Here is a 232,097-nt window from a genome sequence, read left to right as displayed (position 1 = left end):
TGAAAGTAACCAGTATAAATGTTTAACTTGCTGAGGCTACTGTGTCAGGTTTCCTTATTTCTCTGATCATTATCATCTTTTCGGGTTTTATTCACTGTTGGTGAGGCTTTTTAAAAAAAAAAAAAAAATAGATCAATAATAGATCAACCATTTACTAAAACAAACATATTTTGACGGCTAATCTGACAAATTTGTAAATGTCATGTATTTGTTTCACAAGATAACTGTTTTGAAGAAAAACTGACTTTGATGGAAAAAATGGCCAAATTTCCTAGTGTTACTTTAAAAACCAAATGTAGCTTCACAATAAGCGAGATCCAAGTTGGTCAAACCACAATCTGACACAGGATCCATGAATAATTTCTACAAAGGCACATTACAATGAATACAACCAGTGCAGGGATTTGAAATCTGGATATTCTTTGCTTGTCTGACCTTTGGCAAACATTTTCTCATGTCAGGAAGAAGCTTAAGACTTAGATAGAAGACTTGCCGATGATTAACGAGTACAATCTAACTTTTATCTCGGAATTTGTTTTATGTTTTCTTGCTGAATCACAGAGCTGAGATAGAAATTAGTTTAAGTTTGTGGCTACTTACATGCCTGTAAAGCGTCTAGCTGAGCTTTAAGCTGACTGGTTCCTTGGTTTAATTGTTCAATAACTACTTTAACTCACATTTCAGCTCTCAGCAGGTAAAGTTATTAAAGGCTAAAGAAATAAAGAAACTATAAGCAGTGTTGATATTTCTTCAGGACTGATCCTACACATGTTTCAAAACCACAAAAATATACACTTAAAAAGCCAAACACACAACAATAACAACAAAAGACACATTTCTACTGCATTAAGAATCTCAAAAATCTAGTTTTAGCTTTAACAAATTAAGATTAAAATTAAGATCAAGATTAGCTGGTTTTTATTCCTTCATGTCATATATTACATTATGTAAAATAACATCTTAATGTGGAAGAAGAACTGATCAAGGTTTGATATGTGAAAGTAATCTTTTGCTGTTATTCTGAAGTCAGTCATTACATTTCCTGTAGGACTACAGCTGTTTATGGCTGTTTGACTAGTTTTCAAAACATTCTTGGCAAGTATCAAGACACAATGCAGCCAAAAATAATATCTTAACTCAGTTTTAGAATATCAAATAAGCTCATATTACACCTGAGAGCCAGTGAAGGACTGCTGTTTGTTTCATTGCGTTTAGTTTGGAGAAAAGCAACAACAGTATACAGTAAAGGTCAAGAGTCCAAATCAGTTCAGTAAAGTTCTGTTTTTAATTATGTGGTTCAATACAAACACATTTCCACTGTACAGGTACAATAAGTTACCCATAAGGCGTGTCAACAGTTACATTTTCAGAGCAGAGGCGATGAAATGATGCTGCTCCACACATTTCTACAGTTCATAGAGTACATAATATTGAACAAAATGTACACACTGGTCTCAGCTCTTTGAGGTTATGTGGGCAGTTTGAAGAATGGACAGGCATGAGGAGAGCTTCTTTTATTGCTGGGGGGCAGTTTAGACACACACCAACGACACGCTACACTGCTGCTTTCTGACTGCGCTCTATGGCCATCCGCTCCAGGCGCTCGGTGTAGAACCCGTTGAAGTCCAACCTGTGAAATCATTTACACAGATAATGAGGCTGTTCAGGCCTTCAGCGAACATGAGTGGACCACAGGTGTGTACACACAGAGGAAGGCCTGAGGATCGGATCGCTCAAAGATTCTTTTCCTCACCTCTTATCCTTGACCTCTGTGGATAATCTCACTGGGTTAAGGAAAGGTGGCTGGAGGAATCTAAGGACTTAGTCTGGACCACACTGACACTCAGCTGTGATGTGGGTCTGCAGCACTGAAACTGCAGATGTTCAGCAAATACTTTTTTATCACACTGTTACGCTAAGGAGTTTTTCCCAAATACATGCATGCAGGCAAACACTGATTAAGGTCAAATTCTTGTCCAGTTCTTACAAAACTGATCCTATTCAATGGATCATTGTCATGCAGGAGATGGAATTATTGTCAGACTACTTTTTTGCTTCCTAATTTGTTTCCTGAGGTCAGAACAGGCGTGTTTAGGAAGTTTTCGTCATGCAGTGGCAAACACGAAAATAGCATCTCAGATTCTTTATAATGACCAATAATGGAGCTCCACTGCTTCTTTATCATCTCTTTCAACAGGGAACACTGGATCATCTTTTATAATAAAGAAAGAAGCAGATCATTCTGTCCCATAACTCCTTGTGGGCGTAACATTCAAAGTGATGCTTAAGTGCTTCATACTGGGATTAAAGTAAAAGAACATGAGGGCAGCAACAACAATATACGTCACTTCTGTGGCGTCTTTACCGTTTTAAATGAGCAACCTCTGTAAAGCAGAAACACTTTCACCTGGTTGTTCAGTAGGAATGCACAAGACAAGGCACGAAACGAGCAGCTGAAGTTAACTGTGTTGAAGGTAAGGATTGCAGTCCTGTGTCTGGTGCACCGTTTGTGTTTCCAATGCTCGATATCAGTGTCTTTGTATAGTGGCTGGCTCCAGGTTGTGCTGTAAATACTGTACATGTACCTGTTTATCCAATGAAAAAACACCGTGGTCCTTCTTTCTTGATGCCATCCTTAAGTGAGGAACTTTCTACCGTCCAAACATTACAGCCACTAAATTCTTAAATCAGTGCATCCTTGAATCAAAGTGGGCATTTGTGCCAGATCTAATTAAATTTACCCAAATGCATTCCCGACATATCTCATTCAACTCGTGTTTTTTCAACTACAAAAAAACCAGCTGCAGCCAGAGTAAGAAAGCAAAGTGGAATAGTAATGTATGCAGCCTTGAGAGATTGTTTGTGTTTCTGGGAATGTCACAAAAATGGAAACTTCCACCTAAAGTCATGTGATGCTTCGTCTTTGGCTGTTTCTGCTCATGTTTAAATTATAAACCATCATCCAAAGTGTGCAATAATCTGCCTTCATGTTTGTCATGTCAATGTTTTCTTTTTTTTAAAATAAGTCAATCATCACTTGCTAAGAAGGTGCTGACTTCCCAAATGCTCTCTCTGTTATATTATCACGTCATGAATCTAAACTAGTCATCCTGTGTGTCGTTTATATGAAAATGAATGGTGGGAAGTTGGCGTGTGTACCTGTAGATGATGCTGATCATGCTGTGTTCACAGTCGTTGGTGCTGTAGATGCTCAGCTTGTCCAGCAGGTCCAGCAGCAGCATGCTGAAGTTGCTGTCGAACTTGCTGATGGTGGCTTCAAAGCTCGCGTCGGACTGGAGGACGTCCACGTGTTCGGCTAAAAACTGGAGCAGCGTGGAGGGAGGGAGGTGGAACGCAGACATGTTGTTTCATCAATAAAACTGCTCACGGTGCTGCATTCAAGGACACCAAACATTTCTGGAAGCTTTTGCACATGACAGTCAGCTTAAATAACTTTTCCAACGACGTCGATCTGTTTGATAGCAACCAGATCTGCACCAAACAAACCGATGTTTGGATTTAAAAAAGATAAATTAGTAAATAAAACCCAAATGCACTCGAAATGAGGTAAACGTAAATCCCACCACCGTATGCAGCCTACCTGCTCAGATATGAGCGTCTCAGACGTCATAAGTACCTTTGAGGTCAGCCTCTTCTTCTCTGCCTCGTCAGCCTGTTCGCTCTGAGTGGGAGGCCTGTCCATCGTTCCCTGCTCCAGAGAGAGGCGCTCCAACCTCATGCTCTGCGTGAACCGCTACAACCATCAAGAAAAAGAAACTGTCATCAAAATGTACACGATATTTCAATCATCAAGCTGTGCTGGTCTGATTTTGGATGTCTAAAGCACACATCGGTAGAAAGTGACCTGCGAGGGACTCGTGAAGAATCATGTCTGGAGATATTTAGTGTTTGGGGTCAGATGATCAGTCACTGACAACCAGAATGACCGATTTAAACAGCAGTTGACCTTGAAATACATTCATTGGATTTATTCTGATATTATTTGGTCTATCAAGGACCATTTTAGCCATGGGTCATCTAGCTTGTGGGTTAAATGTAACCGAGAGAATCCGGTCATTTTTCAAAATAAAAGATTGTTCAGACTCAGATAATAAATACAAAGAAAGTAATTCATTATTTCTTGGGCGGCCCGGTACCGGTCCGTGGCTCGGGGACGAATCAGCAGCCTCACAGTCCTTAAGCATCTGAACACAGCTGTTTAGTGTGTGTAACTGTTTAGTTAAATCAATCATAAATCATAAAGCAATCATAGAACCAGATGTGGGTAAAACAATCTCTTATCAACCTTTATCTCTCTAGATTGTTAATAAATAACTAAAAACTCATCTGTGTTTCTGATAAGTGACAAACTCTTAAGTTTTTCCCAAACAAAAATCTTTTATGTGCCTTAGTACAGTACGACTTAGCATTTTCTGCTTCATCAGTGTCACAATTATCAAAATAAATCAATAATCAGCGTTTCACGTCTTCCTTCGAAGCATGAATTAGGTTATCTGGATGAATTGTAAACAGGATAAGAGACTTAAGAGGGTTTGGGTTTGATAAAACACTGTAAAACCCAACATTTAAACATCTTTATCCTCCTCAGCTCGTCCACAAACCTGCATGCAGTTTGTAAACATGACGCAGACGGACATGAGTTTGGAGAAGATCTTGAGCAGCTCTGGGTTGGTCAGCATGCAGTCCTTCAGGCAGTTGTCCAGGAAGCTGGTGTGGTGGCAGAGCACGTCGTCGATGTTTGAAGCCTGGAGAAGAGAAGCAGACACATTCAGCACGAAAAACCCAAAACCCGAGCGCCTCCCCTTCCCTGCTGTGCAGGTGCATTCGCTCACTGTTTTCAGGTTGTTCTCCATGACGTGCCAGGTCGGTTCCATCACCTCAAACATCATGTAGTACTGGATGTTCTGCACGAAGTTGAGCATGCGCTGGCGCAGGGCGAACGCCGCTGAAAACCTGCGCACAGGTCATTCGAGCAGAGCGTCAGGACATTTTCTACCTGAGACTTAACAAAATCCACTTCAAATGGCAGCTCACCATTTGGCAGAGTGTAAGGAGTAGCGCCTGAAGTCTTTGTTGCTGATCCACACGTTGCAAAGCAGCCGCTCGACGTGTTTGCAGTAAAACATGTGCCTGAATAACATCTGGTACCTCGTCAGCGCTTTCCTGGATAACAAACACATTATTCTTGTCATCAAACCCTATGACTCCACACTGGTTCCTTCATTACCAACAACACGCTGTTTACTCCGACTCTGTCCCACATTCTCACTCAAGTTGCATAAACACTCGCTCAATGATAAAAAGTGTATTAATCTGCAACTTAAATTAGTCGCTTACACAAACTTTCAGGTTTTTTTGTCAGGTTTTCTGTTAATTTATCTTTAATAAAAAGAAATATAGCCATTTGTGAAAAAAAAATAGACGGTTAAATTAGTTTTAAATGAAATTTAGATTGAGTTTGATGGTCAGTTGACCAGTTTATCCCCAGACCTTTACTTACTTTCCTTATTTATTCTAAAACTCTTTGTCACGGATTCATTCTGATAATATAAACTGATGAGATACTTTCTGAAATTTAGTTAGTGGCTTTCATTTGACTTTTTCCTAATTTTCTATTATCTTGAGGACCACATATGTTTAAACTAAAGGGCTCATTTTACCCCACCCTCCCCTACTTATTTATAGTAGTTTAGACAAACCAGGGGAGCCAGAGAGACAGTCTGCTGCAGAGTGAGCAGCCTACACCCTCAGCACAAACCATCGTACTGAGCAGTCAATCGCTATGTGTTGTGGAAAATGTTGGATTTCACTGCCTGTTGGAAAACATTGATCTAAAATCCAGGAAATACAGACGTTAAACATTAAAAAATGTTAAAAGATGGTTCAAAAGATGTCATATTGATTATCCTTTTGTAGGTTTTTGGTACCTTTGACTGGAAGGCTAAATACTGGATGACTTTATCTTAACATTAAATCTCAAGTAAAGGAAATGTAGGTACATTAGATACTTATGTAGATGAGATTAATTGGATCAAAAATTGGATCGTGTTTCTCTACATTTAGGCTGCAAACTGCACATATTAGTTTGCTCAAAACCACTCCAGTACCTCTATAATAAAACTGTCAATATAGGCACACTTAAATGTAAGTTTGACCACAGAGATGTGAACATCGGCTGCCTTTTCAGGCCCATCCGGCGGGATTTCAGCCTCGGTGGGATAGCGGTTAGCAGCAGACGCAGCGGTTCCAGTTTGTTGCCGATATATGTAGCTGCCTCCTTATGTCCCATCACAAGCCGACCAGTTAGCTGTGATGTGATGTCTTATTTTAGGTCAAATCAGCAGCTGCCTTTGACAGGAACTGTCAGCATCTCTGTAATCTTCATTTGGCCTCCTTTCCCTTTTCCATGGTGGAACATGTGATTAGCAGTTCATGAGATATGCTTCATTCATTTTATTATTGTTTGGAATAAAATATATTCAGCATTATCAATTTATTTGGATCTATTACTGTTTGGAAGATGCATTGCCTGCAGCTAACAGAGGCTGAGACATGTATCTTCAAGAGGCTGTACAGCAACAATTAAAATACATATTATTCTATTATGCGATTGCTTCATTAACTTGTTTTATTTCTTGCTAAACAGCTCTGAAGTGAGACTTCAGACTGTTCTTATAAGTGTTCTAACGCATGCCTTGTTTTTTAACTTTTTCTGGGTTACAATCTGGGATTATTAAATCCAGTTAACCAACCATTAATCTCAGTTCTTAGATTCTGAATCAACAAGAAGATGCAGATTGTTCTGTTTGTTGTTGTTGAAATAAAACCCAAACAGTCGGGTACGAACTGCCGAACCTGTTGATGATGAGCGAGAGCGGCCACTTGACGATGTAGTCGAAGGAGAAGGCCTCCAGCCCGCTGAGGGCGATGTCCGTTGGGTCGGCGTTGATGATGGCCTTCTCTTGTTTGGTCTCGATGGCCAGCACTCGCAGCAGCTGGGTGATGACATCATGAGGCATCAAGTCGATCTGTGCGGAGAGGAGAGGAGGATGAGCCGTTAAACAGTGTAAAGGTGCAGTGGATGCATGTTGGAGCTGCTGAAGAGTTCAAGATTTTTTCTGAAGTGACAGGACTGATGAAGACGGAGCTTCTTCTTGTTTCTCCGTTCATTTGGTTTATAAAGTTCGAGTTTCTGTTGATGAGTTTATTTTTCTGTTTCAACAAGTTAAACTTAAACTGCACTCCTGCTCTTAATGATTATAAAGGGATTTTAAATAATGCTGTTGGTCTATAAGGCTTCAGACGACCCTCTTGGGCAGCTTAGATCCTCAGATAGAGCTTTTCTCTCTTCCCCAGAGTTAGGAAAGCTGCTTCCACATTTTATGTGGAATCAATCAACTTCCAGAGATTTAAACTCTTGCATCTTTTACATCTTCAAACTGATCTTTTCCACATTGCATTTGGCTCATCTCTCACTGTACTGTGCTTGTTTTATCTTCTTTTTACACATGGAATGACTCTCGTTTGAAAAGAGCATTAAATGCTTGTTTTTTTTGTGCGACCATCAAACATTTTCATAAATTGCTTGAATGTTACAGTGAGAAAAATGCATAATCTTGACTGTATGTTTGCGCATTTGTTTTGCTTTTTGGGAGAAGTACGACTGAAATGTGAGTCCAGAAATGAGCTACACATATTGTAAACTATCAGTTCAGTGTGTTTTGTGTCATGTAGCACTACAGCTGTGGAAGGGACAGATTTTACAGACACGCTTTCATTAGCTCAACATTATTGTTTGCATCTATTGGGCTGAACACCAAAAGATGACTCCTCTTCACTGCAGACATACAGTCCCAATACAAACCAGAGGCCTTTACAGTTACCTGATTCCGTTCATCGGGCACAGTGGACAGGGAATAACCTAAATCAGAAACCTTTATATTTATTTAATATGCAGAAGAAGACGTGATGCTCTTTTTGAAAGATCGCTGCTTTATGCGACGTTCATTTAATCTCATGTAATGGTTTGGATGCCATTTTATTCTTTTAATCTGAACTGGGTTTTCCAGGATAAAAAGGTGTCCTGGACAGAGACGTACACTCTTACTTCCCCCCACCTTTAGATCATCTTTGAAGGGGTCCGTGTTGGCTGTGCTCATCCTCAGAGCCAACTCCAGGAGAGCTTCAAGTCTCGGAGGAACAATGTCGTCCACCGGCTTCTTCAGCTCCTCCTCCGTCAGGTCCATGAAGTGCACAAAGAAATCTCCTTTGTCCATCAAAAAGTAGTGCTTGATTGATCTATTGCAAAACAAAACAAAACACACTCAGACACACTTTTCTAGTAGCTGGATGTCAAGATTAAGCCTACTTTTACTTTAGATTCTATACTCTATATGATGAGTATAACATACTCTTGAGTCGCTCCCTTTTTGGTTTTATATTGTCAAAAAAAAAGAAAAGAAAGCAGCTATGTGAAAATCTAATAGAGTTTGTACAATTCTAACAAGCTTTAAAGTTGCACCATTACTCTGAACCAATGAATCTAAAGAAACTGAACCAAATGATGTGTCTTTGTGACAGGCAGGTAACAAAGTGTCTAAAGAGACAATTTAAAATTGGTTCTTTGCTAAGTTGTCTGTTATGTGTTTCCTATTCTTAAATGATTTATAGGTCAGAGTTATGTGGCTTAATAAACAAAAACACACTCTTCTGAAAATAATCAGGTACAGACTGGACAGAAAATGAGTGAAAAAGCAGAAAATGTCCTAAGAAAAACTTTGAAAAACCTTCAGAAAGCCAGGATATCCCTGCAGGTATCTTTCCAGGTACTTATCATAAAAAACAACCATTCACCTCAGCCGTGAAACCAGCTCCTTCTCCTCCATGAGGAAGTCCAGCAGCACCTTGCTGGCGTAGTTGTAGGCCTTCTCTATCTGCTCCACGTAGTCTCTCTCCTTCAGGGTGTACAGCACCTCCTTTGCATCAGGACACGTCACATCTCGCCCGCACTCTCGCACCACATTGAGGTATTTCCCTGTGAAAAAAAACATCTCTAAACACACCGTCTAAAAATTCTTTCAAGTGCTTTTGTTCCGTTTTTACCTGTGCTTAATATCTTGTCTGCCATTTTCTGTAGAAACGAGGGAATCCGATGCTGTACGATGGTGTATCTCTGGTCCCAGTACTTGTCGTTGTAGTCCTCCTGAATCTTCTCCTTCTGCAGCTCGTGCTCCTCCACCATGAACTCACTGTGCAGACAAAATATCCACAAGAGTGAGCTTCATGACAATTATTCAAACCATTTATCATTATCAGACCCCGGCTGAACCTGTATGGATCCCTGATGATTCCTCTGTAGATCCACTTCTCCAGTATCTCAAAGTACGGGACGCTGGCTGCTTTAGTGAGGTAGAGACACAGCTCCTGAGCCTGGCTGTCCCCCGTGTAGTTGAAGGTTCGATCATGAAGAAGACTCAGCGTTGATCCACCCATACACTCGCCTTTGTCCACTGAGGATGCTGCAAAAAAAAAACCAATTTATTATTTGAGTGAATGAAAGCATCAGCCGCCTGTTTTTTTAATGTAGTGACGACTCGATCTGCGTTTCTGTGAGAAGTTCTGTTAATGTTCAGTTTCTCTCAGGCCAAGTTCCCTGAACTATTTTCAGGGAAATAAATCATCTGAGCCCAGATTGCTGATGCTGTAATACAGAAAGGAACCTCATTTTCTTATAACATGTCGTGATCTTGACAAAACAAAAGGCCAATTTCTTGCAAAAACAACATAAATCAACTTGTTCTTACAAGAAAGAACGCTTTGTTATCTTGATTTAAGAAACAAATCAACTCGTGATCCCGAGATTACTTTCTTTCCGTCTCAGGTACATAGTATATGAGGCAAATTGAGGGTTCTCTGAAGTTTAAAAGCTTAAAAGCCACTGTGGCTATTTGTTGGCAATGTCTCTAGCCATGTGTGGAGTTAATTAGCCACACGATGATCGTAGCCTCAGTTTAGGAAAATAAACTCATGTTTCAATTCAAACAGAACTCAGACAGTGAACTTGTAGAACAGCATTATAATTACCTGTATGCTACATAAAACCTCACCAATGATCTCTGTAACCTTTGATAATCAGAGACACTAAAACGAGATTAAAAGGCCAGAAACTAAAACATAATTTGTCATACCGTTAGATGTAATTTGCTTCATGGTCCAGCAGAGGGTGCTATATGCAGCCTGGGTAACCTCTTAGCAAAAAAGGCAACCACCTCAAAGAACTCAGCCACACTGAAGAACTGAGAGATTTATGAAGCACTTAAGAGAAAGCCAAACATTTCCAGTCAGTGGGAGTGTTAACAGGCACGATGGAGAACTGACGTGGAAGTGAAAGGCTTGTTTCATGCATGAAACAGCTCTAAGAGGCTCTATCTGTATATCAAGTACAGCTGTCCTGTCATCAGAGCAAACAAATAAGCAGATATTTTGACTTTGAAGGTAAATTTGAGGCTCAGTTCCACAACAGGGATAGTTCTGTCAGATATTAGGCAAATTATGCGCTACACCTGGTTAGAAATGCCACAGTTGTCATGGTCGGCCTCCTACCGATAGATGCCAGTATCTCCATGGTTCTCATGGTGGGCTGGATGTAGAACCAGAGCTTCTGCAGGGTCAGCAGGCCCTGCCGCTGGAGGTGCTCCAGCTGCGTGACCAGGATCAGGTACTCCTTCATCAGGGTCCTCATCGCCGCCGTCAGGGCGTGGTTCACCTGGCCGTACTCAAAGGACGACTTCTCCTCAATGAACCTGGATGTTAAACATGTCATCTAATTATTATTCCTGCAGGGTTCACGTTTTCAGACCAAACTGTAAACAAGTCCTGTTTAAAAATCTTTAACAGTTGAGCGACTGACATTTCTGACGCTTTTTCTCGCTCTATATCACAATAATTCTCAATAAGATGATTAATTAATCTTTAAAAATGACTTTTAACTGGATAAGAAGCAGCAAATGTGTGAAGAAATGGATAACTAGTAACTGAGATTTGACAGTTTTGTGAACAATCACATACATAAACAGTTTGGAAATGACATTCTTGCCAACAGAGAGCTATAATACACTTTTAGGAGTAATAAAGTTTAACCCCCTCAGGAGCCTGGAGGTACCCTGACATCAGTCCTCACCGTGTTATAGTGGAGTAATATGATGCTACTGGCAATATTCTGTTCACAAGCTCTTTGACAGACATGTCCAAAGTGGCATCAACTATGAAAGAGCGGTTCTGCCTCCCCAGCACAGGCTGGGCGGTGATGTCACGACCATCAACCCCAACCAGGACGAACAGCAGGTCCTCCACCAGAGCTTGTTCCTGAGTCGCCAGGGGCAGCGTGCCTGAGCACAGACAACATCAGGAATGAGTAAACTGAGGCCACACGCAGCAGAGGCAGGTGTGGAAATGTATTTGCTGTGTACCGATGGCCACGGCTGGATCTGCTGCCGGCGTGGGGCTGGTGATGAAGTCTCCGAGGAGAGCCGGGCGGTCGTACACCCAGTTAGGAAACACCGGGTTGGGCTGCGTGGGGTTCTTCTTGTTGTGTTTGTCCCTCAGCATCTTCCGTGTGACCTCAGCAGGCTGCAGACACATTTCCAAAGAATTATGGTCAGATTAAACAGATATAACGTGGGTCAACCTTATATTGTGTTGATTTAGACTCATCTGTGCTATCTGAGTGAGAAAATATTGAATAATTCTGGAGTTATTTTGTATTGTTGTGATTATTCTTTCATCTCAGCGAAGGTTGGACCGGAGTCTGGAGCTTTGTTCACTGTTTAAACAGCTTTGCACAAAACCACAGACTGCTGAAAACAGTAGGAAAAGAGGGCTGTTGGACATCTACATGTTTTACAAGACTCACCCAATAGGTGAATGAGTTTCCTGTTTGAGCTGTACAAGATCTCAAATAAACTAATAAAGTAAAGCATGCTTCAATGTTTCAACAGCAACGTTAACCTTAAACCTTAAAAGTCAGTTATCATCAGAGCTTGAATAAGGGCAACTGGGTTTCTATTTCTGAAGCTTCTTCAGTTTTAAACTAGCTGGTGGGAGTCTGAAGAAGACTTTTGGATGATAAATGAAACGTCTTCAAGAACCAAGAAGAAGAAGCCCAGTTGCCCTCACTGTGACCTGGATGACTGAGAACCAACACCAACAGGAGTCAGAAATGTTCACCAGAGGAGCGTTGGAGCTGGCCGTCACGTTGCCGAGCTTCTTCCGCAGCTCATCCAGCTCCTGCATGGACATCTTGGTGCTGGTTTGAGGCAGCGTGTAACTGGTAGTTGTTGTGGAGTTCGTGTTCACAGACGACTCTGACCTCTCTTTGGCATTCTGCTGCAGAGACTGGAGCGTCTAGTCAAACATCAAACATGTTACCTTTAGATCAAATCATTCATTCAAACATGGAAAATAATCAAATCTTTGCATTGTTTTTAAATAATGCATTTCATACATTTCTTTAAAATCAGTGACATCAGCCGTTTGTGTTCGTTTGTCATTTAAAAGTTGTATTTTATCTCTTCAAAACTGTAAAGCGAATCATACTTTCAATATTGAAGCAACCTGGAAAATAGTGGGTAATTTCACTATGAAACACGAGAAAAGAAGACAGGAGCTGTGCAACATTTAGCAGAATAATGTGGCTCCACATTATTCAGGAGCTCTGTTACAAGTCAAATCACTCACACAATAGCTGAAAATCATTCAGCATGGCTTGATTTTATGGCTTAAGATTAAAAGCTTTACTGTGCCAAATTTTACAAATACCTCCCCCACGTGCAACCTGAATTATTGGGCGAGTAAGAATGAAATCACTTCAAAATAGTATCAGATGCTTTTGTTTTTAAGACCGTTTAAAGGTCTCAATTCATCACCTTTAATTGTTAAGGCAATATTTCACAAATAATCAATAATCAGAAAATTTACTGACCAGATGGGACAAAAATAGAGCCGCAAATATCCCTTTTTGCTGTTGGTGGTTAAGGGTCATCTGCTTAATTTTTACCGAACTGAAAACTCTTTTGCAACATCATCTAAAGTGAGAATAACTGAAATCTTGTAAACGTTTGCTGCACACCTGTCACTTCTAAATCTGTGATTTTTACAAAGAAATAAGTATTTTTAACATGAAGTTAAACATGTTTAAATTGAAGACTTCCACAAGAAAAAACTGCAAAAAGCTGACTGGTCTGACTGGTCAAAAACAAAGCTTTCAGCATCCTACAACATTAATGGGTGCGTTTGTGTTGTGCATTACCTCTTTATCCTCACAGAGTTTGGACAGCAGATACAACAGAGGGTCCAGGTTGCGAACATTTTTAGACTTTAGCTCCTCATACTTCCTCAAGAAGTCTTCCGGAGTTTTAGAGAATTCTGCCAATTTCACCTGAAAGTCATACAACAGCAGCTATGACAACAACATACACAGTCAGGAACACATTTGTTTTCCATAAAATCATCTCAATATGTCCACAACTGCTCTGCTCCCTGTGATATTCTGTCTGTTGGTTGATTTATATTCACATGACAACTCGACTGTTCTGGCGAAGGGAACTGGATAGTGTAGTGGTATGATTTCCACCTTTCATGTGGGAGACCAGGCTTCAAATCCCCTGCATGAAAGGTACTACCTCCAGTAGGGGACTGGTATACTGAGGAACTTTAACTTGTTCCAGAGACATGGTTTAAGTCAAGAAGTGACAGAGCGTTTTCAGTCAAAGCCCCAAAACTCAAGTAATCTGAAGAAATTAATGTTTTTTCATTTCATCATTAATGAACTGCAGTAGTAACATGGACAACGTGGGCATAAATAATCTAAAATCCCTGCAATGGCAGCATCTCTTGGCTTGACAAAGCAAATCAAGAGAAGTTTGTGAAACTTAAAACTATGCACCTCTGACTTAATTTGAGGGACACTAACTTTTGTCTGTGGGCTTTTACTCTGTGTCTTTGTGGACTCTTCAACATGACCACAAATGCACGTGGATTGCTGTACATTTTCAGGATTCACACAGAGTTTTGTTTTTTTATGGAAGTGGTTTTACATCCCACACCTGGAAAAAAACGCATTCATGGGCGTGTGTGGAACCCACCTTGGCACTATGAGCAGAAACAGTGGTGGTCACATAAGGAGTCCTGTGTTTCTGCAGTAGGTCTATGTATCCCTCCGCTCCATCACCTCCTCGCACGTGCAGCAGGCTGAGCAGCTCGTTCACGTCGTGGTGGATCCTGAACTCACTCATGGCTCAGGCAGCTGGGATGATGACAAGACGTTTTATTCCAAAGGACAGAGGAGGAGAGTCGCTAAGCCTCACTGCAGCGGGCATCAACATCTGAGCAGCTGGTTCACACTGACAGACATCACCAACAGCTTGACTGGAGATATGTACTAATTATAAACTAGTTATAAAGTATTATATAGAATTATAATACTAATTATAAGCTGTTTACGCTGGAACTGTTTATATTCTTTATTGCTAACAAGCTAACTAGCCTGCAAGATGTGGACGCTAAATGGTTGCTAGCTCACCTAAACATAAACTTAATCACATAAATGAACAAGTAACAACGTCACATAATTATCCTAAACCTTTATGCAGGTGTAATAAAAATCGCAGGGCTGCACTATACCTGCTGGTCGTGCTAAGTACAATTCAACAGCGTTCACCAGAACAGGTACCAAACGCGCCCACCACTACTCAAATTCTTCTTCTTCTCATACTGCCATCTGTACGGAAAATGGCGCCATACTGCCCCCCACAGGTTACAAACCAACACTGCACGTTTGATATTTTTCTTTTGTTAGATTCGTATACAAAAACTGAGAAAGATACAATTTCGTAGAGAGAAGAAGATAAATAAAGCAAAATACGGACATAAAAGAATAAAGAACATCTATTTTTTTAAAAAAGGTTGCAGGTGTCTATAAGGCATTGTATTTTTGAATTTAAACTATTTTCTTTAGACTATTAATAAGGTATTAGAACATATTCAAGAAAGCAGTCAGCATAAAGTTAAACATATACAAGTAAAAAAAAAACACAATAAAAGAGACGCTTAACAAAGGCATTTAAACATAACAATATCAAATCCCATCAGAAAAAGAAACCTGATTTGATGCTATCTGATAAATAGACAAAGAAGATAGAAAATATACATAATTTAAAAACACCTTCATGATAAACAATATGTCCATTTGTCATTTTAGACCATTTCAGGAAATCTTCTGAAAGTCAGTAATGTGGTACATAATGAAATACAACACAAAAATTCAACAGGAAGTTTACCAAGTAAATCATTCTTTTTCCATTTTTTCCTCCTGTGAATGATAGTTTGGGAGGGGAAAAGGTTCCATGACCTCTTTTGTCCATAGTTTCACCCTTTATTCCACCAAAGTAAGCACACAGATATTAAAACTTGTGCTGTCAGAACACTTGTGCTGTACTTAAATGAATACATGTCTGCATATAAACACACTATTTATTAGTAAGAGGATGCTGGATTCAAAGATTTCTCGAAGTGGGTGTATACTGTATATGAAAGATCTGAAAAGTAATAATGATGATAAAACAATAGTGATTTATTAAATGTAATATAATCATGAACTAGATGTAGCCTAAAGTGCTACGCTATGAAAATAATTACCTGCATGGAGTCCATCATATTAATGTAACAATAACGAATTAGGCCAATTATTTAAAACGTCATCATTTAAAGGTAAAATGTAACTTTTAGTAACACTAAATCTTTTTGTTCAACATTTTATAAAATCAAGATATAATAAATGGTGTATAAAATCCAAGTAAAAGGCAACATTTAAAGTCCATCTCCACTGAAAATCAAGATTTAAACTCTATTAGTGTGTCCAAAAGATGTTTTTTCCCCTAATGTGTGCAAAATTAGCCATCAAAGCAAGGGTTGAAGATTTTGTATGTGGAAAAAGGACAAATGGTTTTAACTAGACTCAGAGTATAAGATGTATTTATTAGGAAAATAATATTTGAGTGGTGTGTATGTGTGCTGGGATATTGAGACTTGTACTGAGGGCAGTTGTGTTACTTAAAACATGCATTTACAATGCTTTATCATGTCAAATTAAAGACTAACAATATTATTTTTATAAAATGTATTAATGATCCTATATTTTCACAATGATAGATAAATAAATGTAACAATTCTGACCCATAAATCTAATAGCACAGGATCTCATTTAATTCTCGACATCAACTACGGTTGTGTTACATTAGAGGTTGTAATCTTTTAACAGGTTTGTAATTACAAACAAGAGGACCCCAAATCCAGTCTTGATGAGCTCATTCATATCCGTCCGGTTTCTGGGTCTGCTTTTATTTTGAAAGCCAATGACATACAGGAAGTAAACAGTAATCACGTTACAACCCGGAAGTGTTGCCTTTCTCTAACTAACGTTTGAATAGACGAGAATGACCAATTTATCGTCTGGAGAAACAATTAAACGCGATGCTACCAACATCGTCCACCCGCTAATAGTCAAATTTGTGTCCTAATTGTTTGTACTGGAGGTGGAGTCGGTCGAGTGTGAGTAGCAACGCCCTGATGCCAGCCACCCCGTTGGAGAAAAATACCCCCGCTCTGTTTACAAGTCGGCTGAGAGAAATCGCTTGCCTGCCGTGTCGTTAAATAGCTGCGCCGCCGTTTCTGTTGTTTAGAGGGAAAAAATACATACAAATATGGCTGAATTACATGTTGTGGAACCGAGCGGAACTAGCACAGTGGAACAGCCCGAGCACCGTGATGTCCGGGGCTCGATACGCCTGGCGTCGCCCACTCTCATGGTTCCGCCTCGGGGCAGCCAGCTAAGCCCCAGCGGGGTGTCGAGCGGCAGTGGCAGCAGCGGCAGGTCTGTGTTCGGTTTCCCGATGAAGAGCAATCCAAGTTCCCCATCGGAACTGACGGAAAAGTCGGGCTCACGCTGGGTCCGGCTCAACGTCGGTGGGACCTACTTTATCACGACCAAACAGACGTTATGTAGGGACCCCAAATCTTTCCTGTTCCGACTGTGTCAGGAAGACCCGGACCTGGACTCTGACAAGGTGAGGAGGAAAATAACCTTACAAAAACATAGTAGTTTAACTCTTGACAGATAAAAACACACAGCAGCTATGTATTGTAAGAGTTGTTTTAATCTAACGCAAGAACACGTTTCTTTTTGTTTGTGAAATTAGGTTTTTTCTCATTTTTGGTAAACAAAATACAACATAGACTCATGCAAAACAAGATAATAGCCACACACTGCCATGAGAGTTTCTGGTTGCTGCCTTATGTCAGTATAACCTGTGATATGTGGATAATATTAAGTCAATCAGTCCACATGATAACATGTTTCAGGCTCTGCTTTATTTAAAATCTGGTGATGTAGAGCTGAAATCATGTGGTTTATGTATTTACTGCTGACTTAGCACAATTCCATTGAAAATAAATGTGACTGTTGTTTTCCTATTGATTTATCTGCCATTTACAAGCTTAAATGTTTGGCTGAATAGTTTATATTGGATTAAGCAGGTACAGAACATGGATGTCTGGATGAATACTTTAAAACTATAAAACAAATGCATGCACCTTAACCATTTGTAGGTAAGAGTGGGCAACATGGTTTTAATCAGTATCATGATATGTGATCACTATATTAATATTTAGGATATTTATTGAAGAATAGTTGAGTCTTGGTCAGTCTGCTTATGCAGTAGATGTATGAAACATTTATACTATTAAGAAATAGAGAAAATATCTGAAAAAAGGGATTATGATGCATAAAATAAAAGTATACTGCATGTATATGTGTGTTTGGATCTTAGATCTTGTATATTATTTATGCCTTTAGCTCACTTTCACACCTAGTTTCTTCAAGTTTGTCCTGATGAACCGTCAGCTCGTACTATGACACGGGATGCATCATGAATTGTTTCTGCGCTGATATGTTGGTGAGCACCTGTACAGTAACATTTACTAAAAACATGCCAAGTTCTAACGTTTTTTTGCACCTTCATACAAAAGCACGACTTATCGACAACATACATCTGTGTGAAACGCGATGGCTGGCTCAGATTTAAGGGTTGTTAGATACGCTGACTTTATGTTCAGATCGTATTCATGTCAGCTGAGTTTCTTTGGTTAAACAGAGGCTCGAGATTAGATGAGCGAAGAACTTGGGTGAACGAGAACACCGTCAGCCGTGTGGAAATATTGTGGCTATGGAAGGGATGATGGTGAATTTTAATGGAAGCAAGTGGCACAGAACTAGTTCAGATCATTGGATCATTTAAATCTGCGATGCAAAGCTCTGTGTTATGAGAGCAAAAAATCTGCATATCATCCAAAATAAAACGCAATTATAGATCATTGACAAGTATTTTATAAACCCTCTAATGAAATGTTGTGACGGTACTCTCCAGCTTCGGTTTGTCTTATCCAAACCAGTTCATGCAGGATGCTCTGCAGTGAAAACAAAGGTCATCCATTTAAATAATATGTGTTTGTAGCTTTAAAGCGGATACTTTCTGTGCAGCTGTTCTCCCCTACAAAACCACTCAGAACCTCACAGACAGAACTGTGAAAACTCTTCCTGTATTTTCCTGGAAAGTGTTGCATTTTATCACATCTCTAACACCCGTAGCACACCTAACCTGGACTCTTCTGTACCTGTTCCTGTAGTGCTCTGTTATTTTAATCCATTTAAATGGATTTAGCACTTAATGTATAAAAGCCAGACTTCCATTACCGTTCTGAAGCTTGAATGTTGTTTCCTCACTTCGATCAGGTCGATATGGATTAAAGCATCTCCTAAATGACTAAATGTAAACGTCTCAAAGTGCATCAGATGCCACATTTTTTGTTAACTTTGCCAGATAACATCCTAAAACCTAGAAAACTAGTAATTTACTCTTGTATGAGACATTTGCGTCAGGTCTTTGGCTGATTTTAAGTTGTAAACTTTGTTCTCTATAGTTTCTGTAAGCAAAGACAAACTAAACATCATGATGTTCTAACCAAAACTGGAGCTTTTTAGGCCTAAACAATACAACGACCACCTGGTGGGATGTTTCACAGTCGCTGATTTGTGAGATCTCTTCACCAAATTTAACCCAAGCATTACTCTACATTTCTTATTTTCTATGTGAGTAAATGTGTGGATGAATATCAGCATATCTGTGAGCAGTTAAATGATACTTTTGTGTTTTTGATGACAGAAGAGATGAAGGCAGGCGTTCACACTTCAATAATGTAGAGAGGTACAAAGAGGTTAAGGGTCAGTTTAACGAGCCGTACAATGATTTGGGGGGGGGGTAAGATCCTCTGACACTAACACGAAGTATTAGTTTTATTGCTTGAGATGTGTGTCACTCTTGTTTAGACTTTCAGGTAAAGGACATTGCAAACCCAAAAGGCGCATTTCGACAGAGATGTTTGAAGAACGCAGTTCTAAGAACTGTCCATCTCGAATTTAGTTCTAAGAACTGCCCTTCCCCAGGGGAACCGTTTCATTTTGCATTCGCACATAAGTCAGGGACCTTGACAGGGACTGATGTGACGCAGCCGTCTGCGACAGACGTGTTACTTTAGCGCCACTCGACAACAAAACCCGTGAAAAGTAAGGAGAGAAGAAAACAACACCACCAAGAAGCTAACATGGAGAGCGAGGAGGCCACCGTGTTCATGGTCTGCATGACAGTGATATCAATCATGGACGATCACATCAGGCGTCTAAGATGGAGGCTGGAAGAGCTCACAGCGAGAGTCAGGAGACGAAGAATCCAGCAGCGGGCGATACTTCTTCGTTTCATGGAGGAGAGCAGAGCGCCGCAGACAAAGGAGACGACGTCTAAGTTTAACTTATTAAACAGGCGCCGGTTGTGTCTGTGTCGAATGAGTAAACATTTCAGACAAGGGGCGGAGCTACAGCCACCAAATACCTACGTCATGTTCCTGTGGAACCCAGAAAAGACCTCGGAGAAGGAGCTAAAATGGTTCCAGGAACCATGGTCGTAGTCCCTAGTTCCTGTATGTCTGAATGCGTGAAAAAACGGCCCGATTCCTGAAAAGATTATAGGAACTGCAAAAGGTTCCTACAGTGGGAATGCGCCTCTAGTCTCAAAAATTAAATGGATACCCCCCCACACCCCCAGAGGGTTTCACTATAACCAGAAAATATGCACATGATCCTCCAAAACTGACCCGCACGTTGTTGCTTTGTTACAGGATGAGACGGGGGCCTACCTTATCGATAGAGACCCCACGTACTTCGGCCCCATCCTGAATTACCTTCGGCACGGCAAACTGATCATGGATAAGAACCTGGCAGAGGAAGGTAAAAGCCGCAAACGTGATGCAGACGCCTGTCAGTGAACAGCTGCCAAAGCCCTCTAACAGAGGACTGGTTTGTGTTTCAGGTGTCCTCGAGGAAGCCGAGTTTTACAACATCGCCTCTCTGGTTAGGCTGGTTAAAGAGAGGATACGGGACAACGAGAACCGGACGTCTCAGGTACGTAAAAGGGACACAAAAAGCAACAGGATGCATCGACTGACCAGACTGTTCTCAGAATCTGTCCGAGTGCAAATACAAGTGAAATAGCTTTTCGTTTGTTCAAAGAAAATGTGTGTTTGCGTGCAGATAACCAATGCTGTTGTGTGTCTTTGCCCCGTCCCTCAGGGCCCTGTGAAGCATGTGTATCGAGTACTACAGTGCCAAGAGGAGGAACTCACACAGATGGTCTCAACCATGTCTGACGGTTGGAAGTTTGAGCAGGTGCAGATAAGGCAGTGGTCATGTTGTGGCTCATTCCTTGTTTCAAAGCTGCTGTTTTTGGCTCCAGCCAAAATGAATGTGTGCCAACAGATTTTAAAAAGGTGTCCAGTTTAGACTTAAACTGTTAACTGTTTGATGCACCGTACCAGATTACAGCTACAAGTTAATTCACGTCTTTAGTCCCTTGGCAAGTCAAGGAACTCGCTGCTAACAGACAAACAAAACACATGCTTATGACCAAATTAGAAACATTTCAAGCACTTTCATCACGTTTAGGGTTGGATATTCACCTTCACTATCGAACCTAAATGATATAAGTCTAGTTTTAAATTCTCAAAGATAAATACATGGCAGATATTTCTAAGTCAAAGCTTGCTAATCTAAATTTTGCCAAAGGCTAAAGTTTCGTCCTGTTGTCCTTAATCAGACCGTCAAAAAGAAAATATAGGTCAAGTAATTTATACACAGGAATTGTGAGGTCAGTGGCTCAAACTGTACTGTACTGTTGTTCCATTTTTTTTTAGTTTTGCCAGCTGTAGAAAGCTGTAATGGGTGCTGCGATATATTTATTAATTAATTTTCTATAAACTTGTGCAAATTATAAATGTAAACACCATAAATAAGACAAAAACAGAGTTTGTAGAATTCTAACAAGCTTTAAAGTGAATATCTGGTCTGAGCTCCTTTATTCTCCAACACAGCCTGAACCCTCTGAGACGAGCTTTCTGTCATTTCTTTAAGGAGTCTTCAGGAATAGTTCTCCAGGCTTCTTGAAGGACATCCCAAAGCTCTTCTTTGGATGTCGGCTGCCTTTTGTTCCGTTCTCTGTCAGATGATCCCACACTGCTTCAATAATGTTGAGGTCCGGGCTCTGGGGAGGATTCATCCCTCCATAAGACCTGTTGCCACTGATTTTCAGTCCACTTCTTGTGTCATTTGGCATAGCTCAGCCTTTTCTCCCTGTTTCCCTTCCTTAAGAATGGCTTCTTGACAGCCACCCTTCCATGGAGACCATTTCTGATGAGGCTTGGGCCAACAGTAGATGGATCAGCTGAAGGTCCAGATGCATCTCTCAGGTCCTGTCAGGTCTTTGCTGGATTTTTTCCTCTTTCTTAAGGACATCACTTTCAGATCCTGTTCATCTGCTGTAGATAGTTTTTTAGGCCTGACACTTCTTCTTTTGTCCTCCACTTGTCCAGTTTCCTCAAATGTTTTAAGGACACACTGCACACCATGCTGAGATATGCCAAGTTTTCAGCTAAAAGCTCTTTGGGAATCACCTTGTTGCTGCAGAAATCCTATTTTCTGTCTGTCAAACTGTGTTATCTTTGCTGTTTTTCATAGATGAAACTAAAGAAATGGGAACAATTGATGTGTCTTTGTGACTGGCTGCTTGTAACAAAGTGTCTAAAGATACAATTTAAAATGGCTTCTTTGCTAAGTTGTTTGTTGTATTTAGACAAAACACTGGTTCATCCCTTGAGTTAGGTGTCTTTATTCTTCAATGATTCAGAGGTCAGAGTTAAATGGCTAAACAAACAAATTGGTCACGTACAAGGACTGGACTGAAAAGTAATTCCTTAGATGGAAATTTCTCTTCCTGCTATGTTGACAACATCTGTGTGTGATGACCTGCTTGCAACAGTAAACGTGTACAAACAGAACCAGCACGGCCAAAGTCAGAGCTCACGTGTTGGAGGAGGGAAAAAAGTGAGCATCCACAGTTCCTCAGGAAAGGTTCCACTAATATGTATCAGATGTGAACTGAGGCATCTGGGTGAGGGGGGGGTGGCTGCCTACCAGCTGCAGACTGAGCAGCCGACTTGGTGACAGCAGTCATATATGGGGACATATTTTTTGTGGTTTTGCATATGGAAACTTGCTCTTTCCTGTCGTTTCCTGGGTTATATCAGTCACCGCAGCAACACCTTGTTTTGTGTTTGGGAGCTGAGGAGTAGTTTTAAAGATAAAAAGTGTTTTCATTCTTTCTTGATTTAGGATTTCAGTTGTGGGCCTGCTTTGTCCTGTTGTGCCTCGCTCTTTTTCAGCAGTGTTTCTGACTCCGTGCAGCGAGTTCCTTCACACCATCATGTCTTTTTAACGCAGTTCGGGACCGGTTTACAGTGTTCACGCTGTCTTTTAGTTATCATATTTTCCATAGATAACTACAATCCAAATTTCTGTTTAGAAACTAACCCAAAATTGTTGAACTTTGATGATGAACCCCTCTCATCTGTACTTTGGAAATATTCAACCCATCTGGGATGCTTTATTTATACCAAGTCCTGTCACTAACCTGTTCCAGGTGTTTTTGAGCATTTCGCAACTTTTCTAGTCCTCTGTTGCCCCTGTTTCAAAAGCAGTAACATTTCTCACTTTCAACATTTGATATGTTGAATTTGTACTGTGCTTACAAACTGTTTTTAACAGCATTTCATCCAGTTTACAGTCAACAAGCCTGTATCTTCATAATGTAGGTGGCTTTCTTCAAAGATCTGTCCTGCAGGGCACCATTAAGCTGTTCCAACAAGCTGCAGCTTTCTCTAAAATACATCTCAGAGCTTTATAATCCATCCAACTACAGATCTGCTGCAACATGGGTTAACACTCAAGAGAGGAAATTAGCTCTGCTGTTCTGGATCACATCTTTGCATAGCTTGCACTTTACCGGCATCTGTCTGCTCCTCCGGTTGGTTTTGTTGCACTTTATGATCAATATATGGCGGAGTGGTTCTAAAGATTGCACTACCTTTCTCTCTTTGTCAACAAGGATGTCGTCTTTGAATAACTTTACTGTAACTTTCGATGCTCAAAAGCCATTCCGGGTTTTATAAGATTGTCCACCTTGTTTAGCGTGAGTTTATCAGGTTAAACAGTCTATAATGCTGCACATTTTTGGCCATTCAAGAAACGTGGTAACATCTCCCAGTGTTGTTGTATTAGATCTCACCAGGAGTCATGTTCACCATCCACAGACGGCATCAAAACCAGTGAGAGAATCTAATTCTTACTGCTCAAAAGCTCACATGTACAAACCAGCCCATTTAAATACATACAGTGCCCTCCAGAGGTAGGAATACACCCAAAAATGTTTAGATTTTGAAGTGCAGCTTTGACTTAATCATTATATTTATTTAAATAGAATAATCGTGTGCTCGCCCTCGTTTACAACAGTGTTCAGAGATAAATATAAACTACATGGTTAATACATGTAAAAAGTCTCAAAGATATGCAAAATAAAACAGTCAACTCATTCAAAAAGATGCAAGTCATTAAAGGAGAGCCAGAAATGCAAAATATCTTCATAAAAAAGTTCCAAACTGTTACAAAATGATTTACCAACATTAGTTTAAAATGACCAAGAGTTATCAAGGAATTTATTTTCAGTGTAGTTGGTAAGAAGTTCTGTAAGATCGGAGCATAAAAGCTTAAAGCACATTTTTCAAGCTCAGCAGAGATCTGAGACCATAACCAACTGGAGCAAGTTATCTGGATGGCTATGATCCACATCACTAAATATGATGCTAGCTATCCAATAAAGACTTTTTGGATGGCTTTATCACATCTTAAATTCAGAGAAATCTATCCCACTTTTTCATACAGGATGCAGGAAACAGAAGCATGCCCATAGATGGCATCACCTCAGTGTAGATGTGGCAGCTTTGAATATTATTTTATGACATAACATGGGGAAATTACTCCTATTTCTGCTTTAAAATCTTTTATATTTATGTCCCACAGCTCTCCTTGGGTTACTGTGCATTCAGTATAAATCTAAGACTAATAATCTCAGTTTGGAGAATGTTAAATTATTTTTTTAGGTTGCCTACAAGTAGATGTAACGGTCGTTAGATGGCGGTACAATGTAGGACTGCATGATTATGACCAAAGTAATAATCACGATACTTTTGATCAATTTTGAGATCACAATTATTCGCTGATTTTAATGAAGAAAGGTTTTCATGTCCGGTTAAATGTAGGAAGTCAAAATCAAGATCGAGATTAAGATTCGATTCACTGTGCAGTTCATTGTGAAGAGAACCGGTACTTAAACCAAACCTTGTGGAACACCTTTTCTTATTGATTTAAAAACTCCACTGAGTAAAACCCACAATGGCTGCTTCTGTTCTCTGATAATTCTGAAGCCGAGCACGAGCCCCACGGCTGAAACCAGCAGTTTGTGAAGTATGCAAAAGGGAGCCGGGGTCAAGCGTTTGCAGCACCAAATGGCGGCACAATCTTAAGCCGTGACGGTGTCGTTCATAACCAAAGTGGCAGCAGATATGAGGGCTGTGCACAAGTCTGATTCCTGACTGAACTGCACTCAAATTCTGTTGACATTCAACACTGTCAGGACAGCCAAAGGTCCAAATTCTTTGATAAACTGTGTGAGTCAGAGTCCCTTCTCTTGACACCTCAGAACATCCAGTTTTAATCACCACGATGTGAACGCTCTGCCACAGAGTTGTTTAATTCTGTATTTAAGGAACATCTTTATAAACCAGAACAATGGAGATGAAAGAAAATGCTTTGGTAGCAGAGCTTAAAACTTCTGCTTTTGCACATTTTTATCTGTTTACATCGCAGCGTAAATTCATTCGTTCCCCCGTCTGACGGCATCGAACTGAGAGCCGACACAGATGGAGACAAAGGTTTTTGTCAGGCTGATCTCCCACGGTGTGACTTACAATAATGTGGCCTTCATCGCCCCTGAGGGCACCACGAGAGCAGTCAAAACAACGCAGAGCTGCTTATGCCAGCAACTGCACACAAAATCCAGCAGAGAAAAAAAATCTACTGCAAGGTTATATAATGATGACAATGTGAAAGATGTTCCTGATAAATAAATGAAGTACAAACACGGAGACGAGCAGCCGAGGGCTGGTGCGGGAGTGCCTGCTGAAAAGCTCCCAGGTCTGTGTGATGAGTAAGAAAAGCAGCAAAATTTAATGAATGCGTGAAGGTGGAGAAGATGCAGTTTTTATTCTGGAGGGCCTTTGAGGTTTGACACATTCAGCCTTGTTGTTAAAATTGATTTTGCTCTAAGTTCTTCTGCTCCTCAAAGTGAGGTATCAACATTTTTTGGCATTTTGGACAATCTTGAAAGCGCCAACCATTGTAATTCCTGTCTTTTCCCCACTCCTGTTTCCACCTCAGCTCATAAGCATCGGCTCCTCTTATAACTACGGCAACGAGGACCAGGCGGAGTTTCTATGCGTCGTCTCCCGGGAACTCAACAACTCCACCAACGGCATCGTCATCGAGCCCACCGAGAAGGCCAAGGTGAGTGATTAACTATTAAATCTGCTTCATTCAGACCTCTCTGAAGGTGGAGAGCTGCGCTCAACCTCGGAGGACATGTGATGTTTCCCTCTGTGATTATATGTTTAAAAGGCATTCAACTGGATGATGTTTGAGTGCCACCTCAGGTTGGCTGCAGCTTATGATTTAAACAAATCTGGAAACATTTAGTTGTTGATGCACTCGATTTGTCAGTTATTTTTTAGTTTGTTAACTGGAGAATGTAGCTTAATTTGACAATAACATTCAGCTAACTAAAACTACAACTAATACAGCAGATGATTGTAATGAGAAAAGCAGAATGAACAGCAGGATTCCACAAGTTTTCTGCATATCGCCATATTCATCAAATTGATTATAATGAACTAAATCTGCCCCACGGCTGCAGCTTGATCAGTGGAGTAAAGATATTTTTACCACCTGCCTTTACAGATCCTTCAAGAACGAGGCTCGCGGATGTGAGGAGACGCTGATCTAAACAACGCCATCGCCAACAACATGAGCACATTCTCCACTTTTCTTCGACCACCTTCCACAACCATCATCATCAGTCGGATCCCCTCTCCTCTGGTGTGCCTTTCCACAGTGGGGGCTCCCTGACGCCTCCTCTTCTTCTGCGCTGCAACACGACCCTTACTTGTCTTCACTCTTCTTCTTCTCCACTTTAAAGAGATGACAAGTGAGTGTTTTTTTCCTCATTGCAGCTTTTTGATGGTTGGTGTCACAGCAGTACGGGCTGTGATGCCACTGGATGGACGCCCAGCACAGAGCTACTGTAAATCCTCATCTCCATTTTGGTACTTCATCGCCGTTATCAGACGTGATGCTTGTTCTCTCTTATTCATTTGGCTCTGTCAGTTAGCAGAACCCTCCTCAGGACTATCAAAGGACATAAAGAAAGCGACTCCAGTGACTGAGCCTGCCTCTACCTGAATCTGATGTCAGAGGTCCCCTCAGCAGACTGTGGACGAGACGGAGCACCTGCAGGCGGCGTAATTCAGAGTCCGACGACACTGTTTAAGCCAGCCAGGTGCAGCATTTCCTCCGCTCTCCTGAGTCTTTAAAAACCACTTAACTGTGTGGTGACGAACCACAACATCCCACTCTTCCGGTTTCCTGTTTTCTGACTTAATTTAATCCGTGAAAATTTGGAATATTTCCACACGTAAGAAAATAGATGACTCAAACCAGACTGTAACTCCACAAGTGTACAATTTGTCAAGGCATGTGAGGAATCTATATAAAACTATATAGGCTACATGATGTATTATATAAAAACTGAATGCAAATGGTGTAATTATTGATTTCTGTATCATAGTTGTCATATATTTACATATTCTTGTGGGTGAGTCTATTTAAACAAAGAAAAAATATATCACTTTTAATAACCAGTTTGAGCAGCCATTAACATGGGTGCCACTTTGTGTATGCAGTGCCTCTCTGCTTTCTGTCCACGACTCAGTTATCACGATTTTCAGCTGCATGTTTCCTGTAGTGTTCCTCATAAGGAAAAAAAAAAGGTTTTAGAGTTTAAGTATCCTTCTTTGATCTAGTGCATATCTTAAAATTGTAATTAGGGATAAAGAAAACTACGGTCATCGTCATTTGCGCAGACGAGCGCGGCGTGGCGGGGTTTGAACCGTGGCCAGTCTGTATGCTGCCTCAAAGCCCCGATGCACCCTTCTGTCCCCGTGTTCGCTCATGTTACGGCTGCCTCCTGTTGCCACTCCTCAGCTCAACACCCAGATGTTGTCTTACCTTCTGCAGCACGTGTAGCAACCGTGATGCAAGCTAACCTGAACTGCTCACGCTTAAAGCCCTGAGATACCTGAGCCTGAAAACGGGAATTTACAAAGCTGTCAGATGAGGAAGTCTTTATTTCTGGTGTCGTTTGACATTTTACTTCTTCGCCAGCAGGTGGGTTCTAACTTGGCTTAAACATGAAATATACTACACTTTAAGTTGCTGTGTGATAGTGCTGTTATTTACACTTTTAACAACACTATAACATGAATGTTAATCCAGTTCCTGATAACGGTATTGCTGCTCGTATCTTTGATACCATAAGTGGAAAATGTCACAAGTGTATGTATGCTTAGTCTGTCCTGTACTGACAGGACTGCTACAAGTGACAGTATATATAAATTAGGCTGAATGAACCTGGGAAACTTTTTTTTTTTCAAGCAGAAATCACTGGCGTTTTTCTTCATTTTCAGCTTTTAGTGTATTATGTTGTTTTAAACTTGATTTATTTTTGTCTAATCAGACACAAAAAATATATTTCCAGTTTACAAAGTGCCAAAAGGACTCATAATTCATAAGTTTTTCATCTTTACATTTGAACCTCATTGATTAGACATTTGGACTCTGAACTTTAGTTGAAGCTAAAGTTGATGCTCATTATTGTTTTGATTAATAAAATCACTGCTTAGTTTAGAAAATACGTGGTAACAGCTTTAAAATCCAAAGATTGACTAATTTCTTCAGTATTTCTGCTTGATAAATTACCATTACTTGATTTAATTACCAGTAGAAATCCACTTCTGACTGTAGTGTTGTAACTGGTGTAAATGCAGCTTTTTCATAGAGCAACTTATTTCAAAGTTTGAGCCATATTTAACACATATCAGATGAAAAATTGAAGCTCTTGTTCATTTTAATCACTGCTTGTGAAAGCTAAGGAACGCCCATTTTTTACATATCCAGAGACCTGTCGCTGGCATTGATCACTTTGATATCTCATCCTTTGTATAAACAAAATATTTGATGCAGTTAAACCAAGCATGAACAAAAAGAATGCGTTTTAATGAGGAAAAAAGAAGTACCTTTGTAGTTGTCGTGCTCTCTGACTGTTCAGCCAGACTCGGAGCTCAATCTTGGATGTGAGTTATTCTTTGTTGTGTTTTTCAGCCGTTTTGAGTGTGTGTGTGTGTGTTGTGCCGTTATATTCCTTCAATCGGAGTCATGAGCAGACTGTGCTGCTAACAATGCCCAAACATTTCACTGAGGAGCATTTTATCCTCCCTTGTTGTTCTCCGGGCCCTTGCCAAGCACCTTTGTTGTTGTTTTCCTTCATTTGTGTCGAGTGTTGTGCCTTTGACCTGTGTTGTGCACAGCTGTACTCCCTTCTTATCAGAAGGTGTCTCTCTTACCTTAAAAAAGCCAGGAGGCTCCTACCTGAGATGTAATAAATACTGCAGTCTTTAGCCTTATCTGTATTTTTAGTGATTCAGTAAGAGGCCAAACAAAGCCAACCTCCCCTCCACTGTTTTACGTTTTCATCTTTTTACCTGCAAACTGAAAATAATGACGAAGAACTGTTTTCTTCGTGCCATGGCTAATGAGCTACACCTACAATCCCTTACACTCCTGGAGATGAGGAATTGCGTCCATATCTGGTGTAAACACTTCACTTACAGAACTGCCAAATGTGTTCAAGATCAGAAAAAACACAGAAAGCAAGTTCCCTTCTTCAGTTTCTATCTTAGTAAAACCCAGGGGTGTACTTGTTGCAGGACCTAATTTGTCTATGAGCTCACAAACATTTCACAGCTTCTTGTTTTTCTTGAGTTGCATGCTGAAGCCACATATAATGATTACATTTTTTGATGTTTATAAGCACTTAATGGACCTTTCGTGATCTCAGTTTGACCTTACATGGGTGGCATAGTCCAGTGGTTCCCAACTTAAGCGTGCATCAAAAGGAAAAAAGATCCAAAAAAAGGGAAAGTCGCTGTTTTTTAATCCTTCCTTAAATTATATTAGCTATGATAATAGAATTGTTTTATGGGTCATAGTGTAGGAATGAAATATTTTCACCATGACAGTAGACAAACTGACAAAAAAAAACAAATGTTGACATGTTAACACACTAAATTAAAGTTATGACCATGGTAAATATTGCAGTTGCAGAACGTCAGTATATTACCTTTTTTCTATGGTACAGTGTTAGCATTTTTATGTTAGCATTTAGCTGAAAGCACCAGTGTGCTGAAGTTCAATTAGCTCACAGTATTGATGTTCTTGAATAAAGTCTCACTGATATGGCCGTTTTTACCAATCCTGTTAGCAGTGGGTGTTTTAATGACAAATTACATTAACATTACAGTTGGCTGTCTTTTGTACTTTGGTCAAATAAGTAAATGTTAGTGTGCTAACATGCCAACGCTAGAAATTTAAATGATGCCATTAATCTTATGCGGGCTAGCCATATGTCATCATTTAGCCCAAACTCCTGTTCTTATTAACCATATCAGCAGTGTTTTAAGGACTAGTTAGTGATTTGTGGTGATAGATAAATGTTAACAATGCTAACCTAGAAAACAAATATGGTTAACAAGATTAAAAAAAAAAAAAGATATCTTCTGAATTTAAGCATGTGTTAGCTGATATTAGTATGTAGCTTAATGCTATGCTAACGCTAAAGACTTCTTTTTGAGGCATCAAATTAATTATTCAAAGGCAAAGAGGGAAATATTTCCTTGAATTCATTAATACCTGTACACAAAATGTGACGGTGGCAGCGGTTACTTTATTTTAAAGTAATACTTTTTATCTTGTTTTGCTCATTTGCTCCACCTTCAGTTGGGGGACGTAACACCGCTGTCAAAAACAAATCTGTGTGTGAACCCCGCATATGTACAGACATACATGTGTATTTGTTATCATGTTGAAAAGGCCACAAAAATGTCAGGCAACCGTAAAATAAAACGATGTGGAGCAGGGCTGGAAACCAAAATCATGAACTGTGTTGGCACTCCAGGGCAGTTTCAGGATTGTACATAACAAAAGTCAGTGTACTTTAAAATAAGTCGTAACCACATAGTTTTTAGGTTCACAAACGTCTCTCGTGTAGCTTTAAGGGAGTCACAAGCTTAAACGAATTGGGAACCACTGATCTAGCTTAACTTTGCAGTTTGATTATCTTACAATTTAAATCAAAAACCAAGTTTTTTTTTCTTTTAAACAAAAATAACTTAATGACTTTTTACCTTCATCTGAACTATTTAGTCTTCAGATAATGTGCAATATAAACAAATCTGCAAAAAAAAAAATATATATAACAGATGTTCAGGCACGTGAAAACATGAGAGCATGCATTGTTGTAGAGATTATGATGTCATGTACTGGATTTTGTCTGACCTCTGTGTTAGTGCAAAGCTTATGTGATGCATGGTGGGGGAGCAGAGTTGAGGCCATGGCTCTGTGGTTTATAGGTGTAGATTTCCCGTGTGGAACCGTTGGTCTACAGTTAGACACATTCTCTTCTCATGTGTTTCTGTTGTTTTTGTATCTTTCTCTCATCCGTTTAACATTAGATGAATGACTATATAAATAGCTTTGAACACAAATTAACCCGTCAGTCAGACTGCAGACCCTCCCACATCCAACCTCGGTTTATATAGCATTTATCCGACCTGCAAGTCGACAAGCAAATAAAAAGAAAATAAAAAAAAGTGGAAATAATTCATGGATCATCTCGGCAGTTAACCTGTAAACACCTGCATGCGTTTGTGGACATGCACACCTGTATACTCATTTAGATGTATTGGAAAAAGTCACCTAATAACTTACTTTGTGTTTCATTTATCAACAGTATTGATGTCAAATGTGAATATTGTCAATGGAGATTGTGGAGAAATGTTTGGAAACTGACAAAACATTTTGATTGTTTTTCGCTTTTATTTATTTTATATTTTTCAGAATTTTGTCTACCAATGTTGTTTCTTTACATGTAACAATTTTAACAAAACCCAGTCTGGTTTTTAAATCATAAAATGTGTCTGTGTTTTAAAATGAGGCTCATCGATGTTTTTGTTGGTTCTGCTGGATTTTTATTGAAGAAACATGCTTGAATGAATGAAATTGCACAAATTTTAATGTCTTCAAATAGCATTGGAACAAAAGGCTCTAACTTATACAAATCTACGCAGAACATACATGTGATTCGAGTTTGATCATGTTGTGAAAGGACTTCACAACAAAAGAAACCACATTATTATTATTCTTATCTTATTTCTGGGTAAACCACGAATGCTAATGTCAGTTACTTGGTATTTACTGAGATGAGTTATTCATACTGTTGTGCCTGTGATTGTGATAGCTAATGTGTGAATGTGACATGTGGGTAGAGCATATTAAGTGGTCAACAAGACTAGAAAATAGCTAAATGAACTGTGCCTGAGAGATTTAGCTTCATGTTAACTGTTCAAGATGTGATTTTCACCTGTAAAATGTATGACAGGCTTATTAGATGTTAAACGTTAAGTGGTAGATTAGAATTACATATAGAGATGGTAAAAGAAAGAGTTTTAAATAGAAAAATAAGTGCTTTTTACTGTTTTTTCTGTGAAAATGTGCAGTTTGCCGCTTTTTCCCAGAGCTTTTGTGTTGTCACTGAGCTTTAGGGTTATTTTCTAAATTCTTAAAAGTCATATTTGATTTAAAGCAGGCATGTAAAATTGCATCATCTATGTTGTGAGTTGTTAAGCAACAAAAACTTAAGTGCAGTGTCACAGTAGATATCATAACAGGAAGATTTAGAGTACTTCCATCAAGAGATGCATTTTTAGTCATATTTTTCTGTCTCTGAAACATTTTCTGACCCCACAGTACCGCCAAGGTGTTTGAAAAACTAAACTATCTGCATATCTGTGTAGAGGTAAGTAACACCTGGGATTTTGGGACAATTAGATCTCACAAAAATATCCCTTTAGTTTCTCTGAACACCCTGAAAATCTGATTGTTGTTGATTAATACTGAAACAATTTATTCTAAAAGTAACTAATAACTTTTTTATGTAATAGATGGAAAGAACTGTTTTTAAAGCAGGATTCAAATGAAAATACTTTTTAATCTACCTCTACTAGAGTGCAGCTTGTTGTTGCTGACATTCTCAAGGAAGGGAAACAGGGAGAAAAGGCTGAGCTATGCCAAATGACACAAGAAGTGGACTGAAAATCAGTGGCAACAGGTCTTATGGAGGGATGAATCCTCCCCAGAGCCCGGACCTCAACATTATTGAAGCAGTGTGGGATCATCTGACAGAGAACGGAACAAAAGGCAGCCGACATCCAAAGAAGAGCTTTGGGATGTCCTTCAAGAAGCCTGGAGAACTATTCCTGAAGACTCCTTAAAGAAATGACAGAAAGCTTGTCTGAGAGGGTTCAGGCTGTGTTGGAGAATAAAGGAGCTCAGAGCAGATATTCACTTTAAAGCTCAGAACTGTACCAACTCTGTTTTTGTCTTATTTACTGTGTTTACATTCATGTTTAATTAATGAATAAATCGCAGCACCCATTTACAGCTTTCCTGGCAAAACTTTAAAAAATAAAATGGGGGGAGGATCAAGACTTTAAAACAGTCTACTGAAGTGAAGTACTTCCAATTTCCAGTGAGGTGCAGTATGAGTTTAAAGCAGCTACTGTGGACATATAGAACTGCTGTTATATGATCAGCTCTCTTTTTGAGAACTGTACATAGTGTCCAAAATTTCAGCTCATTATGTAGAACCGCCTAAGGCGTGGCTGGGCTCTTTGCCTGCGTACCAGCATCTCCCCCTCCTGTCTCCGCCCACGGTGGAAGCTGATGGTCCATGACGAGCAAACCGACGGACGGCCGCTGTTGGTCTGGCAGTCATCGAGGAGCGACCGCGCCTGTGAGGAGCAGTCAACACGGGACCGGACCTCCACTCTGTGCGCAGAACAGGCGAGTGTGAACAGCTTGGGTGTTTAAAAACGGTGACAAATTCATGGAAGAGACTGCTGGTATGGTTGCTTCCTATCTGCTGTGGAAGTGCTCAGCCAGTGATGTTTAGCGTTGATCTGTCAGCATGGGGATTTAACTGATGCCAGCAGCGGAAATTAAAGGAAACGTGGCGCGTTTGGAAAAATGATAAAATGAGCGAATTACACTCAGTCCAGTCTGACCTTTCCGGGCTGTGGTGAGGTTTGGGCTGTAAGTCCGGGGTTTTATGCGAGTTGCCACGTTTTGTGTGAGTGGAAAGTCACCTGTGCTTTAATGCAAATTAAATGTGGACATAGTAAATATTTAAGGCTCATAATGCGCAGTGTGCGCAGCTTGGTCCAGAGTAGTTAACGCTCCCATCCTGCCATGGGCTGTCCCACATGAAAGATCAGCTGCTTAGCTTCACCTTTATACACATAAATGCAGTGTATTGTCCTGACAACCCCGCGGACACCTCCAGGAGGAAAATAGACGGAGCCTTGCAGCATGTGCAGAGTGCACGAAGAAAGCAGGATGTCTTAAGCTGCTTTGTGGCTCATTTTGCTCAGATCAGTGAGGTCCTAGTTTCCCCACAGCGATCCAGTTCATTCTCAATATGTAGAGGGGGAAATGAACGGAGAAAAATATAGGCTTGATGGCCAAAAGCATGTAAACTACACTGAATATATGCATACAATGTTGTGTGCTGATGTTTTAGAGCTGTTCATGCACGGACCAATGCCATACATGTCTTTGCTCTTTTTGTAAAATAAACAAGCAAAATCCTAATATTTTGTTTTTATGGAAACAAAAGTCTGTATATTCCAATTCAGTTGATAAAAGGTAGCATTTTGGTTCCCCTAAACCATAAATAATCATAAATTTCAAAGCCGTTAATCATTTTTAAGATAAATAAATTGTCAAATGTTTTCAAATTGCTTTATTGACACTTTCTGAACAGAAATAGAGACAGACTGCACATCTTTAACGTGCTACATTAAATTAAAAATAGTACAAAGACAACCTATGAAAATTCAAGTGAGACATGGGAGACATTAAGCGTCTTTGTCCACCCTACCCCTCTGCTTGAAAATAAATACTTACCCAAATGCTCAACTTTAAATTAAAACATGTTGAGTAAAAGAGGTTAATATTTTGGAAGAACATACACTGACTTGCCACAATAGGTGAAGCAACTGATTATTATGTTAAAGTAGCACCTGTTAGTGAGTGGAAATACAGTCAGCTCACATGTCCAAGGGGTAAAAGATCAGATTTACTTTAATAAGAACAACATTGTTGTGAAACATACTGACTCATATCCATCTCTGAGGAGCACATAGATACCAGAATGAATCATGTGGCACAGAGAGAAGGTGGTCTGGTGTGGTTAGTCTGTTCGTGTTTTACATAATGTGGACATAAGGTGTGTCCTGGCGTTCAGAAATTTGACACAAACTGTACCATTTACCTAGCCTCACTCAGGAAATTACACAAGCATCTTATTTAACATCCAATCTAAGCAATAATTTCCTGATTTCCTCTTACATCAGAAGGTTGTCAAAAGAAGATATACTGCAGTTTTTAGGCCAATTTAAAAAATTGTAATATTGATATGCCGGTCAATATTATTTTTATGCATAGAAACTATTATTAAAAAAGGAATATTATGAGGTCAGTGTTTAATAGCTCTGAAAAAAAGGCATTTCACAAACAAGAAGACACACAAACTGTGCTTGGTCTTTGCTGCATGACCTGTACGGTGCTAAGATTATTGTAGAGCCTGAGAAACGCTGCTGGAGAGTTTACTTTCTCTGCTTTAGGCTCTGGAAAAACTGCTTTTCATATCAACAAACGTGGGCAACAACATATCTGGGATAGTTTATTATAGATTATTATATCAGTTTGGCTTTTTTTCTGTTAAATTCTGTTTAGTATATATGTGTGATGACATCACATGACCACAAGCAATGTTTTCTGGATCATATAAGCATTGTTTTCATAATAATGCATATTTGTCAATGCAAATACAGATATAACTCTTAAAAGCAAACCACTATATCAGCCAGAATCTGATCAAATGTGCTCTTAAAAAGAGAAAAAAATCTATGTTTTACAGGTGAAATATTGTTTGTCCAAGGCAGCAACGCATGAGTTTTGAATTTATGGAAACAAAAGAATGCTTTAATATCTTATACCTAATCAAATTCAGCATGTTTTATGTTGTGAACTAATTATGATGATTGGATTATTACATTTGTGGGCAACAAAAAGCACTATTAGTACACTGATCCCAAACAAGAAAATAAAAACCCTTGAATGAAGCTACAGTTGTACAGTAAAACTCTTTTAATAGTGCAACAGGATACACTTTAATACAGTGTTATGACAACCAGAAGAAAAGTCTTTATTTGAACTCTCTTTAAAGGATTTGTGCTTATTGTTTTGAGCACTGGAATTTGTACTCTGAGCAGTGAGCATATCGTTTAGTTTTGAACTTTGTATTTTGATTTATAGATTAATTTAAAATCCTGAAAATGATGTTAAAACTCAGTCAAAGCTGTTAAACTTTATTTGAACAGCTATGTTATATGCAGGTGTCCACATGTCGTATCTTTGGCCACAGAGGACACAGGACTTGTATTCTTGGTAAAATAATCCTAGAAGATGCTTCTCTGCTCAGTCGTTGGTATTTGTGGAAATAGAGTGTCTTTTGGGTTTTGTTTTACAGGAACATCAGCACAGAGGGCCATTCATTCATTGGTTTTCACATGCTCATGTTGGTCTTGTGCTACCAGATTCTCTTTGTGTTCCCACTGGCATGTTTGACCTAAGATTCGTCAGACCTCCTTTTTAATGCTGAATTGCAGGAATAAAGTCATGTATGTTCAGTCACTCTCTGGTTTTTAAATGCTGATATGTGATGGCCTTACACAGGAAATGTGCTTGACATGCTGTAGTCCCTGGGGGTTTACATACTGTAAAGAAGATTTGCAAAGAAAATAAAGGCTTTACTTGTGATTCGGAAGTTCTTCACTTAATTTGATACTGTAACTAAGTTTTTCTATGGTTTCCTGCACCAACTGCCGTTAATCCACCTGTTTGCTAAGTGATTTGGACAAATACAGCAAGAACCAACAGCTCAAAACAATATGCATCTAATTTTCTAATGAGGATGAATTTACTAGCAAAGAACTGTCAGAGCAGAGGGTGAACCTCCTTTGATTAGTTCTCCTTGTCCCCGGCTAAAAGCTGCTCTCAGCAGCATAGCAGAATAGCTCTTAAAGGGAAACTTGTTGTCCCATTTCAGAGGCTCCGAGAGCTGAGATTACATCCAGTGGAACATTATCAGGCATCCAAATCTCCAGAATAGACTTCCGCTAGAAAAGGGATGAAAAAGCTCTGCATCATATGTAAAACTAAAGTAAAGTATTTCTATATTCGTTATCTGTATTCAACATATCTTTTTGATAATAACTGGCCAATCAGCTTGTCTGACGTGCTGGTTTAGGGCTTCTGAACCATTGAAGTTTAACATTTAACATATTACATTTAATCCTTTGTGGGGCACAAATGCTTGATTACATATCAGTCCATCCAATAGCTGAGACATTTCAACATGACGTGGGAGTTTAGTGGTTTAGACGTCTCAGTCTGGGCTGAAGTCTAGCCCCTACAGCCTGACTTTACATCTCATAAAAACCACCTCTTCTTCTGCTCCAAACAACCTGATAAATGTTTGTTTTTTTTATGGTTACAGGTCTCCTTAAAGGACGCAGCAAGTTGCAGTGACATGGGCAGCAAAAGTGATTACATACCCAGTAGAGCTAACACAGCAGCCTTGCCTGTGCTGCCAGTCAGAAAATGACTCAGAGAAATGGAATCGGGGGCTCGAGTGATGAGCGTCTCCACTCGGAGGCCTGCAAGGCTTTCGAGCTGGCCAACGGTACTGAGCACGAGGAAGTGCAGGAGCCCAGTGAATGTGAGTCCGAGGAGAGGGGGCAGGGGAGTGAAAGCAGAGACTCTGGGGCTGCAACTGGAGCAGTCACGGCTCCAGATGGCGGTTGGGGCTGGGCGGTGCTGGTTGCCACCATCATGGTCCTGGCTTTGACCTTGGGGTTCCCCTCCTGTGTGGGAATCTTCTACACTGACCTGCAGAATGAATTCCAAGCCTCCAACAGCGAAACCTCCTGGGTGCCCTCCATCATGACGTCAATGCTTCACGCAGGAGGTAAAGCAGAGAGACCGGGACAGTTGTCTTTCAGTTAAATTTCAACTTTATTATGTGTACTCATTACATATTACTTGGCCTTTTTAAGCCTGCTTTGCTAATTTAAATGTAACTAACCTTTAGGGCTTTAGATATATTTAGTGGAACTAATTACAAAATATTACTTGGATGTTTTTTTTATAACATATAACTTGTGTTTTCCTTTTATTCCCCTAGCGGGATACATTCAATTTGTACCTGCTGTTATCCTGGGAAGGCGTAAAAGCAGAGAATGAGGATTTGAGGGTGTTTTATCTGTCTTGCTGTGTTTATGTTAGTTTAGACAAGATTATTTCTTGAGAAACTGCACCTCATTTAGTTCCCACAACCCACAGTTCATGTTTACAGAGATGTGCGAACCTTAAAGTGACAAACAAACCCTCTTTCAGCACACGTTACACCAGGCTTAAGAGCGTAATTTAATACAGGTAAACCTTAAAGGGACACCGTGTGGCTTAGAAAAGATGAGATCGCACCTTCATTCCTTACAAAATGAAAAGTTGAACTCAGAAAAATAAAGTTCACCCTTCATGAATCCATAAACTCGGGTTTTATTGCTACAACTGACCCAGTCAATGAGCTAATGATGCTAATAACTGATCTTAGTAAGTTAGTTTCCCAACCTCTGCACAACTTTGTGCTATCGTTACACCAGTGTCTGAATACTTTTAATTTAGAACTAATATTACATTAGTTTTTTTTTAGAAAAATGTTGAATTAAACAGTTTGATTCAGACTCTTAAGCCATAAAATATAACTTCTCATAGGAATCAAACCTCTGGGGCTTTTCCGTAACACCGCTGTAACAGACTAATGAAGCATTTAATATTCCTTTTCTCATGTCAGAAAAGGGCTCTATACTGTAGCTTTTGCCGTTAATTCTGTTTTCATCAGTTATGGCCACGGTTGTTTATTCAGTGAAAGATATCATATCACACCTAATAGTTGTTAATAAGGAGTGCTTTGTGAAATGCTGAAGCTATGAGTGTCGCATTTAGCCTTTTGCAATCATTGTTTAGAACCAGAAATGACCATATTTGAACATTCAGAGCCACCTATTGGCAGAGGTGGAGTCTATTTTTATAAATAAAATAATTATTGTGTTGTCATTATCCTTAGAATCAAGCTGTTTGTATCCAGAGATGCTGCTCGTTGTTTGCCATTTTGCACTGCTATAAAATACAGGAGCTCAGAAGGTACAAAACAAACACTGGCTCTAAGGCTGACCTTTTATTGTGTTTTTGAAACCAGTTTTTCAGAGTTTTGGTGTGGATTTGGGGGTGTTCAGTTGTCTGCAATCCACAGTTTGTGCCTCTGGATGTGACTAAAGTCAACACACGGCACCTCTAAATGTCTCCGGTGATAACAGCGACTTCTTAAAACTTGCAGTCGTAACAGAAACCCAGACTTTATTTTTCCAGTTAAATGTTAGTCAGTAGCAGTGAAACCTATGGGGTCGTTAGTATGAACAACACAGCACTGACACATTTGCAGGGGAGTAAATAGGTCAATGATATGTCAAATTCCTTTGTGTGTGGCCAGGAAATTACGTAGGAGCATGAAAGAATTTTGCTGATTTCATGAAAATTTTGTAGTTTTCCTTTCTCTGTCCAGGATATTATTCACAAAAAGTCTATCAGTCTGGTTAGTGATGTCTGCATCCTTTTTCCTATAATGGTTAAATACAATCTTTATGGGTGGGAAAGGTCCTTTAAAGTCAGTAAAGAGAAAGAAGATAAATGTTCGTCATTGTGGTAAGTTTGTGTAGCAGAATGTAGATTTATGACCAGAAGTTTTATGTGCTGCTACATTTTGCTGAGTGTGATCAGTGCAGCCAATTTCTTTGTAAGTTTCCCGATAGAAGCATAAAAAAATTCAGAAGAACCCCTGACTGCAATGTTTTTTTAGTCTCAGTCCTCATCTCAGTCCTGGGGTCTGGTCAAATCGTCTGTTTTGCCCAGGAGCCGTCCTAATGGAGTGAAACGACCCGGAAGTATCGAAGCAGCTGTTCGAATTCCCCGTGTGCTAAGGAAAGGAGCTCAGATGTTTCCTTAATTATCTCCGTTAGCATACGATACACTGGACCATCCTTGATGAGAGAAATTAGATTATTTGTCCCATAATTCCTTGCTGTGACAACTTCATCCAGTCATTTTAACTGTTATTCATGTGGATAAATATGAAGACATGATGGCGTGTTTGAGCAGCCTTTGCCAACAATATGTTTTCCTTCCTTCTTTAGTGATGAACCTTAATTATAAGATATATAATATAACTTCCATGTAACAATGTGATGGGGTTGCATTTTAGGAAGTATCTAAAGCACTTTTTGTTGAATATTTATTGAGCCTCTGTAGCTTCAGTGCTGCAGACCCACGTCGCAGCTTAGTGTTAAGCCTGGTTCTTCAGTCCTTCAGAACCAGCTTTCCTCATGACATTTACCAACAAGGTATCAGGACATTCTTTAATTATTCTACCAGACCCCAGGAGATTGTGGTCATTACATGGATTAGCAACATTTTCTGAAAGGATTTCTTGGTGACAGGTGTAGTGGGAGGAAAAGTGAACCCTTCAATTCTGAGATTTTCTGTCAGGACATGAATAAATTGTATCTGGTCCTCATCAGGTCTTAAAGCTCTTAAGTTGTCACTATCACCTCCTCTTTTATAGAGATGCTCAAACTCACTGCAGCACCCGGTTGCTATTTATTCTCTTTATTAAATTATATGGAAGAAGCAAGGGTGGACTCTAATAATAAATGAATAAATAATGACACAGTGTAATAAATCCTGTGTTCTTATCATCTGAGGTTGTATTTATGTCATGTTAAGACGTGGTCAGGACCAGATTATTTTTATTAGGTGATATGTAAAACCTTAGACCTGAAAGAGGATGTCTTTTCTTTTTTAAATGACAATAAATGATATGATTTCATCTATAAGATGAAAAGAGATGATGAACATACCTCCTGTGTTTTATCTCAGCATCATCAGAATGACTTTGTAACGTTCCTGATTCACTTTCTACCACTTTTTTACTCCCAACAGCAGCCACAAAAACTGACATGCGTTGTAATATCTATTTAAAAGTTTTTAAATTTTTGATTAAAGGAAGTTTTCCATTCACATTTAATCTGTGGGTGGTGCTCAGTAATCACTCTTTCTATCGGAGGAATCTCGTGGTCACACCAAAACAATTTGTACCGGTCTGTGCCGTCACAACGCCATTAAACCTAAATTGCTCTCCTTCTGCGTTACTTCCTGCATTTCCTGATGGGTTTTGTCTTTATTAAGATGCACAAAGCTACCACCTCCCTGCCAGGTTTGAGTTGAAGAATCTTTTCAGAGAACAGCAAGTGAGCATCAGGCGACCTGAAAGTAAAGCATAAACATGGAACTTTTGGCTTTTGCATGTGGATCTCTGTTGCTTTCCACGTACTCTTCAAATCTCTTTAAATCTCTTTAAAAAAGTTCAATGTTCAAAAATTGCTTTTTTTTCTCTGTTGTTTTTACTTAACGATTGTGCAGATGTGCAACATGTTGTGCTTTTCTGCTTCTTCTCTCTTGGGGTTCTGGTTGCAAGTGATGTGGGATATTCTCCCTGTTCCTGAAAATAAATACACTCAACGATAAGAGGCAACATGATAGTGCAACACCTGGGTTTCAGCTGCAGTGCAAGACAGTGTTTTCCCTTTATTCTGACTTGGTGGTTTCTATAACAAAAGCTCTGCCAAAGAAAAAGTCCCTGAGGCCTCTGAAATGAATCCTGTTTGTGTTTCAAAGCATTTAAAAGCAAAACCAGAGCATTACAATGACATTAAAAGCCCATTTTAGGCCGTATGGGCCTGAATTATTATAGAAAGGGTAATGAAATCAGAAAACACTTGAAAGAATAATTCCAAACTAATCCTTTAATTCTGTTTCTGTCTGACAAAACTAGAAGTACACAGAGTACCAGGACAGGAGTATTTGCAGATCTCATGGCTTTTGGGGACAAGAATGCTTTGATCTTTTAGATTATTCAGGGCAGAAAGAAATGTGGCAAGAACTTCAGGTTTATCTTCATTAATCTGCACAAAGCAGTCACCTCCTTTCCAGTTTTATCAGCTGAACAATCGACTTATTGCGATTAAAACTGTAATATTTCATGACCTAAAACTGAAGCGTCGACATGACCTTAAACAATTAAAGATCTGTATTAACTGCAACGTTTTCAAGCACCCTGACGCTCTTGTGTTTGACTCAGTTAAGGTCTAATTATTAACCACATTGATATCTTCCTTCCCTGTTGCCCCACAACAAAGTCAGACTGAGTTAAATTTAACCCCCCCCACCCTCTCCGTGACATTCACAGAGACTTCCTCCTCACCCACAGGTTATTTATGAGAACCAGTTGACCAATATGAAACGCTATAAATGTTAAGTTTGCTCAGGCCAGTAAATCGGCGTGGTTACGTAACAAAATCCTGTTAAACTGCGAGTTGTACACACCAAAAGCAGCTGAATGAAAGGTGTACTGTGTGCATACATGGGTGTGAAACCACAAATCACAGAGCAAACATGCTTTAAATCTGCTGTCTTTTTGAAAGGTGGTTCAGCCGTTACAGATTACAGCTGAACAAGTTATGTGAAATGGGCCACAGCACTAAGAAAACAGCCTCTCTTCTGCCTCGTAAGCCTCGACTCACTTCTGCTCTGGTATGCATCAAACTAAGAGCATTAAATTTGTTCCACAGGTCCCTTTTGTAGCGTGCTGGTGGAGAAGTTTGGCTGCCGAGCGACGGTCATGTTTGGCGGAGTCCTGAGCGGGGTTGGAATGACTGCCAGCTCGTTCACCCGCTCCATCACCGAGCTTTACATCACGGCTGGGGTCGTTACAGGTCGGCAAACACACGGTGGATTTATCATCACAGCTGACACCTGATGGCCATGGCAACACACAGATGTCCATTACTAGCAGATGCAGTCAGAAACCAGCTTTCAGATAACTGTAAATTCAAAGTTGCTTTTCATTGCATTCCCCTGAAGCTCCCCAAAAAAATCACTTAATGCAGCTTTAAACATGAAAGTCCCCATGAAATCACACTCAAAGTTTAAGTCCTGTGATGCATACCATGTCTCCTATTCACCAACAAAGTAATTTTTAGATATATTTAGAAGTATTTTAGGGTTTTTGTAGATCTTGAAAAGCAATGAAAAATCCTCACGACTCATCCTGCACTAAGCGGCGTTTATCAGGTTTACTTGAGGTTTGCGTCCAATGAAACGCTTTCTTGAATTTCAAATATCAGTAGAGCTGATATGGATTGGTGTGCAGGGTCTGAGCTGACCAATGAGAGCAAACTAGGCCTCTCAGGAGGTGGTGTCCTTACGAGCTTGTGATTTTATATGATAACAGCACTCCGTTAGCCATCTCATAGGATCTGTAACTACAAAGAAATTCAACTTTAAGGTCCAAGAGCGCCTATTTTCACATTTTCTATCTGTTGAAATGAAACCCTCTCCAAAGTGTTTCCTTGGACATATAATTGATGTATAACCCTGAATAAAAGATAATTTATCAACAGTTTTTTTTTTCTCTAGTTAATGACTGGCTTGAAAACATTTGATTTAATGTGATTCTATGGAGACTTTAAAGAATGATTCCAGTTTATAACAGCTTGGCTGTGATTTTCATAGTAATGGATATTCATTGTACTTGCTTTGGGAGTGAATCAGGAAAATGTGATAAATCTAAATACTTTAGTTCACAGAGTGATGTTTGCAGACTTTTTTGATATTATTCAAATCTTTTTCCATAGATTCCGTTCCCATATTAGTTTATCTGCCTTGGAGGTTTGTTAAAATCTAAATGTGATGGACTGAGTTTTTCTTTATTGCTTTGGTTCCAGTAAACTGATTTTAGACCAAGATTTGAAAGATGGTGTTTTTTCAAAGCTTTTTCCTCTTTATAAAGACACTTTTCAGTCATTTTGAGCCTTTAAAGGATAGTAACAGGTGGGGGTAGAGAGCAACAGCAAAAAGGTCTGAGTTGAAGGTGAAACGTAAGCAGTAAGCAGAAAGCCTTTGGTGCATATTTCTTTAATCTTTGTAGACAATCTCTGCTTTCTCTGAAGGTAAACGTGATTGTGTTCTTGCATTGTTACAGGACTTGGTTTCTGCTTCAGCTTCCAACCAGCTGTGACCATTATGGGACACTACTTTGTGCGCCGTCGTGCGTTTGCCAACGCCATGTCCTCCACGGGTACAGCGTTGGGACTGTGCACTCTGCCTTTCCTGGGAAACTACCTCCACACAGAGCTCGGCTGGAGGGGAAGCTTTCTTGTTCTGGGGGCCGTGCTGCTGAACTGCTGCGTGTGTGGAGCTGTGATGAGGCCTCTTCAGCCCAACAAGCATCGCGGCCAGCCACTGATGAACCACGGACCCCCTCCTCCAGACCAGCAAAGTGAGAAGAAGAAAAAAGGGATGGTGAGGACTATATGGAATTGCCTGTTGGCCTCGTTGAGAAAACACATGGCGTTCGATCAGTTCTGCAACAACCCGCGTTACTGTGTGTTTGCCATTGGCATCACCTGGATGATGCTCGGGTTTGTGGTGCCCTTGGTGTATCTGGTTCCTTACGCCACAGCATACAACATGGATCAGAGCCGGGCTGCGCTGCTGCTCTCCATCCTGGGGATCGTCAACATTTTGGTGCGGCCACCGTTTGGCATCATCTTCAACATGCCCTGGTTTAAAGGGCGACATATTTATGTATTTGCCTCAGCTTTGCTGGTCAATGGGCTCAGTAATGGAATCTGCTGCATCGGGCCCGGCTTCAATGTACTGCTGTCTTATGTAATCATGTACGGGCTTTCAATGAGCGTGGTGGGGTCCCTGATGTTCACCGTCCTCATGGATATAGTAGAGATGAGACTCTTTCCCTCTGCTCTGGGTCTGCTCGCTGTGATGGAGAGCATCACCCTGCTGATTGGACCTCCACTGGCAGGTAATGTGAACAAAGGGAGATTCAGAGCACAGATAAGAATATGTAGATGGAGTTTCTTTCAGCAAACAGTTTTGCAGATTTACAGATAATGTTTTATGTAGAAAGTTCATAGGACCAGATAAGCATAAATAAGTATAACCAAATGTTCAGAAACTCACTGAAGGTTCATTGTGTACCAGAAGATCTGAGATTTAAAGATTTATAAAAACCAACAGCAATTTAAAATCAAGTCTTTGATGGACAGGAAGCTGGTGTAGAGACCTCAGATGGAGTGACGTGATTCACTTTTCTGGTCTTAGTGAGCAGCAGCGTTCTGATCCATCTTTTAACTTTATAATTCCTGATGAAGTTCAGGTCTGAGTCCATAATGACACACAGATTTCCTCTGTTTTGACTTTGTTTAACTAAAAAAAATCTGTGTCACCAGTACTTGGATAGATAAGCTCGCATTTTTTAAGATGAACTTTGGAACAGGTTTTGTTTCTTTTTATCATTTCATCTGCTTTTATCTCAGCCTAAAGAATTTCCTCCTTGAAACACTTTAACTCTCAGGAGTCTGTGCAGGCATCACGAATCACGCACAGAAGTATATTTTTCATCACTTCACATAGTATACGTTTGTGATGTATATGGTGGGTTTTGAGATTTACCGAGCTTATGATCGGTCCACAAAGGCAGCACGCACCACCTTCTCTGACGTTTGTTACAGACTCCGAAGGGTTAAGTGCAGAATATGAAATCCACAGCCTTCTTTTTCTGTAACAATACAGCTCAAACTCTCAGACTGATGCTAAAACGAGACTTCAGAGCTGTATAGAAGCCAGATTAAGTGGGTATTTTTAGAACCAGCATCCCTCTTTGTGTTGCTAAACTTCTGCTGCAGATTCATTTGGACAGACACAAAAGACACAAAACATGAGAATTTGACACTAAAAGCTCCATAATTGCAGATGAAACATATACAGCTTATTATCCTCAGGACTGATATTCCTTTTAAGTTTTTCAGCCTGAGGAAATTGACCACCTTTTAAAGAAAAGCATGCAGTGAGTCTGTGATCCATCATAGAGCTTTACAGATCTATCAGCTAATTTACCTGAATGATGTAAATATTTCAGGACAAACTAACTGAAAACTTACATATTAGCTCAGATTCTGTTACTTCTAATGGATAGTTGACTTCAGTAACTTATATTTCACCATAAACACAACAAACTGGAGCCCTCTGTGCAGCTCCTGTGCACTTTGTTTCTTGCATACTCATCACATCTGTGAAGATGCTTTCCCATTTTGTAGTGTTTTATAAAGTTCCTCTGAGCTTCGATCAGCAGCGTTTCTAGAGTTTTTCTGCCCTGAGCCAGTGGCAAAAACACACTGAACCACTAAACAGCACAGTTCATCTATGATTGCATGTTCTCCTGTGCATGTCTCCACTTGTGGGTTATGTGATTGGCAACATGCTGCAAAGGCAGCTGTTTCTGCAAATGTCAGCATGTTTTCCGTAAACATGGATGGTTACATGGTGGACAAAGGAAATGAGTGTGTGGAGCAGTGACTAGCAGCAGAGTGGTGAAAGGGCAGAGGCTCTGCCTCTGGGCTCAGATGACAGTTATGCTCTGCATGTTTATCTGGCAGCTTCTTAAGGCGAGCAGTGATAAAACCACAGTGACGGGGCACAACAGGATCAGTTCACACATGCAGGACATCTGACCTGCCTCGCGTCTGGTCGTCATCAATAATATGAAAATGATTAGCTCAGTTTATGGTGTCTTTTTGGAAATAAACATCCTATTTTTCTGGGAAGCTGTCATAGAAAAGAGGGACGTTTTTAAAAGATGTAACTTTTTGTTTTGCTGCTAAGAACTACTGTATATATTTGGTACTATTACACGGGAAATAGAGGAGGACACTTTCCACTACACCTTTGTGCATTTAAGACGATCAATAACTGTCCCCAGACACTTTGACTGATGGTCCCCTAAAACAAAGACATATTGCATGGTTATTATCATCTCCTTTAGGTGTGAAAAGTTCCCGAGGTTATGATTTATACAAGGAACCAAATAATCACAGCTGCGGTTACAGCTTTACTTGGCAAGTTAATTGGACTACCCTCCTTTGCCCCAGTATATTTACAGTTGGGAGGGGAATCAATTTGTTGACCAAAGCATATCTGACACAGAAACACTCTGGACTGTGTAGGTCAACATGTAAGTACAGGTGAATTCACTGCACAGACGTTGTCTTTAAGTTACAAGAATGGTGATTTTGTCAGATGAGGCTGCGGTTATAAAATCAGGATTTTATTACAGCAGAGCGACAGTCTGGAAATGCTTTAAGCAACCAGGTCTTAAAGGTCTGATTTTCAGTCACTAACAGATCATTGGTTAAAGAATGCTACTTCACTGCTTGTTTTTTTAATAATAATTTTTATTTGTCCTGCGTTCTAGTTTATTTTTCGTCTCTTGTTTTTCGTCTGATGTTAGCCTTGTTTTTTGGAATTCCTGGATTTCTTTTTTGTTGCATAATCTGCTCCTTAGTTAGCTTAGTTGTTTCCTTTTTAGTTAATTACCATTAGCTTTACTTCCTACTGCCTTGTTTCAAACACTGAATAATTCACAACTATGGGAATATGTGCCATGTGAAACCGGCTCAGTGCAGTTATAGTTAAACTCATTGCAGGCTGTGTGTCATGTTACCATGGGAACTGTACAGTCAGTTGATGAGTCGGTGTGGGTTGTAGGTGTTTAATATTATTCATTAGTCTTAGTCTGAGTAAGTCTATGTAAGATATTCAATTAAATTTGATTTGAGCTTGAGGAGGCTTTATTTCAGAGGAAAACCCACTTCTTCAGGTTAAATCATACTGCCTGTCTTTGCTGATGCATGTTTTAGGTTTTGTTGAGTCGAGCAACACAAAGAAAGTCAGGCTGCCTGGTAAACTCTTTGTTTATTGTCTTCACCTGTTGTTATTTAGTCTTTTCCTTACCTCGGTTTACTTTGTTCTCTGCAAGATCCTCGTTTTTTTCACTCATTCTGTCCTTTTTAGATGTTCTTGTCTTTGTTTCAAGCTCTTATCCTGTTCTATTTCCCATTTAGTTTGAATGTTTGCTGGATTTTCTGCTATAGGACTCCCTGTCTGTGCCGTGGCACCTTGAAACTCCCAGTTACTTCAGAGATTAACTTACATGCAGTTAAATGAGCAGGATTATCTGAAGGAGGATCTGCATGCAGACATGCAGGAGACAGATGCTTATCAAAGAGTTGGAAGAGTGGGGAATTAACGATTCATAAGATGACAAATAACGCATAAAACAGACCAATATGTACATGTATACACAGGTTGATGACGCATGAAAACAGGTGAGGAGCAATCAACATAAACAGGACACTCATATGCCAGCTCATATGTGCACATAAAAAAGATTATTCATGACACATCCACACAGAATCCATCATGTCTAAAACAAAATTGAAAGGAAGTAGTTCTTGTACTTGTATATTAATTAAAACTCAGAACGCATTGAAGAAAACTCATAAATAACCAAAATAATGTTGTATTCGATAAAAGAAGTCAACATCAACAGTGTTGCACAAGACAAATGGAACTGCAGCACGATGCAAACCTGCTTTGTCATGTTGATTATATTGTTTTTTGTTATTTCAGACCAGAGTTTAATTTGATGATTGTAACAGCTTTTTAATCATGTAGTGGAAGCTTTGATGGACCTATAATGTTTGCCTGGTGGCACCGATGAGCAGGCTGGACGAGTGTAGTTTCTGCTGTCAGCAGGATGTTCATGTCTTCAAGAGCTGGTGCATCCATGCCTGTCGCCATCTTTGCTTGTGAAGCAACCGACTAAAAGGGGAACAAGATTTTTTAGAATTAAACCGGAAGGAAGCTAAGCTGCATGAGATGAAAGATCCCAAACCAAAAGACAAAAAACAAAACCACAGACCATGAGCGGAAGTTACGTAAAAGTTTAGAACCAGTTGGTTTTCTCAAACTTGATGTGCATAAGAAACTATTTCCTCAGAAATCCAGCTAACTTTATTACATATCAGTTCATCAGTCATTGAGAATATAACTTTGAATCAATATTTTTCAGCTGGTGATCAGTTTATTTTGAACCGATCACATAAAGTCAAAACTGCTTGATAATCGGATCATGAGCTGGCTTTGATTTATGCTTCCAGTGTTGTGTCATTAATCAATAATCTTCATTCATACAGCTCTTTTCTTAACATTTATCACAAAGTAGCACAAGCAGGAGATGAAAATATTCACATAAAAACAAAAACAACTCAACTCTGCAATGGCACATATAAAATATAGCGGGGCAGTATTCCAATCAGCCAATAAGCGTCTAACTCAAAGAGTCCAGGTGAATCAGGTAAAAATATGTTTTAGGAAGAAGTGTAAAAGAGGTCGCTGACTGCTGACCCAGCTTCTATGCACCTTGTTGCATAGTTTGAATGCTCCATAACCAGCTGAAACTCTACCTGAAGATCTCTATCTACACACAGCCTCGTATGAAGGTGAGAAGCCACAAGTGGCTTTAAGATATTTACAGCTGTTACAGCTGGAAGTCAAAGCAAGCAGGTTTAAACAGGCCTGCTCGCTCCTGCTAAATCTGCTGAGTTCTTTAGAATCTGGAGCTGATTTTTGGTTTTGCAACAGTCGATGAGAGAAAGCATGTAATTTGGTTTGTTTGTCAGTAAATGGTGGGGGGTGTTTTTCGAAAGATTTCCTTGCTGATAAAAACATGACTGCACATGTTTTGAGATGTGCTGCTCCAGATTGGGACTTATGTCAAATCAAACACTGAGGTTCCTTGCTGGCAACAAATTAGAATTATCTAAGGTTTAGTTTTGGAACATTTCTGCACAACAAGTGTTTAACATCTTGAAGGCAGTCATAGAGTGAACTCGCACTGGGATGTGAGGCCCTAATTGATGAATATAGCTGAATGTTATCAGCATAACAGTAATAAGAAACTGACCCCTGAGGGCCACCATATTTTACAGAAGAGAAGCTAGACCAGTGGTTATTGACCAAACTCAACATTTTTTTATTAGATAAGGTGGATGAATGCTGTACCAGACACACCTCCCTGTGCATCGGTCTCTGTAAGAGGATGTTGTGAGAAAAGAAAAAAAGAAAAACAACAACACAGAAATAAGCATTTTACACATCTGTAAAAAAAAAAAAAAAAAAGAAGAAGAAAACAAATGAGGGAATATCCATAGAAATATCTAGATAAATGTGAAGACAAATACCTTAAAGAATAAAGATTCAGAATAACAAAAGATTATATAAATGTGAAAATATAAAGACAAATTACAAGAGGAATTGATAAGTGTATAAAAGAATATCTAAATGTTGACAAGAAAGACAAATAAAAGAATAGATAAGTATAGAAACACTTGTGGAAATATGAAATTAAATAGATAAAACAATGAATAAATGTGGAAATGTAAATATAAATAGCTAAAAGAATAATGAATGTGGAAATTTATAGATAAGTACCTAAAAGAATGAATAAATGTGAAAAATGAAGACAAAACAGCTTTTAAACAGTTAAAAGCTCTTTGTTAATGTAATATAAATAGAGATTTGGCAAATACAGTGTATATTTCTTACTTAAGATATGTTCAGAAAGAGTTGGATGTATAGTTAAGATGAGATGAAGTGCTGTAGATTTCGCAAATTCTTTTCATAAAAAAATCTTACTCACGCTCAGGCCAAAGCTAGAAGGAGCTAGAAAGAAAATAAAAAGTGATGAGCAGTTTAAAAAATTAAACTGAGGATAGAAAAATTGGATACATATGAATGAATTAGATTCTTCTTTTTTTAAAATCATGAAAATGAAATGTAAAGAAAGATTTATAGCAATTTACATGCATGTAACAGAAGATATTTGAAAATAAAAATATAATAGATATAAACCTAGATAAAGGTTAAGATAGACTAAAATGCTTTTATTTGTAATTTCATATTTTCTTTTCATGTCTTCAAATGCATCTCTTAATTTTCATTTATATGTCTTCGTATTTTCTCATTTATTTTCTTATTATTTTACAAGATTTACTCTTTTTTGTGGTATATTCCTGTCATGGCACACAAAGGAACCAGGCCTGAGCATCAGAAATTAAGCACACTTAAAATAAATGGGTCATTTTCATACATATAAAGTTAGACCATCTAACTAAATGTCACAGATTTATTTTTGATCAATTAAAAGGAATCAAGGTACTGAAACTGTGCCAGTTAAAGCCATTAGTACTGTCATCCCGTCCAGTAGTACTAAAATACTTTTAACTGCTCAAAGAAAGTTAAAAACGCTCATTTTTGTTTCTTCTGACAGGAATCCTGGTGGACAGGACAGGGCAGTATTTCTTCGTCTTTGTTGCCTGCAGCGCTGTTGTTGCCTCTTCCGCCGTGTTCCTCATAGTGTCATTCTACTGGCTGGATAAAAAGGAGAAGAAGGCGTCACAGCAGGGTCAGCACGAGCCGGTAAGGCCCGACCCGGTGAGGCCCGTGGTGGACGTCTCTCCCGGCTGCCAGTACAGCAGCGTGCCCACAGAGGGCGACAAAGACAAGGCCTCGCCCAACGGGGCAGAGTACATCACCAGCGTCTGAACCTGCTAAACGCCGTGGGTCATCGTTGACAAACGGTCGGAAAGTTTTCAGAAATGATTCATAATATTTGGGGCAGCTTGCTTGGCAAATAGTTTGCACTGTTTGTTTAAAGTTACATACCAAAATTAACAGATGTGCTCTTACAAAAAACAATGTGATTGTACTGTTTATTACGAAATGCTGCTGATCTTATTTACATGATCACACAATCTGTCGCATATGAGCTTCAGTGTCTCATTTAATCAAGCCAAGATGTTTGTGAAAGAATTTAACTGAAAAAGATTTCTAGATGTTTGCTGGAACGGCGTTTCATTGGTGTGTTTGGTTATGAAGAGTAGGTGCAGTGACCTCGCTCATCAAAAAGTTAAACTATAAAGCTTTATTTTATATTTATCTAACAAACATCTGAAAACCAAAATGAACAGAATGTCGATATAAACCTATCACAGGAACCATGAGCTGTGGACTCCACTGTTAAAGTAAGTACATCCTGTGGAACATTTTGGCTTTTCCCTTAAAACAGTGCCTGTAGATAGAATTGGTATACATAAATTACAAGGAAAAGTAAGAATGTAAGTACACAGGATTGTCCCCTTTGCCAATCAGTCTCACTGAAATCTTCTAACACTCTTCCATGTTAAATTCCCTCAAGGTTTCCTTGCATGTAATGCTGGTTTGAAATCCCCATATAGCATTTTTGTGAGATTCAGTCGTCCCACAAACATCTATTTCTTCTCTGATGATCCAGTTTTCTGTGGATTTGTTGCTCCGCTTTGGGTCGTTATCAGTTCAAACTTCGAGTTCAACTCCAACTTTCGCAGAAGAAGCCACTTGTTATCCTGAAGCACTTTGACATTCATGCTGGGTGACTGACAGCTGCCCTAAGGCAGCGAATCAATACCAAACCATAACACTTCCACCACCGTGCTTCACAGCTGGTGTGCAGGTATTCTCCACAATGTGGCCAGACAATCCTTACTTTAATTTGTCTTTCCAGAACAGGTTATTCAAAAAGACCTGGTCTTGTTTCCTTATTGTTTCACTGGAACATTTCCTTGTCCTGTTCAGCAGTGTACATTGTAAACATTGGGCTGCACATGGCACCTTGATTGTTTTCATCCGGTCTGTTCTTAGACTCACGTGTTTTATCTCATTCATCAGGCTGACGTTTTGATTATGCAGCGGCTCTACATCCTATCAACATGTGGAAGCTCTAACAAAGACTGAAGAAACACGATCAATGAATCAATCAAACCTTCTTTGACAATCAGAATGTGTCAGAAAGGACTGACACATGGGAAGGACAGTCAAAACCTTAAATCAATCCCAGAGCTTACAAAAGTAAGGTTGTTGTTTTATTAAATAAAAAAGATTATGTTACTCTCTGGGAAATATATGAATGTAAAGAAGATTAAGTTAAGGCTAACAATGACAATGAAAAGAAGAATAAACACTATAAAACCTAATTAAGAATAATTATTTTAATTATACTGCAATTCAATATAAATATATTGTTAAAGAGCATATATGTATTTTAAATATACAGTAAAATATATAATTTAAGAGTTGTTATTTATGGAAATTGACTTCCAGGTGTCTGTATCGTGGACCATCAAAAGTGGGAAGTTTGTTATGTTTCCTTTAAGGTGTATTTAGGCTCATCAAAACAGTTTAAAGGAAACCCTGGAAAGACCTAAAAAATGACAGAACATACAATCAAATAAAGAGATTTTTTTAGCAGAACTTCTTGTCATCTGCAGTTCAATCTGGATTTAAACCAGGAGCGTATATACAGTCAGCTCATGTCCTTTAATCAACCCTTAATAATTGTATAAGAGCAGTGAGCTGTAATGTGCATTTTGCCTTTTATTTTGCCAATTTTGTCAAAGCGTCAGATGAAATCTGCAGCCTACATGTATCTGACTGATGTACAATTTTCAACACTGAATTGTGACTCTGCTGTATTTGGACTTGGACTTTGGCTGTTGCACTTTTCTGATGAATCTGGGCTCCGTCAACAGCCCTGTGGTTCTCCTAACAGGAGAATTTCTTTTTATTTCAACGGGATACATTTTGGAAGTGGGGTGGTGTGAAGTACTCGTAGAAGACAACGATCAGAGCGCTCTCACTTTGGAGAATGAAGCTAAGCTAAAAGCTGCTCAGAACAGAACCAACAAAAGAGCGACTTTTTCATCAAGTGAAGCCTAAAAAATTTTATCAGACAGTTGTTTACTTGGTCAGCACATTTTCTCAACAGCAGAACATCTGTGTAGCACCACAGCCTGGGTTGCAACATGTGGCAGCCTGGGCCGAGTTACGCAGAGCCAGTTCACGTGAATGTCTGATGCAAAAATTACATAATATATAGCGTTTGATTGAGAAACTATGAGCGTTTTGAGTTTTAGATGGCGAAACATTTCCTCTTATCATGACTTTCTTCTGTGTAGTTTTAAGCTTTATCAGTAATCGTGGTTCTCCAAACTGAGAGCGCTCTGACTGTTGTCTACTGCAGGTAAGATATGGAGGGTTTCTCAAAGTTAAGGATGCTTTGCCAGTAGGACGGGTCCTTCTATGTTAAGACAAGAAAAGAGTCCTTCCTTGCATTTGAAAAACATATAAGGTAACAGTCCTAATGAGTGAGCAAACATCCCGTCACTTACACACACCCCACAGTTGAAAAATGGCTTTTAATCAGCTCGTGTCTGTCGACTGGCTGCCTACAAGCTGTTTATATTGTCAAATTTATACTTAACTGTCTTTTAATGGGACACCTTGCAATGCTAGAAACTACATACGGACAACAAATATGTGAAATCAAACAGATCTCTCTAATGTCTGCAGCGTCTCGGACATTTTGGATTGTTGGTGTCTTGAGAAAATTGAGCATAGACAGAAGCATCCTTGAAATTTCACAGAATGAAGGGACTAGAGCAGTCCTTCTGCTATATTTGATGATGTCGCATCCTAGAAACGGCAGCCACTGAGGACCCTTCAATGACTCTGAATAATCATAAATACTTCATAAAACAAAAATAAACTCAAATATCCCTGTAAGAATAGTAAATTGAGAAACCATACTGATGTCGTCTTGGAAATCAAAGTTCCTGTTCTTTATTTCTCCAGGTTGGAGATCAGAAAATTCAAGTTGTTGTATTTATCAGCCTGCCAATAAAACTCTAATTAGTTGATAATTTGTTACTTGGAGCGTAAAGTCCCAGACATAAAACAGCGCAGCTGTGTTGGATTACAGCAATGCTCCAGTGACTTAAATGAAAACCCGTCAGAACTGTTCCTTCACACACTGATCAGGACTAAATCGTTATCACCCTCAGGTTTTATGTAAATGTTGGGTGCGCTCCTCAGCACAGCGGCACTAAAGCACAGGCTGTTTATCCTCTGTGTACCTTCGACTTATAATGCATGACATCCCAGCGTTAAAATTCAGCTGCTGTGATCGAGTTTGACTTATTTAAAAGCAAAGTACCATCAACCATCGGACCTTCCTGCCCTTTGGTTCAAACTAGAGATGTAGAGCTTCAAACATGCCTCACAATTACAAAGTTCATCAACAACATAAGGCTCAGTTATTGCCTAAAACCTCTGGCCATTTTTATTGAGTGTTACTTTAATAAGAGAGAATAGTTAATCTGTTCGGGACTATTTTCAGCTGCAGATGAATACGTTTGAATAGCAGCGCGTCATTCGGTGAACTTTGAAGACAAAACACTCAATTAGGTGAATTTATTGTTGGTTTTGGTTTTGGTCTTTTTGTGAGATGTGTTCACTGTAAGAACAATATACCAAATTAGCAGCCTTATCATTGAGTTTATTAACAGCTTAAAAGTAGTTTTACTCGGTTTCTGATGAGTCTGACCGCAGTGTGAAAAAGGACAGGCTGTTGTTGATCTCTGATTTCAGTATTAGTTGCTTTGCATCACTAAAGGTGTAAATGAAAAAGATTGAATCTTGTGTCATTCAGCGTTATATATAGAAAATGAAAATGTATAATAACAGCAAAATCATCGTGTTTTTTCTTCCTTCTCATTAGTCATTGCTTTTTAAAAGTGCCTTCACATAGCTGGTGTATTTCGCAAAGATGAATCACAGCCACGGTGTAGTTTCACGCTCTTTCAGGATCACAGATGATTTGTGTGTCGTTTCAACAGAGGTCTGAATCACTGACTGTTATGACTGAGGACTCAGCAGCTCATATGATCAAAGTTCTGACCTTGAAACTGAAATCTTCTTCATCTCCAATCACTTCTTATAAAGAATTAACACTGAGACGATCACATCTCTTGTGCAAGTTTGAGCAATGCCGTTAAACTAGCTGCAAGTGACTGAAAATTAAAACACACTTTTCTATTATCGAGTGTCAAAGAAAAGTTTAGAAATGGAGATTTATTTGTACTTTTTAGAGGCTTGTCTTGCTGTTGGCCAAATAATATCTTTATTATAAATTCTGTATTTATACTTTGATTGGGGGGGAATAAATGTTTGAATTTCAAAATAGCCTTTTGTGAACTTTTTGAGTGTGTCTGTGTTAACTCAAAGCATTAAACATCACTAACAGTGACACTGACTCTCTTATACTGATAACAAATACTGTCTGTTTAAATCTTCAATAGAACATTCATTTGAGTTTTATATAGATATATATAAATGTGCAGCACTTGTTTCAACATGTTTTCATTACGTTTGGTACCAGGACCTGCAGTCCGCCCAAAAGCTCTAACAAATTCCTGATTAGTTGGTGTAAAAAGCCCACATCCAACTTTTTACAAAGTAAAAGTGATAAAAAAAAAAAAAAACAACTCCTGGAATCATGGGACAATAAAGATGTGTAGGCACCGGGAGATATCATGACTAATAACTGCATGGGTCTGAGGTTGTTTGACTTTTCTAACAGAAAACTGTACGACACAGAATGTGATACAAACAAGGGAAAACTAAGCTATCACCACAATAAAGATGGAAAATTACAAGAATAAAATGTAAATTATGGTTTTATTTTTAGACAATACAAAAGGACAAAAGTCATGAAATCCATTTGCCATTTTTCAATTTAGAATTTCTAAACATCAGAGGGACTGTGGATTAAGTCAAATCAGTCATAACGTTACCCTTGATTTAAGGATTTTTTGGGGGGAAAACACTGAAGTATAAATAACTGAATCCGTGTTCAGTTTAAGGTATCATGCTTTTCTGTTTGGGATAACGCAATGCAAAATTCTGGGCAACAGAGGAGCATCTATTCAGGAAATAAGTTAAAAAGTTGAAACTAAAGTCAGAAAATACCTTTTTGACTGGAAAGAAAAGATTGCTAAGGTCCGGAAGAGAAAACAGACCATGAAAGGCAAACTTTCAATTAAAAGAAGAAGAAGTGTTGAGCAGTGTTGCTGTTATATGTTTTGATTTAGGGAAACTAGTGTAGGAAAACACTATAATTATGGGCCTTTAGATTTAGCCAATTTTGTTGCCCATAATCATGACTTATTTTAAAAAGGAAAGCTCACAGGCTTTAGAAAATTTGGTGCCATCATTTTTGAACAAATCCACATCACCAATCGGGCAAAGACGGCAGATTCTCAGGGTCCAAAACTTTTGTAGGCTGACCTACAAATAAATAATGGAGGCTTATTGTAAACTGGTCAATGAAATATGAAGTGTAATATCAACTCTGGCTGATAAAGAAACTATATGTTAAAATTACTATCAAGACCTACAACTTTGCATTTATCTTGAGATCGAATTTCTTAATTTTTAGAATACAAACTAAAGAAAATTTGACTGTTATATTATAGAATCACAACTAATGACTGCCATTATCAACAGATCTGTCAATTATCATATTGTATGATATAGATAATTTGATTGCATAAAATGTCAGAACGCCTAGAAGAGACTTAGACTAGAAGCACAAGAGAGTATGTCAAAAACAAACAAACGTTTTTGTAATTTTGGCTTAGAAAATGACTTAAATGGTTAGCAGACTATAACTGGTTGGTTTTTCTGCTTTAGTTTACTGTTTGGGTGCAAAGGGTCCAGGAAAGGATGATTGAACATGACTCAGCAGGGAATTTAGAAAGAATTTGTGGCACCGAAATGGATCTTTGCATTGTTAGGCATACTTAAAATATACGTAAATGCAGCATATTAAAAAAAGACTGTTAAAATGGTGAGAATAATTCTAATTTATTATTGTCCCCAATTTTTATGCCATAATTCAAAAGAATTGCCGGAAAAGAAAATCTATCATCGTTCAAATTGATGTAGACTGCCGCCATCTTGTGACCTGTGTGTGAAACGACAGGCAGCCGGTACTTTATCCTTCGCTGAGTCTCAAAAACTAACTCATAAACGTTGAATTGTGCTGTGGAAAAATTAAATAAATAAAAATCAAATGAAATGAGGAGAAAGTTTAATAAGCTGTCTGTTGTTTTTCTTTCACCGACAAACATCGACCAATGGTAAAAAAAAGATGCAGAAAATAAAAGTGAAACTGAAAGTGAAATACCTACACGTAGCTGTCAGTTAGCTAGCAGTAGGGAACAACAAGGTAAGTCATCCAAACTGGGTTTTAGAACATCTGGGTTCATAAGTCGTTCACTGTGTCATAGGTTTTAACAGCTAAATATTCAACAGCATTCACGATGGCGGTGACTAAGTTGTTGTATCTACGTAACGTTCAAGTCATTAACCTGCTAAAACTAGCCTGCTAAAGTGCTGCTAAACAACTACATGCTCTTTAATGTAACGTTGTTTAGACACGAGGGTAGCTAAAAACGACCAGTGCCAGTGTTACAGATGTTTGTGACGTTATGATTCCATGCAAACAGTTTGTGAAGCAAACGTAACTTTATTAAAACTGCAAAGGTTGCCTCTTTACCTTTTAACTGCAAGCTCAGGAACATTTAACTTTTAAACATTTAACTTCACAGATATGAGGATGTGAAGCCATTCAAACATTCTAGATGAGTAACTAATGTAAAGATTTGAAGAATTTTTGGAATAGCAAATTGATTTTTAATATAAATACTTGTTGGTTCTTCTATGAATGAATCGTGAGATTTCCCTAAGGGCGACCTATGTGTGACTTTACTGGAAACACTGGAATAAGGCAGCAGTTTGGTTGAGAAGTTGTTCCACAGAGCAGGAGGAGTGGATGGGGGTCTTACAGTTGTTATTCTAACACAGCTGTAATGTTTGTGGTTCCAGGATCAGATCCAACCTCTTACAGTCTGATCGTCCACCGAAGGAAGATGATACTTTGTGGATTAATCATCATTCTTCTCGATGTGGCTCTTTGTTTGGCCTTGTGGACTGGGCTGCTGCTGCTGCAGTGCTCCACCTGTGGTGGGCTGGCAGGACTGTGGGCCTTTGGGGCTGTAAAGTGGGTCTTCCTCCATTTTTTCACACATGTACTGACTGCTGGAAAGCCACAAGCTGTGCTTCATAGGTTCGTGGCACTCCTCTGCCTTCTTCATCCAGTGTTTGAAACCGGACTTACCCTTACGGCTCCTCCCACAGAGCCGTACACAGGGCCATCTCCCGACCTCAGCATGCTGATTTTGGGTGTCGTGTCCTCATCACTTGCTTGTGTAGTTTGGGAAAAGGTCCTCTGTGGGGATGGACGGATGACAGAGAGCAGCAGCAAACAGAATACTAAGCAGCTGCTCATGAGGATGCTGACATACTTCAAACCAGACTCACTCTACCTGTTTGCAGCTTTCAGTTTCCTCATCCTTGGAGTCGTCTGTGGGTTTGACATGCAAACATTTCACATTGCTTCTCCTGTAAGCATACAAAAATCCAGTAAAGTTCTACCTTAATATGTCATTTATTTCCCCTACAGGTGATACTTACATCCCCTTGTATCAGGGGAAAGTTATCGATATACTCAGCGGTCAATCACTTCAAACCAGCCTCGGTTCTGCACTTGGGTGGCTGGTTCTTTGTTCCCTTGGAAGGTAATCAAACAAAACAGCTGTACTTATGTTATATGTTTGGTCTGATTGTGTTAAAGTGTTCAGTCTCTTTTTTAAACGAATAAGTAAACTGTAATGGTTCTTCTGAACAGTGCTGTGTTTTCTGGCATGAGAGGAGGCGTGTTCATGTGCACCTTGGCCAGACTGAACAAGAGACTGAAGCATCTGCTGTTTCACAGCCTCCTGCAGCAGGAGGTGCACTTCTTTGAGGAGAACAAACCAGGTGAGTCAGTTGAAATGTTTAACAAGTGCTGTACTTCACAAGATCAGGAAATTCATTTTTTGTCACCCTTATCTGTACAGGATACTCGTTTTTTTGCATAATTGTTAAACACTAGGACTATGTATGAAGTATGAAGATGAACCAAAACAAACCGTCCCCTGTTTTAACACCATGGATGTTATTGGATTAGCACGCAGACTCCTGCATTGAGTATAAAGTGTAATCTACCTGTGGAAGGCCCATTTCTACTAAATGAAATCCTGTTTTGCTGCAGATCCTATATAGAATCAGTGTAAGACTTCTGTGTTGATGTCAGAGAGAAAACCTCAGAGGGGGTCAACACCAGTGCTATGTTGGTGGCGTGTTTAGTTGATAGAGTCTAAACTCTTGTTCGATGGTCTGGAAATCATTTGGATTTTACAAGTAGAAAGGGACATTTAACATCTGTAGAGCATCGATTAAATACGACAGATCTGAACACTCCTGGTGAGACTTCATGGATGTTGATCAAGCTTGTTTGCCCGGGGAGATCAAACGTCAATGCAGTAATTATTGCCTGATTTCTTACTCAAGATTTACAAATTTAAAAAGTGGTTGACAATGCTGGAGAACCAAAAATACATCGATTCATTGCTTTGATAGAAGCTAACCAATGCCACAGTTTTGAAAAATAGTAGTAGTAGGAAGTACACTGACCCTTGTTATTCATGTTCCTGGGCTGGAACTGATCTGGAGCACCTGGGGGCGGAGATGCCGCAGTTCTCAAGTTGGGTTTTCAGCCCGGTTCCACATCGTTTTGCTTCACGGTGCCCAAAAACATTTTGCCATTACAAATGTGTCGCAGACAGATGTAGAAGTAATAAGTGTCAGTCAGTAAAGACTGATGTTAATCACCCTACACTGTTGCTTCATATTTTTGGTGGCTTCTGGAAGTGTCTTTGTCAGCCTGTTCGAGGTGTCAGTAGTTTAATATGCGCGGGGGCACATTTGCCTTGTTTTTTCGCAGAAGGATTACATCCCACAACTGTAAGGGGGGCCCCAAAAGCCAAAAAATGCCAGATTCTCTAGTGTTATTGTAAAGAATATTAAGAAATGTACCAGGCTGCACTGAATTAAACTGAATCATTCTGTAAAATTTGTATCATCCCTATATCCTACCCGCCTGCAGTGATGTTTCTCTCATTAAGCCACCAGCGCATGAACAAAGTCCAGCGCTGATTAGCTGTTTCAGACAGTGTTGCACAGGCTTCCTTAAAGTTTTGTTGTCAACACATTGTTCTTATTAAAAGTTATTGATCCAAAGTGTTGTTTTTTTCACTGAAATACTCCATAAGTAGCCGTTCATCATAAGTATTCCTTAAAAGTCTGCAACAAATATTAAGACTCTGCAGAGATTTAACCTCTGATTACTCTTGGTGCTTTTTCTTAGGGCGACTTTCCTCCCGCCTGCACAGTGACGTCGACAGGATGGGACGCACCGTAGCGCTGAACGCTAACGCAGCGGTTCGCAGCACGGTCAAAACCGTCCTCATGCTCAGAGTGATGTTAGGGCTGTCCTGGGAGCTCACTCTGCTCACCTGCTTAGAGATGCCAGTCCTGGCCATCATACAAAACAAGTACATCTCGTTGTCCAAGGTAGGTGTGATGAGAAGGATCCTGCACTGGGTTATGTTGTGCTGCCGAGAGAAGAATCTCCTCAGACCACTGCTGAATGAATCATACTTTAAGTATAAGGATGGATCCACTTTTGTAAGTAGGAAGCTTCAGTAGAAGTTCAGTGTTTCCTTATTTGGTTTAAACCCTTTATAACCTACAAGTCACCCAGAGCACATTTTTACATGCTGTAGTTTGGAGCGTTTTACTTTGCTATACATCAGTACAACCCTTATATCCCAAATTTGAATAATTTGCATGTAACAAGTCCATACAAACTAAATGGATTGTTTGATAATTGATTGATTGACGCTCGTGTCGGTTTATAGAGGTTAATATAAGCAGACAGTGGTTCTGCTCTCTGTAGAACACTGTGTGAGAAACCCTTAAACTCTGAAAATCATCTATTGTCTATTGTGAAAAAAAAGGATGGTAGATCCAACAATTGTTCCAATTTTCTACTGCTTGTTATTCAGCTTCACTGGGTGAAGGATAAGAGTAAGAAAACATATATGCATCTCTATTTAAGAAGCTTAAACCTTCGTGCAATGAGTGCAGAATGAGTGTGCTGATGGTCTGAATCTTATTCTTTGTCAAACAGGAGCTGAAGGATCAGACTCAGGAATGCCACGCTCAGAACAAAGACCTGGCCTCCCAGACGATCGGCGGGATTCAAACAGTGCGCAGCTTCAAGGCAGAGAAAGATGAACTGAGGAGGTATCACGTGGCTCTGGATCAGCTGTGTGCCATCAATAGACGTTCGAGAATCTACAGCTCTGTCTTTTGCTTAATACGGAGGGTAAGGAAGCGAGCTGACTTATCTGTGCAGGGTTACGAGTCATCGAACGCAGCGCTTTCAGCTTCGTGTGACGTTGCGTGCATGGAGGCCAAATCGTTCACTTGGAAGTTAAGATTTGTGAAAATTTAGAAAAAGCATCTTTTTTAAGTAAAAATGATGAAGTATTCACTCAAAATGTTTCCATCAATTGGAATGATTACAGAAAAGATCTGAATTTCTATCCTAAACATATTCATAAAGATTTCTTTTAAACGTCTGTTTTTTAAAAGATTAAGTACGTAAATAAAGCTAATTCCTTTTCTTCTTTGTCCGGCTTGCAGCTGCCATTTTATCAGATGGTGAAAGTGAAAATGAGTCAGTATCGTAGGCCGGGTAGTAAAATGATAGACTTGGTGAAAACAACTTTGAATTAGTAGCTTAAAAAGTAAAGGTTGTTATGTTTAATTTGATATCTAGCTTTTTTTTTTGTCTCTAATGTTTTATTATTTTTAAAGGGCCTGTCTACTTTCTGTTGCTGTTTGCAGCTGCTGTTGGCTTGATTGCTTTCTTTACACCCGTTTCATGTAGGTGGTGACTTTGGGTATAAAGATAATCATGCTGATTAAGGCCCGCGGTCTCATCTCCTCCAGTCAGCTCAGCGTCGGTAGTCTGGTGTCGTTTCTCTTGTACCAGAAGCCCATGTCAAACAATCTGAAGGTGAGCTGAGTCATCGCTATTCTACGTGTTCTGAACATTGCACGATCCCTGTTGCTGATGAAGAGTGTTTTATTTATCACAGGAGATTTTGTATTGCTATGGAGAGACGATGTCCACAGTTGGAGTCATTTCCAAAGTGTTGGGCTATCTCGACAGAACACCAAAGTGTCAGAAGGAGGGAGACTTAGCTCCTGAGGGTCTGAAGGGAAGAATCGTCTTCCAAAATGTCACCTTTAGCTATCCCTCTGCTCCAGATAAACCAGCTCTGAAGGTAATGGTTTCCCAAATTAACAGTATCAGTGTGTTTAGAATGATGTAAACCTTTAATCCAGAGATGGAAAAGCCACAAATGGATCATTGCTGCTCTGATACGTCCTCTCCAGTCTGTCTCAGTGGAACTGAAGCCAGGGAAGATCACAGCCCTGGTGGGTCTCTCCGGCAGTGGAAAGACTACATGCATCAGCCTCCTAAAGAGGCTGTATGAGCCTCAAGAGGGTCAGATTCTGCTGGATGGAGAGCCGCTGCATCACTACAAACAGAAATACCTCCAACAGAAGGTACGCTCGGCTCAGACTTAATCAGATGATGCAGGGAAACTGAAGTTTTTTTAAACTTTACGTTTATTGGTACAACACTTCTCTGTATCAGACATTACAAAGTGCTTTACAGCACGACAAGACATACAGACTCAGTCAGAGTAATAAAGTGACAGAACACAGAAATGCCTGAGGTTGCCGCAATATTCACATTATATTGGACAAATTTTAATTAGAATCGGCAAAGTGAGAAAAGCTGTTCCCGTCAGAGTCAGAATCATCTGGAGCTTCTGTTCCAGCTGCTTACTGTAGCTAACATGTAGCATTCGGTCAGATGAAGAAGGGTGTAGCCTTTCTTAAGGCTGTAATTTGACGAGTGGAATCATAGCATGAAGCAAAAGCTCACGATGACATCACTAACATGCAGAAGTTTAACAGGAACTGCGCTGCTTCACTGATCTGCAAACACACAGTTTAAAACAAGCAGGCATGTTGATAATGAGGAGGCTGATTTTTTCTCCATGAGAGTCAGCCTTCAGAGTCAGGCTGCACACGTAGCTGAAGAAGATGCATGACAGTTAACACGCAGCCAGGTAACAATAATAAACCGTCTGAACATGCTGCTGCGGCCTGTTAGCTGTTTACACAGAAAAAGGAACTTCTATTGATGTATTCGTATAAACCTGCCTGTGCATCACTGTGTCCTGGCCATTTCGTCACGTCCCAGCTGCAGATGTTATGCTGTGTTGATTAAAACAAAACGAACAGAAATTAAATTATTTAAAGAACAAAACACGAAGAGCTGCTAAAAGTTTTGGTGGTGTGGGTATTACATGAGTCAGAGATGCCACGCTGCCTTATATTTGCTCCAGTCTCGCAGGAATAATGAGGCTCAGCAGTCATTCTGATACCTAAATATGTTAATTAAACTGTACATGAATGGAGAGTCGTGTACTTCACACGCCACATCGTGCTTTTTTTTTTCAGATGTAAAAAACGACGCATTCTGCAGTGAATTGTGACTTAAAATGCTCCTTATTACATATGCACCAGGCCCAAAGATCAGTGTGTCCACGGCTTTTAGGTGCAACATTCCTCGTGTGCTTGGTTTTTAAATATCGGCAGTGATTATTTTTTATAGCCGGGCACAAAGCCACAGTCAATCTGCCCCATGATGTTCATCCAGTTAACTATTCCTGATTTGTGTTTTTCAAGAATGAAGGTCTTTTTTTAGTCACTTGCACAGAAATACAGGGTTAAACATGCGGTGAGGAGAGGGGTGGGTTGGGGGGTTTGTTCATAATAAAGAGACAGAAATTAAGAAACAGTCACAGCAATAACAAGAAGGAGGAATGGAACAATTGGCATTTAAAGCATTATAGAAATAGATTAAAAGAGATAGAGGGTAGAGAGAGGGGCGCCCCTGCCTAGTATTTGGTGGCTCATTCCAGCGTAATGTGAACCACCTGGACTCAGAAACAGTTCTGGACGAGGAGGGCAGAGAAAAAAACAACGTTCCAGAGAGGAACGCTGTGCTCAACGAGCTGCAGAGAAATACAGAACAGTCATTCAACAGTTCCAGTCCTGACAGTGAGCACTGTGGTGATAGCGATGTGTGATTTCATTTGATTTGTTCATATAGATAGCCCTGGTTTCCCAGAATCCCACGCTGTTTTCTGGTTCTCTGAGGTACAACATCCAATATGGTCTTAAGGACTGCTCTGTGGAGAAAATGAAGGAAGTTGCAAAGAAGGTCAACGCGCACGACTTCATCTCTGAAATGGAGAACGGATATGACACAGGTGCAGCAGTTTGTAATACAAAAAGCTCGTCACAGATGGTCATTAGTTGCACTGAACTGAAGATCTTTCACCCCAAGAATCGTTGAAATTAGCTTTGAATGACACAAATGCAGTTACTTTTATCATTTAAGGAAGACATGGCAGAGATAAGTGTGTAATTAATGTTTTTGCTGTAGCTGTTTTACTGCTTTGCCTTGCTTTTAACTACAGCTAATAAAGCTGTAACATTGTGTGCTTTACTTTCAAACACCTTGGCAGACAGGTGGACTCTGCAGTGCACAAATTCAACTAAAACTTTAAAGCAGCAGACATAAGACTGGAAAAGTTAAGTATTAACTTCTCATGGCAGACGTGACCAGAGTAGAATCTTGTTTATAACTGCAGGTGTCTGGCAGCTGATCAAAGGTCATCATGTGTTGCAGCGATGATGCATGTGCTTTCCATGTAACTCCGTTGTTGGTCCTCACAGATATAGGAGAATGTGGAGGCAATCTTTCAGCGGGACAGAAGCAAAGCATCGCTATCATCAGAGCTCTGGTTCGAGATCCACAGGTCATCATACTGGATGAGGCTACCAGCAGCCTGGATGTTAACACACAGCATGCTGTAAGTAAAGAAGTCCGAGCCTGTTTCTGACCACACTCTGAGAAAAAATATGTAATAAGAGGCTGAAATGGGCTGATTTTCTGATCCCTATAGAAAGGAACGTATAAAACTCACATCTTCACATGTTTTAAAATGAACCAAGAATTTCTCATTTACCAGTTTTGGCCCCTCTGTTCTCACTTCTCTTCCTCTACCATGGAAGCAATACAAGTGAAGCAAACAAGGAGACAAGGTGGAGTGATGAGAAGAACCTCAGAAGAAACGCAGACTCTCTCATGTTTATTATTGTTAGATCAGGAAGTGCAGGGTGTAATGTTACGATACGATGTTAAAAGACCCAAAAGCAGACTGTAAGCTGAGGAATAATTCAGGATGTGACAGACTGATGAGCTCCTCCAAGTGGCAAACAGGTAGGTACATCCAGACAGAGACCAGAGAACGAGGAATCCAGGTAGCTGGTGGTCAGATAGGCTTCACCAGCACAGGCAAGACGTGGGTGTGATGGATGAGTAAACAGGATTCACTTCAACTTTCCTGAATGGCTCTGAGAGCAAAGCAGAGAAAGCATTTACAACAAGAAACAAGCAAGATCAAACAATCCATTATTGTCAGAATCGGCTCAACGTTACCACGTGTTCAACGATCAGGCGGTGAGTGGAGATCAGCGCGGAGAAGATGAATTGTTGGACTGAAGAGACGACGGACCGCAGAGACAGTCATGCCCACACACAGGCTGGCAGGAGGATGGAGCTCCACACTGTCAGTCACCTGTGAGGCTGAGCGGCTCGTGACATGCAAGCTCTCAATGTGGTTCTTTAATGCCTGTAACAACAGATTAATTATCAACATAGTGACACAGGATTAAATATGGCAAAGTTAAACATTTGTGTCATTGTAACTCAAGGAATTCGTTTTCCAGTAAAATTACTCCGATAGTGGCTGATATCGGTTTCCCAAGAATGTGAAATCCTGTTTATTCCTTCTCATGTTATTATAACGGTAAGAAAAGAAGATTAAACGGTAATAGAAGAAACACAGCAGACTAATCAGTCTCCAAAGAGGACAGCAGATCAACACCTATGCGGCCTATGTTTGGTGAGATGTAACCTGGTCCTTCTTTTCTTAGGTGCTGCAGGAGGTTCTGGCTCGCGGCCGGACGGTCCTGCTCGTGACTCATCAACTGAGGACTGCAGAGAGTGCAGACCACATCGTCTTCATGGAGCAGGGATCAGTCGTGGAGGAGGGAACACACCAAGAACTCATAGCCAGGAAGGAGCATTACTATCGTCTGAATAGGGAGTGAATCACTGAGGAAAGCCTGTTTTATTTCCTCACTTTTATTTGAGGGGTGCAGGTGTGTAAATATACTTTTAGTCTAGACTACCTGGTGCAAAAAGTGATGATCTGTTTATTTCATATACCGAAAACAGAGCAGTGCTGTCCCTTTACTGACGTTTTTGCAGTTAGTTAATGAATTATCTCTATTCTTTTTTACATAGTGTTGTTCTTTGGTGTATTTAAAACCTCACTTTTTAGCATTGTTTGTTTCTGACTGAAAAAGTTCTGATGTTTGGGGTTTCTTCCACTCTTTGGCATCGTGAGTCTCTCACAAAAGAGGGCTGATGTCAAAATTAAAGGCTAAGCCTGCAGATTTCCGTGTCTGTTCTAAAGCAATAGATGGCCATTTGTACACTGAAACAGTTTTCGCTTGCTGTCATCATAAAGATCGTCATGATTTAGGTAGAACATGATTGATTTCAGTGATTTTATGCAGCTTTGACTAACTGATCAAGGCAACCTTCGTAATACATCTTTACACAGATCAATGACGGTGAACTTTGACCCTTTTCAGTTCCTTATCTCTTTGATTCGTTTTAAATATGAGAAAGGAATCTGTTTGTGGCAAGGGATAAGTGTGATTGGTTATATTATATATGGGATTAAGCATGGTTATGTTCAGGTATAAAGAGTTTGAAAATGAGAAGAAGAACACAACTCTTGAGCTTGACCACACACACACTCTCAATACTGCTGGTAAAGCATGGCGCAGTACCATGAAGAAAGAGATGAACATACCAGCAGTGAACTGCAAATATCCAAGGGAGCGCATACACTGGAACAGCTTCAATGAGCAGTTGTGTGTCAGGCTACAGGAGGGGAGTGTATTAAAGGTGACCAGTTAACTGCACTAAAGCAAGGCAGGGATCAAACATTTCTCCCGCTACATATGGATGGATAACTGATCATACCGGCCACGCAAATGGGGTTCACCTGCAAAATGTCACCAACAAAAAGAAAACAACTACAAAAACACACATACAAGAGAATAAATGACAACGACAAGACGCTACTCTTTTGGGAGAACTAATTCAAAATGAGACACAAAATTATTAAAAATTACTAGATTGTGTGAATTTAGAATAGCCTATTTGAGATTTTTGTGTGACTTAATGCCCTCTGCTCCACTTTATCCAAAGATAAGCACGGGATATTTTACGAAATTACATTTATTCAGTGTCGTTAAACTTCAAGATTTTAGTGAAAAAGTTACAAATATGATCAGTATTTTTCAATCAAACTAACCAAAAAGAGCTCAGTATTAATCAGCTACACTTCACTTGCACTCAAATCCACTAATTTGTCAAGCACTTTTCTGAACCATTGAAGGGATTTGCGTATTTTAGATATGTTTAATGCGCTGTGAGCGCTTAAGCAGCTGGATAGTTCTAGCTGCGTATAGCCAAAGCTGCTCAATGAAAATAGGCGTGTCAACACGGAGGAGGAGGCTCAAGGTTCGAGTCCTAACTATGCCAACATTAGCGTGAAAAAGGAGGCGGAATCACTGAAGCAGACTGGGAGTTCGTGCGTCGGGGACGCGGTGAGTTGCAGCGTCACACGATGGTCCCCACCGTTGCGTTTCGTGGCCATTCTCTCCGGAAAAACGGTGCTCTTTCTGCGGCTTTGAAGGCTTTACGGACACCATGGGCACGTCAGCCTGGATTTCCCGCAGCCGCTCGGTGAGTAAAGTTTAGAAAAGTAAAGTCCGTCATTGTTTTCACTTAATATCAGAACCCGTGTGCAGGGATTTCTTAACTCCTGACTGACCCTTTACTAAAAACAACACGCCACCTGCAGGAAACAATAGGCTTAGGGTCCGAGAATATTATTTTTGTATTATTATTATGTAACACAGACCATGCAGGAATGTGTCCTGACATAGGACTCCAAGCCCACTCCCCTTCTTTGGAATTGCGTTATCTCTGCAAAGCTTTGGATGAAATAAACTTGATCAGTGGTGCAGTCTGATTGTTTGACAAACATTGGAAGGAGTGGGAGGGTGCAACATCAGAAGAAAAAGATATGGTGTTCGCAAACAAAACGCGTGTAAAATATATAACCTGCTACACTGTGGTTTTACATTTCTGTTGAGTAAATCTTCAGCTCATTGACCCCATTTTGCTCTGCTGCGACTTTGAGCTCAGACTGAGGGTCAGTTCATAGAGCTTTCTATGTTACAGGAACTCAGTAATGGATTTGCATGAAGTTAATACTTTAAAAAAATGTCCTCTCTTCTTTCGTTCCCAAAATAAAAATCATATCCACATAGGGCAGTTTTCACAGATCTCCATCCATAGAGAAGCACAAAACACAAACAACCCTGGTTGCTATAAACAAATCGCCACCAGATAATACTGTAAGCAAACCACTACTGCATATGAACGCTACGCTTGGCTCAAATGGGCCATGGCGCTTTTTTGTGAACTCAATAAAGTCTAAGTGGATATTATTACAGTTGATTTCCCAATAAAGCTGCTCTCATTCACATATTTTTTTGTTTCTTTTATCAGACGGCTAAATGTGTCAGAAACTGGGACTGAAATTCAGCCCAGTAAGACTACGTGTGAAGTCGTGCCACTTAAAGCCTTTGCAGACTGTCGCTCTGATTTCATAATCGCACCATGCTGAGTGACGGCTAACTGTACAGAGGATCAAAATGGTACTTACTCAAATCTTTAATGTCCAAACCGCTTGATCTGCCCCACAGCTAAATAGTTCTGTTCACAGCAACAGAGTGAACTTTACATCATTATGGTGACGTGTAAAAAGTGCTGTTGATAGGGGTTGCTGGCATGTCAGGAAAGTGGCTATTGATCGTGTGTACAGGGCCTCAAAGACTTGAGAAGAATTACCTGATAAATCAAAGGAGTGTGACATTTAGGGGTGGGGTCTTTGACGTTTGACACGTGATAGCAGGGGCAAGTGTGAGACAAGCTTCTGCAGTCTGAACCGGTCAACATACGTGATCTCAACTTGTTCAGGCAGTTAAAGGAAACTCGACTCCAACTTGCATAGCAAGCAAATACAGCTGGCTGGGGACCCATCTCCAGGAAACGGGGCCTCACATATACCCCGTGGGGCGTCAGATTCACTGTCTAAGAAAAGGATAACATGTGCCAGCTCTTATATAAGATTCAGTGAAACAGATATAGTATGGAGTACGTTCCTGTGTTTTATATGACACAACCAGTCAACTTCAGTCTTCTTTTTACTTTTGTTACTGTATGAAGGTTTGTTTAGTGAGAAACTTGGGGGACTTTATAACCCAGAACTTTTTATGTGGGATTTAGAAAGCTGATGATATTAGTAGTTTTAAACTGTTTTAATTTACTCTCAATGGTGATGAAAAGCTTTAAAACATCACTTGATTTGGGGGGAAAATGAAAGAAAAGACAGTTTAGTCTGTACAGTTTTGTGTCTTGTTTTGTCTTTACAGTCCCAACACAGCCTGAACCCTCTGAGACAAGCTTTCTGTCATTTCTTTAAGGAGTCTTCAGGAATAGTTCTCCAGGCTTCTTGAAGGACATCCCAAAGCTCTTCTTTGGATGTCGGCTGCCTTTTGTTCCGTTCTCTGTCAGGTGATCCCACACTGCTTCAATAATGTTGAGGTCCGGGCTCTGGGGAGGATTCATCCCTCCATAAGACCTGTTGCCACTGATTTTCAGTCCACTTCTTGTGTCATTTGGCACAGCTCAGCCTTTTCTCCCTGTTTCCCTTCCTTAAGAATGGCTTCTTGACAGCCACCCTTCCATGGAGCCCATTTCTGATGAGGCTTGGGCCAACAGTAGATGGATCAGCTGAAGGTCCAGATGCATCTCTCAGGTCCTGTGTCAGGTCTTTGACGCGGTCTTTCAAACTGTGTTATCTTTGGCACTTTTCATAGATGAAACTAAATAAATGGGAACAAATGATGTGTCTTTGTGACAGGCTGCTTGTAACAAAGTGCCTAAAGATACGATGTAAAGGTTCTTCTTTGCTAAGTTGTCTGTTATTTGTAAACACAACACTGGTCCATCCCTTGAGCTAGGAGCATTTTTTTTTATACTTTAATGATTCATAGGTCAGTGTTAAGTAGCCTAACAAACAAAAATGCAAGTGCTGGACTGAAAATGAGTGAAAAAGCAGAAAATGTCCAAAGAAAGACTTTCAAAGACTCTCAGAAAGTTTAGAATCTATTGCTTTCGACCAATTTAAAACCTTTTTTTTTTTCTTTGGCTGGTATGCTAACTGCTGTGAGCGCAGTTATTTTTAAACTGTTGCTGCTACTTCTGTACTTGCTGTCTTGTTTGAGTTGGCAGGAAGAAACTCAGTTTGTTGCCCTTTTAACTGATGGGAAAAGGGTCACTTTTCTCTCGATAAGCTGCCTTTATGTGCCTCTAACTGTTCATACCATGAGAAAATACGGTGTTAATGTCAGTGAGATAGTTGTAATTGCTGATAGTTCTTGACTTTACGTATAAATAAAGTTGTGTGACATGACCTGTAGAATAAAGTTAGTAATATAGGTCAGTGATGTTACAGTAGTGTAGATTTCCCAGACACATTTTGACATTTCAAAAGCATCCTTGAACTCTTGTTTCCTCTTCAGTTGCATCCATGTGGACTATCCGCCCATCGTTCCCAGTCTCACCACCAGCTACGCCCACGGCACGTCTTCCACATCGATGCTCCCCTATACAGTTGGAGAGATGCTGCAGAGGACTGTGGAGCGCTGGCCTGACAGAGAGGCCATAGCCTTTCTGGAGGGTGGAGTCCGAAAGACCTTTGCACAGTTTCAACAAGATGTGAGTCATTTCCGATAGTGTGTCGAAACTCCAGCCCAAGATGGTGGAAATCAGAGACTTAATGTTTGAAAAAAGACCCAGATATTTAAATCTTTAAGCTTTAGAAGACACTTCTTGATATTTTCCACTTTTAATCACTGTGTAACTCAAACAGAACAGCTTGGCCGACTTATAGGTCAATGCCACATTAAAGGTTTAGTCAAAGTCATGTTTCACTCACATCTGAGGTAAAATTTAACTCAGATAAAGTTTTGTGTTCCTTCAACCTCTGAGAGCCTTTAAGGCCACTTGTTAACAAGATTTGGTGACTAATCTAAAGAATATCTTCAATGTTCATGTTTAACAATGCACATTTGTCCGGTTTTAACTTCTTCAAACCTACTTTGATGATTTCATTTTGCTTTTATGTAGCTATAATCAAAACTTACTGAAAAATCTGAATCCTGATTTTTGATTTCCGACCACAGAGAAACAATTGCTTTCTGCTTTGATATCATAGTGAAAAGTGCTCTTAATGAGTCTTTTCTATTCATGTATGAGTTTTCCTTGGTGAATGGATGAGATGAGTTCTTTTCTTATGGTTTATGTTTCCTTGAAGCGCAGTTTGGCATCAAAGACAATGCAGCACTCTTTCCAGGAAGGAAAAAGAGAAATTCTAATAGTTTGTTTTCAATAAGTAGCTATGTGATTAAAAATAAGTACAAACCATGGAGGTAATTTGCTTTTTCAAACATGAGCGTGAGCAAAGACTTGATCTATTTTGATGCGAGGTCCCTTAATCCTCTCAGAGCTGAGGCAAGTTTTCAGAAAGCATTCTGAAAAACCCAGAAAAAAATCAACCAGCAGATCGGGAACCGAGTGGAGAGAAAGATGAAAGAGAGTCAAACCTTTTCTTCTCTTGATTGTCATGTGGGATCACTGGAAAATGGAACGGACATGCTTGGACCCCTAATGTGAACACAGCATGAGTATCGGTAAGATAATAGTATGTTTTTCATCGAGTCATGGCTGCGGGAGCAGCTCTGGCGCCTCCACTCTGCTTTGGACTGAGCAGGCTGGTGGACACTGCAGACGGAAAGTTGTTGAACTGTTTTCTGTGTGTTCAGCTGTGTTACCTGTTAAAAACACCCCAACCCACTGATTTCTACCACACCTTCAAAGAAATATTGTGACCTTTCACAGCCATAGGTGCACAGTTGTCACTGAGGAAAGTGCACTCACCTGCTTTCAGTTCTGATAACTTTCTAAACTTTTACCCAGTGACCTTTAAAATATTTAGATTCACAGAGCCATGATGATAACACAGGTTGGTATCTTTGATCACACAAAAAAAGTCCCGATAAACAGTGTTTAGCTAACTTGTGCTCTATAAAACAACCCAATTTTTTTGGGCTATTACTAAAGTAGTAAATGCAACCAGTTGTTTTATCTCCCCCAGTCTGCTACGCGTTGTTGGGGCTTGTTTAGCTTTGCCTCATTAAAGCTTACAGATAGACAAGATTCTTTCATTTCATATTGCACAATATAATTATTTTTATGGCATAATGACAAAAGGGGAAGTACAGTATATCTTCTCTGTGAGGTTAATCTGCTGATATGACAATCTTAAAGAACACTTAAGCTGATAAGAGGATTTTCTGAATGTGTTAATAGACAAACATGCAGCATCTGTGGACTAAAAAAGCTGGAAGAAAAACAAAATGTGGCTAAAGTCCCCTCGTGTGTCATACTCTTTATTACTGTTTCATATAAAATACTGAACACACTGAAATAATTTAAATGTTGAAAAATACATCCTCTTTCAGTTAAGTCCATCCTATGATCCAACGGCTTGTAGAAGCACCTTTAGCAGCAGTAAGTTGAAGTGATGGTTTTCTGTGTGACGTTATCAGTCTCTCATGGTTGTGGAGGAATCTTGGCCCACTCTTATTTCCAACGTTGCCTCAGCTCATTGAGGTTTGCAGCATTGGTTTATGCACAGCTCTCTTAAGGTCCCACCACAGCATTTCAGTCAGGCTGAGGTCTGGACTCTGACTGGACCATTGCAGCACCTTGATTCTTTTCTTTTTCACACATTCTGCTGTAGATCTGCTGCTGTGTTTGGGATCATTGTCCTGTTGATGAGCCAGTTTCAGCCCAGCTTTAGCTGTGGGACAGATGGCCTCACATTTGACTCTAGAATACTTTGGTATCCAGAGGAGTTCATGGTGGACTCAATGACTGCAAGGTGCCCAGGTCCTGTGGCTGCAGAACCATCCCAGATCATCAGCCCTCCACCACCGTGCTTGACAGCTGGTATGAGGTGTTTGTGCTGATATGCTGTGTTTGGTTTCCTCCAAACGTGCTGCTGTGCATTATGACCAAACATCTCCACTTTGCTCTGGTCTGTCCAAAGGACATTGTTCCAGAAGTCTTGTGCTTTGTTCAGATGCAGCTTTGCAAACCTAAGCTGTGCTGCCATGTTCTTTTTAGAGAGAAGAGGCTTTCTCCTGCAGCCCTTCCAAACAAGCCATACTTGTTCAGTCTTTTTCTAACTGTGCTGTCATGAACTTTGACCTTTAACATGCTAACTGAGGCCTGTTGAGTCTGAGATGTAGCTCTTGGATTTTTCACCTTGAGGTGAACTTGCTGGGACGTCCACTCCTGGGAAGGTTGACGGCTGTCCTGAATGTTTTCCACTTGTGAATAATCTTTCTCTCTGTAGAATGATTTACTCCAGATAGTTTGGAAATGTGCAGCAACAGTTGCTTCTCTAAGATCATTGTTGATGTCTTTCCTCCTTGGCATCGTGTTAACACACCTGAATGCTCTGACCAGCAATCTGACAAAACTTCTACTTTCATAGAGGTGGTCACACTTCTTAATGCCTAAGAAGTCAGTAAAGGTCTACTTAGGTTTTATTACGCATAGATTCTGCATTTTGGTTTGGTTTTTGGTAAATAAGTCATGTAAAATCTCATGTATTGTGTCCTCATACATTCCTTAAAATCTTAGAACTGACAGAGAATGTACTTTCTTTTTTACACCACTGTAGCTACTCACTAAATGTCCAAATCAGTGCAGATTCTCACAGCCTCCAGTTCAAAATGTAAAAAATAAAAACTGCACTCCTCCTCAGCTGTAATTTTGGCAGAGGAACCATCTCCGTTTCTCCATGGAATCTGAGTTTGTTTGATTATATCCTCTTCAGCTCCACTTTAAATCCATTTGTGTGTCTGCAGGTGGATCAGGCTGCAGCTGGGCTGCTGGCATTGGGACTCAAGAAAGGAGACCGACTCGGCATCTGGGGGCCAAACACTTATGAATGGATCTTGTTCCAGTTTGCAACAGCGAAAGCTGGGATTATAATGGTGAGTCAAAGAGAGGCCATTGAACTGGACACATTAATCAATCAAATTAGATGACTTTCAATGGTGACATCTCATGTCTAAAAAATGATAAATCAATCTTTCAGAATAGCTGTGTTCAGTCCTTAGATAACTGACAGCAACTCTTCTCTGAATTAGATTTATTTAATAAATCAGTTACTGTGTTTGTGTGGTGTAACTTCAGAAGTTCATCAGCATGCGGCCATGAAATTTCAATTAATTTATGTGAGACTGTGATTGATCAGAATCATATAATTCAGCGAAAATATTCAAATTGTTCATCACTTGCAGAAGTTTGAGCATCTGATAATACTGTTTTTGTTAATAAATTCGATTGTTGTTTACGCCTTTTTGTCAACATTACAGTGCCCAGCAGTTCTACAAAATGAAACCCTTTTTTAGGAGTTGAATAAAGTGAGACTGGAAGCTCCAACAGAGCATTCTGACACCATCAAGGCTCACAGAGGGGGGAAAACCTTAAGTAGTGATCCAAACACGGGTATTTATACAGCCACCAGTGGCCTGCTATGGTTTGGGAGAGCAGCAGCATAAGATAAAACACTTCAGCCAGAGCCAGATACAGAATAGAGTCTGTATTCTGTAAAAGTCACTTTCGCCTCACAGCTTTACAGAATATGACACAAATATGAATTCCAGGAGTAAACTGACTATACGTGTTTATTTTCCCTGGTAATAGACTATTTTAAATAATCTTTTGTAGGTAGAAAACAGTAAGGTCAGGACTTAAAGCCTCAGAGATGGGATGTGTTAGCAGAAAGAAAATCATCTAGGCTTTACACTAGATAAAGCAACAAAGTTAAGCCTTTAATTTCTTCATTTTAAGGAACTATGTGTTGTTTTACCATTCAACAGGTGTCTGTGAACCCGGCGTACCAGCTGCAGGAGGTGGAGTTTGCATTGCGCAAGGTGAGTCCTTTTACAGACTACTTTTAATGTAGAAGGAACACTTTGAGGCTCTCATAAACTCGACTGATTAACCATCTGTAATGGAAACAGAGGAGGGGGAGTTCAGGGGTGACTCACCTATCACTGAGGTCATTGAGGTAGTTAAACGACTCCAAGCTTACCTTGAGTTCATCAAGGTGTCGGTTGACACACCTGTGCAACATTGTGTGGAGAGAGGGGGCATTGCCTCTAGACTGGTAGAACAGGCTTTTTAAAAAGGGGAAGTACGGAGAGATTTTCAATTACGAGGTGATCACACTTCTAAGTCTCTCAGAGAAAGCCAAGTCTATGCCGGTCTGCTGGAGAGAAGAGTCCAACAGGTAGTTGAACATCGGACTCGGGGGTTTGTGTCCTGGTCTTGGAGCGCTGCAATAGCTCTTTACCCTCGTGAAGATATTAGAGGGTGCGTAGGAGTTTGCCCAACCAGTCAAGTGGTTTGTGGCTTATGACCATGCTGCTTATGGCGTCCTATGGGAGGTGCTTTGGGCTGCTTGTTACACGCCATTTGGTCCATATACAGCCGAGATCTTTGTTTGCATTGCTTACAGTAAGACTAATTTAAATCATTTTTTTTATAAAGCGCCAAATTACAACAGATGTAATCTTAAGATATGGTTCAATTCAAGATAATTATATTAAAATTCATTGTAATATAATCATAATCCAATCATATAAAATTAAATACATTTCAAATTAGTCCAATTCATACGGAGCCAATAAAAAAGAAGTAGCCACGCTAAGGAAACCAATCGATTGCATTGAAACTTCTCCTTCATCCTGAGCATGCATGAGGAGATGGTTGGAAGAAAAATCTCCCTTTTAACAGGAAGAAACCGCAGGCAGAACCAGAACCAGGACACTCCAGAACACCATACCATAATGACATTTCTGGTGCATGTTTCACCCTTCTAGTTCTGCCCCTTGACGTCATTTTGTTCATGACCTTTAAGGACAGAATCTCAAAGCGCAACCAGGGCTGGAGGTATTCCAGTCAGATTCGGATTGCATCTTTGCTGTTTGTAAATGATGGGTTCCTGTTTGAGTCATTGAGCGCAGACCTCGGTATACAGCAGGGCGGTATGATGCAGAGAAACTAGTTCATGCATTTGTTACTTCAAGATTGGACTACTGTAATTCCTTATTATTGGGCTGTCCCACATATTCTCTGAAAAGCCTCCAGCTGATCCAAAATGCTGCAGCCAGAGTTCTGATGAGAACTAACAGGAGAGATCATGTTTCTCCAGTTTTAGCTTCTCTTCATTGGCTCCCTGTTAAATTCAGAATAGAATTTAAGATTCTTCTTCTGACATATAAAGTTCTTAATGACCGAGCTCCATCATATCTTAAAGATTTAATTGTAAGATATTTTCCTAACAGAGCACTTCGCTCCCAAACTGCAGGTTTACTTGTTGTTCCCAGAGTTTCTAAAAGTAGAATGGGAGGTAGAGCCTTCAGTTATCAGGCCCCTCTCTTGTGGAATAAGCTGCCAGTAAATGTCCGGGAAGCAGACACCCTTTCCACTTTTAAGATTAGGCTTAAAACTTTTCTTTTCGATAAAGCTTACAGTTAGGGATGGCTCAGGTAATCCTGAAACATCCCATAGTTAAGCTGCTATAGGCTTAGACTGCTGGGGGACCTCATCTGTCACACCTTTCCTCACTTTGCTCTCTTTTTCCCCCTGTTTAATTTCAAAATTGATTTTATGTACATGTGACATTATTGTGGTTATTAACCTATGTTTCCCTGTTCCAACAGATATCCTTTGAATGGCGTTATGGTGTTTTTCCCCCCTCTTTTCCCTCTTTTCTGTCTTCTCAAACCCCAGCTGGTCGAGGCGGATGGCCACCCTTCCTGAGTCTGGTTCTGCCAGAGGTTTCTTCCTGTTAAAAGGGAGTCGTTCCTTTCCACAGTCGCCACAGGCACGCTCATGACGGGAGATTGGACTGAAGACACATTTCGGTGCAATCTGTTGGTTTCCTTAGCTAGGATATTAATTTTTTGAATTAGCTCTATATGAATTAATTGGATTATGATTACAATGAATTGAATTCCAATTGGCTTGAATTGGACTATATTACTTAAGTGCCTTGAGATGACAATTGTTGTAATCTGGCGCTATATAAATAAAATTGAATTGAATTGAATTGAATTGAATTGTGCAGCCAGGATGAGAATCAGCATCTGAGTGTGGGATCATGGTCATGAGTCGTAAAAGGGTGGATTGCTTACTCCAGGTTGGGAGTAATTATTAATAGTAATAGTAGTAGTTATTGCCTTAAGTGAGGTTTAAGTATCTCAGTGTTTTGTTTATGAATGGGGTCAGACACCTTACCGGTCTGCCGTGGTGAAGGCACATATTCCAACCTGTGGTCACGAGCTGTGAGTAGTGAACGAAAGGCTGTACCAAAAGATGCAAGCACCTGAAATGAACTTCCTCTAAAGGGTGTCTGGGCTCACACTTAAAGTCTGGGGCAGCAGCTAAGTCATCTGGGAGGGTCTTAGAGTAGAATCAGTCCTCCTCCACATCTGGGCATATGGTCAGGATGCTTCCAGACACCTCCCTGGGGTGGTTATTTGGACATTTCATACTGGGAGGAGTCCTCAGGGATTGCATCACCATGGTGTGCCCTCCCAGAAGAACTGGAGAGGGTGGCCTGTTATAGAGAGGTCTGGGGGTTTCTGCTTATATTGTTGCCCCGGTGACTGGATAAGCATCAGAAAATGTACGTTGTACCTACTTGTCTTTTCACAGGTCGGCTGTAAAACTGTCGTGTGCCCAGCGCAGTTTAAGACTCAGAAGTATTGCGACATGTTGAGGCAGATCTGTCCAGAAATCGAGTCATCCACTCTGGGAGATATCAAGAGCGCCAGGTAGAGTTGCTGGTGTTTTCCTTTCACTGCCACTGGTCTCAGCTGTAAAATCTCTCCTTCCCCCACCCAAGGTTCTCATAATTGCTAACCTAGAAGAACACAAACTGTTAAGGGGTGCAGATGATTAATTGATACCATCATGAATAATAGCTAATTGTTATTTTTTGATAAAATCAGAAACTGATGTTGGAATGTGAGGCTAACAAAGAAATTTCACCTGCTCTGAAATGTGTAAATTCTGCATGTTTGAGGTACGGAGCAATGCAAAGCACGTGTGTAAATGTAAAATTGACAAGATTATAAAACTCTTGACAGTTTTTGGGGACAGGGGAGCTTCAAAGGCTTTTTCTCTGGTTGCATTTGCACTGTATATAAGACAAGAAGTTGTCTGAATAAGTTATTTTGTGAGGGCTCCTAATCAGGAGCTCAAATAAGACCCTATTAAATGAGTTCTATGAACTCCTATCAGCTGGAATTCCTGTATTATAGATCCAAAAAAAGAAGTGTACGAACTATGATAAGGTTCCTTCGGTCCAAGAAGACCTTTTGCTTCCTTGCTTGGTGTCCATTTTGTCCGTTATCCTTCAGTAAAGCACATAAAGATGTTCTTTTTATGCACACAGTAGGTTGCATATGTTGGTGCCAGTGTGCATGGACCAAACAAGAACGGAATGTGCTTGCTGGTAAATGCTAAATATCTCAAGGCACAGGTGTAAAAATCTGCCTTGTGGATTTTTCTGTCAGGAAACGCCTTTTAGCACAAACATGTCTGTTTCTTAGATGTGTTTATTTGTAGTTAGTAGCCTAAACGTAACCAACACTGACATAACTCTAAAGCTAATAATCCAAAAATAAAAATAGCAAATAAATAAGTCTAAATAACAAGCTAAATGAAAATAAATAAAAAACTTTCTGAAATCTTAGTGCTAAAATTCTCCCACAGATTACGAACTTTGACCCAAATCTGTGCTTATTTGTTCCCTCTATCAGACTGCCAGACCTCCGCTCAGTGATCGTTCTGGACAGTCGACAACCAGGAATGTTTCACTTTGAGGACATGATGCAGGCTGGCAGCAGCCAGTATGTGCAGCAGCTGCAGGATCTGCAGAGGAAGATCTCCTTTGATGACCCCATAAACATTCAGTTCACCTCGGTAATTGCTGTGCGATTCCTGCTGATGTAGGATCTGCTGATGTTGAAATATTTACTTTTATTTCATATTCTTTAAACTTTGTTGCACCTTTAACCAGTGCATCTGAAAAGGCTGTTCTAGTTCGTTTTATTGCTATATTTATTATATTTACTTAAGCAAACTATATAAATTGTGTTTCGATATTTATTTATTTTTTTACATTAAACAACATAATTAAAATAATTTTTGAAACCCAAATAACAATAATAGCTTTATTCTTATGGCACCTTTCATGAGATGATTAAGCTCAAAGTGTGTTACAGAAGAAATTAAGAACATCATAACGGAAGTGTTTGTTAAAATATAAAAAACATTAAATTATTACCGTTAATATAAAAATAAAAGTCCAATCAAAATGGGCCATTGAAGTTTTTGGCACATATGTTTCCATGTAAGGCCACGTAATAGGATGTAATGAACAGCTTCTTTATCACACAGTGTAATTCTTTCTGTTTATTTCTGTAGTATTAGATCACTGTCTGTCTGATGGACTCTATGACTTACATTATCAAACCATTTTATAATCTTAGAAACCCAATAACTTGTAAATAAAATATCTGTTATCAGGGTACGACTGGGGCTCCAAAGGGTGCCACCCTGAGCCATCACAACATCGTCAACAATGCCTACTTCGTTGGAAGAAGAGTGGGATTCCACTGGAGGGTGAGCCTGAACCATATATCCATCCATCCATGCATCCATTTTCTATACCCGCTTAATCCAACTGTAGGGTTGCGGGGTGGTTGGAGCCTATCGGGGTACACCCTGGACAGGTTGCCAGTCCATCACAGGTGTTAAAAGATGAGTATGGCGAGATTTACAGTTTATATTGTCAGCTACTCCCATGAAAAATATAAAAACCTATAACTTACAGGTGTGTATCAAAGCCTTAAAGGGTACACCCAAAAACTTACCAGGGTTTAGATTGTTTTTTAATCCACATCAGAAGCTTTTTACTTCAGCCGTCCATGTTAGAAATCAAAGAACTAAACCACTGTGGGATCGGTCAGCCATGCAAAGTATAAAATGTTGTGGTTACAGTTCAGGAACTTCATTTAGTGTTGATGTAACACGTCAGAGTGGGGAAAAATGTGATTTCAGTGGTTTTTCTGCTGCAGGGTTTTTGGTAGACGAGCTCATTTGGCTGTTTCTAAAGCTGCTGATCTCACAGACTTTCACCACCACAGGAATTTACTCAAATTGGTTAAAACCAAAAAATATCCAGTGAGGATTGATGGAAACATGCCGGGCTGATAAGGGTACCTAACCAGATAAAGCTTAGAAAATGGCTGCAGTAACTCAGAAAACAACTCTGTGCTCAGAAGAAGGATCTCAGAATGAAGAGAGCACATCGAGCATAAATCAGATTTCATCTAAGAACAGAAACCAGAGACTTCAGTGGGTTCAGCCTTGACAAAACTGGACAACTCTAATACCCTCTATTAAAGGATTAAATGAGCCTTCGCCATAGTAACCATCATCTCTAAAGCAGTCATTTTTTACTATTTGCCTCAAAGAATTCCAAACTTAAGTTTTTCGACCCTGAATTAGTTCAGTTTTGAACTGGTATTTGCTGGGAGTTTGAAGCTGGACCAACTGGTTCAAACTGGTTTGTACACATCTAATTTTTCATGGCTTAACAGTTGGAATCATTTCATACCAACTTCATTTCATATTAGTAATATCTGTTCATACTTTTACAAGTATGTAGGGTCACAGTGTCTGATATTAACACTTAACTTTGCTCAATTGTGTTTGTTTTCTTGTTTAATTTAAGAGTTTATTTTTACAATGGCGATATCCCGTGAGCATTAACAAATATCACATTATCTGGTCTCATTTCCTCTTTGGACAGGATGGCAACATGGGCATTATACTGAGTTAATGTCTTTGTTTAGTCAGTTGAACCTGAAATCAATTCTCTCTCGTGCTTTATTTACCCACGAATGTGGCTATATGGACTCAGTTGGTCGTGTAATCTCTGTATTGTTCTCCTCCATCACAGACATTCAAGGAGATGAGGAGTTGAAGAAATCTGGGTATATCAGATGAATAGGTCGAAGCTCATTGGAGCATTTTCACATGAACAATATGTCTTTGTTTTCTTTCTTGTGAATTGGAAAAGACTCCCACCTTCAGGTGGATTGGATTTTAAAGAGAGGATCAGGTTGACCTGACAGGACCAGGTTTTGTTTACTTGGCTTATTGTAACAACACAAGTTTGCTTTTTTTCTTCAAAATTGGCACAAAGGTCAACTTAGATGTGAGAATTTGACGGTAAACAGTCCAGGACGCTGTGACCACACAAAAAATGTTTTGGCCCAAAGCACCAGTGCTTGTGGTGTTACATAATCCAACTTTCTTTATGTGATGTGACTACAGGTGGGCACTCGTAGCTGATGGTCAAAAAAGCTAAAAGGTCGAATGTTTATATGGACAAATATTTCTTCAGTGTGAATGAAATCATTCTGTTTAGTGATTCAAACTTTAAGTATTTACGTGAACACTAAATAAAGAGAGATGAGTACTGCAAAGCATTTAATCAGAATGGTGGGACTGACTGCTTATCAGCAGAAATTATAACCAAATAAGAAAAATAACTTTCTTTAGTTCCTATTTAGAAAACATATAGCTCTTTTTCTTCTTTTTAAAAACTTGAACAGAAAGAACACATTTATTCCAGTCAGATTAATAATTATAATTATAATTATTTAACATTCAGTTTACCAAAGAGGTTAACCCAACCTCTCTCTCTCTCTCTTTCTCTCTCTCTCTCTCTCTCTCTCTCTCTTTCGAAATTGTGGTCTGATTCTGGATTGATTTCGGCATCTATATTCTGATTGGACTCTGTAGCCGCTTCTCGTTTACTTATTTACTGCCTTCAAGACATAAAAACCTGGATGACAATTAACACACTCAACAGAAATAAGACAGAGCTCTTGGCTGTGGCCTCCAAGGCGTTGCTCCAGACAATCCAGACTCTTTTAATGTGTCATTCTAAGATGGTGGAATGAGCTACCGAGCGCTACAAGAACAAGGGCGTCCCGGTCTATCTTCAAGAAACTCTTAAAGACCCAGCTCTTCAGAGAGCATCTCCTACCCTGTACTTCCCTCTATGCCTGCACTCTATTTCTACCTGATGAGTGGTTTTCCTTCTATATTGTTAGCTTTGATGTTAGCTGTGATGTTATATTCTCATTTGTAAGTCGCTTTGGATAAAAGCGTTTGCTAAATGCAGAAACAGAAAAGTTGGGAGACCTCCTGCTACATGTGGACAGCTGTTCCATCTCGCCATCTCATGAAATCCCCAACTTCCACTCACATCACCAAGTCCACCTTTTTTCACCTTAAAAACAATTCACGACTCCACCCCTCAGTCTCTGACTCTGTGGCAGAGACACTCATCCACGCCTTCATCACCTCCCGTCTGGACTAGTTCTGTTCGGGGTTCCCAGCAAAGCCCTGGACCGGCTCAAGTATGTGCAAAACTCCTCACACACACCCGGTCCTGGTAGCACATCACCCCCACCCTTATCCACCTCCACTGGCTCCCGGTCAAGTTCCGCATCCACTACAAACTCCTCCTTCTCACCTTCAGATCCCTTCACGCCCTTTGCTCCCAGTACCTGTCTGACCTTCTCCATCAACACACCTCATCCCGGACCCTGCGCTCCTCTGACACAGGTTTCTTCATCGGGGACGGCGCCTTCAGTGTGGCGGCCCCCACCCTCTGAAACTCCGTCCAGTTATCCGTCACGCCCCAACTCATGACGCTGTTAAATGTCCCCCGAAAACTCACCTTTTCACTGTGGCCTATAAATAATTAGCTGTTCATTCAACACTTGTAAAGAAACCTTGGGTTCCTTGAAAGGTACTCAATAAATTCAAGTTTTTATCATTATTATTATTATTATTATTTATATACAGTTAGGACAAAAGGTTTCTTCAACACAGCCTGAACCCTCTGAGACAAGCTTTAGACAAGCTTTCTGTCATTTCTTTAAGGAGTCTTCAGGAATAGTTCTCCAGGTTCTTGAAGGACATCCCAAAGCTCTTCTTTGGAAACACATTTCTTTGAAAGTGGTCGAGTACAAGGACTGGACTGAAAATGAGTGGAAAAAGCAGCCAAAATCCAAAGGAAAACTTTCACAAAGACCTTAAGAAAGCCTGGAGAACTATTGCTGAAGACCACTTCAAAATATTTGAAGAAAGTCTGGCTGCTTGGAAGCAAAATATAAAGAAATGAGAGGTGGATCAAGAATTTTACACATTCAATATATTCCTACACATCAAAGTGGCAATACAATTGTCTCTCTGTACATACTGATCCGCTTTGTAATCATATAAATATTTTTATCTGATGAATTTGCTTTTTTGCTGCAGCCTCACACTCGTGTCTGTCTGCCGGTACCTCTGTACCACTGCTTCGGCTCTGTGGGTGGTGGAATCTGTATGGCTGTGAATGGCATTTCCCTGGTCTTTCCCTCTGCTGGATACAATGGAAAGGCCAACCTCGCAGCCATGGAGAGCGAGAGGTAACATCAGAAACCATCGGGTTGTGGTAAAGATATCTGTTCAGGCTGTAATCACTGCTAATTCTGGTGCAGTAATGTAACTTTGGGCACCGCAATACGGCACACTTCCTTAGGATTAAAAGCTTTTGTTTGCTGGGAGCTTGAAACTGTGCAAACCAGTTTTCTCTCATATTTCCACAGCTCAAAAGTTAGTGACTGCTTGGATGTAAACTGTAAGCGTCACACAAAATGTTCCACAAATGCAATCCTTCAAGATTTGATTTGATGTACATCAGTAAGATGATGTCCTGAAAACCATGCATTGGACAAAGGAGAGTGTTGTCTCATGCTTTATGCTTCAGGAGTCAGAGACAGAGCCTCTGATCAGATAATCACCTTTCCAGAAAAAGAGCTTAGGAAAAGACGATAGGAGGTCATTTTTTGACTCCTTGACCGGACCTTTGGCCTGACGGCAGTCTTCGGATGTTGCATGGGCTTCATTGTTCTAACTGGCTTCATTTTCTGCACCTGTCAGAAAATGCATGTCTTTATGCTGAGAGCTCCTTCTGCTTTAAGAATGATGCAAAGACTCAACACTGGCTGGATATTTAAAAATAAACCAAGTTCTTTTTTCTTTTTTATGTTGTGACCCACCGAGCCGGGTTGTAACATTTTTAGTTATCTCTCCCTTGTTTTTTTAACATGCTAATAGTCCAATTTAACCTAAGATTGAACCTTCTTAAACAGAGAAATACTGCAGTTAGAAATGATAGAGGGAAATGTTGTAAATAAAGTCTAAATTTTAACCTACAGACATCACTAAAAACACCCCCAGTTGATCACTTGGATTAATAAAATTACTTTTGAATGTTTTGTAATTAAGTGTTTAAATGTGTAAGTATGGATAATGTGATGAAATGTGTGTAGTAAAATACAACAAAACACACAAATTTCTGAGTAAAGGCAATTCAAAATAGCCTGGAAAGAAAGTTTATTCTATTTTTTAGGTTAGATATTTTTCAGTGAAGGTTTTTATTTTAATTTTTACATTTTCTTTTACCTTTCCCTCCCAGGTGCACCTTCATCTACGGCACTCCCACCATGTATATCGACATGATGAGCCAGCCGGACTTTGCTAAATATGACTTGTCATCAGTGGAAGCAGGTAAGGAAGAGAGGAATTAGAACTGAGTATATAAAAGAATTTATGTCCTTCCTTTTTTTCTTCTCTCTGTTATTCTGCTAATTTGTTTTGTTTGTCTTTATTTCTGACATGCAGGCATTATGGCTGGTTCACCGTGTCCTTCAGAGCTTGTGAAGAAGGTTGTGTCTGTAATGGGCATCAAAGGAATAACAGTGAGTAGCTACTGTGCTAACAGTGAATTTTCTCAATTCAATCATATTAATAAATATTGTAAGTGGTCAGACTGCAAAATCAGTCCAATATGTCTAAGATTCAGTGGCACTGTTCAGCTTTTACACACAAGAGGGCGACAAATTCATAGAAAAACACCAATTAGATTTGTGTAGTGAGCCTTTTTGGAGATGTTTTTATACAGAGATCCAACATTTGGCATACTATAAGTGAGCAAAAACAAAGCTTAGTTTTGTAAAAGGTTTATTGGATGTGAAAAGTCGTTATCACTTCCAAAAGTCTAGGAAATGTAAAGATGCTGAATATACATTAGATATGCACGGATTTCATTCTTCAGAAACCCTCCCGGTTATTGTCATTTTTAGAATAAAATGTTGCTTAAAGATTTGCATTAATGATCCTGCATTCATCCTATTCTTGTACATTGTGTGAGGATGTAAAATAGTTACAGTTTTAAGGATCCTCAAGAAGAAAAAACATCATTGAAAGAAAGAGAAATTAACCACCTATTTCACATCCTTCTGGTCATATTTAGATGTCTGGCATGTTTTCTTAGTTAGTAAGGGTGTAAATGCAGAAAATGTTGCTGCCTGCCTTAGTGACAGTTGTGTGATATGAAATGATTCTTCAAAGTAATCCCAAAAATATTGGAATGTACTCGAATGTTTGCCCTTATTTACTTAAATGCATCCTTTGTTCCTGGGGTGTCCTGAAGCTTACCTGCTTCCTCTTCATAGTTCAATCTTCATCTTTGATATAAACGAGTGAATTTAAAACTGGCCCATAAGCATTTGTGAGTAACATTGATTAATGCGTTTGCCTGTGTTTACACTGCCGACAACACGTGGCACATTGGGAGATGGACAGTCTTAAAGTAGAGTTGGTAAGCGTTGCTTTCGTTGTAGCCGATCACCTGGACAGGCTCCTTCTCTGCGTCTCCTGCACAGGGGGTGAAAAGATGCAAAAGATCAGCCAAATCAAACAGTGTCCTTCCAACCAAAGACCCTATGACCTAGACATGGTGTACTGGACCCCAGGGCCACCATGGAAAAGTTCAGACAGGGACAGAGGGGAGCACACAGAGTTGTGCGGTTGAGAGAAAAGAAGAGAAAAACAAGATTCTGCAAAGCCAACTCTTAGCCACTCCAAAAACCACCTTAAATTTAATCCTCTTCATCCAGCGTCCCATCAAAACAGCTGAAAACCCCTGATCACACAGCAGGGATGTGATTTTGGACTGTTTAGGGGACAAAGCTATACCTCAGGTATTTGCAAACATAGTGATCAGTTGGGGAGGGCCTCATAACAAGTGGCTTATATCTTTATATGGTGGTCAAGTGTCTTCACAGTCAGCATTAGCAGTGAGAATAAAAATAAAAAAGGTTATTTAAAATTTAAAAGGTTTTTAAAGGTTTTGACAGGATGCAGATTTAGAAAGAAAGCCTTGTGTGAAGAAGAAAATTTGCTTCTCGTGACTTAAAAATGACAAAATGCCCTTTAGAAGTTATCAACAAATAGCAGATAGTTAGCTTAGGTTAGCATGCAGACATTTTCACATTTTAAGATTAGTAACTGAGACAACAGGAAAAATGTGACAAAGACCCATTTTCACCTAATCTAAAATTTTATATGGTGTTTATTTCTTGAGCAAAATTGTAAAGATACACAGATTTAACAGTGTTTAGATTTTTAGGTGCCGCTCTTGCTCTCTAAACCCCTCAAGACATGGACACGAGATTTTGGGAGGTGTCTACTATTGGAAGGGGTCCTCTGGGGACCAGGTTTGTTACGATACATCCCTCTGATGATCGATCAGATTAAGATCTGGGTGATTTGATCAACTCTTTGTGCTCGCTGACATGTTCATTGACCTGTTCTCGAGCAGTTTGTCTTTCATGGCGGGGCACAGTGTCGGGTTTGGGGAGGCTTTTGGGGGATGTTCTTGGTCTGAGACGATGTTTAACTGGGTTACTGTTGTAATACATATAAGTATAGCTTAATAATACGCATGCACCCCATGAAGAAGCATAAATTAATTGGAAATAAACTGTATAATAATATAAACAAAATTTAATTTCTTTTAGCTGTTTGGTCACATATTTTCACAGGGCAGCTTCAACATGAAAAATTATAACACTCTTTACCTTCTACAGCCATTACTTTTGTCTGTTTTTGTGCCGATTGTACAAATAATAGAAGTTCAATCGGTGGGTTTAAGAGGTGCCAGTATTCAGGGTCTTTTTTAACTTTGTGCAGTGGTGTTGTGCATACATAATAAGGTAATCATATCCAGGTCGTAGCTTTTTTTTAACACCTGTATTTTTATTGTCACGTTCACATTCGTGGCTTGTTTGGCGGCAGTTACCTGTACGACTGCAAGTTCAATGACGTGTGCCCTTCTTGGCTCTCTTTGCCTTCATCTTGCAGTTACCAAAGGCGTTGCTGTCTCTGACTTGCTTGCCTTTCTGGGAAGTTGGGGATGCACAGACTGCATCTGGACGGTTTCGGGTGGAATCCATCCACCTGTGGGTAGAAAGATGAAGCAAGACTGGTTGTTTAAAATGTGAGAATACAGTCTTTAAATTGATATCATCTCTTAGTGTCAGTATAGATGTAGATGACTGCGATGGTGTTAAGGACTTGGTGTTGGACTGAAGATTTTCCGAATAAAATTGCTTACTTCAACGCTCAGCCAGGATGTTTTCCTAACTCTAACCCTAAGACTTGGTGCCTACATCTACCAAGTACCAAACCAAGCAATCAAATCCTAAATCTAATTGCTAAATATAAGTGCTTCAGATGGATAAACCTAAACAAGAACTTAAAAATGCCTAAACCCAATACTTAATGTTGCCTAAGCCTTATCAAGTACTTTTAAGGACAGATAAGTTCAGGATGCCTTAAAATAACAGACTTGTTCCAGTTCTAAACCTAACTGAGTGCTTAATGTGTCTGCTAATGTTTTTAAGTTTTTCTTTTTAGTGAATTAATGTTATCTTGTAAGTTTGTTTTAAATGGGTCTTTTTTTTACCTGCGTAGTGGAGCTAGCTGGCATGAGCAGTTCCAAGGATTATTGGAGAGGGTGAGGTTGGTGATAGTGCCCAACTCCAGACCTCTGGGAAGGGACCTTAGCTTGTTGTTGTCCAAGTGAAGGTACTTGACTGCCGTCACACCATTAAATGCTCCATCTGAGAACTAGAAAAAGGCAGATACGAACATGAGATGTTCAAATTGATCGGTTTTGACTAAACCTCTGTTTGTTGTTCTGTACACTGTTTTTAATAACCCAGACATGCTTCCTGCACTCATCTGTGTGCCTCTGATGAGGGAGACATGCAAAGCAAGGGAATCTTGTCAGTGTTTCTCAGACCTGAAAGCCTTCACTCATCCTTCCTCCTGCAGGCGCACTTATGTAAACACTAGCATTCACTGGCTTCCTTCTTTCCATTCGGGTTCATGCGTATGAACCCGAATGGAAAGAGGGTGTTAAAAGCTTCAGAGAGGTGCTAGATGAACAGACCTAAGTCAAGTTTGTGTCCTGCAGGAGGAAGACAAGGGTGACTGAGAGACCAGTTGAGCTTTAAAAGGTTGTTTTATGTTAGATGTGAGATGAAGTTGTTTGGAAATTTCCACCCTAGAGCAACAAGCAGCTGAAAGTTGAAGCAATGGAACATGGATGACTTCCAGCATGGCCGTCGTCTCCCTCCTCAGGCTTCTCCTCTGCCAAAAAGGCTCGCAAAGGGCCTGATTGTCCATTCAACTGGGGCGATGGCAAGCTAAAAATACTCCTCTTCATTCATCGTGGAACACCCTGCCTCTGTTTACCTGTCTCCTAACCCCTCCTGACCTGTTTACAAGCCTCCTACAGCCAAGGTAGAAAACACACCTCGCTGAAAATAACGCTTGTGTAATAATTAGACTCAGACATGCTTGGCCTAGGTCCAGTAAACAAAAACACCCTAAAAATACCTGCATTTAGCTTGAAGGTGGCTTAATCTGCATGGGTGTGTGTGCTGCACTCAGCAGCTCCTGCTGCTTCCACCTGGCTCACACACAGACCCGGCGTGAGAAGCTTGTTATTTTACAGTTTCCCCCCCTGGAAGGCCTCAATACACTGGCACAGGTACACTCAAATATTGGATTAACCTCAAATATGAGGCAAACGTACACTGAGGAATGTCACAAAAAGAGCTTCTGTATACAGTACGAGCTGCTGTGGATGAGCAGATGGATGTCCACAAACTCCTGAGAAAACAACCGTCTCATGTCTTCAGCTTCCATTGATGAAAACTGAGAGATTTTTCAGGATCTTTACCAAATTTACAAAAATATATCTTGTACATTTTGCAATTTTATTTAACCTTATTTTATTTCTCTATTCCAACTCCTCATTAAGTATACTGTTCTGGTCATTAGATAGAAACACTCCAACTGCACATGAACACCATGGCAAAATTAGACTTTCAATGATTTGTACTTTTCTTTTTCTTGGGCAAAATTATTGTACAACATGTCTTTTTATCGAAATAGCAATTAAGAATTTAGTGCACAATTTTTGACTTGCTTTTTTTGCTTTCAGATGTAAATTATGCATAAAGAGTTTGCTTTGACTCTGAGCGAGTGGACATGACTGAGTTCCCCAGGGGTCAGTTCTTGGACCTCTTCTGTTTAACTTGTATATGCTCCCTTTGGGTCAGATATTGCAGAACTTTAACATCAGTTATCACAGTTATGCAGACGATACACAGACGTACTGTGTCAGTTTCTGAAGGAAATAATCACCTGGATGAGAGAGAATTTTCTACAATTAAATGAAGACAAAACTGAGATAATTCTGTTTGGTAACAAAGAGAAGAGGGTCAGCATTGGTAAATATATACTAGTATACTAGTTTATACTTTCAGCAGCCGCATCAAAGCTGTCACCAAGGCAGCTTTTACCAACTCAGAAACATCAACAGAATTAAAGGTTTTCTCTCCCGAAAAGACCAGGAGAAATGCAGTCATCTCTAGTAGACTCAATTATTGTAATGGTCTTCTAACTGGACTTCCCAAAAAGAGCATTACACATCTGCAGCTCATCCAGAACGCTGCTGCCAGAGTTTTAACTAAGACTGAGAGATCTGAACACAACACACCAGTTTTAAACTCTTTACTCTGGCTTCCAGTCAGTCACAGAATAGATGTTAAAAGCCTGCTGATGGTTTACAAATCCCAGAATGGTTTAGGCCCAAAATACATTTGTGATATGTTCAGAGAATATAAACCCGGCAGAGCTCTTAGATCCAAGGACTCAGGTCAGCTGGTCCAGTCCAGAGTCCAGACTAAACATGGAGAAGCACTTCAAATTGTTTCGTACATGAAATGTGCAATAAAAATAAACTTGACTGTACTCAAGCACAGCCTAAATCCACGGAGCCTTGCACATATCTTAGAAAGAGAGCTGTAGATCTATACAAGTCAGAAACAACTGCAGATTCCAAAATCACCAGTTCTCAGGTTAATTGAGGTATAGCCACATTTCCATGGCCTTGAAGAAGACCCTAAATAGTCACCTTCAGCTGAGAGAAATGTGCTGACTGACTCTACTTTAACACCAGAGTCACTTTGAACTTCTTTACATTGTTATTTAGCTTTGCAGCAGAATAAACACCTTAACACTTGATTAAAGTTTGCTCTTGACCACACTGAGAAAGAAAGGGCCATTTTATTGTCAGGAAAGACAATGAATTGAGGAGTTGGGCCTCAGTAATCAGAGGTGTGTTTGAAGGACTAAAAGTGACTTTCAACCATTTAAGAATGCTGTACCAACTGGTGAGCACAGTGGTGGTAGTGTCATGATCTGGGCTGTTTGGCTGTTAATATAACTGACAGGTTTGAGGTCCTGCTGATCAATTATGAGGTCTTTATCCATTATGTGACCTACCAGACAGTACTGGGCATTCCTGCATTATAATGACATGTCAAACATCAAAGGTAGTTGTGGAACTGATTGAGCAGGTTATCATCAAGCTTTTAAAACAGCGTTCTCGGTGTCCTGTCCTTGACCTTGTTAGAAATATGTGATTAGAAATCAGTTAGGAGCCAAGTACAAATATTACTGAACTCTGTAAAGAAGAGGTCAAATAATCAGCCATAATTCTGTCAGAAGCTTGCTGGCAGGTACCAGAAGTGTCTGGTTAAAATGCAGCTTGCTAAGGGACATTCAACCAGATATTGATGGTGATATATTCAGTTTTTGAGTCTGAATGTATCCAGTTGACCCAGTGTTTATTTCAGACACCTCAATGAATCAATGAAAGCCCACTTTTGACACGATGTGTAATTTTCTAACTGAAATGCACATGATGGTTAAACTGAGAGACAGTGAACAAGGTTTTAGTGGCAGAAGCTACCTTCATTCAGATGAATCATAGAGGAGGATTGTGACTATTTCAGTTTCTATTATTCAAGTTTAAGTCTTTTTCTGTCATCTTGTCTGCTTTGCTGAATTTTTCTGTAGTCTGAGAAAGATCCTGCTGGTTTCTGAACACGTGAAGGTTTGCTTTATTTTAGTTATTCCACAGAAATGATGAGGAACTGTGTAAAAACAAATAAACTGATAAATGGTTATATTGACCACTGACAAGTGAATACACTGAGGTTGTCTCATGACATAACTTAGTTTTTCTGGAAAATATATAATTGTATAATAATTATTCAGTTTTTTGGAAATCTGGATATTAAAAAAAACATTAGTGTTTCATTCCAGTTATCAGTGAACTTTTTAGTTCTTGGATTTGTAGTAATCTACAGAGGCTTAAGATTTTTTCAGCATATTTCAGTCCTTTTTTTTAATGACAAATATTAAAAGTGATGCTGTTAAACACCAGATAAAAGCACCAACTTACTTTCTCCAGACCCATGTTGTCAAGATGTAGTTTCTCCATGTAGCGCCCAAAGCTCTGGAAGGCGTTCTCCGGGATGCTCCTCATTGGGTTCTTCCCCAGCATGAGCTCCTCCACCACTCGCAGTTTGCTCATCGCCGCGCTCGGATAGGTGGACAACTTGTTCCTCTCCAAATGAAAAATAGCGAGGTTCTCCACATCATCCAGAGAGCCCGGCTGCAGCGTCGTCAGCTCATTCCCACTCATGTGCAACCAGCGCAGGTCTTTGGCACCTGTGAAGGTTCCCGACCGCAGCTCCCGCAGCTTGTTGTCGTTGAGCTGCAGTATGAAGAGGTTGATCATGGGGGAGAAGATTCCCTTTGCCAGCTCTCTGATCTGGTTCCCATCGAGGTAGAGGTAGGTGAGCTCTGTTAGATCCTCGAAGGCGCCAGGCTTGATGCTGCTGATCTCGTTGTTGGACAGGTAGAGGTAGACGAGCTTCTTCAGCCCCTTGAAGGCTTGGGAACCGATCTCTCGGAGCTGGCAGTGCTGCATATGCAGAGAAATGAGTCCCTTGCTTTCGCTGAAGGCCCCTGTGGGTATGGTGCTCAGGTTGTTCCTCTGCAGGTTCAGCAGGCGGGTGGCCTCTGACACCCGAGGGATCTTCTTCAGCCCCACATTGTCACAGATGACGTGCTGCAGGTCGCCATGGCAGTGGCACAGGGTCGGGCACTGGCTCGGGGCTCCCTGCACCGCGGGGCCCAGAACCAGGAGGCAGGTCCCCAACAACAACCAGGTCACACAACGCATGCTGACGAGCTCGCAACGAGAAGCTGACTCACAATCCTCCAACAGAAAGATCCAGAGGAGAGTGGCAGTGAGGAAAAGAGGTTGAACCGAAGTGTGTTTGTGTTTTTTCAGGGAGAGAAACAGACGCAGAGAGGAGGAGTGAAAAGGTGAGACGTTCACTTTGAGAGGAGGATAGCCAGTGAACAGCACACAGCGCTATTTATAACATTTACTTGAGGAAAAAAAAAACTAGGAGGGTTAGAGTGAGAGTTCTGCTGGAGGAAGTCAAGTGTCTGTGAGAATTTAACCCTAAAAGAGCAGGACGACGACATTCATTCTCTCTGCTGCTGGCTTAGCAGGATGCACATGATCAGACAAATCATCAGAGCTTGTGCTAGTATTTTTCCTACAAATGTTGAGTAAGTTCCAGGTGCATGTTTGACAACGTGGCATGAGGTCAGGTTGGATCTGAGCACGCTCCCAGACGTCTCTATTGTTTTTCAGTCTGCGGTGGCGGGAAAAAGGAGCCACCCCTGCATGTGCAGCTTTTTTATAACCTGTAATAGTCTCCAGATGGCTGGCAAGTAGCAAGATGCTGTTTCAAATCAAAACAACAGCAGAAGGATACTTCCACAATCAGAGGAGTGAAAGTTTTAGATGCCACTTTACATTCCTGCGTGCATTTCCTCTTTTGAAAACTGACTAAGATGTTATATAATGGTCATTTCCAGTCAAACCTCCATGCAAAGGATGGAGCAACTTATGTAACGTTTTAGTCTGTCGCTGGCAGGGTGTGACTGGCTCGGGTCAGAGGATGGTTTGGCTTCAAGTGAGTGCATTTTTAAGATGGATGGACCCACCCGTGAAAAATGGAATCTAGAGTTTACTTAACAAATCTAACATTTTATTGGGAATCTCGACTCCTCCCTGATTTGCCAGGTGAAAATTCTCACCGCAGCCTTCTCTACAAAGCCTTAGAAGGACTATTTGTCCAACAGTTTAAACCTTTCTAGAATATCCACCACTGAGCTGTAATTTTATGTCCCCACTCTGCCTCTGAATCTAAAAGTAAAATGTACCTCCAGCAACCAGGAAATTGCATGGGAATAAAGTATCGTTACCCTTTTCAAATATAGACGCAAACAGCTTGAACGTGTAGTTTATTTATCAATTTTATAAACAGAAAAATGTTTGGGTGAGTTTTTCGTGAACAAGTGTGCACAAATTACCTGAATAACATCTTTAGCGTGATCATCAAAGCTGAGGTTAGTAACAAATATTCCTTGTGGTATCCAGCCAGTGTGAGGACATATGTGATGGAATTTGGGTCATTCATGATTTACAACCTGAAAGAACTTCAAGGCTCCTGGGATCTGTGAGGTTTGATGGTATGGACAACTGAGTGTTACCTGCGTATTAATGGTAACGTCACAAGCTTCAGAAAGCAGACCAAAAGGCAGCAATTACAACAACAGAAGGAAGCCTAGCACTGACCCTTGAGGGACTTATTTTCATCATTATTAACTGGGATGATTTTTTTATGTTATGACACCAAATATCCACCTGTACCAACTCTGCCAGTGAGAAGTCTTTCCATTCAAGTGGAGAAAACCAAGGAATTTATCACTTTTCTGTTCTTAATACAGACCTATGAATCATTTAAGTATTAAAAAGACACCTAACTCAATGGATGAACCAGTGTTGTATGTACACATAACAACTTAGCAATTTTCAAATATTTAGACAGTATTTTTGCAGTATCCACCAGACAAAGGGCCAAATCTGCATTGTCTTTGTGAATTTGGGCCACAGCTGGCCCTCCCAATATACTGCTGTAACCAATGTTTGGGCTGGCTCACTTTGGCCATGTCTGGCTCACAAAACACTTGCCAGTGCTGTAACTGAGTCATAAGTGCTTAAGTCATAAGTCATAAGTGCTAAGCACCACTCGGACTGTAGAAGTCAAGCATCCCCTTTCTGTTTTTTTTAGGCCTGACAAAACAATGTTATTAACCTTCTTTTTCTTACTATTGTGACTGAATTTATCTTTTTGCTGCAATGTTGTATTTTATTATTCTCCTCTCCCTTGATCCTCTCTTATAATATGTTTGTTTATTTATTTGTAATTGTTTTTAATGCCAAATAAGATCAATAATGCTAAACAGTTTTTGCCTTCTGACAATCATTACTCTTAAGAAACAAAGTTATAACAGCTTTCTCATCCTTGACTAGGGCGAGTCGGGGACCTCTTTTCACAACTTTACACTAAACATTAGGGGATCCCTTCTATTGTGTATTTTTTCCTTTTCAGCAGAATCAAAACACCTTATCCCTAACAAGCATGTTGCATGATGGAGGACGACATGTCTCACTGAGCTCTGATTATTGTTCCATCTGAATCTGGAAACCTGCAGTTTTGGGTGCAGGTTTGCCCTCATCATGCTGTTTGTGTGGCTTACAGATTGGATACGGCACCACAGAGAACAGCCCCGTGACTTTCCTCAACTCCCCGTTGGACAACATGGAGAGGAAGAGCGAGACAACCGGCTACATCATGGACCACACAGAGGTACTTCAACAAGCTTCTCAAACATTGCTTTTTAATGACTTCACTAAATACTGAAACTTAAGATTTAATCATCAACCAATTCTTAAAATGTTCATCATAGATGCATTTTCATTTGCTAAGAGTTTAAAACATGAATCACCTGATCCACAGGCTAAAATAGTGAACCCTACAACAGGTGAGGTGGTACCTCTGGGTATGAAGGGGGAGATAATGATCAGAGGATACTGTGTGATGTTGGAGTACTGGGGCGACCAAGATAAAACGGATGGGTGCATCACTGAAGATGGCTGGTACAAAACTGGGTGAGTCCTAAAATACCACATCTGTCTGCACAGCTGCATGCGGTCTGAATATAATCACGACGGCGTGTTTGTGAATGGACATTAAAGCCAGTAAAATTAGGAAAAAAAAAATCCTCCCCAGACATCTTTGAAAATGTAGTGAAGCTGGGCTGTTTCTCGTTTATCTCGACAAATTTGACCTCCAGAGACATCGGCAGCATGGACGAGTACAGCTACTGCAAAATCGACGGCAGGATTAAAGACATGATCATCAGAGGAGGAGAGAACATTTACCCTGCTGAGATCGAACAGTTTCTGCACACACACCCCAAAGTGAAGGAGGCACAGGTGAGTTCAAACGGAGGGGACAGAACAGCGCCCTCTATGGACACGAGTGGTAGCTCACAAGTAGTCCCAATGGGTTCCATCTTATTTTTTTATCCCCATCATCATTCTCCTTAGCTGTGGATCACTGTGTCCTTGTTCAGTTAATTCCCATCTAATCAAACACGAGACATGAGTTAATCACAGCCTCCAACGTTTTGTGAAAGAAAAACAAAAATCTGAATTATGAGTAAAACTAGAATAGCCAGGACAGGAAGTCTTATTTTGGCTTTTCATGTCATAACATAACATTTTATTTCTTTCCTTTTGGTTTGGTTTTGGCAGCCAGTTCTGCATTACTGGCTGCATGCTTCCAGGAATCCTATTTTTAATCCAGCTGGTTCTCATTTTTTTTCCACCTGTCAGGTGGTTGGAGTTGAGGATTTCCGTATGGGTGAGGAGGTGTGTGCCTGCATTAAACTGGTGGACGGTGAGGAGTGCACAGCAGAAGAGATCACAGCTTACTGCAAAGGACAGGTGGGGCTTTGTTCCCTTCTAAAACTTAGAAGATTAGACGACCATGCACAACATCTCTTTATTAATTTGCCTCTTTCAGATCGCTTACTTCAAGGTTCCTCGCTACATCCTCTTTGTGACCAGCTACCCACTCACCGTTACTGGAAAGGTAATTTTTAGATTCTAGGCTTCTACACTGGGCTGTTGTTTTCTACAAATGCTGCAAACATTGAGCCGTCATGCATCCAGGGTACAACACAAATAGTAGTAGCAGTCTGGCAATTCAGATGTGGGCAACAGAAACACATCAACTCCCCTCTGGTTCTTGAGTTTTCTCACAGGATGCAGTTTAGAGGGTTTTACCGAAGACAAGGCGGCGTGTTTGAGCCGACCTGCCCTTAGTGGAGCTATTAGCTCGTCTGCACGCACAGCATGTTCCTCCAGGCTCATTCTGAAATCAGATAAAACCAGACCCTCAATTTAAGACTCCCTCGATACACATCAAGTACAACATCACAGAAAAATACCAGACGTCTGCTGGTTCCAGCTTCTCACATGTCACATCTCCTTGTGCTTACAGACACATTTATCACCATATTTTGACATTTTATGAGCCAAACGATTAATGCAATAATCAATCATGAAGAGTATCAAACGATAGCATGACAGAACAGATTTGGATCCAGTTGAGGAAACTATGACACTTAACACAAACAAGCTTCCACTGTTAGTCCTCCAACCTCAAACTTGATAGTGTACATAATATAAGGACTGTTAATTCATGAAAAGATTTAATTGATTAATAAGTAATCGTGCCTTTTGATATATGTCTAAATGCACCTTAAAGGAATATTTGCCGCAGGTAGAGCTGTCCAGGCGAACCTGTTACATAAACTAGTCAGCATGGTCTGCCTTTGGTGAGAGGAATCTCTGCATCAGTCGTGTATTTTGTTAGCAAATTAAAGGGGAACTCAGGTATTTTTAAACCTAGACCTTATTTCTGGCATGAAATACGTTCATCTACTCATCGAGAGCAGTTTGGTGAAAGTCGGCGTCCTTCGGAAGATATTTAGATTCCTTGAGATCCATATAACGGCGCGAACGGGGCTTTCACCAAACTGTTCTCGGTGAATAGATTAACATATTTCATGCCAGAAATAAGGAGTTCCCCTTTAAGACTCGATGTGATAACTCAGTTCCTTCGACAGTCACGGTAGATAACTTGTTGAGGGAACCATCTGGTGGGGTTTTAAAGAGGAACTTGCTATTCAAAAGACCCTTTCCTTCATGAAACCACAAGATTAAGCTACGTCTTTTCTTGATTTCTCGCACTACGGAGCAGACCAACGGTCACATTCACTCTTTATTAATGCGTTCATTTGGACAGCCCTATTATTTCCTTTTTTTGAGTCATCAGTGTCTTACAGCGGCTGGAGTGCTCTCAGAATCTTTCCTGACAGGTGAACTAAAGCTAAAAGCTACTCAGAGTGGGCCCACCAGAAGAGAGACTTTTACACTTGCACATGAAAAATGTTATCCCGCTTTGTGCAGGAGCTTTATTGTGGATATTTACACCACGCCACTTGTGCATCAGACAGCTGTTGACACTTCCTCAAGTGCAGAAAGTCTGTGTAGCAACTATCTGATGCTAAAGAGACTCAGTTAACCTCCATTGTTTAGCGTTTGCTTGAACTGCAACGAAATTTGTGAGGTTTGAGTTGTTTTACATGGTGAAACATTTGTATTTCGGGTTGCCATATTGTTGGAAAAGCTTCAGCTTTAGCAGGAACGTCGGGAAAACTTGTGATTCCACAGAGCGAAAACACACACTGACTGTCACATTACAAACATTTCAAATAAACTTTAATAAACCCAGGGAAGCACTGGCCTCTGCTTTTAGCTCTTTAGTTGTGAATCATTAGTGAAACTAATTTAATCCTGTAAATTCAGTGATTTTCAGGAATGAAAAACAATGTGTTGAATCAAAATGATTTTTTTCTCTCCTCCAGATTCAGAAGATCAAACTACGCGAGGAGGCCGAAAGGCAGCTACAACTGAAGGGGGGGAAATGAAAGCCTCCACCCTTGTATGGAGAGAATGAATCACTACATTTAATGTGTAAACAGTAAACATCGTCTACCAGAACTGTTGAACTGCTCAGTTTTATCCTTCTGAAAGCAATAAATTCTCTTTTTTTTTTTTTACATGTATCGACTTCAATAAACTTTCCACATTATTAAAACCAGACATGGGTGTTTTTCTTTTTACGGGAAGAACGAAGGCATTTTTATTGATCTCGGTGGCAGGTGCACGCCTCTTACGGCCTTGAAATACCATTCTCACACACACAATTTGATTAAAAACTTTAAAATGAGCTGGTATCACGGACACACAGGCTCAGAGCTGTAAAGAATTTCCTGACTGGACTGCATGTGCAGTCCACCTGACTCTGGGCTGCAGGATCGGGTGTCGTCTCCTGTCTAGACCTGAAGGACCCGGCCCAGAAATAGCTCTTTAAACAAACGGCACTCTTGGCTCTTAAGAAGAAACCACAAGGTTTATTTTGCATTTTTTAATTTTACATATTTTGGGTTTGGATTAAATGTTTCAGGACATGGTATTCTAGAAGAAAGAACCAAGTGGAAAGGTTGGATTTAATGTCTTCTGGTGCCTGCACATGTTTTTAGGAAATCACTTGTACATTTTTGTTGAAAATAAATATCGAGTCGACAGAGTTTTTGGTCATTATTCTGCTTTTGTACCATTCGTCTTAACTGGATTCATCTCTTCAGCACAGTTTCATTTTAGTAAGGCTCCTTACTGAGTGAAGTTACCATAAAGCATCTCAGTGGCAGCTACCATAAGAGCTGGTTGGATTTTCTAAATGCTAAGGAAAGAAGCTTCAGTGGTTCCTTCCTCTTCTCCTCTAGTACACGATACATTTGAGCATCCTTCATTAATTTATTGCAACAGGAACACTCAAAATGATGCTCGGTTATCTTCATACAGTCGTACTAATCAGGATTTATGTAGCTTTATGTGAGGAGATGGCTGCATGGTGGTTGGCACTGTCACCTCACAGCAGTAAGGTTCCCATGTATGTGTGGGTTCTCTCCAGGTATGCCAGCATAGATGTTCATCTCTGTGAAGAACTGGCAACCTGTCCAGGTTCTACCCTGCAGCTAGCCCGACAGCAGCTGGGTTACTTGGGTCCACTTCTCCTCAAGCCTCCTCACATTTTTCCATGAGTCTGGTCAGCTCTCTTATTTAGTTTAGGTATCTGAACAATAAAAGCTGTTAGAATTCTCCCAATGCACAGGAGCTCCCTTAATTAGCGTAGGAAACACTGAAGCATCCTCTATGAAAGATATTAGATCGTTCCGTCCAAACATTCCTTCCAGCTGCATCTTTTAGAGCAATGCTTGATTATTTCAATACAGTCACACTGTGATTGGGGTGGAAAATATGGTCACAGGAGAGTGAGCAGCTTATTGAAAAGAGCTTAGAATAGATGGTTTTTGACTAACCAGCTGAGCCCCATGATTTAGGAGTCTCCTTAGCCCCTTAAAGTATCACTTTTTGCTCTTTGGCTCCACCTGCAGCTGTGGGATGTAAGGTCACGGTCATAAAATGCATCCATTGTTGTTGACCTGCTGTGGCCGAAACCTTCAGACGCCACCAAAGATTTAAAGTAACAACGTGGTGTACTGAGAGGACCTAACAAGAATGAGGCAAAAGAAGAAACAAAATGCTTTCTTTTATCTGTAATACAGTTTGTTTTTTCTGATTGACACTTTTGGTAGGATTTAAAGGTGGCATATGTGTGTAATGAGTACACACGCAGCTTAATCTGCAGTGTATATATAACACAGTGCCACGTATTACAAGATGGCAGAGAACATATTTACCTTTTACAAAGTTCTGCAGTGGGATGTCTCAGCAGCCGGGAAGTTGGTGTACTTCAAGACAAGCCAGAGGCAAATAGTTTTAAACTTCTCTAGAGTAGCTTGAAAACAACTTCCTGTTTGACAGCAAAGGACTAACATTTGTCATCAAAGCATTTTCTAAAAAAGAAGAAAAATCACAATATTTAATTTGAAATAAAAATCGTAAATTTCTCAAGGAACTGCTGACCGAGTTTAAATTTATTGACGAACCTCCTTTGAGCAGTTAGTTATTCATCCAGTTTGAAAATAGTGACTTCCTGCATTTGAAATTTGGGGAGGCTCAGACCACGCCTCCACCGAGGGAACATTTAGAAGTACACTTTGGGCCTGCTAACACAACTGTTCATGGCAAAAAACTCAAAAGCTTTAACACTGCCAATTTGTCTGGTTTAGCTATCACAAATATCATGTTTCTCCAATTAAAACCACAGAAGGAGTTTAAGGTATAATGGCACATTTATTCCAAAACGGCTGACTTCCTGTTGGGTTTCACTGATGATTCCAAGGCTTTTTTGTAGGACTACAGGATATTCAAATTTCTTAGGCTTTTTCTTTCTTTATCTTTTTTGTTTTAAGTTATCAGCATTGGTAAGTAAGAAATACAATCTCCAAGTTTATCCACAATTGTACAACACCAGAATATACCTGATGCCATTTTTGTCGTCCATCTTTAAAGTTGTTGCATTTTCTTCACAGCAGAGCAGACCCACATCGCAGCCGGTGCAGTTGCATTCTGCATGCGGACGGTTTTCTTTTCCTAAGTCCTTAACAACTCTCCCCTCCATCTTTGCTCGACTCGTCCAGGATATTCACTAACGGGAGCCCCTAACTTAGATAAAAGTTGCCTTGTCTGTCTCATGTTGTATCAAAGTGAACAACACTTTGACTGAAGCAGTTTCACTCTGAGGGAAAATGCAGAAAAGCAGCCAGTTTTGCACACAAAATGTTTCAAAACATGTATTCGGTGTCTCATGAAAAAAATTAAATAAATACACAATATGAAGTGATAAACAGGTGATACGACACTCAAAATATCACTTGCAGCTTTGTGGAAAACGTTTGTTTGTCCATTTGCCGTTGACTGAGGCCAGCTCTACAGCTTTTCCACTTTGAGGCCTGGACAGGATGCAGTCCTCACCCACATCCAGAAACCCAGGGATAGTCACACTTTATCCCACAACACCGCTGCAGACCTCGTTAAATGTGGCTGAACTGGAGCACATGCCTGCAGAAAAGCTTCAAACATTGTACGTGTTCTGGCCACACAGTGTTAAACAGAGCTCTTAGTCTTTAGGCAGCGGGATCCCGACCGCCGCCTGCTGTCCCTGCATCTGCTGCTCTGCCTGCCTCACCTGCTCCTCACTGCAGCAGTCCTGCAGAAACACGGCGGCCAGGTTGCGCAGACGGGGGCTCTCTGCGAGGGAGAAGCGCAGCATGCACTGCAGGATGCCCGGCTCGGTGATCTGAGAGCGTGATGCGGGTGTTGTGAGGTTCATGAGGGTGGTGATGGCCGACAGCACCGTCTCCTCCCTCCGCTTTGACAAACAGTTTGTGACCAGGCTGATCCCGCCGCCCTGCAGGATGACGTCTCGGCATTCGGGGTCCATGCTGAGGTTACACAACCCTCCTGAGAACATGACGCACACAAGAGAGAAGGTAATGAGATGATGTTTTACGTCACAATGGGAGAGATTATGATTTAAAGTTTTAGTTGGGGTGGCACACACCCATCCCAAACTCCACAAAGTTCTCATTCTCCTCAGTCAACATGTCCAAGAAGAGGTCAGTCACTTGCAGCTCCCGCAGATGCTCTATGTTCTTTGGGTCATAGGCAAAGTTGGCGAGGTTAGCCAGAACCTGCTCCTTTGCCTCTGATGGAGAGAAAAGCAGTGATAATTTTGTATCTAGTTCACACAAAATAACAACTTCAAAAGCTTTCATGTTGATAGCTAGAATATAATATCATCTGCACACATGATGAAAAAATGTTACCAATCAAGCATGCAGACACTAAACATCAGTGACATCGAACCTGTAGTCTCTTTACAATAAATTCTGGATCGAGAGCAACAGGAAATGAGGGTGGTACTGATTCATGACAGTTATTTGTAGATAATTGCGTTTTTAAAGGAACAGAAAAAGAAGAGTCAGTTTGTTTCCCTTGATGTTCACTCAATTTATTTATGATTAAGAGTTTTGTAGTAACTATTTGTGTGCCTCCGTGTCGTTTGAAGGAGAGTGTTTTCAAATTAACCCTCAACATAAATACTTTTTACATCACACCTGTACCCAGGAAGATGTCGAGCAGACCAACGACAACCTATATACCGTCTTCAGTGTTTCTTTATTACAGACAATATAACCCACAAGCTGTCACAGTTCTTGTTAGCTTTGTTTTACTGATCCTTTACAACGCAAGTGCTGTCAACGTGTCTTGAAAACTCATCTGCATGCTAACATAAGGATTGACTAAAGACCCCTCGCAGACCTGAGTACAGGCTAAAATCTTTGGCAATAAGAGTGGCAAAAATTCTGATTAGCAGCAACTACAACTCAGCATTTTCAATCCTTCTCCAACAGTATATGTTTCCAAAATATTGGAACTAAACTTGATAGAAGTGAAAGTGCTTCCATATTTTAGCTCTTAATGCAGAGGCTGCAGGTCAGACTTCTCATTTTGTGCACACTATGGACTTCTTTTTCAATTTTCCTCGCTCTTCCTTAAGCATCCTGTTAGCATTATCTTATCAGCTATTGTTCAGACAATTGATCATCTCTGAATCGATTCAAAACCTTACACCTGTGCATCTTGATGCATCTGAAAATGTGATTATTTCCCACCCTGAGTGAACACACAGACTCAAAGATGTCCACCAGGATGCAGGTCAATAACAAATGTGAACAAGCTCAAATGGTCTTTATCCATAATTAAGATCATTGTCTTGTGTACACAAGATAAGAAAAAAACCCAATGCCACTTCAGGGCTTTTTTTCTTTATAGTGAAAAGACTTAATTCAAACAATCTTTTAACAAAGATGTTTTAATTATTCCACATGTGGGACCCCTCATTCTCATTTTAGATGGATCTTATTTAAAAGATGGAGTTCTGATTAATGTGGTGTAAGTTCTTTTTAAATATGAGGTGATTCATATCATATCATATAAGAGCAGCTTTGTGACACTTATCTTCTAAAAGCAAATAAAGTTCAACAAAAACTAAATAAATGAGGATTTACTGCAATCCTAGGCACTTGTACACTTTAAAATATGCTAGTACAGGTTTTCGGATCTTCTACTTTGAACATAAAGCAACCAAGTGATGAATCTGTTCCCACCTTCACTGTCGGTGTCCTGAAATTCAGTGACCAGAGTTTGTAAATATTCAAACCGGTCAGAAACTTCCGTCAAGCTCATCATTCAGCACAAGTTCCGGGTACTTTTACAGCATAAACAAGATGAATATCTCCTTCAATCAACCTAAATTTCACCCAAAACAGAACTGTTTACCAGTTAGGTCCGTCGCTGAGATTCATCCGTAGAACTCCGCGGCTACACGTTTAGTTCCGCATTCTGCATAGAACTTGGAAATTGAAGCCCGCTGAAGTTAGTTTACGATTCAGAGAGGAGCGAGAGAGAGAGAGAGAGAGAAAGAGAGAGAGAGTTATGGTTCATATTTTTAATTGATAGAATTTTGAGCTGAAGTAGGACCTTAAATTTTTTTAGCAAGAAGAAAAACATCCACTTTACTGTGCTGCCTCTACCTTGGCTGCTCATGTGTATTCATATTTTACATATTTGTTGTGTTTGCCACATACCTGTTTCTCTGAATTAAAATACACTCAATTTAGCCTAAACAGTTGTGAAAGCAGATTTTAAACAACATTTGGGTTTTATTTATGACTAAATTAGTCATAAAACTAAGAGCCGCTCATTTTAACTCGTCACTGTCCTTTTAAACAATGATTCTGAAGCTAACTTCACTGTTGCACCGGAAGTTTGGAGTAACTGCAGGACCAGGAGGAGGTGTGTTTGTGCACCAACGTTACCTCAGCCAACGTACACGGGGAGAAGGTCAGCTAAAATACTAATGTAAGTTAGTTTTCCGGTTTATTTTTCGGCGTGAAGCCACCAAACTGACAACAAGCAGCAATGAAGCAACACCAGCTGTCCACCGCAAAACGCCTCACCAAACCGATTCTGTTCGGGACCCTCATCGTTGGACTCGCCACCGCTTTCTTTAACAGGTGACTTACCTAAAGCTCCGTCACATGTGACATATGCATCTTTAAAATGTCAAAAATGTACACCTGCACAACTTCTAAAGATGAGTGTAATCGCTAATATGTTTGTAGAGTTAGTGGACAAGGCATAAGACCTGCGGACTGCATGGTAAACATGACTGTTTCTGTCCAGCATGAAACAGCTTATTTTATATGATACATTTAATTAGTTTTCGACATTATTAGAGGAAAACAGCTGTAGTTTGATCTCCAGTGTTGTCGTATGGTTCTCTTCAAGCTTTAGAGCTGATATGATTGATTGACTGACGTAAATAGTTTGCAATAATTTATTTTCTGTAATTCAGATCAATTCAATTCCAGGATACAGTCCATTTCAAGCCAATTATAGTCCAATTAATTGTAATGCAACCATACTTCCAATCAAGCTAGTTAAAATCAAATAAGTCCAATTCATTGAATGGTAATTCAATGGGGAAAAAACTCTAACTATTTAACTGGAAGAAACCTCCAGCAGAACATGAACCAGAACCTGGGAGCGGGGTTGAGAGGATGGGAAAGATGGGACAACAGGCACCATAACACCAGGTCAGGGATTCTGGGACCACATCTAACCAGAAACGCATCACATGACCTGGTGTTTTGAAGCTACTCTGATCTAATATTCAGCCATAATGGTTTAATTCTGGTCAAAATCTCTCTGACTTTTCATGCTTTCAGACATCAATTTTAAGTACTGACAGCTCACTTTCTGTTTAAAACACTGCTGTGCAGAAGTGTTGAGCCACCCCTTATTTTTTTATGTTTTGCAAGGAAAACAGGAAATAGATCCAACGTGTTAGGATGATATGCAAATATAAATGCAGTATATAAGGCAAAAACAGTTTGTACGAGTCTAACAAGCTTTAAAGTGAATATCTGCTCTGAGCTCCTTTATTCTCCAACTCAGCCTGAACCCTCTGAGACAAGCTTTCTGTCATTTCTTTAAGGAGTCTTCAGGAATAGTTCTCCAGGCTTCTTGAAGGACATCCCAAAGCTCTTCTTTGGATGTCGGCTGCCTTTTGTTACGTTCTTTGTCAAGATGCTGAAGTTTTTTGTAGATGAAACTAAAGAAATGGGAGCAAATGAGGAGTCTTTGTGACAGGCTGCCAGTAACAAAATGCCTAAAGACACAATTCAAAATTTGGTTTTCTCCTCAGTTGTCTGTTATGTGTAGACACAACAGTGATTCATCCCTTGAGTTAGATGTCTTAGTCATGCTTGAATGATTCATATGTCAGAGTTAAGGCTTAACAAAACACTATCCTCTGAAAATGGTCCAGTACAAGAACTGGACTAAAAATGTCCAAAGAAAAACCTTCAGGAAGTCTGGAGATTTTAACTCAGTCTGGCTGCTTGGAAGGAAGATTTAAAGAAATGAGGGGTGGACTAAGACTTTTACAGGGCATGTATCTCCCACCTCAACAGGTGCCGCTTTCAGTCGAATTATGTAGAATTAGATAAATAAAAATGAAATCTGACTTCTCCTGCCACTGAGGAACCTCAGCACATGTCTTCCTGTGTTATTTTTACACATCCAATTACAACAGAAGTGTTTTCATGAGTACGTTCTTTGCTAAAATGAAGTTTATGGGGCCAGTAATTAAATGCATATACTGCATCTCACTCCATATTATCAGCTGTTTATGTAGGCCTGCAACTAAAGATGACTTTAATGACTGACTAACTTACCTTATTTTCTTGATTCATTAATTCATTGTTTAGTCTATAAAATCTCAGAAAATGATGATGCATCCTTAAGAGTGCAGAACCCCCCCCCCCAAATATTTTACCTTTTTTTATGACTAAAACAGCTTATTTGTCTTGTATTGCTTCAGCTCATGTACATTTACAGTGTTTGTAGACTTTGAAAAAGTCAGAAAAGTCACCAGAAAATGGGTTAATATGATTAAAATGCAAGTTGGTGCTGTGTGATTGTGACTTCCTCTGACGTTTATTTGTTTTTCCATCATGCAGACACAGGTTCTTCGAAGATGTGGGCGAGCTCAGGGCCCAGGAGCGTGCCCGCAACGACGCCAAGAAGCTGGAGGTCATGGAGAGGCGGCAGAAGCAGATGGACGAGTTGGCTGACAAGAAGAAGCAAACCGGGAGCAACTGAACTCAGCAGTCTCACAACCTCACTGCTGCACTGCACAACGCTCCTGCAGCCGAGCCGAACGTGATGCTTAGCAGCACTACAAATATATCTACACCGGGTGACACCGGGTGCAAAGGGAAGTGAGTCTGGTCACAGAACGGCTGTTGAATACCTTCTCTTGGGCCTGCTGTCTGTAATCATTAAAGCAATCGTCGCACATTTGTGTTCAATAAATCCAAGTGAGGACATCTGAGCTGGAAACATCTGCTGTGTGAAAAGCCAAATAGTTTGTACTCACATTAATGCAATGTACACGTTTAAGGTAAAGATTATTTAATCTGTTGATGAGGGAATTTTAAAATCATGCACTTACATGTTTGTCCACCAGGGGGCAGGATTGACAACAACCTGAGGGACTGTCAGTGCAAGTTGAACCGCTGATCAATAAATAACGTGTCCTTCATTTTTTTGTTGACTTTTCAAGTGCACACTGTAGAGTTATAGATTTTCATGTGTTTAAAGTAGGCAGATAAATCTAATCCTGAACCAGAGTCATTAAGCCTGCCTTCTTTTCTCACAGTAAATGAAGCAGAGCAGATCTTTTAACTCAGTCTGTGGTGTTTGATGTGAGTGACTGTTGTTTGAGCCAATGACTGCCTGATACAGCAGCAATAGTGGAAGAAGTACAACTGCATGTAAAATCCTTCTTTATAAAGCTTAAGTGTATTAAAGACTCTGAAATATTGGAACGCGATGCTGTAATTTGTCATGAATGGGTTTTACTTGTCATATGCATGTATTATCTAACTTTTGGTATGTTTTAAGATGAAAAGAAACTTAATCTGAAGTGTGAAAGCTGTTGCTTTATTTTAGTGAAGTACAGGGTAAATATATAGTAGCACTTAATAGAAATATTTAAAAGTAAAAGTGCTTCAAACTAGTGTATCCACTGCAAAGAAAAAAATATCTTTGTTTTTTATTGAAAAGAATCCGTCCACCACTTATCCAAGGTCAGGTCCTGGAGGCAACAGGTTCAGGAGAAAAACCCAGACAGCCCCCTCCCCAGCGAGACTCTCCTGCTCCTCCTGAGGGATCACAAGATGTCTACAGGCTGGAAGGAATATACAATCCCTTCAGTGAGCTTTGGGTCTGTCCCGGGGCGTCCTCCCACTTAGAACTGCCTGGAAAACCTTCAAAGGAAAGTGAGCTGGGGGATCTGAATCAGATGCTGGAAACACCTCAGCTGACTTCCTTTGATGTGGAGGAGCATCGACTCTCCTCCGAGCTCCGTCTACCTCTAATCTTATCTCTAAGGGTGAGCCCAGCCAACATCCGCTTGTTTCCACGACCTCGTTCTTTGGGTCACTACCCAGATCTGTGACCAAAGGTGAGGGTTGGAACAAAGATGGATCGATAAACTGAAAGCTTTACCTTTCAGAGCAGCATCCTCATTACTGCTGACGAAGCCCCATTTCTTCTGTCCATCTGTCGTGAACAAGAGCCCAAGATACTTAAACTCCTTTGCTTGAGGCAAGGACTCATCTCGAGATCCTGTCCATAAACAACCCAAACAGCATCAGAGATGGTGGAGTCCAACATGCACCGTAGAGAAGCTCGACTTTGTGCCAAGAATGAGGACACAGCTCCGAATAGCTCAGGCTGTTGTAATCCTAAAATCTTCTTTTTCTCGGTCCTTATTCTTCATTTCTAAACTGGAAAAAAGAAGTTCAATGACCTTTATTAAATCTTGTAGGATGAAAAGATATAATGTGTAATATAACATAACAGCACTAATAACAAGGTCCAGACAAGTTAAATCTATTCCAGAAAGGACATAACTGTAAAGGTGGCTGACAGAAAACTGAAATGATTAATCATTTGAAGTCATTCTTAAATTAAAACTCCAAAATGTTGTTTATGATTGTAGAACGTTGACAGTCCCAAACTTTTTATGGATAAACAAGGAAAAAGCAGCAAATATTCATGTTTGAAAAGCCAAAGAATTGAGTTTCTTCTTAAAATGACTCAATTTCCAGCTAATTTTAGCAACAACAGTCACAATATTTGCAGGTATTACACATTACATAAAGAAATAAATGAAATAATGCAAAAGTAATGGAGTACATATTTTATTGATACATGCTATAAAGAAATCTATAATAAATTAAAACCACAAACAGGTGATATTGCACTCGAACGAAAATGCGGGAAAAAAGGAAAGTTCATATGAAGTCAAAACACTTCACTTTAAGAACTTGAAATGAGTTATAAATGGAAAGGAAAGCTGCTTAAAAGAGTTCAGCTACAGAATATAAAGAATGCTGGTTAACAGGTCTGAACACTGCGACCGCACCACCTCACCGGCTGGGTGTTAATGACGATCAATATGACCAATACTGTACACGTCGTGTCACATAGTTCAGGAGTGAATTGTGCATTAGACTCACCACAAAGACGCGTTTTTACACAAGTTTATAACCACCTGGAAGTTTAAATTTAGTGAAGAGTCACAAGTCAAAAGCTTAACACCAGAGATAATGTTTCAAACATCTGTCCGTGATGCGCTCATATTTGGACATTTTTAGGACATCAAGGTTTCACGGAGACACGGGTCATGTGATTAAAAATGATTCAGGTCATCTGCACGTGTGCAAACCCATTAAATCTGCCTCATTCAGCGAGGATTGTGAGCAGTTAACTGATGTTATTGCTGGATAAATTTGTAGGAAAAGCGTCCTTCCTTTTAAAAAAGGCATGATTTCTTCATTTTTCATCAAAATTTCCATCTAATTGCATAATAGTTCCCTTTCTGATGATGTGGTGCACTCAGACAGCACAACAGGAAACACAACTAGAGAGTGCTTTAAAGTCTTTGTACGAGCAAACAGCAGATACAGACACGCATAATATCACACATGGAGCCGTCATTACAGTGGATACGAAGCACAAGTGTCGAGTCAGACAGCGTTAGACAACAAGGAGGGGACACAGGAGACGGTACATTTACACTATCGGCCTTTGTGTTCCCTCTGTGCGCCTCTGTTGCTTCGGTTTTCAGGGTCACACGGTGAGGGGAACTAAACCGGGAGAGGAGGCGGCAGGAGCGGCGGTGATGACCGTTCGGGTACCAGATTCCAGCCCGTTCACGGTCCTGCTGCAACAAAACCAAACACAGTCACATTAAAACAGAAATTATAAGCACACATGGACCATGAAAGAACCCCATCACCAGCGACTGATCACAAGCAAGGATACAGTCTGTAATTTACAATAAAAGGAAAAGTTTTCATCTCCAAATCTTTTCGTCTCTAGTGTCTTCATAGTTAAAAAGAGTTTTAGTGAACAGCTTTTCAGAAAACCCTGAGGTTTTAGAGGGCTGCTTTAAAAAAAGGATTAAATGAAGCTGAACCTCAACAGGCATGGAAGCAGTTCACTGCAGGTCAGGAAAGTAAAATACGACTCGATCAAATAAAAAATAAATCTGCAGGAATCTTCAAAAGCTCGGAATATACTTGTTTTTTATTATGTGCTGACACTGTTTATGTGTTTATAAGTACTACACATAAGGAGGCTGGAATATGCAGGTGATGTCTTTGATTTAAGGACCTTAAATACCATCCTGAGTCCTGCAGCTCTCGCTTACCCTAACCATTATTTTCTTCATGTCCATTTTGTCCATGTCCATCAATTGGAGCCTTTTGCATGAGGTTAAAAAGCTAGTTTATTTTCGATCTGAGTGTTTGTGTCAGCCCTGCGTTTGTGCCTCACACGCAGCGCATTACTCCACCTGCTGTAACATATTCCTGCCACATGGGGGCAGCCTCAAATATGAGGAGCAACTCTTACTTAAATTACTGTTTTTCTAACTCTTTGTGATGAAATCTGTCACTCCCTTCAAGCTCAAGGCAACTTTACGTATTGGCATCTTTATGGGATCAGGGTACTTTTTTTAAGAGCGGGTAGGTGACCTGGAACAGAGCAGGCACCCACGAGAAGTGATTGGATGGTCCATCCATCAGTGGTGAGCAAACCAAAAAGACAAATAAAATAAAAAAAGACAAATAAATAAACAAGTTGTGAGATGAACATCTATATCAATCAAGAGAAGCTTTCAGATTTGTTCCTGGCTCTTCTTTTAGTGAAGAATGGATGGAACTGCATGAGCTTCAGCAACAGCCTCTTGATATATATCAATTTGAATTAGTTATATTTCAAATTGTATTAATATTATGGCATATATGTTGTGTCTTTTGTTCTTTGTAAAACCTTCCTGAAGCTGTCTGTATGCACTGTGGAAAGCTGTAGTTTAGGACCAGCCAAGATTCACTCTTAGTAGCTGCTGCCAAAAAATGCTTAACTTGATCTGACAGGGGACCAGTTTGGTTTTTGAGGACAAATCTCCCAGAAGCAAACCAACACAGACTGGTTGTAATGCACCTATTCTTGTATGCTGTCATGGATTTAGTGCACATCCAGTTGTTGGGAAAGATTTTAGGTTTTGATCCTACTTTTATGCTTGTTTTTCTTTTCTTTTTAACAGAACCTGGTGGTCAATGACCCTTTTGACCGAGGTGAATCTTCACATTTATGAAGCGGGTCAAAGCTTATTCTTGGATTTCTGTGGTTCTTCTTAAGCTAAGACACCACAACAAAGGTTTACCCTTACAATCTGTTAAAAAGTATATATGTATACTGTCAGTTATATCTGCTAAACAGCAACATGCTGTATAATTCATATTGATAGATTTTTGTATCTAAAATTTTTAAAAGCAACTTAAGCTGTTAGATCAGTTTTGTTAAATTAAATCTGATCGTCCTCTCTGAAATGCAGACTGACAGAGGTTCATGTTTTCACTCACTGCAGTTGTCCTCAGCCACACTGACGCTGCCACCACAGCACAAAGCCGTGACCTGAGCTCTGCAGGCTCAGTTTGTCCTCATTATCAACCTGCCTCCGTCTCAATCACAGAGGACAGGACAGCTGGACGACAAACTCGAGGAGCAATACACGGACTTCCTTCCCAGTTCCTCCATTAAAGCTACATTTTTAGCAACACAGCCTGACTGGTTCAGCTGGTTTGTTTTGTGGGTCATAGATGGGTGAGTTATGATCAGCATCTCTGGTGTGGTTTGGGTGTGACTCATGTCTCTGGAAGACACCACACAAAGAAAAATTAAGGATGAGCCTTGGTAGCCTTTACTGAAGTGTAAATAAAAGCAAAATGTCAACATAAATCCCAAATAATCTGACCTAGCATTCAACGTACAGCTCAGGACATACAGGCTCAGTTATAAATACAGATCAGATGTCGCTGATGTGAACCACTGTTGCTATAAATAACAACTCCCTGCACTCAAGGACATGGACAACGCCCTTGTGGTGTAAGCAGAGTCGGTCTCTTTAGTTTCATTGTCTCCTTAACTCTGCCTGAACCCACAATCAGCACAAAACAATAACTGCTGTCAACACAGCTGCACCAGACAGTAAGATGAAAAAGACGGTTAAAGATAGCCAAACTCAACAACTTTATCATTCCAACAAGAACTATGTGTATCCGAAGCGTGATATATCTTTTCAGCTCTGTGCAACTTGTTTTCATTTTTATGTAATAAGACACAATTGTTGATTCTGACACAGTCCCACATACACCAACCTGCCACCTTTAAGTACTCACTAAACACACAGCTTGTGCATTAATCTGCCTATGAAGGAAGCCTGCTGGCAAGTGTATCTTTTACTTTACATTTGATAGTCACAGTATCCTGTGGTTGAGTGATAGAGTGATCTCTTTTTATTTAAACTATATATCTACAGGTTTTTTCAGTGAAAACAAACTCCACGTGTCACTTAATGGCTTAGATGTACAGCATCACTATACTTTAGCCTCATCAAAAGTCCAGGTCAGACTGAACAATGCTCAGACTCTACAGGCCTCGGTAAGCATGGTGATTTGGGCTTGTTCTGCAGCCACAGGACCTGGGCACCTTGTAGTCATTGAGTCCACCATGAACTCCTCTGGATACCAAAGTATAGTCAAACGTGAGGCCATCTGTCCAGCAGCTAATACTTGGCTGAAACTGGGTCATCAACAGGATCCCAAACACAGCAATAAAAATTATTTCCTGGTACATAAAACCCTTGAAGTGATAAGTTTGTTCCAGAGATCGAGAATGAAATGCTGGCCCCACCCTGAAGGTTAACAGGGTTGGTTTCAGCCTATTTAAATCGTAATATATCTTCTATAATACTAAATAAACCCGATACAGACAGCAAATCCTGGGAAATAATTCATTCTATGTTTCTCACAAATCATCATTCAACATATTTACCATAAGGAAACTGTAAGGAAACCCAACTAATGAGCTTTCACATCTTGCTCTCCTCCTGACTTTAATATTTTCATTATATTTGCTCTATAGCAGGAAAGTGTTGGTAAAAACATGTCTCGCTATCATCATAATCTCCATTTCCTCCTCCAGTGGGAAAAAAACATCCAGTTACAAGAAAGCTGTAAATTAAATTACAGGAAGAGTGTGAGTGTGATGAAAACCAGCATGAAAATGTAGCTGTTATTACTGGGGTGGACCTGGAAAATTCACCTAGTTTTCCCAAATAAAACCAGTCCTAAGGAGGATTTATCCTTAACTTGCCTGAGGATTTGATTCCTTTACGTGGCTGCTGACAATAAAGCCTCGACTTCATTGCCGAGACACAAAAAGAGACAGTAAAATCGGAGGTTGTTAATACATTAAAGGTTAGATCTACGGCTAAAACTCCTTAAGACAAGGATCTACTAGGTTCCAGCACCATGACACCCCCGCCACCAATGATCAGCTTATTATGTAGCCCAAAGTTATGGTTATTTCTACGAGGTACAAGAAGAGGCATTTTAAAAATCTGAAGCAGCTTGCATGCACCCCGACACACTCCACAGGCAAAGGAGCTGCGATTACCCAGAATTAACGCCGGGAACGTGACCACCTCAGTCCTGCTGGGACAAAATGCACACGTCTCAGTTTTTCAACCTTTTCAGTCACCACAAAGTTTATGTGCACCTATAACGGTAACCAGGCTGTGACATCACTGGTGTGTCAAGGTTGCACTCACGCTTTGTCAAAATATGACGTATGGAGCGCCTGCGTGTAGCTGGCTGTGTTTGCATTCAGCACGTTGCTGTTGTCCAGAGCATACGCCTTCCTGGCTTTCTGGTCCTTGGCGAAGTTCCTGCAGGCAGCGAGCTTTGACTCCAGAGCCTGTGAGGAGACAAGAGACACACGAGATGATGAGGGAAGACGGCGACAAATGGGAGACATAACAGCTGGAACAGAAAGAAGGAATAACTCACCCCAACCTTCCGGAGTAAATCACTGACGATGTTTAGGGCTGATATTCTGGCGGAGGGCGTCAGCGGCGAGTTGCTGCCATAGCCGTTAGATAGCACTGATGGTAAAAGGTAAAAATAAAGATTTAGATTCAAGAAGAAGCCCCAGAATTTTTACTCACCAAATGTACCGACTCCTCTGAGTCATTACGTTTCTGTTCTAGAAAATCTGAGACGATGCAGCTGGACAGTTTGTATAAAACATATTTATGCCTCAAACCAGGACTAAAACACTTCCAGTACAGCACAAAAGTTAAATAAAGAGTGTTTCTGGTCACAGCATGTCATTACAAATGCTATTAACTACACAGCAGCTTCTGCACTTTTTCCAACTTGTCGTGTTGTAAATTGTTTACGACAAGAATGAAACGGATGTTTTCCCTCATCTCAATGAGTCATGACAACACATTTTTAAAGGGTCTTACAAATCTATTAGAAATCATGAATAAAACCTTGTTGAAGAAAGTTTCCAGATTATCAATTCGAAGTTTCCACAACAGACGAATTAATAAATATTATTTCAGAAAGCACGAAACTATGAAAACTGAAAATTCAGTTTTTTTAAGTTAAAAAAAATGTTGAAGTTCTGTTTTTTTGTTGCATTATTGTATAAATGTTGTTGTTTTTGACACATTCGACATCAAAAGCTTTGGTTCCAGTGTCAGATATCTGCACAGATTCAATACTTCTACATGGCAGCATTAAAAATGTTGTTTTAGTCTGATTTATCTGTCTGTTAGGTCACCAGGTAAGCAATCAGTGAAAGGAGAGCACTTACTATGGGTGATTCATTCAGAAACTGAACATAAACTGCTCTGCAACACCTTCGGTACAAAGAAAACTTTCATTTCAGGCTCAACAGTCCTCGCTAAGCTACTAATCTTGGTTTGTGTGCAGCCCTGAGGGCCACCACAAAAATCTATTTAAATCCTTTGATTCTTAAACTTCCACTAAGATGTCTTTATCAAATGGAAACCACACCTTAGCAAAGGATGATTGGATATTTTCTCCTTCTAAAGAGAACCTTTTACTTCCTTAAAGGAGCAACAGAGGATGGAGCCAATATGCAGCTTGTTCATCACAGGTAGAAATTAAAATAAAGACACCAGAGAGCACAACATTTCTAATTAAGAACAGCTCACATTTGCTTGTCTGAGTCTGCGAGATAAGCTGACAAGACGAGCCGCTGCTACCTGTCGGGTTGGTGAAGGCGTTGTCCAGACCTTTGCTCAGCGGGGTCGCAGGGAGAGAGAGGGATGCCTGCACAGCGGAGTCCATCTTCACATTGTCCTGTGTGGGAGAGCTTGGAGCAGACATCCTGGTTACGTCTGTCTGCCTCTCACGCACAGCCAGCTCCTGCCGCAAGTCTTAGGAATAAACGAATTAAAGGAATAAATACAGAGATCGGCTGAGGACACAATTTCAAGCAAAAATCTGTGGGAAAGCATCGCAGCTGGTCGAAGAGAAAGTGCTATTTGTTAATAAGTTAGAGCTGTGACTGACAGCGTGGTTCATTAGTGGAATTTAGTCAATAATCACCTCTGGCTTCATCCTTTAATCTCTGCACGGAAACCAGAAGCGACTCCTTTTCATCCAGTTCGCTCTCCAGGAAGGCATTCCTCTCTATGGCCTGGTTCAGACGCTGCTCGAAGTTCTCAAGAGACACGATGGTGGCTCTGAGGAAACCACATTACATTCATTCTGTTAAAGCATCATCAAAAGGCAAGAACTACATGCTAACTAATTATCATTCCAGTGCTTTTCCTCTGCTTGATAACAGATCAATATTTCAGGCCTGTGCAATCGCAGCATTGATCTAAATCCAGCTAAAGCCAGCAGTCAAAGGAATTTACACAAAAAAATGCCTCTTTGGTAAATGCTCATATAAACTGAATGTGATATCACAAAGTTGCAGTTGTGATGTGGCTGAAAAGCATCTTTATATCTTAACACAGAATACTCACTTAATGTGACATTAAGAGTAAAGTGGACACACCTTTTGGCTCTCTCCAAGTCATCGTTGGACTGTTCGAGCTCTCTGACGTATTTGTGGAGCTGCTCCTTGATGCTGCGGGTTTGGCCGAGGTCGTCCTCCAACATGGAGATCTGCTTGTAGCTCTGAGAGTACTGCTGCTCCAGCTTCTCCTGACCAGGAGGAACAGAAAAACATTGCTCTACATTTCATGGCATGCATTCAACCAGTAAACACTGTGGGAATGAGGGCAACACATCAGAGAATAATCTAACAGCTTCCGACCCACACCGCCATCCATTTTTCAGCACTTCCGTCATTTTGCTTCTCCATTAAGGCAGCGGATGTAAAATGTGACCCATATATCCACAAGGGAGACAATAAGCTCAATAAAAAACACAAGTCTGTCTGCGTGTCTGACCTATATCTGCTGTTGAATTGATGCCCGGTCGAACTGAAATCAGCAACACAAAAGACCAACAACCTTCTGTTTCTGCTCCATGCCTCATTCACACATACTATTAATAGCACAGAGAAAAATCAAACAGTGAAGCCATATTTTAAGCTGCGCTTTCTGCAGCAGACGCAAGGCGCAAACCACGGAGATACAATTCTGATGTTCTTTCTAAAAAAGCTGACATGCTGAATTGTTCTTACTTCATGTGCTCTTTAAAGTTACTTCATTACTAAAGTGTGTACAGTGATGTCATATTTTGATGAAGGTTTCTTTATTATTAGTGTTTTAAAAATGTCAATCCCCTCTCTCCTCCAGCTTGCTGGATATTTAGGCTTTGACAGAACCCCTTTGAGTCATATTTAAGTTGACAAGTAGCTCTTACGTTTAATTTTTCCCAATGTGAAGGGCAGCAATTGTCAGAAAAGATTGTTTTCAAACGTTTTCTGCCACTGATGTCAGTGTCATGGCACCCAGAAAATACAGAAGCTCGTTAAGGGTTAGGATTAATGTAAGAGGTGTTCTATCTAACGTGTGCCCCAAATAGTTCAGTTGCCTATACCTAAATAGTGTGTGAAAATGACAAATTCATAAGAAAAGTAACATTTCTGTATAACCCAAGATATTCAAATGTGCCACCTCATGAGCCCAGAGAGCATCTTTGAATGAATAAATTTTAAAAAAGCAACCATTGCTGCTGGTAAAAACAGGTTCCTGATGAGGGTTTTCAACTATTGGAAAACATTGATCCAATCAATATTTCTGTGGATTTACAGAAGGGATAAAAAATTTTACAATTCAACTTGTGGTCTTTCTATTTTTAACCTTTTATGACCTTTTGAGCTTGACAACCAAATAAATCAAAAGGGATATTTTGCTTCTGAGTAGCAGAAAGTTCAGTTTCTTGCTTTAAACACATCTGAACTAATTATGATATTGTTGAATCTTAGAGTTGGCAGCACACTGTAGTCTATGGATTTATTGTGCCACAGTTCTCAGTTTTCCTCATGCTTCTGTTCTTCCACCTTGTCCTTTGTATTCACATATTTTGTATTTCTGTTTTTTGTGAAGCTGAAAGTCCCCATGAACTGATTTAAGTTCTCACCTAATCAGTAGATTTCCTGTACCTGTGGTTAGCTGGATGACTCATTCATTATTTAAGCTCTGAAGTTCCCTTTGTTCTCTCTGTCATCACTGTTTTATTAAGTGTCAAACTTCATGTCAAGTCTGGTTTTTTCTCTGTTCAGATGAGTATTTGGGATTTCCTGGTTTATAGCCGGCCTGACTCGGCAACACGTTTTGATTCCTTTTGATGTCAAATCTGAGAGAGAATCAATCTTTTTCAGTGGCTGCTCCAAATCTGTGCAACAGTTTACCCTTCCATATACGCACTGCTCAGATCAGACAGACACTTAAGTCGATGCTAAAGTTTTTATCGTCTCTATCTTCTTTTACTTGTATTTATTGTTGTTTTATTATTTCATTACCTTGTGCTCAGCTGTAAACCTTTGTTGCTTTTAAATGTGCTGAACAAATAAACTTGTCCTTGATTCCAGTAAGAAATAAAGTTCTGTCTGCTCCTCAACTTCCTGCATCCTCCTGTGAGGTGCATTTGGGTCCTCACCTTCCTTCCACGACACAAAACGTTGACATATCTCTTACAAAACGTTGGAAAGTTTAAACGCATTGAAACGATGGATTTATTGTAGATTTCAGCTTATTAATAATGTCGAGTTTTCAATCGTGTTTTGTGGAATGTTGATGTCATAACCACATATGAGCTCGTTGAAAACGATGTTTTGAACTGGAAACCAAATCCTTGTTGGTGCTCATTAGGATGCATCAATATGTGATGAGTTAAATAAATAAATTCGATGTGATTTAAAGGTTTAAAAATTCTTTAATGCTGCCGTAAATAAAAGTCAGTCAGCTTTGCTATGCTATGAAGAACAGCAGCAACATGTTTCCATAAAGCCAGCAGAACGCTGTTTATCTAAAAACTACATTTATTGCTTTGTCTCCACCAAGCAAAGCCACTCCATGTGAGGGGTCCACTCGTCTGGAAAAATAAAACCTGTCAGACACCTCGGCACAAACATCTCATCTCTGTCGGTGGCTCAGGTCACCCGGACAGAAAATGTGCCATTTGCCTTTTGGTAATTATGGAGCGAGAATGAGAATGAGACCGAGTCTAATGAATTATTAATGAGAGGCGTATATATGTCAGCTGCACCAGGATACAACCAGAACAGTACGGAGCAGGTGGTGAGATTAGGAGGCGGTGGAGGCTCAGTCAGATTTCCATTTGCACTTGGATTTTTTAATTATTCCATCCCAAGGAATACACTCCATACTGAGGCCAGTGAACCTCATTTCAACTGCCTCAGTTAGAAACAGGCCCAAGAAAAAAGACAACGTCGCTCTCCCAGACAGCAGCTAATAAACCTTTACTCTGATTTGAATTCAGCATGACCTTTTGCATGTAATCACAAAGGCAAAGCAGTTGCTGCAGAGTAACTTCACTTCTGCCAGTCCAAAGAGACTGGAAGCATGATGTAGGATGGCTACATAAAGACACACTGTATTTGCTTAGCATGACCCTGTTTTGCTAACACAATAGACATTAACATAATGCCGACCTCGTCATAAATGCACATTAACAGAGAAAGAGTCACATTCACAGCTAAGATCATTTAGAAAAAAAGAAAAAAAGATTTACATATATTCATTGTTGAGGGAGGAAATGCTGCAGCCAGAGTTCTGGTGAGAACTAACAGGAGAAATCATATTTCTCTAGTTTTATTGGCTCCCTGTTAAATTCAGAATAGATTTTAAAATTCTGCTCCTCACATATAAAAAGCTCCTAATGACCAAGCTTCATCATATCCTAAAGATCTCAGAGTTGGATCATCACCTAACAGAGCACTTCGCTATACTAACCTGTAACCTATAACATTGCTTTAGTTTTCAATAGTTCTTATCAGGATAATGTTGTTATTGTGTAGAATTAAAAATGTGACACAGTAAAACCTCTGGAGACAGAGCAAGATGATAAGAACCTTTTCTTTTCTTTGTGTTTACACCAAACTGCTGTTACCTTTAACGTTCCAACGTCATTCTTGAGTCTTTGATTCTCAGAGTGAAGGTCTTTGATGCGATGCTCAGCCTGGCCCAGCTGAGCTTCCAGCTCAGCCTCCAGCTCCCTGCTCCCCTCCTGAAACTCCTGCAACTCCTCCTGAGCCTCCTCGCAGCTGCAGGCAGATAGAAGAGAAGTCATTAGGCAACAAGTCAGGATGGAAAGAAGTCAACATGCAAGCCTGGGAGACATGGCATGTAGTTGGATTAATCATCTCTGAAGCCATTTTACTTTTTTATTTCATCTTGTCTGGGCACAGGAGCTCTGACCTAGATTCAATTCTCTACAGTCAATGACATTTTGAGTCACCTAGTCTGCAAAGTGGGTGGTTTGACACACATTCTTCTTATAATTATGGTATGATTGCTACCTTTTGTGTGGGAGACCAGGGTTCAAATCCCCTGCACAAAAGGTACTGCCTCCAGTAGGGATCCTTAGGTAAGACCCCCTTACTCTACATGCCTACCTGTAAGTCGCTTTGGATAAAAGCATCTGCCAATTGCATAAACATAAACAATCTATGAACAAAGATTTTTTTCAGGCTGACCATCACTTTAACATTTGGAAAATTAACCTAATTAAACTGACCCAAATTAACATGTACCAAACCAATTATCACCAAGAGGGTTGTAAACTGAGGAGTTCTGCGTGAAATGGGCTTAAACTGAAACACAACCGCACCAGATATAAAAAAATGTGTGATGATGGTGAGATGTTTAGTCGTGAACATAAACTGGTGTTTCACTGTCAATTTGGGCAGATTTAGTCCTCTTTTTAACCACCTAAGATACGTTTACCATATTACTGTGTCCCAAAATGAATGATTATTGAGGTAATTCATTCAGTTGTAGTTTTCAAGACAGAAGTGCGAAGCAAAGGAGTTTTTTAAAAGCTTTTTTCTCCATTAGTTCACACAACATAGAGCTACAGTTTACAAGCTGCACACTGTCAATTGAAACATTTCAGTACATTTTATTGGGAGCAGTTATACAGACTGATGTAAACATAGAGATATTCTTATTGTTGTTATTTGTACACATGCTTAGCGACACCTAAGGCCAATTCAAGTCCCTTGCTTTTCAGATTAATCTGTATAACATAGTGTTTAATTCTCAGTACTGTTACTGAGTAGCTATGAGCTGAATAAATATAGTTATTAATACAACAGAGTGGGTTCCAGACCTGCAAGTGTAATGCTTTGCCCGTCCAACTACGAAGCAGAACTGGAAGGAGAGCAAGTTCTCTTTCGCTTAGCTTTTCTCTTAGCTTAGAGGGCTAAACACTATATTCTTGAGAGAGATCATGGGATTGATTCTCCCTAAAGGTATGTTTTCTATTAGAAATGCTGAATGGATGTAACCCTTAAAAAGATGTGATGTGAAGCGCTTGTAAGCTGAAATCTTGCAGTTTGCTGATCACTGCTTTTGAAATTAGCATAAAAATTAGGTCAAAATACTAAACTGGACTACATTTGTGCCCTGACTTTTAGCATTTAAAACCAGAGAATGAAATGTTAGGGGTAACCACTGTTCACTATGTCTCATTTGTTTTTAAAGGTTTTTGTAAGAAGAAATGTGAAATCTTTGCCATCTTTAGACCTGAATGTGTATGAAATGTCCCATAGTTCATCTCACATTTGACCTTGAATTAAAGGAACTAATAAAACATGGACGAAGGCTCACAGTCAATGTTTCTGGCTCACGTGAACTTTCAGAGCATCTAGTGAAATTTACCGAGGAATAAATCTCTGCCATAACATTCAAAACATATCATGGGCCATGTGATCACCACTCAGTGCTGATTATGTCTGCTCAAATGATTGTAGACAGACCCACAGACGGCCGCACACACAGACTCAGCTGTCTAAAAATGGCATCATGTGAGCTGAAGTGCAGGAAGTGGCACAGAGCCAGAAAATCCATTTGTGCTCAGGCCAGGCTTTGAACGGGTCTCACTTTGAAAAAGTCGGCTCACAAATTTGCACACCGGTAGGTCATCTTCATAGCTGTTACCCTGCATTCAAAACACTCCAGTCAATACAACTGGAAAATGCTAGAATCTCACTGATGTTCCTGCTTATTTACCACGAGATGAGCATGTGACTGAAGGGGTGAATGTGGCATGTAGTGTAAAAGCACTTGAGTGGTCTGCTAGATAAGAAAAGCGCATACAAGTACTGTCCATCTATTATTCTACATACTTTTAAAGCCCAACGTTGAACAAGTACTTTTAATGCATAACAATAGTACAGTAGTCAAAGTATGGACATAAAAAAGGAGAAAAAACAACATTAACAAGATTGGACTCAAACATGAGCTCTTTAGAAGGAAACCTGCAGTCTTTCCTCCCTCTTATAATTTGACCTCCTTACATGCTTTGTCTGTCTAAGGAGCACTATAGCATTACGCTCTATTGTTGCTGTTTACCTGCGTGGGACACAAAGTGACCTTGTGCATTGAAAACAGATAATGAAGCAGAATGTAAATACGAATGTGCTTTCAGAATAGCCTATTTTTGTGCTGATAGTATGTAAAGGAAAGAAAAATCCTGCTAAAATGGCATCTTTACATTTATTCTAAACCCACATATTCTATTGGCAAATAGCAGCTAGAAAAACTACCAACAGACACATAGTTGACCTTTCTCTTCTTTTGAATTGACAAAAGTAACTTATCAGTGCACAGTTATGCATTCATCTGAAAGGGCAGCATTGGCATTTATTTGGAGTCGTGTATCGACCTGGACACTATTTCAGCTTTGCTAAATATCAGGATTTTTAGCTACTAATGCTCTAACGTCATTACTGGGTGGCTGCTAACCTAATTTAGTCAAATATTTAGTGCTTAACAAGTAGCATACAAAGAAAAACCCAAAGAAAAACCATGAACTCACTGGTGTCGACAATTGAGGCAAAAAGTGAGGCTTCCATTTTCCTTCAGTTTCTCTTTACAAACACACCATTTACATGAAAAACAGTAATCAAGCATCTGGCCCAGGTATGACAGAAGCTGTTTGGAAGGTACTGTTGTTGGTATTTTACAGCTCGTCACTCACAGAAAAATGATTATTAAATGTTGATGACTCATCCTGCACCATGGGGGTATATAATAACCTTCTGTTCAATGAAAAATCTTCTTAAATTTTAATTTTGTGAAGAGTTGATGTGGAATAGCAATCAGACAATATTAAGCTTTTTCTGAGCTCAACATGAACTAAGAAACATGCAAACATGCAATATTTCCACTTCCACGACAAAGGGAATAGATTTAATCTTCTCATAAAGATGATCTAATCTGATCAAAGCCATCAAACTATGTTCGTGACAGTTTTTTCAACTACTGTTTTTGAGGTTACGAACAATTTAAAAGCCAACATTATGTAACAAAAGGTCCCACTCGATCTGGTTTATTATAACAATATAGAAAAAAACGTATATCAGATTTACCACAAACACTATGCTGCCTCTGTTCTGAAGGAAGTTCATCGTCTCTAGAGATTCTTACATAACTGGGCGGAGGCCTGAGCTTCCTTTTGCATCAGGTGTTTAGAGCTAAACAAAGTATTATCACATAATCAAGTTACGTGTTACAGGATAAGATTTCAGCTAACTTTGGTTCACAACTGACAGTGAGAACCATTATGTAACAAAGATGTGAGGACAAAGAGCAGGCAAGCCTTTTATGCTTGATGCGACACATGAGCTGTCACTTTGGGGGAGAAGAGAGAAGCTTTCACTGCTTGTCTCACAGGAGAGCGTCACCAGATATGCCAACACTGCTTTTTAATTGAAAACAGGAATGGGTGTCAGGACTCACAAGACAGCAGATGAAGCATTCCTACAGTGAGTCGTCACAGCCACAGAGACAAAGAACCAAGAACCTGTAAAGCTGTTATCAGATCTTGTTGTTCAAATGTACTAAAAGGTGCTTTGATTCAGAAATATAAAACTGCTGCTTTCTGTTAGGGAAAGAAGCGTTGGGAAAAAATCAACTGAGTTAATAAGGAAAGGAAAGTGAAGCCTATCATAGCATTAGATTTGCTTCCTTATTAAATCAAAAGATAAAGTTTAAACAATAGACCTGTGGTTTGCAATTGTTAAAGAGAATTTTTCGGATGGGAAGAGCTGGAGCCGACAGTATGTTGCACCTACGACTGCAGAGGAATCTCAGTCCAAGGGGTTTAACTTTCCAAGCAAGTTTTTGTCCCAGAAATCCCACAAAGATTTCAGGATAAGAAGAAGTAACTTCACTAAAGTAAAAGTAAAGAAGTGTTCGGAGTGTCATGTAATGAAAGAATCAGAAAACATTCATAGTTATTTCTATCTTACCATGAAGGTGGGTTATAGTATTCTTATAAAATGTGCGCTTTTTACAACTGATCATCTCATTACAATGCACTGTTTTGCAGGAGAAACTTTGGTTCTATATTCATGTGGATGTTGCATTGACGAGAGCCTCCCACCTGTACATTATTGTGGACTAATCACTCCCACTCTGCAGCATCACCACACCTTAAAACCTGCTCAATAATGACTCGAAGAGAATGACAAAGAGCTCAAAACTCCAGTCTGATCCCACCCCTCAACCCACAGAACTGAAAGGATCTACCGCTAACATCCTGATAAAATGAGACACCGCTGAAGTTCACGTTCCCATGTCCTGACTGGTCAGTGATGTTGTGGTTGAAGAGGTTTTAATGTTATGACTGATCAGTGTAATCGTAGTAATCTGTACACACTGCCCTGCATGTGCCAGATGTTTCCCTGTTCCAACACACCTGATTCAAAGGGCTGCCTCATCAGCTTGTCATCAAGTTCTGCAAAAGCCTGTGAATGACCCATTAACTTGAGCCAGGTGTGTTGAAGCAGAGAAACATCTGGCACATGCAGGGTAGGGGGTTGATCCCAAAAGTTCAGATGAGTTTGACATGAAAAGCTTACACATTAAAGGGGAACTCCGGTATTTTTAAACCTAGACCTTATTTCTGGCATAAAATATGTTTTTCTACGGCGGGCGTCGATGACGTCATCCCAGTAGAGAGTGTGTAGAAATCCCTCTATAAGCCCCCCGATAGCCGCCAATAACAACAACACAGCAGCTATGAGCTATCAGAGCTATAGTACATGTTCGTTCATTCATTCGTCTTAAAGTATTGGTGAAATAAAGACAGATAATGCCTTATTTAGAGGCTGCATCGTCCAAGCCCCGTTCGCTCCGTAATATCGATCTCGAGGAATCTAAATATCTTCCGAAGGATGCCCACTCTCACCAAACTGTTCTCGGTGAGTAGATGAACGTATTTCATGCCAGAAATAAGGTCCAGGTTTAAAAATACCGGAGTTTCCCTTTAAACTAGTAAAACAGCTTCTTCATGGAGCTGCTCTGTTCCCAGGGGCAATGTTACAATGAAACAAGGGAGGGGACATACTATTGTCTAAATATCATTGTACTGCAAACTGTAGTCTTGTAAATTAATTCTAAGGGGACTCAATCACAGACTGAGAGCACACAAAACTATGTGACAGTATAGGGTTTGAGGATAAAAACACGGCAAGATCTAAACATTGTCTCCAAATGCGTCACATAAATAGTGCTTCAACTGTAAATGCAGTTTTGAATGAGAATACCCTTCAAAGTTTTAAAGAATAACTGGATACTATGTGTGTAGTTCCTGTCTGTCTCAATGTAAAGCTATTATTTATTGGGGAAAAGAGCTGATGAATTTGACATTTAAGCTTCCCGCTCACAAAAAAAGTCTCTAAAGCTGATTTTTTAAAAACATTTTCCAGTAGAATTAAATCATACAAAGGTTTTGGAGTTCAAGTTTTCTCTATGGTAAACAAGAGATGAGCCAAATTTGGTCAAATTCAATCACAATTTTGGTTAAAAAAATTAGGGACTCAAGGTTGAAAGTTCCCTGTTGTGAAACATTGAAGATTTAAGGCAAAAACACAACAGAAGATGTAAAAATAGAATTACATGCGTAGCCCCTTTGCCACAAAAAGCCCATCATAGTAGGAAAAACATAGTCCCATAAACCTAATGTGAGGAAAGCTTCGTAGCAGCCAGAAATATACGAGTAATTCTTCATCTGGTGGGACATTATCATATCTGTTGGATTTTTTAAAACAATCAGTAAAAATTTGGAACGAGAACAGACTTAAGTTTTAATTCAACTGATCAAGGAAGCATCCACACTGTGTGTCAGCTACATACCCTTTCTTGTATTTGAGAGAAAGCGCCTTCCAAAAGTCAATTTCCTCGTCCTTTGAGGAGAACTTCGGTGTCAAATCCATTTCCATGGCAATAAAAATCTACAGGAGGGAAATAAGAAACAGAAATGATTACATCAGGACAAAAACAATGTTAGACGGGAGTCAAGTTTATTAGTGAGTGATTGATTTCTAATATTTTCAAGTGCATAATAAAAGAAGAAAACCTTTTACTGGTAATAGACCGCTCTGATAACAGACATCTCTCTAAGCCAATAAAATGGCATCAACCTTCAAGAGATGCAGGATAAAGTGAGAACTGGACTCAAATGAATGACTTAAATCACAGCTGGGTATAAATCATCAAGAACGCTCCCTATAGACTCCTGCACGCCCCAATGAGGGAGCTACACAGCATAGCATCAAACTCTTTGTGTTTTTCTAGTGTGAAGTCTCGGGAACAGCTGCTCTTACAGACAAAACAAAAGTCTCAGTTTGATTAATGACTTTACATACCAAGAAATATGCCCAAGTCTGACCTAAATACAAGCCCACTGGCATTACAACACTGTACATGTGTAAGAATGCAGCACTAGCTATTTTTCAAAACATTAATCATCCCACATGCTCGAGTTGAACCACAGAAAAAAAGGAATAACAAGGGGCCTAATTCATCACACAAGACTTTTTATGAGCAGGAGCAGGTTGTACAATAGGCTACAGATGCTCAGATCCAGCAACTCAACTCTTAACATTCGGTACACAGATTGTTGAACAATACTTTTTGTTTTCATGGGTATTGTTATTAAAAGAGTGTTTGAGCTTCATGCTAAAGTAGTAAACCCAACATGAAGGCTTAAATCAATTAATACCATCACTGAACTAAGATGAAAGTTAAAGTTCCAGGGCGAACACATGATCAAGTAAAATAACCATGATCGATATTGCTGGGGAGGAAAAAAGGGGCAAAATTACATGTTTCATCCACCAAAAACAGGCAAAATACCAAATGTACCCAACAAACCACTCAATTAGAAATGTTAATAACCTGCTGTCCTGCACATCTAACCTCCCAGAGTCTGGAGGGGAATTTAAATTACAGCTGAGAAAAGAGAGAAACAGAAGCCATTTGGACATTATCACACTGTGGAAATAAATGCTTCCTAAATTAATTAGATTATTTACTAAATAAATGATATGCATAATAGGTGAGTTAACACATACAGTAGGTTTGGATTAAGGAGATCAGAGGAGATCACAAGACTACACTGTATATTTTTCCCCATTTAATTGAACTGATAATCCTGTTAAGCACTGATCTTATAGGAAATAAATTATATAAATAACCATTTCTTGGAGGAAGCTTACCAACAAAAACAAAAAAAATCTAAGAATACGACATAAACACCCTCAATTTTGAATTTGGATTCAATTTGGATCAAAATTCAGACATAAAACAAGAACAAAATTAGCGAGTGAAAACACAGATGATGCTGAGTTCAGCTGTCAAAACTGGGTGTGCAAACAAGCCGAGACGCTCAGCCAGTGGCCACACATGCTGTTTCCAGCGTTTTATTCCGATTGATTTTACACCCAAAATAAAGGACAGTAATCATAAAATGCAGCTGTACCTGATCATCGCCTCCAACAGTGAGGTTTATCAGTCCATCGTGCTCGATCTCTGGTCAGAGCTGCTGAGGCCGACCGTCCTCTGCTGTCTGATGATCTCCGCTCGGCTGCGCTCGGCAGGTATTTAAAGGGAAATACACCCTGAATCTGAAAATGTACTGAGCAGCTGAATCTTAAAATTGACGCATTATAAGTGGAGTAATGTTGGAGCAGCAAGACACCGGGTAAGAAAATATTTCTATTGGCAAAGATATAACGGTATGTGTGATTTAAAAAAGAAAAAAAGAAAAATATATAGTTAGTGTTGGTGATGCGGCTGAAAAAAGAGAGAGGTGACCAAATCAAACACTCAATATCAAGCAGAAGGAAATATTCCGCCATGACTGTAGATAATTCGGATATAGTGGCAATAACACAGCATAGTGAGCAAAATAAAACAAAAAAAGTCTTCTTTAGGGTGGATTTCCTTCAACTTGTTGTTTCTCGTGGGTTTCATTGCTGCGCACTTTCTGCGCAAAAAAGTTAAATTAGCACCATCTGCCGGCAAACAACGAGAGCAGGGTGTGTTTGACTGGTGTGTTAAACTCTTCTTCTTATTAAAAATAACGATAATAACAACAATAATATTAATCATATGTTTTAATGACCTGCTTTACTGAGAAGCAGATGTTGACAAACGTTATCCAGTAACAAACTGGATCCAATATAGATGGGAAATACCACCACTACAACTACAACTATTTATAATAATGATAATAATACTAAAATCAAAATGTATGCTAAGGGACAACACATAATAAATACAAAGAAGAAAGTGAAGCTTTTATGTATTGTCTGTTTTGATTTCTTAAAGTGATGAGATATGGTTTAGAGTGATTAATGACGACTGATGATTATTTGTATTTGGAAATACGGAACTTTGTTAAAAGAAAGCTCCGATTTTGTCACTATAGTTTGCTGAAATCAAGGCACAAAGTAAAATCAAGGTGAGTGTTGTCAATAAAAAAATAAGTAAGATCCTTTAATAATCATATACAGTGGTCACAATGCTACAACATACAACTTGTCTCTGGAGGCATATTACAGACAGAAAAGTCCAATAAATGTGTATATCGAGTCAAAATGATAAGATAACAAAAATACAAGGTCACTGGAAATAAAAAATATGTAAAGATATATTAGTATGAATCCCTTCATATATTTAAGCAAAACTAATACGATTTAATCCAGTTTTAACGTGGCAAATTCTGCGAGTTTTTCTTCTCACCCAACGGCTACGTGATGACGCAAAACGCACGACGATGGGACGTGTTGCCACGGTAACGGACAGTGAGCGGAGACGCTCATCCCAGTACAGTTATGAGTACTCCGCAGGAAATCGGAAGTTTTTCGTTAAATCTCTCGCAAATTACGGCGTCAGAGCAGGAAAGGGAAGACAGAACAACGCTGTATGACGTGGTTTACGGCAAAATGAGAGAGGTTTGTGCTAAAACTTAGCTTAGCTAAGCCAACTGATCAACTGAATACACGATAAAGCCACGAGCCCCCACCAGAGCAGACATCATGACAGTGTATTGAACACAACATTGTGCACGGAAATTAGTACGTTACTCAGCAGGTACAGGGCTTTGGCGGTGAACCTTCTGCTAATGGGTGTTTAAAAGAAGCTCATACATTTAATCAATCATAATCAATTGAGGCATTAAACATTTTTCATTGAGCTCAGCCAATGCTAACTTGTCACGGAGAAAGATCAAGTGTCTATTATTGTAATTTTAGAGAAAAATACAAATCTCCTCCTCTTATTCCAGTTCTGTACATGAAATACAAGCTTTTCTCTGCATGGGTCCAGAGCAAAAGCACGAGGAAGTTACTGGGACTAGTTTATTTCACCATTTGACCGCGCAGAGGAGGAAAAAGATGGGGGGATGCGGTTTGTATTCACTTAAAGAGTGATTGAAAGTTTCATTCAAGAAAAATGTTTGTGTTCCTGATTAATGCACAATTTCTGCCTAGTTTCAAGCAATGATGCAAAATGTGAAGAACAAGTATGCAAAATAATTCATGATAGAAAATAGCCTTATATTTTACATGTGTTATATTTATCCCACTTTTGTGTATATATTATACCAACCTGCATGACCAGGCTCAGACTCTTCTCCTTTGTGTCCACAGAACATCGTGCTACAGCGGCTGATAGTGATTGCTCAGCTCCCCCACGATCTTACTGACAGAAGAGAACTGGGAGGTCAGCCAGCAATTACCTTAGAGCTACAAATACTCAGATTTAATCAGATTTTATACTAATTTAACTCAGATTTCTTCCATATGGGAGCTGAAAAAGGATGAAATTCATGTTAATGTAACAAAAGCTATTCTGAGTGTTTCTACAGTTTTTACACCTCATGTTAATGGCTCAGCAGGTCTTTTCTGAAGGAATTCTTTGACAAATATCAGAACAAAAAGCCCACAATAAAAGGCTGGACTGAGCCACTCTTCATTTCTTCATATTCTCTTTCTTATAATCTTTTAAAGTGGACTTAAGCAACATTTCTCCAGGTTTTGAAAGTTTTTCCTTGGACATTCGCTGCTTTTTCACTCATTTTCAGAGGAATGTGTTTTTCTTTTTGTTAAGCCTCTTAACTATGAATCATTCAAGCATAAAAAAGGCTCCTAACTCAAGGGATGAACCATAGTTATGTCTTAACATAACAGACAACTTAGCAAAGAACCAATTTCAAAAATGTTATCTTTGTTACCAGAAGCCTGTACAAACACACATCATTTGTTCCCATTTCTTTAGTTTCATATATGAAAAACAGCAAAGATAACACAGTTTGACAGACAGAAAATAGAATTTCTGCAGCAACAAGGTGATTCCCAAAGAGCTATTAGCTGAAAACTTGGCATATCTCAGCATGGTGTGCAGTTTGTCCTTAAAACATTTGAGCAAACTGGACAAGTGGAAGACAAAAGAAGAAGTGTCAGGCCTAAAAAACTATCTACAGCAGATGAACAGTATCTGAAAGTGATGTCCTTAAGAAAGAGGAAAAAATCCAGCAAAGACCTGACAGGACCTGAGAGATGCATCTGGACCTTCAGCTGATCCATCTACTGTTGGCCCAAGCCTCATCAGAAATGGTCTCCATGGAAGGGTGGCTGTCAAGAAGCCGTTCTTAAGGAAGGGAAACAGGGAGAAAAGGCTGAGCTATGCCAAATGACACAAGAAGTGGACTGAAAATCAGTGGCAACAGGTCTTATGGAGGGATGAATCCTCCCCAGAGCCCAGACCTCAACATTATTGAAGCAGTGTGGGATCATCTGACAGAGAACGGAACAAAAGGCAGCCCACACCCAAAGAAGAGCTTTGGGATGTCCTTCAAGAAGCCTGGATAACTATTCCTGAAGACTCCTTAAAGAAATGACAGAAAGCTTGTCTCAGAGGGTTCAGGCTGTGTTGGAGAATAAAGGAGCTCAGACCAGATGTTGACTTTAAAGCTCCTTAGAACTGTACAAACTCTGTTTTTGCTTCATATACATTTATATTTGCACATGTTTCAGTCAAATGTTGCATCAATTTTCTGTTTGTCAGGCAAAATATAAAGAAATGAGAGATCCCTCAAGATTTTTACACAGCGCTGGATGTGTTAATGATGGTATCTGGCTTTCGTGTTAAAGGTGGCCTTCAACAAACTAAAATGACTGTTGTGTTCTTTGTTTCCACACAGCTCATTATGAAAATCTCAACTTTCAGTTAAGTAAACGGCACATATGGGATCACATAACGGGCCTGCTGTTGATTTATCCAACCTGTCTGCTGCATGTCATTGAGGTAATTTTCCTGCAGATAAACATTTATAGAAACTGATGATTAAAGTCTGTGCTGTCACATTTATACTTAAAGTTATATATTTTATATTTTTTCTTGCAGTCATCCAGCGAAATTCTGATTTCTGTTTTGAAAGATCTCAAAGTCAAGCAGCAGCAGCCAGACAGGTATTCATCCTTTCTTTTATAAGAGATAAATGCCGTATATCACACACTGAGGAGCAGTGATTCACGCAACACTGCAAGTTTGTGCTTTTCTGCTGAATAGTTGCTTTATGTTGTTCAGATTCAGTAAACACTTGTGATAATTTGTGTTTACTGTGTAGTTTTCTAGCTTTTCCCCTCCCTTTTCATTCCGTTGATCATACACAGGGACCAAGCAGTTTCTATTAATCGAGCTCCACACCAGTGTCTGTTACTGGCGGTCAAGAAGTCTAAAAGAGTTTAGTCACACTGAAAGCTCTGTATGTAGGTACGACATTGCTTTGAGCTAAACTCTAATAATAGCAGGCAAACAGCAACATGATGTGCTGATACAACCACAATTTGCAAATTATTTCAACCTTATATTTAATTCAAATTAGTATGTTTAATGTGTACAAAGTTAAAATGGAAATATAGCTATATCTTTTAGTTAGAATTTGATGCCAGAAGCACATTTTAAAAAAGGTTGGTGCAGTACAGAAGCAACAAAAGACTGTCCAAGAGAAACTTAGACTTTAAGGAGTAAAGATGGGAAAGAATAAGGTTTCACAACCTATGACTGTAAAGAGTTTGTGAATTGCCTCGTGTCAGGGGATGTAATATAAAAAGAAATCATTACACAACTGGTTATTTGGTCAGCAACCAACGTACTGGACAACCTCTTTATAACCAGATAATAACCAGATGACGGCAATAGATTCAATTTCAGGGAAATAGAGAGAGTTCACACAATTCAGACTGAGGCAGTTCTGAATTACCAGCAAACCTCTCAGGCCTTGGGGTAATTCATCAAAGCCACAAACATCCACCTCGCTAGGTTTTTAGAGAAAAAAGTCACAGGATTATCAAAATTTAATATCTATCCGGTAGTCAGACCTGGACCAGAGGGGTGGGACAGCTGACCAGCACTGCTTTCCCTGCAGCTTCACTGCTCTCAGGTCTACAATAGAGCTGCGTAAACGAGTCTTTAAATGCCTTCAGTTTGCAGCTGCAGCTTTAAAGGTTTTATTACAGCTCCACATTTCAAACGATATTGTTGCTGCTCTTCCAGGTCAAAGGCTGACTAACTGTTAATCTTTGCTTCTAAAAGTAAATCCGTGTAATATTATACTGTGTGAGAGCCGTAACAAATGTTTTCATATGTGTTTTTAGTGCCTCGCTGGAAGCTAAGATTGTCTTCACGGCACATAACCTTCAAACCAGGCTGTTCCAGCAGTGGAGCTGGAAGGTTTGTCGTTTGTCTTCATTTTTAAGTAATTTATTCAGGTTTATATTACATTTCCACCTGTCTGAATGTATTCCTTATGAATTACGAACTGTTTTGCATAAGGATTTGTTGACGGTGCGACTACAGGTGCTGAATGCAGATCAGGTTGCTGGCAACGATGCAGTGAAAGGACACGAGGAAGACGATGACGCCACAGAGTCTCTAATTTGCACTGTGCTGTCAGCACTACAAAATCTGAGCGAACACCTGGACATTTCTAAGAAGGTCAGTTGTCTATTTTTGGATCATTTTACCAGATCATTTCTGATATATTAACCATAAAACAATCACGTAAATAAGATTTGCTCTGATGGCACGATTGTGTTGTAAGATTCCTCCTGGATCAGTGCTGGATGAGACTCCGGAGCTGATCGTTCCTCAGAGTATTCTGGAGAAGCTTTTGGGTCGAATTGAACTTAACAGTCCACAACAGTACCTACAGATGTACAACTCCCCCTTAAACATTAGCATTGACATTGGTAAGATGCACCTTCACGTCAGTCTGAGAATCACAAAACAGTCAGTGAATCAGGCAGTTAACAGTAAAGATAAGCAGGTTGCACAGGGTCACATGATACTCTCTTTTTCTCATTGCTCAACAGGACAAGTTAATCTAAGATCCTTTCTCCCAACTGTTTGACTTTCTTGACAAAAAGTCAAAGGTAAGAGGTCATCGTGTGTGTTTCATCTACATCCTGGGAATCAAACTCAGTTAAACTGAACATAGACAAACTCATGGTTTTGATTTCATTTGTTCAGTTTTTGTCTCACTTTTCCTACGGAAAAGACAACATTTTGTTATGGGATCAGTGCCAGCTGACAGCAGTTTTCATAAAGGACGAGCTTGAGTGAGGTCTGTGCACAATTCAGACTCATTCTTTATAAATTTGTTCTTAAATATTTCTCTGGGCTCCACACTTCTGCCTCATTCATTAGTCTGCGATCTGTGAATATGCAAATTAGCCTAGCTTCTCCTTACCGACTTTCATCTGAGGTGGTCTTTAAGAAAGGTCCTAACAATAGTCAGCATCTGATTCATGATGAGTTCTTTTGCTGCAGAATTGCTCAGACATGCTGTCCTTGTCAACTGCCTGTTGCACTAATTACAAAGGTAAAAGTGCCTCTAATTCCCTCAACAGGACACAAGACTGCAGAGCACATCAACGTTATGTGTATCAGTGGGAGGCTTCTCTATAACCTTTCTGTGTTGTTTAGTAATGGGGAACAAGAAATTGGGATTTTTACATGCTGTTGGTCCTATTCAAGTGTTTCTTTATGCCTAAACTAGCAGAGTCAAAACAACAAATGATAAACTCTACTGCATGTTCAATATTTTTACCTGTCTGTGTACATTTTGAGCTCATTTGTGTAACGCATCATTGCTGTTTGTTCCACAAACTAATTCTGTTCACCTCCACCGTGTCCAACGACTTCAGAGAACGACTCCAGCTTCTTACTGAGATGTTAACTAGAAGAAAATAAATTGAAAACTAAGAAAACCTTTTCCTTGTATAATTTTGCTAACATACATGTACCATTTTATGCTTTTTTTTCTTGTTTTTGAAAGCTGAGACATCATCGCCTGTTTGACCTCTGACTGAAATGAAAAACAAAGGACGTCCAAATAATATAAAAACATGTTTAATAGTTTCAACATCAGGATGAGGATTTTTTTTTTCATCTTACACCGTTTTCCACTTGGTTACAGCATGTCCAAGAAAAGGCATTTCTTCTCTACTCCAAACTTTTAAGTGTCCACGGCATTACTACGGTTTGACACAAAGAACTTTAAGTCTGACAAGAATAACTGATCACATAATGTTTTCCCTTTTGATTTTGGCCCCCGTAACTTGGAACTTGTTAGATGTATGCAAAAGAAAAGATAAAATAATAGAAAAGATGGATATGGCTGCAATGACTACATGCACCACAGTGTAATCTACAGACTGTACAGGTAAACAAACCTGTGTGCATCAAGTTTTTTTATGTGTAAATTCATAGAGTTTCAGTAGGTTATAGTCCAGTATTCTGTACAAAGACAGTGTTGTTTTACAGGATTCTCTGATGGTGGTCTCTGTTTCGAGTCTGTTGTGCTTTTCTCATTTGCTATATATATAAAACCAGTGGAGCATATGAGGATATGTGGTGAAAACAGTCAATCATGAATGATTCAAACACACTCTTGGCAGAACTGATGAAGCGTTTGACTGAAAGGGCAGCACAGACTTTTTCTTCTCCTGCGAAGGTTGATCTAGTCTCTTATAAAAAAATAAATACAAAGACATTTACTGTAGATAGGACCAAAGATGAAACACATTTCATAGGCATGGTTAAAAAGCATGCTGCTGAGTTCCACGGGACAACGTTTAATCAAACCCCACCTTCCCCAAAAGTGGTAATAATACCCCCTCTACCCTCTGACACTTGAAACTACATCCACTGCACACACACCTCCATCACAACCTATGAGGTGAACATTGTCAGTACATTCCACCTTTTCGTGTAGAAAAAGGCCTTCGCATCTCAGTGCTGAAAGGACAAACTCACGATAGCTGCAATACTGAAAACTGTCTCTGGGATCTAAAGTTTGATGTCAACTGTGTATACAAACCTCAATCTGAAAGCCTTGAGTACAAAACAAAGAGCAGCACATTGTAACACACAAGTCCAGGCAAAGACGGGATAGATCTTTCACCGAGGAACAGCCTAACTGCAACAGTAACTGTTTGGAGGTCACCATTAAGTTTTCTCTTAAAATATTAAACTTAAATGTTAAATTCAGTCTGTATTCTGTATTCATTCTGATTGACTTTAGTAATTGTTAGAAGAGTGGTAACAGATAACAAAAAACTGATGGACAGAAAAACAACAGCAGCTATATTGATATTTAATTCAGTTTTATCTTTTTTATAGCTAATAATTTGCTGTTTCAGGCTCATCATTGTGATAATTGTTTGTTTTTAGGACAATGTGACAGTAAACCAAACAAACCACAGAATTTTAAACTGTAATGTGCATTTTTCAGTAGTTTTGGGAAGTTTTGAAGATAATAATCCATAAATTCACCTGTTAACACCTGATGCAACATATTGGTTTTCCACCTCCCATGTTTAGAGGTGCCTCGGGTCTGAATGGGCTAATCAATAACAACATATCAGTTCTGTAGTTTGGTTCCTGTGGAGAATCCTTACTATTTCAAAACTACACCACTCTTTAGTACCTGCCTGGTGAGGCATTTTATTGTCAATCATGTTATGGAACTGAGGACATTAGTTATCTGTCATGTAGCATCATGCTGCCGCAGCGACGTGTTGGAGCATTTAAAAAATCAAAATGCAGTGTTGTTTTTTATTTCTAACCGTAAAGCTAAACTCAGGGTTTTTTCAGGAAGTCGACAAGATGAGAACAATTAGCTGTTTTCATTCAGAAAATCTGCAAGCTAAATCTGAATTTGAGTAGTGTGGACTGGATAGTGGTAAGATTGCTGCCCTGCATGTGGGTGACTGGAGATTGAATCCTGCCCCCCCCCGCATGAAAGGCACTACCTCCACTAGGGGTCCTTACGCTACCTACCTACCTGGGATATGAGTGTAAGTCGCTTTGGATAAAAACATCTGTGAAGTTCATAAACATAACAAGAAACAAATTTGTCTGACATTATTTTGTGTGATGTGACATTATTGTGCTACTGCCAGCCTCATTAAACTGTATGTACAATATATAACCTTATAATGTCTGTCATCGGTTAATTTTCGTTTCAGTATTTGTATATTTTTATATATCTTTTATATATATTTGAATCTTTCCGCCGTCAGTATATACAGAACGAATATGTACAGAGGCTTCAGTATTTTCAAAGTCCTGTGAGTTCTATCGGATTCACAGGGAGACGATGGCAGAGCAGCACAGTGACTGTGAGGAAATGTGAAATGGATGTTCTCAGGGCAAAAGAAAGGTCCTACAAATCTGGACAGGTCATGACAGAACCCTCCACAAGGCATATAACAAACTGCTGCTGTCATACACAAACCTCGTTATTCCAGTTTAACTGATTTTCAAGTTTCCCATAAACTGAACCTGTGATTCCTGAAAAGGTTTCGATGAGGCAGCAGAAAAATTCTGGTCCCGTGTCCAAACACTTTTTTTTCTTCATCTTCAGACGAGAGACGTGTGAAGTGGAAACAATCACAACTCCTCACTCCGAGTAAAAAGTACTCAGAAATATATCTGTATAAATACTCTCATCAAAATAAAGACATATACACACATCTTTGCACTTGCTTCTACATCACTAATATAGACCAAAAACATCAGCATCATCAGATGGAGTTTCCCATAAAGTGAATGAGAAAAAAATGAGCTCATCCATAAAAATCTAGCACTTTTTTCTGGGGATGTGTAAAGCCTCTTTGTCTGTTTCATGAAAGAACAAAGTTTTTTATCCATTGAGAATGTTTCCCAAAGACTTGTCCCAATACATCTGTTGAAGGTTGTTCTGTATGGAGCCTGGAGTATATATATTTTCACCTTTTTACCTCATTTCCAGGAAATTTTATGAAATGCAATAAATACTTAAATCTGTAATTTGTTAATTTCTTTGAACCTTTGGTGAACAGATACAAGTATTCACTGACATACTTCATCATACTTAAAAGATCTAAACTAATTTAATGTTTGATGTCAGTAACACGCTGGGATGGAGGCAAAGAAAGACAGAAAAGTCTATAGAAAAAAACAAGTAACATCTTCTCCAATCAGCAGATTAACTGGTGGCAGGTGAGGGTGTCAGGATTGGGTATAAAAGAAGCATCCACCAAAGGTTTAGTCATTCCAAGTAAGGATGGGTCACGGCTCACCACTTTGTGACAAAATCAGAGAATCATCACTAAGTTCCAAAAAATATTTCAAAATGCAAGATTGTAATGAGCTTTGGTTTGAGGTTTTTCAACATCTACAGGAAGTCTGGGAAAACCTCTGTACTCAGTGTGTAAAGGCCCAGAACAGAAATCACTTCTGGATGGTCAGAAGCCCTTAGGTAGAACTGCATGAGAAACCGTCATGCCAACACGATCAATACAGCCCCATGGGCTCAGGAGGACCTCGGAAAACCCTTTTCTCTCAACACAGACCATCCGCTGCTTCCAGAAATGTGACCTGAAGCTGTATCACACAAGGAGGAAGCCATATATCAACTCTGCAGAAACACGGCCCATTTCTGTGGACACAAGCTCCTCTCAGATGGACAGAAAGACAGTGGACACGTGTTCTGTGGTCAGACGAGTCCACGTTTCAGCTGCTCTGCAGAAAAACTGACGTCTGGTTCTACAGAGATGAGAAAGAGCATCCAGGCTGTTATCGGGGAACATCAGTGTTTGTGATGGTATGGGCTGCATCAGTGTCCATGGCATCGATGATTTCATCTGTGTGAAGGTACCACTGATGCAGAGGTGGTTGATGGAGATTTGGAGAGACAGATGCTGCCATCAAAGTGACGTCTTCTCCTGGGAGATCCGTGGTTATTTCAGCAGGAAGATTCCAGGCCTCATTCTGCATGACTTCCAGCAGCGTGGCTTCATGCACACAGAGTGTGTGCGCTTGACTGGCCTGCCTGCAGTCCACATCTGTCTCCTATACAAAATGTATGGAGCATCATGAAGAGGAGACTCGGACAGCAACCACCACGGAGCTGCTGGAATCTGGGATTCAGCAGGAATGGACACAGATTCCTCTGAAAAACTGCAATAGTCAGTATCCTCAGTTCCCAAAACCATTAAAAAGTGTCATTAAAAGGAAGCTGATGGAACCCAATGGGAAACGTGTTGCTGGCATCAAAATTTAGATTTGTTTAGATTTTTCTAAATGCAACAAAATCGGTCAGTTGAAAATAATTTATTTGGACTTGTGTCCATTAAATTACCGTAGTTTAGTTTTTTTTTTAACTACATTTCAGACATTTTTCTAACTTCGGTTTTGTAACACGATGTCCTGATATTAAAGCCCCTGCTTCTAATCTGTGAAGTGGACAGTATTCATGTAGTTATGCACTTCAGGCTTCATAAGTACCAAACCTGTCCATGTTTTGTCTTCCTCTCCACGTTCAAGAAACTTCTTCTAACTTGTCAAAGGAAAATAAAAAATCCCATGCAGCCATGCTTGCTGCCAAAAATAATCACGAGTAATCCCATGGACTTTTTCATTTTAATCCTGCTGGATCTTTAATAAATCATAGAGAGATCTTATATATTTTATAGCTCCCTGACAACATCAGCTATAGATGAAATGGTATCTTTATAACTCTCCTATGGATAGAAAATATGATCTGGTTTGATTTATATTGTTAGTCATATCATATACTCTGGCAATGTACAGTATAAACAATAAATATCCAGTGGCTGATATCCTGACTGAATGCTAGTTTAGAGAAGGGTGTGATTGAGCTTTTAACTTCTTCATCACTGTGCTGTTATTCTCCTAAATGTCTAAAACATGCATTCTTCTTTTTGCTCCACAACACCAACAGTGCAACATCATAAAGTACAATTACCACATCAATTTACACACCACACATTAGCAAAACGCACACACACACACACACACTTTCCATAAAGACATACGGGCACACTCACAGTGAACGCTCAGGTGGGACAGAAATTTGGGGCCACCACATGCCAGAGCTTGGCATTTCAAATGGACACCCCTGAGGAGTGAAGGAGTGAAGGAGGAAGCGGCGAGTGGACATAAGCAGTGAGGGAAAGAGGAGTTGGCCAGACAGATGTGCAGTACTGTGTTGTTGGTTCTTCTTAAGTTCACTCATGAGACGCAGCAGCAGTGAAGAGCTCTCATTCCTCCCGGCAGCCTGTTTCCATTCTCGTGTGTGACATTAAAGGCAATATTGCAAGTGAATCAAATAAGGCAAAAAGAAACAGGAAACATAAAAAACAATAAAATGATCCAGCCAATGTCAAATGCAAATTGCGCGTTCGATAAGAAGTCCCCTCGTGCTTGTGTTCGGCATATTTTTTGTTATTCCACTGTGCAGAGGCGCTTGTTTGCTTGTTTTAACATGTCGGCCCCTCTGTATCGAGTACATCTGAGGTGTGATGAGGAGCGGCCGTTGAGGCTGACGATTCGCAGCTGGAGGGGAGGAAAGTCGATGAACGAGGGAGACGGTGCAGCAGAAGTGTTGTGTTTCATTTAACCAGCCGACACAGGAACTCAGTGGTGTCATAGCACTGTGCTCTCAGACTCCTCCTCAGAGTCCGCTCTGCTGCGGGTCGACTCGAGTAGTGCCACTGAGTTCCTGAAGGGGGAGATGTGCGTCAAGTCAAAGATACCGTCCAGTTCCATGTCAATGATGGGGATGTCCAAGTTGCAGAGTGAATCTAACAGAGCAGTAAACAGAGATTAAGAAAAACTGTCAAATTTGGGTAAAAAATAAAGACATAGAGTGACAAAAATCCTTCCATGTCAATGCTGGTGATATTACACAAAGAATGAGGGTCATCACAACTCCAAAACAATGGTCATAGTATGAATAGGTAAAGAAAAAAGCATGACGGCGTGCACGATGAATAAAAGTTTATAGTACGGGGCGATGAGCATTTAACAGCTGCTCCAACAGCCTTCACTCTTTGGGTTTAAGGTTTTAAAACAGATGTTGAACATTCCTCTTTAGCCTCAGGAGCATTACTGACATCCAACACTGATGTTGGCCTATCAAGTCTGAATCACAGACAGCGTTCCAGTTCACCACAGACCAGTAGACTCATTAGGCCGTCCAAGTATGTATATCAGGCCGAGCCGAGTACTTCATCACTCACATACTACAATCAAAATATGGTTGTGAACACCTAATAGTTCATCTTAAAAAGGAAACTGTGAAATTATAGCCTCCTATGGGAGCAAGAAGAAGACATACTCAATTTAATTCATAATGTTATGGTTCATCGAATAGTTGTTTTACAAAGTTGGTGGCAAATTTAAACAATTTAATGGTTAAAACTTAAAAGTTTTGGTCCTTGCTCCCAGATTATACTTTGTCAGATATCACTGTGACATCATCAGACTTTAGAAAGGTTTAATAGCTTTTACCATTATGAATAAACTACAATCTATACATAAAGTCTGAGGTGTCACATTACACTGGTACAAACTCCACGCCTGGCTGAATAAGAAAAAACGTCATAATCAATTGTGTTTTTCTCAGTTATGGCCTTGAAATGGCCAAAAACTGTATCAGCAGTCAGTATCGTGCATCCCTCATGCTCATCTGAGTAAAAAAATAATCATTATAAATTATAAATTATAAATTCAGTAACACGCTCTCAAAATCACAAAATCAATGTAGTTAGTTATACTGATGTATAAATGAACTTATTGACCTTTGATTTGAACAGCATGTGCTTCTCCCTTTGTGAAAATGATGACCCCCACAGTGTAACAAGTGATGGAAAACTGGCACAGACAGGAAATGTGTTCACTGAGGGGCAGTGAGGCACAATATGTGGTGGGTCGGGAGCATGAGAGTTGATGGGGGGCACTGAATGTCGAAGATGGAGGGGCAGCTGCAGCAGGGCTTTATGGGTGGGAATCCTAAAGGCGGAAAAGGCTTGTGGCATCCGCCCTGCAATGTTCAGCGTTCGCCCATGTAAGCCATGCATCAGTCTCAGCCACCATGCAGACGCCAACAAAAAGTATCAAAGGTGGGCTTAACAGTGTGGTGATATAAAGAGAAGAAGAGACAAAATCTGCGTCTACTGGCAGCTTCACCGGCTGTGAGCGTGTCGGTGGCCAGCTCCATGTATGGCTGAGATGGCAGAGGGGATGTAGGGATGTGGAGGGGAGGTGAGGTTTCAGCACAAGAACTCCAGCTTACCCTAAAAGTCCCTCTCACACTTAGAATCACACTGAACCTCTCGCCTCATACCGCTGTAAGTGAGACAGTAAAAGCAGTCGACAAGAGGGGAAAATTAGATGAAAACATCCTGAGAACCTGCTGGTGACGCTCAGAAGAAATTAATATATTAACAGAACACCAACGTGGAAAAATCAGTTCAAAATCAGTCTGTCTTCAGCATTACGAAGACACAGACAGGAATAATCCATGAAAACTGTGGAGAAAAAGACCAAAACCAACACTATAGTCATCCGTCTCTTTCTTATTCTCTCCTTAAAAACTTAGATCTAAGACCACATAACTTCTAAAACTTGGTGACGTACCTGAGCTATATTTCTGATTGGATTTAATAACGTGGGTTGTATAATTCTGGTTATGTCTGGATCTTGATAATTAACCTCTCATAGAAAACATAGCTGCTTAAACTGAGAACTGTGTTGTTTCATGAGCCCTTATATATATATCCCTTATATATATATATATATATAAAACATATACATATATACACCAAGATGACGATCAGTTACTGAGCCTGTCCGGAGTGTTGCTGCATGTCTGTCTATCTTGTATTTTTGATGTGAGCACACCGTCAGCATTGCCAGACTTGACTCTGATTGGCTGTCCAGTGCAGCGGATGACTGCACCAGAAGGGAGGTGGCGGAGATGACAGTCACACCAAAAAAGTCAGTTTGTCATCTTTATTTCTCTAAAACTAGCAAGATGTTCATAACAAAGTGGAGTGGGGAAACTGAAGGCCAACACAAAGAAAATCTACACTGTTTTCTAGTTTCCCTTATTGTATCGATAGTATAGATTGTAGGTCCTCGTCGCAGTTGGTCACAATCTTTGCAATGTGTTCAAATGCTGCTTTATTTATCAGACAATGGTGACGTGGCCTTTTGTTGTGGCTGTTTATGCACATCAGTTTGGTGAATAAAAGCCTTTCAAGTAGCTCATGGATCCCTTTATTTTGAGAAAATCAGAGCAATGTGGACTCTGATCTTTGGTATTTTGACCAAAGGATGTGAATTATTCAGTGGAAATTTGTACTGGCTGGGAGGCACTGACAGCACAGTAATTATGTGCACAGATTATGACAAACACAAACAGAGTCACTACTTTTTTATGGTGAACACCATTATTTTTCGTTGTGCTTTAAAAAAATGTAAAAATTAAACCTTTGGTATATGTACTTGTTGAAAGTGGCTGTGGCTTTTCTGAGTGATATACCAGGCTTTGGTTGGGATCAGTACACTGATGGTTTTGGTCTTTTCATGGACTTCTCTGACAAAAGGAAAAGTACCGAACATCACCAGCCTTTTTGTGCATTAAAGTCTTAGCTTTTTAAAAGTCTAACATATGACGCTGTTGTTTGCATCCATGAAGCACAACATGCGCTCAGCTGTTCAGTGAAACGTGTTTGAGTCCACGTTTAGGATCAAAGTTACTGACAAAACTCCATCACTTTGTAGAAGTGCTCCCCTCCAACCATCAGCATAACTTTCTGTTACCTGTAACACATGAATACTTTCACACCACTGAGTGGGAAGCTAATTAAAACAGGTTTGCAGTTCTCATCAAAATCCAGCTTGACCTGTTTAGGTTTTCTTTAAAAGCAGGTGTGTTGCTGACTGCATTATTGCTTGAAGTACATTAGCTTGTATCATGAGAATAACATAATTAAACAACATTTGTTCACTTGAAGCATCTTATTTATGAAATCTACAGCAGAAGTAAGCGGTAATTAAGCACCACGTCAAAGAAAAGTACCTTAAAGGTTGAGTAAAACAACTGCTACGTTACCTGTGGACATGCTTTCCCCAGGAGACAAACCATCCAGCAGACCTGATGAATGATCCAGAGGCTGAGGACTGGTACCAGGCGTGGTGGGGGGCTGAGGAGGAGGCAAGCTGGGCCTCTGACGGGGCGGCTTGGGAGTCGGTCTGGGTTTGGTGAGAGTACCAGCCAATGAGGGCGGAGATGACAGAGACGGGGTTGTTGCCATCTGGGCCTGACCTGGAGAGCCGATGGTGGCGTATCCCTGTGGGTAGCTGAAGGCGTAAGGGGAGGGGGTGCTGGGAGGAGTGGGAGACAGGCTGACCGGGGACGGCTGACCTGTCGACTGGTCGGACATGGCTCCCGTCTGGCAGTATGGGCCTTTGGGCGGGATTGGGGCCAATTTCTTTGCTGAAGAGAAACCAACAAGTAAAACTAGATTTGTGTCAGATAACAAAGAGTTTCACAGTTTTCACAGACTGCACAAGCATTGATTTTATTTTTTCACTGAATGACTCCAGTGGCATCTTTCCTTTAGCTGAGCTGGATGGCTTGTAAAAGCCTGTTGAGCCTGGCTTTTTAAACATTTTTTCATTTGCGCAAGAAATGCCGAACACTACTTCATATTTAACACAATGATTTGTTTCTCGTTATTCTCTCATTATACTTGTCCTTCCTTATTAAAAACTCTTCTTTGTTCTTTCTTTGTAAACCATGTTTTTAATACAGCTTCTTTTAAAAAATGTCACAACAAAAGAAGACAGACAGCTTTTTTTTTAAAGGAAAGGATGGTTTAAACATGGAGCTGCAGCATCTCCGAGTTAGTTGTGTGTTGCTGCCACTGTAGAAAATGTAGAATAGCCTCAATGGTGGGCTAGTCTTGGTTTTGTTTATGTGTAATTGTTGGTCCTTTAGCTTTGCTCTATTGTAGAAATAAATTGGATGAAGATCTGCTTTGTGATAGCGTGAAAATAAGAATTGAAACAATGAAAACTGTCCGTTGTGTTCCCTGCTGTCTGGGCCTCTTGTCGGTCACCTCCTGGCTCAAGTTAACTTTCAACCAATTAACATTCAACCTACTCATAGCGTCATTTCTGAGGGCTACTGGCTGTTAAGTCTATAATCAAAGAGCCCCAAAATCAAGTTAAATTGGTCCACAGCCCAGGATTAAAAACAGAATTTTTCTTTTTGTGGTCTGTAGAGCAAACAACATCCTCGGTTATTTAAGTCTAAAGGGTTTTAAGCCGGAGAAACAAGAGGAAACCTAAGAAGATAAAACTGTCTCGAGTGCAGCACTGACAGGTGAAACATAAATAAAATCATATTTTACAGACTTAGATTAATCATGAGATGACCTTATTCATAGTATTTATTTAAATGAGTAATTAACTGAACTGACTGAAAAAAAAACATTTTGTCTTTAAACCTGCACAAATGTTTCTGAAAGGCTCTTAAATGTCCCAAAGAGATTGCTTTAAAAGAAAGATGACACCAGTAAGGGTATAGATCAAATGGCTGAGAAGGTATGAAAGTAAACGGCATTAGGCCGAGCTGCAGGTGTGTTACCTCTTCTCAGGCTGTGTGGGCTGTGCTCAGAGTGCTGTGACTGCCCACAAGAGGTCATTGCTCCCTGGAGTCCCTTCTGTCCGATCACAGGAGACAGCTCCTTGTTTTTCAGGGTGCTGAGAAGAGAAGGAGGGAAAACACATGTGTTACATCATGCGGTCTTTTAGATGCAACAAGCCTCATGACAAAAAGAGAGCACCCATAGTTCAATGTCAAATGTCTGAGTGACTGCTGCTGCACAGATTGTCCAAACTGCAGTGCAGCACAAGCAGGTCAGAAACCTCAAATATACCCTGATGACTTAATGGATTTTTCTTACTCTTTCAGCAGAGTGCAGGCAGAATGCCAATGTGAGGAGGACCTGAAGGTCAAAACATAACCAGTTTACGCTCTGACTGACTGACAATGCTCGGCTGCACATCAGCGCACTTCCACTTTCAGCAGATGAGCCACACATGGATGATTGAAGCAGCTGGGATTTAAAACTGAGGCGAAGCAATGTGGATGAGGATCTTTGGGATTTTGCTCCATATCAAACACTGTGATAACTTCACCAGCTGATGTTTCTTTCCATGTTGTTTTGCTTGTGTTCATACTGAGGGTCTGATCGTGCACGGCTGACTGGGTTCACTGGTATGACTCATTAACGCCCACTTTTGTGATCGTATTCAATGGAAGCTCTGAATTTCCTTTGTTGCCTGGCAACCATCTCCAGAATATCCTGGCAACGTGGAAAGTTCTGGAATTCCCTAACATGGCTATTAAATTAAAGATGGATGTGATAATGGATCAGAAGGAATATTGATTTTCATGACTGATGGGTGCAAACCAAGTGAAGTAATAAGACAGAGAACTGGATGGTGCTGATGGGAGTATTTTATTTACGCCCTGTCTCCTCATACCATCCCTCTGTCAAGCTTTTTGTCCCTACAGGGGTCTCTTGTCACTTGTATGTGAGTTGTGTTGAAAGTACGAGCAAGTTGAGCAGGTTTCTGTATTTACCTCTTCAGCTTGGCTCCTCTCTCCCAGCTACAGGCTACCCATGGAGGGGGAGCAGAAAGGGGGGTGTTGGGAGGTTTGGGGGAGCCCAGGAAGAGATCGTGACGGGTAAGAACGAGCGGGGGTTTAATGTACAGGGTGGAGCCATTCGTTTCGGACGGGAAAGCATGCGCAGCATCGGACAGGGAGGCCTGTTTGGGCAGGTGCAGGGAGTTAGGTTTGGGGTTGGAGTTTACGTCAAGCTGCTGAGGGTACGGGCTCAGGGAGTGGGGGAGTGGGGGAGGACTGTAGCCAGATAGGCGGGGTGGAGGGGACAGGCCAGGGGGCACGGATTCAGGAGTGGGAGCAACTGGACGCATACTCAGAGGTGCTCGGGTGTAGAAATGGTGGTGAGGGAGCGAGTTAGAAGAGCAAGAAGAAGAGGATGAGGAGGAAGAGAAAGAGGGGTAAGGGGGGGGCGGCCTCTCCTCCTCAGGGGAGGGATAGACGTAACAGGAGTCCGACCAATTGGAGGATGCATCATCTGAGCTGCAATGATAAAAATACGAGTATTTTATGGGGAACTGGGCTGTTAAAGTGGATGAAATTATTAGTGTCAGGGGATAAAGAGTGTTGGGATCTGTAAGTTTAAAATGGTCCCAAAATGGGAAGGAGAAGAGAGGACTTCAGGGGGAAGAACAATGAAATAAAGAATAGATAAAAGTCTCATGAAAATGAAATATAAAAAAGTCACCTCATCCATTGCAGGGTCTTCCGACAATGGACTGTTATGTTGCTAATGAGGCTTGGACTGATGGCAAAAACAAAAGAGATATAATCCATGCACATGCTGCAATTAACCATCTCTACTGAACTAAGAATGAACTTTTCTCAGCTGTCCCCATATTCTGTTTGTATAATCTTCACATGCCCCACATGATATGCATCATCACCGCTCAAGCAGAAAATTAACTCCACACATGACTCAAGAATTTGAGAAGAAACATCTGAAAGGAAACTTAAAAGAGAATTTACATAGTCTGCAGTGACATGCATCATCAGTGGTGAGACAGCGGGGGTTCACACGGAGGTGAGAGGATGAATGACAGACTAGAAAACGGGTGGTAAGAGAGCACACAGCGCTGTTCTGGAGTCAGCTGCGGGGCGTAGCGGCAGACGCAGTGGGGGGGAGCAGCAGCAGGTGGGTAGGTGCGTTCAGGAGGTAAAACAGCAGGACGGGGCACAACAGCCTTACCTGGCTCTGTCGCTGCTAGTGGGAGGAGGGGTGGGGGAGGGGGAAGCATAGAAATCCCCAGGTTGCTCAGGTATGAGAGCGTCAGCGGGCGGGGTGGGGGGGTGCACGCTCGGTGGCGTGGAAGAGGTTTTACGAGAAGACGAAGAGCCCCTGCGTGACACCCAAGAAGTGTCCATCACCCTGACACCCATGCTGCAGTGGAACAGAGATGCACAGCCAATCAAATTAAAGGGCGCGTGTGAGCGTGTGTGTGTGTGTGTGTGTGTGTGTGTGGTTCGGGGGGGTCAGGTTTCCACACCCAAAACACAGCGTCAGGGGTGGAGTGCTGCTGAGAGGGGATCAGCTTTCCAGTCTCTCATCTACATGATTAGTTCTGACGACCATGCTTCTTGTATGGTTACAATCCAACATCCAAAAACACAGAACAGCATCTAAATTGTGTCTTACAGTAATTTAAAGTAACATTCTCCTGCACGATGGTGAGGTGAAATGGTAAATACTGTAAAAACAACACAACAGAAGTTTGGATGAAAATGGATGAGCTGATTAAAATGTTTTTTTCTCAGATCAAAGACAAACATTTTATCAGATCATTGCAGGATTAACACGGATCTAACCGATAACGTCAAACATGTTGCGTCCAATTTAGGTGAACTTATGGCTTAATGGAACGCAGCCATTATTAAAGGAAGACCTGTAAGAAATCAAATTGTTTATAACAACTGCTCAAAGGTAACAGAATCAATGTGCTGACACGTCAGCAGCCTGGTGGTTTAATGGTGGCCATACTGGGGCTGTGAGATGTGTCTCTGTGGCCGACATCTGTGCCAGTTTTATCATCTGCTTTTTGCTGCTGTAGCATGTTTGCCTTCAGTGCTCGTGGGGCTACAGAGAAGTGAAACTGCCACTAATTCCCAGGGGAGAAGCCTGTAACTACAACACGCTGTGTTGGACCACAGTTTGCATGCTTTCTTATTGTGCTCACAGGCTGAACAAGTCTGTCCAGTATCAGAAACTGCAAAAGATGCCTTCATGTAAACACAGAAAAAAAGGCCTGCTTTGTTCACGTACCAAGTTTTCCTCCCACCCCGCTGAGACATTGAACTATAGGAGTCCAGTTGTGTGTTGCTTCAGACACACCTGACTGGAGTAGTAAACATTTGACAGATGACAGACAGCTCCTTTCAACATGCAGCTGAGACAAACACACTGATGAGGTGATAAGTGGAGGAAAAGAAGCGATACTGTACCTTTGTATCTTCCTAATGCTGCGTGGTTTAAAGAGAGACAAGCACAGTGAGGACAGGAGCAGAGATGATGAAAGACAGTCTGCTTGTGGACTGCTAACTATGTCTTTGTCAAAGCAGTTGTAAAACTTTGGCAGAATAAACTTTTAAGAGCCAGGATGGAGGCGCAGCAGAGGGGGATTAGGGGCTCAACACAGGGCTGCAAGAAGGAGGCAGTACTGCTGAATGTAATGAGAGGGTGAGAAGTGGTCTCCCTGAAGCGTTTCAATGACATCAAACCCAAAAAGAAAATGACTGCTCTATTTAGCTCTAATTAGGTCAATGTTTCCCTAATGGATTTGACATAACCCCACCCCACCTATTAGTAGCATTTCACTCTGAATTCATGGTACACTGAGATGATACCTACGAAAATAAAGCACCACTCATAATGTATGAGGTTGTTATGTTCCTTCCCCCTGCCATCCGACTTGTCTCAAACCCTCTCAGCTGGGTTTTATTGGGTTAAGGTGGAGGCCAGGTCATGTGATGCAGAGATCCATCACTCTACTTCTCAGCTGGTCATCCTTACAGAGGCTGGAGTTTTTTCTCATTTGGCCCCTACTGACTTCAAACCAGAAGGGATGGTGCGTCACTGCAGCATGTTGTGGCCGCCATGATGGTAGCCTTGAATTTTAAATGAATATTAGTAAAGCTCTTCCCACACCATTACAGCTCCTCCTTCGGACTTCACAGTGGAAACCACACCTACCAGCTACCGGCTTCTCACAAAGACACTGCAGCTGTAACTTAAATATCACATCTGGATGTAAAGTTGAGATTTCTGCTGGTTTAACGAAGCAGCTCGCTCCATCTTGGTCTTCCTCAGAAGTGATTTCTTTGCAGAAGTTTCACCACAAAAGCCTGATTCAACAGTCGACTTTAACTCTGGGAAGTACTGATGTGGGTTCTGATCTGAGTCGCTGTTAACTGTTGAATTAATTAACTTCTCTGCAGGAGAGGGAACTGTCGGTCTTCCTCTCCTGAGTCAGACTGATCACAGAGTTCAGGATTTCTGCGACTAACTTTTCTGAACTCTTCGACTCAGGCTGACCTTCATCTCTTAAAGTAATCATAGCTTGTTTCTTTTTTCTTGACTCAGCAGTTTCTGCCATAATATTGATTACTGTGGAGTGGGGGCTGCTTTCTGTTCCTCAATTGAGATCCCTGTCCAAGGTGATCCGATGAAGCTGGCATGTCACCCAGACTAACTGTGGATATTTTGTTTGCACGTTTCCCATAACATCAATGCATGTATTGATCCAGAGTGTCGATGCTTTTCTTTGTTGCTCAACAATTCTCAAAACAGTAGAAAGTTGGAGCGTCCCAATGTTTGACTGTATGTTGAAATTTCTTTTGTGCTTTTTCCAGCTCAGACCTTAAACACGAGTGGAAACAGCCACCCGTATATGCTAAGAGTCTTTAATTATGCTAAACCTATGCACAATAGCAAAGAGATACAACATCTGTTCCACTCTTCACATCACAAAGCCTCACAGCAAAATGAAATCGGAACAAAAACATAATTTATTCTATTGACTTTCGACAGGTTTTGTGCTACTTGTCAAACAGTATTTTCTTAGTTTGTCCACGAAAAGGCTGTTATCTCATTTAACAGATGATGAAAATGTCAACATTTCGAGGCTGACTCGCATCCAGACCAGTGATGTTTAAAAATACTTTACTGAAACCTCATTTTTGGCTCCAGTTTCTGATTGGGGAGTTTACACATGAATAACTACATGGATTAGGTTTGGAAAACATTGTTAAAACATACACTGTAATAATGTACAGCTTTAAAATCTCCTTTTCCTTGTTTGCTCCGTGGTGGACGGCTCCTGTCCTTTGGCTAAATATACAAACCTGACGTTCCATTGGAATAAACAAGTATGAAGTCATGTTGGATGGCTGCCATTCCTTACCTCAACATTTAATGGGAATTATTTTATTGTATTCTATCTTAATCTTAATTGTTTTTATTCTTTTTTGTTTCTTGTATTGTTATTTCTACTTCTGCAGTGCTTTTTTTTTTTACTGCATTTGCACTTTATACCTGGCTGCTACGACAAATCCCTTCAGGATTAATAAAGTCATCTACCTACTGTCCTACCTTCATCCATTTGCATGAATGTATTGGGTTGGATTTGACTAAAATTGTGCTCAAACTAGTGAGCATTAGTGTGGCGGCTGTAGTTCCGAAGGTAGAGAGGTCTTCTTTCAATAGGAAAATTCCCAATTTCCACAGACTATGTGTCGGGTATCCTTTGGCAGGATACTGAACCCACTTTGCCCTCATTGTGTTCTTCGCTTTGTATAACAGCGTCTGCTAAATAACTAATGTAACGTAAATGATTTAGCGATTATAAATAAGTTATATTTAATTTTTGGTTATGTAGTGCTGGTGCAACCAAACCCCTTCTTTCTCCAACACAGAGCAATCTCTACGTAAAAGAGCCAATAAAGGGCGATGTTTAAAGCCATACTGCTCTCAGATTTAAAACATCCGCTCCTCTTTGCACAAAGAACAGAAAAAGAATCATCCTTGCACTTTTTGAAGGTCCCTTTTGAGTATCAGTGCAACCTTCAAACAGACGGTAGCAAATAAAAAAAGGTACCAGGCACCAACTATAATGGAAAACTGAAACATAAAAGGTAAGTAGAGCTGTACCGTGTGGGGGATAAGTGGCTTAAAACAATTTAATTCACCCCTCTGTGTTCTGTTTCTCACTCCAGTACGAAGTGAAAAGCAGCACAAGAAGACAGGCAGCAGCCATTTGGAGCCGTCTGATGATGGGAACACTTTTCCCATCATCATTTAAAAAGAGGTGAAACTGTTTTCACTCCTCACATGTTGGAGCACGAATCTTCAGAGCAGCACAGTGTAGAATTCAATCACATCTTTTAAGTTTTGCAAGGGACTTAAAAATGATCTAAATCTAAAATCCAGTGCTCTAGTGGCAGCTGAATGAATCTGCTTTATTTCACCTCAATTTTGAGGCTTCACTCTGTTTCTGATGAGTGTTTTTTTTTTATATCCTAAAAGCTGAGCTCTATCGATCAATCCCACTATGTCCAGGTTTAATTAGCTTGGCTCCTTGTTCTTGGGCCTGATAAGACAATGTGTGTACGAAAGCATTAGAGAAAGACACTCAGAGACAGTAAAAGAAAAAGAAAGCAACTGACTGCTTTTCCACTAATCCTCCTTCACAGCTCGAGGATTCTCTGATTGCTTATTTCTTCTTTCTTTCGACTTTCTTTTTCTGACTTTCAGTCTCTCAACTTGGTGAACAGCTTGAGGGCAGGTGAGTCAGCATTCTCTCTGTCCACCTCAGAGTCAAACATTCTCACTGAGATCGCCTCTCAAATAAAGCTAATCTTACTTCACATGTAGCGGGAGGCGGTCAAACTTTAAATTTCGATCTGTTAGTTGGGTGAAGGTGTGAGATCATAGAGCTCAGTAGCACCACTGATGATTTAAAGGCAGAGCGACAGTGTTGCCAGTGTAATTAGATGAAGTCTTGTTTACCAGAAGCATCCTCCTGATTGTTAAAGTGCTAAAGAAATATTATTTATTGACCACAAAAGCTGATCTGGATGTCAACTATCGATATGAGCCGGCAAACCGGCTGCACTGAGAAGCATTCAAGTCCTAAAATGTTCTATGATGCAACCTTAAAGCTAAAAATGGCAGATTTGGACAAAAAACATGCAAAATCGTAGGTTTTTATACACCAAATTGATGACAAGAACCAGTGTGACAAAAGGCCAGTTATTGTCTTCTCACATTGTGTCTTTGGAAGAAAAATAGCACTTGAACACACCACACAGACCACGTCCAACTGCAACAAGGACGCATAACCTCCAACTATTAAAGAGGAGAGCTGTAATTTTATTCAATAAGGAAAAATAGAAGATGGTGTGGATTAAAAAAACATTAATAATCATGTGTTTACCTGTGTTTAGACTACTTAGAAATCTGTGTTTCAGTTAAAACCGACACATCATGTGAACTGTTCTTTATGCTTTTATTCAGCATTTAAATCTTTATGCACTGAAAAACAATCAATATATAGAGGTCTTTCACTAAGCTGAACAGTCAATAAGAGGGAACTCTCTCATCGACCAGATGCCAACTGAACATGTTGATTTGGTTGAAAAAACTGTTGACGATGCAGATGGTCTGTGACACACAGAAATACAAGAGAGACAGACATTCACTAACACTCCCAACCTCCCTGACAGCCGAATGTTGGGTTGGGGTATAAGAGCTTTAAGACGTTCTTGCATTTTATCTTAGACACTTTTTTAAAGGGGCAAATGTGCTGCATCCTGGGCTAAACACCACCCGTGATGACTAAGAAATTCAAACAAACTGAACGCAGTGACACATGGCTGAGGAGACAGATCTCCCTAAACAGGACTAAACCACTAAACCGCCAATATTATTAATATTATTAGCTTTCCTGGCAAAGTTTCCAGTGCACTTTATTTTCATTTAAAAGTTTTAACCTAAAGAATTTAAGAGTATTTACAACGATCGGGATGCCGGGTCTCCTCTTTAATGGCCTGGATCCACAATCTGTTTCTGTTTTCCATTCATCTTTTTGGCGTTTGGTGCAGTTTAATGAACACCAGCTCCTGTCTGTAGATTTCTACACTAATGTAACACACGCTGTATAACCTCCCGAGCACATATTATTAATTATTGACATAAGTAATCTGAGTAGAAAAAGGAGGGCCATACCCGTCCTTCTTATAGAACTCAAGCATCATGTTGTCTGTTGCGACGCTCAGCGGCCGTCGGCTCTGGTCGTTCTGCTTTCGATCCATCTGATCCATATCCGGAGATGGCATCGAGCTGTAGTTGGCATTGTGGTTGGTGTGGACGGGGCTGCCGTAGTTGCCTGTGACGTTGAACTCGATTTCTAAGAAAGACAGAAGAAAAGAACGAGTTACAAACACAATTCACAAAATAAGGCTTCAGACTGTCCGTTTCCTCTTGTTTTCTTATCAAACCTCACCTCCTGGGAAGAACCATTCGGCGTGCTGGATGATGGGCTCAATGATGCCGACAATCTGCAGGGAAACTGTCGTCATCATCTCTGTGATGTTGCTGCGGCAGACAGAGAGGAGACAAGAGGCTTTTTATGGTGGGATGAAGTGTAGAGGAAAAGTAGCCATCTGGATCATAAGAAATTTACACTCAGGATGATTAACACAGCTTCATGATATTACAGAAGCTTTAAAATTTGAAAATTAAAGACATTTTGGGTATGTGCTCTATTAAAATACTAATTAAAAGTTATGGAGTTCGGAAGAGTTTGTAAGATATAAAGGAAGTGTCCTTCACCCTTTCGGTTTGCCTTGTCATCATCATGAATATTCTGTTTTATGAGGACGGCTTCCTGGAGACGTGCCGGAGCCTCGAGTCCCTGGGCCTTTTTTTGTTATTAGCAGCTCATGTTTTTCATTGAGGAATATGAGGAAACGAAAGTGAACTGATATGAGAGAATCCCTGCAGACTCTCTCCTCTGTCTGGCTGCCTCAGTCACTGAATTTATGCATGAAAACCTGATTTCAATGCAGAAAAGAAGGGACTGAGTCTACAGCGAAACTAAACTAAAAGACACACGGCCTGTTTGTAGAATCTTTCAAATCCAGTCCTTTCTTCTCTCCTCAAAGCCTGGAAAATGTCATTCATATACTCACTAATTCTTATCTTGACAACTTTAATTCAACCCACAAACACAACCTCTGCCGTTGCACAAACTTCCCTGTTTTTATCTTTATTACACGGGCAACCCGGTGGTTTTAGAATTCATTTTAAAGCGACACCACAGAAGTGTTTTAACCTTAAAACTATGTGTTTATGAATTGTTTTACAGTAAACTGACCTTTGTAATGCACATTCCCAGGCCTGAGGGACTGATGTCCATCGTTCACGACTCTGGTTTCCAGCCCTGCACCACATCATATTGCTTTACAGTCACCTCACATTTTTGTGGCCTTTTCAGCATGGTAACAAAATGTGTATGGCTGTGCACGTGCATGGCTCACACTGTTTTTATGATACTGGTGTTACATCCCACAACTGTAGGAGGAGCCAAAAAGCAAAATATTTGTCCAGTTGCCCTTATTCAGGCTCGTAGGATTACTGTGAGCTGGATGACTGAGAATCTACATCAACAGATTCTCTAGTGTTTCTTTAAGATCTGAATTCTAACTATCAAAGCACAGATCTGAGCACATCGCTGAATATTTAATCAAGCTAAGTGTCGCCTGAGATCCTCTAAAAGAAGGATGCAGGAGGTCCTTTAAGCCAAATCTTTTAAAACTTTGACTTCAGATGTTATTTACAAAATGTTATTTAAAAAAACTTTTTCTTTCTTTACTTTTTATCCTTTTCTTCATCTGTTTCCACAACTTCAAAGCAACACAAGTAAACTTTTTTTTCTAACTTGTTTTAAAGCACACTGATTTACATTATGCACATTCCCGGCCTTAAACTGCCCTGAAGCACCCATTACTTTGGTTTCCAGCCCAGCACCACATCCACAAACAAATGAATACATTTGGCTGTACTGGGCTGCTTTAAGGACTCAGACCTGTAATGTATCTATCTCAGGCTCTGCGTGGCTAATCTTTATTGCACCTTATCTTGCCATTTTGAACCCATCACTCAGTATTTCTGGCACAGTAGTATTTTAGAAGTTAGCAATTAGGTATTATTGTGTTTCCCGGTTCTAATATTTTAGCTTTTTAACATTTGCCCAAATTTGTGCAGTGACCGTACTCTGTGCGACTTTTTTTCTCCTTGTTTACAGTTGTTTTAGTGTTTACATTGTTGCCTTGTTTGCTGCTCTACGTGCCTTTAATAAAGTTTTTTTAATTGAATTGAATTGAATGACTGTTACAATATAACACAGAATAAATGTTGTGCATCTATGCATTATAAAAAAGTTCTGTTTAATGTGACTTTGACCAAAATCTTAAGTAGGTCCAAAAGATTTTACTGGACTTTTTTTTTTTGCTACTGCAGGGGTTTTTAAAATACATTTTATAAGAAGTGGACATAATCACGTGAAATCCCCCTTTGGTTTACAAACTGCTACTTTAAAGCCTTCGAGTTTGGTACAATACTTGGACAAGAGCGTGGAGTTGAAGCCTGACTGCATAAACTGCCGTGCATGTGTGTCTCACCCTTCATTATGAGTCCAGAGCAGGTTGGGTCCGAGGACGATGGCGATGTTTCCAGGCGTCATCTTGTTCACATCCTGGTATTCAGTCAGTTTGGAGAGGAATTTGATCAAATATCTGTTGATAAAGGAAATAATTCAGTTAAAAGAATGATTTAAAGTAAGCGCTTAAAACCGTGATAAGTGTTACAACCGGCTGACCTCACTCACATGGCCATGACTGTTTAAACATTCAGAGCAAGTGACTGAAACACGGTCTCATTTGTTTTCTTTTAAATTGTCTTTCAGGTCAATTTGTGATCAATTTGTTTCCCCCATAAGAAAATTACTCAAAGTCAAACAAAACGCAGCTGCCAAATTTAAGAAAGTAAGCAAAACAGAATGTTTTAATTAAGCTGCTTCTGGTGTTCTGATGCCTGATGAGTGTTTTTTGCACTGGTTATGCATTCAGAAGCTGGTCTATTATGTTAGAAGGACCTTCTCAAATCTACCACAGCCGACCTGCTTCAAATCCACAATAACATACACTAAAACTGACTAAATGGAATGGTGTATAAATTCATAAGAGTTTTATGTTTGTTAAATGATTCATAAGTCAAACAGAAACCTGGATTACTTTCACCATTAAGCAATTTTGTTGTTTCAACTTAATATATATTTGGTTTGGATCAACATAATCAATTAGGGTAATTTTAGTTCTCATTTTTTATTTCTGTGTTGGTTGAACTAATTTTAAATTCTGGGTAAGTTAGACCTGTTTTATTCATTCATTCAAGACTAAGACAAACAAAGTACTCATTCATATAACAAGATTCAATTTCATTAGCTGGTCAAATGTAATTATTATAAGAAAATGTTTGGATTCATTCAAAGTAGTGTGTTGTTCATGCTGCTTAAGACTAACTATACATGATTTGATTAGATGGAAATGTCATCTCAAATCACACTTTTTTAGATGTAGTTTAATCATGAAACATATTTCTATGTTGAACCAAATTGATTTATATAGTTTACTTATACATTTTAGGATAAATTTCACGTAGCCAATCAGTTCAACAATTAAACTGATCAGATCCAACCCAAATATGGATGTAAACTTGAAACAACAGAATGATCAATTAAAACCATATAACTGTATGAATTTAACAAGTTATATTTGAGTGGGGCCATAATGTCTAGTTATTGTTTAATGTGCTGAACCTGGTGTTGATCAACCTGTGTAGTTAACGTTTTATAATGCACTCGTTTCAGCTTGTACGACCTTATAACCCACCAGCTGAGGCTATATGTGAGTCATGTAAAGTGGTAAATAAGTGTATTCCAGGTCAGGATCCCCATTAAGGCCAAACTCAAACAACAGATTGTGTATTCTGTGTGCCATCATAGTGTTGCAGCTGTGGTTAGAAGAGTTGAGCACCTCCTTTGCACATCTTCCATGCAGCAATGTGAAACAAAGCTTATTACTACAGACAACCATTATTACTTGACTTTCAGACACAGAAATAAGCTAGTGGGTTTCTGTGAGTCATCTGAGCTGAACTCCAGTTGGATGAACATCATGCAGCCCCCCCCCCCCCCCCCCCCCCCCCCCCCCCCCCCCCCCCAGCAGCAATCATCTGGACAAGCCTGACAGGTCTGCTGTGAGGAAGGCTATCTGAAAACGTGTCCTATTAGTGCGATTCCACAATGACACTGACAAGCGCTGCAGTATCTGGATCTTCTCATTACTCCACCAACCCTTCCTCTCCTCTTCTTCCTCCTCCCTCATCATCGCTTCACTCCTTTGTTTTGATCACAAGACAAGCCCTCTGGCAGACACACTCAGCTTGTTATTAATCCAGCAGTAAACAAGGCGACACCAGAGCTGTAAGGCTGCCTGCCCAGCATCACTTCACAGTGGTCAGTGGTATTTTTGTCTGGGATGTTGTGATTAGAAGCACATGAGGATTCAGCTTCCTGGAAGTGATTTTTCCTTATTTAAAAGAAATGTAACACACACACAGAAGGAACTGAGGAATGATTTAAAAGTAGCCACTTTAACATTTCTATTTATCTAAGTTTATCATTTAAGCCACACGTATTTTAGCATCTTCCAACATCTAATTTGTTTTTTCCAGTTTCTGGTCACTTCCTCTGCTCTTAGGCTGAAAATACACTTGCTGTTTCAGCACAACTGACGCGCCTCACAAACACAGAATATGCGAGGTAGCCATGCTAAACACGTTATATTTTCAGCCCTTAGAGTGTCATTTCCAGCTGTAAACAGATCTAAAAACGAACGAGGTCAGCAGTAAAGGAAATAAAAGATCAGTTCAGAGTGCAGAATTCAACTTTTCCATTGTGACCCGATGTACTGGGAAGATTAGCCAAACTGGTGCAAAGACTCGCTGCTGCGAGCTGCAGCACACCGACAAAGCAGTAAAGCTGCTTCAGTGCTTTAGGATTTAGGATATATTAGTTAAGAATGGCTGACTTTAAATCTCACTCCACTTCATCTTACTGCCAATGATTGGCATAAATATTGTTTTTAGTGGTTCTGAGAATGAAGTAAAGGTGTGAAGAATGAAAAAGAGAGGGTGAGATGAGCAGAATTTTGGTAGGACATGTTTTTTTAGAGATTATTTTTTGGTATTTTCCCTTTATTTTGATACCCTACAGAAGAGATGCAGCAGAATTACTGGAAAAGGTTCAACTGGCCTAAGAGTCCCACGTGGGGGTTTTGCTGCAGGGAGTAATTTCATCTCATGAGGGGTGCTCCTTGTCCACTGGGTTCGAGGGACACTCCTAGATCATGTTTATAGTGGTTTCCTAAAAGTGTTTTTCCATTTCACGGTACAGTAATTTACAGCTCGCCCTCCTCTTTACATAGCTGGCACAGACTTATCACCTGTGGTCATCAACAAAATCGTCTCTGCAGCAGCGCACACAGACGCACTTCCTTGTGTTCTGAAGTCGTTTTGGTTGGAAGTTCGTCACAAAATGTAAAACAACAAATATCTCATTTTCTCCACTGAATGGAGTTAAGCTCTTTAGCTCTCAGTCGATATGATCGCTCCCTAAAAGACACCCAAACCCTCTGAACTAAAAGCATATAACAAATGAAGTCATCAATAAAGCACATGTGTCTGTGTTGCTGCAGCTGCACACATGTTGTGATGATAAACAGCTAATCCTGCCCACATCAGGGGGGCACTGTCTGCAGTGGAAAATGAAGCGTTACTGCATCATACCACTTAATGTAAAAATGTCCTAAATGTTAAATGAAAGTCTCTCTGTATCCACACCCAGCCAGTCACGATTGTAATTATAGTATAATGAGGCAAACCATCATAGTTTCAACCTTAAAATCATGTTCAAATTAGATTTTAATTCATCAACCTGATGTTAAAGACCCAAATAAGCCAGATGAAAACCAACTAGATTCTCCTAGCTTGTTAAATTAACCCATGAGTGGACAACAACGAGTGAAAAATGGAAACGGTGACTCACTTAAAGTTGTTGTTGTTGGCTGGGGGTAGTTTCTCACAGGCACCAAGCAGAGCGTGCAGCCGTTTTTCTTGATCTTGAATGCTACAGGATGACAGAAAAGATTTGTTTGAACAGAAGGTAAAAGGAGATAAATGTCTTGATTAAAGGTTACGAATGTTACTGTGTGAAGATACACACTTGGATGCCTGGATCCAGTCGTTGTAGAGTTCAAAGGTCATTAATGGCTCAGGCAGCTCGCGCAGGTACGACTTCAGGGCACCTGAAGAGATGGGTAGGTGCAATAGGTACAGGCACAAATGAATATATGTGTCCATATATTGGTGATATACTGCAGATATGTCTGGATGGTATTGTGGCATCTATATAATGACAGGCAGGTGATGTGTTTATGTACAGCAGCATGACCGAGACACTGAGACAGAAAATCGGAGGCAACCACCAGTGACAGAATCAGTTCAATGGAGCATAGAGAATACTGTTGATTCCTTCGGTTTTTGCTTGGGCAGAAATTTAGACAACCTCCCCTCCAGAAACAAGAGTTAAGATTAGGGAAATTATCTTGTTATACCTGGATCTGAATGTATATGTCAGTAAAAACTGTTTCCTGCAGGTTAATGGACTATGGAAATCTAAATTAGATTAAATATACATTCAAATAGCCAGTACTCATCCTCCCAGTGCTCTAACTAAAATCCAGTTTGCTATTGTCAAACTTGTGCTGAAATACAACAAAGCTACTCAGAGAAATAACTACGAACCACCTTATTCTAAAAAGCAGTAATCTGTTAGCTTCAGGCAGACTTTAGATAATATTAGTAAGTCTTTCACTCATGGAGCAAACAGATGTGTGTTATTATTTCCTCTGTGCAGTCTGTAGTCCTCCTCTTTCTGCATTTCTCTCTCAACTCTTTGTGGCCCTTTGTTATGTGAGCAACTCTGAAAGTCTCCCTGGAGAGACTGTCTGAAAATATGAACCACTCTTAAAGAGCTCATTATCCCACTTGAGGTCCTATTTTGAGTTTGAGGTGCAAAAGAAAAAGTAAAAAGACTGATCTACAGGAACCATCATGGCATGAAAACACGTTGAAAAACAAGTGATAACATTGTAATGTCGACTGCAGAATGCAGAACTCTAGCACAAAATCCTGCAATCAAACCCTGCAGGAGTTTCAGTTGTGCTGAATGTTTAATCATACTTTGACTCATACTTTAATCAGTAACCGCATACTGTAAATAAGTATGGTACCATCATTTCCGGAGACGACGTTAAATGAGATTTGCTATCGTAAACCTAAACTTTAAAAAACACAGAAGTCTAGAGAGTGGTCGACTAACAAAGAAGGCAACTGGACTTGGTTCTTAAAAACCCAAGATTAACATGGTCTGGATGACTGAGACTCTACATCAACACATACTACATCTGCAGGAGGAACCCTTATGTCCAAACAGATACAAGTTTGATTTACAGCCAGAGAACAGAAGAAATAAAACACATTAAAACTGCATGGCGGATTGGGTTGTTTAAGTCTGGTGAAACCATTTTAAATGACTATAAGCACAGTTTATTCCTGATAACACTTAAATGTCCAAGATAAGGTTTACTGAGAGGTTTCTGTCTGTGGTCAGCGACAGAGGGGTGAAACCTGCAACAAAACTATCTAAATTGCACAGAATGAAAGGTGGAGAGGTCAAAAAGAGATGGTGTATAGCTCTGAGTATTGATTTGGGTGGATTTGACCTCTTTTCAACCTGCTTACACACAGTTACAGCTTCGGTGTGTCACAGCATATCATTGTTTAGATAACTGGTTCAGCTGTATCAGTGAAGGTAGTTTTAAAACTAATTTGAAATTAAATTACACCTATATAAGGATGTTGTTAAATTACAGTAAATATATTACCTCTATGAGCTGATTATTGCAAACAAGCTGATTCCAAGACATTGTGTTAGAGCAGATATATAAGCTGTTATAACTACACTGAGAGCTCTCAGAACATCATCTTTAAACATGCATATAAACTGGCTTTGAAACCTAAAATTATCCAAAGAGCATCAGCTTTATTTCTGCATATTTGCATTTGCTTAGACTGACACAACTCACCTCACAGCTAACTACTTATCAACAATCCAACCTCCATCACTTTATCTGCTTCCACTTGTCTTATCGAGAAAATGGATAAAGACAAACTCTGATATTTCTCTCACAATCAGAATAGGTTTGTTTACTCAGATTAAATTAGTTTCAAGACAAATTATTTGTCGAGAACGAGTATTTGGGTTCGAGAAAAGGCAATTATCCAACTACGCTTTGTTGCGTCACATACTGACACAAATAAACAGGAACCGTTTCCACACACTATCTGTCCAGAAGTGATTATTCCAGTGTTGACAAAGAAGGTGACTTGTCATCTTCTTCTTCTTCTCTCTAGTCTGCTGTGTTCATTTCCCAGAGGGACGTGTGGGATGGCTGACAAACATCGGGGCATCCCTCACTGGCAGTGTGTTCACACACGTCAGCTTGTCTGTGTCTAATTGTTGGTGCAACACTGAAATGCTTGGCGGATGCTCCACAAGTTTTAATATCTGCAGAGATGAGGTGAACCCTTGAACACCTCTACAGTGGCTCACAAATTACATTTGATGGTGGAGCAAACCCGGTTAAAAATGGGATCATTAGAGAGGAAGGCAGCATCTCGTTTTTCTCTTTCTACATGTACTCCAGCGAGCTCAGCTGATTCAATGAGTTTATATGACATTGTGTAACTCCTGATGGGGTAAATCTTAGCTACTTCAGTTTTGTGGGTTTCAAACGTGGTTGAAAAATTACTATGTATATTAGATTTCGCAGAATTAAACAAATGTGCTCTTTATGAGTAGGGTTGCTTATCCGTGAAATCTTAGACGGTTCCTGCTGGGTTTGTCCCATTCTTCAGTAGCACTTTAATCTTCAGTCACTACTTTGGGAGAATTAGATTTACTTTGTATTATGTTGTTGTAACATGTAGCTCTAGTCGCTTGATGGCCATTTTTTTATTTCCTAGTTGTCATTTTGACTCATTTTGACCGTAACAATATAATAAGCAAGCTACATTTGCTTATTTGAGTTCGATTTGTGTTCGAAGTGTAATAATGAAGAGTCACTAAACTACATCATTCGCTACTGCCGTTCATTGCTGCAAAGTGCTTGAGTAGAAATACACGTTCCTGTATTTTAGCTTAGTTCTGGACAGCTAAACTGGCAGAAAATGTGTGAAGAACTATAGTCTGATTATGATTTCATAGATGATAAATCCACTATTACAAGTGGAGCCATTTGTTTGTTGTGCATTTCTGACAAATGCGATCCTGATCCGCATCAACATTTCACAAGATTTTCGTTGCCAATCGTTAAGACTGAATTTTTGGACTTGAAAATGATAGAATATATAAAAGAAGTGTTGTTTGATTGTGTGTACTACCAAAGAACACCTAAAATTTACCCTCTCTCCTCAACTGTATTCTCTACCAACAAAGGAAATTATCAGTGTAACAGTTTAGTTAAAAATGACTTTGTTGAAAGTTAATAAACATTTCTCCAAGCTTTGATATGTGCAGTTTTCATCTGACAGCGTCTTTGTGCAGCAGTCGGCTGCAGCAAAGATGAACACTGTCATGAAAATGGAGATCAATAACAGGACCATAAAAGCCTGAAAGCATTTCTTTCTTTTGTAGTCCATCAAAGTTCAGATATAAAAGTCAGTCTGTGACAGCAGCAAAAAGACACCAAGAGAAGAGATTTAGATTGTTTGCTGCAGCCTCTGCACAAGAAGAAGAATTTGCTTGACACTAATCCCAGTGCTAATTGGAATTTATATATATAATGAATGTGTGCATAAGTAACAAAAACAAACAAAACCAGATAATATTAAACATTTCTTTGAGGCAGTTAGCTCAAAAGTGAAAGTGAAGGTAGGAGAGCAGATGCATGCCGGACACGTACAGATATTAGACCCTGACTCATAAACCCACCACTGTGAGGCAAGTTTTAATGGTTGCCAGTTGTCATGGTAGCAGATAAGGTGCAAGCGAGAGGATGGAGCAGTGAGGTCAGTGGTGTTTTATCGCTCACCTGCGATGGCGTGAGGGTCTGCAGAGTACTCCTGAACGTCCAACACACCGCAGTCCAGCGACGCCTTCAGCTTCTTCAGTTTGGAGGCCGAGGGAGCGATTCTGAACAAACCCTGAGACACAAAAACCCAAAGATGAGGTCACCTCACTCCCACAGCTGGAATATTAATGAGGCGCCACTGACAGTGGTTACAGAAGTGGTAGAACTTTTATTTATTTCAAATTGTTTAGTTAATATATGATTCACTTATTTCTGGCTGTGCAATAATTGTTTTAATATGCTTTTCATATTTTTGTCTACTATTGATTTGATCCCTTTTGTCAATGATTTTGAAATTATTTAAATTTTTGTTTTGTTTCCACATTTGTGTCTTTTTAAGTTGCTTTTAGCTCTGTACAGCATACACTCTGTAAAACACTATTAGACCCATGAACCTATGCTTGAAAGGTACTATATAAATTAAGTTGAAGAAATGTAATGTAACCTGTAAAAAGCAGGACGTGTATCTATCATAAGATATATGTAATAATCATGCAAAATGCTCAATATGAGATCATATTTACATAACCCGATTATAGCTATGGATGCAAAATTATGTGAATATAACTTTAATGTGTTGACTAGCAAAGGAGAGGTTAAATGAACCATTAATGAACAATCATAATTATGAGTTAAGGTTTGTGTAAAGCAAAGTGAGAAGTGATATCCTTTGAAACACATTAAATATGTTAGAAAACAATGAAACCTAAAACAGTGTTCAGGATTTTTGAGCCCAACTATTCCAAGTTAACTATTCCTCCTCCGTCATGCAAATCTTTCCTGGATACCATAAAGTACTCAATAAATCGGGCTCTGTGTTTAAATTAAGAAAGGAATATCTTCAGCAAAAATGTGTTCAGTGTAAAGCAGCACAAAGTTGCTGTGTAAGTATTAGTACTTTCCACCATTAATGAGACAGTTGGGACTTTTCTTACATTCAAACATGGATTTAACTGTCAACAATCATTTCTTCCAGGGAGGTCAACAGTTTAGGTGTGGACATAATTTAATTTCCTTTCAGTAATTAAGACTGACTTCATCTTCTGCAACAACTCACTTTCTGTAAATGTGTCTCCTCTGTCTGTTTATTATATGAGCAGGCAATGTTTTTACCTCCTCCTGCATGCCACACTCCAACAGCATGGTGACACAGGCCTCGATGGGAAAGGCAATATCTCTCCCACTGAGCGCTAAGTGCTCCTCTAATGGTTTCCCATAGCATGGTTTCTCCACCCAGGTCTCTGTGAGACACACAGTGTTACACACTCAGAAAATACTGCCTTATATTACATACCACTATCATCCACCGATCAGCATTATCAAACATTTTCTGTCTGCCTATTTCCAGTTTCCAAAGAAATCCCCCCCCAAAAAAATCAGTTTGTAGAAAATAGGTACATTTTTTGGCAAGTTATTAATGCGGTTTTGGCAAAAGATATGAATTAATTTGCATGTTTCAGTTATTTACTTTTATATTTTAGCTAATGTGTTCAAATGAGAGTATATGCATGGAGTCAGTGCATTCTTACAGAACATGAGCCCACAATTATCTTAGTTTTTAACTAAGATCAAGATTGTTTGACATTTTTATTACTAATTGTCCATTTTTTACAAGTTTAAAGAGACAATATAAGAGTCATGTTATCAATATCCTCCTGAAAGTCTCTCAGTACTTCATAATGTGCTAAAAATGTATATTTAGACACTTGAATACCGATTCATTATTTAAAAGCATATCTGACAGTTCTATTACAGCCTAGTTCTGCCTTAATGAGGCCAAAATGCAGCATCTACTGTAACTTAAGACCTGAATGTGACTCTGACATTTAGCCTTAACATATGACAGCGTGTGAAAAACAAACAGCAGCAACTGCACATAAGCTAACAGCAGCTAGCTGATGAGATGTTGTTAGAAAAAACTAATTTTTCTCCTTTTTGACAATATTTTTACATGAAGTCATGTTCATCTTTGAGTTTGTTATATATTACAGTTAATTTAGCAGATGCCTATGCTTGTAATGGAGAAAAAAAGCAAGATTGGATAAAATACTTATGTTAAATGCTAACTAGCCTAGCTTAGCAGAGTAGCAGTGCTGTCTCAGAATTCAGACTCCCCTGAATTCAATCTTAACAAGCAGGATTATCATTTTTATTATTTACATGAATTAATGAGAAATAAAGTTGCATTTTTTTGTGCTCTCCCTGAGTATTTTTGGCCTGAAATACTTTGAAGAGTACTCTTACACTGTGCCTTAGGTTTGGTAAAATTAGAATCTCATTGTTAAATTTATCAAGAATTCTTTGATAAATGTATTTGTGTCAGATATCAAACTTGCAGGTTATGGTACAAAGAGAGAGACTTTTTGTCTGTGTTCTTGAAATAAGAACCTCAGACCTTGCGGAGTATTACAGTGACTGTATTGAGGAAAACAAAAATACTCTAAAGCCCAACAATTTCAATTAAAACTGCCCTCCTGTCACATGAGAGCAAAAGGTTTTCCAAATGTTTAGGTTCGCTTCCATAATGTGTGGCCTTAGCCACCAGCTTTTGTACATTCCCATTATATTATTAAAAAAAGAACATTTTGTGAACTTTAGGAAAGTTTTACAAATATAAAACCTACATGGATTCAAAAGATAATATCTGGCAAAGTAAATCAAAAGCGACTTGTTTCGTAGGTTTCCACAGTTTCATAATCATTTTGTTTATTAAGGTAGTTTAATGCTTTAGTCTGTTTGAGAAAGTGCAGCCTTAAAGGTCACACTCTGGGAATAATGTGGGAATGATGTGGTCTGCACTCTCTGCAGTCCTCTTGTTGCAACCCTAAAAAACACCAAAAATGGCAACAAAAGGATTTCCCCCACAAAATTAGGTTTCTTAACCTTTCATTTCACATCATTCTTCAAATGGCAGGTTACACATCATTGTAATATGAACTGCAGCTGAATCTAAATGGGGGATAAAAAAGGTAGAATCACAATAAAAGATGACAGTAAGTTGGACTAAGACTCACCCTGATGAGCTTTGATCTGGGGCAGGATACTCTGCAGCAGCTCTAATGACTTCCTGTGGTACTCTGCTTGGACTTCTATCAGCTACACAAAGACAGAAAAAGAAGACCAGAGGGTCAGCAGAGAGTTTGTTTTATGCTCATGCTGCAGCTTGTACAGATGTTGCACTTACTGTCTGGTAGTAGCTTGCATAGTCAATTTCTTTGGCCACAAAACTGTACATGTCAGCTGATAACTGATCCTGGTCAAAGAAAAAACATACTTCAAACCACAAGTTATATGAGTGATAACAGGTATTGGTACTTTCCAGCATCTCTTGAGGAAAAAAAACAGCCTCCAAAGATAAACAGGGTAACTTTGTCTAAGATTACAGACATTAACAGCTCATTCATCATGAGGAAAAGTGACCACTGACTCGACAGATCTCCATGCGGTTGGCTGCCTCCTCCATCTCTTCCCTGAGGTGGTCGGCCTTGGCTCCCGTTGGCTGCAGATTGCTTGACAGTCCCGAGGATTTGGTAGACTGGTAGTACCTGTGACACAAAAAAAACATGTTTTTTATCCACTGCAGGATTGTTGAGAGCAGGAAGTTGGACTTCATGAGGAGCTGCTCAGCTGTTTCAGACTTGTTCCTGGCAGTTTTTAGAACAAATCAAAGAACTTCTTTTTAAAAAAAATTATGAAGAGTCTTTTCCTGACACATGCCTAACACTCTATATATCCTCATTTATTCAACTTAATCTATTTTCCCTTCAATTCAGGCTGTCAGACTCTCCTCTAACCCCTTTGTCTGTCTGTGTGTCTGTCTGGATTTCTGTCTGAGTGCAGATAATATGTAGCACTGCCAGAGGAGCTCAGCACACAGGGGGATAATGGGAAAAATTGCTTGATATTTGGGTCACCAAAAAAACAGACAAACTGGACTGCAGTGAGGAAAATAACATCCTGCATGTCTCTGCTTATAATGACGCGGATATGACAGTGAATCAACTGAGAGAAGCTGAGATGTGCATTTCGTGATCAGAAACAGTTTCTGAGGCCACAAAGAGGTTTTCACAGCTGTTAAAACAGATAAAACAGCAGAAAAAAGTCAATCATACATAAAATTCAGCAGCTCATTTATTATGTCTGCAACCATCCATTTCAAATGCATGATTCTGTCATGATGCTTTTTTCTTTTTTGTGATCTGCAGTTTTTAGTTTCTAATGCTGTTCAGTATTTAATCATTTATTCTTTTGGTTCCATGTTTTCAGCACAGTGTTCATCCTGGTCATGATACTTAGTTTCCTCTGATCCCTCCTGTCTGGTTCTCAACTCCATTTACACACCTGTTTCCCTATCAATTACTCACAGCTGCAGTCACTTTCTCATTAGTTCCCTCAGTGAATTTATTCCCCGTGGTTTTACTCAATCTTTGCCAGATCCTCACTGTTAATCCTCATGCCTTCTTGCCGCTCATATTCCTAGTCCTTGTCAGGGATCTTTGTTAGTTCTTTGGTTTTGTTTTCTCTTGATATTCCGGATTAGTCCGCGTTACCTCTTTGTAACAAATCAACCACCTGCCTCAAGTCTGCTCATCCTCCACCCGTGACAGTTTCAATCACCAGTGTGACTCTGGCTGTCAAAAACTTCACATCTTTAAGCCAGACTAGCAGCAAATATCTCAACAGCTCTTGGATGGTGTGAAATAGGGTGAGGATTGTAGAAGAGGTTCTCTAATTTGTTCTGACATACCTCCTTCTGACCCACAGTTTCTACCAGTTATTAAGAATGACACGAGAAACAACTGAAGAGAAATTGAGTTTTAGGGAAACAAAGGTCAGCCAACACTGCTACCATAAATCACTGCCATTCAGTTTAGTTTTCTTCCCCATGTCGCTCAACTATTGAACCCATAGACATTAAAAACACGTTATAGATGAATGATTCTCTGCCTGAATGGGGGTTGTGAGGCCACTGCATGGAGAGTAAAACTGGTTATTTTGGAGGATTGTGACTCAAAAAGGTTGAGAATGTCTGTTGGGGATGATAATAATCACAGGGAGAAATGCTGAGGAGAGCAACACTTCATTGTAATAATTATAAATCATGTAATATACACTCATTATAGACTGCTGGACGATATTTATCAGGCACATTCAGCTTCTGTTGAACAAATGCTTCATGGCTATCTTTCAGGTCACAGTGATGTATACATAAACATGCATTGGTTAAAATCATAGAGCAAAGTTCTGTTATTGTTGCTGTTCATTGAATATCTGAGTTTTCCAACACATGAAATGACTGCTGCGTTAAACAGCTTTGTACTGTCATGAAATTTACTGAGCAGTAAATGTGAGCACGAATCTGTCTGTTTAAAGACGTTAAACAGCACAATTTATCACAAACTCAGCATAAACAAGAACAACACGGGACGTGATTGTAAATGAGTTTTTCACACACTTTCAGCAGCCTGCAGCGAGTTTTAAAGGCACAGCACTTTCATGCCGTGCAACCAAATCCCAGTGACATTAGGTGGGAAACTTCATGATCTGTACATTCACAGGGGATGGAGTTTCACACATCAAAGCCGAGACTCGCTCTCACACACACAATAAAATCAAAGTAGCACACTCACCTTGTGCGTGCAGAGTCCATGTCCAGGACCAGTTTAGCTAAATGCTTCCTTTGTTTCTGGATATTTGGGATTTCCACCTGAGATGACATAGCAGAGTTTTACTCAGATCTGTTGTGTGTTGGTGTGAAAGAAGACAAGAAACAGACTCAGAGGCACCTGAGGATTATCTCCTTCATTAAACTACTTTAAATATAAATTTCCTATTAACCTCTGATATTGTGATCACCTGAAAACAAATTACACTCATGCTATAGCAGCTATTTTTATGCCAGTTTTTCGGTGAGTCTATTTTAAATATGATATGTTAAATAGTTTCAAATATACTTCCATTAAATACGTATGTGTAGATATACTTAAAACCACAATTCCCCAAAAAGTTGGAATGCACTTTAAAATGTAACTAAAACAGAGTGCAATCAAATGTTTTATTTCTTTATAAAAATTAGCTCATGTTGAATTTGATGGCAGCAACACGTCTCAAAAAAGTTGGGACAGGTACATGTTTCCCACTGTGCAGCATCTCCTCTTCATTTAACAACATCTGTAAACATCTGGGGACTGAGAAGAGCTGCTGTTGGACCTTTAGGAGAGGATTGTTGTCCCATTCTTGTGTGACATAGGATTCTAGCTGCTCAACAATGTTGTATCTTAAATGTTTTTAGTTGGTTAAAGGTCAGTCCAGCATCCGGACTCTTCTACTACGAAGCCACGCTGTTAGAATCGATGCAGTATGTGATTTAACTTTGTCTTGCTTAAATATACAAAGATGGGATGGGAGCACATGCTGCTCTAAAACCTGTATATACCTTTCAGCATTGATAGTGTCTTTCCAGATGTGAAAGTTTCCCGTTGCATAGGCACAAATGCACCCCCCATACCATCAGAGATGCAGGCTTTTTAATTGAGAGCTGCTAACAAGCTGGATGGTCCCTCTCCTATTTAAAATATGGAGGATTCAGAGTCCATGAATTTCTTAAAAGGATTTCAGATTTGGATCACAGAACAGTTTTCTACTTTGTCTCAGTCCATTTTAAATCAGCTTTGGTCCAGAGAAGATGGCAGTGTTTCTGGATCATGCTCACACGTGGCTTCTTCTCTGCATGACGGAGCTTTAATCTGCATCTGTGTTCACGGACAATGATTTCTGGAAGTGTTCCTGAGCCCATGCAGTAATTTCAGGACAGAATCAATTCTGTTTTTAATGCAGTGCTGCCTGAAGCAGAGATGCCTTCAGATACATACTGTACTGTAGATGATGGAATATTCAAAGTCTCCTTTATTCTATGCTGAGAAACATTGTTCTGAAATGAATCCACAATTTGTAGACCCTATTTTTGGAGATTGCTGTCTTCAGCAATCTTCATCTGCTCATCTGTTTGTTTTATTACTTTACAGTTAATAAGATTGAGCTGTAATTTATTTACCTTCATATTAGATAAAGAAAGGGGTGGCATTATAGGTTTGGAGGGTTGTTGGATTGACGACAAAGTGATGGTGTATGTAATAAAAATAAATGACATTTGATACAATTTAAAATGGTGTTTTTTGTTGCTAATTGTTATTTTGCAGTGAAATTGTTTCCAGTGTCACAATATGAAATATGTTCTATGTTATTTGAGCAGATGTTTACATTGCTCTCCAGTCTTTAAACAGAAAAATGTTCATTATCCAAGCGGGATCTCACTCAGTCATTTTCGTACCTCTGCGAGATCGTACAACGGCTCGATCACGTCCCTCTCGATGGTGAGCTCGAAGAAGATGAGCTCCTGAGCGAGTTTTTCCTGCGTATCGCCACAGAGCTTCAACATCTTCCTGCAACAGCAAAATTAAGCTTTGTTACTTCCATTTTCCAACGCTGTCAAACTCTGTTAATACTCTGGTCCAATAATCTCCTTACCCACTATGTTTCGAACCAATCAGTCTGATCTCTTTACTTAAAACCTCTCTTCTGTTCTGTTATTCTCTCTTTAGGCTAACTCCTCCCCATTTCTACTTCTTCCTGATTCCAGAGGAGCCTCATTAGAAGTTTCTGCCACCTCCTATCTGCTGCTCCACCACCAAAATCTATACTTCGAGGGTCCTATCCTATCTCCTTCCTTCATTCATGTCACTGTTTCTACAAGATGACACGTTTGAGTCTTATTGCCAAATAAAATTATTGCAAAATCAACTCTTGTACATCAAGAAATTTTGTTACGTCTTTCCAGTTGATCTCTTCTTATTAAACACCAGCGAGCAGTTAGGACACCAATAACCACAGTGTCAAACATATTTAAGTCTAAGAGGTCTTCAGTGTCACAACTGACAGTGTCAAACAGTATTTGAATATCTTTTGGGAAAGGTCATAATGACTGAGAGCTGCGGAGCTGAACTCCTCTCATTGAGGAAAGACAGATCTGTAAATCCATCCTCATGGTTAATAAACATGTTGACATATTCATTAGTAATGAACATAAATACGCGATCCGTATCCCCAAATGAGATATCCATAATTCATGTTGTAAATAGTTTGTTAGAATTAGAGTTAGAGTTTTAAACAACGGGCTGCACGGTGGTGTGGTGGTGAGCACCATCACCTCACAGTGAGAGGGCCCCAGCTGGGGCCTTTCTGTGTGGAGTCTGCATGTTCTCCCGGTGTATGCATGGGTTCTCTCCGGGTTCTCCGGCTTGCTCCCACCATCCAAAAACATGCATGTTCGGTTAATTGGTGACTCTAAAACTGTCCTTAGGAGTGAGCGTGTGTGTGGTTGTTTGTCTCGTTTGTCTCTGTGTGGCCCTGTGATGGACTGCCGACCCGTCCAGGGAGTACCCCGCCTAAATGAATGGATGGTTTTAAACAAGGACAAGAAAGTGAGTCAGTGTGTACTGTAGACAGTTGTTTACATCCGCAGATGATGATCCTCCCTGACCAATCAGCGCCTTGCAATGCTGCCATGCTACCACATAGTATCGTCTCAGCTCATTTAGAAACTTTGAGTCTCAGTTATATGGTATTATCAACAATGAGCAGTACAATGTACTTTCTTTTTCACATATTTATAAATATATATATATATATATATATATATATATATATATATATGTGTGTGTGTGTGTGCACGTGCACTCTCACCCCAGAAGAGACTCGTCCCCAAGCACAGCTGCTCCCTCCACCATACATTGTGCGAGAGTTGTAAGAGGAAGTTTTTTCTGCGCAGAAACAAGCAGAAGCAGTCGATGAGTCAGCCGCCACAGTTTGTTCAATGTGTCATTCATCTCTGAAAACTCATGAAAACACACATGAAACAAAACACCAGCACACACAGTACAGCACAGGACAGCCCTTCACACAAATGACCTGCATTATAAGCATCTGGGAGAAACATTCAGCCTTGTTTTCTCTCACACATCTGCTATTGTTTAATTTTAATTAATGAAGAAAAACCTTCTCATGGAGCTGTGAGATTGAGGATCAAGGACAATGACAATGTAGTGAAATTCATTTTATAGTGTGTTGTGCTGTAAATAGTAAATGCAGCAGTTAGAGGCAGCAAAGCTAAAAGCATTCTTCCCATGTTGAGAACTGATCCGGGGAACACTGTGAGCAAGTCTTGGAACAGGTTTGGTTGGCTTCTCTATATGCTTTGAGGTTTTTAACCGCTTTCTTCACCAACTGCTTTGAGGCCTAATTATTGTCTAATTATTGCTTGATGGCATCTCATGTAAATATTACATAGCCATGGAGATACAAACTCTTTGAGAACTCGTTAAGGACTTAATTAAAGGTTTTAAAGCAATTACGTTATCATTTTATAGGGTAATAGTATGTTTAATCAGCATGATTATTGACCACTCATGGCATAAGGTATCTTGGCCCAGTGGAAAGTATCTATACACTCAGCATACTAAAACTTGTTGCCATATTTCCTTAACCTTAAACCTTAACCTTCCATAATGGCTGAAACAAACAAATAGAGGCCAGCCTCTAATAATGGCTGGGACGGGAGGAACAGATTAAAATAGCAGTACACCTGTACATGCACAATGAATGCACCAATGATGAAAATTTCCCTCCATACAACCTTTATCAAATCAATTAGATAAAATAACCATGTCAGGATCTGTCCGGTAAACTGTTGTATACGGTATGAATGCACATGGGCAGTTTTCTATTCAAATAAATTCAGACAGGATTTAAAATGGTGCAGGTGCAGTTCCTTAGCCTGTTTGCTACTTTGTTTATTCAACTTTCTGCTTTCTGACACACAGTGCTATCTCATCCGATATCCACCCTAAAAGTTAAACTTTTTAAACATACTGGAGGAAATATGTAAAAGGTGGGAGCACACTTTTCCTGATTATCGAGCTCCACTTATGAATGAATTAATTCCCGGTGGACTTACATAGGAACACAGGTTTGTGGAGTAAAAAGGCATTGTTTATGTTCACTTGTCCAGATTTTGTTTTGAGGTGTTTAAAATAAGGCATTGTACAAAAATAAGATAAGTCATACTCATAACAATGAGAATTTGAAATAAAGACTTGCAGTATGTCTTAATATACCTTATAACAGAGCATCTGAACACCATCAAGGCATGACAGTGAAGATACAGATAAAAAGAGATGAAGAATTGATTCATACCAAGAAAACTAGACCAACTGGAGCCCTGATACCAGCTGGGGCCAGAAACCAAAACAGAGACGATACAGAATTCCAATCTGGGGAGAGTAAAAGTGAATGTGTCCCCTTGGCCTTCCTTGTTTCACAGCATATGAAAGCAATATGAATTCAGAGTATGAATCGTTACAAAGAGCGTATTGACCACTAAAACTCGCATTTCTGCATGCAAGCCTTCATCAGGAAGGCAAACAGATTTAATGGAGTCTTTGGTCCTTTTCTAGTGGAGTTCCACCAACAGAAATCCTCCTCCTGTAAAGAAATTCTCCATCAGTAGTCTTTCTCCCACAGAACGCTCAAAAATCGATCCATAAATACAAATACAACTGGCAGAAGCACCATTTTTGGCCATCTACTGCAGTTAAAAAGAACATCATAATGAATAATAACACTGGTTGTAAATGTTTTGTGGCCTGCAGTTTTGTTTGAGATTCCCTTGCCGATCATCTTTTCTAATGGAAAACTGAATATGATCGAACCCAAAGGGTTGTTATGTAGATGGATCAGTTTCATGGGGATACAGGTAACGTCTGGCCTGAGGATAGTCAAAACTACCTGTGTGATATCAATGTTTTTAAACATTTTGTCCTCCTGACATAAAAAATATGCATTTTGGACATTCTAGCTGACAGATGCTAAAATAAGTTTACACTTTATGAAATGATCCATGATAAAACCTGTAAATGTTTTGCACATTTGTGCAGTAATTGCAATGATTACATTTGTAGGATATTTTCGGTTTGGTGAGGTATTAATTTATCCCGAAGAGTATAGCATCTTCTGAGGGTTATTATTGGTGATCCAGAAAAATCTGACTCAGTGTTGCATCAATATGAAAGGACCCAAGCCTCCATTAAGCCTGTTTGACTTGGTTAGGTTATGACATGACTGTCATAGAAATAAAGGCACTTTAAATTGTTCTTAAAAGAGAGTTGTCTTTTTTATCTGATCTGTTAGACTCTAAGCTCCATAATTTGTCTCTCTTTGCTTTTTTAAATTTCTTTTTTCTTTAAGAAAATATCAAGTCATGCAGCTCCTAACCTCAATCAAACTAAAATAGAAGGGAGTCAAAACAACTTGCATCGCAGGTTAATTGTTAACGCCGGTGCCTACGGTTTACTTGGGCTGCAGAAAAAGGGTCAAGAAGTTTTTTCTTTACATGGGTATGTGTCAATGAACCCATCAGTAGTGATAACTACAGTTCTGCTGAAGTGTTGAAAGCTATTTTATTCAAGTACAGCTCGTTCTTTAGAAAGATATTCGTACACAGCATCGAATAGCATCAGCTCAACATCCTTAACATGGCAGCATGTTGTTTACCTCAATACAACTGCTGCATCTGTTGTCTGTTATTCTATTTGAACAGAGAAGTATGGATCAACAGTTTCCATCATAATTGCTGGTTTCATTTGTTTATTATGAGTTTAATTTATGGACTGCACGGTGGTTAGCGCCGTAGCCTTAGAGCAAGAGGGGTTCCTAGTTTGCGCATTTTGGTTTTTGCCCATGGATTACGTGGGTGTAGAAAATGGATGTTCAGTTGATGGTGAGCAGCGAGTCTTTGATAAAGCAGGTCACGCTGTCCAACCAAAACCAACCAGAAGAATCTATTTCTTGACAGGATGTGTGTGTCTTGAAGTGCTTTTTTCGTCTCTTACCGAGGGTGACCTGACAGACTTCTTGTCCACGTCCACGCCCTGCTGGCCCTGCAGACAGGCGGTCAGCTTCTTATGTGTGCTGTGGGAAACCTGCTTGACCAGCTCCAGACGTTTCTCCACCTGAAACACAAGCACAGAACACAGAAGAAGTCAGACCACAGAACACAATGCATATTGCTGCACACATAAGAGCGTGCTGCAGCTCCCACTCCAGTTTCAGGATAAAGCCACTGGCGGTTACATGCTTGTACATACAGGCATTTCAAGCCTCAAGCTAAAAGAGAGTTGAATCAAAATAAACACAAACTCTGCAGATGTTTTTTTCACTTTCAGCCGATAAGACAATCACACAAGTTACCTGTTGTTTTTAAAATCCCTCTTATTTCAAAATGAGTGGAACTGATGTTTCTGCCACTGAGGGCATCATTAATCAGATCAATTACTCTGCTGCACCTCCGATCAATCAGTAGGAATGTTCAGCCTTTTGTCTTGAAAAGAAGTTCAATTTCAGCGCTCATTAAAGTTGCCTGAAGGCAGTTCAGAGAGCCATTTCAAAAAGTCATTTTATGCATACCGAATACTTTGCTCCACTAATGATTTTTCCTGTGAGAAGCAGTGAACATCACATTGATGAATACTGGGGAGGCGGACACACAAACACACACATCTGATGAGGACTCATTAGTACCTGCAGTAGGTCTTCACTCAGTACTTCTGTTTTTTCAGCTCTGGAAGAAGAAGAGGACAGAAAACAGGGTGTTAGGGTGATGAGGCAAATTATATAATATGTTACTGTGGGAACTTGGCAACATACAAACATACCAATCAGTCAGTGTAATTACATCATTTGCCGAACCCTGTGCAAGAAATAAATAAAGCTGCGGTTGCCAAGAGCTAATCATGTAACCGGAAAGTTTATTTTTCAGTCGTTTCACAACTGGCTGATGTGTAATTAAATTCTCAAGTTGGAAATGTGATTTTTAGCCTTTAGGATAAACTCAAAAGTTTGACAGCTTTCTGTGTTTAAGGGTTGAGTTTTTGTTTCCACTTTTTAAACTCAGTGAACACAATGAGACATATTTATCAACATAAGGCTGAAACCTCATGAGTGTATCCCCCCACTGCAGTGAAAGAGTCTTTGGGCGGTGCACAAACGTCAGTGCCTTAATTGGCTGTGAATGTGTCATCCCGTGTAAGTGTTATAAGGGGAATTTACAGTTTCATTGTGGCAGCTCAATCTATGCATGGCATCCCAAAGATTTTAACCTCAGCAAAACCCATATATTTAAAACTCTATGCTGAGTTTACATTTCATGTTGTGGCCCTTGAGTGTTGTTAACGGCTGCAGTTGATCAACTAATAAGTCAGAGACATAAGTACAAGCTCTTATAAATCTAAAATCATACAAATCAGAAAGAATAATCTCATCAGATCTTAAAATGAGGGAAATAGGACGTCAGATGAACAACAACACATGACACACTGTCTGAAAAACTAAGTCCAGCCTATCATCCAACAGATTGTAGAACCACCTTTAGCAGAAATAAGTTGAAGTAATCGTTTTCTGTGTGACGTTATCAGTCTCACATGGTTGTGGAGGAATCTTGACCCACTCTTCTTTCCAGCATTGCTTCAGCTCATTGAGGTTTGCAGCATTGGTTTCTGCACAGCTCTCTTAAGGTCCCACACCACAGCATTTCAGTCAGGCTGAGGTCTGGACTCTGACTGGACCATTGCAACACCTCGATTCTTTTCTTATTCACACATTCTGCTGTAGATTTGCTGCTGTGTTTGGGATCATTGTCCTGTTGATGAGCCAGTTTCAGCCCAGCTTTAGCTGTGGGACAGATGGCCTCACATTTGACTCTAGAATACTTTGGTATCCAGAGGAGTTCATGGTGGACTCAATGACTGCAAGGTGCCCAGGTCCTGTGGCTGGAGAACAAGCCCAGATCATCAGCCCTCTACCACCGTGCTTGACAGCTGGTATGAGGTGTTTGTGCTGATATGCTGTGTTTGGTTTCCTCCAAACGTGCTGCTGTGCATTATGACCAAACATCTCCACTTTGCTCTGGTCTGTCCAAAGGACATTGTTCCAGAAGTCTTGTGCTTTGTTCAGATGCAGCTTTGCAAACCTAAGCTGTGCTGCCATGTTCTTTTTAGAGAGAAGAGGCTTTCTCCTGCAGCCCTTCCAAACAAGCCATCCTTGTTCAGTCTTTTTCTAATTGTGTTGTCATGAACTTTAACCTTTAACATGCTAACTGAGGCCTGTAGATGTAGCTCTTGGCTTTTTCACCTTGGGGTAAACTTGCTGGGACGTCCACTCCTGGGAAGATTGACAGCTGTCCTGAATGTTTTCCACTTGTGAATAATCTTTCTCTCTGTAGAATGACGGACTCCAGATAGTTTGGAAACGGCTTTATAACCCTTCCCAGATAGATGGGCAGCACCTTCTCTAAGATCATTGCTGATGTCTTTCCTCCTCGGCATCGTGTTAAAACACACCTGAATGCTGAAACTTACTGATGATAAATTAATGAAGTGTATTTGATCAGCAGCACCTGTTTTTCACACACTGCTTCAGTGTTTTGGTTTAGTTTTTGTGAAATAAATAATAAAACTGTAATATGTCATGTTGTTTACCTGAGGTTGTATTTACCACATTTTAAGACCTACTAAGGACCTAATTATTTTTTAATTATGTAATAATATATAAAACCTAATTGAAAGAGAGTCTCCTTTTTTTCTACATTATAAAAGCTCAGAAAAACTGTGAAAAATGCTAGTTTGTCCTGGGCCTCATTCTACCATTATGACATGCAAACATAATGACTCACAAGCAGAAAACAGTAACAGCAACGCTGTCACAGCTGGTAAATATCACACACAGCCCATCAGCTGAGTGACAGCTTTTTGTTTTATAACTGATTTCTATGAGTCCCAAGTCCTTCAAGCCCTTTTTAAACACAACGTGGATATGAACTCCCAGTCATATTCACCCTTAAGGCCAGTGTGTACAGAGTGACTGTTACTGCAATGCTGATCAACTGTTGTGCTGCCTTCAGCAAGGCAGCTTGACCTCAATCAGACGTGTAAATTACAGCATGCAAAGCAACAAGGAACTAAAGGTTAATGATAAAGTACAGATGCACTCTGAATTAAAGAGCTCCCTGGAGAGTCAGTGGCCTTTGGAGAACGTTACAATAACATTTGATCGGATATAATGCTGAACATGAAGCTTCATAGGTCAAAACAGGCTGCAGCTCATTGTTCTAGATTATAGATCTTTGTCGGCCACATCCAGCAGAAATATGCATTTCAGTTAAAGTAACAATGGAGAATTTGTCAAATTATTTTCTCTTTGGCTTCCCCTACAGCTATGGGATGTAATACCACGGTCATAAAAACAAATCACTGTGTGAGCCCTGCACATTTACAGCCATACGCAGGATTTTTTTGCTATGCTGAAAAGACCACAAAGATGCCATCAAAAGCTCCCACAAAAAATGTCAATGGACCGTAAAGCAGCAACAGAAACCAAAGTTGTGAATGGTGGCATCTCTGCCCGGGAGTGCTCAAGGGCAGCTTCAGGGCTGCATAACAAAAAAAAACTAGACAGAAGCACGTTTTAAGGTTCAATAATGTCTCTAGTGTTGCTTTAACTGCAATTTCTTGCAAAATTAACTGTAATTAACTGCAAAAGAAAGTACAGTCAGAACCGGCATACTAATAAGAAACTAGTCTAAAAATCAAAACAAGCTTTTTACATATTGCACAAGACAACAGTCTTGTTGTGGGTGATAAACCTTTAATGATGCCACACAGCACAGTAATTGGTTAAACAATTAACAATGGAGACATTGCCTAAAAATAAACCACATGCAGACAGCAGAGTAAAAAGCAGAAGCATCAGCAGTAAAACTAGAAACGTGAAGCTGGACGATTCTTAATGTCTGCTGCGATCCACCTCCACACACATTGATTATACATCAGGCATCACTTCCCCAAAAAGCATCTATAAGCATTAACACTCTCTTTAGTGCACACTCATGCTCACAGATAAAATATGTGAGTGAGCTCTGGTTTCATGCATGCCTGAACATGTTCATTTACAGGCTGGAGAATTTATTTTAGGTATCTGCTCGCATAAGTTTACCCTCTTTAATGCTAAAAAAACAACTTAAGGTCCACCTCCGAAAAAAGCCAAGTCCTGCCCTGATGGTCAACCGGCCCAAAGAAAACAAGCTGCCAATGGCTGCCTTGGAAACCTTGGTTTCCACAATGGACCGGTCAGAGCAAAAGCCGACTCCACCCCAAACAATACTATAAATAGGCCCATTGCAATGCATTATCAGCCTGGAACTAGCCAACCATGCCATCTAGATGTGCATCTGATAACCAGCTAGCTTAAGTTCTGCCTTCGTCACAGAAGTGTGCCTGCTATGGATGACAGAACTTGGGCTGTTTGCTTAAATTGTGGATGAATGATGAAAAGAAGTGGAGCTGGATTACTTTTATGAAGAGAAAAGTTGAGACATGGTACCAAAGGCGTTAGAGGGGCAACACACCAGCTCAGTCGATCAGATTTACGCTTGGAGGATTGTACGCCAACAATCTCATACTGCGTTTGTGAAAGCCGACACCACAGCATAGAGGTCTGAGGACCACACAGCAACTCAGGTCGGTGCTCTGATGATACCGAGACTTTAGGATCACCACCTCACCTGAATCATTCTTTAAAACACCACAGACAGCTGGGATTAACAGGCACATCACTTCCACAGTTTATCATAATTTGATTGATTATGCTACTTAGCTTGGCTGAGCGGTTAATAACACGTTTTTCTGTGGTGCAACAAAATCAGAACACATTTATTTTCTTCTTTACTCAAGCTTTAAGGTGTACTACAAAGGTTATTTGTGCTTTTCAGTGGTGAAACACCTGGAAATCTATAACAAAAGCTTAACAACATTTGTAACTTACTTAGTTGTTTATAACTGATCTATAAGGAAGACGTGATTAAGTAAAGTCATTTTATCAACCCTTAATAAAAGCTGCATTATTAGTTATTTCAAAACAGAAATTACATCCAAATATCTTTTTGTCCAGGGCAAAAACCCAAGCTGCACCAAAGCACAAATTTATCCAAAAAACAATTTTTCCAAGATCAAAAGTCAACAAACTTCTAATAACCCTGATTTTTCTGACCAAGAAGAAGTACCAAACCAATCAAGTCTACGTTATCTGAGTTTCTGGACAGTACTGATAGCAACATCCACTCTGCCTGTACCCTTCTACAAACTGATGTTACTGCACTTTGGTCCAATTGAAAACACCACCGAGGGCACACCGCTGTGGTTGAGCGAACTTACAGAGCCGTGCTGTTCCTGCGTGGGGCTCTGGTCCTGCTGATCTGCAGCTTTCTCTTCCACATCCCACCTGCTAACAGGTGGTAAAGCACCTGTTTTCATGCAGGAGCCCAGTGGCGTAACCAGCCGGAAAAAAGGAAAAGCAGAGTGAGAGAAAGAGGCTGAATGAGGGAGGGAAAGAGGGAGGGGAATGGCAGCCTGAAGAATGAGACCTGACTATCTGGTCCTTTCTCTCTTTCCCGTTCTCAACCACCCGTCTTCTTTTCTGTTACCCCGTCAACAGATTGAACGCAAAAAATGTGCATACTGCATGTTTACGACAACTGGAATAAAGAAAACAATATGAGACCTGAGACTGTGGTAAATTCTCATCCTTGCTCCCGTGGGTCGGCTGGATGATCATCGATCTGTTTGAAAGGGAAACAGCTGGACTCAGGAGGACAAAAAAAGGCCTCTCCTTTTACTTCACTCATCCAGCTCTTTGACTGGTTTGAGCCTCAGCATGCGGCTTCCTAACATGGCACCTTGCTCTTTTCAGCGCTCAGCTAAAGCAACTGTTTAAGCAAGTAACTGTTACATTAACACTGGTTAGAAAATCTGTTTTAAGATTATTAAACGCCTCCTGGGTTCTCGTAAATATGTTAGACGCTATTAGAGACAACTGAAAACTTTGAAAGCACAATTACAGTTTTAAACACCAGGACTGTCAGTTAAATGGGCTTTACAATGGCTACAAACAGAGATGACGGCTGTTGGAGAGCTGCGCTTGCAATGCTTAGTAGCTCAATGAAGTTAGATGATAGTATTAAGGGATAAATGGTATGAGATCTTGAACGCTGTACAGAAAAGTAAGGAATGCCCACTTTTATGGCCTTGAGCAAAGCATCCTAATTGAAAGTGAGTTTGCACACAAGGGTTGCATTATAATCAATGCCGATTGGTACCAGAGCCGATAAAACGGCTCAAGATTTTCTTTGCACCTCCACACGAGCAAAAAGTCAGTTTTATGTGATGATGTGAATAAAGCTAAAGACGCAACAGCCATAAGACCAACTCTGTCTTGCTGTACAAAGACAGAACAGCTCACGTTAGCCTGTCGCAATGCTTAAATGAAACATTCATTCAAATCTGCTCGTTAGATTCTGCTTACACCTCATTTTCTCACAGCTTTTTATAGTCCCTGTAATATAAGGAAAACTACATATGAAAACGTCACTACGGAAGTGGGAGAGAAACTAATTTTCTCATCGTACTTTCCCTTCAGTTTCATGAATTATGCATGATAGTATTGTTTTGATACTGTTTGGAGCTGGTTTTACGCTGAGATATATATGATATTTACCTTTGATATCTATGTGTTGATATATGTCAGCCAGGTGCCAGAACATCTAAGAGACCTTTAGAGAAAAACAGAACCAAGACGTGTTGCTCTGCATTACATCCGGGTATAAAAAGGAACTGGCTTCTTTATTCTTTGTCTTGCTTTTTTAGCATGCAAGCTGTTTTAATGAATACTCTCCACTAACGACGACTGCTTCCAGCTCCAGTTACTTTTGCTTGAAGACATCAGAACATCTGCCACATCCCCAAAAGAACCACCAAACAACGCTTATTATTGTTAAAAGACAAAGTGCACGGCCTATTCTGTACACTAAACAACTAACTAACCATCAATTCAGTACCAAATTGAGCTAAGTTTGCTTTTAAACTTTGAGCTTGAAGTATTATTTAGTCAAAAAACAGTAGAACAAGTTGTACTTCAGCTTGTTGTAACTAATTTGTTTTTCCAACTTCTTGGCACACAGTGTGGTCTCCCCAAAATCAAATTACTTCAATATACTGGTGGCATATTTCAGTACAGACAAATGAGAGAGAACACAAAATTTTCCATAAGAATGCGTGGAAAGGTAGTTATCCCCCATCCACCTCTACAACCTTACAGTTCAGCATGGCTACATCTGTAAAGTTAGCGGCTATTATAGCCTACTGATATTTTCAGACTGGTCCCTGGGAAGTTTTTATTTTAGAGGGTAACTATATGTTGAATATCATAAAATCAGTGCTATAGAAACTTTGCAAATCAAAGCCAAGTGCATGCTGCTGTTCCCAAAAAAGAAACAAGCTTTAAACTATTGAACTATTGAAACTATTTAAACCATCTTCGTTTGAACAGTAACAGTATTAACTTAACTTAATCTAGTTCTGGCAAACTGTATAGAAATCCAGGGTTTTTCCTCAGGTTTTAAGCCTCTACTCTCCTGGTGAATTCCACTACAGGATAATGATCTAACAAATAAACATGAGCCTGCTAGCTATCAGTTAACCCTCCAAGAAAAAAAATCCAATTCTGCTTAGAAACACACAGATTCATGTTAACAAACACAAGAACAGTAAATCAACCCTGTCCATACGCAAAGAGCTATTTTTCATTTTCCTTCCTGTGTGACAGTTGTTTAGATTGCATGCTGATTCACACATGCACACACCTTCGTTCAGGCATGGTATGATAGATATGAGGGTTAACACAAGCAAAACAAGCTGCTGTCAGCTGTCATGATGAGTTTTTCCACCCAGAGGATAAAAAAGTCACACAATGCTCAGTGACATTGTCCCGACCTCACAAGACTGCATGTATATATCTGCAAATGAACATGCAGAACGGAGTATAATAAGATCTGCATGCACAGCATATCAGTCAGATATCTTTTGTTTGAACTGTCATGTTTTCCATTACCAGCAGGAGGCAAGATTCGATAATACTTTGACCAAATGTCTCCCAGAGGGAAAAACGGATGTATTATTAACTGTATATTAAAGCTCCGGCCGCAGCATAATGTAACTGCATTGCTGCTGGACACTTAGTATCAGGGCGGACTACTGTGGGCTGGACAATGTGAATTCAAAGCGCACGCTGACACAAATCAGTCTCACTTTGCTGGAGATGATCCATCTTTAAAAAGTAAAAACTGGTGCATAAAGAAGAGTGGAAACTGAAAAAGGTTTTTACTGATAAAACATGTATGCTGCCAGCAATTCCTTGTGCTAGTTTCTGTAAATCTTCACGTGTTGGGAGAGGAGAGGGTCAGCTGTTCGTGCTGTGCTGACGTTTCCGCTACAGGGGATTTGGTCCACATAATGCAGCATGACGACGGGTCACAGCTGAGGAAGGGAGAGGCTGAAAACACATGGTTGATATTTTGGAAAATGCTTTGGAAATAACACCAACTAGAAAGAAAAGATGGTTAAAAAGGAGTTGAAAAAAGGAGATAAATAGTCTGTCTGATTTTGTGATTGAAAAACCCGACATCTCACTTGGTCTTGGTGCAGTTTTCTGCTTTTTTTGACACATCAAGGGCGCTACAGCATGCTGAATCAAAGCCAGCAGCGCAGTCTGGCTTTTACTGCAGCATCAGCTTCTGTCGTCACAGCCGGGATTCCCACTGGCACAGGGAAAACGAGGGAGAGGCGGTAAGACGTGATAAAGAATACAAAAGCAAAGCAAAGCAAAGGGAAAACAGATGCTTGAAAGCTTTGCATCCAGTGACAAATCTTTAGAAAGATTTATAAAGGGACCGTACAGATTGTTCTCTTATATAATGACAACACTCTTTTTCTCTCTTTTAATAAAAAAGCCCGAAGAGACAGTCTGGTATTCTGGAAGAAGCTTTTTTTTTACAGCTTTTGATAGGTTTACTGTGTTTTCATGCACAATTTGTCAGATACAAGTAAACAGTGAACATGAGGGAGCATACAGTGGGATCTCCACTCTCTGACCAGAGGCATTTGGAACTGTTACACACAACCAATGACAATTCAACGCCAACAGTCAGTCTTTATCATTTCAACAGTCTGATGGAGACTTATTAATCTGTCATGTGACATATTGTGTAAAATATTTGCAAATGGGAATACAGAATATATTTCTGGACTGGTGACAGCCTGCTCCAGTAGCTCTGGACATCTCCCTGGTATTTTCTGCTGATCGTTCTTCTGTAAAGGCACAGATTCTTATAGATGTTGTTCTGTACTGGTTCGGATGGACTGGTTTCTACATCTGTTACGATACATAACTATGTCAACAGGAAAAATGTTTGCATGTTGGAGCACCAGCTTGAGCTTCCTTAAGCCATGTAATACCAGGAGCGAGACCTTAAATTCATACGAGGTGAAGAGGAGACGTCCAGGATGCAGAGCAGGAACAAACCAGAGAGAAAGGAGGGTGGAGTTTAAACCATTTCTTCCCTTGATTGTCATGGGTAATGTGAGACCACTGATGGATAAAATGTACAAGCTTAGAGCTCTGACGAGGACCAGCAGCAGGAACATCAGGAAGGCAGTTATATTTTTTGGTCCAAAACATGGCTGCAGGAGCAACTCGAACACCTCTCAACTCAGGTTTAAGACTATACAGGCAGACAGAGACTGCAGACAGGTGGTAGCCATAAAGGAGGAGGATTATAAAGCTTGTTAACAACAGATGGTGTAATCCTGGACATGTCACTGAAATGGAGCGTCTCTGCACCCCAGATGTTGAACTGTTGGCTGTGAGTTTCTGCTCATGTTGTCCACTAAGAGTTCATCTCTGTTACCTGCCGATGTCCTGTGTGACATCATCAGCCAAGTTGTTGCCAAGCTACAAAAACAACACCCCAACCCATTGATAGTTATCTCTGATGATTTCTACCACACCTTCCTCCCTGCTACACTTCAACTTTCCAAATATTTGTCAGCTGATTTTTATCTCACTTATTATCTATCTATAACAACAGCATATCTTCAATAACAATTCAAACCGCAGCAATATAAGTTTCCTTCTGGGATTAATAAAGTGTCTTTTAACTGAATTCAGTCAAACTGAATCGAATTGAATGTTCTTCCTCAGTGTTTTGTGAAACAGTAACAAAAGGAGCAACTATAGTTTTAAAAGATGAGGAGAGATGTTCTGGGGAGGTTTGTTGATCAAACAAGACCAGAATTCATCCTCCAATGACCCGGTATTCTCTACATTTACAATATAGTCACTGACAAGATAGTCACTGTGACCATCAGGAAAATCAAAATACATTAACTTGCGCCTGCTGTAACATTTACTTAACCAAAAAATTGTCAAAACGCATACAGTAACGAGCAAAGCTTATAAATACAAACTTCTTTTATACCCGGAAATATAAACACCACTTACAGTTAAAAAAACACTGACTTCACACATTCAAGAGGAAATTTGGGGTCCATTTGCATTATGTTTGCTGGTATTGACCATGAACTATGAAACATATGCATCAAACATATGATTTTGTATGATACTTTTAACTTAAATGTACATTTTCTGACTCAAACCTGTTAAACTGAAGTGTTTTCTATATGTAAAGGCTAAAGGTAACTAGGGTGGCTATCTGTTGGACACATACTGTGCAGTACCCTGAAGTACTTGGATTGATTAAATGTATTTGCATTATAAGATCAATTTCTTGCCTTTTCTGTACCATCTTTCCTCTTTGATTAGAACAGGTCTGCATCATGATAAAATCTCTTTCTGTAGGTGTTACTGAAGCTGAGCTGTGCTATATCATGTGTTGATACTAGCTCGATAGCGATTGTTACATTCATCTACTTGAAAAATGTGAATTCTGAACAATAAATATCTAAGAACACAACAGAAAGGGCATCAGAAATGATTTCACTGCACTGTTTCTTCCATTTCTCTGATAATTGCCTGCAGAGGATGTTGTTTTTACAGCATTGCTCCTCTCAGTCAGTAGCAGCGACGTGCAGGTGTTGTTCTCATGTTCTCTTGTCACCTTCAGGCATTATATTGTGTTTTATCTGCTGCTGTATAAAACCTGCCGAAACAAAAGCAGCTTTCTCCACTGTTGCTTCTGTTTTATGAGATGGAATAAGCCCAGTGGTGGCCTTTGAGACTCAAGATAAGGACTCACTACAACACTCGGAAGATTAATGTCGGTGGCTGGTGTAAACGAAACCTAGTATTGCATCATATTGGATTATTGACCATTGCTGCCGATGCATTCATACATGTAAGAGGGACAAATGTAGTATTTTGTCAAATATCTGCAAAGTAACTCATTATAGCAGTTGAAAATGTAAAAGTGCAATATTCTGAGATTTATTTAAGTAGAGATTTATGTAAAATGCCCTAAAAGTGAAAACCACAGTGACAACAGTGCTTAAGTATATATTAATATTACTGTTAATATTATTGCTTTTACTGTTACTGGTAACATTCAGGGGGGAAGTCATCATTATTGATCATTATTTTATTATTACTAATATTTTATTTCAAATCATTATTTTAAGGTGCTTTTTGTGCTTTTTAACCAACATAGTAATAAGCAGTTGGAAAACGTGTAACATTTAGGAGTTAATTAATTTTAATCCGTTAAATAAATAAATTTAAGACAAATGAAAATGCATTTGAGGGATTTTTTCTGATCTGAATAGAAGGTCTAATGAGAAATGGTGTAATCATGCTGTGCAGATGTACAATGTTTATTAAATCTTATTTAAAGTGAATATTAATTTGACTTAAGTTGTTAAAGGAGAAGAAAAGAGGAGAGACTGCATATAAAATTTGGTCTATTTTTTCCCAAATTTGTTTATTTCTTTAATTACATGTCCACCATCTCTTTTGCCACTTAATCCTCATGATAACAAAAATCTAATTTTCTCAAGCCCAACCGCATAGTTTTGTTTTCCACATTTCCAATCTAACCAAACAACAACTGAAAATTAGACCAAGGAATTTGTGGAAACAGAGACTGCCTGTCCTCTAAAGTTTAAGCTGCACTGTCTACAATCCCCAACAAATTTGTTCAACCCCGACTGCACTGGATTTCCTGCATGCAGAGGAGGTGACATAATGTTTTTGAAGACTTTAAGTGTGCGTACACAAAGCTTATCAAAAGAGAAGCTGCAGATTATCAAACTTTCATCAGCTGTGAGTTCTGATTGGCAGTTGAGGTTGCCATGGTTATAAGTAACATCTTACATCTTACTTGGCTCAGACCATCTGAAACTGCTGCTGTTTAGATTAAACTTTTTTTTTTTTAAAAAGCCACGATTTTGTAACTGTAAGTGCTGTAAGGCTCTCTGACACATATCTGGATATGAATGATCCGAGGTCGGGTGACGGAGGCAACATGTCCATATAAAAATATTAATAGTAGGGACATATAATAGGGACATATTATAAAAATAGAAACCTCTAAAGGGAGGTGACCAGGAGGCATCCTAATCAGATGCTCCCTCCAGATGTTCACCTCTCTATAAGATCTCACCCTGCGAAGGAAACACATTTCAGCCGCTCATTCTTACGGTCGCTAGATCCCGTGACTGAAGGTGAGGGACGTAACAAAGACTCCTCAAAGACTATTGCAGCACCCTCGTTACTGCTGACGAAGCACCAATCTGTCCGTCCATCTCTCGCTCCAACTTCCTGAGATACTTAAACTTCTCCGCCTGAGGCAGGGACTCATCTCCACGCCGGAGGGAGCACTCCACCTTGAGCCGCCATCCCGGCCGCTTCACACTCAGCTGAAGATCCAGGCTTGAAGAAACCAACAGAACCACATCAGATACAACCCTGAGGTTCGTAGACAAGACGCCGTCCTCTCCTGTCCGTGCAAATCACAAACAGCATCGTGGCGAGGGGCAGTCCAACAACAACGCACTGTAAATCAGGTTGTGCCATGAATGCGGACACAAAAGCTCTTGCTTCGGTTAAACAGGGACATATGAACATATGAATTGGTTAAAAACGGTAGCTTCTGGTTTCCTATGAAAATCCTGCTCTTATTTTTTATTGGAGTCAATGGGCCAGTTGAGCGTTTTCCTGTCATTTGAAGGCATCTTGCTTAAAAAAATCTGCAGGCTTTGAGGTTTACATTATGAAAGAGAAGACACATTTTCCTATGTTTTGAATAAAAATTGTGCCTGTGTCACGTTTTATGTTTTGATTATCTTGTTTTCAGGTATTTCCCCTGTCACTTAGCTTCACTCAAGTCACCTGTTTTCTGTTTCACAGCTGCACCTTGTCACCAATTACCTCCCACAGTATATAGTTTCCAGCTTTCCATCAGTCATTGTGAAATCCTCACTTACCTTCCATGTTCACGGCATGTCTTGTTAAGTCAGGTTTTTGCTTCTAGCCACAGTTTCCATAGTCTTGTTATTTATCAGTCATAGTCTTGTTTTGTTTGGTTATTCACAGTTTTAAGTATTTTGATAATCCGGCTCAGCCGCGCTTTCTGTTTTTGCCTTGTGGTTTTTGGAATAAACCTTTTGATTTTGAAGTCTGCATCTGGGTCCTCCCTTCCTGCACCAACAGTTCTGACAGCCTGTAGATTTAAAACTCCTTGGTTTTAAATGATAATTATATAAATATTCCTGTGTTTGACTCTTAGCTCCACATCTTAACTCTTGTCAGCCTTAATGCCACCACACCTGAACCAGGAAATATTTGAGCTCCCAAAGATCTTCAGATAAAACTTGTAACCGGCAGTGTTGGTCCACAGAGCACTAAACTGAACAATGGCTACATTTTTCTCATTAATTTCCTTACAGAGACACAGCTTGTACCTTTTTATGTGACAACAGATGTTAAACATCTCTCTGTTGGTTAATTGTTTTGAGAATCTTTACACACACATTTCATTTTAACTGCGGTTTAATAGATCCGACACAAAACTTCAACCACTCTTTAACTCTAAAATGGGGAAATAAAAATGTTTTTCTAATTAACAGCTTTACAAAGAAGAATCATAAATATTAGCTTAGATTAGACATTCTGTATGTGTTTTTCCATGTTTAGTCTGGATAAACTAATATATTTTTTGAGGTTCAATAATAAAAATAACAGTTATAGCTCCAAAGATTTGTTTCTAAAGTAGCTCTGAGTGTTTTAAACCACGAAGATTTACAACACCACGCACCTAGTCTTGTGTTTTTCAGTAATTTATTTGAAGAAATGTGCCTTTCATTCCTTAAACACTTAAAATGTTCCCACTTAAAATATTCAGTTTTCATCCTTGCCCACCGTGTCAACTACATAAGTTCAAATCAGCACAGCAGCAATCCTTTTGCTGTAGGAGACCAAAACATTTATTTTGTGTCACACTGGTATTTTACCCCGATGTAAGAAAGGAGAAAAAAAGAAGACAAAAACCAGCAGGATATGATACACTTTGACTGCATTATGTAATGTATGTGGGTTTATATTTGAAAAGGTCTAAAATAATAAATAATTAATTAAATTCACCACGGGTAGCAAAAATGGTATAAATGATAAGGTAAAAATGGTTCAAGGACAAAAAAGTCCCCCAGGAGAAATGTTTCAGGTGAAGTCAGATTACCCAGCATGCTTCTCTCTCCTGCTAGCTAGAGTGGGGGTGTTGGTTGCTATGGCAGCAGGTGTTGCAATGGCAGAGCGGCTGCATGGATCAAACGTGGAAGTGGAGAAGGCGTGTGAAGATGAATGAAGCACTGGAGTAAAGTGGAAGCCCAAAGTGGCGGTCGAGCTGACAGCAGAACCAGCCGAGAAGAGATCTGTATTTTTATTTGTATCACGTCTAAAGTCACACAAACACACACATACAAACACATGAGCTCACAGCTTCTTTTGGCTTCAAGGTTAGCCACTCTGCTATCTCACTGTGGAGTGGGGGGGGGGCAGAATAGGATGCCTTCGTCAAGCCATTTAACAAATGTTACTAGTTACTAAAACCTGAAGAAAATAAAAATCTTTGCAGAATAAAAACTGAGCTCCTGCATATATGTGTGGATGAAGAATAAAGTAGTCAGAGAGTTTGCTGTCAAAATCTTTTTCAAATACACGTTATTTATAGTTGCTTCTATTTCCAGCTATTTGATCCACACTGAGGATGAAACAATGCACACGAGACCGATTTTCAAACCACAGCGTCTCTCTGAGCATTGAACACATTAAATCTGAGTGTCAGCTACTTTCAATAACAAAGGTCTGTCGGTAGTCAAGAACTAAGGAGAGTTGGTAGAACTATGAAAACAGATATCTGCATACAAATATGATAATTATGGATCTGGTGCTTAAAGCTTTCTTGTTTCTGGGCAGAGTCCAAGTAGACCAGCTTTGTCACATTCACACATAATTTTTTAGAATACATGTTTTATCACTCCTTAAATAAAATGAAAAGTTGTAAGTAGCCAGGAAAAGTGAATAGTTTTAAATGTTTTTTTGACCATGGTTTTAAGAATAAAATGTTCTAAAAAATTCAGCTACAAAAGCAGTAACGATCTATAAATCTTTAAGAGTATTGACTCCAACATTTGTTCAACATTTCTGGTTCAAAATATGAGAAAATCTATTTTGAGGAAACAGCTTTGGATTTTAATTGAAAAACGCTTTTTTATCAGTAAAGAATTTTGGCAAATATCTGTATGAAACTTACCAAGCGAACTTATTAAGAAAGTATGTTTTGTTTGAATATTCAAATAAAGCTTTATCAAGCAAATATAAGCTCCAAAATGCCTGATTTAAAAAATAAATCTTTCATCTGCATAACATCATAATATATATAACCTTGAGCTGTCAACAACAGACCACCTGGATTCTGATGTCAGGACAGTATTGCAAAATAATCACACAGCACAAGATAACAATAAAAAACTGAGGGTTGAAGCAGTTCCAAACACCACAAACTATCAAAATGCTGCTCACAGCCAAATGTTTGGAGCATCCAGGTCCAGCTCTCCAGAGAGTTTGCTTTAAGGAGCACTAAATCCTTCCAGCTTTTCTCAGCTGAACACAATGAAATGGCCTGACTCATTCCAGATTCACCCGGAGTACCTCGACCCTGTTGGCCCTCACAGCTGACAAGGCAACAAAACAGTGCAAAGCCTTGAAAAATCAAATCCACCCTAGGAGATTGTGGACTCCTTTAGAGCCACTGATTCACTTCAACTCATTGGACTAAACAGTGTTGTTATAATAATATCACAAAACATTTCTGTTGAGACTGAAATGGCTGTTTGGAGTATTTATATTAAGTGGAGTCAACTATGAACATCCAGTTTTAGAGTTAGCCATTCAGAAAGTATCCATAATTAGTATACAGAGTGTACAAAGGTGGATTTATGTAGGTGCTAGCATCCTTAAAGTTGAAATCAACTACTTTAGGTGAGTTATATAACTAATGAATGACAATTTTAAAGGGATGACATAACAAAAAGTATTTTACATATGTGTCTGGACTGTATAGCACTGTATTTTTGTTTATCATAGACAAATGTTCAATTCTAACGTCAATATAAGAACATCAAAATGATTCATAATGTCAAAAATATTCTTTTTTTAGCCAGGTTGTCTGCAAGGTATTTTTTTACTGCCAGGAGAAGCCTGCATGGGAGAAGAAAATGAGTCAAAAATGCAAAACGCCCACAAAATGGTCTCTGCTTTCTTACTAAAGAAAGTTAAATGGACAATAGGATCATTTCTCATAAAGAGTAACAGAGATCCAATTTAAATGTTTTCTTAAAGACCACAAACTACTCAGGCAGCAGCGCAGACTGAAACTTTAATGGTTCATGCTTTGATGGTATCAATATTTCAGTATGGCTAAAAATATAACTCAACATATTGTAAGAAAAGGACAAGTGAGTGCTTGCATGGTAAATTTTAAATACCTCGTCCTAAACTAGTTTGCATATTTTTAATAAAAATATCAGAAAAAGGCACATCAGTGTTTTCCAACACCCAAAAGTATGAATTTACCTTCATATGAAACAGAAACGAAACTACAAGCATTTTCTTGCTTTCTTCTTACTTGATTTTTGTATTGATTCGTTAACTCATTAAACATCTCAGTTTTACAATCATATCTTTAATCAGAGGTATAACCTTTTCTAGAGGTTAGAGCAGCTGATTAGAAGGGAGTATAAGTGTAAAGAGGACGATCAATTTGAGACCAAAGCCAACAAAACCCATAACAGTGGAAAATAAACCAGTAAATAACAACAAAGTCAACTCAGCGATATCTCTGTCCTTAAGCCTGCATCCCTGACTTATACCAACACAAATATGAGCATGATGCTCAGCAGTAACCTTCCTGTCACTGCTGCCGCCACATCTCCCACATTCAGCCGACACACACAGTCACACAGGCAGGCTGCTCTCGTGTCCACATGTGATCTGACCCAGTGCCTTTATTTTCATGTCCTTAAACAGCTGGACCGAACAAGACCGATGGCTCCAGAGACACTGAAACACCCTGAAATTTAAAGGCTGAGCACATCGACCCAAGATTCACTGACTGGACAGCTTGTGACGCTTCAGCTGCTCTCTGTCTCTCAGACAAAAAAATCCCATTTATTCTTGAGAGCACAACAGCCTTTTCAGTTCTTTTGTGTTCCTGGTGTCAGTCTTACTTGATGTCTGTTTTTCCTGGCTGTGTTGCATTCATGACATATATTACAGTGGCTGAAAAAGTCAGCTGTACATCTCTTTGCCAACTTTCTTTGCTAATAAGGATTCTTTAAATGTGTTTTTTGACAGTGAGTTAGACTAAATAGATTGTATGTAGGCATGTTTGCACCTCATCTTAAATTTGGATAACCCGTGGTGCAGAGCAACAAAACAAATTAAATTGAAAGATTCTTTCTTCCTAACTGAACAGGTGAAACCCTGCTCTGCAATCAGTAAATCTTCTGTTTAACGTCTAGAATCTTGACAAATCCCTCAAGCTTTCCCGCAGCAAACTGAACATCTGCTGAATGGTTGTTCTCCATCCAGCTACGGACATGTTTTGTTTATCCCTCCCTCCACAAACCTCCACCCAGTTCTCTCTCCTCAACAGGAGTTGGGTCGCAGCCAGAAATGTGTTGCACGAGGATCTCACATATTTTGGCACGCAAGTCTGCGCTCTGAGGCTTTTCACTCATTCTCCCTTTTTTTTTTCATCTCTCTCCAGCCCAATTTATTCTTCCCTCCTTTCTCTTTGCACGTAAAAAAATTGAGCCTCTCGTCACTCGCTGTCAACCTTTCCGGTTCAGCATATCCGAGGAAACAGCCTTCTGGCAGCTGGGCAGAGGACACCCATTGGACTAGTCTCAGCAGGAGGACTGATTGTGCAGAGAGGCTTCCTTCCTGCCAAGTTCTCATCATGCTAAACACTTAGAGAGAATGACTAATAACAGTGAGAAGAGGACTGAGGAGGAGCAAGCAGCACAAAAATTAGAAAATGCACCAAGGGGAGGGATTCCTCAGAAACAAAAACGCCTTTATGTTCATGTTGGCATTGCAGGAGCTGTGAAATAAGTAGAGCAGGTGACAGGCGGGATGAAACAATATGGCGCAGGGTCCTGGAGCTGTGACAGCGCTGTCAGACTGACACGAGGAAGTTTGCGGTTTAAAAGGAGTGTTGTTGCTCATTATAACAATGATCTGTGAGAGCACACGGCTGATGGAGGTGTGCACTTATTTCTCTGTTTCTCTCAGCTTCCCTCCCTCTTCTTTCATATCTTCAGACAGTCTGTCTCTGCCGTGGCTTTCAGCAAATCGAGGTTACGACTGTCGCCGTGGATACCGATGACCTCACTCCTCCTCGGTCAAGCTGCCAGAGCTTCGCTGCTCACATCAGAGCCTCAGCCTTTGTCCTCTCACATTTTTTGGAGAGAAAGTTTGTGAAGAAATTCACTTCGGACTTCACTGATCAGTTAAACAGCTAACTCTGATCCAAAGCAAATGGGTTGTGTGTTTCAGTTTAATGCACGCAAGCTGTTATTTACAGTATGACATCATTTTTTCTCTCTGACATCTCTCACTGATCAAAACAAAGCATGCATGTGTGCAATGTTTTGGCAGCTAACAGAAACCAGATTTAGGAGTTCACAAAATAACAGTAAGACTGGAAAAAATACTCAAATAGTTTCATCAGTAGGTGAATTAATGAGGTTTTACCAACAAAAGCAAAGTGGAGACATATTAGTGATTAAAAATGCCTGTCCACTGGATCTACAATCTACTGACTAAAGAAAGGAATCAGTCGATATTCTGCCTGATCAATGGCTAATTTAAGTTAAAAGGATGGAGGATCGTCTAACTAATTGTTTATTATTGAGGCAGTAATTGGTAGAAGTGTCAGTCGAGACTCCCTGTGTTCGTGTGAAAACCTTTACTGCTTTTTTACTTCTCTAGTTGCCATAAATTGGGTCCTTCTTCTCCTTTACCACATCAGTCATGTGTGGAGTGCCTCAGGGATCTAATCTAGGGCACTTTGTATTTGCTCTGTATGTTCTCCCTTCAAGCTTTGTCCTCTGTTAACGCATTGCTTGCTTCACTGCTACATTAATGGCATACAAAACTATCTTCCACTGACTTTTAAAGGTTCTTCTTCTATTACAACCATCCAAAACTACCAGCAAGACATGAGATACTGAATGGTAAACAACAAATTATACAGAAACAAAAGAGATTAATGTTGAATATTTGATGTGGCATTAAAATTTTATAAACAGTTTCAAGTCCATTGAAATCAAATTAGATTTTTAGGTGTATTAATGTGATCTGACTTGGTTTTATGTCACCTGAACAACAGCTTGTTGCTCATTAATGATAAAATACTTTTGGATGTAATCTTTATGGCATTCTAGTGTGTAATTATTTGAAAAAGTTGACTCATACTGACTTGTTGTACGCAGCACTTGGTTCAACTCTGTTTTAAAGTGAGTTCTATTCATTGCCAGTTTAGACATTTGAACGAACAAACTGCTTTTGATGATGCTGCTCTTCATTTGAGATTAAAGGAAAATTAAATTTAAAAAACTACATCAAACAAGAAACAAGACTTCTTTACTAAGACTCAGTCATGTGTGGCCTACAGTTCTGACAGAAATAGGAAGCAGTGAGTCTGGAGGACAATTGCACACATTCATAACTGTGACGAACAGCATCTTGTGATAGCAAACAATCCTGAAATCACGTCATTTCTGGGAGTTATAATGAGACAGTCTCTACATTTTCATTCACTGCAATACTCTGACAATTGACATTTATCTAAATAGGCTTTGTGTTATTACATAGTATTGTCCGATTAATGACTCAGTCTCCATTGCAATGTTCGCGCCCTTCTAAACTCATAATTATGTTCACATCCCTCAAAAAACAAGCTCACCTCGGGTTTCTAACCCACCCAAACAGCGTCTTAGTTTTTCCACAATCATTCTGTTCTGCACTGACTAGAGACGCCTCGGGCATGTGCCCTAAACCAGCAGAGTGTGTCACTATTTAATTCAATTATTGCTCAAGCCAAACATGACCTAATTTTGGTTAAAGAGAGATTTAACTTTTCTTTAAGTGGCTGAAGTTGAGGCATTTATTCACTTCAACAGCTTAGGGTAACAGGCCTTCAATTCAGACAGGCTTTTATTTCAGATTCTCGTTATTATCGGTATGACTTGTCATGTTTTTCTGAAAATGCTTCATTTGAAATGCCTCACAACAACATCTGGAACGATGCACATGGACAGTTGAACACTGTTTCCATGCATCTGTGTTCATATATGAGTCAAATGGGAATCTGTTTATTCCAATGTGGAGCTCTATAATCTGGACAGTTGTGTGAAACACCGCTTTGTCTTTCCAAAGCACACTGAAAAAGTTGAGCTTTGAAGGTGGATTTCGAAGAGAGATACTAGATTGTGTAAAAGAAAGCTGTATAAACAAAATAGTGAAAAGGCTAACCAACCATTAGCTTGACAAGTTGCGACTAAACACTTAATACTTCCTGCACCGTGTTAAGATGTGTAAAAGCTCACCAAACTGCTCAGAAGAGTATTAAAATTCAGGAATCATATGACAGCTTTGACAAATACTTCCCCAAGATGTTTCAAACATTTTGTTAAGATGGATTATTTAATTGAAATCATGCAATAAAAGTGGTTTGTGGTAGGTTTTTTGCCTTTGATTTTGTTTCTTTCTTTCCTCGATCCCTGCCTGCCCAGCTGGCCAGTATTGGAAGCCCATCCCGGGCTTTAAGTTGAATCCTGTTTTATATTTTTCATTTGTTTGGGCAAAGACGTTACGAATGAGCAGTCTTACCTGCAGGAGACAGTAGTCAGAGTGCTCTCAGTTTGGAAAACCAGGTAAGTATTGAAAGAATAAGCAACAACTCTGCTAATTTAGCAACTATGATTCAATGTCTGTATTAGGAGAGGAGGGGCTGATCAACATGTGTGTGTGTGTGAGGTTTGAGCTGTTTTAGATGGAGAAAATAGTCTCTTCCAGTCATCCTAGTCTGAGTACCTCTTAGCTTAGCTACCTGTTAATTATCCTTGATTCTGTAAACAGAGAGCGCTCCGACTGCTATCTACTACAGGCATGACACCAACTCACATAACCTCACTTCAAAGAAAGAAAAAGACTTTTCCATTAAACCTTTGATGTCCTTTAAAGTAAATTTTAGTAATTATACTGTATCCTATTAAAAAATCCTTAAAGCCTGTTTATGATGTGCCATTGCTATTTCAAAGTTTATTATTTATACCCTGAAGTCAAAAATAAACTCGTTAAAAAAACAAATAATGCCCCAAGGGGAAAAAAACAGCCGGATTACTGTCACCAAAAAATGTCTCACAGTCAAATATATCAGAATACTTGATCATCACACCTTCAGTAAAATCTGCTTCTCTAACAGCCTCCTCTCCTCTGCCTGCAGACCTTCCAACAGATGTTGAACCAGTCAGCAGGGATTTTCTCCCATTCAGACCCAAGAGCATTACTGAGGTCCAACACTCATGTCGGGTGATCGGTTTTGGTTCACAGCTGGCTTTCCAATTCATACCAGAAGTGTTAGAAAGGACTGAGAACAAGGCTCAGCTTCTTCCACAGAAATCAAACCATTTCTTTATGGCTCTGCACAGATGTGTGGAAACACAAACTGGTGGAAGAACACTAGATCTGAACCAATCAGTCATTGATTGGTACTCACTAGTCAACTGAAAAAGTTTTTATAGTTGTTTAAATCTTTTTGTTCAGCATAAGTCCAGTCTCCAGCTTCTCAAACATGGACATTCTGTTTCTCTTTGTCATGAATGCAGAATATTTGTGAATTTAGAATTTCTTGATTTCTAAATGATTGTTTTCAGATGTTTTAATTTGGCTGTCCAAAGAAATGCATAGATCAACCTCCCGGTCCATCTTGTACAGGGCCACAGGGGGGCTGGAGCCTATTCCAGCATGTTTTTGACTGTAGGAGGAAGCCAGATTACCCTCAGAAAACCCACGTCGGCACAAGTATAACATAAGTTAAGTCCAGACAGAACGGCTTCCAGCCAAAAGCCAAACCAGGACACGTCTAGTTATGAGGAGACAATGTTACCCCGTAGAGTAGTCCAAAGCCCCCCAAATATTAAATGCAATACCATGTATAAGATACAAAATCATAAAATCTTTTCACTTAAGAAGCTAAACTGAAAGTCATTTTGCATTTTCTCTTTGAACAGAAGTTATTAAAATCATAATGGCTGATCCAAACAGTTAACAGTTGCATTATTTAAAATCTAATGCTCAAAACTGGACATGGTGGGACTTACTTGGCCTCTTCAACGTCACTTGGAGGTCTGGGACAACACCAGTGGAGTGGCAGACTGGTGGTACCCGTTTGCCTAAAGTGGTAGTCTGAAGAACTAAATGAGAACTAATCAAACCACAACAAACAGTTGTATATAGTATATTCCTATGATTATTATGATATTAGAGTCCATGTTAACTCTGTTGCTCATACGTCTTTCACACTATGCTCATCTAAGTCATGGCTGGATATCGGAATCAGATGATTCAGCTTAACCTGCTCCGACCAGTGTCCAGCCAATCAGACCATTATCATTTATTTTATTTAATTTTTTAAATTTTACTTTTTTTTTAAGAAAGAAAAACGACAGTATCAGTTATTAGATAAATATTATAACACACTTACCGGCAAGCATGTTTTATCCGTGTGGAAGTCAATCAATTGAGTCAAGAATTCATGTTTAAGTGATTGATTTTCTTTACCTGATACAACAGTTTTCATTTGTAAACGTATAAATATGGTACTTCTGTGATGCACTTTTCAGCTCTTGAGGTCCTTTAATTTGGTGCATTTTGAATAAAGACCTATATTCAGGAACCCCTTTTTTCTATTTCTTGGACAATAGAGAAGAGGCCCTGTAGCCTGATTATTTATGGTCAGTGTTTTTAACAGTTTAATGTTCAATTAAAACAAAACTTATACTTGATGGTATGTCTGATTTTATGTAGAGAGGTGTGTGCGCAACAAGGGGGCCGAAAGCAGTGCTCAACCTGGTTTGTTTTGCAGAGCCAAGCACAGATGACAAGGTAGTTAACTTTGCCAATCACCTAAAAAGATGAATGGGACTTATTCAAAACTGCGAGGGAAACAAAGCATGTTGCAAACAGCAGAAGAATTCTGTAGCTCAAGGTCAGCAGAGGAGTGGACTGAGGTCCTGCATGTCTGAAAGACCACAAAGTCTCTGCAGTCCTCACTCTGTGTCTCAGATTCCAAAACTCTGATTCCACTTATCTCTTAATGATTCACCTGCATGCAGATGTTTTGTAAAAACATTCACTGACATTCTAAGTGATGTTTTTGAGGCCATGTGATTACTCACTTGGGATTATAACAGCAGCTTTGTCCAGGACAATGCCTGGAACTGATTATACATTGTAAGCCTGGACCATTTATATCAATAAATCATGGACTGCTTTGAAATGTTGCAACACTGGTGACATTAAAGGAATCTTGAATGTTGAGAAATTGCGATATTCTGACACTATTCCTAACAGAAAATAATCAGATGTGACTCAAGCAGGTGTCATTTCTGCTAAACGTGACAGGTTGTCATTAACATTATTACCTATTGAACCCAGTGAAACTCGCATAACTACAGGGCTGCTGAGATTGTGCAATAAGGAGAAGAGAAACAAAACCAAACTTGAAAAACCAGGCGAGGTCATTCAGAAATATTATCAGCTTACATTTTCCACAAGTCTGTATCAAAAGACAGAACTATGAAACAGTGTTTTGTGATGATTGAATCAACATTTATTAGAAATCAATGACAAGGTATATTTATTAGGGAAGTTTATTACAATCCTTTAACTGCTAAGTCAGTGTTAATGTGTGTGTCTGTGTGTGTGTGTGAAAGAAAACTGGATCAAATCTGAAAGGTCAGGCCTTTAAAAAAAAAAGTTTAAAAGTTCACTGTGATCTACATTTCTCATGGTCTCCTTTTCATCTATAACATACAGTAACACACACATACGTGTATAAAATATGTTTAGTATGCAGTCTTGGATATGTCCTTGTGTGCATCTGGATAACAGCCCCCTTGGGAAATCTTCCATTTTCACACAGGGAAGAATATCTGTCAGCAGCTCAGAAATACACAACGTATACACACAGGCTGAGAGTCACACCCATGTATGCTGTCAAAGGCATACACTGCAGCTGGGCTCTCACTAAAGGCTACCAACAGATTTATGGAGCGGTGAGGCCGGTTCTCATGAATATATATGGAAGTACACTGAAATCTAAAGAGCTGCTCAGTCTGCAGGTCTGTAATCCTGATCACACGTGGTGAATGTCTAAACATCTGAGATGACAGGACACAGCTGGGAAAAAGTGCAAGTAGTATTATTTCCTTATTTTGACATTCACATTGTGGTATTAAGTAAATGATTTGTTTCTATCTACCATGTCATGTGTTACTGTGCACCCTTATCAGCATACTCATATTGGAGGACATATTACGGACATATTAAGTCCTCAAGCTGCTTGATAACAGCCATTAGCCCTCTAAAATATGCTGTGCCGTGGTGATTATCATAGGAGGGGGTTAATTGCTTTTCGTTGCAGCATAAAAAAGCTACTAAAGGTTCACTACACTGAGTGTAGACTGATTGCTTGGAGAGGCTCCTAATGACAGCATGCAGTGACATGTTGTGGCAGTGTGGGTCTGGTTTTTGAGCTGTGAGTTTGAGGCATGGCATCCAGTATCTACGTGTAGATCAGGAAAATGACAAGAGTGGCAGGTGAGAACGACACACTGAGCAAGATAACAAACAGGTAACATTCCTGCAGGAGGAATGTGGTTTTACATCCTGCAGATAGAGATGATGATGTGACAGCTAGGAGGAAAAAATATGTGCGCATCTAAATTGAAATATTATAAATGTGACATCACTGTGAACAGAAATAGTATGTGGCTTCTATTGAACTGATAAGTGGCAAGGAACCTTAACTTAGAACATAAGAAGATGAACGGGAGAGATTATAGACACAAAAGTGAGTAACCAGGAGAATGAAAATTGAGAAACTGGCAGGAAACAAAAGAAGTTGCTAATATATAACTGTACAAGATGCACAAGACAGAAACATCTTAAAATAAAACCGGAAAAGACAAAAACAATGTCTAGCTAATATTAACCAAAAGAATTTGGGCCAAGAACACTACAAATCTGATAAGATCTGCAAAAGCAATTTTTCAGCTTTTCCTTTAGGCTTCAACTGAATGAGATGTACCCTTTAACCTCTGTAGCTGTGAGGTTTATGTATATGAATCAGGAAAGCTTTACTAACATTAAGGGGCAGATCTGCTAACACTTTGCTTTACCAGCTGTAATGATTGTTTCGGTCTAAAATCTGGATTATTGGTATTTAATAATGGTGGGCAGGTGGTAAATTAGTACATGACCCACGCATTGACACTGATCTTTGCACCTGGTCCTGCTGAATATGTCTTTATGGAGTGCAACAATGGGGAAGAGAGTATTGAAATGAATCACAACAACTGATCTACTAAGCTTCGCCCTCTCAGTTTAATCCTTTACCGCCAAAAAAGCACATTCTCCATTCATGAAAATGTATTAAGAAAGCTAGAAAAGCTTAGAAAACGTTCTTGACCTACACAAGGACCTGCAATATCTAACTAAAAGGAATCATGCAACACAAATTGTTCTTTCTTTCCGTTTGTTTGCATGTTTGATTGACCTGAATGGGAGCACCTTCATTCCCACGGACATTGTCCCCAAGCGCATAAGAATGTAACATTACCAAATGGCATAAATTAAGTCCTAAAGTAAAGGTGGACCCAGTAAGCAGTCTATTTCAATCTTAAATATACCAACTACCCATGTAATTAAGGTCATGCTAATATGACCTGTGTTGTAGCTACAAGAAACAAGTCATGGCGGATACCTGGTAAAATGCTTCGGTTGTTAATAAACTGAGGTGGTTGGGCCTGTTTCAGGACATCATCAGCAGAACTGGAAACTCCCATCTGCGCTGCGCATGATTTGCAACCACATGCTCATTTGCCTGGATTAGTAAATTCTGGCTTTAAATGCAAAGAGAAGCGTGTGTTGCTGCTAAATCCAACGGGAATCTTGAGGAATCTGTTCTCACCTTCATTAAGACAAACATGTTTCTGCCCTCGGTGTGCAGCACTATCGAAGGAGATGGTTGTGTTTTGTGTTTGTTTTTACACTTTTTGTCTTTTATTTCTATTTTAAGGGACTCCAGAGTGATGGATGATTATTTTTTTTAAAAAAAAGGAGTGATTTCTCTGCAGATGAAGTAACACCTTGCTTCGGACTCCTCTCAGCTCCTCTGGATTTCCTTGGAACTGCACCATACAGACACACAGCCCTTAAAACCAGAGAGGGAGATATTTATGGCACTCCCTGCAAGACCTCGCTTCCTCCTTGCGACCCACATTCTGTAACGGTGAAATATTCATCGCAGTTATCGTCACTGAACTGGATGGAAGCCACAAGCAGCAGTGCTTGTTGTGTTTGCCAATGCTGCATATTTTAACAATTATCAAACAATGCATTTGTTGTGCCCCTCTGGATTATAATCACCCTTTCAATGAACATGCATGTTTCACCTTGATACACATCTGATAAATAAACCAGAAAAGGTTGTTCAGGCAGGAGGACGACAGGAAAGCAAAGATGAAAATTTCACACGTTTGGCTCTAAACCGAAGCATTTTATGTGTTTTCAAAATGTCGCCAGTGGTTTTATTGAGCATCTTGAGGCTCCTCAATTGGGTATTAGAGAAGTGACCCCCAGGCAGCACACTCTAATCTCTCATCTGTCTTCCAACACAAACACACTTTGTTAAACACTGCAACAACAAGAGACAAAGGTGAGACATAAGAACTGCTACCGTTCTGCAATTCAGCACATATGCAAAGCTGATGGAAGGAAACATGGAAAAAAATCTGCATCACAAGGAGGAAGACTGTGACGACTAACACAGCGTAGCAAGCCTGCTTCACCGCGTGCTGTGGCAAGAGCACCTGCTATGTTATTAGGGAACATATGCTGCTCCTCGCAGCTACAAGTCATTCAGGGAGCTTCACTACAGGATGATCTGACAAACAGAAGCAAGCTATTTATCATTACAGCGACTCGGATGACGGTGCTTTGTATAAAGATATATAAGTTCTGCACAAAGTGAAGCCCAATATCTTTTGATAAACTAGTTTATCAGTAGCCTGGTTTACCTGGTATCACAAAATGCTGTTTTGGAGATATTGATTAGTAAGTTATTAGCTTTTAAAGTGTAAATCTTGGGTACCTTTGAGGATGTACAAAGGCATCAAAACATCAGAGTGGATACTAGACATCTTAAAAGAAAAATCTCTTAAATTTGATCAACCAGGTGCACTTCTTCAACAACAAGTGCTTGAAAATATTGTGCAGGTGAACTGTGCATATGAAGACGTCAGCTGTTCTCAGAACACAACATTTTCAAGCTCAATCTGTTGCCTCAAACCAAAACAAAGCATCTGAAACTGAAGTAAGAGTGAGGTGAAATTTAATTCCCTGCTCCCTTTGTTATAAAAAAAAACTGAAAATGAAGCACAAAATGAAAATGTCTGATTGGAAAAAAAGAGGCCTGAAGCTGGAGTCATCTTCCAGGGTAAAGTCTAGCCACATTTCCACTGCTAAACCTTATTTAGAAACCAGAGAGTCATTTAGGAGGTCCTTCCTCTACCTTCTCTGTTTCAACTATAGGAACCAGGGGGTCAAGAGGTTCGGGGCAGAAATTTCAGCCTCAAAATGAGTCCTGGTAGGACCTTTTAAACTTTTTGCAGAGCTGATCATTTCTGATTAGTCAGTTATTCTCTGGCAAAGTCGCCATCAAAATCTCAAAGAAATGTCATGTGACTGTGAAGCAAAACATTGTGGTGCATGTTAGTTATAAACTGTGGTACTTTAAGGCTCGACAATGTGAGTAAGACAGATAGTTTCAAGGTTCCCAAAGTTCTCTAATGTTGCTTTAATATCCACAACAGCTCATAAAATCTGTCGACTTTAGGTTTCACCACAGAAATAGCTGTTACTGTTTGTAAACAACATTCAATCTCAGGCATCCATTTTGGAAAAATGAGTAAGGAGACAGCTCAGATTGTGACAAGAAAGCAGTTAAATCAGAGAAATGAACCGTTAGCCTCTTTGTTTCACAGCATTTGTGCTCTAAGCCACAAATAAAAACTCATTAAACCCAGCTGAAATGTGTAACATCAACACATTTTAAGTGAATGGAGCTGACTCGCACTTTGTTGGGAGAGACAGCTGAGAAGACGCAGCATGGATGGCAACCTGCGGTGTTTAAGCAGCTCCAGAGTGAGAGGTTGCTCCCACTGTGACAAGAAAGCAGGGAAATCTGAGCAATAAAATGCTCATCTCTGATCTTTTCACAGCGTCTTTGTTCTAAGGCAAGAATAACAAAAAACCAAACCCCATAGAAACGTATTACATGGACAGATTTGAGTTAATACAGCTGAAGCCGTCTTCCTTGTGTGAATGCTGACCACAGAGGACAACCAAGGCAGCAGCAGTTGTGATAACAAAGTAAATTATTCAGTGATATCAAAGTCGGTTTGAAAGACTTTGCATATATGCTCTAAAAAGCAGATTTCCTGGTTTTACAGCCGTGCAGAGACTCTGTCGAGCAACGATGGGGTGGAGCAAGACTCCAGTTTATTTGGTTTATGTTCGCCATTCTCCGCCTCTAAATCCAAAAATCATGTCATGAAAGCTGGCACTCCCAGCTCTTTGGTGTAATTTTGGTCGGTCGTGCACCGACCATTTGTTCAACCCATCCAAACCCCAGAGGGTACAATTACTGCAAATGTTACAAAAACAACAAAAAACGCTTGAAAGTGAAACAGAAAAGTCAAAACCGAGTAGTTAATGTAGACGTAGATGAAGAGGGTTAAAGATTAAAGAGTCTGAGGCTTTCGTGGGTTTGTGTTGTGTTCTTTCTTCTGCACCTAAATTACAGACAAGTTTTACTTTTAAGACGATCTTTGGGAATAACTGCATTAAATGATTTATTGTTTATTCAAACTAAATAACTGGTGTTTAATAATAACGGTTGCAGATGCCTAAATGTGCATGAAAGCATGTTCAAAAGCATGCTCTAATCAAAGGCATTCGTTATCTCGGACAGCTGATGATTTTGAGCACGAAGAATCGTCAGTGAGAGCCAGATAAAAGTGGACCTTCTCCTCTTATCAGTCATATCATCAAGTCAAACTGTCTGAAACGGAACGACATGCAGAACGTTTGAAGTTTTTGCCTTTTTCACTCAACATCTGAATAATTTTGCAATTTCCTCTCACCCAGTTCTGACAGCAACCTTCCACTGGATAGCAACTGCACTGCCATTCAATAAAACCTGAAAGACTTGTTAATAACATTTCTAGTTCTTCTTGCTTACCTTCAAACTGTAAACACCAGCATAACAACCTCAGTGGTTGTGTGAGTGAAGTGCTCTAACATGAGCTTTCATTTTTACCCTGAAAGCAGAGAGGAAGCTGCAGTGAATGAGCAGTAACCTTTCTTGCCCACAGTGGTGGAACTAATTGCTATTTACAGTGTTACATAAAGGACATTTTCCATTATTTGTGTTCATCCTCAGTCGGTGGCGTGGGATGATGCCCCCCGAACGCACAGCAGAAATCCATCCTGAGAGGATAAACCAAGACGAAACGAGGAAAAGGGAGTGGGGGAAGCCTGGCTGTGTGAGTCATCAACTGCATCATTTAGCTACTGGCGGCCTGGATGCTGAGAGCAGCCCTGAAATCAATATGGGGTTGGTTTAAATGGACACGTATTCCTAAAGAACATACACTCTGACTTAGATAAGACTTTATTTATCCGCATAGGGGGGAAATGTACATTTTACAGCAGCATCTCTGAGTATCAGAACTATAAAAATTAAACATAACTCGTTGTAAAATGCACTAAAAAAACACTATGTACAATAGTATTTACATACAGATTACAAACAGCCACATCATGAAAGCCACTGCCAGCTCCTGGCATAAATATTACTCTGACTCCATCCAAACAATGGGTCCAGTCGAATAACGTATGATCTTATTGGAAAATGTCACAAGATTAAGGAAAGGTGGTCGAAGAAATCTGTAAGGACTTCGGAAAAGACTTCCAGGCTGCAATGAGAATCTAATCACCCTTATCCTAAACTGTGATGTTGGTCTGCAACACTGAAACTAAAAATGTTCAATAAGTATTCTACAAAAAGTGGTTTACATACTTCGTCTAATGCAATCTCATCACACTGTTACAGACAGTTAAATTAAAAAGTGAAAGAAAAAAGCATTGTTGTCCCAGAATGCTCACATTCATCTTCCTCTATTCATATTCTTCCACACAAATCATAGCTAGTGACTGTCTCCTATGCTGGAGGAAATCCGCAGGGAAGCATTGAAGCTTCTCTCTTTCATTTTTGGAGAATTATCTCCAGCTCTTATCATGGCTGCTGCTAAGACACTTTCAGGTAATTTCACTCTGTTAGAAAGGTTCCTAAACAAAGTACCAGACCCAGTGACAACAACACTCTGCATCTATCTTCCCCAGCAGGACGATACACCCAGCCACACCTCAAAAACTGCTCTGAAAAACCTCGTAGGACACGACAGAGAGCCTGAGGCGTTGAACCTCAGGACCCCTCAGATCCGATTGTGACTGAGCACCTGCAGGATGCACCAGAACAAACCAAAAGACCAGCTGCTAACATCCTGACGACACACACACTCCCAGAGTTATGTTCAATCTTTATAGTTCTGATACGAACAGTATTGACTTGAGAGTTACGAGTGATAGATGTTTTATAATTAAATATGTGTTGAAATAAAAGTTCAACTCTATTTGTAAAACTTGCAGAATAATTCCTTAGATTTACTTCTGTTTTCATAACTTGAGAAGCTGAGACAGCTATATTCTGATGATATTTAGTCATTTTTGCATTATTACAGCATTGTAATAAGTATCAAAACAGAGACCAATTGATTTTCTGTCACTCTCTTGGTAACCGTACATACCGTTAGAAACATTTCTTGCATTTTCTGGGTAGAAATGGGCAAAAACTACCTTAGTGAAATAAAACCATACAACACTTTCCTGTTGAAATGCATCATGTAAGCAGAAAGGGACGCGAGAAGAAAAACACAAGCACCTTAAATTTGCACTGTCCAGTGTTGTTAGTTTACTTTAAAGTACTTAATCTAGGGTTCTTTGGGGACCTGGCTGCTGCTTCTCGAAGCGTATAGACCCTCTGATGAGTAGAGACGGTTGAACTGATGTGAGAAACGCAGGGAACTAAAAACAGAGAAACCCACTTAACAAACTAGGTCAGAGTCGTCTAAAGTAGCCAGAGGAGCTGTCTGAAACCCTCATACTTACATACTTGGAACTGACATGGATAGGAAGCCACAAAAAATGAGAAAAGTTGATGAATTTAACACCACTGGTCATTTAAACTGACATTAAAGATGTCATCATTACAGTACCCTTCAGCCTCATCTGTTAAAACATCCAAGAGGACAGTGAGTTTGAGTTTTCTTAAGCCCTGAGCTAATCCATCATCCTTTAAACACTGAACAGTCTTCTTTTAAACACTAACATCCCACTCAGTCATCACAACCACCAGCTCCAGGGTCGTCCTATATCAATAATGACTGAACGCTTCAGTGACTCAGTCACTATGCGCACAAAAAGTCCTTGAAACCAACTTATGATGACACACGGAGACGGTGCATCATCTCGACAGCTGCTGTCATTGTTATAAAAGGTGACGAAGGGCAGTCCAAAGTGACATGAAACCTTCGTGCATGACAAACACGCAGCGTCTAAAAGCAAGCAGCTACACTGGCTGCAATAATGCAGAAATCTTTCATTCCTGAGAGGAGGAGAAGCCTTTTACTGTGAAGGATGAAGGCTGAGGCTCATTACACCGCAGAGTTTCCTCAACACAGGCGTGACTTTGCACTTCTTCAACTGTCTCTAATCCACACCTGCAGCGCAGAAAACTAGAGTTTCTGTCACCTTTTGAGGAGATGTTCAAGTCTAAAGCAAGTTTTTAGATAAAGTAGATTTAGTTTTACCTGGAAAAAAAATCAGTTGAGCTAAATGTGATGACTACTGCTTACATCTGAAGACAATGCCACTGAGTTTTAAGTCACAGACTAAAGATTTTGCAGCATGAGCTTTCATTTCTACCCTGAAAGCAGAGAGGAAGCTGCAGTGAACGAGCAGTAACCTTTCTTGTCCACAGTGATGGAACTAATTGCCACTGCAAAGACTCCAGATCCTGCAGGGTCACTATTTGCAAGACGACAACTAGATTTTTCTGGGATTATTTCCCATCATGCACCTCTTGGACAATGATGTCGACCAATAAGCAGTTTTTAGCCACAGCTGCATTTTTAAGTGCAGATGAACATTTGTGTTGTTGCCATAACCGTACGTTTTTTTGTCCCATCACCATTATCGCTCTCAGCCACGGTTTCCCCCGTTTCCCGTTTGGAAGTGACAACAGTGCGCTTCCTGTTATAATGGAGTTTTTTCTCTCAACAGTCACCTCATGCACGCTCAGGACGTGGAATTGGATCAATGTTTGATGCAATCTGTTGGTTTCCTTTGCTAAGCTACTGTTTTTTTAATTGGCTCCGTATGAACTGGACTATTAATTGGATTATAATTGGCTTCAATTGGACTCTATTTGAAGTGCCTTTTATAAATAAAACTGAATTGAATTAAACTGGTTTAGCTTAAACGTCTCGATGAAAAGAATGTGTAGGCTCCTCCCTCTCTGCTGTGCTTCAGCTCTGCCTCAAAACCCCTCCTAAAAAACAAGTCTTTGCAGGAAGAAAGTGTAAGTTGTTTGCAATTCACTGCACAGGAATTGGTTCTTACAAGCTTTCCTATAATCTTTTCTATCACTTTGATTGATAAACGCCCACATCCGTTCTGCAGAGACCTCTTATTGGGGGGGATACTGTCATGTCTACAGAGACTACTTACAACAAATCTCTATAGCTTACGTGTAGCTACATCATGATGTCAACGTTCAACCTCCTACTGCATCAAACTATGTTAACACTGGATGCCTCACGTAAAAATAACAGTGCAGTACATCATGTCACATAATGCAGGGTTTTAGTGTCTAATTAACCTTAAACTCAAATGACTTCCTGGATCAAACAGCACATCCCCATAATTCACAATACAGTGACATCTTTAGGTAACCATCTATCAAACTAACAAGTCCATAAACACGTTAAGGCTTCTGAAACCTAAACTGCTTGTAGATGACTGTTTTTAATTTTCTGTTTTAAGAGAGTTGGATGTTTTCCAGTTCTCATCAGCTAGGTTGAAGTGTTTCCTGGAGCTGGCTGTAATTAGTATTATAGGGGTTCCTTTTGATGACTCAGCTGCAAAGTCATAAAATACCCATAAAAGTACTTTGACGTTGTTAAATCATTGTTCTCCACACTTAGATGACATTTAAATTAAAAAATGGACGGTTTAATTATAATTTTATTCCTGTTTCCCACTGTGAATCGAGAGCAGTTTGAAACTTTTAGTCACTTTTAGATGAAATCTTCAGGGGGTTTACGTGCACTCTAAAGCTTAAAAACTCTTAAAACTATTGTTTTAATAGTTCACTCAACAAACATCTACGTTTCTATAACACTATTACATTTTCTGTATTTCAGCAAAGCCTTTTGCTGCTGGAAAGAGCTAAACAAATTAACTTGCTAACAGATCATTTTACAGATTAAGACTTTAAGTTGTTATATTCTAATATTCTAACAATATTATAATCTTTTGCACATTGTAATTACATATTCAAATTTATAGTAGATTATCTGTCCCATTCTGTGTTTTTATTTAAAAAATTTTCTACCTCAGTTTTTTATTATATTGTATTTCTATCTATCTATCTATCCAAAATTAGAAAAAAAATCACATTAAACACAGAAAATCCTCACATTTTAGAAAAGCTAATGCTCGTCAAAATGTGATTGAAACACATCAGATCTTCTTTCTTTCTTGTATTCCATCATCTATACCACTCAATCAGTGATCTTTACCACTATAGAGTTGACTGCAATGTGTGTCCTAAAAATAGAGACAGGGAGTCAAAGATGGAGCCAAATGCAGCCCTCTTTTCTGAGGCATCATGCTTCCAGTGGCTCCTCTGCTGATTTCTCTCAGGCAAAATATGTTCTTTAAAGAGAGGGTAAATACAGTTCAAAGAGGCGTCTAGTCAACACTCAGAGGGGAGTCAATGAGGAATATTGCACCGTGTCAGTGTAAGGTTACCCTGTCTGTAAAACACACCTCCGTGAAGAGGTTTATGTCATCGAGTGTGTGATGAAAACACCTGAATCCCACTTGTTCAGCACGTCCATCTGCCGTCAAACTGTATTTGACTCTGTTACACGGCACATTAGTTTGGACCTGAAAGTTCACAGCAGGAATCTTGTATGTTGATTTGCTTTGATGCTTTGGGGAGAAATGGTGCAGACAGATGTGTTATTCACTGCGATTCTGTCAGAGTTCAGCCAAAAGACAAATAAACTGTTAATGCACAAAGTGGTGAGAGTGATTAATCTTAAAAAAGTATCTAGAAACGATTCTGTGTTAAATTAAAAAATGCAGACAGCTATATACAAGTCAATGAGCATTGTCTGCTGTTGCTCTTTAATTACTTTAATTCCTAAAATGTTTCAAGGATCGAAGGTTTATTCGTACTTCCTTAAAGTAAAAAATGTTTGGGAAAGACAGAGAATTTTTAGGTGGTTTAACTTGAACTTAGGAGAAGAGAGAAAGTTGAATTTATTAGTTTTTATTTACAATCAGAATGAGAAAGCACTGAGCTTAAAGCCCTGAGAGGTTGGTGCACTGATCTACTGTGAGGCCACACCAGCATGGAATAAAGCCTCATCTCCATCCTCACCAAAAAATTCACCACCAGAAGTTTATATTTTAGTTTATATTTATATTCAAACAAGGCTGATGCATTTTGGAAACAAGTCTGTGGACTGATGAGGTTACAGTAAAACTTCTTGACTGCTGAGAAAGAAACACCTGGAGGTGCAAGTAGAATCATCTTTGCTTGCATTAAGTATAGAATGGGTCCATCAGACTTTAGGCTTGTGTTGCAGTAACTGGAAAAGAGAAGAGTGAAATACCACCAGATCCAGAAGGAAAACTTCCCACTAGTTTGGTTTCCATCGAAGCTTTTCACTAGCGAAGCAAATCTGAAGCAGTCATTTGAAAAGCTGCACAGAAATACTGTGAATTTGACAGGTTTGAAGCAAAAAAAATGTGGCGTTATAGGCCACGCTGCTCATGAATTGACTGAATGACTGAATTCACTAGAAGAAGCAGTTGATTAAACCGGACAAACGAGTAAAATGAAGGGTTCTTCTCGTCCCACGGAAGATCTGGGACGTCATATCATTATCTGGGAAGACTCTAATGAGCATGAAGTTTTCTTCCAAACAGGCAAAAACCATCCGAAGTCAGCAAATAATCTTTCTAAACACATTGGTGGCTTAGAGAAACCAGCCACTGATTGTAAAAAAGATGAAGGTGAAAGAAAATAGCTTCTAAAACAGAGTAATTATTAGAATTATATTATAATTCTAATAATATTCTAATTATAAAGGACGTCCTTGAAGAGGAGTACATGGAGGGTTTTGCTATACAGTGTCTTTCCCAAACAGTAGATGTATGTCAATTAACTTCTCTTTTCCTCTGCGTCCCCTGTGCTTTATTCCCAGCTATACTTTAAGAGAACTACAACTTTTGGGGCTCCACAGTTTATTAATGGATGTAAAGGAGTTGAGGACTCTGAAAATGGTGAGTTGATCATATTGACCTTGTCTTATATGATGATGTCTACAATGTTCATGTTGAAAATAACAAATGGAGTTGTTGGAGTTTATTCAGTATTTTTCTACTAATTTCAGATGATAAAAAGTTATGTTGATGCTCCAAACCCGTGTGTTGTGCTTGTTTCCTCATAAGAAAAAGGACCAGGACTGTTAAGAACCTTATCAATACAGGCATTGATTTCAATAAAACCTAATCAGTTCCCCTCCTAGTTTTGTTTTAGATGTTTTGAGTAAAGTTTAGTATCTTAGTAAAGTTGTTTTCCCTGTGCACCCCTAATTTAGCGTCCTGTTCTAGTTTCATTATTTGACATACGCATCGGATCACCCAGTTCTTGTCCATGACTCTGCCAACCTGTTTTATTGTGTTTTGGATCCAGTTTTTCTTGTGCTTTACCTGGGTTCCACATCCAGTCTAATGATGAATGTGTTCCCCTTTCTCAGCAACAAACTCCAAAATAGCAGCAGAACTCATTTTGTCTGAGGGCAGTTAGCTCTGTTCACCTACCTCTGGCCCGTAATAATTACGGCCAGCTGCTGTCTGCGTAGGAGCCGAGCAGAGAGGCCCCTGCAGACAAGGACAGCCTGTTAGAAATGAGAAAAAATAACTGCAGCTGGCATCACCAGACAATAAAAGCTACAAGTCTTTATAAGCATTCAGGATTGGTTGAACTGCCATATGATCGTATACACATTAAGAGAATAATGAGGGAGAACAGAGCCAGGTGGGGAGATACAGCCAAGACTGAATTACCTCAGACACCCTCAGCCTCCGTCATCATTACACTTGTTTAAGTCGCTGTCAGCTTGTTTACATCATGGTGTCGGCAGCTCCCTGAGTAAATGACTAAGTCTGTGACTGTGGAGGTTATATCAGGCAGAGTCAACGCAGAAAATGACAAAAAGGAAGATTCTCCACCTCGTTTTACTTCTTTTCCTCTCTGGCAAGAAGAAAATATTATCTAACCCATTCATCTACATTAAAGATAACCAGAATTTCGCTGTGATAATAATCACTGAACTGACAGTGTATTTGGAGGCAGAGGTTCATGAAGTTCATGAAGAAGAAAAACATACTGACAAGGTCAAAACTATGAGCATGAAAGACAAAATATAGTCTAAAAATGAGCCCAAAAAGCCAGTTGTAAAGAGCTATTTACAATGGATAAAGAGACAAGAAGCCTCTCTACGTATCCCGACCACTTTATGTGGCGTTGTCTTCCTCACCCCTGACCCTCGTCTCACACCACAGCCGGTGAGGCAGTGTCGGGGACACCGGAGCTGCGAGGTACGACTTCCTATTAAATTTTTAACACTCACTGACAGGAATTGTGGCAACAAGGCAGCAGATACAAAAGAAGGCAGCCTCAGCCTCTGACAGCTTGGTGTTTTCCCTCTGATTCCAACCTGTCAAACATTCACCCCGAGGTCACAGAAGACAGTAAGGATGAAAGTTGATTGGCCCGCCTAGAGAGACACCTTTCTACCAACCGGATGCCTCATACTATGGCTAATTTTATGTTGAAGATGAATTCTGGCGACCTACACGTTTCAAGGTCAAGTTTATTCATTTAGCATGTTCCCAACAACCCCAGATAGCCGAAGCACACAGACCAATAACATCCAATCAGAATGCAACTAAAACTGATCAAAAAGAAAAGGAAAGGTCCACATAAACGGCAAGCTCAACTATGTTTAAGGCCCCCACAAAGAAATGGGTCTTAAGGAGAGCCTTAAAACTTGAAGGAGAGGCAGAAAAAGGCTCTTTCACTCCTGGTTTTAAGTCTTAAATATGGAACGTCCAAGAGCAGCTGTGTCGATGACCTCAGTCGTCTCCTCCCAGTCGACATGTGAGCAGCTGCAAGTGACACTCATCTAATCCATAATACTGAGAGTTGCAGCAACCTAAACAGGACATAATGACTTTTTCAAGTTTATTCCTCGGCAAGTGAGGCTTCACCTCTCCGCGGAGCCTAAATGGAAGAAACTACTTTTGATCCCTGAGCTGATGGGCAGTTCTAGTTAAAAATCCCTCCAAGAGCCTTGTGTATAAAGTGCAATAAAGAGGTTGGTAGTTTAATACACTACGTATAAATATTCAATGTTTTTGGATGGAAGTAACCTCAAAGCTTATTTTTGACGCAAATTATTAAAATGCATTTGAAACAAGGCTCCAAACAACTTCAGAGTAATATTTGACCTGTTACCGGTGGCGTTTCTGACACTTTTTACCTGGAAAAGATGCCATTCCTCGACTATGTGGGACCCAGTATATCCAGCTTGTTTTGGAAAACGCTTCCTAGATCAATGAAAGATGACTGAATACTGAAAGGGGAGACTGTTGCTTGTATTGTTGTTATTATTTTGCATATCTTATAGCTATATCTTTGATTGTTCTTACTCTCATTGTCCTTAGATACATGTAAACCAAACTGTGTTAAGCTACCCTGTTGGATGTGGGGGGAAAAATTGACAAAGTAATTTATTAATTAATAGTGTGTTAAGATATGTCCAAAAAAAGAGGAAATATTTGACTAGATTTAAAAAAATAAAAATTGGCAATATTGAGTATTTTATTGTTCAGGTTTGACAAATATAATAAATTCAGGTTTGTTTAACACTATCTTGGCTTTTCTGTCCTGTAGACAGCTCAGTAATTTTATGATAGAATCACTGTTTGATCTGAACATCACCCACTTGTTTAATTCCCTGCAGAAATCAGCTGACCTATCAGATACGATGTGGTTAAAAACTGTGTAAATTGTCCAGGAGTTACCCTTTAATTTACCGGTTAAATTATTCAGATTGAAAAAATAGATCCAGAAAATGAAAACGACTGCTGTGTCTGAGATGGATCGTCTCCATCACCTCACTGAGAGGCTGCACACATGAGGCCAAAACCTTCCGTTGCACGGCGTGAAATATCTCTCTGAGAGCGGAGGGAAGTAACAAGAGAAAAGTGAGAGGGGGAAAGAACTTCCCCATTAGGGCTGGAAATGAACGAGTCTGGCTCTCTCCGAGAGAGCCGGTTGCACAAGATAATGTGTAAATAATGAGGATGGCGTCTCTACTCCATCAGCAAGGCCGCTTATTTCAGACGGTTCATTGTTTGATGTGAGCACTGCTGAGAGGAAATGTGCTTTGCAACGGAGCAGAATTCAAACAGATTAGAAAATTCTGACAGAATCCAGACAGATTTGCTCTTACTTCGGCAAATGGCACCTTGAAAAGTTGGCCGAATTGGTTAGTGGCAGTTGTTTTTGGTACCATTCGTTTTGACACTTGAGAAAACTTTAAAAGATCATCCTTTTTCTCTGATTACTGACGGTTAGTCAAAATGAATATCATAATGATGTCCTCAGAAAGTCTAAATCATACAGAATTGTGATTTGTGTGACGTATCAGTGGTTATAACTATAATTTATCCACTTTTTTTAATTTACATACAGCAAAAGAAGCATTTCTCCAGACCACCATTATAATAATAACAAAATGCTACGACTGCAAACATCTATTACTAATATTTAATCAATGTAATTCAAATATCTTATTAAAATAGCAAGTCTACTGCTGTGTTCAGTGGCGCCTGGGAATCTGGAATCTCTCATCTTTGATGTGGAAAAAAAGTAAAAAACAAAGCCAAAAAATCGGATTTCCTAGTTGGTAACTAAAGTTAAAAGGTTTCTTATCTCTAACTTATCTCTAAAAATTTAGATTAAACTGTAAATACACGACATTCTTTAGTTGTTCTTACTTCAGAAGGCAAACTATTTTAGCACATTTTTCAACCTCCACAACCATGGGACGCACGTTCAAGACTAAGATGTGATAACTGTTTTTTCCACTATTGGGCTACATTCAATAACACTCTTAGCTAAAACACTTCTGTCACTTCCTTATTTACTTCAGGGGATTAATATAACCTGGTTAGGTTAGTAACTGAGTATGATCAGGCCATTCTATTAAAAATGCAACGTAAAAACATGAAATTTTGCTCGTAGCCTTTGTGGCACCTTTTGAGGTTTTGTTTTTCACTTCCTGGTTGTGTTTATGCAGTAAAACTCCTTGTTTAGGGTAAGAAAATCGTACGCCAAAATCATGTTAATGTACAGCATTTTGTTATTCCCTGGATGAACTGATGACTCATTTGTTTTTTTTTATCCACTTTGTTCATTGAGCATGTAAAGACATGTATATGCTGCTTTTTTTATGATACACTTATAGCAGCATATCTGACAAGTAGGAAGCCCTGTTCGGGGACCGAGAGGCGTATCATGAGGTGGAAGAACACTTGGAAAGTTTTCCAGCCTAGTATTCAGATCCACTTCAGATTTGATTGACGCAAATTGTGACAGTCAGGGATTAAGAGACTCAGCTGCAGATGGAGCAGCAGATTATGTTGCTAAACAGCCTAAATCAGATGGTCAAACTACATTAACTCACTCCCAGTTCTTTCCTGTCCCCCTCTGAGACGTCTGGGAGAGATCAACAGCGTAAACTTGAGCTGAAATGTTTACCTGTGGCCCCCTCATACAGTCCCTCATCCACATGAGCACTCCTGCTTTCATCATGGAATGACAGGATGCTGACATGCTGTATTTCCTCTGGGACCTCGTCGGCAGCTCGGCTACACTCGCCCTGACAGCTTTGAATGAGACATCAGCATGCCTGCATCTCCTGCGGTCACTTGAGTGGATTTCATCCTCCACAGCAGGCTCACAATTAGGCTCCATTACAACAGCGAAAATACTCCAGGAGCTCTGGGAGCGCAGCCTTCCTTCTTACTCCCTTCTTCCCGATTGACGTCCCTTCCTGTGTTGGGTTTCAGCTGTGAGTGTTTAACAGCCCTCAGAGGCTAAAGGGTGTTTTAGGTGGGACCCGCTCTCAGCTGAGCTAATGTTTCCAGAGAGGTGATATTACATCGTCACACAGGAAAGGTGGAGTGTGGTTAAACAGTGTAAACAAAACTGGGGGACCCCGTTACCCATGGCAACATGGGTGTGGCACAATACGTCATGAGGTCATATGCACACAGGGGTTGTGGGGAACTGCCAGTTTGCCCCTGCTGCCATCTTCTAAACTGTCCAAAAGTATATAGACACGCCTGTTCTCGTGCATCTTCGTGCACTTATTGTTTCGCTGTCACTTAGTTCGATTTTGTGGAAACAGTTCTCTGTCAACCTGACAACACTTCATTTTTCCCACGCTCACTTCAGCTTCTTCCAGCACGTCTGGATGAGCTGGAACCCTCATCGTGAGCCAGATGTTATCAGCCAACATCAGCTTTAGACCAGACTAATGCTCATGAGGTTGAAGGGCGGAAAATCCCTGCAGCATCTTGTGCAAACTCAGAAACCAGAACCAGAGCAGAGGATCTTACAGCAAATTATTCACTCCCAAGAGTTTAAAACAAAAAGCAGAATGCAACTATCTCATCATGGGTGTTCAGTTGTCAACACACAGAAAGTCCCCCACCTTGAGATTAAATCTTAATTCATTTAAATTCAATTCAGTTTTACTTACAAAGCATCAACTTAAGGTAGTTCGAACATACAGTCCAATTCGAGCCAGTTATGATGCAATTCATTGTAATACAATCATAGTCCTATAAAATCGAATTAATTTAAATCTAAATCAGTCCAACTCATACAAAGTCGATTAAAAATAAACTGTTTCTAAATCTTAAAATGCCTAACAGTACAAATTATTGGCTTCAAGTTTGTGAATGGATAGAACATATTATTCTTTGCAAATAAATAAGACAAATAAATAAAAAGTGAAAAAAAGGGCTTTTTTTATCTGATCATAAAAGCAGAATACAAACTTTTGCTCCAGTCTTTCTTTAAACATGAAACTGGGACGAATCACACTGCACCTCCAAAAAGGCAGTGAACGCATCATACTTTCCTAGGACAGTAAATGGTAACCTTACAGTATTTTAAAGTATAACTCACAGAAGTACTCAACTGTGTCCATCTTCAAAGTCACTTTTAGGACCTCTGGAATCATTTGTGAACATTCGCTCAAAATCTAACTGACGATAATTTAAGGTCATATCAGCAGGTCAGGCCTTTAAAAAAGGAAATTAGGAAATAGCTCAAAATCTTCTTCTTAGGGCAGGTTAAAAACCTGTTGATGTATGTGATGAGTTCATTTCAGTTCAGTCTGGCCTCACGATTATGGGGTTGTTACTGATTAAATGTGTTCTTCTGAGGCGGTTATGAAACCAAATAACCAATGGCTGAACTTTTATAAAGTGGTGCTGGAAATCTGTTGTTATCACACAAACTGCATCATTCCTCCGGCCTATCCGGCACCTCTCTGCCCTCTTTTTTTAATCTACAACATGTACAAAACATATGTGCGAGTAAATCTCGACATCTTTGCATATTTAAAACACAAATTTGTCGCTGGAGCAAAATCCAACAGAGAATCCAGTAAGAGGCTTGATTCAGATTTTTTAAATGTGCCCCAAGTCTGTCGGCCACAGAGTCAGGGAGACAGAAGCTCAAACATTTCTCATGACTGACTGAGAAAAGAGAGAAGAAACCAGTTTGTAACACCTCTGTTTGCTGCTAATTGTGCTCAGTCAAATTTAGAAGTAGAGTATTTATTTGTACATTTCCCAACTTTGCTAATAAGTGGAAGCCATGCTGTCATCCTCAGCAGCAGCAGCTGTAGCAGAGGAGGATGGGCATCTGTTTGTTGGCTCCTCTGTGGTTCAGTGACAACCCGAGGCAGCGACTCCATCAACACACTTCACTGAACTCCTTAATGCTCCACTGGCAGAGACATCTCCCTAAGCAGCACCCTAAAATTCACCCAGCATTGACAGACAAGACCAGAAACCCCAAATCTTCACAGGCTGTAAGCAATCTAATTATATAAAGCTTTCATTTTAGTCAGAGCAGACTATTTTTGTCAAATGACCCACAAAATCATTTCTATTCTCGATGCTAATTACCTGCAGGGCAGAGCTGTCAAAGCATCATTTCAGAGGGTTCACAAAGTGAAATCTATGCTGGAGGACTGAGAGGCTGCAAAGGATGTCAGACTGAGAAGGAAGTGAAGACTGGGAGAAGAGCATGGTCCACTGAGACAATTAAGGAGGTTGGAAATGTTTCTGTAACCTTGTTCAGAGCATGTAATGCATAAATAAAGCGTCTCCACGGAAACTGAATGTACTTTAGTGTGTGCTTTTATGTGCAGTTTTCATTGCAAAAGAATTTACATCTGAGGACAAGGAAAAATCAAAACATCTGGTCCTTACAGGGAGTTAAAATTAGGTAAATGCAACCTCAGATGAGCAACAAAACATGACATATTACACTGTCATTGCTTATTTATCAGAAACTAAGACAAAATAAAAGCTATGTGTGAAAAACTCAATGTACTCAACAGCCTGTGGAACCACTTTTAGTAGTAAAAACATAAAGGGATATACTTAAGAGTAGTTAAACCAAAAAGGCTGAGGAGGAGCAAACAGTCTGCAGTCAGAGCTGCAAGAAAATAACTAGACAGAGAACAGGAACTAACAACCCAAAATGATCCGTGAAGGAACAACTGACTGGGGTAAATATAATGAGGCAGTGACAGGTGAGCGCTAATTAGTAATGAAGACAAGGTGTGACACGGAAAGGACGTTTATAACAGAAATGAAGAAAGGTTTGCCAAAGTAAAACTGGAACAAATTACTAAAAAAAATGCTAAACTCAAAGGCAAAGAACCAAGAAGGATCCAACCAAAACCAGAACACAGAAAAACCAACGCACAAAGATCATGGCAGATAGTTGCTGGCCCAAGTCATTAAAGGGGTAGTTCAGGGTTTTTTGAGGTGAGGTACCTTTGAGTAGTTGGTGCTTTACCTGCAGTGGCCAGCGGTCAGAGCGCTCCCTGTTTGGAGAAGAGGGGAGAAATTCTGATGGGGGGAGACAAGCTAACAGCTGCTGAGAGCACCAAAAACAACTCAAACCTCAACATTTTTTATTTTTTCCAACGCATCACCTGCCGCGTGAATCCTGCTGCCGAGTTTGACAGAAGTTGTATCAGATTTGTCTGACATCTTCTTCCTGGGCAGCTTTCTTACCTGGTCACAGCATAGACTTCATTAACCCTCATTTTTGTTGTTTTGGGATGAGACCGGCTGAACTGAGTCATAGCTGATCAGCGCCAGGATGCACGGGGCTGCCATGGTGATATGGACCAACGTGGTTGTTCAGGTGAGAAAAAAGTGACAAAGTAAACAGCATTTATGTTGTTATAGACGACAAAATCTCTCAGTAACTGTTAGCTTGGATTCCCCAGGAGAATTCTTCCCTGTTTCTCTGACTGCTGCCTCCTGCCAGTAGGGTACAAAATACTCAAATATGTAATATGTCAAATGTTGCTGTTCATCTTTTTTTCACCAAACTGGGAGGAGCAGATTAAACTTCTGTTTCCATGTTCAGTACAGAAGTGAAAGTATGAGTACGACACCATAAAACAGACAATAAAAGCAATTAAATCATAATATTAGTAATTATAATAAATAACTGGTAAATACTGGCTGTTCCTCTAAACGCAGCAACCTTTTCTTTGAACATGAATATTGGTAATTAACAATATTTCAGTCTGAGAACTGGGATGTTAATTTCTCCTGTTGCGCCGCACTGATTTCCAACAGAAAACGTTCTAGTTAGTTGACAAACAAGTTGCGTAATGGTAAAAAGTGTGTGGTGCAGGACTACAAAAGCACCACAAAGTCTATCTTTTGTCTGCACAATTAAATATAGTATACACTGAATCATACCCTCCCTGCGTATGTAATGATTCTCTGTCTGCTCCCATTTGTGTTTAGTCATGTTGTCAGAAAGTGTCCCAACTGAATTACTGTCTGTCATCCGTACTGTCACAGGATTTTATGCCGTTACGCTTTAGCTGCTTGTGCTAATTGTCTGTTTTGTCTCTGCATGTTTTACTCCACATGCTACTTTGAAGCCCTTCAAAACGAGACATTTGGCTAACGCTGCTCTTTAAAGAGATGCTGAGTGATGTGCAATGTACCTGAAAGGAAGAAACAAAAACAGGGAGGAAAAGAGCAGTTGGTCTGCGTGAGGCTGACCTAAAAAGAAAAAACATAGCCAGGTGAATCAGTGTCTGCGCTTCTGTAGCAGGTTTTTTTTTACCACTTGTTCATTGTGAGGTGGGATCCTGAAGTATTAGTATTAAATCCCATAGTCCTGAAGGGTGAAAATCGGTGGAAGCTTCGATCCTACATTTGATGACATAAAGTTTTGTTTTTTTGGCATTAAAAGTAAAAAAAAAAACTTGCTGTAACTGACAAAGAGCTTGATTAGGAGTAAAGCAATACATCACTGTATCATCAGCATAAAAGTAGGCATTTGATACTTTTTTAATTTAGATTGTTTATATATAAAAATAAAAGAATAGGTCCCAAGACGGAGCCTTGAGGGTAAACTGAGGTAGCTAAAGCTAATAACTGTTATAACGAAGATAAATGAATAAATAATAACATCTAACTGTACACACTGAGATCTCCCCAATACATGTTATGTTGTGTCTCTTGCTTCCAGTCCAGTTTTTGTAAGACAGGAATGACATAACGATCTTTTCGAGCTCTACTTTTTCATCTGTGACAGCCGGCCTCAGCTTCATTGGTTTCATGTGTGTCTCGTTACCTTATAAGCCCCCGATGTATCTATGAGGCTCATCTCATTTATCTAGTTTGAGCATTCTTGTCTCTTCTCTCCTGCTGCCTGTGTCAAGGAAATTAATCTCACAAAAATATTTTGAAGGATGTCTTAATTACTAAGATGCATCTTAGGGGGAGATAAACGAGGGGAGAGGAGGATACATCGATGGTACATCAATTTATTGCAGAACTTCCTCTAACTGGAACGTCCAGCTACTTAAAGTTGAAGTATGTGTGTGTGTCAAAAAGAGGACGACACTTTTTTCATATGCAGTGAAGCCCTAATCAAGTGTGTGTAAACTGACAAATTAGATGATAGGTTTCCTTTGAGTATTATTGACTTATTCTGTTAAGACAAGGACATCAGAGCAGATCTTCTGTAGATTCTGTTGCCTTCTGGGACTTTCCTTCCTGCCCTGTGTTAGTTTTCTGTTTGCAGCCTGAGTTTGTTTGATTAACGCTTTTTGCATCTCCTTAATAAGCCACTTAAGTCGTTTTGATAACTAACAGTGTAACACACCACGGTAATGTGAGGAAACCCTGAAAGCAATGTTTTTAATAGGGAATCTTATTTCATGCACCAACATTTAAAACAAAATGCACCTATTCTTATAAACCTGTTTGTCTTCTTACGCTTAAGAGAGAACCAGATTAGTATCTGACACAGTCTCCTAAATACCAAACTATTACTTAAAATGCACTTCCATCCCTGAAGAATCCGCCAGCATCTCTCAGAAACTCGTGCCAGTGAAGGAGGTGGAAAGGCTCGGTTTCCAACTGTTTGCTGGAATTTCATATTATCAGACTTTAATGGTGATTAATGAGGACGATAATTGAGCCTTCACACACACACTCACACAAAAACACTCGTGCCGGTACACTAGAAGACAGCGATGCTCTTCATGATGCTCACAACAGAATTTCTCCCACCAACAGCACATCGACACCTTAGAGGAGCTTGGAGAAACGCAACACCTCCAGCAGTAAATATAATGTCATCTACGTCAGGTCCTCTTACTCCTTCCCCTTCTTTACCCTTTCAGCTTGTAGCAGCCTTACTATCATCTCTAGCTCTTTAATTCCGCTTCCAGGACACCATATTTACATTATTTTCAGCCTGTAGAGCAGAGTGAATACCTCATTATGTTAAAAATGAAGGGCGATCAATTATTCATTTCAAAGACTGTTGCAAGAATTAGCACACATATACACAGCTCCATGTTTGACAAATGGGTTCATTATCTTTTGGCTGAATCATCTGGCAGTTGAGTAGGGAAATAAGAAGAAAAAACAAAAACATCAGCATAATTTCAGTTCACCTCTATGAAACCATTTATACTAATTCGACATAAATGTAAATGATCTACAATATTTATTTGTACCAAATAATAAAACATGACCAGAGTCAGTCTTGGTTTGAGGCCCCTTCACCAACTTCCAGAACAAAATAAGATTTCAAAATAAAAGTCTCATTTCATTCATGTAGAGTATTCACAGACTGCACAGAGCTCATCTTTGGAGGGTTAATGAAATGAGAGAGAATAATGAAGTGAAAGTATCAGCCTCAGCATTAGGGTGAGACAGCAGCAGTTGACGGTGCTAATGATAATTACATATCCAATTATCTTAAGATGTTGTGGTTGAACAGGACACACCCACCAGCGGTTGGTGGATTTGATCTGCAAGTCTGTGAGAAACATTTCTTGGCCGGCTTTGTCACATACACAACAACTAGCAACTTGTCTTTGTTGTTTGTGTGAGTCCGTCGCGGATGTGAAATCGATTTCATTCCCATGTGGAACGAGAAGAAAGAACACAAAAGAGGTTTTTATGCAGCACTGTTTCAGAAAATATGTCTCATAGATCTCATGAATCTCTATTTTAATGATCGGGTTGGTCAACATCTTGAGAAACATGCATTTCAGTTTCAGATAGAATCTACCGACTGCTCCACTGAGCTATGTTCACATTACCAGCTACATATTTTAATTCTGATTAAATTCTGATTCAGTACAGAACAAATTGAACTTGGATTCATGCTAAAAATCCTATATTTTCAGTCTACTGAAAAAGTATCAGTGAGGTTATCAAAGAGAAAAGCTTGTGCACTTCTTCCATGAATTTCTGCATCAAACCAGATCAAACTTTGAAACAGACAGGAGCAGAAGTCTGCGTCAGGGGCACTGCAGGGCACCACATCCCATCTTCTTCCCTCCTGCTGTCGAATAAACCCAACAAGCACAGCTGGTTACACAAGTTCCTCCTGCAGTTTCATCAAACCAAGCATGCAGACACAGAAAAACCCACAAGTATTACTGGTCACAGGTTCATCCATCATTCAGGGAGTCACCATTTGTTCCTGCGCCCCAGACAAGCAAAACAATAACACATGAAATGAATAACCAAAATAATGACCCCATTAAGGCCAAGCTGTCTTTATGCCACGAAACAACCCACTATTCACTGCACCCTCTTCAATCACCAAAGCTGACAGCAGATAATGCTGTTTGAGCAAATACAAACAATGTGTGCTGAATCCTGTCACCTACAGCCTGAATATTACACAGAAAGAAAAATAAACACTTTCCCTGCATGTTGATGGAGATTAGAAATCCATTTCCAGACATGTCTTCAATAGATTTTTCTTATCTCGCCGTGACATTCTTCAGCCTCTTTCGCAGGGTCTGGACAAACTATTCTGTACTATTTTCTGATTGCAAGGGGGAAGCATGTTCTTTATTAAGACACTTTTCTGCCCACAAACCCACAAGTCAGAGACTTGTTCTCGTTCTTTTTTCGCCCACATAAAAAATGTGAATGAGTAGATGGGTTTAAAGCACCCTGCAGGAGAAATGACAGAGCTAAGAGAGGACTAAGCCTGTCCCCTTCCTGCCGTAGCCTCGCTGTGCCCACACATAGTTAGACATTTTCATTCAGTTACACTGTTTACGCAGCATTACGCAGGATTAATGGTGCAGCCAGACTGTTTCAGAGATGAATTTTAGTGTGTCTGAACCTCTCTTGACCTATATCCTGAAGTGGAGCGATGCAGCAAAGGCATCCTGCTGGGGGACGCCTCATCAGATTGAGGATGCCCACGTTTTCTGCATGGTGAGACAGATTTTAGAGGCAGGGGATGTAAGTCTAAAAGCAAATAAAGTCAGGGGAAATACAGAAATTTACTCTCAATACTCTCAAACTTTAAATTGCACTCCATTTGCTTGAATTATAATTAGTGGAGAAACATTGCGCCCTTTTTCTCACGTCTTAATGAAATGTCTGCTATACTTGGACGGTAAAGCACTTCCTTTTCATCCAATATTCAAACCTGTCCTTAATCTCTACTCTATCCCCGTCTTCCTCAGGATCTGCCTCTTTTGAGATCTATAGTACTCAACAACCCTCGCACCACGTTGTTATTGTATGAGAGAGCATACAGTACATAACCTGAGACAACGTCAGACAACTTTAAAATGATTTTATCCTCAAATGCTTAAGTTTCCCTTCTCTGTTGGACCATGGACAGAAAGCTACCGATCCCTCCTTAAACCAGATCTGGCAACATTTCAAGTAATTTAATGTTGGGTACCTGTAGATCAGCTTTATATACTTCATAACTCCAAACAGTGGAACCCCAGTCTCCCGGGTGAAAACCACTGTGTGCTCTTCACCACTAACTCGAGTAAAAACCTTTAAGAATCAATGTCAAGGCTCACTGCAGCTGATTTGGTGGCACATAGTAGCGTCTCTCAGGCAACTTTTTGTTAGTTTTCGGGGGCAAAATCAGAGGATAACACTGTTAGAAGCCAATAAATACTAATAGATATTACGTGGCAGAAGCATCCCAACCCCCCTTTCTTGGTTAGTCTTGTTGGAGTGCTACAAACTAGCCAAAGAAAATTAATAAACCCTCACATTTTAATGCAAATCCTTTATTCATACCCAGATTAGAATACAACCAGACCACAGTTAACACGTGTGTATGACTGTGGTTTGATAATTCAAGCCAGATCTGGGGTCTGTTTTCTGTAATATGCTGGAGTAAAACAAAGGAATCAAGAGGACAAAAGACCCCTGTCAGGTCCGTTCACATAAAGCTGGAAACAAAAGAGGAAAATTGAGCTTAAGACTGGAAACTTGGGAAGACTTCAGCTTTGCCTAAGCTTAACATAATTCACCCCTGTCCCTTTAAAGCTCAGTAAGTAACATGTTATATCTGCCAAAGGCTGCCAAGGTCATGAAGAAAACATCCCCAGTTACCTGCGTGGCCAGCCGTTAGGCGCCGTGTTGGAGCCGCTACCCTCTAAATATGACTAATTACCCTGCTGTTCTGCGTCTTATAATACAGGTTAAAACTCCTTACCAGGATGTTCCACCTCACTGGGCTCTGGTGGTTTGACTCACTGGCAGAAGAGGGGAAACTAACAAGCACCAGCCCTACACCGAACACACACATTTCAAAGTATATTCATAAACAATTGGTTGGTTTTATGCACTGAAATGCTTTAGAGCTTTTATCCACTAATCATCCAAAAAGGCACAGTTCCAGTCATATTGTTGCTATGAGACAATGTCCTCCAGGGACTTTGGATGCGTCCGCTAAACTCGGGACATGAGCCTCACGAGTTACCTGTTATATTGAAGTCTGTAGTCTGTGTCTTATCATGGCACAGGACACAGGAAAGCTGCACAAAGGTGTTAGACACCACAGTAAAATGAGGGTGTTGATCACCCTTTGCCTTTGAAAGGGTTCACGTGCACACAGATGTTCAGAGAAAGTAGGCTGTTTAAAGAATCTTTGAGACTCATTTTAGACGAGTCTCAGACTTGGTTTTGTTGCAGCAGATTTAGTCTGTGTTTTGTCTCTTTGTATAATCCCAGATTGTCAGATTGGTTTTGAACTTAGTTTTTGGATTTAGGTTTGACGTAAGTTTGGACACAATTTAGCTATATTTTGGCCTTGATTTTGGGCAGGTTTCAGCCTTGTTTTGGGCAGGTTTTAGCCTTGTTTTGGGCAGGTTTTAGCCTTGTTTTGGGCTTGGTTTTAGCCTTGTTTTGGGCATGGTTTGTCACTTTTTATACATCATAGACATAGTTTAGAGGGCTATGTTTTTGGCTTAGTTTAAACTAATTAGACTTATTTTGGGCTTTGTTTGGGTTTGGTTTGTGACTTAGTTTTAAGCTGATTTTAGACTTGATCTTGAAGTGTTTTAGATGTGTTTCAGGCATGGCTTGGACTGGGTTTTGTAATGGTTTCAGACTTGTTTTGGTTTGGTTTGGACTTGATCTTTTAATGATTTATGGATCTGGACTAGGTTTTAGGAATGGTTTGGACTGGGTTTTGACTATATTTAGAGTTGTTTTGGGCTTGGTTTGGACTGGGTTTCTACTTTAGTTATTCAATTCAAATCAACAATACCTCATTCAACATATAATCCTCTTGGGTTTGGCTCTGGAACTGGTTTTGAAATGATTTTGGATACATATTAAGGATGGCTTGATGTAGTTTTTAGGCGTGATTTGGGCTTGGTTTTGACTAATGTTAGACTTGTTTTGGGCTTGGTTCTGACTTGGTTCAGGCTTGCTCTGGAAGTACATTTTTGTTTCTTGGTTTGGACTTAGTTTTGGACTGGTTTGAGAGTGGATTTGGGCTTAGTTTGGGCTTGTAATGGGAGTTAGTTTAAACTTTTTTTGGTTATTTTGGACTTGTTGTAGGTGTGGATTGGACTGGCTTGGTTTCGATAATGATAATAATTTTACACTAGTTTTACACTGATATTGGACTGCTTTGAAACTGGGTTTGTTACTTTGATTGTTTCTTGGACTTTGTTTTCAGCCGTCTCAGAGTGTTTTGCCTCCTCATTGGCCTGAACTGACGCTGGACATGTGTTTTGGCCACAGTTAGACTGTTTCTTAACTTGGTTTTGAGTTTTTTCGACTTGGTTCTGAACCATCTCCGCGTCCTGTGTCTCTTCATGTAGTCCCAGAGTGACTCTGTGACGTTGAAATCAGGGCTCAATGGGGTTTAAACCATTTTTTCCAGGATGTCTTGTTCTTCCTGTAGCTGAGGATTGTTCATTATGACTGACTGGATGTTTGGACTCCGATAAGACGCCCGCTGATGGAATTAAACTATAAAGTGCCCAAAACTTCTCCACAGTCCTCTCTCTTGCCAATAAAAATCTTCCCAGTGTTCCAGCATAATCAGTTATTCCATGAGCCAAGTAAAACAAACAGGTTTAGCATATTTACAGCTCCTCAGCAATGCAGAGCAATGTTTTATAGTCTGCCTGGAGCACTCATTCATGCATTCATTATGTGGTGACATGTTACAAATCAACCTGTTTTCTGATCTGACAGATGTCATATGCAAACATGAGACATAATTCAGTTTCAAAGTTGTGCAACATTTTCAAAGGGTTAAACAGTGTGTGATCTACATTGCCAAGGGTGCAGTGTTGACACATGACGTTGACTTTCAGTTACCCGCTAAGGGTGGGGTTGACAAAAAGAAAGAGAAAGACTTCACAGCAGCTATAGAGATTTAAGCTAAGAGTTTAGCGGTGGAAGAGACTGTGACACCGGTGACCTACTGGCAGAAAATTGACATTTACATCCACTAAAGAGGGACACAGGGATCAAATAGCACTTTACATGACAATAAAAGGGGCTTGTTTTCAAAGTTGAGGAGGCAAAATGGGTCATTCACTTTGTGATGATTAGTCAGCACGCCTTGGGTCCCCGCTGAGAGATTAACAAAGTGTAGATTTATCTGTAGCGTCAAGCCTCGCAGGGTAAACAGACACAGGAGGAACAAATAAATCCCATAAACCACAGCGCATTAATCTAAAGTATATTTTACATTTGCATACTATCTGATGCAGTCAGGATTTTGTAGGATTAATCGCTTTCACACTCATCAGTCATGACATATCTCTGCATAGTATCTGAGCCACCAGAAAGAACTTGGACTCAAAATTAACTTCCAGGATAAAAAAAAAAGCTTTTCTTGCAGCTTGGTAGCAAACAGGAAGTGATGTTGATGTGAACTTGTGCTAAAATGTTCCGATAACCAGGCATACAGCTGGAAAGATTATCGCAGGGTAGGATTAAATCTATATTCAAGAGCAATCAACAGCCACACAAATCCATTAATATTGTTGTTTTTATGACCTTCTCCAGTCTTTCTCTGGACTCATGTTGGGTGGAGACTGCATTGGACTCCTGTTTATCATTATCTTTTTGTCAGGACTTCGTCGGCCATCTAACATACAGCAGTGTTTGGTTTTAGTTTGGATTCGACTTTGTTTCAACTCGACTTGGATTTAGCTTTAGACTTGGTTTGGATCTGATTTCGAACTGGTTTCGAGCCAGTCTTGGGCATGATTTTAGGTGACTTTTGGACTAGTTGGGCTTAGTTTGTGTTTGGTTTAAAAGTCACTGGTTGTCACCATTATGATTCACTAAATGGGGTAAAAATTCTTGGCATTCATTCTACATCTTTCTAGTTGGTTATTTTGGTCCGATGTCTGAATCCAGCATTACGCCTCCCTGTTGGGAATCCCCATCTGTCTTTTCTCCTCCTCTGCATAAATTCAGCTATTCAGAGCACAATGAACAAAAAACGCTGACCGTTTTTTAACTGTCCAACTCCAAATCCAATCCCAGAACTCCTTGTACTTTTATAAAGTTCTACCCATCTGTGCAGAGACATTTATGGGTTTATTTACACCCTGCCTCCTAAAAGAGGTTCTTAATCATCTGAGAAAGTTCGACACCTCTTTCATTCACTGATCGCCTGTCAATTATGTCACACTACATTGATTCAAACACCTTTTCAGCATCTTCATACAGACTGTACCAGCTGGGTGCTTGGAGGCCGCCCTCTGCCTTTATGTCATTGGTCAGGGGGGAAGCAGCAGCCCAGCTTCATGGGTACCATGTCGGCTCCCTCATCATCTGTGCGCGGAACCTTCCTCCCTGCTGAGCTCAATCAATCGCACATCAACATGTGTGACCCGCACTGACAGATAATGCTTTCAGTAAATCAAACCAGCCGAGCTGCAGAGAGCTCGTCGAGTCAATGGCTGTGGCAACGCACAGGCGACAAATTCCAGCTTTGGCTGGATGAGTCCCGCCAATTAAAGCGGGACTCCTGCAGCTGCGTGTCGTGAATTCACACCTCGGTGTCATCATTTCAGCTCTTACCTGCCCACTGTTTGATTGGCGAGCTGTCTCATTCGGTTGAACTGCTTCTTCATCTTGTGTTTTTCTGCGTTACCACCGAGCGGTAGAGCCACTCCACATATCTCATTGATAGAATAAAGTCAGGTCTGCGCGCTGATCTGTGACAGATGAGGAGCTGCGGTCTTTAAATATCCAGGTTGCTCATATCGGCGGAGAAACACGAACATACGGGAGGCAGCCGGTGAGCTAAATCCTGCTCATTTTGCTCATAAGGACTCCGTGTCTCTGTTAAGCGCTCCGCTCCGCAGCTCCGGAGATGCTGGACCGATTTCTCTCCCCAGCGCTGACAGCTCGACGCTTCTCACCGGTGCATCATGGGAAATGTAGTTCATTCCGATTTATTCCTCACACAGTCATATACACCCATCCAAAACCTTGACGTTTATAATTCTAATGAAGAAAAAAGAATAAAAAAATAAATAACCTATTACTTTGAAAAAGGATGGAAAAGCGTATGTGATATAATTTTCACAATACAACAGCAGATACGCACAACATCGATGTCATTAATACTCTCTAATGGCAAAAATCTGTTCACTATGAAACCGTACAGTGCCACAAAAACATAAATATGATAAAGACTATTAAAAAAATGGAGGAAAGTATTAAATAGCCGTCAGATAAGAAAGAAAGACATAGAACTTCGATAGCAGTCTGATATGGGAGGCCACAAAAAATAAAATAAAATTGTACTAGTATTAGAAAAGAAATTAGTTCATATACAGACAAATAAGTTAAATTATG

The 232,097-nt window shown here is 39.9% G+C and overlaps 10 protein-coding genes across 19 annotated transcripts; 5 read left to right on the top strand and 5 right to left on the bottom strand.

The window, feature by feature from the left end:
* Positions 1 to 1,258: 1,258 nt before the first annotated feature.
* tubgcp2 (tubulin gamma complex component 2) lies at positions 1,259 to 14,797 on the bottom strand. The gene is made up of 18 exons (XM_072373339.1): positions 14,701 to 14,797; positions 14,163 to 14,323; positions 13,328 to 13,456; positions 12,247 to 12,423; positions 11,490 to 11,649; positions 11,201 to 11,408; positions 10,624 to 10,823; positions 9,350 to 9,539; positions 9,124 to 9,269; positions 8,875 to 9,055; positions 8,139 to 8,319; positions 6,877 to 7,049; positions 5,056 to 5,184; positions 4,854 to 4,974; positions 4,623 to 4,766; positions 3,638 to 3,754; positions 3,160 to 3,323; positions 1,259 to 1,630 (listed from the first exon to the last, which is right to left on the bottom strand). The coding sequence occupies exons 2-18, from the start codon at positions 14,310 to 14,312 to the stop codon at positions 1,555 to 1,557; spliced, it is 2,646 nt and encodes an 881-aa protein (XP_072229440.1). The 5' UTR covers positions 14,313 to 14,323; positions 14,701 to 14,797; the 3' UTR covers positions 1,259 to 1,554.
* A 1,634-nt stretch (positions 14,798 to 16,431) lies between these two features.
* Positions 16,432 to 29,778, top strand: kctd2 (potassium channel tetramerization domain containing 2). 2 transcript variants are annotated; one of them, XR_011909176.1, is made up of 7 exons: positions 16,432 to 17,141; positions 20,305 to 20,413; positions 20,496 to 20,587; positions 20,756 to 20,851; positions 26,009 to 26,134; positions 26,585 to 26,831; positions 27,011 to 29,778. XR_011909176.1 is itself a non-coding variant. In XM_072372967.1 (6 exons), exons 1-6 carry the CDS (start codon positions 16,779 to 16,781, stop codon positions 26,612 to 26,614), a joined length of 816 nt encoding a protein of 271 aa, XP_072229068.1. In that variant the 5' UTR covers positions 16,432 to 16,778; the 3' UTR covers positions 26,615 to 29,778. The 2 variants fall into 2 exon arrangements, 1 of the variants encoding a protein (XP_072229068.1); XM_072372967.1 differs by having other exon boundaries at positions 26,585 to 29,778.
* Positions 29,779 to 37,421: 7,643 nt separating this feature from the next.
* On the top strand, positions 37,422 to 56,285 carry slc16a5a (solute carrier family 16 member 5a). 2 transcript variants are annotated; one of them, XM_072373338.1, is made up of 4 exons: positions 37,422 to 37,859; positions 42,883 to 43,026; positions 44,295 to 45,134; positions 51,501 to 56,285. In XM_072373338.1, the coding sequence occupies exons 1-4, from the start codon at positions 37,742 to 37,744 to the stop codon at positions 51,773 to 51,775; spliced, it is 1,377 nt and encodes a 458-aa protein (XP_072229439.1). In that variant the 5' UTR covers positions 37,422 to 37,741; the 3' UTR covers positions 51,776 to 56,285. The 2 variants fall into 2 exon arrangements, with proteins under 2 accessions (XP_072229439.1, XP_072229438.1); XM_072373337.1 differs by having other exon boundaries at positions 37,424 to 38,108.
* Positions 56,286 to 58,959: 2,674 nt separating this feature from the next.
* Positions 58,960 to 67,696, top strand: tap2t (transporter associated with antigen processing, subunit type t, teleost specific). The gene is made up of 11 exons (XM_072373603.1): positions 58,960 to 59,533; positions 59,631 to 59,745; positions 59,856 to 59,986; positions 61,416 to 61,621; positions 62,241 to 62,438; positions 63,006 to 63,134; positions 63,217 to 63,405; positions 63,518 to 63,691; positions 65,313 to 65,472; positions 65,942 to 66,078; positions 67,205 to 67,696. The coding sequence occupies exons 1-11, from the start codon at positions 58,978 to 58,980 to the stop codon at positions 67,379 to 67,381; spliced, it is 2,172 nt and encodes a 723-aa protein (XP_072229704.1). The 5' UTR covers positions 58,960 to 58,977; the 3' UTR covers positions 67,382 to 67,696.
* Positions 67,697 to 68,915: 1,219 nt separating this feature from the next.
* Positions 68,916 to 100,507, top strand: acsf2 (acyl-CoA synthetase family member 2). Its single transcript, XM_072372816.1, has 16 exons — positions 68,916 to 69,095; positions 72,005 to 72,200; positions 75,422 to 75,550; positions 76,442 to 76,495; positions 79,287 to 79,405; positions 80,396 to 80,558; positions 81,165 to 81,260; positions 84,981 to 85,132; positions 86,185 to 86,276; positions 86,391 to 86,467; positions 96,602 to 96,709; positions 96,860 to 97,011; positions 97,197 to 97,338; positions 97,741 to 97,851; positions 97,931 to 97,999; positions 99,840 to 100,507. The coding sequence occupies exons 1-16, from the start codon at positions 68,977 to 68,979 to the stop codon at positions 99,900 to 99,902; spliced, it is 1,842 nt and encodes a 613-aa protein (XP_072228917.1). The 5' UTR covers positions 68,916 to 68,976; the 3' UTR covers positions 99,903 to 100,507.
* Positions 86,713 to 94,368, bottom strand: chad (chondroadherin). Its single transcript, XM_072372817.1, has 4 exons — positions 93,376 to 94,368; positions 89,518 to 89,681; positions 88,852 to 89,009; positions 86,713 to 87,425 (listed from the first exon to the last, which is right to left on the bottom strand). The coding sequence occupies exons 1-3, from the start codon at positions 94,159 to 94,161 to the stop codon at positions 88,868 to 88,870; spliced, it is 1,092 nt and encodes a 363-aa protein (XP_072228918.1). The 5' UTR covers positions 94,162 to 94,368; the 3' UTR covers positions 86,713 to 87,425; positions 88,852 to 88,867.
* Positions 100,508 to 102,253: 1,746 nt separating the features above from the next.
* On the bottom strand, positions 102,254 to 105,307 carry armc7 (armadillo repeat containing 7). The gene is made up of 3 exons (XM_072373252.1): positions 105,114 to 105,307; positions 103,505 to 103,648; positions 102,254 to 103,404 (listed from the first exon to the last, which is right to left on the bottom strand). Exons 1-3 carry the CDS (start codon positions 105,193 to 105,195, stop codon positions 103,061 to 103,063), a joined length of 570 nt encoding a protein of 189 aa, XP_072229353.1. The 5' UTR covers positions 105,196 to 105,307; the 3' UTR covers positions 102,254 to 103,060.
* A 4,969-nt stretch (positions 105,308 to 110,276) lies between these two features.
* Positions 110,277 to 129,116, bottom strand: ndel1a (nudE neurodevelopment protein 1-like 1a). 4 transcript variants are annotated; one of them, XM_072373679.1, is made up of 10 exons: positions 128,940 to 129,116; positions 127,313 to 127,410; positions 121,059 to 121,212; positions 117,532 to 117,680; positions 117,075 to 117,211; positions 116,729 to 116,902; positions 115,500 to 115,594; positions 115,262 to 115,407; positions 115,108 to 115,142; positions 111,214 to 111,304 (listed from the first exon to the last, which is right to left on the bottom strand). In XM_072373679.1, the coding sequence occupies exons 2-10, from the start codon at positions 127,396 to 127,398 to the stop codon at positions 111,297 to 111,299; spliced, it is 984 nt and encodes a 327-aa protein (XP_072229780.1). In that variant the 5' UTR covers positions 127,399 to 127,410; positions 128,940 to 129,116; the 3' UTR covers positions 111,214 to 111,296. The 4 variants fall into 4 exon arrangements, with proteins under 4 accessions (XP_072229777.1, XP_072229778.1, XP_072229780.1 ...); XM_072373678.1 differs by having other exon boundaries at positions 111,214 to 111,307; positions 128,940 to 129,114; XM_072373676.1 differs by lacking the exon at positions 115,108 to 115,142 and having other exon boundaries at positions 110,277 to 111,307; positions 128,940 to 129,114.
* On the top strand, positions 128,928 to 135,549 carry tex47 (testis expressed 47). Its single transcript, XM_072373981.1, has 9 exons — positions 128,928 to 129,057; positions 130,358 to 130,416; positions 131,113 to 131,185; positions 132,666 to 132,769; positions 132,869 to 132,933; positions 134,122 to 134,197; positions 134,324 to 134,461; positions 134,568 to 134,715; positions 134,839 to 135,549. The coding sequence occupies exons 1-9, from the start codon at positions 128,928 to 128,930 to the stop codon at positions 134,874 to 134,876; spliced, it is 831 nt and encodes a 276-aa protein (XP_072230082.1). The 3' UTR covers positions 134,877 to 135,549.
* A 322-nt stretch (positions 135,550 to 135,871) lies between these two features.
* Positions 135,872 to 231,626, bottom strand: LOC140278953 (rho GTPase-activating protein 44-like). Of its 5 annotated transcripts, XM_072374086.1 has the most exons (22): positions 231,315 to 231,626; positions 177,459 to 177,498; positions 176,771 to 176,890; positions 173,568 to 173,644; positions 172,156 to 172,267; positions 170,456 to 170,532; positions 168,253 to 168,370; positions 168,010 to 168,078; positions 167,840 to 167,921; positions 165,939 to 166,066; positions 164,787 to 164,898; positions 160,856 to 160,937; positions 160,679 to 160,759; positions 157,194 to 157,307; positions 155,015 to 155,106; positions 154,738 to 154,918; positions 149,958 to 149,975; positions 148,708 to 148,899; positions 146,475 to 146,590; positions 144,936 to 145,319; positions 143,112 to 143,164; positions 141,528 to 141,618 (listed from the first exon to the last, which is right to left on the bottom strand). In XM_072374086.1, exons 1-21 carry the CDS (start codon positions 231,365 to 231,367, stop codon positions 143,157 to 143,159), a joined length of 2,256 nt encoding a protein of 751 aa, XP_072230187.1. In that variant the 5' UTR covers positions 231,368 to 231,626; the 3' UTR covers positions 141,528 to 141,618; positions 143,112 to 143,156. The 5 variants fall into 5 exon arrangements, with proteins under 5 accessions (XP_072230185.1, XP_072230188.1, XP_072230186.1 ...); XM_072374084.1 differs by lacking the exon at positions 143,112 to 143,164 and having other exon boundaries at positions 135,872 to 141,618; XM_072374087.1 differs by lacking the exons at positions 143,112 to 143,164; positions 148,708 to 148,899 and having other exon boundaries at positions 135,872 to 141,618.
* Between the last annotated feature and the right edge of the window lie 471 nt (positions 231,627 to 232,097).

This window comes from Leuresthes tenuis, unplaced genomic scaffold (assembly GCF_036924035.1).
Source record: "Leuresthes tenuis unplaced genomic scaffold, fLeuTen1.0.hap1 SCAF_20, whole genome shotgun sequence".
Taxonomy (NCBI): domain Eukaryota; kingdom Metazoa; phylum Chordata; class Actinopteri; order Atheriniformes; family Atherinopsidae; genus Leuresthes; species Leuresthes tenuis.
This window is presented reverse-complemented; position numbering and strand designations above follow the sequence as displayed.

Coding starts and splice junctions, on each gene's coding strand:
- tubgcp2 (XM_072373339.1), bottom strand. CDS start 14,312: ATGAGTGAGTTCAGGATCCACCACGACGTGAACGAGCTGCTCAGCCTG. Junction 11,650..12,246: donor CCAGCTCCAACGCTCCTCTG/GTGAACATTTCT, acceptor ATGTGTCTGCAG/CCTGCTGAGGTCACACGGAA. Junction 3,324..3,637: donor AGAAGAGGCTGACCTCAAAG/GTACTTATGACG, acceptor ACGCTGCTCCAG/TTTTTAGCCGAACACGTGGA.
- kctd2 (XM_072372967.1), top strand. CDS start 16,779: ATGGCTGAATTACATGTTGTGGAACCGAGCGGAACTAGCACAGTGGAA. Junction 20,588..20,755: donor ACGAGAACCGGACGTCTCAG/GTACGTAAAAGG, acceptor CCCGTCCCTCAG/GGCCCTGTGAAGCATGTGTA. Junction 20,852..26,008: donor ACGGTTGGAAGTTTGAGCAG/GTGCAGATAAGG, acceptor TTTCCACCTCAG/CTCATAAGCATCGGCTCCTC.
- slc16a5a (XM_072373337.1), top strand. CDS start 37,742: ATGACTCAGAGAAATGGAATCGGGGGCTCGAGTGATGAGCGTCTCCAC. Junction 38,109..42,882: donor GTCAATGCTTCACGCAGGAG/GTAAAGCAGAGA, acceptor TTTGTTCCACAG/GTCCCTTTTGTAGCGTGCTG. Junction 45,135..51,500: donor GATTGGACCTCCACTGGCAG/GTAATGTGAACA, acceptor TTCTTCTGACAG/GAATCCTGGTGGACAGGACA.
- tap2t (XM_072373603.1), top strand. CDS start 58,978: ATGTTTGTGGTTCCAGGATCAGATCCAACCTCTTACAGTCTGATCGTC. Junction 59,534..59,630: donor CCTCATCCTTGGAGTCGTCT/GTGGGTTTGACA, acceptor TTTCCCCTACAG/GTGATACTTACATCCCCTTG. Junction 63,135..63,216: donor CCATGTCAAACAATCTGAAG/GTGAGCTGAGTC, acceptor TATTTATCACAG/GAGATTTTGTATTGCTATGG.
- acsf2 (XM_072372816.1), top strand. CDS start 68,977: ATGGTCCCCACCGTTGCGTTTCGTGGCCATTCTCTCCGGAAAAACGGT. Junction 79,406..80,395: donor GGAGATATCAAGAGCGCCAG/GTAGAGTTGCTG, acceptor TCCCTCTATCAG/ACTGCCAGACCTCCGCTCAG. Junction 86,277..86,390: donor CTTGTCATCAGTGGAAGCAG/GTAAGGAAGAGA, acceptor TCTGACATGCAG/GCATTATGGCTGGTTCACCG.
- chad (XM_072372817.1), bottom strand. CDS start 94,161: ATGCGTTGTGTGACCTGGTTGTTGTTGGGGACCTGCCTCCTGGTTCTG. Junction 89,682..93,375: donor ACAACATGGGTCTGGAGAAA/GTAAGTTGGTGC, acceptor GCCTTTTTCTAG/TTCTCAGATGGAGCATTTAA. Junction 89,010..89,517: donor CAGCTAGCTCCACTACGCAG/GTAAAAAAAAGA, acceptor TTCTACCCACAG/GTGGATGGATTCCACCCGAA.
- armc7 (XM_072373252.1), bottom strand. CDS start 105,195: ATGATGAGCTTGACGGAAGTTTCTGACCGGTTTGAATATTTACAAACT. Junction 103,649..105,113: donor TCAGGACACCGACAGTGAAG/GTGGGAACAGAT, acceptor TCTCTCCATCAG/AGGCAAAGGAGCAGGTTCTG. Junction 103,405..103,504: donor CTTTGTGGAGTTTGGGATGG/GTGTGTGCCACC, acceptor TCATGTTCTCAG/GAGGGTTGTGTAACCTCAGC.
- ndel1a (XM_072373676.1), bottom strand. CDS start 127,398: ATGGAAATGGATTTGACACCGAAGTTCTCCTCAAAGGACGAGGAAATT. Junction 121,213..127,312: donor TCTCTCAAATACAAGAAAGG/GTATGTAGCTGA, acceptor ATCTGCCTGCAG/CTGCGAGGAGGCTCAGGAGG. Junction 115,408..115,499: donor ATTTACTCCGGAAGGTTGGG/GTGAGTTATTCC, acceptor GTCTCCTCACAG/GCTCTGGAGTCAAAGCTCGC.
- tex47 (XM_072373981.1), top strand. CDS start 128,928: ATGCAGCTGTACCTGATCATCGCCTCCAACAGTGAGGTTTATCAGTCC. Junction 131,186..132,665: donor TGACAGAAGAGAACTGGGAG/GTCAGCCAGCAA, acceptor GTTTCCACACAG/CTCATTATGAAAATCTCAAC. Junction 132,934..134,121: donor AAGCAGCAGCAGCCAGACAG/GTATTCATCCTT, acceptor ATGTGTTTTTAG/TGCCTCGCTGGAAGCTAAGA.
- LOC140278953 (XM_072374084.1), bottom strand. CDS start 231,367: ATGAAGAAGCAGTTCAACCGAATGAGACAGCTCGCCAATCAAACAGTG. Junction 177,499..231,314: donor GCCAATCAAACAGTGGGCAG/GTAAGAGCTGAA, acceptor TTCTTCTTCCAG/AGCTGAAAAAACAGAAGTAC. Junction 145,320..146,474: donor CCCACACAGCCTGAGAAGAG/GTAACACACCTG, acceptor GTTTCTCTTCAG/CAAAGAAATTGGCCCCAATC.